The sequence below is a fragment of the Phoxinus phoxinus genome (genome assembly GCF_949152265.1).
Source record: "Phoxinus phoxinus genome assembly, chromosome: 22".
NCBI classification, from domain to species: Eukaryota; Metazoa; Chordata; class Actinopteri; order Cypriniformes; family Leuciscidae; genus Phoxinus; species Phoxinus phoxinus.
In genome coordinates, this window is record NC_136897.1 from 17,949,586 (window position 1) to 18,197,400 (window position 247,815).

Here is a 247,815-nt window from a genome sequence, read left to right on the forward strand (position 1 = left end):
TGTTATTTGCAGTATTTTATGATTGAAGTCACTGTCTGTCACTGTTGTGTTTCTAGTATTGAGAGCTACTCCTGTAAGATGGCTGGTGACGACAAGCAGATGTTTAAGCAGTTTTGTCAGGAGGGGCAGCCGCACGTGCTGGAGGCTCTGTCTCCTCCGCAGAGCTCCGGAATCAGCCCCAACAAGTAAGTCCAGGTCTTTTCCAGAGGTATCGATAAGCATTTCACAGTCATCAACCCTCTCAGTTACACACTGTACAAAAATCTACCAGAAGGCCATTGCGTGTTGATCGAAATATGTTGTGCTTTCAGACTGAGTCAGAGTTTGGATGATGGGGAGGGCCCTCTCTCGGATAAGTGCAGCAGAAAGACTCTCTTTTACTTGATCGCCACTCTCAATGAATCCTTCCGGCCAGACTATGACTTCAGTCGCACCAAAGGCCATGATTTCAGCAAGGAGCCCAGTGTTAATTGGGTAATTTTGACATGATCTAAAATGTAATTGTAAATTACAAAATGTTATTTAAAACTGACTATTAATAATAATAGTAATACCTGCAACCCTAGAAAGATGGGGCAGATATATGTATGTATATATAAATAGCCAAAAAAAGTCGCTGTTTGCATTTAAATAGGCAAATGCTTAAGAGTTGATTGATCATTATTGTGGTCATTACACTTCATATGTTTGGCATCAAATCTTTTAACCCTAATTAATGGACTGTGTTGCTTTTCCTTTCTTAAACAACCATGTAGAAATTTATTTTAGGAATTAATTCATTTATATCCATCAAGAGGTGCATCAACTTTTGGTCAAGATCTTGTATTGTCAATGCAAGAGTCAAGCACTCTGTAAAGTCTCCCCCAGCACATCCCAAAGACTTTCAATGAATTCAAGGTCTGGACTTAGAGGTGCCGATTCATGTGTGAAAATGATTCTTCATGCTCACTCCCAACCATTCTTTCACAATTTGAGTGTTTTTGATATTTAATAATTTGATATTACACATTGTCATTGTGTAATATGGCCATAATGTGTCTTCCTACACAGTTGTTTAAGAAATGAAAAGCTACACATTCTATCAATTAGGGTTAGAAGAACTTTTGCCACACACATTAAATGTTAGAAACATAATAATCAGTGCAATTATGATCCAATCATAGACTCTTAAGCTCTTAAATCCAAACAGCGACTTTTGTTTGGCCGGGCAGTGTATATATATATATATATATATATATATATATATATATATATATATATCAATCAATTTAAATCAGTCATGTTCACCTGAATGTGGAGAGACATGTTTAACACTGAAAAACGAGGTTCATTAAATGGTTAATTTTTGCGCAGGTGTTCAATGCAGTGAACAGCAGTTTGTCTGCTGCTGCGGGCGAGGCGTACAGTCCCCTACAGCCTCAGTTATGGGAAGCGCTAGACAAGGAGATCAGCCTTGCTGAATGTGACATATACAGGTACCGTAGATATACTGCTCTCAAAGCCCATGTAGTGGTGTTTGTTTGAATAATACATCATTCAATTGTGATACATGTTCATTCAAGTTCTGATTGCATTCTGTGACAGTTACAATCCTGACCTGGATTCAGACCCATATGGGGAAGAAGGCAACCTGTGGTCCTTCAACTACTTCTTTTATAACAAAAGACTGAAGAGGATTGTGTTCTTCACATGCCGTTCTGTCAGGTGAGGGTCTGTATGTCAGAGATAAAGCAATTCAGTATTAATGTATGAAACTGTTATGAGAAATTTTTTGTGTGAAGAAATTCATACTTTTTTTCAGCAAGGACACATTAAAGTGACAGTAAGACATTTATAATGTAACAAAAAATCCATATCAAATAAACTTTCTATTTGTCAAAGAATCCTGACAAAATGTATCATGGTTTCCACAAAAATATTAAGCAGCATAACTGTTTTCAACATTGATAACAATAAGAAATATTTCTTGAGCACCAAATCAGCATATTAGAATGATTTCAGAAGGATCATGTGACTCTAAACACTGGAAAATTCTGCTTGTCCATCACTGGACTAAATTATATTTTAAAAATAGAAAATAGTGATTTTAATTTGCAATTATTTCTCAGTTATTACAGTTTTTACTGTATTTTTGATTGAATGAATGCAGCTTTAGCGAGCATAAGAGATTTCTTTCAAAACCACCTTTTAAATGGTAGTGTATATATACAATACATTTGATATTATTGCTATTATTCTTATTTTATTAAATATCTTATGAATCTCAGGCTCAGCAGGTCCAACCTGAAAATGACCTTTGACTTCTGTGTATTTGTCCTTTAGTCTTTTCATGGCTCCACGAGACTCTGGCATCGGCACAGAATTGGATCTGGAATTGGATGAGGGCAGCTATGAGGAAGAGGAAGAGGGGAACATGGACGAAGAGAGGTGAGGAACATTATTATTATTTGTTATAACTTCTCCAGGAAGTACTGCATCACGAACACCCACACTCTTGCTTTATGATCATTACGATTTGACTGGCAATAAACCACGTGGTTTCAGTGTATTTGCTAGTGAAGGGTTAAAAGCCAAAAGTTACATTGCAGTGTATCTAAAGACTATTACTCTGATATTACCAGCCTCTGATTTCATCAGTGATAGATTGATTGATCTTTCCTCAGGTATGGTGCGCTGTGTGCCTGGTGAAGCCCTCATCCCTGTCCTCTGAAGACCACAATCTCTTGCCTGAGTTTTTATGCCTGTTATTCCTTTCTGTTTTTTTGTGTTTAATTTTATATTGTTGGTCATTTCTTAGGAATGGAGAGATGTTTGTAATTCAGAGAATTTCAAGTGCTTTTTATTGTACTTTAACATTTTCCTTTACTTCATTGCATTCACTAGACTTACCTCTGACACCGGTGTGATGCATGTTGGGATATTTTTACTGTCTTATTTTTTTTTATCTCAAATGAGTTGTTTTTTTATTTGTCTCTTATTTGTTGAATTATGCAGGTTCCCCCCCCCCCCCCCCCCCATTTATGTCTCCATAAATGTCACAGTATTTCCACTAGATGGCATATTTCAACATGTCATCATCTTTGCCTCCTGTCTCTAGTTACTCGTCTTAACTGGCATTTTAAATGTTTAAATTTGGTTCATATTGGTTAGGCCTACACGTGCTCATAATTCATATTTTTGTCTAGTTTTCACTTCTTTTTTTCTACAAATGATAATAGAACTAACTATTCGTGTTTGTTTTTAGGGCTTAATACATTTTCCTGCAACTTTTTTGCCTCATTTATTAATGTTGACCTGCGAATCAACTTTTTAGTTTCGCCCCCAAAACTACTAAACATGTAAAAGAAAAACCATGATGGGTCTGTTAAGTTAAATTTTTATAAAGCTTTTTATTTGTCGTTACTGGTTTTTATTTGGATTTCGTGAAGTGAACATTGTAGTTCCACTTTCTTCCGTGAAGACCTGCTTGTGGGGAATGATTTTGCGTCGTCTGACAACACATTTGACTATAAAGGCAACAATTATCTTCATTCTTTACTGAGTTTATAGCTGTTGACCTTACATGATTTTGTGGAAAGATATTACAGTAGATATTATGCCCTATAACAGTGGGTGTCAGTGAACTTTATTGCATCCTGTTTGACATCGCACAGCTTGATATTGAAAGAATTAGTTTGATCAGTTGCATCTACTGGGGCTTGAATAATACTTCCTCATGAGGAGCTCTGTAGTTCATATGTCCACTGTTGTTGGAGGGCCTCTTGAATATCTGGCCATATGTGGTGAAGTCACAATCTTTCTGAATTCCTTTTCCATTTTAGATTTGACTGTGACCCATCTATGTTTGTAATTTCAAGCACTTTGATATATTACAGAGTTGAGCCAGTATAAGAACCGAGAGATGCAAGATCACTTTTGTTGTTAACTGGATACATTATTTCTACAAATGTTTTTAGAGTATAGTCCTACAAAAGTACCAGGATAAGCCCAACTGGATGCAGATCAATGCATTAACATGTCCTTCTTGGCAGCTTAAAACATTTGTATAAATTTCCTTTTAAAAGAGCATTTGCGTTATTTCCAAAATGCTTTGTCAAATAAATATCTACTGACTTAATATGTACTGATTGTGATTTTTATTGTGAAAAAAAAAAACCTTGCTGGGCTCCAAAAGTATTAATGTACAGTTCTAGGCTGAATGTCAACATGATTATTTTAGCATCATTAATCCGACCACATCTAGTAATGTATCATTAATTAGCAGCAAAGCAATACAGTATCATTTTTCATTTTATTTGTACTGGCAACAACAAAATACTTGTCTGTGGGTACGTCACCCCTTGAAACAACAACACATGTAGTGTCCACTTCTCGCTAGTAACAAAAAGATATCTACAAAATGACAAGTACTTTACAGAGGAAAAAAAAAAAAAGGGTCAAAGCATTGCATGCAGGCATCACAAACGATAATGTATGTAAAGCCTTTGTTTAGCTCGACAGGCACACCTCTAAACCATTATATGGACGTTTCCTGTGGCGCATGACGTGCCCCACTTCCCTTCAGGGTCAAACCTGCTCTACAGCACAAATACATAGTTTAACAGACATTTACAAAAGAGAATCGCAGAAAACACAGAACCCTTTTGAATTCTTCACATGAAAAGGAAACATGAGCACTTGTGCTAACCCGTTGCAGATACATGCGCTCAGAGGGAACTCAAATCTTTGGTACTTCAACAAAGTCCAAATCTAACAACATCAGCTGTTTTACTGGAGAGAAAAAAAAGGCACTTTAAATAGTCAAATCTGTGTTTTCCACTGCAAAAATATGTAAACAGTACATAAAGGCACGAAGTGTGCATCAAGTATACCAGGAATTAAGTTAGAGGTACTTTAATTTACACAACATGGTTGCACAATGGGAAATCCATGCACTGATTAGACAATACTGATGTTAAAATTGTGTGCACGAGCCTCGTGATGTTCTGTGCTGTGAACGAACGTCTGCTAGGAAAGAGTTTTTAGCAGCAGCACTTTGCACTCAGTGTGTCATTTTCTTGAAGAGATCACCACAAATGGATATTTTCAGAGGTAAGAAACAGTCACTTCTGTTTGTAAAGACTACAAGGTCAGTCTCTGGCCTGTCCCGAACACCTCAGCAGTTTCTCACTGCTGTAAACCACAGTTTATGGAATCTGTTCCATCCAATGCCCCTTGATCTCTGCATACCTTATGAGGTAATATCCCTCTCTTCATAGAGTCCACCCCCCCTGATTGTGGGTAAACATGCTCATTAATGATCTCCAGTCTCATTCGGTTCAAAATCGGGGACCACCTGATCCGTCGAGTGTCTGGTGCTGGAGTGCTGGCTGAGGGATACATTGTTGTTACAGTGGAGCCACGGGTGGAGAAGTATATCTCCAGCCTCAAGCCTCTCTGAGGGAGATTTCCTCAGCATGCAGTACACCAGTGACTTGGCCCTGGGTGAAAGAGTCTCCGGGACGGTAAACGCACCCCTGCGAATTTTGCTGAACAGTGCTGTGGGTTCCACGTCCTGAAAAGGGTAACGTCCTACTAGCATGGTGTAGAGAACAACGCCAAGGCTCCATACGTCGGCAGCCTTCCCTGAGTACGAGTGCCGTGAGTTTAAGATCTCCGGGCCCACGTAGGCCGGGCAGCCATGTTTGTCCGTCAGCGAATCATCGTTCCCGTTAAGAAGACAGGAGTCCTCCAGGTTTTGCAAGACAAGCTTTGTTCTGAGGAAACAAAAGAACATCTATCAGTCATCTGATAACTAGGTCCTATGTTAATGAATGTAAAATATTTGACACATATATATATATTAATTTAGTTATACATTGTAACAAAATATTATACATTGTAACAATATATTATACATTTTATAATTATTTTACTTTATTTTTTAAATATTAAATTAGAAAAAAATATTAACATCTGTTTATTTCTGAATACTATATATTCAAACAATTTAACAACTTTGTGGAATTCAAATATAATCTAATTAAGTGGATTATTTTCATGCCATGACTGATAAATTAATTACCAATATATATATATATATATATATATATATATATATATATATACGTTAAATGTTCAAATAAATTTAAAATGAAATACAAAAAAAAACCAATAATTTGAAATACTACAATTGAATTTAGGCATTACATCATTATAATGTACAGTATATAAAACGGATATTAATTTTGAGATTTTCTAAAGATTACATTAAATAATATTATTAAATTATTAGTACTTATAAAATTGAGTTGGTGTCAGATGACAACAAAAGGTAATAAATAAATAAAAATAGTGACAATGAGCACCCACAATTAATTATTGGCCAGTTTAGATTGAATAATGTCTGGGGGAAAAAAAAATATTTGCTTTTTGTCATTGAATATCATGCATCCCTACTATCATCAAGAGCTGTTAAGACTTGACTAACTAGCAACTAAAAATGTTTCATTGAGTTACTGACCTCTGTGGATCGGTGAACACAAACTTGCGCAGTTTAAGGTCTCTTAAAATGACGCCGTTCTCGTGACAGTGCGCGACCGCGGCTGCCATCTGTCCGAACAGGCGCACTGCCTCATCCTCCTGCAGCCTCTTACAGGTGCGCACGTACGAGTGCATGTCTCCATAGTTACGCTCGAAGAATATGTACACGTTGTTCTCCCCGAGCACCAGCTCTGAAATCTTGCAGATGTTGCCGTGTGGAAGCAGACGAGTGTAGGGCGCGATGAACTCGTGATACTTCTTTATGGAAAACACCTGGTGGGAACATACCAAAACAAAATGATTATTGATCCTTCATTATATAAAAGTTCCAGAACTTATATTAATATAAAATATTATAGAAGAATCTATGCTCACTTTGCATGTGTACTCCTGTTCTGTGACCTGATGAACAGCTCTAAATGTCTGCGCTCCTTCTGTGGCCTCCAACAGGATGTAGGGTCCGATGCGTGAGACGTGGTGCTTCTCGGACCCTGGCTGCTCAAGGCTCTGGGACAGGGGGCGAAGACAGGGCGCGAGACCCGGGGAAGGAGGCTGGCTGAGCCTGCGGCGCTTGCATTTGAAGGTGTCGGTGTTGTGAGGGTCCTCAAAGTCTACTCGCTTCAGTCGCAGTGGAGGTGTAGGAGTTGACAGGTTCATACTCATCTGTGACAAAAACAAGTGAGTGTAAGTTCATGACCTTGTGACAGCGCAACTTAACATACCATAAATGCTGATTGGATGAAGAATGCGGAGTCAATGCACAAAGGTGACATGAACAATGGATACAATTTGTACATGTGATTATTGCACCACACTTGAACACTCAGTAGCTGTGGGATAATAACTCTCACTAACTAACTAAACAAGAATGGGTGGTTCAATAATGTTGTGTAATGAAAGGAGGTAATTTATAACTATTGAATGACTATGTCATGAACAGTGTTGCTTGATCATACTGACTCAAGTTCCTTTCGAAATGCTGCTTGGCGCCTGTGAGTCATACAAGTGTTTAAGTTATTACACATTCAAGTGTACGTCATAGAATGACGTATCCCAGTTTCTTCCACTTCACTATTTTTAAACTAACTTTTCTATTCAAATAGCCAGTTAGTAGAATTTTCTCGTCATAAATTATAAGACTACATTGAGGGTACGAGGTTTCAGAACTCGATTCCGATAATGTCGGATTCGAACCTAAATCTCCTGATCAAGCAGTTCTCAATAAGCTATGCGTGAACCACTGCGCCACAACTCGTAGTCAAGAAAAGTCTATAAAATATTAATAACCGAACATTAGATGGATTCTATATGCTCAAAAATTCTCAGTATATACTATAAAATGAGAAGTGCAAGTTGACAGAGTTCAAGCAATATGCGCAGCCTGCAACACTAAAGTTTAACCACCAAAATGTTTCTCAATACTCGTTTAAATGTAAAAGTAGATCAATAATTGACATTAATCGTAAGGAACATTGGTTGGAAAGTATGAAGTAGTGATTTCTAGAAGTTAAGGTGATGCTTGAAGTCTGACTTACCTCGCTGCTTTAGACAAAGGACCCGCTCCTCTCCAAAACAGAACAATGAAAACTAGGCGCACTTAGTTGTGTCTACTTGTCAGAGAACATTTCCACCGGGGAAAAACATAAAATATAATGAAATGAACACTGGAAAACTATCAACTGTAGTTAAGTCTCGGCATAAGAGAGATAGTTGTCTCCAGTGAATACAGAATAAATATGAGTTGGTTTAAAAGGACGCGCGTGCCTTATACAGTAGTTGATTTGTAAAGAGTCTCCGGTTTCAATGCGTTTTGCAGATACTCGTGCATTTAGCCTCTTTTCATTCGTAATCTTTCTTCTTTGTCCTTGAAGTTGAGCAAATTGATACTTGTGAGTCTGGCGGCAACACCAAGAGCCCTTCAGTTGTTGGCACGAATGTCTTTGTTCCTTATTCCCGCTGAATGAACGCGTCCTGAATGGACAATATTTCCTTGGATGTAAGTTTTCACTAAAAGTCCTTTGGTCGGATGAAGTTTAAGATAATTCACGATGAGTATCGGACAAATAAAACTTGATAAGCCGCAGTTAACCGTACTTTACTGGAAGTTTTGCGATACGAAAAAACAAGGAATTGCCTGAAGAAAGTTGAACTAGAGAACACGTCCGAGTTGGTGACAGCGTAGAGAAATTGAATAATTAGTCCTTTAGTTCCTATTTTGCTGCTGCAGAAATAAAGGTCCCTTTAGTAATGAGATCACAAATCAGACGTGGCCCCTCAGCCTGACCGTCCGACTGTAAAGTCTCAATTTGGCTGGGCACGTCTAATATGCTCGGTGTGTTACACCAGCCTGACTCGATGATGCTGTTCTTAGTAAGATTGCGACATATTGGCTCCGCCCATCGGGTCTGACGACATCTAGTACAGAGCTTCGCAATAGTACGCACTAGGCTACTGTTGAAGTTTGCTAGGGCTGGATTGCAAACACAAAGCGTGGCGTTTCATGGAAATGGTTTGTCAGTTTTACACTGTAAATACATCTGATTTGACCATAATATCTCACCAGTGTCTAAAAGTAGCGAATATTTTTGTGCACATTGTAGTCTGCTATTAATAGGGAATAGGCTATTCCTACGATTGAAATTCAACGGCGAGGGAAAATATACAAAACAATGTGATAGATAGATCGTGTAAAGATACATTAAAGCCAGCGAAAACCGTGTTATACGTATAGTCCTTTTTACTGTTGTGAAGATTTATGCCCCACCCCTGCTGTGTATGACTCAATACCAATGTTGGTGTTGCACATCAAGTGTTTGTCAGGGTGACATGCAGCCAGGTGTAAGATATAGAGCAAAATACTAAATAGGAACCCAGCAAATATATAGGCTATTTCTCCTACATATCAATAATATGAAATGGAGAACAAATTAAGACAAAGTGTTTCTTTTATCTCAGGTCTCAGAGATGTCTCAAACTGTGCTCAGATTTGCAGATACCAAAAGTCAGACCTTTCAATATGAACTCGAACATTTTTAATAATTATTACACTGTAAACAAATATTTTCACGACTTATCACAACTTTTTATCTTTCATCAATTCAACTTAGATAATTAATGTGGTTCAGATAACAATATTTTGAGTTTCGATTTATTAAATCAATCTACATTGTATTAACTCAAATTTTTAATTTTAATGAGCTCACAGTTTTAAGGCAACTATAGGTAACTTTTTTTTTTTGTTAAACCAACAATGATTTTTTTACACTGACTCCATACTGTCCATATTGTTGTTTTAGTCAACAATTGTCTAATTTGTGTATATTTTAGGATGCATGTGTCAACTTAAATTGAAAATATAACTTAAATTAAACAAATTTAAACCTTTGAGCAATTCAAATTTCCTTGAGGAAGGCATGTTCAGTGAGCTAATAATATTATACAAAAAAATCCCTACCTTCTATATTAAGTTCAGCAACTGCAATTTGTGTTAGACATAACCTCTATTCGATTTCAGCCTGTATTATTGCTGGAGTACTGGTTATTTAGTAGACTGTATGTTTATCTTTCTCAGGTGACCTACAGTAAGCAGACTGCAGCGACAAACGCTGTAACCTGAGGCAGAGTGCACCAGTCAGTCAGCAGGCAGGATGCCTCCACAGAGCTCATGTTTTCAAGTTGAGTCAGAGGTTTTTCATGCGTGTGTGTGTGTGTGTGTGTGGGTGGAAAGAGGTTTCCTGGGCTGTTCCACCATCAGAGGCCTGAGTGGGAGACCAACCACTCCTTAAAATGGAAACGTTTCTGCTGCACAGTGCGTTTTATCGGTCAATCTTGCACCTCTGTTGTCCTCAAGACACCAGATGCAATCGTTCAAAATGAAATAGATAGATATTCAGGGGATTTCTTTGAATTGAATCTTCTGGTTTAACAGCCACAGCTGACTTATAACATTTTAATGTATCACCATCTAGCTAAAAGTGTAGCACAGTTTCTCTCCATGTTGACAGAGAGGGAATTGTTTGGATGAATATGACTCTATTTCCAAGAAATCTCCTTCCTGTCTGTGTCTACACAGATGTCACACATTCTGGATTGTGACATATTGTCACCATGGGAACAAGCAATGTCCTCACAAAGGCTCTGTCTCATCTTGATGGACACTAATGGTGGTTTACCGCCATGGAAGCGCTGGTCCAAAGTGATCAGGAAGTCATGAATTTCCTCCCTGCAGCTTCCACCAGCTGATGACAGCCTTTGGGCGAAAAGGACACATTTGTTCTCTTTATGTCTCAGTTGGTTTTGATAAGAGACGTGCTGACCTATTCGAATTGGCCCTGCATCAGTCTTTCAGACACGTAGACACAAATACAGTCAATCGACAGCACATGTCGCTGAATTAGCCTAGTTTACGAAAAGGGACAGACCTGTATATCAATGTCTAATTGGATTAGCGGTGTCATTGAGTGGGTTACACTATAAGCTCACAGATGTCTCTCTAGAGGATGGGGCTCCACCACTTCCTCAACTAACTGGCTAATCATGTTAACAGCTTAAGTTAACTAGCATAACAGAAACACTTAAAAGAGACTTGAACTTCACTTTGTAACTATTTATCCAACAAGTTTTTTTCCAAAACAGATTAACGTCAATCTGGCAACATTTTATCACCTTGGTTGTTGTATGCATCACGTCAAGTTCAATAATGAAATGTCCAATGAGTGCGCTTAAAAGTTGATGAACAAAAATTTGTGTACAAAGATTTTCATTTAGAAAGTTCTTATCAATTTAGCAAATAATAACAAAGAAAAAAGAAGCAACACATTGAATCACACGTTGACGTTATCATAACATATTGATCATATAATTTTTTACTTTTCACTTTTTTTTAACTTAAAAATTATTCTTTACATTGTATTGCGTTTGAAAATAACGTACAGCCAACACTTAACCTTAACGTTACCCTAAACCTAATTGAGCAAATGTGTATTATGAAGCAACCATGTCATTTTAGCTTGCTTCTACAATAATTTAAGCTATTTTATCGTGTTTCACAGGAATCATACTTGAGTGCTCTGTATCTCAAGTGAAATGATATGAGCTACTGATCAAGTTTACTACATCAGAAAAGTCAAATGGAGATGGTATGTAACGCAAATGTCAAACTGTATTAGTTTGCAAATCCTACACTATGGTAAAGACATTTTGAGTTCATAACATTTTGTGCAAGTATTTATTTATTAATTTGCGGGAAAGTTAAAGTTGTTGGTGTATTACTGCCACTAGTGGTCATTTCACATGGAATCGGCAGTGACTTGCATGAACTTTTGTGAAGTTTCGGAAAAAAATTGAGACATGTTTTTTTCAGTGATTATGGGCTGGATGTTATAATCAAGATATAGCATATGTTGAAATGTAAACATAAAAAAACTCACACCTGAAGTAATCACAAACAATAGATCCAGACCGAGGGAGTGGATTTGTGAGGGGATGAGTGGGGGATTCTCATAAAATATCACTCTCCCATCACCATAACAATTATACATCACAGAGCAGCAACTTCTTAGAAGAGTATTGGGCAACTTAAACTCAAAGAGGAACAGATATTTCATGTTGTTCATTTCTGATTATTAACCTATATTGTAATGCTAAAAGGCAAAATCTTGAAGATTGTGTCACTCTTGCAAATTATTTTAATGAAACGATCATGTGCGCTTTAAAGAAAGATAGAAAGAATGCAGTCAGCAGGTCACTTCTTTTTTCAAGCCTCACTCTGGATCATCCGCAGTGTTTTTGAAAGATTGTGAAAGTCTGAATTCCTCAGCCGTGAGCGGTCTCTCACATAAACAAGTTACTCAGAGCTTTTTAATGGCACATTCAATGGCTTTGTGCTTCTGTTTTTTTCCTTCTTTTTTTCCAAATGGCTTGAAGTGGCTTTAAATGGCTTTGTGGAGGAAAAAAACAAAAAACGAAAGTGCATTTGTAATGTCAGCTCCAATGGTTAAGTCATTTGATTCTCTTAAATTCTTTAACATTTTTTGCTGTGTGTATTCAGGGATCCTCTTTATTCCGCTTAGGTTTCCTCTGTGGCCCTCTGTAAACAGATCTCCACCCTATCTTTCTAGATCACAAGTGCAAAGTGGCAAGTCTTTTCATTTCCAGCAGTTAAGCATTCTCTGTGTAGTTGGGCCCAAAAGCCCTATCCGATTTCAAAGCTTAAATGTGTATTGTGTGTGTGTTGACTGTATTGACCTCTAAATGGCTCATTAAGGACCAACAAAGAATGAAAGAGATTCTTTTCAAAATTTAGCAACTTTTTTTTTCTTTTCTTGCTTTTTTTAATCAACAGTTTTGTCTAGTTATCGTGGTGTAATAATATAGTTATACTTTCCCGTCTGGTTTTGTTTGGAATAATTCTTGACGTAACTTCAGTTTTTACGTTTGTTTACGCAAAGCCTAATTAGCATAATGAGATCTTTTGTATGTCAAACAGTATAACTTTAAAAGTTAAGACATTTTTTATTGTGACAAGAAACATTTATTACAGACACATTCAACTAAACAGACGATACAAAACATGGTCTTCCAAAACATGGAAGACAATTCAAAGATACAAACCCACAGACGTGTATGAGACATTTTAACTGACATGTCCTCTCAGACTGAAATTGGATTAATGTAATGTTGAACATCTTGTGAAACATCAAGAGAGTGCTGACTGAAATGAACAATGCTCACAGGTTCATTACTAATGACCTCAGTCTCAAATGTTTATATTGCGTGTTCCGTCCAGCCGTCTGTTGACTGTAACCACCAGGTCTGGCTGCTCTGGAAGATTTTGTCCTTTTAAGCCTTTGGTCTCTTAATCACTAAGCTATTTTGGCAACAGCTGCTCTGAGACCTGAATAAATTGAATACTTCCGTCTGGACTGGGCTTTGAGTCTGGGCTCTCTCTCTATGTCTCTCTCTCTCTCTCTCTCTCTCTCTCTCTCTCTCTCTCTCTCTCTCTCTCTCTCTCTCTCTCTCTCTCTCTCTCTCTCGTAACCCCCCACTTCTCTCTTGAGCACTTGCTGTTGAGCATTAAGGTTAACGTCTAGGCTTGTAATCATGGGCATCATTTGTTTTAAGCAGGGAACCTGGCTCACTTGTGGCCTAGGGTTTTTATTTTTTTATTATGGTTTTAAGCAACTTTGTATTTTTGAGTTGCATGACATTTAGTAGATGATTTAAAAAAACAAAACAAAAAACAGTTTTACCTACAATAATCACAATACAAACTTAATTGAATTCAACCAAATAAGTCAATAAGTTTGAGGGAGTGCATGCAGTTTGAATGATCATGGCTCTTTAGCATGTAAACCAAGCTAGCTGACACAGTGATAGATCAAACTCTTAAGTGTCAGATCTAAACATAGTTGTACAGCCTGTAAGACCGCTGGAAGTAGAGTTGCTGCCGTACCCTCCGGCTATCCCATGATGTACACACTACACGGTTGATCAGTTAAATATGCAACATGATTAAAAACATCATCATGGAGAGAAACAATGTCAAAACCTCCAACAAATGCACATGTAGGTAGTTCACAATAACTCTTATAGTTTATTTGTTTATTTGTTTATTTAAAAGGATCCCCATTAGCTGACGCCAAGACAACAGTCTTCCTGGGGTCCAAACAATACATACAAAACCAACCAATTACACTCAAATATACATGATATACATTTGCTTCAATAGCAAAAGAAATAAAAGACGATGATAGAATTTCCACGACTTTCTCAAACAGAAAAAATATACATTGATTGATTATAGCAGTCAAAATAAATAAATATGTTATTTATTTATGTATGTATGTACAGTATGTATGAATGTATGCTTGTATGTATGTGTATGCATGTATGCATGTATGCTTGTATGTATGTGTATGCATGCATGTATACTGTATGTGTGTGCTTGTGCGTGCGTATGTATGTGTGTATGTATGCATGTATGTTTTGGTATTTAATTCCAATGTAATATAACTAGTGTTGCAATGTATTTAAAAAAAAAAAAACATAAAAATCTGTGAAAATGTGTCATCACAATCTGTGAAAGGTTCGTCAAACGGTCTTTGAATGCAAGAAACATGAATGCGGTCAGCCTGGTTCAAACTTCAACTGCCTATAGCTAAAGGCCATGATTAATTACACCCAAATATATAATATATAAATACACATAAAAGAACAAGAAAAACACACACAAAAATACTGATTAAAATAATAAAAAAATAACGAAAACAACATAGCACATGCTACAACCTCGCTCAACCAATCCAGACGATATTATGATGTTCAATCTTCAATCAAATACAATCTTAGTCTTTTTTTTAAACCAATTTTTCCCTTGATTTCACAAACCCCAGCTGGAAGATTGTTCCAAAACACAATTGACCTATAAAACACGGTCCTCTTCATAGAGTCAGATTTAGGTAGGGGTAAACAAATCTGTCGACTATTCACCCCTCTTGTGTAATGCGAATGCATATCTGAACAGTAAATTATATTATCATAAAAATAGTGCATCTCCGCATCACACTATGAGATCTTTTAGTTTAAAGAAAATGCCTCTTGTTTGAGAGGTGGTGTGTTTAAATCTTGCTTGATTTGTTGTGCTGTTTGTCAGACATTCAACTCACGACGACCATTTTCTCTGTATTTGTTGCCTGGACTAATTGTAAAGGGCACTGTTTTTTATCTGCTCTCTGTGGTTTAATCCATTTATGCGTACCAAGAGCTGGTGCCATTTGCACAGTAATCTTGTGAGTGGGTAGAAACTGGTGCTCAACATGTGGTGTGTGTGTGTGTGTGTAAGGGAAACAACCATAATTTATTTTAGAATGGCCTGTCAGTTATCTCTTTTCTGTTTCCTACTCTGATAGTAGCATTTACAGTTAATCAGTTGCACTTTGCAGATGTCATCCAACTTAAAGGACACTAATTTCAGGGTCAGTTCATGTAGTCTTCATCTTCTGATGGCAGGATTGTGATCACGGCGCCTTTTGTTTTTATCAGAACCATTAGGCTAACACTGCTAAACAACGTAATAGATTTATATAAAGTTGCATGCAATGACTTACAGATATAGTCCTATAAGTATTATGATTAAGAAGGTGTTTTGTGAACCTGCTGAACTAGCAAACTGAGGTTGCGTTATAATTTGCTGAGTCACTGAGGTAGATTGTGGTTTCAAGAAGCTGAATTACTGCTCTAAACCAATAAACAAGTATAAACTGAACACATGCTATATAAGACACTTATGCTTGTTTCACACTTGGCATCTAACTATGATTAACCATGTCTTGAACATTGAGCAACTCAATTTGACTAAATGATTTCCAATTATTTGGAATCTAGACTTGTCTAATGCGGTCCTGCTATAAAAATACACTGGTAAATTGAGGCACCAGCTGAATGTGTGGCAGGCCGTTTGATTGAATGCAAAGGCCAAGCTAACAGGTGTGTCTGGGACAAATTTGCTCGCTATGTAGTATCACGTATAAGAAATGTGACGCAAAATTACCTAATTGATTAACTTCCCATTCTGCTGCATAGAAAGTCTCTATTTAGAGGAAATTTAAGCCGAAAGATTACTTAATCTTCCAGCAGACGACACATCGCTTGCCTCAGCAGTTTTCTCAAACTTTTTCAACATATCATTGAGTCCCTTCCACATTAATGCTGAAGTGATGTGTGAAATAACCGAAACTCTCCAGAGAGGTTTTGGACTTTATTTAGTATAGCAGACAGGGGGGCGAAAACAGCGGAAAGTCATAACCGTGCTCACTGAGTCATTTTAATAGTGTCATGCATTTTCTGTGCTATGACCTATTTCTGTAGGTTTCTATTAGCTGTACCACTTTTTAGATGTTTTCTGAATATACAATCAATTACCATTTTATTTGAATACATTACAAAATATGCTGACTAATTACATTTATTCCCATGTATTCTGATAAAAAGCCCTGCGTTCTTTTCCATTGATCATTTTCACATTTCCAGTGTTCTCAGAAGCAGAAGTCTTGTATATATAGATATATTCAATAGATAGCTATAGATATAAACAATGTATACAAATATTCAAGTACTTTTGAGTGTACAGAGACTGACGTCAATTACATCATTCTGTAAATTCGCTAAAATGAAGCAATAAGCTCCAAGAAGCTGAGGTTTACTGTGAATTTAAAGCAGCTAAGTGACATTGTTAGTCACCACGTGAAGAGGAGTGCCTAAAACCCCCTTAGCTGTTCTAAATTCACTGTAAACCACAGCTTCTCAGGGGTTTGCTTTTATGGCAAGGTTTCATAAAATAATATTTCATTAAATAACACACAGACACACAAATGTAATGCTATTGAAAAGAAATATTATTATTCCACCAAGCAATGTAGTTCTTCAGATGTAGAATGTTTGCCAAGGTACACAGTGATACTGAAGTAATGCGGTCACAGGTAATGCAGTGAAGTAATGCGGTCACAGGTGTATGTTTGTAGAGTCATTTACAACGGCCTCCAATGTGACTCAACCAATAATCAAGGACCGGAACTATCCATTTTATAACTGTTATTTTGGCACGATTAGTTGATTATGATTCTCTGGTTGGTGGAGATTTCTCGGCATAATCATGGGTAATTTAATTTTTCATCCAGGAATTCCACTGTTAAACACAATTAGTTGAAATAATAGGTTTGATTGCTTCGCATGCACCTCGTAGCTCAAAGAAGGCCTGTTTTTTAATAGTTCATAAGTTCATATTGTTAAACATTTCCCTATGGAGAAAATGAATGGGGTTTTTTTGGAACCCAATTGTTGCACTCTTTAGTGGTGAATGGGAGAGAAGGAATAAAGAAAATATGATTTTTACATTTCCATTTGCTTCAATAGCAAAAGAAAAAAAGACAATGATAGAATTTCCACGACTTTCTAAAACAGAAAAAAAATTACATTGATTATAGCATTCAAAATAAATAAATATGTTATGTATGTATGTATGTATGCTTGTATGTATGCTTGTATGTATGCGTATGCATATATACTGTATGTGTGTGCGTGTGCGTATGTGTGTATGTATGCATGTATGTATGTTTTGTTTTTTTATTCCAATGTTATATAAATAGTGTTGCAATGTATTTAAAAAAAAACATATAAAAAGCTGTGAAAATGTGTCATCACAATCTGTGAAAGGTTCGTCAAACGGTCTTTGAATGCAAGAAACATGAATGTGGTCAGTCTGGTTCAAACTTCAACTGCCTATAGCCAAAGGCCATGATTAATTGCGTTCATTTTTATTGCAAAATGATCTGCATTTGTTTCACTGCTAATTTTAACATAAAGTTTTCATAGTTATAGAAAGTACAATGAGGGACTCCCTTAAACCCAGATGTTACAAAAGCCCTGTGATCAAGATGAGCTGTTTCAAAAAGCTTTATGAGATCGGGATAATTGGTGTGGTGTATGTGGTAAGGTTTTCCTTGAACTCACAAGCACAAGCCAGAGGCATCTCCTTGTTTCTGTTTTATTGCAGAAACTGATAAATGAACTCAACACGGAGTTGAAAAGTCAAACAACGTGTTCTCTCTGCCATTATATAGAAGAGCAAGCACATGACTGTTAAGAAACTGCCGGCGTGGGTTATTCTCTTTGTCAGACTCTTGAATGAGTCAACCACAGTTTCTTACTTCATTATTTTACAAGGCATTAGAAATGTGCATGTATTTGTTAAGTACTCAATACAATACATAACAAGTACCTCATGATTGTTTTTATAAAGCTGCAGACCTTGAGAAAGTATGATCAGTATATGCCAGTGTAATATTTCCAGTTTCATATGGAATCAATATGATTACTTTGGTTTACAGTGAATATAAAAGACTTTCAACCCTAAAAATGCAATACATCCTGCAAAACTGGTCCTGTTTATATCATATTCAGACGCTTTCATGGGCCACTGCTGTACGGTTATATTGAGCGAGACACATTGCAAATTCCATCCCACTCCCAGACACGTAAGCAGCTTTTTTGAGTCAGCTCTGTTTCTCTCTGAATCACATGCCTTTCATAATATATGTGATGAAACCAGAGGCCTAATGGAATGAGTCAAACATTGCTTGACATTAAAGTTTAAAGAGAGAGAAAGAGAGACAGGAAAAAATAGAAAACAAGGTGAAGAGAGAAGGAAAGTGTTCAAGTTTATGCTCGATTCCCTCAACAGCCGTCGTTGTCACAGTTACAGCCCGGCTTAACCCCACTGAGATGAGGAGCATGGGAGGCTTTCACAAGCAATCCCATCATCATTAATTGCCATTGTCCCTCGACACTTTCTCTCATGTTTTCCCCTGCCTCTTCTTTTGCTTCCTCGTGCAGCTGGGCAAAAAGCGAAAGCGCACTCTTTTCCTCATTACGAAATTCATTTGAAATGTTTAAAGTTAATTATTTTGGAAGGATTTAAACAGTGACTCATTTGCCACAGATTTTTTTTTGCCAATGCAAAGTAGGTTGAGTTTTGTCTTTCTGACTGAACTTTGGTATGAATTCCAGTCTGGGAGACCACAAAGGTTCAGCACAACGTAGCTCATGTGATTGCTCTTCACGCCTCGGTGACCACCAGCATTAGTGGAGAGAGAGGAACATAGGGAAGGTGTGGCTCAGCGGTTACTGTCATGAAGGCAGGGATTCTTTTGCGGTGGCACTAGAAAATTTGGGGAATTGGACTGCTTAGACAGCAGTCTGCATTGGGAGTCCCTGAAAAAACACAGTTGTTTTTTTGTGGTTATTTTTAGAATGTGAAATTATTTTTAATTCTTTTTTTTATATCTTACATTCCATTACCTTGCTGTTTAATTTTTTTGTTTGTATTAGAGTTCTATACACAGTAAAAAAATATGTATGTCAATAAGTCATGATAACTTAAGTTTTTTACATTACTTCATCTCATCCAAACAAGTTAAGCAAATTCAACTTGATTTTTTATGTCAGTTTAATAGCATTTAAGTTGAAATTATTTTTACAGTGAGATTTATAATATTAAAAAGGCAGAAACTATATATATATAGCATCTATAAAATGTTAATAAATTATTAAATACAAAATGTTTATTTTATTTACTTTTTTTACAGGAGAATAATAAGACTAAATTGCTTAAGTGCAGTGTAGAGAGGTTTCTATCCATTTGGTCTTAGCAAAGCAAAAACAAAAGTCTCCTTACCATCATCAAGCATGATAACCAGCGATGCTGGGAAATTAGAGGAGAAGTGTTAAAACAAGGAACAGGCGTTTGCAGCTTTTCCGTTTCTTTTCTCACTTTTTTATGGGTGTTTTTTCTCTCTTTTTTTGAATGCAGGGAAACCACGGCTTCCGCGGTGTGCATGTAAACATCTGACACTGATGCCTTCATGAGAGGGATTTTTCTCTGGTTTTTGTGTTCTGTTTCGGTGCATATATTTTTTCAATATATAGTATTGCAAAATAAATTCTGCTGTATTTCTGAGCTAATCCGCAGGTTTAATCTAAAGTGTCTATTTCTTGTTTTGCAAATACCCTCATTGGGGATTCCCATGTGAGCTTGCATTTTATTAGTACAGATATCGGATCTATTAGCCTTTGCTGACCATAATGGTAACACTGAGCACGTGTTAAATGCAGAGAAATGTTTGGGAAGTGACCAGATCTTGTCAATGGGAACCCAGGAGACAGGGCAGGGATAGCAGTCAGGATTCAGGATACAATTATCAGGCTTTCCAGTTCAGACAGGCCTATCCTAGAGAACAAGGATTTCCTCTATAGGGCCGCACTTCCATAGGCGTCAGTGGGAAACAGGAAGCGAGGAGCCACAGAGTCCTTTTGCTTTCTGGCCTGTATACATTCACTCCTCTTTGTGCTTTTCTCTCTCTCTCTCTCAAATATTTCTCATTATATTTGTACGAAATGTTCAAAACTAACTCTAACCATAACAATTCATCCGTAACCACAGCAATATTACAATGAAGTGAGCCAGGCATGCAGATTCTCTCTGTCCTGCGAGAGCAGAAAATCAGGCCTGATCGCGGAATGCAAACCAGAAGTTACAGCACGTGTGATTAAAACAGAAGTAAAGATAAAATCAGGTTTTGTCCCCATGCTTGACTGGCATCATAGTCAATGATTGATAAATATTTAGTGGATACTAACCCGAAAGGTTACAAGGGGATTTTCCAGCTCAGAAAGTTTCAGTTTCAATACTTGTTTGAAATGTGTCTTCCTTTTGATTACAAATGAAACACTAAGCTTAAGTAGCGATTTGCATTTGTGTGTTTGTAACTGTATAAATGTCTTTTCCTCTATCACAGGATGTCTTTGTAAGTTGTGGCGCTCTGCTCTTGTTTATTTTGGTATACGGAATGTCTTCCTGTCATGACATTTCAGTGTGATCCTGACGGCCAATCGTGAGTAAGGGAGGGGAAGGATGTTGTTTGTGTTTATATCTGAATGTGAGATAGAGATAGATAAACAGCTCAGATAACCCAGACAAACATTAGATTATCTAATGTACATCCTTATGTCTGGGAGCACGTAAAATGTTCCTGACATCAACGTGGTTGTCAACAAGTTTTTATTTTTTTATTATTGTATTATATTAAGTGTTGTATAAAAATTTGTATTGATGTATTCTTTTATTTTATTGTATGGTATTAATAATATTATTGTATTTATTTCACTTTTCATAAAAAAAATTTTTTTTATGTTGGATATGGTTCAGCGTATGATTATTTTTCTTCTACAGAACACAAAATGAGAACCATGAAAACCATCTTAAATTTCAGACTGTTTATTGGAATATAGATACATTTTTAGATTTATTTTGTAATTTTATTGTGTTTTTTTTGTCCTTTAGGAGTTCGACAGCCATTTCGTCCCCATTCACTTTCATTAAATGGAGGAGAGCAGCAGCCGGGCTCAGACTACAGGAGTTTCGGGCTGATGTATGCCCGATTTACCCCTTCTGACATTCAGAGAAACAAAACGCATCCAGGGCATCGGTCAGTTCCGATGTTCGCCCAGATTAGCCCCAACAATATCAAACATGTTTGATATTTAGGATTTTAAATCGGGAATATTATGACTATTATGTCAGTACCACAAGTAGCCAATCAAAGACAAGTCTACAAGGAGAAGGAAATGAAGGAACTTTTGAAATGGCTTTATCTGCAGATCGAGAGGAGACTTGATCTGTAAACGCCTTACATTGCCAGATAATATCTGCCGAATATTGAAACCAACCGATGCCTTGGACGCGAGGGAGAGTTAAATCGGCCATAAATCGGCCTGAAACTAGTCTGAGCTCTGCTTAAGACATTCAACTCATTTTGTGTTGCACAGAGAAAAGAAACCCAAATGGTTGTGGAATGACATCAGGGTGAGTAAATGATGACAGAAATGTTATTTTTGGGCGAACTATTCCTTTAAAGAGACTCCATGGACACAACTGTCTTTACATTTTTCACATTTATAAATAATTTCTTTATGCAAGTCTGTGCCTCTTGGCTAAGATGCTTGTTGTGATTTATGTTATTTTGCATCACCTCTCAACTCTATTATAGTATTACAGAAGACTTTTATCATCCTTTCTCTAAATGTAACAGAGGCTCAGCAGTGTCCAAAGACAGCTTGTTAGCTTAGGGTTGTGGCAGCAGGCTACAATGTATCTGTCTCTGATGAAACTCTCTGTAACGCTTCATGGTGGTATTTATAATACTGAAGGTCTTTCTTTCCCGTTCTGTCTTTCTCCATCTCTCTTTCTTTCTAATCTTTCTGTTCTCGGCTCTCTCTGCAACTTTCTTTCTTGCACTCCCTGTCACTCACTGAATGATTCTGCTTTTCCCATTGCTGCTCATCAAAATTGCATGTGTGTGACATCTGAACGGGTTCACACTCTCAAAGACACACTTTTTACAGTGCAGAGCTCCAGCTGGGGGGAAAACAGAGCATGCCTTATATGATGCAATTCAAATATCATCATATCAGTGAGATTAAAATCGTAGTGACAGACTATCAACAAAACATGAAAGGATCTGCATTTCTTTGCCATTAGCAGGGAAAGATATAGCAAGAAAAAAGAAAGAAAAAAAGATCACTCTCAATTATTTCACATTTAAAAAATGGTTTGTGGAAACCTTTAGGAAATAACGCGTTTTAATAGTGCAAATATGTGTGCTGTGTGGAATTCTGTTTCCAGGATATTGTCTTCCTAGTAATTTCCTCATTTCAACCAGAGTGGTTTCACAATGAGCTGTCAACACACATAAGCAGAGGTGGATGTGAAGGTCTAATATGTCCATAGCAAACGCAGTGCCTCGTTCAACTTTTGACCCAGAGCACATTTACCTAAGACTGACCTGCAGCTGACTAAACACCTTTTACCACTATGACAAAGCAGCTAATTAGTTTATAGGTGTTATGCATGAGGAGTTCTTAAAGGGATAGTTCACCCAAAAATACCATTCAGTCATCATTTATCTACTCGCATGTTGTTCCAAAATATTTTTTTTCTATGTGGAACAAAATATTTTTTGTATTTGTATATATATATATATATATATATTAAATATATTTCTGTTTAGCTTTAATTTATTTTTATTTCAGTTTTAGTTTTAGTAATTTTAGTTCTTCAACTTCAACTTATTTTATTTAAGTTATTTGCCAAGTCAACATTTTTTTTTCATTTAATTTGTTAGTCATTTCTAATATTCGTTTTAATTGTTAGGTTTTCAGTTTTTCTTCTAATTATTATTATTATTATAATTACTATTTTATTTATTTAAAATTATTATAATTATTTATTTTATATTATTTTATTTTATTATTTTATTTTATATTATTTATGTATGTATTTATTTTATTTTATTTTGTTTTACTTTATTTTATTTATTATTTTATTTTATTTTATTTATTTATTTATTTATTTATTTATTTATTTATTTATTTATTTATTTATTTATTTATTTATTTATTTATTTATTTATTTTATTTATTTATATATTTTATTTTATTTTTAATGGTTTTAGTTAACTATAACAAATGTTGGCCTGGAAATTTCCAGTCCCCATTAATTCTGTGGAAAACAGAGACCAGGAAATTCTTACAAATATCTCCTGATTGTGTTCCACAGAATAAAGAATTTCATACATGTTTTAAACGACACGATGGGTGAACGATTCCTTTAAAACCACAACAATCACTTTTTCCCATCAGAGTTTTGACTATTTGATTGCAGGTTCATGTACCGATAGTCACCATAGTCACCTATCAACTGTGCTTTGTTTTTCCCAGCCTGATGTGTCGACATAGTTCCTGTAGGCAGAGAGAAGGTTGAGCAATCCCAGGGCCATTGCGTAACCCTGCCCTTCTCCCTCTCAGGTGCGATCTGCCTCTCTCTCTCTCGCTCTCTTTCAGTTCATGCCTGTAAGTCAAGCTCTTCTAGACACGCGAGACATGCGGCTAGCGGAGGTGAGGTAATGCTGTGTACTTACAGTGTCTCCAGCCCCCGGGGGCTGCACAGGGGAGGGGTAAGGCTTGCACAACCAACAGTCTGAGGCTGTTCTTTGGATCTCAGAAGCTTCCGCTCAGGGGAGTCACAGGAGGCTAATACCTTGACTGTTGACGGAGGGCAATATCGGGCTTAGGCGAATGAGTTGTAATGGTAGTCATAGAATTAGACAATGAAAGAAAAACACAAAGGAGAAAAAAAGTGAAGGAAAGCTTGAGGGTGAGAGACCCAATTTGTAAATTGTACATTTTATTGAAAAAGGCCCTTTTATCCGGTGAACCGTGCTGGAATGCCCTACTTTCAAATTGCAGTGTGACATTTTAAAAAGCCCAAAAGTACTTGCAAATGACTTGCTGTACAGTATGTCAAACTAAAAAGACCTCCGAGTGCTTTGAGTGAGAAAGTGTGCGTGCATTAAATCTGTCTGATGACACAACTGGCAGATATCACTGTACAATATGTGATCATATGCAATTCCAGGCAATAGCACTGTCTCTCACTGCAATAAAAGCGGGCCCGTCTTTAACCATGTCGTAACGATCTGCAATCACCGTGCAACGATGACCAACAGTGCAATGCTCACCTCTTCGCACTCTTACGTAAATGAGCCAACTTGGATGAATGAAGAAGGGTCAGTCATGTGGTAAACGTACAAGAGGGAGAAAAAGTGCTTTTTAAGTGATTGCATGGGAGTTGCAGGATGTGAGTCAGGTGAGATTGGTGTTGACACTGTTAGCACCGAGCCGCTCTGAAGTTAGATTGGGTGTGTGGCTCTTAACAGCAAAAGTGAAGAGTTGAGAATCAAAGAGCTGATTTCAGAGGACATTAAGTATTCTCAGCAGGAGTTCAAGCATGCAAAACAGCAAAGTGTTTTTTGCTTTAGTAAGGGATGTGGCACAGATTATGATTGGTTAAATTTTCATTTAACATATTTTCTTCAGTTCATGTACTCCCTGGGAATCAAACCGCAGGGTGTTGGGGAAGGCTTTCTCGTCTGGTCTGAGCCCCTGCCCCTTGAATCAAAAATAGTAAAGTGCCCTTTTGGTCATATTGTGGTGCCTCCCGGAACACAATTTCAACCGCAGGGCACCTCCCTCTATATATATCTATCTATCTATCTATATATATATATATCTATATATATATATATATATATATATACTTATGATTTCTTGAAATCTCACCCGGTTTTAGAAGAGAATAATATTGTTTACTTAGCTTTTGTGGGAAAGTGAAGCGATACCAGGAGGTAATTTAGACAGTAATTCACACAGCACAAGGTACATAGGAAGTGCACCTCAGGCTAAAGTGGAAATCTCTTTCTGTTTTTCACGGCCCTTTTCAGTCGCTCCTGTGGTTGTCAGAAAAAGGAAGTATAAAGAAACATTCAGGGTTTCCCTTCTTCTCGTGAACAAAGCCTGAACAAGCGCTTTTTTTTCTCGTCTGAGAGAGAAGCAGTCTTCACAGTGATTGGTATTCCCCTATCAAGACTGACATGTCTAAATCTGGCTGGCTTCGTTTTAGTGGTTACATTCACTGGAAAAAGTTGCATAGGAGTTTTATGTGGGCTGCTGTTTAAACCTGTCAGAGAGCATTAGTCATTCCATGAATCGCAGTGTCATAATAGTGGATGAATAATCATACCTTTGGGTTACTTTTTGGCTTTTTCATGACCCTAGTTGACCTCCTTAGCAATTTGTGGCTATTTTATTGACTTTTATTTCCTGGATAATCTCTAAAATTACTCTTTAACTGCAACTTAGTTGATTCTTTTGGCTCAGGGTTTGCATTCATAAGCGAGCGAGTGAAAATTCAAATCACAGACGCTGTATGCAACAGTCTCATGCTTTTGATTTATTGCCTTGTTTTGTTTCTGAGATTGTACTTTCCTTCCTGAAGATGGCAGCTTGCGATTTGTGCAGAATTGCCCAAATGAATGAGTCATTCTTGAAGCATTCACAGAGACCTGGCTGTCCCTATATGAACAATCTGTGGAGCACTAAAGGCTTCGAAATGTCATATTAGTGTAGAATGTAGCACTGCTGTGTTCGCCAACACACTCTTGCTTTCAGTTGAGACAGTACACTCACAGTACACACACACCCCCATAGGGCTTTTTCTGTCACAAGGTGTATGCGCACACAAACACGCAAACACACAAAGACTGCCTCTGCATGTGACTCAAGTTGAAACTGACATAGGAAAGACTTTGTGTAGAGATACAGATCAAATCAGTATAGCCTACATAGCGTTTGATTCCATGAAGGGAAATACATCTTCTGTTGCAGTTTTTTTTGTAAGAGACTTGTTTGACCTTGTTTATGGTGATTTCCCTTGACTCAGATCAGATTAGGCATAACTTACATTATTGAAATATAGTTTAAATAATATTATATTCATCTTAATGCATTATTATGCTAGTTTGAGTGCTGATATCGAACACATCTGCTTTAAATCATTGTTTGTTTTTCCATGTTCCAGACAGACTGTCAGTCTGAATATTTCCAATGAATCTGTTACATCTGTTACAAGATTTGTTCGAAAACACTGATTCTTTAAGGAACAAAACCAGACTGATTATCAGTGAGTCGTTGAATCGTTCACTCATTTGTATATGAATGTAATCTGTAATATACCATATACGACATCTGTCATTGTCGTGTGACCTACAGTTGCGTCACTTCGATGGCATTCACAATCCTCTCTCGTGGCCTCATGGGATAGTTAAAGGAACACGTCAACTTTTGGGGACTTTAGCTTATTCACCGTATCCCCCAGAGTTAGATAAGTCCATACATACCCTTTTCATCTCCGTGCGTGCCGTAACTCTGTCTGACGCACACACCGTTAGCCTAGCTTAGCACAAAGACGGGAGGTAAATGGCTCCAGCTAGCATACTGCTCCCAATAAGTGACAAAATAATGCCAACATTTTCCTATTTACATGTTGTGATTTGTATAGTCACAGCGTGTACAAATAACAAGGTCACATGAGAGGAGCAGAGAGTTCGCTCAGAGTGTTGCGCTACCGGTACGTGCGTCAGACAGAGTTATGGCACGCACGGAGATGAGAAGGGTATGTATGGACTTATCTAACTCTGGGGGATACGGTGAATAAGCTTAAGTCCCAAAAAGTTGCCGTATGACCTACTGTGCTAGGCAACAATATTACATTTTGGAGGAATTTAGCTATAATATACACAATGTGCCCTTTGGTAATAGTGTACATATAGTCTACACATAGGCTGCTACTCTGGGTATTTTTTTTTTAACTACGGGGTACATGTTCTATTATTACTGGAAAGAGATTACTAAGCAACAAAAATGGAAGTTTAGGGAAAAGTAAAGGCTATTGCTAACTTAATAAAAGGACAAAAATTGTGATATGTACCACTTCTTTTTTTCAGTAGCTCAACACAGTAAGAAAACTGTCTTTAAATGGAGACTGGGCTATATATAAGAACCTGTCTTGGTCCTGCGTCTAAAAATGTCATGTTGTGTCATGCTAGCTAGCTCAGTTCTGAGAGACTGAGTTTCTACAAGGAAGTCTACAGTTACAAAAACAGGCGAATACACTAAAAAGTCCATGCAAGTGGATTCTTGTGTGTGATATTGTGACTGTAGGGTCCTTGTGAATGGGTTTTAGAGAGCACTTGAAATCATTCTATCACCTAATCATTTTTCCCAAAGGCTAATTTGTCAATAAAGCACTGGTCTGCTTCCAGGAAGGATTATTTTCCTCACAGTGACCTTGAAGAGCCTCCAGTAAATGCACTGATGTCTCATTGACTGCTGGGCCCAGTGAGGATAATGGATCTTTATGGATGTCTGTCCATTTAGGGGATTAGATTTCCTGTGCGGACATGACCAGTGTAATAGTATGCTTTGCGAGGAGGATGGAAAAGAGATATAGCATATCGGCTTTTTCCAAGTGCACACTACACAACTGAAGCTTGTTGCCCTGTGTACTTTTAAAGACAAGTTTGTTATATCATGTTGTGCACTTTACTAAACTAATCACTGATCAGATGATCCGGCTGTAATTAGTGTACGCTCTTTTAGTTAGTGGTGATGGGTCGACTGGACATTTGAATACACCTCTCAGATTAACACGTGCACACACACATACACACACACACACACACACACAATGTATTTCGTTTTGTGTGTGTGTGCATACATATATACATATTACTATATACTAGTCAACAAGTTCATTTTTATACTTTTAGATAATTTAAATTACCGTTGAACTTTTTATATCATCCCGATTTCTATAATTTTGTCTTCTTTTTTTCCTTTTCAAAAAAAAAAAAAAAAAAGAAACACCCGAAATATTTCCCTAATAAATAGCACATTTTTCGTTAATTTTATTTAAAATGGTTTCAAAATAATTAACATTCATCAATAAACATATCCCATTTCTTATATTCTTTTTGTTTTGTGTGTGTGTGTGTGTGTGTGTGTGTGTGCACACGCACAGTGTGAAGTAGCCAATGTTTACACATTCCGGTCCAGGCTATTAATAAAGAAGCTTTGTGTTTCCCATAGTGAGCAGCCTACACTAGAAGGTCGACTGTGTGCAGTGCGTCAAACTTTGACCCCATGGATGTGTTGGACTTCCTAGTTCCCAGAGCACGATGGAGACTTACCCAATCCATTTATCACCCGTTGAGACTTTGTAAACATTGCACAGGAAAAGTGCATAAAAAGGTAGCTGACCTGAATCATTTATTGTTGGATTGCAATGCAACGGCTGACATCAGCTGCAATTCCCAGCTCATTTTTAAGTTCTTTGACGAAGTTCCTTTGATTGTGTTAAAAAGACATTCCAGTCATGATTTCGGGTTGTGAGAATACTGCAATCACTGGGGCAATATGATGACAGTATTGCGACAACTCAGTATGTGACCTATCATTAGACAAGAGTCATTTGGTAATGTCTGTCTGCTTTATTTGCATCACAGACCCATCTGCAGAGCAGTACAGAGATGCTAAACGCACCGTGCTTTCCTATCCATGTTTACATGCACACAAATAATCTGTTTATAATCGGATTGATGGCTTAATCCGACTGAAAATCCTCATGTAAACACCTTTCAATCAGATTGAAGGGAATGATGTACACCTGAAATAATCTGATCAACAGGAAAAGAAATTAAGCATGTAGTGTAAGTAGAGATAGTATATCTCTAGAGATATATGTAGAGATATACATTTAATGCATTACATGCAGATTCTTTGTAATTATTTGTAAAACTGACTGACAATTTCTGAGTGAAAATTGCTCCAAATAAAAAATAAAAAAAGGAAAAACTGTAAATGAGGGAACACCAGTAGGCCTAAACTGGCCCGCTTGCTGACCAGGACCCTTAGAATCATCCTTCTCTAAAGACTGACTGTTGAAGATTCACTGTAGAAAAATTATATGATTAGTAAGTGATGACAACATATGTTTTTACATTGCTTTAACTCACCAAAATAAGTTTTTAATGTTTTTGTTTCTTATACAAGATTAAACTCATTTTTTAAAGTCAGTTTAATGTAATTTAAAATGAAAATGTAATGCAGCGACTTTAGTTTTTTACAGTGTTGGTGCATGTAAACACACCTACTGGTATTGCTGCAGCAAGGCTCCTGTTTTCCAACATAAAATGTCTTTTTTTAGCCTTTTTGTAATGCTTGATGGTCCTCCCACATTAAAGATTACCAGTAAGACTTCACGTACCCTTCGTCTGTCTATTATCTCAATTGGAGCACAGCGCGTTCTTCACAGAGTGTTCCCTTTGAAGGACTATCGTTAGGTAGCTGTTTGTTCGGGAGAAAACTAATTATTTTCCCTGTTCCTCCGGCGAAGAGAGAGAAAGAGAGGCAGGGTGACCATCATTGGAGTTATTGTTGAAAATGTGTAATGGAGTTGGTTGGGGGAAGATGTAGGGGTGTGATCAGGGGGGACAGGTGGGGGCGGTATCTGATGACAAGAAGATGGAGTTTTAGGTTGGATTAGGTGGGATGCTTTATTCTACATCGTGTCCCCTGCAACCTGAACACCACCTCAGTTCTGCTTTGGACCAAACAGCGGACAGCACGCAGCCTTCCGTAGTGTCCCATAATATGTGAGTGTCCCGCGTGCTTACAAAGCCATCTTTGTCATGGCCCATTGAGTCAGGATTGCCTAAGACTCTGTCCTCCCTGCTGGGGTTTGTGTCCCATGGGTTAAGGCCACACAATGCCTGACTGTTTAAACATGACACATTTCCCTGTCGCTGTCATTCTGTTGTGTCCTTTTTATTTGATGTGCTTCCTCCCAAGTTCCATGTTTGGGGATCTAGCCTTTGTCTGCACTCATTCAACTTTCTGACGTATAATAAAGGATTTATTGAGTTTTTAAACTCGGAATTTGAACAAAAATGACTGAATTCTCCAGTTGGGCTGCTGTATAAAGCATTTGTCCTGGCATTTTGAGAGCCAAAACAACATTGTTATGCTCTGCATCAATGTATATGGCATTTGGGGAATATCTGGAGGGTGAGGTCATGATTTGTATTTCCTTCTTCAATGTGGGACCCTGCCAGAAGCGTTAAGTCTCTCACTGAGAAACAATCAGCAAACTATTTGTGGTCAACCGAAACACAGCCCTTGGCCTGTTGGAGAAATTTCCACATGCACAAACACTGTTGTGTAATATGCACATATACTGCAGCTTTGTAGACAGGCTTGCATGTATTCCATATGACATAAATATCACTTAAAATGGCTACAGGCAATGTAATCTGTTCTGTAATCAAGGGGTGATTCATTTAAAGTACTGCAGAGTGACTATGGAATGCAGATGGTGGAGATGCTCCTTATTGGTGTTTTCCTTTGATGAACTTGGGGTGACGTGTCTATAAATGCCCCTTGTGCATTTTTAGTTTTTTTTTCCAACATCAAGATTTTATGTAAAGGTATTAATTAATAAATTGTTTATGCACACACACACACACACACACACACACACACACACACACACACACACACACACACACACACACACACACACACACACACACACACACACACACACACACACACACACACACACACACACACACACACACTCAATGTATTTCGTTTTGTGTGTGTGTGTGTGTGTGTGTGTGTACATATATATGTGTGTTTGTGTGTGTATATATATATATATACACACACAAACACACATATATATGTACATACATATATACATATACTGTACATATTGTGCTTTCCTGAGTCAACAAGTTCATTTTTATATTTTTAGATATTTTAAATTACCTTTGAACTTTTTATATCATCCCGATTTCTATAATTTTGTCTTATTTTTTTCCTTTTCTTTTTTGAAAAAAAAAAGAAACACCTGAAATATTTCCCTAATAAATAGCAAATTTTTCGTTAATTTTATTCAAAATTGTTTCAAATAATTAACATTCATCAATAAACATATCCCATTTCTTATATTCTTTGTGTGTGTGTGTGTGTGTGTGTGTGTGTGTGTGTGTGTGTGTGTGTGTGTGTGTGTGTGTGTGTGTGTGTGTGTGTGTGTGTGTGTGTCTTCCAAGTCTATGATATTCTGTCTCAGGTCCCTCCTGCAATGTAACTTTGTGGGGGTTTTGTGCGTGTTTTTATCACCACCCATTGAACAATCGTAAATCCAATTGCTTTAAAATAAAATCCTCATAATTTGAAGCATTGTTCATATCTCTAGCATAAACCGTGAAGGAGGGGTTTGTTCTGATCCTTAAGGTCAGCATAATATGTGTGTGAGACAGGAAGCCTTCAGCTTGGAGTGCCGCCAGGTTTGGTGCTCATGGAAAATAGTCTTAGAAGGTGTGTATTCAAGGCAATGTCCAGATGTTATTTTTAATTCATTTAATGATTTTTTTTAGCATGTGCTTGTGTCCAAATGTTCGTTTTTCTGTGCGTTCGTGCCACATGCGCTTTTGATCTCATGAATGTGAATATGTATATTTATATTGTACCTCTGCAGAGCCTGCTGATTGCTCAACATCCTCTCAGGTCATGTGAAATGTGAGCGGAACAGAGCACAGAATGTGCAGCTCTGGCCCTCAGCGTGCAGTCTGAGCACACTCACTCCCTCTCTCACTCAATTACAAGCTCGCTCACTCATTTTTGTTTCCACCCTCCCTCCCACACTCTCCTCGCTCCTGCCTGCGCCACTGCACTGCTACACATGACATAATGGGCCTATTATTGTGCCTTTTTGTTTGAGTGTGACTTCAGCACATTGAGCGCTGATAAAGAACGTGTTTGTGTTGGGACATCATGATAAAATCGCTTCTACACACCTGAATGAGTAAGATAGTGTGTTTCTGAATGACAATGAGGGTAAATCCTGTTACGCAGTACCTGTTATGTATGGTATTACCTTGGCCCATCCACAAAACTAAGGTCATTTTTATAGTTTTTCAACTAAAATGTTATCATCTCGATTTCTGTAGTTTTATCATATAGGGTTTTAAGGAAACGAAAAGAAACCCCTGGAATGTTTCTTAATAAAGTGCAAGTTTTTCTTGTTTCATTTTATTTAAAAGATTTTTAAAAGATTTTAATTATTTTAAAAGATTACAAGTTTTACTTATAAATACCGGTCTGATACGTTTGCATATGATGAATTTGACTTTTACTATAGCTTTTACTTATGCTAGTTTGATCTATTAATAGGTTTGTTAATTGTATTTTTTTTATTTAATAAATGAATAACTACAAAAATAATCAAACATAATAATATGTACATATATACACTATATGATAGGTTTGCATAACCAAAATTTAAGTCACAGACTCTACTTTTATGATTCCTTTTAAATCTTTAGTGAATAACAGCTTTAATTCCCATTCACTTTCATTGAATGATGAATAGCAACACAGACACTCTACTAAACATCTAATTTTGTGTTCCATGTAGAAATAAGACATTGTTAGTATTTTAATATTTAAAAAAAAAAATCTAGCCCTGGCCCTATTTAAAATGGGTGTAAACCTTTTATTCATTGTGCTCACAGTGTCATGATTATCAATGATTTCTTAAATGTAAAAATTGATGTTTTATCCAATATAGTATTACGTATATAATGAGAATTTGAAATGACACATGACCATGTGTGCCCTCTGAATCAGTCAAAGCCCTGATGTAGCAGAAGAGTTACTGCAGAGTTGAGCATTAATCTCAGACCAGCGGAAACAAACTCATCGTGATTACAGGGTGATGATACACTGAGTTCCGTAGATACACAATAGCCTCCCTCCTCTACCCTAGAGAGACTCAACCCTCATCCACTGGACCTTTTCTGCTTATTAGTGAGCTACTTCCTGACAGGAGCAGTCGGGTTTCAGCAGGATGCAGGATGTGGTGGGGGCCGTGGTGAGGGGTGTGTGGTCATGTGTTTTTGTGTGTGTGAGTGTGTGTGTTATTATAAGAAGCAGCTCTGAGGCTTTGCCGTTCACATGGGAAGTCAGTGGGGAAAATGGGCATCCAGGGTTAACTCAATACTGACCCCTTCACATGAATCACTCTCATTTCCCTCTCATTACACAAGCCATCAGTAGACCCTCAGCATCAGGGCTGAGTGCAGAGCAGACACTTTCTATTTTTTAAAAGGGGGCGGAGTAGACAAATCCCTAAGACGGATAGAGATATATTTGTGGAAATTGTTTTGAAGCACTTTATCGGTAATAAAACATATAGGCTATTCAAATCCTTTACATTTGTCCTGTTAATCTTGGATTTGTCCAGTTAATCCTGTATTTAAATGGTGGGCATGTGACCATCATGACCTACAACCTTGTGAATTATATGATTTGATAATTAAAATGTATATAGGGACTGACATCCAGGTCAAGATTTCAAGTCAGCTTGCTTTATAATCATGCATTTACTGCCATCTTGTGGCCGAAGATAGAAAACGGTAGCCTATTTGAGTGGGCTTCCATCCTTCCAACTAGCCTCAGTAGCTGCATAGTTGACTCTATACAGTAGGCAGTTGCGCATTACAAATTTATAATATTATTTATTTATTTATTACGAATAATAAAGTTCTCAAAGGTTCTCAATACTGTTTATTAACTCGTTCATTATTTTACTTTTTATGGTCTTTCAGACACCCATATGCTCTTATTTATTATGCTATTTGAATGTAAGCAAGTGCGAGTGTGCGACTGATACAATTTTTACAAACAACATTAATATGAAAGTCTATATAGTACAAACACCATCAGCCATTAATTCTACCAAATGGCATCAAACAAATAATATAAGCCCTTCCCAAACCCAGAAAGAAACACAGTGTCAGCCTAGATCCGACCCACATCTGGTATGCGTGGAATCCACATTATACCAGTGGCCTTGATCTGGGCTGACAGTTGCTATCTGGGAAAAATAATGTTACCAATTTACACTGGATAATGATTACAAATATATTTAGTTAAATATATTTAACTTGCACGTTTGAAGGCTAATATTCTGTCGTAGATTCATCCTGCGTTATGTAGCCTAGTCAGTGTAAAATGCATTGATCGAAGTCTTTATTCTGCAGTTTGCATGGTCGTAAACATAAAAATAATAAGTAAACATATTTTTATAGTTTATTTTTATATACTTTGCATTATATTCACTGATTGATTATACCACATATTTTTCAAAATGGACAATTTAAAAAACTGCTCTCTCTGATCAGTCCGCGTGAGGGCTTGTAATTCATAGCAATTAGCAACAAAACTGTATGCGCTACTTTCTCAGCTAACAACATATCACTCCGCGTGCACGTGTAGTTGTCATCATCTAGCAACTCTTGTCTTGTTATGGATTTTAGTTTATAAAAAATGGATTTGGGGACTTCCTTATTAATTCTATGGTGAGCATAAACATTTTGATTGATGGCTATAGATTTATGTGACCCCTTTTAATGTAAGAAAAGTAAAACATCGGTCGTAAGAACCACGAAAAGGCCCGATATAACGTTAGGCCTAAAGAGCACAAAAGTGATGAATGTGATAGAACTAACGTTAGTCCATATAAAATGTAACTTGGATAATATTACTGGATTGGATTTGTCTTTTTGCTAGGGTGACTGTTTCTTACGTTGTTATGGAAAATGCTTAATTCAGAAGGTAGGCCATGCTAAATAGGCTTATGTAACAGTGATTTTCAGTAGGCCTAGTAATTTGTCTTTAGTTATTAGCAAAATAATAACTAATACAATATTTAATATGCATATATATATATATATTTTTTTTTAAAAAGGAAATGCGCATTATTTTTCTCAATTATTTTGCGATAATGACCGCACAATAGGCTACTTTGTCCCTTGTAATAGGCCTAGATAATAGGTATAAAACGTAGACAGTTATGCAGTCATTATTTACTAGCCATCTATGCATACATTGATTAGGAAGTCCTCATGATGGCACTATTCCCACAGCAATCTGGGATGCCAGGCAGCCACACCAATACTCCTATATGCGTTTGCACGGATTCACCTGAAGTGAAATCTACAGGCAGCTATTACGTGGAATTAAACCTGGATTCTCTGAAATTTCAGGTTAGGATCACAAATATATTTGTATAATGATCTGACAGTGACATGCAATTCGATTCACAGTGTGATGCAACTGAGAAAGACACAAGGTAACTTGACAATGAGGCTATCAATAAGGCTGTGGCCTACATGAAAGGTCACTGGTGAGTGAGGGGACCTGTAGAGTTTTCTAAGGGGTCATTGCTTGGGTCATATCAGTAAAGATCTGACCGATTAGATTGTTGCTGAGATCTCAGTTCTGGTCACTAATCGCTGTTTAATGACTGTCTTGATTGGGTTTAAAATTGGATTTTGCCTGCTGTTCCAGGGATAATGGATGAAGTAATTGATGCCACTGGAAAGACAACTGATAAGTTCACCTGTAGTTCACCAATGGCTGCACCAATAAGGTGGCAAATGAACTAATAAATAAGCCCTGTTGAGCTTGTCTGTGAAATCCTCAAAGTAGTTTTAATAGTTCAGTCGTAAAGTAATTATGATTGTCATATATATAATATGGGGGCTTTTGGCAGCAGTGTGGTGTAGTTACTGCACTGAGGTTAATGATGAGGTCACTGCAAAGTCTATCGATGACTTCCACCTCTGAAATCCCCCTTTAAGCTATTTGTGGGGTCATCACAAAAAATAATGGTGATGTAAACTAATTTGATCACCAATGCAAGGCTAAGCAATAAAGATTTGTCTTTCTTCTGGCCAATTGGGACAGTAGTTAATTTTTACTTTCTCTGCTAACACTTTCACTGACTCATAAGTGCATGATCCCATTTTTTTTTAGCCATATAATTTATATAGAAATAATACTTATATATTTTAGTAATTATGCATGCACTATAATTGTCAGGGTCTGAATAAACATCAGACTCGGAGACAGAGATAAGGTTACAACCAAAACTGGGTATTTATTGACAGTGTTGAATTTAAAAGCAAGCAGATGAGTAATGGAACATGTACGTGTAATATTCCAAAGAGAAACGCTGGAGTTCCAGGAGATTCCAGGAGATGGCTGGAGTTTAAGGGAGATCCAAAAGGTAAGTAGTCTGTTGTCCGTAGTTGAGACTAGACCAAGAGTGACTGGCTGTGTCTGAAATCGCATACTCTTGAGTAGGTAATTATTCTGAATAAGTAATTACTTCACGACTGCCAATAAAGTATCTTCTATATAGCATGAATGTGCGTAGTATGAATGTAATCCGGGCGTACTACATTCGCCCTGTTACCCTTATCATGTGTCATTCCAGCATCAATTACGTTGCTTCACCTCCATTCACCAATCCTCTTCTCGTGTGGCCTCATGGGATTAAAGTGTCCATCGTATGCACACTTCAGAATCTCCCTGGAAGAAGTAGGTAATCTGGGTACTTTTTGCCTACTCATTTATGAGTACTGTGAATTCGGAAATGCTTCTTTTGTCACATACTGTTTTTTGCCTACTATATAGTAGGGAAGTATGCGATTTCGGATGCAGTCACTGTGAGGTGTGTGGTCTTATCCTGGTGCAGTGCTGATGGGGATTGGATGCGGGTGACGGCCGAGTGAGTACAGATGATGGACAGTAGGAATAGGAATGCTGGGAAATGTAGTTTCTCGTTAGATGTCTGGGCTATTGAAGATGGGAAGATGAAGAGCATACATTACAATAATATGTATATATTATGTTAATAGTTATGGCTATAATCATTTTTTTTATTTAATTTAATTTTAAATGTTACATTTTCTTTACTACACTTTTGTCTTTACTACACTTGACTATTGTACTACCCTTTTCTTTTCAAAAATTATCGTTTTGCTTTACAAAAAGACAATTGGTAGCAAGCTGCAATTTATACAACTGTAATGTAACTTCATGAATTAATTTAGCTGGAAAACAATGCTATACTGATTTCAATACTATCACAACAAGCCATTGTTACTATTTTGACAAAACCTCGTCTATGTTAAATTTAAGTTTGCAAGCATAAAAATGCATGTTAAGGATCATCTGACATAACATTTTCAGTTGCAATAGAGCTCTGGACGAAACTCTCTCAGCCCGGGCCATCCTCATTGTTGAACCCTGTAATGTTTTATTGCTCTAGTTTTGCTTGGTTGTATGGTCTATGGTATTCTGCTGCTTTGCTAGTGTAATCCAGTGCCTGGTGTAATCCATCCTTTTAATGTGGTAACTGAAGCTAAAGAGAGATTTTGAGCCTTCCTGCATGGATCACCCTTTCAAATAGCAACTAATGACCTTAACACGAGGGAACTGTGCTGTGCTTTATGAAATCCATTTGAACCATGCCTACTTTAAGTATATTCCAATGCATGCCATTTTGCATTTCAGTGGCAGATGTTATAGTGTTAATATCTATCACCAGACTGTGTTTCAAATGACTTATTGAAGCTTTGGCGAGTCGGGTTGGCTTTAATAGCTCATTTTGTTGGATCTAACTCTCGACTGTCTTTCCAGACCAGTATTCATTTATACGAGTGCTTCAGACGTGAAGTAATGGCTTTAAATAATGGAGCATGCTTTTCAGCAGCAGGATGGGAGGGAACGCAGCTCAGGCTCAGGCTCATTAAAGCTTAAACTATATTTGAAATCCACTTGGGCTTCAGGGATGTGTTGGAGGGATCAAACCCAGTCGGTCCCCAAACAGCTCTGTTGGAAAACTCGCAGCGAAACCATGAACACTTGTGTGACAAAAGCTTAGTATTTTGAATCATAAGGGGTTGTTACACGAAAACTTTTTATTTGTTTTGGCCGTTCATTTACACGACAATGGCTTTTTGAGGCCTAAAAATGCACATTTTTGAAACTCAATGTACCCTTAAGAAGTCAAAATCTAGACATATGTGCACCCTTTGCCCAGATGTCCATCAGAATTATCATCATAAACTTCTCTTTTAATGAACACAAGCTGGATTTTTAGATATGATCTCCTCTCACTTGTAAATGCATTAAAGTTCACATCCAAAGTATATTCTTGTATATTTTGATATAAAGCAATATTGATTAAGTAATTTCTATTTGTTGACAAATGTATGTTATTTACCTATACTTTAAAGCAGTGGTTCTCAACTAGGGGTCTGGGCCCACTAGAGGGCCTCAAGATGACTATTTAAAGTAACACTAAGTAGCTTTTCAACCTTCATAATATATTTCCAAGACCCTTGTGATGGTACATCGACTTAAAATAAGTTAAATGACACGTCTGCCATAGCCTGACGTGGTCTGTATCGCTTTTACTGGCACTATGTAACTTCGGGTTTCGGGTCGGAACCCGTGCACAAAAAGAACTACAAAATTCGAGTGCTTTACGGCATACGTCACTCCCCCCACCACTTCCTCAAATTCGGACGCTTTTGTAAGCGTAAATCATGCATCATACTAACAATTTACCTTACACTAAAAGAGTAAGGGAAAAGTACATCACGCAAAACATAAGGTAACGGGTGGATCTGATGTATACTGGGGTGATTACAGACAGAACCCAGCTTATTTTTGGTTAAGAAACCCCTTAAATCAACAAAATAAACAAGCAATCATACATGTATAAACTTAAAATAATTGTACATTAACGAAAAGTTCACAATACTCAGGTTCAACAACGTGTATTGACAGATATATAAGGTTTATACACGTCGGGCAACACAGAGTTATTCAGCGCTGGAGGCGTGGCCGCGCTCCGATATACATCAAACAAACATTGCAACTCAATTCCACGCACATTTAAACCCCAGAAACCCAATGTCCCAGCAGATCAAATACTCAGTCAATCAAACATAAATTGTCCGGACTGAACTAGATGTCCTCCGCGAAGAGAAGGGAAAAACAAAACAAAACAAAAAGATACCGGGCGAAGCGTGGCGAGACGCCGCAGTCAACACATTTCCTCCATGAACTCACGCAACCTCGCCACAGTCTGTTTAGCCGCCGGGATGCTGTAGTAGTCCATAAAAACCCGCGTATAATCCACAAAAGTTCAGTTGAATTCCTCCGGCCACCTTTACACAGAGCCCGCTAAACAGCCAGGCTGCGGTAGGCTAAATTATTTACGACAGCGCTAATGGACAATTCAGCTTCCAACCAGTAGGGCGACCGCAGAGGAAATGTTACTTGGTGTTACTTTAAATTTGTATTATTTAAAATGACAAACCAAGCATTAATATAACCAAAATAATTGAAAATCACTATATTTCTAATAATTCACTTTTTAATAAAAATACCCTTTTTTCCTGATCCACAATATGACAATAATAATGTAATTTCTAGACCTGGAAAAGGATAAAATGTTAAAAGTCCATGGGCATTTTTTTACTGGCTAAATATAATTTTTTTCTAGTTAAGCCATGCTCTAAAATATTTTGTAATATTTTGTAATTGTGAGTGATTTAAAAAAAAAAAAATCTCTCTAATCCTTATCCTGTTTATAAGGATCCTCATCACACGATTCGATACCTTTATAATGATACCGAACTCACGATACGATATTATTGCGATACTCCCAGACATATGGTAAAAGGTTTACAATTTTTTTTACTGTTGATTTCAAATGCTAAATTTGGTATTACATTGGGGGTGTACCGGTTTGGACTTGGTGCTGGTAACCCAATGCACAGGACAAAGGTGACACCAGCGTAAAAATATAATATTTTTAGATGAAAATGCTTGCACTCTGTCACTGACTAGATGTATATAAAATAACGTAGGCTTTTTTAGACATTTGGCATTATCAGGACACACAAATATTCCCCCATTGCATTATTATACATTATATTAAACATTATATATAGTAGTTTCATGCAGTACTGACACTAAAACTAAACTTTTTATTTTGGGTGAGCTATACACCATACAGATTGTCACTATCCACAATACATATTGTTGCCTTTTTGTATTGCAATATATTACTCAATATATTGACACCCCTAGTACCCAGTAAAGCACAAACAACTTGAAAAATCATAATGTGAACAATGGGAGGCAAAAAAGGTTGAGAACCCCTCCCTTTAACTCTTTACTCCCCCAAAAAAATAGAACATTTCCACCATAATTGTATAGGACAACAGATACAGTTCGATAATCATTATTTTGTCTAAATGTATGCTAGTGTCAACAGCTATAGGAAAAATGTTATTGGAATTTTAGTTTGGAGGACAGATTTCACCAAAAGTTTTCAAATGTAACTTTAAATTTGAACTCAAAACCTTATAGTTGCTGATATATATAGCTCGTGCGACAACTAGCCCCAGTTTGTATTGACATGTGCCATGGCTAGTGTCTATTTTATTTGCAAAAAATATGTATTCCGTTGAGTGGTTGTTGAGTTTGAGTGACAGATGTTGGGTTTGTGTGTGGTGGATGGTGCTGTATCAGTCAAACTCTGTGACAGGCTCAATCCAGATTGGCTCCATCTATCACATCAGACTGACACAGACATCAGATGCTTCACTGGTAGCCAACAATGCAAACACTCAAAAAGAGGGTAATACATTCATCTTATTCACTTTAAAGCAGTCTATATTGAAAAAAAAGAAAGAAGAGGAACATTTTAACTCTTTTTTTTAACATTAAAACAATGTTCACCACAATTTTGAATGGGAAAACGGTTTTAAATATTGGCTTGTAAATTATTTTTTCTATCTCGCCTTACACATACGGTTACCAGCTAAGCTTTTTATGCAGGAGGATGGGAGGAGATTTCTTTGAAGCCTTGCAGCTTGCGTGTCTGGTTGTCATGGTAACATTCAGTGACCTTGTCCAATTCCTTCTGTCAGTATGCACATTTGGGAGATGGGGGAAGCCTAATCAGGGTGTATGTGGGCGAACGCATGGCTCAGAGACGGCCTAGTCTGTCTGATGCCTGGTGACACTAGATAAAGCCCCGAGGAACATTTAGACACATGACAGCACACGCGTGCACACACACAAATGCATGCATACATGACTACAGGATGAATTCTAGAAACAGCATTCAATTTGACTGTAAGGCGGAATTATACGGATGATTATTTCAGTATGTTTGCAAATTTTTATATTTTATTTGAGATAAAATCTCTTAATATGGTTTTATCAAAATAATGTAAAGAACAGAATGCATGTGCTCATGGGTGTTTTTTGCGTGATATTTTTTTGCCTCATTTAATCAACACAGAGCTACTAGATTAAAATATTGCTGATGCAATACCTATTTGAAGTGCACACTGCCTGAGTTTAAAAAAAAGATTTATTTGTTTTATTTGTAGATTTAAATGTAATTGTAGTTGCTGCACTGAAATTTTTTTTTTTTACTTGATCTAACACTTGATCTTAATATTTTCACTATAACCTAAGGTTGTCAGTCAGTCATATTCCACCCCCCGCCCCCACTTAAAAATAAAACCAGTGAATAGAGATATTTCCTCATGAAGCACATTTTTGTTACTTGACAGTGCAATTTTAATTCAGAAAGCTCTCGTATTTCATCAAAAATATCTTCATTTGTGTTCTGAAGATGAACGAAGGTCTTACGGGTTTGGAATGACATGAGGTTGAGTCATTAATGGTAGAATTTTCATTTTTGCTTGAACTAATCCTTTAAGTCCAAGTAAAATAAGACTATTCTATAACTTTCCATGACAGCTTAAGAGCCATGAGGATAACTATCTATATGGTTTTCTATCTATTTTTTTTCTATCTATGTTGATACATTTCATTTGACACATAAAATTACAACTTCTCATAATAACCTCATTCTAACCCTTTTTCTTTTCACAGATGTCTTGCGTGAGAATAAATCTCATGGTAAAAGTTCACCACAGCGTCACCAAAGCTTGAACAGCGTGTTAAGAAGTGACATGTAAAGAAACAACCTGAGCGAAACATGTACCGGTAAGTCATACACACCACAGGATGTGAAAGTGATGTGGAGTCCAGCGGTTGCTGACACACTCATTTGTCAGTGTGACCTTGCTTCACTTCCACCAAGGTTCTGCAAAGGTACCATGCCTCCCCTGGTGACGCTTGGCAATTATGATAACATAAAAAGAAATATCTGCAGATAACTCAGAACCCCTGTCCATTATTGCCAAATATGGCGCCTTCATTACCAAGACCGAGCAATCTGTTCCACATAAGAGAACCCATTTACGCATTCAATAGGTGCATGGCAGGCAAAATTATCTTGGCATGAGGTGAGAGGAGAACTGTCTGTAGCCGAACAAAGGCGAGGCAGGGAAGTCAAACTGTTAGTTAATTAGTTGAGCGGCTTCGCATTAACCTTTGACGTTACCTATGTAAATGCTGATGAGTGTTACTGTGCCCTCGGTGCAGGTGATGGACAAACATTGGTGCTATACATGCACTTACTCAAGGACACTCTCATTATTATGATATGAAGTCACAACTCTCCGTTAATGAGGTTGTGTTTAATGATTGTTTTATTTAATTATTGCCTCCAAGCTGCTGTGTTATTTTAGAAATCGTGTTGTGTCCCTTGTACCTTAATGAATCTTGTTTCTCTAGTCTTAATTAAGAAATGTAGTTTATAACAGCTTATAATATACATTGGACAACCTGTAAACTATACAATATATGAAAACGTTGGCCTGTGGCCACAGTATACTTTAAATTGGCCTTAAATTTGATTTAAAACCCCTTATATTAGACACACCATATGTGAGTCTAAGCATTGTATCATGTTTTATTTTTGTAAAAGGATTCAAACAAATCAACAAAAGGATTGTTCACAGAATCATAATCATAGCTTAATTTTTTACATTTTCAGATGAGCGATGTTTGCCCATGAAAAAGTTGCTGCCATAATGACAGGATGTTGTGGGTGGTTACTGGTTACCAGGGTGTTGCTAAGTGGTTTCTAGTGTTTCTGAGTGATCTTTACTATTTTGCAATGTGGTTGCTAGAGTGTTCTTGGTGTTTGCTTACCATTCACACTAAGAAGGTTATCTATAACAATAGCTAAATTAGTTATGTTTTTATTGTTCATCAGTTGGAAAAATCGCTCTGAGAGTGATTCCAACAATATCATTCCTCTGCGTCGTTATTGATTCTGGTTGTGGTTTACGATTAGTTAAATTGTTTTTGAGGACCAAAATCATTGACTGAAAACAGTTCAATTAACCAATAATGTAATTTCAAAACATTCGTTTTGTTTTAGTTTTTGGCTGAAATTAAATTTGTTTTTAATTTTGGTAAAAAATAAATAAAATAAAAATAAATTGGTCCATCACTAATATCGATTATTAAATCTTTTTGTTGTAATTCCAAGTGCCTATGACATTCTGATGCTCCTTTAGTTGAAATCTACATGATTTATTTATTTATTTTACCCATTTAATCATATGCAAAGCAAAAATAAGTAAAATCTCTTCAACACTTGAAAAACAGATATTTTGAAGAACTGTTTGTGTTCTTACATTGAAAGTCAATGGGGACCAAAACAACATTGGACCCCATTGGCTTTCATTGTATGGACAAACAAAGCATTTTTCACAATATTTTCTTTTGTGTACTGAAGAAGTGGTGCATCGCTAGTTTTAGTTATCAGCCTTGGTTTGAAAAGACTTTAATTCAGAAAAGCCCAATTCCAAGTCCCTATGATATTCTGACACTCCATCAGTTGAAATCTACAATACTTTTTTTGCCCATTTAATCGGATCTGCTAGACAAAAATAAATATCTGCTCCACACTGCACACAATTTGAGGCATGATACAGTCTGTAGAGCAAATGTAGCTCTAAGTAATAATCAAACCCCCAAGTTTGAGCAATAGGAAATGCATCTAAGATATTAAGCAATAAATGTGCACTCATTAAATACAATGTCTTTGTTTGAATTGCATTGGCAAATGTGGCACTGGCAGTCATCTTAAAAGTATTTCTAACACCTATCCTCTTGCAAAAACACATTTTTGATAACTACCAATGACATTGTTAAAGTATTTTTTTATAGGCAGCCATTCCATTCCAATGAGGACGGACAGTATATACAAAGTGAGTGCACCACTGAGTATCACCCTCTGCCCCCCCCCCCCCCAACCCCCCCCCCCCAACCCCCAACCCCCAACCAACCTCTTCAACTGAAGTAACCATTCTGACCTTTAGAGGATGCTGTTGTCATCAGGATGAGGCCTATTTGTGAACAAACTCTCCTATTCTAATTTTTTCCTCATTTGTACTACTCTCTGTGCTCACTGGATCCCTTCACCTGCATGGAGTGGTTTTCCATTAGTGAGGAGCAAAAGCAGTTCGAAAAAGAGAGGGATTGTGCGCATATTTAAAATGCCACACCAAATGGTTCCCCGACACAGTGAAGCGTGACTGTGAAAATGGATTATCGTGCAGAATCAAGCCAAACACTGTCAAGAGTGCGCTGCGCTGATGCTGACGTTAAACCGCTTACAAACACAACCGCAAAGTTGCACCTGAATCACTCCAGAGATTCAGATTTTGAGACTGTCAACCTAATTTTTCAGTGTTGCAGAGGCTTGTAAACATAAATGTAACATAACTCTCTTTTTTGGTCCTTAATCAGGATTTACTTGTAAGGAACAAGTTTTTTTTTTTTTTTACTAAACTATTGAAAGGAACTAATTTAAAGTAATTGGAAAATCTGAATCGATCTGGCCGACCAGACCTGAGTGTGGTGTGATTAAAACTGTCTTCTACACCCAATCAGACAAATCAATGTCGTTTTATCAGTTGTGTTTCCTAAGCAGACTCAAAAGCAGGGCCGTAACCACTAAAGGGATAGTTTACCCACAAAATTCTAATTCTATCATCATTTACTCTCACACAAACCTGTACTTTTTTTTTTTTTTTTGGATGAACTCTCGCTTAAAGGTGGACACAGTTCTGAATATGTGGCTACATCCTTGAAGAAACTTGACCAAGATCTCTGGTCAAATGTAATGAAGCTTTTCACACAGACAGTTGCATTTTAATCCCCTGAGGCAGTGCATAGTATAAAAAATGTGTGAAACTAGAGATCTGTGACCCAACTGATATCCTCATTTGGCCTCTTTCTGTTGTCCAAATCATCCCCACATGCTACTAACCACAAACACATTGCAAGGTGAGGTCTTTTTAAACAGGGAGGGTCTGTAATTCATTACCTGTCATGACAACACCTCGCAACGACAACTCACCTCCTGTGATAGATTAAAGGGGGATTTCAAGGGGAATGACTTGGCAACTGTGCTCAACTCTCCTAATTGTAGGTTTGTCTTCTTCTAGTCCCCCGTCCCTGTGTTTTTTAAATTATACAAGTTTGTTTGCCCTTTCAATCACTCTAACCCTGTGTGCGTGCGTGTGTGTGTGTGTGTGTTAGTACATTTTACCATGTTTTCATGCTGTTGTGGTTATTATCTTTTTGCAGATAATCTGAAAATGACTGTCAAATGCTGTGCATGTCGGAAATGACCACCTTGCACATTAAATCGGAGTCTTAAAAGGGTTCACTCTGCAGTTGTTCAGATTTCAGCGCAGTGTTATAGGAAATAGTTGTTCTGCTTTAGTAGATAAATAAATAAAACAGGCAGTAAATGAAGGGTGGGCTCTGTGGAGGAAGCTCATTTCATGGCCCAGTGTGTGTGTGTGCTCGATAATACGTAGTGCTGGGATTTTGGGGTGTGTTTGGAGCAGATTGCTTGTGGGCTTCCCTACTGTGTTGCTGCAGCTGCTAAACAGGAGAGGAGAGAAGAGAGGAGATTTAACCTCAGCGTCAGAGAAGCACAGAGGCCAAATGCACTCCCTCCCTCTTCTCTACACACTCAAGCAGGACAAGCAGCTGAAACACACACACACACACTCGAGCATGTATTTATGATCACACTATAAAAACAAGTGAGAGCTTATTAAGAACACTTTACATTGTAAAGTACACAAGTACATTAGTACACCTCAAATTATTGCTGCTTGTTAACGCAAATAAACCACTATTATTATTGGGTTAGTACATTTTAAAAAATTATACTTTTATTTAACAAGGATGTACAAAAGTTACAGTTAATTACTAAGCAGCACAACTGTTTTCAAATTTGATAAAAAATAAGAAATGTTTCTTGAGCACCAAATCTAAATATTGGAATGACTTCTGAAGGATCATGTGACACTGGAGTAATGGCAGCTAAACATTCAGCTTGGCCATCACAGGAGTTTGGAAGCATTTATTTTAATATTTTTCAATATTAATGTTTACTGTATTTTTGATTAAATAAATTCTTAAATAATTTTTTTCTGAATGATCAGACTGAAGATATTCACAATGCGGACAAAATAACAGGTGAAAAAAGTCCTATAGACTCACACTGAAGGAGGGACCTGTGACTATACTGACCAGAATTTCATAACATAACCACTGTGTGATAAAAAACACTCAAATGCCTCAGTAACCGCATAGCAACACCCTAGTAACTACCCCCAAACACCCTTTACATTTTTGTCAAAAATGTAAAAATCTAGTCAGTTGTTACACTAATAATACAAACAGTAGTGTAGTGTATCTCAAAACTGTCCCCCCAAAAGCATATTATGCACATTTTCATTGCATTACATAATGTGAATGTACATTATCATCATCATCACTATAATGTTAAATAAAAGTTCATTCAAAATGAATATTTTGTCATAATTTACTCACTTTCCTGTTGTTCCAAACCCGTATGACTATCAAATATGTTTGTTTTGTTAGTCAATTGGGTATAGTTGAAACATTTTTAAAAATGCAAAAACATTTCCACAGAAGAAGGAAAGTCATACAGGTTTGGTGGAGGGGGCGTAGATGATGACAGAAATTTTATTTTTTGGGTGATACATTTCTTTAAGTGACCAAACATTTCAAACTAGATTAGTGTGTCTTTTACCATGATCCAAAGTTCTTTTCTCCACTCCGTCAGATTGGCAGTCCGTAGAGAGCAGCATCATAGAGCGAAACGCCATTCTAAAGCAGACTGGATCTTCGTCTGTGTCAGAAAGACAGGCCAGCGATTCACGCTCGCACACTGCTCTCATCCAGCACAGAGCAAATTGTGCATGAAATTGGTTCAGAAAACATGAACTGGAACGATCCCATCTTCAGTCCCTTTTTGCTGGGTCTGCAAAAACCGTGTTGGCTGTTTAATTACAAAGTATTAACACTCCAGTGTTGCATGATGGGTGACTCAGCTACCGATTGGCTCTCACCATGAATAACCATGGCTGTGTTGCTAAAAGATGACGAATGTAGGTTGTAAAGTTCAAATCATATGTGGCAGTGCAAAAAGCTTGCCAGGGCTTTCGTGGAAATTATTAAGTGCACATTTATTGTACGGTCTTTCTTTGGATAGCATGATAAATGACTTCACCGTGTTCACCTAAGGGATCAGTGATGCAGTGCAGATATCTAGTAATTGAACAGAACAGCATGACTATTGCCAGAGAAAAGAGCAGAAACATTATTTTGACATTATGCAAGCCCTTTTTTTGCTCCAGACAAGATGTTTTGGCTGTTCCTTGCTTCAAAACATTTGTTTCTGTTTATAAGGTGAGGTGAACGCTTGCAATTTTTACTGTATAGTTCACTTCTCAGACCTCGTTCTGCTCCGTGACTGAATAACTTAATCCCCAGCTTGAATTGTTTCTTGAACTTGATTTTTCCTGAGCTCAAATACGGTGTCACTTGTGAAGGTGTCCTGTCTGACACGAGGCTGATATGTTGGAATTTAAATTATATGAGGGCTAATCTGGTTTTCTAATTGCACATTACAACTATGGCTTACAAGGACCGGGTTATTTATTCAACATAATTTTGTTCCATAAATCATAAAAAAACGTCTATGTGTGGGTTTTGCAATCCCATGAAAAGTATTAAAAAAAGCTTGTGACTAGACCTCGTAACTCCATTGGATCCTCAAACTGTCTGTAAAACCTCATAACTCCACCCCGCCTCTATCGTGAATGAAGTGCCGCACAAAGTTTGGACCGCCTCTGCTTGTTTGCAATGCAAGGGTAAAAAACAAACAGGTTGTTTAATAATTACAGTGTTTTCTTTACTCAAGAAACTCTATATTAAAGGTTTTATTTATTTGAGGAGCGAAGAAGTGTGTCTTAGTTAAGCATTTGTTATCGAATCATAGCCAATACTGTAAACAGCCTGTATATATAAATAGCCATAAATACTTTACTGATATGTATGGGTGGGTGTTATATGTAAAATCCAATATCACAGTATAAGTAATTTTGTCATGGTAATGGCATTACAATACATTTTATTTTGCACAACCAAAAATGTATGTACTTAAATGTGTTATCTATTTTTGGATGATCCAGTTAATTAAATACTTTACGTTATTTAAATTTAAAAGGCTTTTTATCTCATTGGAATATTTCCTCTTTTTATTTGGAACTTCAATCAGATAATTCAACAAGACCAATATTATTTATTACTGTGAAAGACTATTATAAAATACTTAGTTCTGACCCGAGATTCTGATTGGATGGCATTCAAAGCTGATGACCAATAACTGAGATCAGTTGAACATTATTAATGTGGAAAAACAACTACTATTTCCATTGCTGCGCGTATATTAGCTAACAACATAGAATCTACCAATTTGTGTGTTATTTTAGTATTGTGTATGTACTATAGTATTTAATCTTTTGAATTGGCTTTTTTTCTGTTTTTATTTTAATATTAGCTTGTTTTTGTATTGTTGTTATCTGAATTTGGCATTTTTATTCGTTTTTTATATTTTAGTTGAAAACATTATTTTTAGTTATTTCAGTACATCAACTTTTTTTTCCAGTTAGTATTACCATGGCAACATTATTCATTTAAATTTTTTTACGTTTGTTTTTCGTCTAACAATTATATTTTATTTCATTATTTTATTTCAACTTCATTACAATTAATGGAAATGTAAGTTTTATTTTTAATTAACAATAACAACACTGACCATTTGACACATTTCTACCATTGCATGTTACATACTACAATACCTCCTGGTTGAACATGGCAGTTTGAAAAGAAAATATAATAGAGGAAATTCAAATAGGTGAACAAGCAGCAGAAGGGATGTGGTTTGAACAAAGTGACCTTCAAGATGATTAAAAAAAATGAACGAAAGAAAAGTCCCATTTCTAAACACATAAAGATATATATTTTAAAACCGGTTTTACTGTACTGTAGTTGATGTTCAGTTATACTATATGGTTGCAAAACCAGTATATGCTACAGACCTGCTGTTATGTTACAATGCAAAAGCTTTGAGTAGAACAACTATGAATTCAGCTGGTGATGTGTCATATTACTTAAGTAAATCTTATCTTAGCATCCTATATAATTGCAGGACATTTGCTCCACTACAGCAAATCATCTTAGACCTAGATGACAAGCTTACTAAAAATACCATATAAGTGGTCTCAGAAATTGCTCTTGTATCACATACTGCATTTAATCTGGAGATGTGGGAGGGCTGCATAAACAAACATCTCTCACTCCTATCCAATTCTCTAGTATATATTTTCCAATTAATTTTGAAAATGCACATCCAGACTAATGCCACGTGGGTGAAGTGTAAAACAGGAATCCGTGTAGCAAGTAGTTGTTGTAAGGGTTTAATGTTGTGGATGTATTGAGGTTAATCTGTCTCTCTCACTAAACCTATGGTGGCCTGCTGTGAGATCAAAACACCCAGAGAAGATGAGAGATGAAGCGAGCACTTTATGTAACCCTATACTTTCTTACATAAACACAAACCCCTCTGTGTTCCTCTATCAACACTAAAAGCCTCCTTTCTTTGTTAAACTAGCCCCTTTTCATTATAAAGACTAGCGGAGTATACGTTCAACAGACCCCTAAAACTCAAGCATCCTTTTTACAAAAGCTTAAACCTGGTTTAGGGAAATCCAGAGCCTGCTTTTTAGCTTAAACCTATTGAGAAAGGAGATAAACCCAACAGAGTACACAGGATTAGCGAAGAATCCACTGAGAGCTATGGAGGAAAAGCCACCAGAAGGATGGGCAAATGGACTCGGAGTGCTATATCCAACTTACTTACAACTAGGTCTACGTAATGACTGTCGATGCAAATTTCACTAAGTTTGATACTAGTTGTGGGGATCACCAGAGGCCCTACAATATGATATTATCACGATTCTTAAAGTGTAAGTTTGCTGATTTCCAACACACTTTGTATACCGCTAGTTACAATGTCGGTAGTAAATTAACTGGACTGAAACATTTCTGTATATGTCGGCAAAAGTTTGCCAGATGTGCAAAATCTTGACTTTTGACAGCTCCAGGGATTTTTATGAAAACTACAGATTGTACTTCACCATTTTTGTATCCCCACCCTCTCCCCTTTTAGCCACAATACAATATTATTGCGATTTTAAACATTTTAAGATATGCTGAGTATTGCCATTACAGTGATTTATTACCTTTTTTATCTTCAAATGTATCGGAGACAATCTGTTTATTTCACATCTTCATATCCGTCTTCTTTGTCCTGTCCTTGTTCAGTATTTTCAGTATATTCTTTTATTTTAGACATATTTTTTATAAATATAAATAGCAGTTGTCAAATAAAAAAATAGTTTTCACATTCAATTCCATATATTTGTTGTTACAATACATATTGTTTTAAGCAGTTTTAGAATGAATAACCTTATTAAAAACCCTAATGAACAGGTCAAAGGTGACACTACACATTCCTGTTCAACTATAAAATGTAGTTATGTGCTGAATCATATTTATATTATTTTAGAAAAAAAAAAACATTAGAAGCGCGACGCAAAATGTAATACAATCCAGAAAGGCCATGAAAAGATTGATATTTCCCCACACAAAATATCACAATATGATTTTATTTTTTCTCCCACCTCTAGTTACTTGATACCCATCTTAAAATACTTGGCACTGCGTCAGTAACCGTTTCTCTGTAGGAAAAGAAAGTCAAAGTCTTATTTTTATGCATTCGTGAGTCGTGACTTTCATTTTGGGCAGAGTAATTGGGAACCACAGTGTGTGTGTGTGTGTGTGTGTGTGTGTGTGTGTGTGTGTGTGTGTGTGTGTGTGTGTGTGTGTGTGTGTGTTTGTGTGTGTGGTTGTGTGTGTGTGTCAAGAAAGGAAAAAGTATTTTAGCTACCATGTGTTTTAGTCAGGGTTGTGTGAACAAAAGATAAGCTGTGGCCTAAAAACATCTCTGAGCAAGACATGTATCTTCGGCAGTACCAGCCACCCAGGTGGAGAGGATATGTGTGTGGGTTGCATGCGTTTAAGCGATCAAAACACACTCTGTCTTTCTGGTGGCGAAGGATGTTGAGAGCCTGCCGATTCCCCAGACTTCACCTTGCCAAACTGACTTCACAGTCTCTGTCCCTGCAGAATGAACATCAACATTTCCTTAGCACGTTTGTCGTTGTACCATAAACAGTTATGTGCGTGTCAGGGATTTGCAAAGGTTAAATTAGTCTTGCTGAGCACCCTGGAGAATACACCGCAACGCTCTGCTTTCTGCCCTCATGTATCATGGACAAAACAGTAATCACATGAACATCCACTCTGGGGACTTTTAATGTGAATTATTAGTTTTGAAGGATGATAGCAGAACATTTAGCCACTTCCTCATTTATCACTATACGGTTTAGTGTGTGTTTGCTTAAGTTTATGTTTGCTGGTATTTTAGCATTTGTAATATGTGAGAATATTTATCTAGCGGTGAGCCTCTGTCTAGAAATTGCCCTATGCAGTGACAAGGTCAGAGATTGAGAGAAATAACTGGGTTAGTGCCAGGAGCATGTTGCCAGATTGCATGTGTCCATCCTGTTGACGCAAGGCGTGAGTAGACAGGGAATGCTAATGTAAGATTAACCACCCTGTCTGTCTGCATTTCCACTGAACTGTGAGGCATCTGGAGTCTTTAAAGGGGTCATATCATATACTTTTTATTTTTTCCCCTGAGGTCCAAAACGGGTATAATTTAATCTTTTATGACTGTTTTGTACCCTCTCTCTGACCCTTTAACTTCCCTTTAACTCCCTAGTTTACATAAAAATTAAACTTCTGTCATCATTTACTCACCCTCGTGTCATTCCAAACCTGTATGATTTTCTTTATTCAGTGGAACACAGAGATATTTTTGTCTCAATGTTTTTTTTTCAAATGAAATGAAAATTCTATTCTATTATTTTCTTTCATTCTTCTTTTGTGTTCCACAGAAAAAAGTACCGGTAAGTCATATTTGGAACATGAACGTTATTCAGTTATTACTTTGTTTTTTGTTTTGTTTTTTGGTGAAACTAAAATAAAATTGATCAAAAGGGACTGTAAAGACATTTGTTACAAAACAAATCTCAGTTTTAAATAAATGCTCTTCTTTTCTTAACCTTTAGTTTACATTCATCAAAGAATCCTAATTTTTTTTTTAAATTTACACACATAATATTAAGCTGCACAAACTGTTTTCAACATTGATATAATAACAACATGAAATGTGATGGGGGCAAAATATATTTTGGCCACCTACTCCTTAAAATCCAATTCACAACCGATGCATATAACCAAGTCCCCGGGCCTACTTTTTTTTTCTTTGATAATCCTTTACATTTGGATGTTCGCCACAAAGTGGAAGAAAAGATCTGTCGCTACTTCAGGTTCATTGGCTAAACAGAAACGTTTGTAGTTATGTAGGTTCTTTAGTTTGAACGACTTAAGTATGATAAAAATGTATCCTTCCCAGTTTAGTAGAAGTTACTGAAGCAAAAGTTTCTATTGTTAGTCCACTTACACAAACATGCACACACAGTTTAGTAAATAAAGTGTTAAGACTGAAATTGCCTCCCCAGGAAATGAAAAGTAGCAGTTTGACATAAAAAGAGGAAGTTGTCATGTTGTTTAGCACATATGTTTCCACCTTTTAAACCGATAACAAGGCGTCCTTTAAAGATTCAAATTGTCAGAAGTTCCATCTTTCTTCCTTACGTTTTTTGTTTCCCTTTGTTACATATGTCTGTTTGTCAGATCTTTCTTGCTTTCACTCTCTCTGTCTTCTCTCCACCCCCTCACTAAGTCACATCACATAACTGCCTCACCTCTTTTCTGTGCTTTAGTGTAGATCTGTCTTGTTATTTCTAACTCTAACTTGAGGAGACAGGCCATAGGCATCCCTAACACACAAACACAGTCTGCACAATGTCTGCATTTATATGCACAGATATGTACCTATTAATCAGAATGACTTGTTTATAAAGATATGTATAATTTTTTTTCCAGCAGGGATGCTTTAAATAGACCAGAAGTGACTAAAGTTGTTACAAAAGATTTTGATATCAATGAAACGCTATTCTTTTGAACCTTCTACTAATCCTGAAAAAATATATCACTTGTTTCCATAAAAATATTAAGCAGCGCAACTGTTTTCAACATTGATAATAATTAAATGTTTCTTAAGCACTAGATCACCATATTAGAATGATTTCTGAAGGATCATGTGACTGAAAACTGGAATAACGGCTGCTGAAAAATCTGCTTTATCATCACAGGAATAAAGGACATTTTAAAATATATTTTAAAACAGTTATTTTAATCTGTAATAATATTTCACGGTATTACTGTTTTAAATGTATTAGGCCTACATAAATGGTGACCATAAGAGACTTCTTTAAAAAAAAAAAAGTTAAAAAGTCTTACCACAAGTGTACGTGTCATGTAAACACATATACCTGATTATAATAATCTCTAGATAGACCTATATTTTGGTTTCTCGAAGTCTGAGTAAGACTGCTAGCATATCATAATTTAGATTTATATAATCACCAATTCAGACCATAACTGAACATTTATTTATTTTAGCTGATTTTTGTCCAAATTAGAGTAATTCTGGGTTAAAACGTCATGCAATAAAGTTACATTTTTGGATGGAATAGAAGACTGAAAAGAAATGATCATAAATCAAAACACAGATGAGTGGAAGCACCGTAAGAGTCTCATGACCTATATTTTGCTATTGTGCTGTTGTCAAGGGCATGAATGGGGATTAATGAGTCCAAATGAGTTCAATTACTGTGCAGAATTGCAAAAAAAATGCATTACTTTCTGTAGGGAAAAGCATAAAATATGCATGCACCATTTATTCAAAAATATTGAATACAGAACACTCAGAATACCCACCTTTTTCCTACACCCCATGATGCTTTGCCTGCATTATGTGAGTAAATTTTGTTAAACTGTAAACAATCAGTGAAAGGCTTGCTTTATGAATGCAAAAATTAGCTTTTTTGAGATTAATAATCTGAGATTATTGTACTCACCCTTCCATAGAATATTTAAAGGAAACTTCAAAGTTTAAAAGCATTAAAGGGATAGTTCACCCCAAAAAATTAATTCTGTCACCATTTACGAACCGTTGTTCCAAACCTGTGTGAATTTCTTTCTTATGCTGAACGCAAAAGATATTTTGAAGAATATGGGTAACCAAACACTATTTTTGATGGGGACTATTGACTTCCATAGAATGGAAAAAAATACTATGGAGGTCAATAGTGCCCATCAACTGCTTGGTTACCAACATTCTTCAAATTATATTCTCTTGTGTTCAGAAGAAAGAAACCCATACAGGTTTGGAGCAACATGAGGGTGAGTAAGGGTGTGTTCACACTTGTAATTTAATTTGACAATTTAAATGACATGGAGAGAGAAAAAGAAAAAAATTCACATATATGCTAGCCGGAAAAAAATATGTTTTAAGAGAAGATTTAAAAACACTATTCAGCCTGTCTAATCTCAGTGGGGAGAGAATTCCACAGTTTTGGAGCCAAGGAAGAAAAAGCCCGGTCACCCATAGAGCGTAAACGAGTTGCAGGAATAGTTAAAAAGCCAGAATCAGAAGAGCGGAGATTACGCCTTGGGGTATAGACAGAAGTTCAGACAGGTATTCTGGCGATAAATCATGCAGGGCCTTGTAAGTAAGCATGAGAATTTTAAAATCTATGCGAAACCTGACAGGAAGCCGGTGCAAGGACTCCAAGATTGGTGTGATGTGCTCACTTGTCCTGGACCTTGTCAGGATTCTGGCAGCTGAGGTTTGAACATACTGCAATTTGTTTAAAGTTGACTTTGAGACCCCAGCGAGCAGAGCATTACAATTGTCGATGCAAGAAAAAACAAACGTGTTGATCAGTTTTTCCGCCTCGGAGAAAGATAACATGGGGCGCAGTCTTGCAATTTTTGGGGTAATAAGAGCTCCAAAACCCTCATTTACCACTCAAAATAGTCCAATAAGCATTTAAGATCAATAAATCCTTTTTCAACTGGAAGTTGAAAATATTGCCTATTTTGCGACGGAACTTACCGAACATCCAAAACAATGCTGTGTGCTGGGCTAAACGCGCCGGTTGTATGTGCGTAGCCTGCATATGATGGTATTTTGACCAATTGAGAACTCGTGAAGAGCTTATAAAATGTGTAAAAGAGTCAAAACAGCGGCAGGAATCCTTCCGTCACACACACAAACGAAGATCTGCTGCAAGGAGACGTGGTTCTGATACCTGTACCGAACTGTGATGGGAAACATCACTATGACGAGAAAAAAATTATATGCGTGAGCCTGAGCATTCTGTCCTTTTTAGGGTCTCATCTTCCTGCTTTTGGTTCGTTTACATGTCTTTGGTCCGTGTTGCGTTCATATATCATATGAACCGCACCAGAGTTCGGTTCAGTCCCCACCTTTTAGGGGTCTCGGTCTGCTTGTTTGTTGGGCACCAGGGTTCGGATGGCACCGTTCACACGTTCAAATGAACCGCACAAATATTGTAGAGAAATATTGTTAATATTAATATTTCCCTGCTTTAGAAACATTCCAGTTCACACTGCTAATATGGGGATTAGAAGTGAAAAGGGGAGATAATTACATTTTAAAGCACCCATGTGAAAACAGATGTGAGGATTTGGGGAGAAAACTTCCAGTGCATTCCAGTGAATCATTCATGGGATATATCGTAAAGTAAATCGGGAGAGCAGACCACAAATGCTCAGTATATGTTGTCATCTTCATATGTTACAGCAGAATACAAAGGAAACAATTCAAAGGAAAAGAATGCAGTGACTGAAAAAAGCTCTTGCCATAGATTTTCTTGTGATACCATATCATATTATTTGTAGCGCAATCTTACTATTTAAAATTATTTGTTTCAGTCCTTTGAGTGGACGTTCCCCAAAACCAGAAGTGCCTCCCATAATTCAAAGCACAGTCAGGGAAAAAGTGGATGGTCTTCATTTATTTTAAATATGCTAATAATTACATGTATACAGAAATACTCCAATAGCTGTGCAGTACGTTAACCTCTTTTTCTCTATAAACGTTCAACCAGAATATATATATATCTTAATTGGAAAATCATGTGCATATAAACATGGTCAATGTGCTACCGTGGGCGTACTTGTAATCATATCCTTATGTGTGCGTATGTGTTTGTGGTTGTCTGTATGTATAAATGTGTGAGGGGCCAAGTATCTCCACACCCCCTCGAATTCTCTCATTACAGTTTCCTCCTGGCACCATGGGCCCCTCACTCTGTGCCACACCGTTCTCTGTCCAACTGTCTGTAGACATGGCTGGAGGGGACAAGCAGTCCAGATCTGTCCATCTGCATGTCCCTATGGCCCCTCAAATCCCTACTTAAGAGGGGACATATGACGACCTTCTGTGGAGAACTGAATTCCGACCAATTTAGACACATTTTCTTCTTTGACTTAACTCAACCCACCTTGTATAGTCCTCTAATGAGAAAATGTGTTGGAAATGCTCCTGTTTTTATACCCGAAGACATGTTAAGTAGTGCAGAATCCTTCTGGTCTGCTAAATCTGTGCGTGTAGATGCTGACTCACTCTAATAGGCTGCCGTATCTCCAACAGCGAGGGCAGAAGCAGGTCAGAGAAACAGCATAATGCAGCACAGCGCTGGAAAAACTGGGTCTTTTCATCCAATCCATGTTTGAAAGTTCACAGAACCAAGTCAGCCACGCCTAACATGGCTTTTTCCCTCTCTGTCTGGCTCGCCTTGCCCCCAATCACCCCTAGAGAGTCATTCAGATCTTTAGTTTCCACTCACCTTCCCGAAACAGCCTCTAATCATTCCATCTCCTGCTTATCACCGCATAATTGGAGGTACAGCAATTAGTGAGCTCTAATTGATCCGAGTATGGACAACACGGGACTGACGCTGCAGTTTAGCATAGGGCTAATTCTCATCCCATCCGCAAGCCTGTGCAAGAGAGCGCTAGATAAATCAGCATGGACAGAGAAGCACATTTCACTCTCCGAAAAGTGGCTCAAATGCGCACCATTATCGGCACATTCCCTCGTACCAGCCACTGGAAAGCAGGGTGCAGTGAAATATAAGAGTCCAATTATTCACACTGTAAAACAGCTATCTGCTTAGCCAAGCACCTAGGGAAATTCAATAAGTTGTTCCAGAGATGAGGCTTGGCTTTTACTGGACACAGATTTTCTGAGCATCCATCACAGAGCCGCGCAGACGAACTAGTCTGCCGATACGAGGCACCAGACGGGGGAGTTAAATGAATGGTATGCACTCTCAGCAGGCCTTAAAATTAAAGTGAGACATTGTTGGGCCAACCTGGCATGTTGTATTTGGAAAATAACGGCTTCACACTTGTACTTTTTTGCTCAGAGAGCACTATTTGTTAGGGCCTCGGGTTTGGATTGCTGTATACTATTGGAAGGATGCCTCAAATCCTGTGTGAAAGCCATTGCCTGTAATCCTGCTAATCCTCTCAGGTGTGGCGTTACTCACAGGAAGGTAGCTTATTGGTGATGGGGAATCAAGGCCAGGGCATCTATTAAACATCCACCGGGGGACATGTGCGAGCAGAGTAAATTTAAACCATTTAGAACTGTGCACCTTTTAGCTTATTTGTACTTTATACAGCTTTTGCATTGGTATAGACGGCCAATGATTAGATACAGAGGAAGATCCCATCTTGAATTATGCCCTTGGCACTTCTTAGTTCCTCTGAGCCCTTGGGCACTGTTGGAAATCTCAGAAGCGAAGACCAGGAGACTTGGATGTATCTTCAGCAGGATTCTTTATTGAGAACACATGCTGTTTGTATCTGCAGTCATCAAGTCTAACTAAGGCAATACATTGTAGTTTATATACAGGTTAGAGGCCAATACTTAGAAATGGAGACAAAGCACCCGGGCGACCTTAAATAAAGCATGCAAATGAAGTGTACAGCAATCGCCACACAGCATCGTTTCAGCATCGTTTCACAGAGTCCTAATCCAATCAACATAACTACAAAAAAAATCCACACCTTTGGATTGCATTGTGTGAGGTTTGCATTCACACTTAACTCAGGTATATAGGAAGATGAACAATGGTCACCAATCCAAAGAATGTGAAAGGGGCACCAAGAACCGTTAAAGACAAAAAAGGTGATAGTCTCAGTAACCTGGTTAATTTGACTTCAAATGAAAGATATAGGACTGGCAGAGATATTTTGACTATCAAATAAACTATGAATGTAGAGAAAAACAATTCTTAAATTTGTAATCCCACAGCACTTAATTTCCATTTACTCTGGGCTCGGATTTCCTAAATTTTGGGTTAAGACAAAGATATGCAAAACAAAAGTCCAAGGTTGGCAACAAGCTATAATATGTGTAGTCAAAGATTTGTATTATTTTATTAGTCAATATTGTATATTTAATTGTGCATGCTTAGTTTACATTTAGATTACTTTTCACATCTAATGCTTTAAACTTAATATTTAAAAACGCAAATAATTTAATAACGCTGGTAACTGTTATCTTCAGTAAATTTCTAAAAGCATTTTTCTTGCTACACATTTTAATGTTGTGGTGCCTAAATTTAGTTTTATTATTATAAACAATTGTTTATAGTGTTTTAATTTACTCCGATTTTATTAAGAGTTATGTATAAGCCATGAACTAAAGCAATAATTTGTTTAGTAGTTTGAGAGCACAGGGAGACTGACTCTATTACGTCATTCAGTGCTTTATAGGAGTGACTGGGTGGCGGGCGCTAAAGAGTTCTTTTGTCAGGAATTGTCAGGAACTGCTCGTCTCAATTCTCTAATTGGTGGAGATTTCCTTACAGACTCATGGGTAATATACTGTAGTTTTTCACCAGGAATTGATAATGCAGGCTGATGGCTTCTACAAAAACAAATACCAAGATAGACATCATCTATCATAATCATGTAGTAGTGTATTATATTTGGGATCATTACACAAATGTACACAAGTTTGTTTATTCTGCCTCTCTCATGAAGAAAGGATAATTTATGAAAATGTTATTTTGTAGTGTAGTGTGTGGCCGGTTTACAGTGTATTTGATTGACTCACTGCAGACATGCTGTGTTGTATTTCAGACTGGGCACAAGAGTGGAAAATGCCATAATTTGTGGTCATGATGAGTTAAACATCTGACTGGAGCAGATGGTTAGAATGGTTAGAGAGTCAGACTATTAACCCGAAGGTTGTGGGTTCGATTCTCAATACCGGCAGGAAATGACTGAGGTGATCAAGGCACCTAACCCTGTAATCGCTCCCAGTGCGCCACAGCAATATGACTACCCACGGTTCCGGGTGTGTGAGTCCACGGTTTGCAGTTTGTGCGTGTTCTCTACTCGCTGCTCCTAGTGTGTGTGCACTAACTTGAATAGGTTAAATGCAGAGGGCAAATTCTGAGTATGGGTTACCATACTTGGCCTTCATGTCGCCAATGTCGCCCTTGGTTGGAGTGGCCATGTGGCTCTATGTTAGGAGAGATTACACAACTCGTGCCATATGGAAGTCTTCGCTGAAGTTTAGTTGACTAATCAAATAGCCCTCATTAAACTTGATAAAATGAACATGGTTCCTTAATGAATAAATGCGAAAACAGTGCGTTATTGAGTTACAACAATAAGGATATTTCAGTTCTGGCCATTTTCAGTTGCGTAGGCTTAAAGCATCTAAAAATGGTTCTTGTGTTTGTTAGTGCTAAAGCATTTTCATGTCACATGAGCTGGCTGTGTGCGTTTGCATGTAACGTGCTGTCAATTACATTGCTGCTGCAACCTTTCATGCCTGTGCGCTTTGACCACAAGAACATCTGCATCCTTTCTGAAACTCACGTCAGAGACAGAGTGGGAGAAACCCGCAGCGTTAAACAGACACACATGACGGGTCTATGTTAAATGCATGTCAGAAAAATTGTATCTACATATGGACAGCTTGCTTATGCCACATATGCTTAATCCACAGTAATTTAATTTATAAAAGTAGCTTTATGCGCATACATGTAATTGTGTTGACGTGCATGGAAGCTCTTTAAAATCACACAGACAGACAGAAAGGTTGATTAAAGCAGTTTATTGATGAGGGTGTCATTACACTGAGTCCATCAAAACAACAAACTGTGCTGCTCAGATCTACCATCATTATGTACACAAAAGTGCTTTCATCTCTATTTGTGCTCAGTAGCAATGAGGTATAGAGATACTACAACACACTGTGGAAGCAGACATGCACATGAATTAGCTAATGCTAATTGTCCAAAACTATGTTCTGCTAACATCTTGAAGACTCCTGTTTATTGAAAGTTATTTTGCCTTTTTATTGCAGTGCATTGAAAAGAATGACTAACAATCACAATCTATGATGCACAAACCTACAGAGAGTTGTGCAGAAATATAATTCTCTAAACCTAGATTACAGCAACAGTTGAAAAATGAATTTTTTCAAAAATGAAAAATTCCTGTCATCATTTACTTACCCTCATGTTGTTCCAAACAAAACACATAAGGAGACGTTTGGAAGAATGTTGACACAGCTCTAGTCCACACAATGAAAGTAAACAGTGACTAGGAGCTGTCAAGCTCCAAAACCAACAAAAAGCATCAAAAGAGTCATTCCGTTATTTACTTAACATCTTGCTTGACCCCCATGGTTACTATTCACTTTTACTGTATGGAAAGAGCAGCTTAGACATATTGGAAAAACTTCTTCTTTTTGAGAAGACACCCATATTTAAGTCTGAAGGATTTTTTTGGGGGTGAACTATCCCTTTAAGAGCATGATGAAAGCACCAATACAAACATTACAACATCACTTCTGCATGTGTTAAATGAACTCTTAGACACGAACACCACACATTGTCATACTTTATGCATATGTCTCTGTGTGTCAGCGAAACAATGTTTGCTGCTCAGATCAAGCAGATGCTGTGGTCATTCATGCAAAGGCAACGAAATCTTTTGATTCAGTGTAATCATGTACAGCATGACTTTGGTTGACCTGGATGACAGACAAGCATTCAAAAAACATAATGGAATAAACATCACTTTTTTGGAAAAAAGTTGCTGGTTTTGTGACCATTCAGTCATCTTCTGATTGCATAAGGAATAAATAATAATAAAAAACGAATGTAAAAGAACGACCTCTATTATTTCCTCAGGAAACAATCATCTAACTATGAAAAATGGTAAAACAATGTATTTTGAGGCAACATGGTCATAGTTTGGCCATCTTTTGATTCTGGTGAGTGCTTTAGCTGATGACTCTTGATGTTTTATTTTCCACAAGAATTTCATAGCATTGTCACATTCCAAGATGATCATAGGGGATCCGACATAAGATTTCTCACCCAACAGTACAGTCTGAAACAGCACCATGCTGAGATTATAAATTAGCTCTGAGCCTAAAATCAGTGTTGTATTGGGAGTTATCTGGTTATGAGCTTGGTTTTGTTGCGTTTGTTGCAGGTCAAACCACTGTGTTGGTCTGTGGAGTCTTCTGTGATAGATCAGCTTAGTGCCATTAAAATACTTCAGTCCTGAAGGGGAAGACTGGGCCTATGTTTTGTAAAAAGACTCCATTGGTGGCAATCACTGATTATGGCAGCAGGTTTCTTACAGACATGGAAATGAGGAAGCGCATGCTCTGCATATGACAGGTTTAGCAAAGCTGAGTCTGGCCTGTGTGAAATTAGCATTGCCCTTGGTTTTCTATCGCACAGAATACTGTTCATTAATCCCCAGCCAAGAAGTAGGAGGTGCCGACCAGATGGGTATTTTTACATTGCTTCAGTTATATACAGCTTTCTGCATTTATCACTTTGACACTAATTTGCCTGAGCCCATCTGTGATGTGTCGTTCCTATTTTCTGGCGCTCTTAGTAAATAAATAAATGACAGCGTCTATGAAATAAAAATAAAACATTTGCTAAATGATCAAATATACTGGCAAAGTATAAACGTAAAGCACCCATTTTTAAGACACATTTAAATAATGTTTTATTTACAGCCAAAAAATGCACCCAGAAGTATTGTGGAATTTCAAATATTTAATATTTAAAAAGGTACAACTTTGCAGATTGACCTTTGATGCTACATACAGTTATTTTGCAGATCATCAACAATGACATACAATGGCCAAACAGAGTGCATCTTAGTAATGGCTGAATCAAAGCAGATCCACATTGGGCTGATGTTTTTAGTCCTGAGTCCGTTTAATTGACTGCTGGTGTTTGGTACGGTATTGGTTCAGTGTATGACCTGATATTATTCAAGAGTGTATGGAGACAGATTTGATTGGCATACGTCTTAATGCAAAGACTCGTTCCTGTGTGATAACTTCAGGTGTGGCGAGCCATTTCACAATTTCAGTAGTGCAGAATCCGCTAAAATAGTGAATGTATCGCTTTCCTGAAATCATTTCCCTGATGATTGTTGAAGGCCTAAGCCTTTTGATTTACCTATTCACAAATCCTTATTTATGACACATGCAAACTTGAGTTTGGTTTTTCATAATACAAATGACCTTTCTGTATTACAAAGGTAATTCCATCCAGCCTCGCATGTGAAGAAACTGACGTTTCTAGTAGCTTGCGTAATTACTACAGTTTCTACAATTTTGAGCATTTAAAATACCAACGTTTCGGTTTTAAAGCACTAAATCTTTCTGCTCTATACATATATGTTGACTTAATGTTTTTTACACATATGTTTGTGTTTTATGAATGAAGGCATCGTATCAAAGCCGTGCCCATCTTTCCTATCGGTCCTCTTGTGTTTAACGCCATTTCCCTTTTTAGTTGAGACACATATACCTGAATTACATGTGTAGTTTGACCACCGAATGTGGCATCGATCTAAAATCCACTTGATAAAACTAAGATTTTTGCAAACTATCGTTGTCTAGAAAAAATACTGGTTGTACAGAACTAGTTAAGTCAACTCTTTCCTACAATAAGGAAACACATCAAGATGGAGGCTGTTTATGCCTCTGTGGTCAGTGTGACAAAAGTAGTCATTATGCAGTCCAAACAGTGAGGTTAAACCAAGAGCAAACACACATCAGGTCCCTTTCCTTTTGTGTTCCTTCGCTTTGCACAGCATGCTGCTGCATCTTCACAGGACGTCGGGAATCGACGAGGATTAACAGTTTATGTAAGATACGAACTGCAGGGTTTGTTGTCCCTTCTCTGACAACTGTTGGTGGGAGGTAAATAATGCCGGTCTTCCGGTCACCAACTGAGCTGAAATTAATAAGAGCATTTGGGTGAAAGAAAAGAGGACGGATCCTGTTTTGAGAAATCGGGGCATTCTGTCACTTCGGTTGGCTTCGGATGGTTTCTCCGGGAGAGAAAGAGACGCTCACAAGCACACACAGATCATCACAGATGAATTACCTACGGGAGGCACTAGGACCTAGACAAACGATCCCTGAGAGAGTCAATGGGGGCCAGCTGGCAGACACAGATTTCTAGCCCTGATCGGGGCAGCTGCAGCCAGACTGCAGACATGACATGCATTTCAGTGAACCGGTGCAAGAGCCCCCCCTCGTACCCCTCCCCACCCCGGCAGACGCTCGGTACGCACAGAGTCCGACCCCTGCATAAAAGCTGCTGCCTGCATGGACAGATGCACAGTTCCCTGAAAGAACCAATCCCAACCCCCAAACCCTAACCTTATCCCCCTTTTGTCCATAGTCCAAACAGTTCAGGCACACATTGACGCACACACACACACACACAAACACCTGCACGCAGGGCCGATGCAGAGCTGCCTTTAAATCACATGTGTGTCTTAACGTCTGTGGCAATGGCAAGGTGATGAAAGTGCTATTACCTAATTAACGAATAGGATATGAATTATGTGTCTGCAGTGATTTCCTCCACAAGGTTACTGATGCTTTACTGTAAGTGCTGCATGTTTTAATAAATGGTTTCAGTCATCATTTCCTTTTCATAATTTCTATCCCAGTCTTTTAGAATATTAATGTACCAATACTGTCAGTGGACCTTTATCTTTGTGCACATTGAAACGTCTGGTGGAAGTCATATTCGAATTAATAATGACTAAGAGTTTTCATTATGAGCAGTATGTTACAGTGCTGTTATTAAAGGGCTTGTTCAGCCAAAAATGAAATTTGTCACCATTTACTTGGAACACAAAAAGTCCCGGTGGAACACAAAAGAAGATATTTTGAAGAATGTTAGTGTTTTTTCTTCACACAATGAAACTCAATGGTGTCCAGTGTTGTTTTGGTCCCCATTGACAAAAACGTATGAAAAAAACAATTGACATTCTTCAAAATATCTTCTTTTGTGTTTCGTAAAGAAAGTAAGTCATATAGGTGAGTAAATGATGACAACATTTACATTTTTGGGTGAATTGTCTCTTTAAATCAATACAGGCTTTTGCTTCTAACTGCTGCCCATCAGATACTTGGAGACAGAAGCTTTCAGTTTAAAACATTTATCGAAACAGCTGGTAAAACTTAGTCCTCTGTCTCTAAGAAATACACGCAGCTTCCTCTGAAGTGTTGAACAAGATCTGAATGTCTTACTCTCTTGAACAGCTCTGCAAAGCCCTGTGTGTCTGTTAGCTAAACCAACAAGATGTGACATGCTTGGAAAGTAAAGCAATAGCACTTACGGGATTCATTGAGAGAAATAAACACATGGAAAAAGGAATTGTCCAAGTACAATATGGACAAAATATTTTAGAATTGGCAGCTATGCAGGCATGACCACATTACAAAGGGCTCAACTTCAGTAGGTGAACACTAGGTCTGAGATACTGGGCACAAGCAAGTCCCCAGAAATCATTTCATTCACCTCTGGAGTGCAGTAATCTGGGAAGTCAAAATGGGATCCTGAGTTGGCATGAAATGCTTCAAAGTCCTTGTCCAGAGCAGAGCAGTCCATGGGCATACTGTTAGAAATGATATGCAAGAGTTCCTCGTCCAGTTCCTCATCTGAACAGGCTGATGACACCAAAGAGGAGGAGCTGGTTGAGGTCGGTGTGGAGGATCTTCCAGATGTCGACCCTTGTGGCTCGCTCATCGTGGAATCCGGGGGAGCCTGGCACTCACTGTCTGAGGAGAGACTCTGGATGCTGCTGGTTTGAGAGATGGGCACTTTCACTCTGAGCTCAGGAACTGGTTGCTGGTCCTCAGAGGGAACGGTGGCCTGCTGGTGAAGGACAAAGTGACTTGACGGTTTGTGATCGTCTTGCAGAGTCACTGGACTTTCTAAGTTTACATCCATCGTGTCGTCATCGCTCATGCTCTCGCTGTAGCTCTTGTATTTATTGCCATTGAAGTTCATTTTATGCTTGGTAGAAGCAGGTTTGATCTTTAGCCCTTTGCAGGAGAGCCCACTAGATCTTCCTGAATGGGGCTTGCTGGATTTCATAGGCAACTTCTCGCCAAGTTTCACAGGGGTAGAGCACTTGCTCTTTTTCCTGGGCCGGTACTTGTAGTCAGGATAGTCAGCCATGTGCTTTAGGCGCAATCTTTCGGCCTCTTTTATGAAGGGTATCTTCTCATAATCGGGCAGTAGTTTCCAGCGCTTTCCGAGGCGCTTTGAAATCTCAGCATTGTGCATGTCAGGCCACTGTTCCATTATCTTCCGTCTCTCAATCTGGGACCAGACCATAAAAGCGTTCATTGGTCTTTTGATGTGCCCAGTTGGAGTTTTGCACCAGTTGGGATCTTTGTTAGAAGGTACATGTCCAAACACCTCAGCATCGTCTTCTGCGGCCAGTCCCACAAACACCTCTCTGGTAGAATTGCTGTCCATGACTGACAAGTATTTGTGGGTTCTTTGCTGAACCATGATGCAGCGCTGAGATCTATTCAGTAGGTTCCCTAGAGTCATCCATGACAAGACACTCTAAGATGCAGCAACTCATCAATTCCTGCTTTTATCCTGAAACAAATACAGACATGTCTTCAGTGACCTCCTATAAACTTCATTTGTTAAATACAAACTTTAACTTTTCAAGACAACAGTTTTAAAAATGTAATGTTTTTATAGTATTTGTGGATAATTACATAGATATTTAAATGTCATTTAAATCAGTTACATATGACGTGTGTGTGTATTATTAAAATATATAGTAAATTAAATGTCTGTATGTGTATATATATATATATATATATATATATATATATATATATATTTACTATTTAATTTTCTAAACATTTTATTAATACTAATATATATATATATATATATATATATATATATATATATATATATATATACACACACACACACACACACATACAAACAATCATTTTTTTTTAAATATGATTAAAATGTAGTACTTACTATAGAAATGAAGACAGCTTCTGCTTAATATGCACAATCACTTGCTTTCCTCACATAAGCATCTCCTCTGCTGTAGCAGTTGTGGTGGAAGTAAAAAAAAAAAACTCCAGCGTCTGCCTGCTGTTTTATCACTCTGTCCTGCATGCGGACCCTCTCTCTCAGACGCTCTCTATCCTCTCAGTCACTCTCCCTATCCTTGTCTGCCGTTTCTCCTCCCTGCTCCCTCTTTGTAGGGACACCCCCCCTCGTCTGCTGTTTTATAAACCCACACTGTAAACAGCTCAACCTTACCAGACACAGTCTCCTCCCCTTCCACCCACCGCTCTCTGTCGTGGTGCGTGTGTTTGTGTGCATGTGGGTGTGTGAGTGTCAAGGATGGGGGGGTGAAAGTTTCCATGCAGTGAGGCACAGCTACAGTGCAGCGGATGGAAAGAGAGAGAAAGAGATGCTAACTGAAGAGGTGTTAAATGCTACAAGCAAAAACTTAAATTAGGACAAGACCTTCAAGGCAGTCTGGCACATGTAGAGTCATGTATTCATGAGTCTGTGTGATGTATTTCTCGATTTTCATAACTGGAAGTAGCACACTTGCAGGCATACCTTCAGTGTTGGCATTTTTATGTGTATTTTAGGTATCTGACACAATCCATGCACTTTTTTTTTTTTAATGAACACCAAGATTTTAGGTTTAAATGTATGTGAATATGTAAGTGAGAGTGTTCATTTAAAATTCTTTAACAACAACCTTTTTACGTTTTCTGTGTTGCCTTTGATTTTTAACGGGAATGAAAGCAAGGCCGTGAGGGATGGACATACATCTCTTCAGTGGGTTGTTGTACTGTTATTTAATCGGTTTTTGGATGGTTCTGCTGGAAAAAAAAACACTGCAAAAATGTCTTTCCAAGAAATTTCAATAGACAAAAAAACTCCAGAAAACATGAGCTGTGAAAAATTATAAGTGATCTAGGAGCTTTATACAACTTTTTACAGTGGATGCCATTGAAAGTAAGTCTATCCCTCACAGTGCAACGCATGACAAGGTTTTATGGGCGATAGAAATATCTAAAAACAAATAAATTGTTACTCATCTTTTACACAAATGCCACAAGCACAACAACAATATAAACTAAAAATGTTTCACAGGTGCAAGCATAGGCTTAGGCTTCCCCGGCCTGCTGCTGCTTCTGATTGCTTTTAGAGGGAAAAGCTGCCCATAACTACTGGTTTAGGATCAGTTTTCTACGCAATAATAGAATATTGGCGAAACAGATTTTGCAACTGATTGAACGCAATGACCAATCAGAGGTGTTTAAGTTAGAATCCACTCACCTCTCCGAACGCTATAGTATTTGTTCAGTGCTGAGTTCTTCATGCTCATAACTGGCATGTTGAAAGATTCATAGTCAACTTCATTGATTATAACGGAACTTTGTGAGATTGGAATAAACTAAAATGATTGACAGCTTTTTAGTGATTATAAAGGGAGTAGTTGTAGCCTATTTTTGCCTTTCTGTTACAATTCATAGTGGTTTGTGAATGTAGATGCTTTAATTACAAATAATTCATCGGGAGCATTTATGCCGGGATGTCTAGGTTTTTGTTAAGCGGCCTAAATTTTATGGACATAAAGAAAAAAAGTATTCTTTTACCGGTGGGTAGGAGCAGGACATAACATGGATGTTGCAGGTGGGAGCGGAAGAAGGCATTGCTTGAGCAAGACAGACTTTTCGTTGTCATTGTTAAATGTAGTCTTCAGAAAAATAAATGTCTATTTTTCATAGTGTACGTAATACTTTTGTGGTGGCTAAATTCATTTGTAGCATTGAAAACAATGTTTTGTTTTATTTAAACTAAGTATTACAGAATTTTAATATTAACCATTTATTGGTTATTGGTATCGACCATAACTTGAAAATAATTATCAGCTTAACAATATCACACAGAATTGTAATATTTGTGCATATCTAGTCAAAACTATTAATTTTACAATAGAATATAGTATGTCACACTACAGAATGTCAACTCATGCAACTCATAAAGTATTTTATGCAAACTGCTTCTTTTTTTTTTTACTATATAAAGATAAACATGTTTTATCACTAAAATGTCATGGATTAGATGCTTGTGATAAATTGATGGCTGAATGGACATGGACAAAGAGATAAGTTATCTGCAATCTATATTATTCTTAATCTTGGACAATATGCAGTGGGTCTTTTTCTAGTGGCTTCACACATCAATTTCTTCTGTAAAGTAAAATGTTAATGAAGGAGCATGGGGAATTCAGAACATCTAATAAGCCTGCCTTCAGAATCTGAACATTAAACGAGAAGATCTGAAAGCATATGTGACTGTCCTGGTCTGACATCATTACATCTTTTCACAAAATTGACGATTAGAATGAGCTATCATCATCTGAATAGATACAGCCACTAATGCTTCAGTGAAATATGTCAGCCGATCCATATGGTCAGCGTCACTGCATCAATAAGCCGTTGCATCAATACATGCTGAAATGGCCCAAAACAGTTAATTAAAGCAGACTGTCACTAAAGTGCCAATAATGGTAATATACATTTAGTAATCAATGAAGGGCGGTCGTCAGAACCCGAGGGCTGAAGTGCAAGCTTGCATTCCTCTGGTTATTTCCATATAATAGGCAACTGTCCAAAATCTTGTCTGCCAAATTATATATTCCCATATAGTCATGCATCAGTCGACTCATGTAATTCTGATATAGGTGTACGAGCCAGGTTTTTTCGTTCTCATCGTATTCTCTGAATCAGCAAAAAAAAAAAAAAAAATCTAATCCAATTACAGATATGTTTGCACGGCCTATTGTGTCAAGTTCATAGTGAACATCAGTCCATTGAGACCTCTTAACAGTGTCAGTATGTCCTCCAGCACTTAACGTAATGATCTGGACCATGTCACTGCGTGTCAGACATATTCGTTTGACAAATAAAACTGATATTAGCCCGAGCGATTTTTTTTGGGGGGGGTGTTAAACGAAAAAAGACAACAACACTATCACCCACCGACCTAGTTCAGGCCCTGGCCAAATCCCTGGCCAGACCTAGACACCTCATCTAATTACGGAACGGGCAGAAAGGGGAGGATTGGACCCCCTGAGCAGGATGGGTGTCTGTCTGGCTGATAAGGACGGGGCCTCCTCCTCTTCCGTACCCGTCCTGAGCGAGCGAGCGTTAGAGCGGGACACAGATAGATCATCTTTCAGGGATTAGTGGGCAGAGGGAGGAGGGCACCGCTTGATCTCACTGCTGCTCCAGTTTCTGAAAAAGAGGGAGCAGTGATGCCACCGCAGTGCTGAATGAACCTGGAGGACGCATGCTGGATCACCTCATAACACTCTTTTGCATTCTTTGTTTTTAAAGCTGGTTATTTTGCCTAATCTATCAGCCCCTGTGGTAGATGTAAAATGGTTGCGCGGAAACAATAACATGCTTGTCACATGTATGAGTGTTTCCTAAAGAACTTTACAATTTTGTACAACTCTGGATCTCTGGATGTTTCATCATGATATCATTCATTTGATTAGGACATTTTTCTAGTATTGTCAAACGTGTAAAAAATGTAATGTCAAAAATAACATTTGACCTTAATTCCATAGAAATATGTATTTGTATTAGGTCAGTAAGATTTTTTAAATGTTTTTGAAAGTATCTCATTGTTCAAAAATAGTGAAAATGGTTATATTGTGAAATTATTCTAATTTTAAATACCTGCTTTCTATTTTTTTTTATCCTTCAGAAATCATTCTAATTTGCTGATTGGTGCTCAATAATTTCTTATCATCTTCAATGTTGAAAAGAGTTGGGCTTTAATATGTTTTTATAGACGATTTTTTTAAACCATTTTTTCCCCCAGACTTTTTTGAATGGAATGTTCAAGATTTTTTTTTTTTTTGTAACAATGTAAAAATAATTTATTCAGTCATTTCTCACTTTTGATCAATATGATGAATCCCAGCTAAATAATTTCAGTTACACGTTTTTTAAGGTTTCCTTGTTACAGTGTAATTATACATTTAAGTATTGAGTAGTATTAATTAACAACATGTACTTACTATAGGGTTAGAGTTTGGTTTAAGGTTAGTTTCATGTAATAATTCATAATTTACTGTTATTACCACAGTAAGTACATGTGACAAGGACGCTGTAAAATAAAGTGTAGATTTATTTTAAAAGTATCATTATTTTTAGATACTTATATAATTATATATACATTTTGTTAAATATATGCACTAATAGTCAACACATTTATTATATATTTTTTTCACTAAACCTGTTGTTTTTATTATTTCATGTGTTTTAATAAATCTGTAATGAAAACTAGTTTTTATTAGTTTCTCCATTGTACATCTATGCTTGTGTATTCGTTGCTCTTGTTGTACGTGGACATCTGCAGTGGACAGACATGCTGCGGTGCGCATATGAAATGCAAAGGCCGGATATGAAATTGATATGAAAAGGCTTTTTAGAGTAACTATAGTTAAACACTATTGACACATAAGCATCCTCCTCCATGGTAAGTGGTGGTCGTGCAGCAGGGTGTAAGTGTGTGTTTGTCTGTTTGTTTTGGGGCTTGAGAAGATTACGCATTACATCCTCGCTTGCACTGGCAGACACAAGTCAGAGATTTTAGCCTGTCTAACCCCCTCCTCCTTTTCCTGTGCTGGTAACCTTTGGCCTTTTTCAGACAGAAGCAAGAGAAATGAACGTGAACTCCTAATCTCCCAGTCTACAACCCCTGACCCGTTTGAGACTTCTCCCCTGCCCCCCTCGGCCATCCGTTTCTGAGAATAGAAACTCAGTCTGAACTCGAACAGAGATGACAGATTAGTGCGGAGTGTATAAATCTAATCTCCCTAGAGGAGAAAAGATGAATATTCCTGATTGCCCCAAAACCCAAATCAAATCAAACTGTTATATCATACAACCACACTCATACATCAGTTCCTCGTCTAGTTTTGGCTGGTTTATTGTATAGAGTCTATTTAAACAGTCATAATCTGTGATGCATTCAGACAATTCTTAAGTCTTGCTTCTTTCTAAGCTGCTTTGATAACTCTATTTACAAAATGGCTGTTGTGGATGCAATTCCATTATGGAGCAACTATGTTGTGTAACATCACCAGATGGGGAATATAAACATTAATCGACAGCTTGTAGCTTTGGAAACTCAATAAGACATGTACAACAACAACATTTGTTGTGAAGATATCAGGGATGGAGATGTTCAGCGCAATTCTGCTTTTTATATTGTAAGAGTCAGTCTACCCTCTGAAAGTGGAGGGTCAACAGGGAGATCCTCGCTCTACTACTGCTCCCCCTGTTCTGTCCAATCACAGGCCAGGATTCTGAGGGTCAAGCCTCTCCCGAGGGGTCAGTGACTAAGTGGGGCGATAGAATGAGATAAATAAAGGGGATCCGGACTGTGTGCAGTGGCAGTGACAGGCCAGGACCTTAAAAGGTTGCATCTGAGCACTTTAGAGAATCACGTCTCCCCCATGAACTCTCAACCATCGTAGCCCACCCTTGTTGTTTCCTTATTCATAATAGAGAGGGTCTATTATTGTACCACTGAACTAAGAAACACACGTAAACATCCACATTAGTGCACTTTTTGCTTGTCTGATAAACATGAATAGCTAAATTATGTTACTCCAGAGTTAAATGAAGTAAAGAAGGTGTAAAAGTATTTACTTTTGAATTTATTCATGTAAGAAATGTTGATCTTATTAGGACTATATTTAATTTGTATTAACACCCCCAATTTATTATGCTCCAGCTCTTGTTTAAGGAGACATGGGTCTGATGTCAAAGGCCCATAGATATTTATAGCTGAAGTTATTATTTATTATGAGATATTTGTCAAGTAGGCAGCAACAGTCAATTAGAAAGATTTGAATGGATGCAGACATTTAATATGCATGCTTTGCAAACAATCAAACAGTAATTTTATTAATAATAATACATGTAACTTATTTTGATGAGTTAAAGCAATGTAAAAATGTATGTGGTTAGCATATCTCCATCTATTTCACCTTGGACAGTTTTTGACAGTTGGTAAAAATGAGAAACCAAGAATAAATGGAGGTCGATGACGGGTGAAAGGAATATGAATATGTAGAGTTTACATAGTGTCCCTAACAAATCAAAAGCCTGGCTTTGACATTGTCAGATGAGGGCAAACCATAGAAACAGGGCTTTGGAGTGAAGGGCAGGACAGGGTACATGCTGTTCTGCTATGATCCAAACTCCCCAACTCTATCATTATGAGCATAACACTCCTGACATTTATGTTATCCTCCTCTGTCTGGGTCTCAGGCACTGAAGCTCCACATGTTCTGGCACCTCTTTGCTTGGAGACGATCTTATACGTTTTTATCCCAATTTTCTTCTTTTGATATATTTTCAAGACAACCCATTTTCTCAGGGAGTAAACATAATGGAAACAAGTTAATCAAAACATCTGACAAGATTTAAGGATTATTGTCGACTGATGTAACTCACCGGTTCACTTGACTAGCACAGAGAAAAATGTTTCTCATGGCCAATACGATTTTCTTTTGAGCGCAACTCCATGACATCTGTCTGTACGTAGCCAATGAAAATAATCTGTGTAATATCAGCAGGAAATTTGTTTTTCCTTAGAAACAATCTGTTCCAGATGAACAACATGCTGCGGGATACAAGCTGTACTTTTTATTGTACTTTACATTGTTTCTGAGGCAGCATCTCCCCTCTCATAATAGGGTCTTCATCATTGTTTCAATCACAGCTGTAGTAAACTGCGCTTCCCAAGGATATAAGCAGAGAGCAAATGAGGCTACATCTCTCTCCAAGCCTTATTAATAAATCTGCCTGGTCCCTGGCAGACACTCTTTGACAAAGGATAAAAGAGTCTCTTACAACTCAAAAGACACTTATGTTCTATCTAGAAGATGTTGGAGTATCAGTCATAAATCTGAAGAGGAATACAGATTGCAGTTTAGTGAATTCTTTATGCTTTAGTTATTCATTGTTAGGCAAAGAGCATTTATGCATAAATGCTTCAACCCTGCTTCTGGGGACCCACTGTGCTGAAGTATTTCATTTCAACCCTAATCAAACACACCTGAACCGGCTAATCAAGCTTGTCAGAGTCGCCTGAAAATATACATTTGCATAATTTTGTCCAAATGCAGGTTGAAATATTACCATTATTTAGTGTATATAAACAACTTAAGCATTCTGCTCAAGCATGCCTGAAATTATTCAACTTTAAACTATGGATTATTTGATTTATCTTGCAGATATGTAATTTCTCTCACCATAATTAATTTTAGTTTATTGCTTATCTTTGAAATAATGAGGAAAGGCATGTTTATCTAGAATGTAAAGAAGAAAGACAAAAGTAAGATTAAACATTGTACTATGATCGGATTACTTGAAGCAATTATATTCTTTATCTAATATCTTGTGGAAATATTTTTGTTAGTCAAAAAAAATTTTTGGTGCAGATTTTGTGTTTTTGTTATTGGCGAAACTAAATAAACCTTCATTAACAGATATTTTAGTAATTTAATTTCCCATAATTCCTATTAAATCTGGTGCAAAAACAACACAGGTGCCAATACATTGCGTTATCAGTGGACACATCATTCTGAGTGATATTTTTGTTTGTTGCGTTTATGTCGTCAGAAGACTAGCGATTTTGTGTTGTTAACACCTTTTCTCCTTTCTTTAGCTATTAGTTTGTGTCAGTTTCAACCTTTTTCTCGGTTGCAGTTAACACGGGAGGTGACAATCTTGTTCCAATTACTCCCTGCCTGCAAGGCAGCCTGAACCAATAGCATTATAATATTTTGATCATGGAAGTGGGGTGAAGTCTGCCCTGTGGGACCCTCTGCACCTGTACTGCTTCACGCTCACGATCTCTCTCCAAACGGAGCTACGCCACGGTTCCCAGCCTGCCTGCAGGAGAACTTCAGCTTGCAACCTTTCTGCTGATGTGTGACATCTGGTTCTTTACGGGAATGTTTCATTCGCTAAAGACTCTTCCGCGCCACAGCCTCCGGCGCAGTGTAAATGCTGAGCATCGAATTTTGGGATAGCATTCAGAAAGCTGCTTTTTCTCTTGTCCTTTTCTGCATAACAGTTTCTATTTTCTAAAAAAATATGCAGTAAAATAAATCGTAGATTTAGCTTCCAAGTCTTCCATAGTAAATACATTACTGTACACATTTGTTGTTGTTGTTGTGGTGATCAACAGCATGCCTCAAATGCTGTCAGTAGAGCGTAAGCTGTATTTAACCCTCAACATTTCTTTAAAATGCAGAGGATGATAGATTTGATGAGATAAACATAGTTTATTTATGGGGTTATACAGTACATTAAATCCATAAAAAGAAAATCCTCTATATTTATAAAATGGTAATCTAAATGAAACATGCATAGTTCCTGTAACCTCTACCAAAACTCATGTGTCTCATTTATTCTGGATAGGTGCCTTTCATTTTACAGTTCCTCTGGGTTCATCTGTATCTCAGCACATTAAAATCCAGCACCAGCCTCTAGCCTTGACAGCACTGACAGCAAAATCACAGTCTCCCCCATCAGACACCATTACATGGGAAATGGCAGTCACGGGGGGAAAAGAGAGGCAATTTACAGCCGTTTAAATGCAAGACACAGTCCCGGCTCTGGGACTTTCTTACTCTGACTTCTTCAGAGAGGAGCCATTGATCTGCAGCAGACAGACAGCACGCTCAGACTGGGCTATAAGTAAGTAGAAAGGGGTAATGATGATAACCTCGGACTGAGAGTGATGAGCATAGAAGAGCACGCGCGATCACCTTATTTGAACCCGCGAGGACAGGCAGAGAGGACCATGCCGAGATCCTGTTGGCTGTGAATCGCATGGATAACTCTGATGAAGGTGGTTCAATATGTGTTGCTTAACATCTAATTTTGGGGCCTGGTGATGTAATTTTTGTGCTCCACACCACCAATCCCGTCTTTCATTGGTCAGATAGTCCCGTCCCCAAATTCATGCTATTGGTTGAGCAAGTGTTGCTGCAATGGACTGGTCAGAAAAGTTTGAAAGGACCACAGTGTTTATACTCTTCTGGAAAATCATCCTATGAATTGCTAAAGTGATAGTTGTCTCAACACATTAATAGAAGTATTTTAACCAAAAATCGCTATTAGTCATTACTATAATTTTAGTACTATCTCTCCGCTTGTCTGTGTTTGCACATTGAGTCTGTATGGCGTCAATTTTTCAATTGCTCATTTTTTATTGCTCTTTATATTGTTAGGCTAGTAGGTATCAGCAAGTGTGTCTCTTGAGTCAGTGAATGAGTGAGTCATTTTGAGTCGTCATTTTGTTCAAAACATTGATTCATTCAGGAATGAAACTAATGACCGTCTTAATGAGTACATCCTTTAAATCATTAATTCTACTAATTTGTTTAAAACACTGATTCGTTAATGAATTATACAAGTTACTGTGTTTATGAGTGAGTCATTGAATCATTCATTCAACCGATTCACTCATTCAGCTTTATTGGGTAGTCAGTGAATCAACTGATTAATTTAAAAACACTGCTTCATTGAGGAAGTGTGAGTCATTAAATCATTCATTCAACTGATTCAGTTTTATATGTGAGTTACTCTACTCATTCAACTTTGAGTGAGTCACTGAATCAAACTAAAAAGAATAAATCACAGATTCATTCAGCAACAGCACTCTTGCTTGTGTGTGATTGGCTAAATATCTCACCAGTTGAAACTGTCACATTAACAAAATTTTCTGTTTTCTACAAAAAAGCTCTATTGTCTTTTGTCAATAGTGTAGCGATGTATGAAACGCAGCTCACACGAAAGTAATTTTCAATTCGCATGACCAACTGAACCCATTAAAAAAGTCGGCATAATACATTTTATATCTTTTAAAAGTTTAAGAGGACCTCGTGTGCGTTCAGATTCTACAGAAATTTATGGAGCTTTGTGCAGGTGCGGATCCTATGTGGCCAAATGTATCACAACCTTGATCTCACTAGAAGTAGGAGTCATTGTTTGACACGAGGATCTCACATGTGCCATCAAGGTGATGTACTGGTTAATTTTAGAATTGCAATAAAACAGTCTGTTAAGGTTTCATAAGCCTGGACTCCCACATTGAAAGTGAACGCACCAAGCCAGCTGCGTATATTAACATCAACATTAAGAACCACAGCCCAGAGCAGCTGATGTAAGATAGAGAGAAACATCTTCTCCTTTTTATATCTGCCAGCCTTCACTCGTTTAACCTCCTCAATTTAATGCCAGGTGCACAGAAATTATTAGATGGGTTGTCTATTGAACAGTGATTTATTAGGCCCTCAGACATGGAAAACCCAATTAATGGACATACAATATAAGTGCCAGACAGAGTGGTATGAAATCCTTTCAAATCTTCCGCAATCATGAAATTAATTTGACTTGCTTTGACATGTGTATCTCTAAATACCTGCAGTATACACCATAATCTCAATGGCTATCTCCAGGGAACTGCATTTTAATTTCATGGATATAATGCTAATTTACTGGGGAGTGGAAGGGGGGCAGGCGACTGGGAGAGGAGGCGAGGATAGATACAAAAATGGCCATGTCTAATCCTTCATCCTTTTTTCTGATAGCCAAGTTATTTAGGCGCTGTTCCTCTGTATGCCTATTTTTACAACCATTACAGCAAGACAAAAATAGCGTATTATCATTGCTTCCAAGCTGTGCAGGCTTAGGATTTACACACTGTAGATTCACGCTTTGCACTTTATTGTGATCCATCAATTTCTGTGAATATGATGCGCTCTTATGTTGGGCCAAGAGACGAAATGATGAAAGTGAGGACCACTGTCTAGAGCACATATTTACTCACAGTTATCTTGAAATGCACACATACAAAAAGAATTGTAAGAGATTATCCGCCAGTGTTTGCGCCGTTAGGAAACAGACTGCCTTTCTGCATCTCTTGGAGTCAGCTTGTTTGAGCTCATTAATGAATTCAGAACCGTCAAGCAACAAACCAAAGTGGACGGTTCTGACAACTAGCAGCCGTGGCGTCTTCAGAGCTGGCTGGCATGTGCCGGGACAGCTCTTTGATGCAACTATTGTAAACATCTGTTGGGTCTCATGGGAGACTGATGTTCAGCGTGGGTACCCCTCCAGAGGAATTAACTGTTCCTGCCTATTGTTTTCTCGGAAACAGAGCATTAATTATTTATCGGCGCCTCTATTGAAAGTATTTGATGTGCCACCCAATTTTAATAATAGAAAAGTACAAAATATAGACTGATAGTTCACCCAAAATTAAAATTCTGTCATTTACTCACCTTCACAGCATTCCAAACCAGTATGACTTTATCCATTCTGTGAAAAGAAGATATTTTGAAAAAATGTCAAAAATGTTGGACCCCAGTGACTTCCATTGTAAAGGTAAAAACATTGAGACATTTCTCAAAGTATTTTTATATTCCACAGAAAAAATAACTTGTTTTTCCATTCCACTGCGCTACTTTTCCATTGTTTTTTAATATAAACACACGCTAGAGGGACATGTTGACCTCACGTCTCGCATCTTTTACGTCTCACGCATGACACGCCGTTCTAAAAACACGGCGCTTATGTTAAACAACGTCTGTTTTTTCACTCATTCCACAGCCTGCATCTCACATTTTTCAAAGCAGAAACGCATTCTGTGTGAATGGGCCCTTATTTTGCTAAAGTAGCTTCATTTTTGGCCTTGTTACATTTTATTACATCAATGAAAGTTGAAAGCATCATTAAAGCAATGCATTGTCCTTGGTACAGATCCAATAGATCTCCGTGCCAAGTCACAGCATGCATCATGGGGGAACATGTAGAGGAGGCTGATCAATGGTATATAAGTTTAATATTGTCCTTGATTGTAAAGGTTGGCCATTGAATCTGCTTTGTGTTCTGTTACTCTGCAGTTTGGACTCTGTTTCATCCTCAACTTTCTCTCAGATTATTTTCTTCCCTCCCTTTTTGAAATTTCTCTTTTCTCGCTCTACCGCTTTTCTTCTGCAGAACTCCAGCTGTTCAGTGATACACTGTTCAAATCAGTACAGAAACACATGCCTGCTGCAAGCTCTGCAAAAAACCTAGCAGTCCACACACACACACACACACACACACACACACACACACACACACACACACACACACACACAACTAGTATTCCTATCATTATGGGGACATTACAAAGACAATGACTTTATACTGTACAAACTGTATAATCTAGGGCTGTGTATTTTGGATTATTTTGGATATATACCGTATATATATCAAGGACAATACATGGCAAAAAAAAATCTCAGGGGAAAAAATCTCTCAACTAATGCAGTTAAACTGAACTGATTTGTATACAAACACTTAATACACTCAAGGAAGTTTTTATATTAAATTAATAAAGTTATAATACTAACTATACAATTAAATAATTATATTTTTACTCCAATTCATTTTTGGAATATAAACATTTGAATGGTGTCTGTCAACTTGATGGATTTATTATATATAAATATATAGTAAAATGTTCCTCTCTAGAATTAATTTTTCTAGCTGACTAACGATTTATGGTCACTGAATATGTTTTTTTCTGAGGTAAATGTGATGTTACATTACATATTGTTTACTAGCCGTCTTTATTGACGTCTTTCCACGTTGAAACACTGATTGAGCGATTACATGAGACAGGATACGAATTCCGGTAAGTTGAACTGCATCTTTTAACATACTGTACCTTCAGATGTTCATTCATGTTTGTTTCGTGTGGTAACTGGTATTCAAGCGTAGGAGATGATCAGTTGAATTCTCTTGAACTGAGGTGCTACGGCGATCGGTCACGCCACACCAAACAGTGCCAAAACGTTTCTTTTTTGAATCAATCTGAGACTTTGTTTCATATCAAAAGTATCAATGCACAAAGCTTATTGCGATTTATTGGATAGGATAGACTAATCGATTTTAGGGATTTAAGAATTGATATCGGTTCGTAAAAACGAGAATCGATTAAAATCGAGAAATCTATATTTTATACCCAGCCCTATCCCCTAACCCTAAAAACATTACTTAGTATGATTTATAAGCTGTTTCCTCGTGGGGACCAAAAAGGTAAAAGATTACTGGTATTACTATCCTTATGGGAATATTTCGTTTACTTTTTATGTGGCGTGAAAGAGTCACATAAACCACTTTAAATCCGATCAGAGCAGTCGGACTGAAATGGATTTCCAGAAATGCGATTTGAATAGGATTTCAAACCACATATAGATGTAGCTCGAAACGGACTTGTAAAACTAAATCTGATCGGGTTTCACAAAAATCGGATTATGACTGACAGTCTGAACACAGCCTAATTCACCATAATGAATCAGTTTTGTCTAGTTCACTCTGACCTTTAACCTCAACCTTCTATTTACTGGGATTTCAAACTGTTAATTGATTGCTTGATGGATTCTTTTGATGTTCCTCGTGCATTGTGAGAAGAATTAATTGATTTCATCAGGTCAAAACTAACACCAGTATATTTCTCCGTGTGAGCTCTTCCTGTGCTGTTCTTCTTATGAGTTGGTTATGTGGTCCCTCAGCTGGAGGTGCGTGGCGTTGCGTCACAGACTCTTTATAAGTGGTAGGGTCCCGCTGTGTGTGTGGTGACCTGTGAAATGCCAGCGTCAGGGCGCACAGATGAAGCACAACTGGAGCTCATGCTGAGGAGAGAGCTCTGATGTGAAGTTCAAGCTTGAGGTATGGCCAGCTGGGCCTGCACCTTATCTTGCCCAGAAGATATCATACATAGAGCAAGTGCACATGCACACCAACAAAGGTATTTTAATGCGTAAGTCACACGGTCTGAATGTCATTACAATAGATACAACATATCATACAAAGTGACATTTGCAACTATTTAATGGTAGTTGTCCTCAAAACTAACTCCTTTTCAGCTATTTTTGCAGTTATGTTACAATAGATAAAGCGATTTCATTAACACAACGCTTCCTCTCCATTTATGAGTTTTTCCGGCAATCCATGTTTTCATTGTTATCTTCTGAAATAGTACAGAATCTCTGGATCCAAAAAGAAGCGAAGTATAGAAATAAGCGATAGATTGTTTATGCACATGTAAACTATCTCAATCATCAAACATTCAGCAGCGTATAAATCAGAACTGCGTAACCAAATGAAATGTCGAACCCAAAGAGGAATAAGACTCTGCTTTGGGAGTGTTTCTAGACAAGATCCACTCAATCTATGTTTTGATCATCATTCTGAATCCGATCCAGACAGAGTCTTCAACAAAAAATTCGATCTTCCTGGCTTTTTTTGTTTTTTCAAAATGTTGCTTTTTAATGAAACTTGCCCATATTCAAGTGTTGCTAAAAATAATTGCATGAAGCTAGAATAATGTTTTGTTTATTTGTTTTAAAGCAGAGACTCTGTTCTTTCTTGGATATATAGTATGTTCAGATGTTCATAAAACTAAATATTATTGGGGCCATGAAAAAACACTTCTTTTTTTTAACCTATAAATATTGGATGAAAAACTTTCATTTAAACTTAAAACCTATTTGAAAATGAGGAATGTTGGCTGAAATCTAAAAAGTTACTAAACTTATCAATAGAAAGGTTTAAAAAAAATGACAAAACACAACAAACTTAATACAATTTGAAACTTGATAACTAAAAATAAAACATTTACAATATTAATAAACACTGGGACATATCAGAAAGTATAAATGCTTCATCTTTATTTTAAAAAGTTGATCTATTGTTTTGGAAATGGACCTAAAATGTGTTTTAAAATAGTCTTTCTTTCAAATAAACAATGTTTGTTTTAATATTTTGTTGTCTAATCTAATGCAATGGCATTCATACGTATTGACGTGTGGATTAAGTGCCCAAATACTTTTGAGGCCACTGTATATTTAAAACAAACAAAGAGTATTGCATCATTGGTAGTTGCAGCCTTCCCACTGGACTGTAAACCTGTCATAAAATGACACAACCACTGCAGTGCAGTTCCCATGCATACTCATGCTGACAGAGCACACCTGCAGTCAGCTGACTACTACACACTTGCACTTTCGAGAGGGACCTTTATTCACTGCATTGTCATGGACCTTTTTATAGTCTGAAATAAATCAATCTTATCAATTATGTTTTAATTAGATCTGACAACTTGTGCATTATGCACACTCATTGAAGGAGACCAGATATAAAAGTTTAAGAATCTGTCATATTGATCGACCGCTAATTAGAATATTTAGGAGGCGTGCGCAATATGTCTATGGTGGTTACGACCCTGCCCTTTTTTTTGGGTGCAATGTGTGTACAGGGTGTTTTTTTGGTGGCTCAATATATAAATATTGTCTTAACATTTAAAAGAATTGATTTATTTGGATGTGAGTGTGGATTAGCCACAGTGGAAGATTGCCTCTAGAATTAATGAGTCGGAAAATAGGGGCTTGCCCAGAAAACCTTCCTTGATCTAGTGGAAAATATGTCCCTGCTGCCTTTGACGTTTCCGGTAAGGTAAGGCCAGAGCTGCAGGTGGTAGAATGAGATGCAGTTGGCCAGTAGCGCTGGGCAGAAAGCCTATGCACCCGTGGGGAGGAAAAGACTCATTGCACGCATGACAGTGCATGCATACAGGCCAATATTTATGTCTCTGGATGTGTTTATGTTTGTATATGTTGATTGCGGCTATATATGCCATGTTTGTGTGTCAGTCCAGACTGTCAGAATGAAATTATTGGGACTTTTTTTTCTCTCCTGGCTGGTTCCTGAAAAAAACTTTTACTTTCTATAAAAGGTAGTTTACAAGCTGGTAAGCCAAAGTAGGTCAGCTTTACTGCATCAAACATACATGGTAATTGTTGGTTCTGACTCTGACATCAGTGTGGCATTGCTTCTGAGACACCCATTGGGAGCAGTAAAGCGCTGATCAGCAGGGTGCATGAAACTATGGTTGTGTGCTGTTTGATATTAGCTGGATTTTATTTTGAGGTATTTTTATGTAGCTATAAAAGTCACCATGCAAATGATAGAAGGGCATTGTTTTGTTGCATTTTTTTCACTTTTTGGGAATCTGTTCTTTTTGTCTCTAGTTTCAGAACATACGTTTTTAATTTAATTTAAAAATAAACTTGACACCTTGTATAGAACACTACTTTTATTTAGCAAGAAATATCCATGTATTTCTTGTACAATGGTACTTTAAAAATCTAAATGAATTGCCATTCTAAACTTATTTACTCTTTTTGTAATATGATGTATTTATAAGTGAGACAGGATATTCATTGATCATAAATGTACAGTAGAACTTGATTTGATCCATTGGAAGTTGAGGAGATGGTGTCATTTTAGTATTATTTATGTATGGATATGCAATTAGCTTTTATTTTTATATTTTCAGCTTTCATTTTAATTTTAGTTTTTGTTAAATCATGTGCTTTTGTCATTTTTATTAGTTTTGTTAATTTAATATTATTTATTTTGTATCTTTAATTTATTTTTAGTTCAGTTAAACTATTTTATGATATTTTTTTCTTGCCAAGGCAATTTTTTAAATATATATATTTAATATAATATGAATATTATCGGTAACACTTTACTTGAAGGGGTGTCCATAAGACTGACATGACACATGTCATAAATATGAAGGAGGTTTTATGCATGTTTATGACAACTGTCATTAAGTGTCATTCGCTCAATTATTACATTTTTAACGCAAATATGACATTGTTTGAGATGTCTTTGTTATGACAACTTGACATAAACCAATAAATCATAACCTGTCAGTGTCTTTGTCATGACAACTTGACATAAACCAATACATCATAACCTGTCTGTGTCTTGGTAATGACAACTTGACATTACCAAGACAACATAAATTGTCATAAATATGTCATAAACATGACATAGCAGATTAATTATCAAACTTAAGAAACCACTTAGCTTTATGGGGTAACATTACATTAAGCTGTCATGTGGTTGGTTTTGACATTGGCTGTCATGAGGCCATTATAACTGTGTCATGAATATTTTTCTTGACCTCAACTACAGTGGTACAAATTGAATTTGTCATTAAAATGTCATTTAATGACATTAAGTAGTTTATTTACTACTGAAGCTGAGTAGTTTCTTAAGTTTGATAATTAATTTATCAAGTTTGATAATTAATTTTTGATAATTAATCTGTCATGTTTATGAAATATTTATGACAGGTTATGTTGTCTTGGTTATGTCAAGTTGTCATGACAAAGACACTGACAGGTTATGATGTATTGGTTTATGTCAAGTTGTCATTACCAAGACACTGATAGGTTATGATGTATTGGTTTATGTCAAGTTTTCATCACAAAGACATCTCAAACAATGTCATATTTGCATTAAAAATGTCAGCATTGAGCGAATTACACTTAATGACAGTTGTCATAAACACGCATAAACCTCCTTCATATTCATGACATGTGTCATGTCATGATTATGAAGGTGTCATGTCAGTCTTATCAGTCAGTCAGTCATGTCCCCTTCAAGTAAAGTGTTACCATATTTTCTTCTATTTCAGCTAGGGCTGTGACGGTGGCAAATTTTTTACAACCGTGATGGTAAAAGGGCCAAACACCTTTAGTTAGCTGTGTTAGGGGGAGGGGGTGATTAGTTATATACCCTATTATTTGCGTAAATAATACAAAATGCAGAAATTATACCTGTAATGTGATTCAAACTTAAAAAGTGCTTTAAACTAAGCCAATTTAAATGATATTTTTCCCCACAAAGATAAATGCTTCGTCAAATACCGCTCTGCGCTTTGAGAGGGATGTGGGACACGAGCAGGACAGAGACCATCTCTTTATAATTTCTTCTCCCGACTATCCAAAGCAACAGACATTTCTTGTAAAAAGTCTTAAACTAGATTTTGACTTGCAAGAAAAAAAGGTGTCTGTCCTACAGCGTTTTTCTACTTTACCACAGAAGGCCTAAAAGGATGGAAATATAGTAGGGACGGTTGTCAAGTTGACCGACACAGTCCTTGTTTCATTTAATAAATTAACAAAAAACATTTTTAATACTTTGTTTTAGTTAACAATAACAACACTGGTGAAAAGTGAGCATTACATGCCCAAATGGAGCCAGACCTAATGCAGGTTTGCAACTAAAACAATGTCATCTCAGAGGAAGAGCAAGTTAAAAAAAACTACACCCTTTTATCTTTTTGATTTTATTTTTATTGACGAATACAAAGGTACGCAGTTTTTTTTTCTCCCTTTGGGATAACATTCACAATGTATCATTTGCAATTAGACCCAGAACATGCATTAGGAAAGTGCATAGGGTCAATTTTGATTTCATGTTGACTTTTAGAGTTTCAATCCCCTGTTCAGCAAATTCAGTTTGTTATAATCCTTGATTTCTCAATGTTGTGTCTGGCCATAGCAGACGATTATGACATTGCCACAGAAACAATATGCTAATCCATAAAATCCTTAATCTCATCCGCAAGATCGCGAATGTCATATAAAAATTGAATTGTACACAAAAGTAAACCGGTGCCTCTGTCTGGCCTTCATTGTTTTTCATTCATTGCTTGAATGGTCTGTGCATAGAATCCCTTCTAACCCAAATGGACTACATTCGTAGGAGCATTAAAAGGCTAAACCTCATCCATCTTAAGGATTAGGACAATATGTAGTTAGGCTCAGATCGAATAATCAGTCATGTTAAGGCGAAATCCAGGCACGGTGCCACTATAGCTGGACCTGACAGATTGCCCCAATGATTTGGATTGATGGAGTTGGCTAGTGATCTCTGGACCAAATGGCCAGGACTGGGGGGAGAGGTTTGCTTAATGGGATTTTCGCCGGGGTTCACCTGGGGCCTGTACCAAGGACAAAGCAGTTTTGGGGGACCGAAATATAGTCCTTTTGGCAACATTGAGCGGTCACCTCACTTTCAGCAGAAATGCAAAACAATCTGCAGAATTCAATAGGACTCGAAACTCGTTCACAACACACAGGTTTGTTAGTGCTTCCCTCCTCTGAGATATAAGCACACACATGACATCTGTTTGTAAGGGTTAAATGTGAACCGTCACTACACATCCCATAATCTCTTGTGGTACACACTGCTGCGCCTGCTGTGTGATTGATGATTGTAGTGCAGATACCACGATACACGGCTATACAGTTAAGTGTCAATTTACATATATTCATAAGATTAATGTGTTAATTAGCAAAAAAGAAACACAAGGAGCTCGTTAACCCCACCACAAACACTTTTAGTTCTCGGGAGACTGCACACTTCTTACTGCCAGTCCCAGGTGTCCTACTGCCAGACATGCTAGCATGTATGCTAGCGTGATAATTGACATTAAACACAGTAAATCTGTCATTGTAGAGCAGTTTCCATGGGCTGGATGTCTAATAAGCTTTTGATTGTTCATCCGAATGGCAGAAATAACCAGCTTCAGCCAATTAAGGATCATAAATGCAATCGAGGTTTATAAATCGTGTAAACAGAGTTGCATATCATGTGCAGAGTTGTTATGGACTATTTGCTTGCGGTCCATTGGATCAGTTGATTGCTTTGACATTAGTATGTCTGTTCAATATATTGATTCACTGTTTGTCAAGTCGACCGCTTTGTGTTTTGTGTTTTTACTTACTCTCTCTTTTTTTCCTTTTTCTTTTTTTACAATTGGGGGGGATTTAACCGCATGGTTAATGAAAGATATTTTATGCTCGTAAAAAAAATGTCATTGTTATTTGTGTCTGCATTTTTTTTATATTTGGTTTCCTGAAATTCTATTTAGTTCAAAACAATCCCATGTAGGTTATGATTTTGACAAAGTGCTTTGCCCTATTTAACAAATAAATCCTTAACCATGCACTAAATTAAAAAGAGTTCAGTTATTTTTCTATCTTTCAAGTTAGTAGCTGTACATGGCTGGAAAAAGCTGCGCAGGGGTGTTAAAGGAATAACTCACTTAAAAAAGAAAATTCTGTCATTTACTCACCCTCAAGTTGTTTCAAACCTGTATAAATGTATTTCTTGTGCTGAACACAAAGGAAGATATTTTGAAGAATGTCGGTAACCAAACAGTTGATGTACCCCAGTGACTTCCATAGTATTTTTTTTTTCTTACTATGGAAGTCAATGGGGTCCAGCAACTGTCTGGTTACTGACATTCTTCAAAATATCTTCCTTTGTGTTCAGCACAAGAAAGAAATTCATACAGGTTTGAAATAACTTGAGGGTGAGTAAATGATGACAGAATTTTCATTTGTAAGCGAACTATTCTTTTAAGGATATGGATGCAGAGTGAACTGATCTGCCTTAAGGGGACCGTTAAAACTGTTAAGTTTGCACTTTTCCCATTACAGTTTTTCCTGTGTCTCTAGCACTACTGCCTCTTTAACAGAGGTTCCATCATTCCAACTACTGGTACTCATCACAGCAGTACAACCAGTGCTTGCACCTACTCATCTTTTCCCAAACAGATTATTTCCCTTCTTGCCTCCTACCCCTCATGCCTCCCCCACTTTCTCTCACTTCATCTTGTCTTGCCATAGCACCTTTAAATAGCGACCCGTATCAAATCCCATGTTATTCACTTATCCATGAATAAATATCACTGCCACGGCATAGTAATTACAATGCATTTCCATGTTATAAGGCCAGTGTGCCATAGTTGTGACATGGTGGCTCGGGTCTGTAAGCTGTGATAGTAAAACATTTTATATTGATTGTGGCAGACTGAGACACGGATCTGGTTTACCCATTCAGTGAGAGAGAGAGATATGGAGGAACAGAGAGCGCATCTCGAAACCTGAGGGCGCAGAGCAAGCTGCTCTGCTGATAACATTTGTTTATTAGCCACAGATTCTCTTACTATTGTCTCGGCCTGTTGAAAATACACTTGCAAGCAGATTAAGTTTTTATTTACACAGAACTCAGGAACAATAAACACGAACCAACAACCAAACCTAACGCGACGATAATGGACAATGAACTGAAAGAAACACAGAGCTTAAATACACAGACCAAACTAATTAAAGAAATGAACAGCGAGTGTTCAAATGAATCAAACAATGAAAAACCATAGCAACGAACTGAAAACTAAAACACATGACAAAAACCCACCCAAAACAGAAACAAACTAAGATGATCCCTTACAGAAATATTCCTATATTTTTATCCCATGAGAGGATGCGTAAAAGTCTGTTGTGGGACGCCCTGGTGTAGTTTTATATGAACATTTGGTTGTTGTACAGAATGTGAAAAATGTTCACATTAAAGGGATAGTTCACCCGAAATCCACCTTCATCACTTTCATTGAATGGGGAAAAAAAACAGATTGGATATATAAATATATATTAAGTCTTGAGGTTTTAAATGGTAAAATATATATAAATGAATAAATCCTACAGTACTGACCTTGCAGCACCAGATTTATTTATTTATTTAGGTCTTGAGATTTCAACCGGGAAATATATTCCTTTAATACCATATAAAGGACAATGGGGTGCTAATCTTTGTAGCCTCTCTTCCAGAGGTTTTTAGCTGCACTGAATCATTTTTAAATTATGAATGAAAATTGTTAAATTGTGCTAATGTATAATACAACAAAGGAATTGAAGCTGCCTCTTCCTGTCACATGAAGATGGAAACACAGCACTAAAGTCACTTTGAATTCACACCGTTTCGGGGGATACAAGGAGACATCCTGCTGCTAAGATGATGTCAGCCATCTGCAGTCTATAGTATCCGAATCTGAATGCAAAATAATCAAGTTGAAGAGAGATGCAGGGGTAAGCACTTTTTTCAGGGTTTTCCAAAGAGCGTTTCGTGAAGTTCACCTCACATCTTCTGCTGAACTCGAAGTCTTTGATTATGACTCCAGAGATCAAACTCAGCCAGCTCAGTTTGACTTTCAAACACTTCCGTATAATTCAGAAGTCACATGAATAATCCGTCTCCATCCCTGTTATTGTATGTTTGGTTGATTCAGCCTTGAACAGGTGAAAGAAAGAAAAGCTGAAATCTACTCTTTCGAGGCTTAATGACAGTTCTTTAGTTTGTTTAAAAGAAAAACAGATTTTATTTTGTTTAATTTTCTCCCATATACATAAAATAAGACCTACCTATCTGGAAAACACTTGTGTAGCCTTTACTTTAATGAGTGAGAACAGGCTGATGATTTTCCCTATAGTCCCTTTATCCACTAAAATCAGCCTACATTTTACACCCCACAGCATTCGTTCTCGGCACATTACAGTCGCCTGGTTTGCCTGAATAATTCATGAGATATCAGAGGGGAGGCAAACCTCATAGCTTGATGGTACCCATCTGACATGGAAATGGAAAAAAAGAAGTCAAAAAGTCTCCTGCACATATTGTCAATGATGGCAGAATCAAAAATATTTTGGAAGGTTTCCTTCTCACCACTGTTGCTAAAACTGAATTGATTTTGTACATCGTGATAGCTTGTCTAAGTATCAATATTTTTAATATATTGCTTGTGGGTACCACTTTATAATAATAATAATTCATTAACAAGTCATTAAAACATGATATATTATCATAATAAAATGTTAATAATGATATAGGCTATATATAAAACTTTTAATTCCTTGAATATGTTCCCCTGACCTGACATTATTAAAGGGGTCATGAACTGGCCTTGTTATTTTTTTATTCTGTTGTCTTTACATTCAAAAACATCAAAATGAATAAATAATAGGCTATTTTCTATGGTTTTGAACCTAGCTCCTGAAACACTCGGTTTTTATGGGAGTGCCGCATTGAAGACTTGGAAGTAAACGCCCACTGCTATGATTGGATAACAGTTTTGCATATTATAATGAGTTTCATGTAATGCGCGAGTCGGTGGGCGGGGCTAAACAGGCAGTGTTGAACTAGGCATTGATCTTCTTCTGCGGAGGCGGTATTTGATACCCTTTGACGTCATAGATCCCCACTTTGAAAAACCTGTCGTTCGCTGTGCCTGGTGTCAATAAAAGCTTTTATTGGACTAACAAGGAAGTTTTCAGTTCTGAAACTTACAGAATATTCTTATAGTTTGAGGACCTTATATGTCAAAAGCTCAAGGAAAATTTGATTTCTCAGTCCATCACCCCTTTAAAGTTTTAAAGTCGGCTTAAAACTGAAGTCTTTTCTTTCCTATTGTGACGTATATTAGAGTAAAACAGCTCATGAAACAAGAAAAATTAAATTTTTTGGACTTGACTTGATTTTGTCCATCAGGAATTCATTGGATTGTTGTGGTTTGTGATGTCATGTGAGTGACAGGTTGTCCCAGTAAACCAGTAAACATGTCATCAGAGAAGAGAAGAGATGTCGCTGCAAGAGGAAGGGAAGTTATTTTGATGAAAGATTATGAAGCCACGTGAATTCTTCAAATAATGTGGACGGATAAATAATTTTTAATAAATACTGCCATATTAGAATTGTCTATTTTGATTTCATGGTGACCTGTTTTTATCCTAAAACAGCCATGCAACATTGTTTCTGTTTGAGTTCAGTCTGACCTAAGCGCAAATACATTGACAGATTTGAAACAAATCCAAACACAACTGGCGACTATCTTTTGTGCCACAGTGAAAAGCTAGACATTTTCTGATCACTTTCAACTGTAATTTTATATGTGTACCAGGAAACATTCTCTCATTATCTCTGTGTCTTAAGTAGGTGAAGATGTGTTTGTTGTGGTTTGCCCTTTTTAATTCCAAAAAATCTAAGAGAGAGAGAGGCTGTGTGGGAGGATGTCTCTGTGCGCTAAGACATGTTTGCATATGTGTGAAATTCAAAGGTGTACTTAGTATTTAAAACCTCAGTGAGTCATACTTATGAAACACATGTTAGGCTTGTGAATTCTCCCACTCATCACCTCTATTTACTCTCTCTCTCTCTCTCTCTCTCTCTTTTTTTTTTTCTTTTTTTTTTTACGGTCGCTATGGAGTCCTGGTCAAGTCCCAGTCTGAGAAGAGTCTTGTGAAGCATCAGTTGCTCAGACTCATGGACTAGAGATCAGTCAGCCAGAAACAGAAACAGGAGTGAACAGACAGAATCAAGATGGCAGGACTCCAAGACTCAGCCTCCTCCTCCTCCTTAAAAACGGGCATTGCCCCTTCCCCTTCTCCGTCTGCTCCCCGCTCCTTCCCCCTCCGTTTCCCTGCAGCCAAAAGTGGGGAGACGAGGGGGGATTTGGAAAGGAATTGGGGCAGATAGATTGTGAAAACCATGACAGCTGGAGCAGACCCTGGGAGGTTCCATCTTGTTAATCTATGCAGTGTTTCACTCACCTAATTGTTCCCATTTCACTCTGATCAGCAAAATAGCTGTTGAAATATTGAATGCAGTGTGGAGCTTCTGCTGCCTTTTATTGAGCAAGTGCTGTCTTTAAAGGTGAGCTGCTAACCACAAATGTACTCCCCAGAGTTGGGTGTGCACGTGTGGTGTGCCATCATGGTGTGCTGAACTCCCCCCAGCCCACACGGCACATTTCTGAAAAACGGTACGCACCAGGGTTGTGTGCCGTTCAGAAGTTAATTGAGAATGCCAATCCTGATATTGTAATATTGGATACGGGAAATATATACAGTGTGTGTCACAGTTTTGTTTTTGTTTTCTATCAGTCTATTTAATCACCTTTTTTCCTGTGTTCCTTTGTTCTCCTTTTCCTGCCATAATCAGTTCCTGTACCATGTATATTCATATTAATCATCACAGCTTTTTTTTATTTAGTTCATCACTTAAGTTCTTCACCTTCACTCATTCTTGGTCCGGTATTGTTTGTGCATGGCACACTGTTTCGAGTTGTTGGCTTATGTTTAATAAAGAATGTCGTTATTTATACCTTCTTAAACCGCTACAGAATACCGGACCTAAAAAGGATTATGGCGCAAGCCGAACAGTTTATTGCCCTTGCCCGTGCTTGGCTTCCATTGTCTCACAACAGTTTTACAAATAATTCCTATTCTTTGGGATTACATTGTTTAATTCAGTGCTGTGATGACCTCGTTCTTCTCTGTGGACGTTCTTTAGTGCAACTCAAACTGTAGGTGTATTGAGCTAACCTCACTGTGAAGCTGCCTGAGGCCCAGACGTCCAAAGATTCACGACCTTAACCAAGTGCTTACGTAGTAAACCTCAACCCGGATAAGTTTGTGAGGTCAAAGATCAACCCAGATACAGCGAGAGAGAACAGACCTGAACAATATTAGTTTAGTTAACCTAGAAAGAAATTAAAGGTCAGTTTTAAAGGTCAGTTCAAGGCGTCAATGTGCTGGTCATCACTTCTTTTTTACTCTTAAATTAAGTTGGAGGTCTAGGTGAGTGGAACTGGTGTTGTAGGGTGAAACTGGGATTAAAGAAAGGTGAAGGACATGTCCAATCTCTCCAGGCCCTGGTCTTTGTCCATATAAACGCTGCTGTGCAGGAGCGAGGGTCAGGGAATCAGTGGCCTGGTTGGGGGTAAGAGGGGAATCGAGTCCAGCGTTTCATTACAGAGGCCTAGAACACAACCACACAGACTTCTCCGTCTACCGCAGATTTCATTAACCTTGCTTTCTCGAGTCCTTTTGGCAGATATATGATGGACAATGGATACAGTATCAACTGTGAAAGTTCAAGTTCACACTGGTATTAGTTCATCACATTAATTCTGAACAACTTCCACTCGCGTCTGACAACCAGAACATTTCTACATTGATTAATCTAAATCTTCATTTCAAACACAGTGTTTTGTTTTACCTTTTGAAATCTAACACGTTTTTGTCTAATGTCTTTAAAATAAACGCTTTTGATATTTTATTTTATAAAAACATGCAGATATATTCCTGCTTTATTTATACTACTGTTCAAAATTTTAGGGGTCAGTATGTTTGTTTTGTTTTTGTTGCAAAGAATTTAATACTTTTACACAGCAATGATACATTACATTGATCAAAAGTGACCGTAAAAGACATGTATAATGTTATAAAATATTAGATTTCTGTGCAAATGAAGGCTGTTTCTATTCTAAACCTTCTATTCATCAAAGAATCCTGAAAAAAATGTATAACGGTTTCCACACAAATAAGCAGCTCAACTGTTTTCAACATTGATAATAATTATTAATGCTCCTTCAGCACCAAATCAGCATATTAGAATGAGTTCTGAAGGATCATGTGACACTGAAGACTGAAAATTCAGCTTTGCCAACACAAGAATAAATTACAAATACTTTGGAATATAATACTTTTTTTATTTGTATTATATTTCACAATGTTACAGTTTTTATTGTATTTTTAAAATACAGCCTTGCATGGTCAGAATAAGAAATTTCAAAAACATTATGATTAGTCATAAAACATACTAAGATGTTTACTGGAGGTATAATAGATCTGAAATGGGTTTGCACAATGCACTTCATCATCCCTTTTGCTGTTTGCAAAGAGCACTAAATCAACGGATATGGTTTAACATGCTAAAAATATGCTGCTGTCTAAAGACATTGTCATAGAAACCCACCTGTTTCCCAGAGAGTGTGAGCTAGAGAAAGATAACTCACTGTATCACAGGTGCCAGACACTGTCTGCAATTGATTTCCTGTGTGTCACTGGCACAATTTCAAGAATTTCAGAGATAAAACAAAGTTACTTTACAGCAGACATCCATAATGTAATGAGCAGTGGATTCTTACTTATTGGGCACATGCAGCCATAACTAAGTTTGCTAACTCTAAATCTTAAAAGCACTTCCAGTCCACTATTGATTCAGATGTATTTTGTTTTCTTTTAATCATCAAGTGTAGCTTATGTGATGCTGGCCTTCTTCAGAGTAATGAATTATTTAAAAACAGCATCAAGCACCCATTTGATGATAAATTATTCATGTGTGCATGAAGAATTCGCATTTGATCAATTGTGATTCATATTGTCAGCTAAAAGCATTTTAAAGGACACTTTTGAGAGTAAATGATGAAACTCAGTTTTATGTCTCTAGAAACAGTGATTGTGTCAGTCTTAAATCGTTTTTTTGAAAGAATGTTATAAGTGATGAGAATCTGTGTGTGAGTATCAGAGTGTGTGTCATGAGCTGCATTATACATTATATAAGAAAAAGACCTGATCTGAAAGCCATTTGCAAATTTAAGGCAATGTAGTCGCAGCCCTGTCATGAAATATTAATGACAAAGCACAGCAAAGTGTGAAACTGATGAGTGCAGATAACTACCGTAGATGTGTGTTTTGAGTAAGTCAGTTATAAAAAAACAAAAACAAGTGTTAATAGCACTAAAATACTTGCAGGGAATACAGACAAACAGAATACAATAGCATGTTTATGCATCAGTATCATATGCGAAGAATTTTTATTTTTTTTATTTTTTGATAAACATTTTCATGTTGACATTGGATAAAATGCTATGGTTTAATTCTCAGTTAGACATAATTCGAACACTGTGTGTGTACTTTATGTCAGATGTATTTCTACCAGGAAATATGTTATTCAATCCGACTGGATAATCATGAGTTTATAAACTTGAGCATGCAATTTCATGTGCCATAAACAACAGCACTGATGAGAATATCCTGTTTATGTTCTGCACATTTACAAGATCCCTTCAGTGTTCAGCAGGATCTGGTAGCAGGTGCGACCAGCTAATCCTGGAGAACTAGTTTAGATTTAGTGACATCTACTGTCCGGTGCTGGAAATTATTCAAAGGTTTAAGCATACCGGTTTTCACTGTGAGGTCATAGGAGGACAACTTTTTGTTCCCCAAAGAACCTTTCAGTGCACAGTTCTTAAAGATCAAAATTTCCTTAGTGTGAAGAACATTTTAATAATCTAAAGGACCTTTTTCCACTATAAAGAACCGTTTGTGCAATTGAAAGGTTCTATATTAACGGTTCTTCATGGAACCAATAACAAACCTTTATTTTTAAAAGTGAAGCCAGAATGTAAGATAAGGGGGGGGGGGGGAGCAATCACTCCCTGATATGAAGATTCTGGTGATTTGTGGAGTGCCACAAGGAACTACGCCATGCATGAATGGGCACAGTTGGCGCAGAGGAATCAAACTGGAGTCAGGAGCGATCCAGGGTCCTCCACAGTTGCTCTGCTCCCCAGAGTGCTCTGTGTGCCTCTCTCTCTCTCTCTCCCTCTCTTGTTGGCATGGCTACTAAAATACAGTATTGCCAGGAAACATAAATAAGGAATTTATCTGCTGAAATGGCAACATGTGGGTGGAAAAGACAAACAAACAACAAAACATATTTCATTACAGCCACTTAGTTAATGTGCATTTAGCTATAATTTTTTTGGATGTAGCATTTTGATCACTTTGATCTTTTATCTCTCTCTCTCTCTCTCTCTCTCTCTCTCTCTCTCTCTCTCTCTCTCTCTCTCTCTCTCTCTCTCTCTCTCTCTCTCTCTCTCTCTCTGTTCTTCCTCCCTCCCTCTCCTCCTCCGCTCCTTCTCTTTCAGGCAGGATTAAAGCAAGAGCTTCCTACCTTAAAGTTCCTATAATCCCAGATGTGGGTAACATCACACAAACACAGACCTCGACTGTGATGGGTTTACGCTAATGCTATTTGAATACTATATTCTTGTTTGCTGATATGCTGAATGTCAGTATAAGTTCTGCCAGCTTAAGGTAACCCTGTGTTGAACTCAATGTCTTCATGAAATCATTGTGAATAGTTCAAAGGCAAACATATTTTGTAGTAACATAATTTCAGAGAGATTAGTTAAAGCAAGCAAAAAATACACCATTATGTTTTATGTATCATTATCTTATGTGGGGAAAAAAAGCAATATTGTGAAATATTTTTACAATTTAAAATATCTTTTCTATTTACATTTTAAAATGCATTGTATTAATAGCAAAGCTGTATACTGTATCCATTATTCCAGTTTTAAGTGACACATGATCCTTCAGAAATCATGCTAATATGCTAATTTGGTGCTCAATGTGCAAACATTTCTTATTAGTATCCATGTTGAAAAAAAAACTGTTGTGCTCCTTAATATTTTTTCTGGATTCTTTGATTACTAGAAAGTTCAAAAGAACAAAGAAAGAAATATTTTGTAGCATAAATGTCACTTTTGATCAAATCAATTTAATGCATCCTTCCTGAATAAAAGTATTCATTTCTTTAAACACACGCACACAAACACACACTCACACACATAGATAAATTTGCCCTTAATAATTAATGATGGCCTTATAAATTATACAAATTATAATACAAACATTGCAGACCTTTGCCTTAAACTGAAAATATGTTATAAGTAGTTGAGATGGACTATATGAAAGACAACTTATTACGCTTTTTAATTTACAGTAAATGCTAAGCTTTGAAAAAATCTACATGAAGCATTTTCCTGATATAGATGCTTGAAGGTAACTTTAAAAATCTGAATTTTAAAATGTGTAATGTGAGTTATGGAACTGACAGGCTCCTGGTGTACTCAGCTGTTGTATGCGCACTTACTAAAAATTACCCATCTCAAAACCTGACCTGTCATAACACTGCATGCAACCCTCACAGACTTCACGGAGGTCTGGAGAAATATCTCCATATCTCTGAGTGACAGTGCCACATCCCCTTACTCCGAGTGTAGCCGAGCGTGACCCCCATGCAGGGCCCCCCTCTGCCTGTGTTGGCCTTCCCCACAGCAGGGGTCCCATTATTGGACTCAGCCAGTCGAGTGTCAGCAGTCCCCTCTTAATTCACAACGACGGTGCATTCACTCACACATCACGTGGATACACAGATCCAGCTGAGGTGGGGCCGCAGAGACCAAAACAATCAAACAAGTCTGCAGATATACAGTGTGGAGTGAAACACTAATTTGAACTTACTGTATGCAAATTTGTGTGTGTAAATGTTTAGGATGTCTGCAAGCATGTATTCATGACTGAAGTCGAAAATGTTTAACATAATGACATATAATACTCATCAGAATCAGACAACATATAAGATTGAGTAATTCTCTGAAATGGTGTAAGTTGTGCCTTCGAGTTTTCTTTTCTCTTATGATTTCATTTCAGAAGGTTACTTATGTACAGTACTCACCAAAACCAAATAAAGCGTCCCACAGACACAAACTATCAGGAGCATAGACTTTGGGGACAACCATAGGGGATCGTGCCCTCCCAATATGTATATAAGTGGTGTTGAATTTTCAGGGGCTCTTTCTGAAGGTTACATGGCCAGTAGGTGGTGGCAAGCGAGTCATTGAATTTTTCATCCGATTCATTCAAAAACACAGATTCATTCAGCAACAAATCAAATTCACAGGCATTATCATTGCTAAACACAATAAATCCAAGCATCATACATTGAAAGAGGATATTAAATAAGGTGTGTACCAATGTAACATGTCACAATATATTGCAATACAAAAATATGTATCGTGGATAGTGACAATCTGTATTGTGTATAGTTCACCCACAATGAAAGTTTCTGTGTGAGAAAAAATTCAAGTTTACAGAGTTTTAGTGTCAGTACTGCATTCAACTACTATATATAATGTTGAATATAATGTATAGTAATGCAATGGGGGAATATTTGTGGGTCCTGATAATGACAAATGTCTTGTGTTAGCAGTAAAAAGTGGCATACATCATTTTAAATATATCTAGTCAGTGACAGTGCAAGCATATTCGTCTGAAATTATATAATTTCAGCTTCAGAATCATGAATATTTTTATTCTAGTGTACCATAATTGTCATGTGCATTGGGTTACCTGCACCAAGTCCAATCCTATTCATTTACACCCACAAATATCAAATTTAGCATTTTAATCAACTACATTTTTTGTTAACCATTTTCTTGGAGTATCACAGTAATATCGTATCGTGAGTTCAGTATCGTGATATGTATCGAATCATGACATGAGTGTATTTTTATAAATATTGAGCAATTATAAGTAGCTTATGAAACTGGGAATTTATATTTTAATTCAATTTTTTATATATTGAGCATTATATACATTCATCATATACTTGGGGGGTTAATCCATATATATTGCAAGTCATTTTCCTTTTTTTCAGAAGCTTTAAGGATTTAAATTTGATTACATTTTTAAATGCCACAAAACAAACAAAATAAGTGATTGTCTTTATGAGTGAGTCATTAAATCATTCACTCAACCCATTTATTTAAAACCCTGATTCATTCAGAAATGCAACAAGCATCTGTCTTTTATGAGTCATTGAATAATTTACTCAGCCAATTCACTCAAATCCCTTTGAATTCCTGGGAGATGTACTATGGCTTTTAAATTCGTTTGAAACTAATCAAATAATCTTCAAATAAACGTAAGTTACTCAATATTAACTTCTTTATTGAACACTTATATAAATTATATATCATCAGTTGTACATTGTGGATAAAAGATGGAAATCTAGAGAAGGGTAACCTTTTATGATACCCTTTTTTTTTTTAAACTTAGTAGTTTAAAGCAGTTTCCAACCCACAACAGGAGGTTCCCACAGAAGCAAGACTGGCCTGGCATGCCTGTTTGTGTTAATGTGTGCGCTAGCCGAGATAGAGCTATGCCCTTTTTAGCCCTGCCCTTCTGTCTTCCACCTCCGCACTGACATCCAGACTGCTCCAGAGATTATGCCCAGTGCGGCTAATCTATAATAATCCATAGCCCAGGCTGCGATTCTCTCAGCGCAGGGGAATATTCTGGCAATGAGAGTAGCTTACTGTGTGATACCAAAACAGAGCATCATTAAGTCCCATTGAGTCAAACGCCAATGCAAATCCCCCCGTTGGGTGGAATAATAACGAAGGTAATCATTTTCTGGCAACCCGATTAACGAACACTTTTTCTCAATGCGAGTGTTTGTTGTATTTGTGGGCCCGACGAGGACAGACTGTCAACCTTGAAACCCTACCAAATAAAGGGGGTCACATATGGTTTGGGACCGCAATCGCTGAACAGTGTGTGTGCATGTATCACAGATGTGGCTCTGATTGTTTGTGTGTGCATTGTGCAGTCACGCTTACACCGGTGAATATTTGCCATCATTTTGCCCCATTTTTAAGATCCCCTACTGAGGGACTGACATCCATGGCAACAATTAGCGGCAATTACAGCCAGGACAGTTTGGTGTGAGCTTTATCATGGCATAGAGTAGATTTACTGTAGCGTTGAGATCTGAAGTGTGTCCTATCCTTCATGGACATCTGCAACTGTACTCAGGAGAAGAGAGTCTCCTCTTGTGTACTATATTTCTCTGAAATTGGTCAATTAAGTGGCTCTTAACTTCCCTTTCACTCTCCGCCCTCTCTGAAATGCAATTATGTCCTTTCTTTTCACATGGTCGATTATCAATGCTGGTCCATTAAAATCAGATTTGCATAATATAGCATGCTCTGTAGCATCAGGCTATAACAACACATTAATCAAGCAGAAGGATGTGTGACTGTAGGACAGAGTCATCTTTTAAGACGGTATTAGAGGCCGTCACAGCTCTTCGTATCCTGGCTGGCATTGGGTGGGCCGTTGTTTCCAAGAGTGCGCCCTTGATTGTCGCCCTACATGTTTTCTGGCTGTCCTTGGCTCTTGGCACCCGGCAGTGGAGCCAGATGTACATGGATGACCCTGCTCCATATGTGTTCAGAGGATTAGGGTCAACTGCTTAAGATTCAGACCCACACTGGCTCCCTGACTCACCTTCATATGGCCTGTGAAAGGGCAAAAAGGGCGAAGGGTCCCCTTTTTAATTTGGGTCAGTCATGATGAAATTTTACAGGATGTATTTTTAATGTTTTGATTTTTTTTTAATGCACTAGCCTATACTGAAATGTTTTTATTGTATATATATATATGACTGCTAGACTGTAGTTGAATTGTTGTATTTTGGTCTCTATCAAATGTTATATTTTTGTGTTTCCCCAAAAAAATGACCAAATAAATGTCTAATCAATTAAATCTACAAAACTTTAATAATTTAATATTATAAGTAGCTTATGTAACTTTGGAAGTTGTAGTTTACATTTATATTTATTATAAATAAATATATTAAGCATTATATTGAGCATTTCATTATATTGAGTTCATAAAAAGAACCAAGAAACAACAAATTCAAAGAATAGTAGTGAGGTCAGGGTTAGGGTGAGGACTCAGACATATATATGACCCTTTTACAAGTCACAAGTTTTCCAGCAGATTCACTAAAAACCGAATTACTGCACACCTCCACATGACCGGCCCGACGTCAGAGCATAGAGCGAGTATTGTGGAGCACGTGAAATTGCTCGCGCTTGAGAAATGCCTGGCACGTTCCAAGCACTGTGCTTTTATTTAAGAAATTGCTCAGGCTACGGGGCTCATTTTTCAGTTATGTTCAGTCTTTTTTAGGCCAAGGATACCTTGATAGATGAAAGAATGAAGCAGAGACCCCCTGTTGCATGTTGTATACAATTATTAAAGTGTTACATTTTAAGCCAGGCTCATAAAAATATGACCATAGCACCATATGATTGTTTTACATGCTTGATAGTTATTGCACCAGAAATCCCCAATATTCTTGAAAATGATCATATACTTTTGGCCCTTTAGCGATTAAAAAAACAAAACTGCATGCATTTTGCAGAAGAACATTATTTTGATTGTGCTTCGGCTCTGCGTGATTGTGCGAATGAATATAGCGATTTTCAATAGATAATGCTTTAAAATGAACTCTGTTAGAGAGGAACATATGGCAATTTGCCTGTTCAATAAAATACTACCTGTTAAGTATTAAAAACACCCTCTTTTTTTATTATGGGCTTCTCTGTGTTCTCTCTTTGCCAGCAGACTCTCCTCAGCGTTTTTTTTTCTTTCTTTTTTCCGGATGATTCCCGGGGAGGTTTGAGACTAGGGTACGTTTACACGACAACAATATGCTTAAAACGGATACGTTTTTCCTTTGAGTTTTCCACGTACAGACGACACCATTGTAAAAATGATCCCCATCCGCGAAAACCGGATCCATGAAAACGACAAAAAATGCTGTATTCCGCTGCCAGGCCATTAGATGGCGCTGAAACACGTAATACACATGTGCATGACGTTATCGTTTTCACAGATTCACGTTTTCGTTGTTTCACGGACATCGTTTTCAAAAACTTGCACTTTGAAACCCGTTTTCTAAAATTAGCTTTTTCAGGCACTAAACGCCGTTGCCGTGTAAATGAGCGGCCAAAACGTATAAAAGTTTTACGTTTTTAGCTGAAAACGATGTCGTGTAAACAGCCCCTAACCTATACCACTCCCACACAATACACGCACCGGAGCTTTTCTCCGTTTACGGATATGACGAGACACGCACAGACGAGTGACGCATGTACGCAATTTCCACAGAAAACTATACTTACTAAAACTTATAATACGCTTACCATAGTGAACCAGGGTAAGACAAAAACACATTCTGGAAGAAGGGTTGATGATGATTCATTATTTAAATTTAGTTAATTTTGATCAAAAATTGTTTTACAAGTGTACCTTCAATTAATAAATTTTTATGTGAGAAGGCCAATAACGACATTTAACTAGATTTTTTTTAGCTTCTCAACGTCAGCTTTGGTTAAAGTTAACTTAATATTGTATTAGGGCTGTAAATGATTAATCACGATTAATCGAAATCCAAAATAAAAGTTTGTGTTTACATAATATATGTGTGTGTATTGTGTATAATTATTTTGTATATATAAATAACAATTTTTTCTTAAATATATACATGCATGTGTGTATTTAAATATACAAAATAATTATACACAATACACACACATATATTATGTAAACACAAACTTTTATTTTGGATTTCGATTAATCGCGATTAATCGTTTACAGTCCTATATTGTATTATTTTTAACACTTTCTTACAAAGCTAAATTTGAGACCAAACATTAAGTATCACTTCACATTACATATTAAGGTTTTTCATTTCTGTTTTTATTTAGAATTCATTAATAATGAGCGAATCGGGCAATCACATTCCAGTGGGTGAAATCACATGTGCCTCATATGCCACAGATTACGTCTGAGCAGATAGAGAGAGAGCGAGATGCATAGGGTATGCTTGGCACTCGACATTGTTAATGTGATTACAGAGAAAGGGATACGCTTCCTTTCTTTCTCTCTCTCTGTCTATCGTTCTCTGTCTTTCTCTATATCTGCGTGATTACATTGTATAACTCACATGAGCCTAGTTATGTGACCGCTATGCAAGTTACCACGTTCTCTTGGGACAAAAGGTTTTCATGTGTCTGAAAGCTATCTTGACTGGTGCACATTGTCAGACTAATGGTATGTGAGAAAGCAATGCTGAAAATGTAAATATTATTGTCTTGAGCTGAATGTTCCTCAGGACCACATTTATGTCGAGTCTCTTCTTGAATTCTGTTTCGTCTTCGGCAATCGGTTTTGTTAATGCAACTAAAAATTCTTGGTATACAATTAGATGATAATTATTTTGTTTTCACGCCAACAACTGGATGATATTAATACTCTAGTAGCACTTTATTTTACAGTCTTCATGTACATACTACATATATACTGTGTAATAACTAGGTACTAGTCCTGAACCCTAAACCTAACCTTAACCCATAGTTACCTTTTAATACACATTACTTTCTTAGGTAAGTATACTTGGTTCATTCTGCCAACAAATAATTTTGTGTAATGACCATTAAAGTGTATATGTGACAGGCAATTGAGTTCCTAAGCTGTGTTCATATATCGCTTTGGTCTCTTTCTTCTATCATTGTAGAATAATTTCTTTAACTAAAATAAATATTCCAAGAGCATTTATTTATTTATTTGGTAAGTAGCCATATAATAAGCAGGATTTTTTTTTTTTTTAATGTAAATATTAAAGTAATTTAACTTACAGACCCTGTTATTAAAAGTGGAGACGGTGTGGGGAAACAGTGGTGTATCAGTCTTTGATTTCGGTCAAGGACCATTCATGCACAAGCCAATGAGAAGCATGGGTCAATCACTGTGTGAAATGCATTAATCTTAATAATAGTGATGGCAAGAGAAAAGAAGTTGATTTATACCTTTGAAATGTTTATACAAGACTTTGGATCTGGATCTAAAAGTGGAAATTGCTTGCAATCAGACAAATCTTGTGAGGTCCCCAAATTAAATTGTTCTAGTCTCATGCTTCAGATTTGGGAAGGAGTCTGTAGTACCCCTAATGGGCCTCACATGTTTACCGATGTGGAACAACTTAATCTCAACCCATTGACAGATCTGCAAACCGGATATACTCCAAACGCAGTATAGTTGGAAATTAGTGTGTTTAATTGTTGTTTTTAAATTGTTATTAATTTATTAAAGTGATGTCTTCTGATCCTATGATTAAATCTGTCGGGAAAAAAATTCCCCACGTGATGCAATTAAACTTTGAATTCACAATGTACACAAATTTTTTTTACTCATAAAAGCACCAGATATTCTTGTGTGTTTGGTTTTAAAAGATCACTTTCCCCAAATCTAATTGAAAGTTTAGTTTGCCTCTGATATTATACTTAGACACACCTACAAATTACAAGGCAATTCATTTGGCATGACTAATATAACACTGAGTTGTAACCAATCAGAGCGTTTGTGTGTGTTAGTGAGGTCTGACGGTAGGTTTACTTAAATCGAAAGCGCTGTTCTCTCATTCACACACTGCTCAAATCCAGGAACACTTCTTCAAGACAAACACAACACCAACATGCATAGTAAAGATCAAATCTGGTAAGTTACATTTTCTTTCCTTCTTAAGATTAAGACAAAGTATATCTTAAGATTGTGCATGAACGTAAACGTATACTTGAATACTTATAAATGAAAAAAGTATAAATGGCATACTTTTTCTTGAAAATGTAGAACTAGCTCTATTTAATACTGTTTATTTCTGTAAATGATATGCTCATCTTACAGTATGAAACAGCATTTAGGTCAAGCAAATGGATATTTGTCTTTTTAAAAGCAATAATGTCAATATAATGCTTTTTATTAATTCACAGTAGCCCTGATATTTCAAAAACTTTTAAGGACACAGTCCACAATGTGCAGAAAATGAAATGCAGTCATATCTAATGGGACAATATAGAGCCAGTAACTGATGCTTTAAATTCCACAGTTCCCTCTGCTGAATATAGTCAGGCTTTAAGTTTAATAAAGAGGTTTTTTTTCTTCTTGTCACCAGCCATGAGGACTACCAGAGAACCGCAGACTGGCTGCTGTCCCAGACACAGCACAGACCTAAAGTAGCCATCATCTGCGGCTCTGGACTGGGCATGCTGGCAGACGCACTCAAGTGCCAAGACTCTTTCAAATACTCTGACATCCCTGGCTTTCCTCAGAGCACAGGTAACACACTGGTCAGAACACGGAATGTGTTTGCTTCAGTGTTTTTCTCCATTTGCTAAAATAAAGATAAAGTATTATCAAACAGTAGAGTGTGGCACCAGCAACACCAAGGTCATAGGTTTGCTTCCCATGGAAAACAAGAACTGACAAAACAGTTGTTGTTTTTTATGTGTATCTTGAATGCAATGCAAGTCACTTTGGATAAAAGCATTTGCCAAATGCATTATGCAAATAAAATATGTAAAATTATGCTAGCATGTTACACTGTTCAACTTTTAACTTGCAAAAACTTCAGTTTAAATGGCTCCTTCAATTTTAAATGAATGTAAAACAAAGTTATAGGGAAAAAGAATTGTGTGTATTTTGTTGTAAGTAATAATGCTTGTATGTGTCCTGGCTATGTGTTTGTGTGTATTCAAACAGTGAAGGGTCATGCTGGAAGGCTGGTTTTTGGGGAGCTCAAAGGGAAGACCTGTGTGTGCATGCAGGGTCGATTCCATATGTATGAGGGACACTCGCTAAGCAAGGTTAGTCTTTTTCAAACCAAATACACTACATGCCCCACTTCTTTGCCATAAATTGTATGCATATTGTTCAAACATTTGTGGTCAGTTTTTGAAACAAGTCTCTTATGTCATCATTACTCAAGTCTTTAGTGACACATGATCTTTCAGAAATCATTCTAATATGCTGATGATTTGGTGCTCCAGAAAAGAAAAAAATATATTATTTCTTTATTTTTGTGAAAACAGGCAGCATTTATTTAAAATAAAATAGAACTTTTATGCAATTTAATGCATCCTTGCTGAATAAAATTGCTGTATTAATTTCTTACAACAACAAACTAACAAAAATAATCTTACTGACCCCAACAGTAGTGTACATTTTTAACATTTTTAATTTCAGTACATATCATTCTTGGGCGAACACAGTTTAATGTTCCATCAGGCTTTATTTCCTTTATGGCCCATGTTAATACAACATCTTGACAGTTTCTTCATGTGTCATAAATAGAATTATGTTTTATAACAAAATAATATTACATTCCAAAAGTAATAACTACAGAACACTGTTCTATTCATGCTGTGTCATGCTGCAGTCTAAAATGATGATAGAATAAGGAGATTCCTTTTTTTGGATGCCCACACTGTATAGTCACTTCATTCTGGTCACGCTGATTTGAGTCACATGCTTTATGCCAGAGCACAATTTATCATTCAATGAAACTTTTGTGTGGTTTACATAACACAGGGTTAGATTAAAATGGCTTATTTGTAATATGCCTTGTACAGTACAACAGCAAGCTTTGGTGGATGTTGAAAATGGATTACCAGAATTTGTGCTTGTGTTCCTCAGGTCACTTTTCCAGTTCGAGTTTTCAAGCTTCTGGGTGTCGACACCTTGATTGTCACTAATGCTGCGGGGTCATTAGCGGACAGTTATAGCTGTGGTGATATTATGATCATACGGGATCACATTAACTTCCCTGGACTTGCTGGACTGAACCCTCTCAATGGCCCTAATGATGATAAGTGAGTATCAATGTACATGTTGAAGTGAGTTAAGAAAGCGTTCATTCATTATAATCACCAGTGCAAGCAATGTAATCATTTATCGGTCGCTATCAAGGTTCGGCACTCGATTTCCGCCCATGTCTGGGGTCTATGACAAAAGCCTACGGAAGATGGCATTCGACATTTGTAAGAGCATGGGCGTCTCCCAGTATGTCCAAGAGGGCGTGTATTGCATGGTGGGAGGACCCAACTTTGAGACCGTTGCTGAAGCCCGACTTCTGCACAGACTGGGAGTGGATGCAGTTGGTAAGATGGCGTCTCATTTAGTAAAATCAATACAATTCATATCTAATCAGAGTTTTTTAAAGCGCTCTTATTATGCTTTTTCGGATATTACCTTTTATGTGGTTATTGTTATATATAGCTGTTTGTAAATGTAAACGGTCTGCAAAGTTTCAAAGGTCAAAGTACTTAACAAATGGAGTTATTGTCTCCCAAAAGAAAGAATCGAGTCTGAAGCGAGTTGTCAGTGATGATCACAGACTTACTTCCTGCACAAACTTATAGGTTTGTAACAAATTTGCATAATGCCAGCCAATGGTCTTCATTGGCTGCCCGCGAACAATGACTACTTTGACCCTCAAACACTGTAGCTGTAGCTGAGGACTGGAGGAGTTTGGTTTAAGTTGTCGACAAAAGCAAAGGATCCAAAGGATGAGGATGCTCGAAATTCAGATATATAATGGGTGTTTAACGGCAGACCAGTCATAACAGACCGAGCCATCTGACTAATCAGAGCGGAGTAGGCTTTCGGAAAAGGAGGGGTTTAGATAGACTGAATCCTTCATCGAACTGTTTCACACACTGTGAAAAGCTGTGATGCTGCAATGTACAATAAAGTGTTTTTAACCTTGGATGCATGTAAACCTGTTGTAGGAGAGCGGCATAACAACATAAGGAGCCTTTAATATAGCATAATAGGGGCACTTTAAATTGCTTAAAGGGATAGTTCACCCAATAATGACAATTCTGTCATTAATTTCTCACCCTCATGTCGTTCCACACGCGTAAGATTTTCGTTCATCTTCAGAACAGATATTTTTAATGAAATCTAAGAGCTTTCTGTCCCTCCAGTGACAGCATGTAACTACCAGCCCCAGAAACATAGTGGTTTAACCTCAATTTTATGAAGCGACGTGTTCAGAGAGCACCACGACACATTCGACAGCAGATGTTGTTGCGTGAGCGTGCATTAATATTTTGTCAATAAAGTGATAAATTATGTTATTTGTTGCAAACAAAGTCCTCGTGTCGCTTCATAAAACTGAGGTTAAATCACTGGACTCAAATTAATTACTTTAATGATGTCTTTAATACCTTTTTGGGGCTTGAAAGTGACAGTTGCATAGGCTGTCAATGGAGGGAAAGAAAGTTATTGGATTTCATTTTAAAAGATCTTAATTTGTGTTCCGAAGATGATGAAATCTTACAGGTTTGGAACGACATGAAGGTGAGTAATTGATGACAGAATTTTTGGATGAACTAACCCTTTAAATTTGGCAGGATTCTTGAAAAACTTTATATTGAATAGTTGTTATTGTCTTAATTATGCATTTTATTATTAATTTATACATAATTTGCCTTTAAAGGAATGAGTACTGCACCAGAAGTGTTGGTCGCCAGTCATTGTGGCATGAGAGTCTTTGGTCTCTCCCTCATCACCAACAAAGTGGTGAAAAGCTATGAGGACAATGAGACTGTCAATCATGAAGCTGTGCTGGAAGTGAGCAAAATGCGTTCAGAGACGCTCCAGGTGCTGGTCACAGAGCTCATCAGCCAAATGGACATCAACAACAACACGGCATAATGTCATCAACACTGTAACTGCCCATCAAAACCTCATCCGGAAGAATCTGCAGCTATGCTGTCATCACTCTTTTCATTTACTTTGACTTTTGAGTATAACTACAGAGCATCTGTTTCAATAACACTTTTTTAAAAATATATTTAAATGTTAAGATTTTATTATTTGCAGTGATCATAAAAATGATCTAGTTTGATGGTGCCATAACAATAATTTTAAAAACTGTGAGCTATTCAATGTTATTCATGAAATGTTCATCTTTTTTGTGTGCTGTGAAAGTTCATGAATACATAACATTAGGCTCTTTTGTGTGGGAAATTATTAAATGTTTAATGCATTGCTATTCATTATACAAATTAATATAATTCCTAATGTTAATATTTTGATGAGAACATATTTAAAAATCATGTATTAAATCAAATATTTAAATCATTCCTATATGCTATTTATAATACATTTTATTATTATTTATGTGTTGTAAATTTGCCATTGGATAGACCTGTTTTGTATAACATTCTCTTCTATAAAACAAATACATAACCTTATCTTATAATGCAAGAATGTCCACAATAAAAGTGTATTTTGAAAATATTTTACAATTAATGATTTAATCATGTATATAACTGCATGTTCTGCAATGCAATAATAGTGTATTTTGTGTATTTTGAATTTTACTATGGGTTTCTTAATTCACTTACTTTACTACAATCACATATAATGTATTGGGATTTATAGACGTTTACATAAAGGATTACATTCGTTTTTCTGTTAAATTATGAAAAAAAAAGAATGACAGGAAACAAGAGAATTTCCCCATTTTCGCGCATGCTCAGTATGTCCACTAGATGGCAGCACAAGTACGTTGTACAGGTTGTACATGGTTGTACACAGGCGTGTCGTCGTGTATCTCCGGTTGCTATGGCAAGCTTCTGGAATGTTTAAGAACTCTTGATAACTTTTTGATATCGACAGAACTGATTTTACCGGTGAAGAAAACAACATCATGACACGCCAAGAAATGTTGAACTTTCATCCGGCGGTGTGACTGACTGAATGACTGACGTCAAACTGTGTTTATGATTGTGTCGTCGTTAACGTTACTGTTATAATGTTTGGGAATTTTGTGGCACATAATGAAAAGGTTTGCAGTACACTCCATTTTAACTTTTATGTAACTTATGAGTAAGTTATTGCTCTCTGTAAAGTAAAATAGCTGCAGTTAGACTAAACCTTTTTTTTTATTAAAATATTTTTTCAAGGATTACAGCAAATGGGAGCGAAGTACAAGACCAAAGCCTCTGCTTTGGGCAACATTTCATCATAAAGCAGTCATATCATCTCCAACTGGAAAATCAGGTATAAACATGGCTAAGGATAAATGTTATGCTTCTACTGTAGTGAGACATGTCTGTCTTTATGCATTGTTTTGTAATCTCTGCTTTATGAACAGGAAAATCTCAAAACGCTGTCCAAAATGATTTCACAACACTCCCCAAACTCTCTAACGTTACAAGAAGGGCACCTGAAAAAATGGAGCAGGACCAGATCACCTCAAAGAGGAAAGACAACATCAAAGCACTGATGGTGTGTACTGTAAAGCAGGAAAGCCAACTTTAATAGTTCACTTGTGTTTAGTTTACGCCACGCTGACAACTGCAATCTGTTGTAGTTACTCATCACATCCAGAAAAAACGCAATAAAAAACCTGGAGGAGCACTGTGAACAGCTTCAAGAGAGGAACCTGCAGATGGCCAGAAGCATTATTGACACAGACAGAAGCTCAGTCTCCAGGGCCAAAGAACTGCTCACACAGAGAGAACAAATGAGGGTGAGCTATATTGTATTATGTTTTTAGATCCCACTGTACACAAAGAGCACTGAATTCAAACGTTTTCAATGTTGAGTATTAAAGGTGCAGTAAGCGATTTCTGAGAAACGCTGTTGAAAGTGGATCGCACCGAAACGGGGCCATATACTGTAAAGATATCTCTCTTCCATTGGTGAGAAGTGAAGCCGTCAGTGTCCCGATATGGCGCAGTAGCGATTTCGGAACCTGAGTCTGCGCAGTAGTGAGCAGGAAGTAAAGCCACAAAATCAAGGCCCCGCCCTTACTCTCGCAGAATCAATCGCAAGCATACGCTCCTGCACATTTTTTTTATTAATTGTAGAAATTTAGATATTAAATTTAAAGCTCCAATCTCCTCAGTCCTCCGAAGATCCCGAAAAAAAGTCTGTTGGTGCTTCAGTGACTACTTCGCTCAGAGAACCTGTCAATCACAGCAGTCAATCATGACGCATCACACCACCGCATCAAATAACTAACTAAAAACAAACTTATTTTAAAAACAAACACTTGAACTTACATCAGCCTGATACAAACTATACAGTAAATGACAGAAACCATCTTTGGAAAAAAGATTTGAAGTGAAATTGAATTGTTTAGTTGGTCTCACGTGCCGTTAAATAACATGGGGAGGCGGGGTTTATGACCTATACTAGGACCAGTTACCGGGGGGCGATCGAGACGCTTTGGCTTCACAGCTTCACACACGCTTGGGCGGGGCTATCAAGATAGGGGTGTGTTTGTTTTGGTGATTTTAAATATCAACAGCGTTTCTCAGAAATCGCTTATTGCACCTTTAAGTTCCCTTAACCAGTGAAATTTGATATATGTTTTTTTCTAGAGATCAATGGTAGCTTTGAAAAAATGGGATAACAGTCTTATTAAAAGTGCCAACGCAGAGCTGACAGATACAGAGGAAGTGTCACAGACTAATCTCAGCGGTTAGTTAAAACTTCTACACTTTACAATCAATTATGTTTTAGCTATTTTCATTATTACTTTTAAATGCAATTTGTATACTATGTATGGCCAAAAGTATGTGGAAACACTTTTCTAATCTAATTAATTGGCTTTGCTATTCCAGCTACATTACCATTCAAAAGTTTGCAGCCAGTACAATTTCTTTACATGTTTTTGAAAGATGCCTCTTAAAACATAACATAAATATTTCATGTAGAATGAGGCCCTCTTCTGTTCCAGCATGATATTGCCCCTGTGCGCACAGATAAGTCTACATGTTTGGGTATCCAGGCACTTTTGGCCATATAGCGTTAATGCTAAAGCTAAAACAAACAACCCCAAACTGCAACAACAAGCTTTAATTGACTATCTTACAAGTGCAGGTTTGCAGAAGCAGTTGGACATGGTAAAAGCAGAGGTGGTAAAGGCTCGGAAAGAGCTCCGCTTCCTGAAGACATACAAAGATATGGAGTTCCCAGTCAAGGCCTTGCAGATTGCAGACATGAAAAGAAAACTGGACAGACTGAAAGAGATGCAACAGGTAAAAAATGGGTAGCACTTTATTTTACAGTCCTGTTCCCCATGTATATATACTATGTACTTATAGTAATTGCAATAACTGGGTAATAACTAGGTACTCTCTCTGAATCTACCCTAAACCTAACCTTAACCCATGTAGGTACCTTATTATTACCCTGTACTTTCTTAGGTAAGTACACTGTAAGTGCACGTACTGTAAAATAAAGTGCAACCGAAAAATAAGCAGGACTTACTGCCTGGATGAATAAAAGCTGACATCTTAAAGTTAGATCCAGGAAAATGCTTTATTTATTCAAATACACTTGTGGTTCTAGCTTCCATAAGAACTCTTCAATCTTCAATAATGTTTTAATATGTTTCTCCTCTGTAATTGTCAGAAAGAGCAAGAGGATGTAAATCTGTTGTTTAAGAAAGAAACAGTCCATTTGGAGAGATGCCAACACCAAAGAGAACAGGAAGTGCTTTCTGCTGTTGTTGAGGTAAAGAAGCTCTTTTATGTCAATTTTTAGATTTTATTTTTTAATTGAGGTAATGCTTGACTTTTCTAGGTGCATTATCAAACACATCTATGTTGTTTGATTTTCAGAAACATGTATCCCACATCCCTCCCATTGTCAAACTCGTGGCCTCACAGAATTCCACAATGAGGGAAGAGATTAATATGCACAGAAAAGTGATTATTTTTTAAAATATATTATTAAAGTTAATTTTTTATTGTTAAGGTAGACTTATGAATTATTTGAAAACCGTATGTTAATTTGTAAATGTATTTATTGATGTATTTACATTGTATATTTACTGTATATATTTTTAAGGTGATAATGGAGCTAGAGAAGAAGAACGAAGAGCTAATGAAGAGTATTCAGGAACTGCAACTATCAAGACCAAACATCAGGAGAGAGATCTTTCCAGATGTTTTCCTGAAATCAGATAAGTAAGTGGATGAGGACAATGAGTTATTGATGCAAACAGCTTCTTTATCACAAACAGTTCTTATGTCCTATTAACACGAGAACATTGGCAAGCTGTTGAGTTGAAGCATTCTCAAGTTATACAGTAATTGCAGTTGCAGAGAAAAGTTCTCACAAAATTGACCACTTGAAAGGAAGTTCAACAAACCCCTCAAAATGTCTAACAGTGTTAGCATGACCCTACCCCTCCCATAAACAGATATAGAACAGCAACACTTCAATTTCAAGAGCCTTCTCAAACATACTGACAGCACACAGCCCATGATAGTTTAACATCTAATATGGGTTATTTAAGATGCTCATTTCATGCATTGAGAAACAGTTTAAAGGGATAGTTCACCCAAAAATGCATTTCTGCCATCATCTACTTACCATCATGTCGTTCCAAACCTGTTCGACTTTTTTTCTTATGCAGAATGTGAAAGAAGAAATTCTGAAGGATGTTTCAACTGTTTTTGTCCATACAATAAAAGACAAACAGGGTCCAAAACCAAATTAGACCCCCTTGACTTTCATTGGATGAACAAAAACCACAAGATATTTTTCTAAATATCTTCTTTTGTGTTCTGATGCAGAAAGTCATACAGGTTTGGAATGACATGAAGGTGAATAAAAGCAAATATGTATGATAAGTAACATTTTCCCTAACCCAAGGAGCTTTATTGGAGATCCAGCATTGCAAATCTGATCTCGCCCCATCTACTTTCAAACAATGGCTTGGGTTTGAAAGGTATTGGGCTGTTGGAGATGGTGTAATATTACAGTTTTGGAAAAGACTCCAAAGGCCATCTTAAAGATAAATGAAGAACAAGAGAATGCTGTGCATTCATGGAATCCCTGGCGCCCATTAAAGGTTAATGAAGGTTTCACATTTCCCAACAGTCTGTTCCAAAACAGCATGTCATTTTCCTCTCCAAAACAATCAGACACTTTATTCCAAGGTCCTGCACAACCTCTTGCCACCCTTGGGAACGGTTATATCACAGTTAAGATATATTCATATGGACCTTTGGTCCTTAAGTGTTCTGGCCTAGGGGACAAAGAACGTGGAAAACAAGCAAAAAACACTTAGTGTGTTCACATATCATGTCACACTGAGCAACAAATTAAAAAGGTTTCCATTAACTAGAGATAATGATAAACAGATCTGGGATTTCCTTCTCCGCTCGTGACAGAGACATGGCTTTAGTATCTGCAGATGTCCTGAGCCCCAGCAGAGAAAGTTCTCATGTTTCCGGTCTTAAACAAACTGTCTCAGGCTGTGGTGACCATGTTTAAAGGCAGATGTGCCATAAGGAGGCCTTCTTATTTACAGATGTCTTTGCACCCAAAAATAAAAATTGTCATCATTTGTTGTTCCAAACTTGTATGACTTTCTTCTGGGGACCACAATAGAAGATACATATATCAGTGTTTTTTGGCCATAATGAATCTCATTCTGGTTTGCTGTAGTTTTGGACCCCATTGATTTTCAATATATGGGCAAAAACAGTTCCTTGGGTTTGCATGAGAGCGAGTAAATGATGACAGAAGTTTAATTTCTTCTGTGAACTAGGCCTTGGGTTGTATACTGGCTGTTTACAGTCACTGTCACTGTGTTGTCTATATTTTAGGTGTACTCCAGATATGGACGTCCATCTCAATATACCCCAAGAGGATTTACTCCCCGTGTAGCCCTGTGCTGAACGCATTACCTTTTTGAGTCTTCCCTTGAGCTGTTATTACAGACGAAAATCAATGGAGCCACTTCATTAAATCATTTTACTCAGTCAAACATTTTTACAGATCTTCCTTGCTTTATTTGTCTTTGCTTTCAGTTTGTTTTATTGGCTCGATCCTCTTTATTTTTTTTCTATATATTCCACTCTAGTGCAAGTACCGTAATTTATTGATGTGCCTTTTAAATGCAACTGCATACTACATGTATTTTAGTGTCACACAAACTAAGCTGCAGATGTTAAGTGGCCACTTTCCTTTGGTAAGTAGTAACAGAATACCTCTTTAAAAGTCAGACTTTTTATATTAGCATTCATACAGTTGTCTTATTGTAGGTACACTAACATTCAAAACTTTTTAAAAGAATTCTCTTATGCTCACAAAAGCCATTTATTTGATCAAATACAGTAAAAACATGAATATTCTGAAACATTATTATAATATAAAATAACAATTTTATATTTTATATTTTAATGTTACTATGTATATGCCAACGCTGAATTTTCAGCATCATTACTCCAGTCTTCAGTGTCACATGATCCTTCAGAAATCATTCTAATATGCTGATTTGGTGTTCAAGAAATATTTTTTATTATTATCAATGTTGAAAACTGTTGTGCTGTTTAACATTTTTGTAACAAAAACAGCATTTATTTGAAATAGAAATCTTTGTAACATTATAAATGTCTTTACTGTCGCTATTGATCAATTTAATGTATCCTTGCTAAATAAAAGTATTAATTTCTTTCAAAAACTTTTCCAAAATTTTGAACAGTAGTGTGATGTCTTGATGTAAAAACTTATTTTACCAAGCCTTAACCTAACGATAGTCTACCGATAGACTTGGTTGACATGTAGTTGCAAATTAATGAGTTTGTTGACATGTAGTTGTAAATTTAGAAGTGTAACCTCAAATTATTCCTAATACTTTGTATTGTTTGCCAAGCGCGCAAATCAGCCATTGCAGCCTGAACTTCTGCAGAAGATGCTCATCGTATTTGTCCATGTTGTTTCCCATGTCGAGGAGCACGATGTTGGTGTTTGGTACCACTCAGCAAGCAAATGTTATTGCAGTCAGTGACACTTTAAAGTGTCAATCCTCAAAGTATGCGAGTGCTTCATTTTATGACTATAATATATAACTATTTATCTAGCAAATGGAGCATTTCAAAGCCATTTTGCAAACCTTGAAACAGTAGTTGTGTGACATTGATGTAATTGACCAAAGTGTGGGAACAAGGCTTGCTCTGTAAACAGTAATGGATTTCAGCACCCCAGTGTACGGGCGACTGGTTTGATTACTTTTGTTGTTTCAGTTGGAAAAGATTCAACTGAGCCTCAGAGAATTAAAAATTCCTGGTAAAAAAAATAACTGTGATCTAAGCTGGATAAACCTTCTTCTATTTCACTGATGCGAAGATTCAAGATTTTTTTATGTTTTTTTATTTACTATGTATCCAGTGCTGGAATGCTTTTTTCAATAAATAAAACTTATTTTAGAAACAAAAATACTAAATAGATGCAATAAAATGGCAACATTCATTATCCAATTGCATAGGCGCCAAGAAAAGAAACATCTGTGGATGTTTGTCTCTAAAAGAAAAATAAATGCAATGTGTGTGGTTTCACATTGCATGACTTTCCAGTGATGACATCATTAACTCAAGATGCGTTTTACATCAAAGCAATTGGACTAATGAGAACATTCTCATAACTTATGATATCTCAGCTCAGCTTTAAGCAGGAAATGACAGAACATCGACGTCATGGAGATGGAGTGGGACGGTGCTAAAAAGGCACATTATAACATTTCGTGGCCCTGGATGATGTTGAAAGACGCTCAGCGAGGACCCACGAGACTTACAGTCGAGGGCCCATTTGTTGAGCTATGTTTATGGATCATGTGAGTAATATAAACAGAAAGCACGTTTCTCCGCTCCGCGCGCTCTGAGCTCGAGTTGAGTTGGCAACAGGAGTCCACCTGTGTTTAATCACAAAGGCACGATACATGCGACTTCACACCGATCCAGCGCTGTGGACTGACGCTCAAAGTCTACAAGTGGAAGGATGAACTGAGAAGTCGCGCTTCGGACTCCTAAAACTTGCGTGTGGTGAGATAAAGGTGAGTGAAAGGTCATAGATGTGAACTCACCGATGTTTTTCCGAGCGCACGAGCGTTCCATTTCGCGCGCTGCGGGTGACGAGGCTGTGACAGACAGCGCGAGAGAATGAGAGAAATGCTTCATTCCGCTCTTAAATTTTTAAAAGCGTTGTGGAACTCGGCGGGCTGTTGCCATGACTGCAGCGGTGTAGCGTTTCTCTGCAACCGGTTCCTCAAACTCCACTGCGCGCAAACTGATTGATTCACTTTGAACTTCATTCTGTGGATTGATGTGAACCTGTATGCTTTAAAACCTTCGTTTACGGACATGGTTGTGAGTACATTAAACATTCTAAGGATGTTTTTGTTGGAATATGCCTGGTTTGTTTAGTTGTTGTGTTTATTAATGCATGAAATATAGTAAAATGCATGAATATTTAGAGACACCGGGGCTAGTTGTTACAGGGGAAGTTGTCACAAGGATTTTAGTAACTAATGTTTAGAGTCAACACTTTTCACTGTCAGTGGTTTGGTATGTTGGTTTCAAACACTTAGTTCACTTAATTAGAATAATTAAACTAAACCTAAACTAAAATTGTTCCTAGTAAGCATATCATTTTGGGGAAATAACTTTTGTTCTCAGAATGGGGCAAGTTGTCACATGTTCAATGTTTGTTGAGAAAAGTTTTGATATTTTAGAATTTAGCATTTTAAATTTTGAATAATTTCCAATAGATAAATTGTCCAAAAGGTTTTTTGCAAAGAATTTTATGTCTAAGTTTGGACCAATTTTTTTTAAGTCAGTTTATATGCATACTACACTTGAAACAAATAAACCAAATATTCACTGGAGTAAAAAGTGTGACAACTAGCCCTGGTATCTTCAACACTACCAGTTAAAAGTTATTAATTAGGTATGTCTCGGGATGCACCTCATTAAGTTTTTTTTTATTTTTTTTTTATTAGTGGTGTATAATGTATATGCAGTGAATCAAGACTATTTAATAGTATTACTACATGGTAACTAACAAATTATGCCCAGACTGTTTGTTTTCCTTTAATAATAATGTCACTTTTTTTTTTGTTCAGGCATACCTATGTTTATAAGATGACACTCAACACACAGAAACAGGGAAAGGAACCACTGAGGAGAAGAGCGAGCACTCCCATCCCCTCCTCTCGTTTAGCGAGCCGGGGAGATAGAGACCCCTCGGCTGACCCGTATCACCCTCCGCTCGCCCAGTCAGCCTCTTACCACCCAGGAGACAAGAGCATCCACTCACGGGCCAACTGGTCTTCAGACTCCGAGTCGGACAGCTCTGGATCCGAGACTCTTTATCGTGTGGTTTTGTTGGGGGATCACGGCGTGGGGAAGTCAAGCCTTGCCAACATTTTTGCTGGAATACAAGAGAAGGATGCCCACAAACACATTGGAGGTATACAGCCCAAAATACATTATAGTTTTTGTTCATGTCTTTCTACATATCAAATCAGTTTAGTTGATTAATTAGGTATAGTTTAATTCCTTCCATTCATACACTTAATGTTATTCTGTAACCATAATGACACACTACTGTAAATGGCATTCCAGCGCCTAAATAACTTTGACTAAACTGTTAGGTCTGCCCGATTGATTGCCTCAAATAGTCACGCGTCATGATTGATCCTGAAACATTACTTGTATGACGGTATTGATTAATACATCAGTCAGTGCAAACAGTACATACAGTACATTGATTTGTGTAGCAGCTGTTGTCTAGAGCATTACTGCTGCCTTTAAGCGCAGACTTTAAACTTTGCATGGCGTAAACGTTACACTTTTATAGCATAAATGTAGAATCATTTCATTCAGTTTGCTGGCATATGTGCATTTCTTTCAATGGGACAACACATGACTGATTTAAAGTCAGCACTGTTGTTCCGTCTGTCCCATTCTCCCAGTCCTGTCCATCTCTTGGTGCCCCAAGGATGTGAGACAATCCATTTTGTCTTACACAAAACTGGTCCATCAGAGACCTGTGTAACTAAAAACTTATCAGTTATGACTTTAATATTCAGCACACACATTTTGTGTCTCCCTAATTCATTGAGCTATGCTAAATCCCTTTATGAAAGCATTAGATGTGCATCTGTGTGTGGCGGTCTGTTGACCTACATGTTGTTTTTCTGTCTAATGGCATATGACCCCGTGTCTCGTTGCTGTTTTGGCTTTGACCTGAGCAGAACATCATCCTGTAAATAATCATCTCATTGACAGGCGGATGTGTGTATATATCACTGGAGACATATTACTCTTCTGCATGACCCTAAAAGTTAAAATTTAAAAGAGCTGTTTTCTATTTTAATACTTTTTAATTTCGGCGAAGCTGAGTTTAAAATCATTCTAATATGCTGATATGCTGCTGAACGTTTATTTTTATTTTTTTTTCAGTTTTAGTTTTTCTTCAGGATTAATGAATTGAAAGTTAAAAAGAACAGCGTTTATATCAAACAGAAATCCTTTGTAACATTATAAATCTTTACTGTCGCTTGTGATCGATTGAATGAGTCCTTTCTGAATAGTATTATTTTTCCTTTTTTTTTACTGATAAAAAACATTTGAATATATTATGTTGTTTTATCGTTATGTTGAAGGCATTACAATTTACAAATTCATTTGAGATAAGATGTTACGGTCAGTGTTCTATCCCAATGGCTTGTAAAGCTTCTATAAAATCTCTTTGATTCTATCTTAACTGGCTTTCGTTGAGTGACATGATTGTTTTGAATGCTTTGTAATTTTACTGCATTAGCATACACCTTAGTTATTAGCACAGAGTTATCATATCTGTAAAAATAATAGGTTGAGGACACCGTTTCCTGTAGCAGATGTCTTGATTTTATTTTAGATCTGGCCTTAACATTTAGATTTTAACTGACATGAAGTTTTGAGACATTGAAGTTGATTAAGGACACTGTTATTCTTTACCGTGAATTCAAATGTTGTGCTGTACATCTTTTAGAGGTCTCGAAAAGTGACAGAGTAGATTTAAAGTGGAAAAATGAGACAAGGTCAGTATCAAACTAGACTGGAGCAAAGTGTGTTTTATCTTCTTGTCAAACTAGCTATGCGATCAGTTTATCAGACACGGCTCAATGATTTTTCCACTCTTCCACTTCACATGCATTTTTCACGCTTGTGATTATAACAAAGCACCGTTTAAATGTATCGCACACAAACACATTAATGGCAGCAATTTTTTCGTTGTTTTTTTTAGTGTCCATGATAAAGAAAAGGAAAATATTTGTAAAGAACATTTTCCTTTTACCTTGTGTACAAAATAATATATATATATATATTCAAGTTAAAATGTAGGCCTGTGTTTTTTACAAAATCATGAAATATTTAAGTTTTGGGAAGTCGCACCACATGTCATTTTACAACCTTAACTAATCATACCTTGTCATAAAAAGGTCAAATTATCTGATATGTTACTTATTGATACATGCAGTCTTGAGGGCCTTTATGAAAGCTCTCTATGTTTTGTTTTAAATTTATTTTCTGAATGTTGGTTGGATCAAATGTTAATATGCAGTGAAGCACTTTTAAAAGATAATCGATTATGCCAAACTGGTTTCTTTTTTAAGAATTTCACCTTTTAATAAGCCCATTTCTTGTTGAATCAACCATTTTTTTTACTTAATGTCCAGAAAAACATATATATATGTATGTATTATGTAGCTGTATGTGATTTTTTTATTTTTAGGAAAATATAGCCATGGTAAAATCATGGTTACTTTACAATAAAGTTTAATTTGTTAACTGCATTAGTTAACATGATCTAATAATAAACAATAGGCCTACTTCTGCAGCATTTATTAACCTTAGTTCATGTTCATTTCAACATTTACTGCTACATTTTTTAAATAAAAAATTGTATTTGTTAACATTAGTTAATGCACTTTGAACTAACATGAACAATAATATTTTTACTAACTCACATTAACAAATGTCAATATGTGCTTATATATATAATATATATATATATATATATTTATATTGCTCATTGTTCATTCATATTAGCTCATGCATTAAAGGGATAGTTCACCCAAAAATGAAATTTCTGTCATTAATTCCTCACCCTCATGTCTTACCAAACCCGTGAGACCTTCAGTCATCTTCGGAAAAACAGATTAAGATATTTTTAATGAAATCCGAGAGCTTTCTGACCCCATATAGACTGCAACGTTATTACCACTTTAAGGTAATAAAGACATTGTTGAAATAGTCCATGTAACAGTGGTTCAACCTTAATGTTATGAAGCGAGGAGAATCATTTTTGTACGCAAAAAAACAAAAATAACGACTTTATTCAACTATTTCTTCTCTTCCCTGTCAGTCTCTGACGCTGTTCACATTGTAAACACAGTACAGCGCTTCAGGGTTCTACGTCAGAACGCTGGCTCAGTATTGGCCGGATCCTGCATGCGTCGTGGTCCTCACGTGAACAGCGTCAGAGACTGTCATGGAAGAGAAGAAATTGTTGAATAAAGTCGCTTTTTTGGTTTATTTTGCGCACAAAAAGTATTCTCCTCGCTTCATTACATTAAGGTTGAACCACTGGAGTCACATGGACTATTTCAACAATGTCTTTACTACCTTTCTTGGCCTTGAAAGTGGTAAAAACATTGCTGTGTATAGGGGGTCAGAAAGCACTCGTATTTCATCAAAAATATCTTAAATTGTGTTACAAAGATGAATGAAGGGCTTACTTGTTGGGAACGACTTGAGGGTGAGTGATTAAAGGCAGAAATGTGTTTTTTTTGGTGATCTAACTCTTTAAATGTTAACAAATGAGACCTTGACCTAGTTATTTGTTTGTAGTTGCCAATGCTGTTTTGGATGTCAAATTAATGTCACTGATATTTTGCCAAACAGACTTAAAATGCAGTTTTGAATGTTTCTATAGAGGATACATATGAGAAAACCCTTACGGTGGATGAGGAGGAGACGACCCTAGTCGTGATGGACACGTGGGAAACCGAAAAACAGGTATGCAAACTTCATACATCAATATGTCTTAACATAATCAACCTCATACTCGACGAATTATCAGATGTAAATAAAGGAAAATCTGAAGGCATTTCATCTTCCGGGGATTGCGTGTGTCAGCCGTGAGTCTGTCTTTGTAGACACGAGTCTCATATACAGGGCCACAATGCCTTTTGTGCAATGCTGTGGAAAAAACATGGCCTCTCACTGCCGGTGGCTAAACTCCATTGAGCGATGGCCTGCAGTGAGCAAGCATCATACAGCTGGCCCCTGCTGCTGACCACACAGACAAGTACACTGATCGCTCTAGGGCCTCATTACACCGCTATCGATGACTCTCCTCTGTGAGGTCTGTCTGGCAACTCCGCTTTGCTGGACTCAACAATTGTTTACAGAGATAATAATTCTGTAAATGTTACAATCCACCGCATTTTCTCGACACAAAGCTTTGAATTGTTTGTTGTTTATACCTCAGTACATGTATAAGTGTTTAAAGGGATCCTAAAATGAAAACTCTAATTACCCTCATGTCATTCTCTTTCACTTTCTTTCAATATAATGAAGATGAATGAGGACTAGGATTGGGAAGCTGCAAGATTACACCCCAAAAAAAAGCAATATTAAAACATCATAGTGCTCCAGCTAAAGTCCATTAAAGCGGTCTGTGTTTACACTTTGAGTGCATTTTGCATTTTTTTGAGTAACTATTTTATGCTCACTAAGGCTGAAATTGTAACAAATAAAAAGTGAAATAAAATATATGACATTTATTCCTGTGATGCAAAGCTGAATTTTCAGCATCATTACTCCAGTCTTCAGTGTCACATGACATGATCCTTCAGAAATAATTTTGATATGTTGATTTAGTGCTCAAGAAATCAATATTGAAATCAATTGTGCTGCTTACTATTTTTTGTGGAGACTCTATTAAAAATATTTCAGGATTCTTAATAGAAAGTTCAAAAGAACAGCATTTATTTGAAATATTCTTTTGTAACATTTTAAATGTCTTTACAGTCACCATTGTAAAGTTTAATGCATCCTTGATAATAAAATATTTGTTGTTCCCCAAAAGTTACAGGTTTTGAACCAAATGAGGGTGAGTAAATAATGATAATTTTATTCTACTATCCTTTCAAAAGTGTTCATTTTTTGATCTCCCAGGAGGAAGATGAGAAGTGGGTGCAGGATTACTGCATGCAGGTGGGCAATGCTTACATCATTGTTTACTCCATCACCGACCGCTGCAGCTTTGAGAGCGCATCGGAGTTACGAATCCAGCTGCGGCGCATCCGACAGGCGGAAAACATTCCCATCATCCTTGTGGGAAACAAAAGTGACTTAGTGCGCTCTCGAGAGGTGGCAGTGGAAGGTGAGAACTGTCTTGATTTGGATCATTCGCACAGACACATCATAGAGGGATGTTATGCGCTACTGTTCAAAAGTTTGAGACGGTATGTTTTTTTAAAAGAAATTAATACTTTTATTCAGCGAGGATGCAATAAATCCATCAAAAGTGACAGTGGCATTTATAATGTTACAAAGGTTTTCTATTTCAAATAAATGCTGTTCATTTGAACTTCTATTCATCAAAAAAAAAGTAGGATGGTTTCCCTAAAACTATTAAGCAGCACAATTTTTTTCAACGTGGATAATAATAAGAAATATTTATTGAGCACCAAATCAGCATATTAGAATGATTTCTGAAGGATCATGTGACACTGAAGACTGGAATAATGATGCTGGAAATTCAGCATTGACATCACAGGAAACAATTATATTTAAATAGAAAAAAGTTATTTTCACAAAAATACTGTTTTTAATGTATTTTAATATATGTGCAGCCATGGTGATCATAGGAGACCTTTTTTTTCAAAAACATCACAATCTTACCAACCCCAAACTTTTGGACGGTAGTGTGTGTCACAGTAGCTACGTTTACATGGACACGTTTTGTTTGAATGAAATTATTCCGATTAATGAATCCAATCATAGTGTTTACATGAACACTAAATAAAGTGATCAGGTTAATGTGAGCTTTTATATGTCACAAGCTTCAAATCGGATTTGATCGTTTTGACACGTACACACTGCATGGAAATACAAGGTTTCCCGCTGTTGGCACATACTAACCATTATCCTGCTATCGCTTCTTTTCTTTGTTTTAAAATGCAGACTAAATATTTATCTATTTCGGGTCCTGATTAGGAGACGACGAGCACATGAAGCTTTGTGCCGTGCTGCTTATATTTATTAAGCAGTAAAATGCCCCTTGCCGCGGCCAAAACAAAGGTGTCTGTGGATGAGAGTCCGAAGCAAGGACTGCTGGTACGACATTCCCCTGCAGCACTTCACAGACGATAAGTGGAATAAGAATTCTAGAATTACACTATTCACCAACAACAGATCGTTCCTTCCGTACATCGTGCGTCATTATGCCATTTATAGTTCATTGCACATACAGTACCTTTCTGTGTTGGTTTTCAATCAGGTTAACATGTCCTTTCGAATGATTAGAAAAGGTGTAATCCACCTTTTACAATCCGAAATAAATTTGTATTTGGCCAATTCATTCCGATTGATGTGGTTACATGTGACTTTTTCTATTCCGACTGTGCAACTAGTCCGATTACATAACGGATTTTAAGGGTCCATGTAAATGCAGCTAGTGAATCCCCTGAAGCACAATTGTTTGACATGGTGCAGATTCATAAGCCTTAAAGGAATAGTTCAACCAAAAATGACAATATTATCCCATAATTTACTCACCCTCTCAAGTCACCCTAGGTGTATATGACTTTCTTCTTTCAGCTGAACACAATCAGAGTTATATTAAAATAATATCCTGTCTCTTCCTAGCTTTACAATGGCATTTAATAGTGTTTAAAGCTCCAAAAAGCGCATACATCCTTCATAAACTATAATCACTGGCTTCCGGCAACGGCCGTACGTGCGTTAAAGAGAGAGTCGAGTTCCGGCGGAAGGGTGACCTCTGACCCGACGTATGACGTAGCTCCTCTTCTCTTATATCGACATGTCCTACGTCATGCGTCAGGTCAAGGGTCACCCTTCCACTGGAACTCGACTCTCTCGTAAACAGGCGTATGGCCGTTGCCGAAAGCCAGTGATTATAGTTAATAAAGTTTTAAATATGGATATTTTTCTTACAAAGACCCATCGCTTCGCTTCAGAAGGCCTTTATTGTCCCACTGGAGTCGTATGGATTACTTTAATGATGGATGGATGCGCTTTTTGGAGCTTCAAAAACTCTAAGCAAAGCTGGGAAGAGCCAGAATATTATTTAATATAGCTCCGATTGTGTTCGGCTGAAAGAAGAAAGTCATATACATCTAGGATGGCTTGAGGTTGAGTAAATTATAGGATCATTTTCATTTTTGGGTGAGCTATTCCTTTAAGCGCTGCTATGATGTGATGTACTGTAAGGCTTTTGCAATAAGTATTATTGGGTCAATCCAAGGATCTCACACAAACCTGGTCTTCTTTGGCAGAGGGTCGGGCTTGTGCTGTGGTGTTCGACTGCAAGTTCATAGAAACCTCCGCCTCGCTCCACCACAATGTCCATGAGCTCTTTGAGGGCATTGTGAGGCAGATCCGACTGCGGCGAGACAGCAAAGAAATCAATGAGCGCCGACGCTCTGTCTACAAGCGAAAAGAGAGCATCACCAAGAAGGCCAGACGCTTCCTGGATCGACTGGCGGCCAAGAACAACAAGAAGATGGCCATGAAAGTGCGCTCCAAGTCCTGCCATGACCTCGCAGTGCTGTGAACCCACAGATCACTCTCATTCCTAGAACTTTCCTTTTTATATTCGAAAAGAGGATTTGACTTTCTGACAAGTCCACTTTTGAAGCTGAACATTAATTCACATTTTTAGTTTTTTTTATTCATTAATTCAAGTCAAAGTATTGTATTAACCTTTTTACTGATTCCACTGAAGACTTATAGATCAAATTTTTGATATGCGTTTGAATTAAACCAAAGGTTTATTACTGTATATCACCAATTAAGTGGACTTTATTTTTAAAGAACATTTTATCAATGTTTGCCTTATCAGACTGAATAGAAATAATTAACAAGCAATATTTATTATTCATTGTTTTTGTTTTTCTTATAAAATTAATAATTCACCTTGTTTTTTCGAACAAAGGACGCATTTTGTATACACTGAAAGTCATTTGCTATGAGATGGGCACAGCTCATTGGAAAAGTTAAAGGAGAGACAGCTGAGACCAATGTGGGGTTTTTTTTCTTACAAGTTTATTCTAATAAAGCAAAAAATATTTGGGACATGTCAATCATCATTTAAAAAGGGCATGTGAATATCCTCCACAAGCCTTTTTACAGTTTATTTAAATGAGGTAGTTGGTCAGTAAACTCAGCTGGTCAGTAAACATTAAAGGTGTCAGATATTTTACGAGAATTTATTATAACAACAGAAATAATGGTTTACAGGCTATTTCTAAATGTTTCTTGTTTTTGTTTTTTTGCACTGGACATAGAGGGGGAAAATGTTTTTGTACAACTTGATGTTGCTGGTTTGTAAATATTTATTTTCCAAAATTTGTATAATAATAAATGGCTTTGAAATATGTAAATACAATTATGCTTTGCATTATTAAATCTCAATCTGCGTTTTGAGGTTCTGCTTTTTTCAAATGCCTCCCAGTCTGTCTTCCAGAATAACATGAATTGTCATATTTTGTTGTCATAAGTCTGCCATTCTTAATCCTTTCCAAAGTTTTAAATGGACTAAAAAAAATTGTGTGTGTATTGCTTCATCCATAAGGTGCACGAGTGTTTATAAGTATTTTGTCACGTTCCGTAGCCTCACCTTCAACCTGCGTCTATTATTATTGAGAGAAGGGTTCAGGTATCCATATTTAAGTGGGTGTCATCCTGAACACCCCCATATTATCATTGTTCTCAGATACAGTCGAGGGGCTCAGAGGGCTTTTCTACAACAAGATGGAAACAATCAGTGAAATCCAATCACTGGAACAATGTTGAGAAAGGACCACAATGAAATGCCACGGTCAGTGCCTCTTTGTACGATGACACTTCAGTGCTCCACTTAAAGCTCTTACTTCTCTCAAATGCTAATTTTCAAAGTTTGTTTGGTGGATGGGTCATATATGAGGTCAGATATATTCCAAACATAAAAGCAATGCAACTGAAAACCATCATGCCTTATTGATAATCCCTAATCAATGTTAATGCATGAGAAGAGCATTGCAACCTTTAAAAAATATTGATGTTCTCCAAAATAATGCTTTTTTCCATTGTGGAGTTGCAATGCCTGCAGATTTCCTTTAATAATTGTCCATGTAAGTTGATTGAGGCATTCTGCATGCATGGTATTACTTTGAAATTATTTTATTTTTACTGAGAGAAAAAAGATAGATTGATATAGATAAAAGTGTCTCCAAAACTAATGTCATTTTTTGCAATCTGTGTTCTGCAAGATTCAGCCCCCAATATGACCAAGAATGTCATTTTACACAAAGACGTCAAGGTCAAGTTAGTGCATGGTGGATTTCCCAGATGCCCATTAAGCCTTGTGGATAAAGTTACAATTGAGGGTCGCCAATGCAAAAAAAGAAAAGAAAAAAAAGAAGAAGTTTACTCTTGGACTAGATTTGATTTGTATTCTAAGATATTTCTCCAACAGATGTGTAAAACAGTTATTGTTGTTTTATACTTGGACCCATATACTTAAAAAACTAGTTATTTTCCCAAGAATGAAAAGTTTGTCATCATTTACTTACCCTCATGTTCGTTCGAAACCTGTATTCAATTATTTCTTCTGTTGAAGAAAAAAAAAAGATATTTTGAAAAATATTGACAAAAATACAATGGACCTCAATAGGAACCGAAACTTTTGGTTCCTCGACATTCTTCAAAATATATTATTTTGTGTTCAGTAGGAGATAGATATGCATACAGGTTTATAATGACATGAGGGTGAGTCAATGATGACAGAATTTAGATTTTTGGGTGAGCATCCAATAGACTTGTGTTGCTCCCTTGTCCATGTGGTTGAGTATTTTATCCATGCTCTGTGGCAACCACTGTTCAGCATCAGGAACAGAAGCAGGAGGCCAGAACTGCAATTAGGCCAGTGTGCTGTGCCTGGGTCAGCTCTTTCCACTGGCCCCCTTGTCACCACTGGAGTGGGGGAGGGGACGTGGCGTTCTGGCTGGGACCTCAGTGCATTGATTTGGTCTGGGTAATGGAAAGAATGCTCCACTCCACACTCAACCTTTCCCCCAGCTAATACAGCCTACACATGCAGATCACACGCAAATAAACATCTTTTGTTGTGAATGTAGTAGGATTTTTTGCTCATAATAGTCGTGCACAACTAACCGACATTTGGTGCCTTCTTCAGTTTAGATATACCAAACTCGAAGCTGCTTTGAACTATGATTCATCTCCCAAGCTTTTTTTTACAAAGTCACAATTAACTACCCAGCAGGTATGTTTGTGGTTGAAACACATGAAAGGCTGTTTCTGCCTTTCATAACAAGTGGAAGTTTTTTCCAAATACCCAAAATAACTGTGCATTAAGCGTCTGACATGAGATTAAAGGGGGCTCATTCACCAGAGCCATGCAGTAAAAAAAACGAACAACAAAAAAAGAGAGAGGGAGAGCGGAATGGAAAAAGTGAATAAGGCCAGGGAGGTGGCAGTGCATACAGGAAGACGAATGGTCCTGCACCGGTCGCACTGACTGGTTCTTGTAACGTGTCAAGAATCTGGCGTCCTCCAGATGTGTGTCATGTTCATGCTGTGGAAAGCCTCTGGAGAGATTTACATTTGGCTGCACTCTGCCTCACTGTGAGCGCGGCCGGGGAGAGAGAGCTAATTACGGAAAGTTGGCAGCCAGCAGAACATCAAGCAAGCTGTGGTGAGAGTCAATGGAAAGAATGAGATTAAACCAAGAAAAATGTGGGGTCATATTTTTTCTCTTTTTTTTTTACTCATCAAAGATGAGTAATGAATTTGTTACTTTATATTTTTCATTGTATAGGTCTTCTACTTGTATATTTGTGTACTGATCTGGTTCACTGTCCGATGCAGTCTCAGAGGTATGGTCGTAACACTTTACAATAAGGTTTCATTAGTGAATATATAGTAAACTACTTCAGTTAACATTAACATGAACTGTAGAATGAACATACTTCGCCAGCATTTATTAATCTTTGTTAATGTTAATTTCAACATTTAGTAAATAAAAGTTGTATTTGTTAAAGTCCCTCTGTGAAGAAAATCAAGTTTTTAATGTTGTTTACATGTCTGTGTAGTGTTTTTATATATGCTTTAAGACAAACCATGTGCAAATTAATAACTCAAGTCAACGCCATTTCTAAGTTTCTCCTTAAAACTGCAGTGAACCTATAAAGGCGGTTTGAAATCGCTGATGTTTCTGACGTCACAAACTACCTTGTAACCAATGTGTGATAGTCACCTGAGCTGGTGTGAGTGGAGGCGTGGCTAATTTGCATATTCATAGCACCACGTATACTAAATTAGGCAATGGTAGGCTATAGAGTTACATTCAAGCTATTTTAAGGCATGAAGACATTTTTTTTCCAAGGAAAAAACATTCGTCCTTTTGGTGATCAAATACGGGTTTTAAGGGATACAATTATTGACTAGGGGAACTCTAACATCAGTTAATGCACTGTGAACTAACATAAACAAACAATGAACGACTCTATTTTTATTAACTGACATTAACAAAGATTAATGTATTAATTACGGTAACAAATGTGTTGCTCATTTTTAGTTCATGTTAGTTAATAGGCCTACATTAACTAATGTTAACAATTTACGCTGAATCAAATCACTAATATAAGAGGGAGCCTGACCATGCAAAGCTCTAAAAACTAAAACCAAAATTTTTAAATTTATCCTATGAGACACTGGTAGCCAATGAAGTTCTTTTAGGATAGGGGATATATGAGACCTCCTATTAGTACGTGTCAGAATTCAAGATAGATAGATAGATTCAAGATAAGATAGATAGATAGATAGATAGATAGATAGATAGATAGATAGATCGATAGATAGATAGATAGATAGATAGATAGATAGATAGATAGATAGATAGATAGATAGATAGATAGATAGATAGATAGATAGATAGATCGTTCTATGGCAGAAATAGTAAGAGTAGGCTACTTAGGCTGTGGTTTCGAATTCAGCAAATGACTATTCTTCATTAAAATTCATTTTTATTAAAGTTGCCATATGCCAAATTGAGATTGAAGGTGTGGGGCTGGGGGTAGGGTAACGTTATTGTAATTAAAATTAAACCGAAAGTTTCAGGGTGTGTGTGTATTTTTTGTCACTTTGCCGTATTTCCTGTTCACACTTCCGTTGTCTGTGTGTATAACACGAGTTCCCCCTGGTGGACAGTTCGGCGCAACTCCGCTTATGCAACAATAACGAGACGTGTACGCGCAGTAGCTGTTTGCCGCCAGTCAGCTTGTCTTTTATAGCCGCAGCACGCGCCTTGTGACTAGTATTAGTTGAAACGATAACGTTTTGGATTAATACCGTTGTGTTTTTTAGGTTTGTGTGGATTCGTGTTAAACGCCCGGGGTTTGCAACTGTAGCCGGAACCGACAGTAGATCCGGGTTTTAGTGCTCGTTTGTGGAGTCAGGATTGTAACGTTAAAGCTCTGTAGGCCGCAGTGTCTAAGGTAAGACGGAAAGGCTAAGATCTATTTACAGTTTCGATCTATTTATAAGAACAATCTGACCAATATCAACTTGTTATGTGTCATATGATGATCTCATTGATATTAAATGTATTTAATTCGTGTATTTACGTCGTGTAGGGTGGGTAATTTCCGCATGTATGCATAAACAACGACTTTAGCCAGGTTAGCTAACAAGCTAACAAAGCCATTTTAAAAATTATCTACCGATAATACGAATTATGTGGACAAAAAATATCCAAACGTGCATACAAGTCCGTTATATGTGCTTATGTTGTCCAAAATGTGTCCAAAATTTGATAAATAACAAGAGTTGGCGATTGTAACGTTATGTGAGAAAAACGTTTCTTGAACCTGTCCACGTCTAGTCACGCATGTCCGCAAGTCAGAAATGTACAGTACGAATGTAAAAATGCTTTTTTTAACATAGAAGTTAGACATATAGCCTATGTGGTGTAATTTAGAGTAAGATATTTATATTTAACATTATAACGTCACTTAAAATACTGTTTTCCTCGCCTGCAGATCAACAACAACAACATGGCCGATGATTTGGACATCGAAGCGATGCTCGAGGCTCCGTATAAAAAGGTGGGTGTTAATGCAAGTAAATAAACTCGCTCAGGAATCTGTTTAACTTTCATTTGAAACTGCTAACCAGTCGTGTTTTCGTTAAGACTTTATTGTCAGATCAATAACTTTAATGTTTCTGTCATAGTGGTTTCAATGAATAAATTGCCCATCTATCTCTTTTTGTAGACTTGCCTATATCTCACCTCTACTCCCATGAATTCCAGTGTGAACTGTCAAAAAAATGAAGGTAGTAATTGCCCAATATATTGATGTACTGTGGTACCCTTGGTTGAAATACATAGGCAAATTGATACATAGGTACCGCCAGAATAAATGCAGTGGATTCACATAAGAGCTGGTATAAACTCTGTGGAGACTGTATTCATGTTACTGTTTGCATGATATTCTTAGCTCCATATTTTGTCGTAAGGAAGTTTTCTTCCAAAATGGCTAGAACTAGATTTCATGTTTTACCATATAAATATATGGCAGGTAACCACTAAAAAAATTAATTTGCCTAAAATGTCATAATCCTTAGTGCAGAAATCCTGGAGTTGACATACCCAAGCAAATCCACAGAGTCTCCTTAATTCTCTATTCATCGCTTTGAAAATAAACCAAGATAAATATACTGTAAATGTCATCTGTTTTAGTGAAAACATGTTTATGCATGCTGCTAACATTTAGAAATACTTAGAAATGGTTATTCTGCGGTTTTACAAAGAGGAATTGATGGGGCTCAGCATATAATGTCATAACGTTCACCATAAAATACATTTATCTTGTAAACTATCTACAACAAAAGATCAACTCAACTATAGATGGTCTGTGGGAGTCGCTATTACTAAGCCGTGTGAATCCCTGTTTGCTTCAGGGCGAGATGTGTGACTGAGGTGGCATCGAGCTCTTTCAATCCACGAAGGCAAATGGGGTGAAGATCACTGGAATGGCATCCACCACTGGAGCTCGTTTAGTGGCTGGCTGCTTGCGTTGCCACTTTGGGTCTTAGGCTCAGATAGCCTTGGTACTGAACCTGTTGGGCTGCTTAATGAATGAAGTGTCTAAAAAAAATGCTTTTTTACATACCCAGCATAGCACTAGCACTTGATTTTTTTTATTTTGTATTTAATTTTTTTTGGACGTTTTACACAAGTAATGCAAGCACTAGTAAGGAAGAACGACATTGGCAGCCATGTGGTTGGTTTCTTTCTAAAGGTCCCCCTTGTATTTATCGTCTTCCCACACAAACCCTGTAATGAACTCCTATTTAATGATCATATCATATTCTCTTTTGTTCCCATCCCTTCTTTATCCTTACGACTTGAAATGTTTCGCCGTCCTCCTCATGCTGTCTTCTATCGACCCTGCTTAGGATGACATCAAGTCCATAAGTACCAATGGCCACGAGGAGCGGAGCAAGAAGTAAGTTTACTTTTTCCTAACCATTTTACTTTGTCTTACAAAACGCTCTTTCAATATTATACTAACTGAACTTATAACCTTTAAATTGAAAGAAAAAAGAAGAGCAAGAGTCGCAGCAGGAGCCGTGAGAAGAAGAGAAGCAAGAGTCGCGACCGCAAGAAGAGTCACGACCACAGGAGGAGCCGCAGCAGAGAGCGGAAGCGCAGCCGCAGCCGGGAGAGACGCCGCAGCCGATCCAGGAGCAGGGAGCGTGGCGGGCGCTACAGAGCTCCGTTGTACGTAGTTGTACATCTTTTAATCTTTCTTTTAGGTGGCTAGACAGCTCAGATATAGTGCTCTTTAAATGTCTTTTTACCATAGCGAGCATGTTAACCTGAAGTAAAAGCCTCGCAGTGCTCCTGATGAGTGTGAAAATGTCTTCCAGAGAACAATTATTGTGCAGAGGAGTTAAGCTGCCATCCTGATTTGTCTGTTATGAATCTAGAAGAAAATATGAGTAGAGTCCCCCAAAACAAGGCATTTGTTGTAATGTTTACAACATTTACCCTTGTGTTCACCATTGAAGCTTGCAGTATATGTTTAGAACTTGTAGTAGAGCGATTAATCGTAGCTACTGAGATTAAAAACACTGAAAACCTTGTTTTTTTTTTTAAATCACAGTTCTGGCCTGAAATTTAACGGTGGTCCCAGAGGGAAGACTGGCCCACCTCCTGCCATCAAACTAAGGTTTCTATGATACTATTTTTGTGATGTGTGGGTAGTTGCTTGTTCTGTGTATGAGTCAGGCGTGGAAAGTCTTTCCAAAAGTACTCACTGAAATTTTCTTTCAGTCGTAGAAGGTCTAGGAGCCGCAGTCCTTTCAAGAAAGACAAAAGCCCTATAAGGTAAGTTTATTTCACCCTTGAAAATGACATTTCCCCCTACTAAATTCTTTGCTGATTATAGTCATTCACTGCTTGTTTGTTTTGTCTTTTGCTAACAGACAGCCTATTGATAATCTCACCCCTGAGGAAAGGGATGCGCGCACAGTGTTCTGCATGCAGCTGGCAGCTAGAATCCGACCACGAGACCTGGAGGAATTCTTTTCTGCAGTGGGAAAAGTCTGTGTTTGTTTATCTATATGGTTTAAATTTGGACCATTTCTACCTCTGTTACCTGTTCTTCTTCGGTTTTGGATAGACGCCTCTAATTCCCTTTGTTCTTTTTGAAAGGTGCGAGATGTGCGAATCATCTCTGACAGAAACTCCAGAAGATCCAAAGGAATCGCTTACATTGAGTTTGTAGATTCCACCTCTGTACCTTTGGCAATCGGTCTGTCAGGTCAAAGACTTCTTGGAGTGCCGATCATTGTCCAGGCTTCACAGGTAACAGAGAAGCCTGTGAATAAATTGGCAGTCTTTGGTTGTAGATGTGATCATCTTCTAATTGCAAATTGTTTGTTTGATCACCAGGCTGAGAAGAACAGAGCAGCTGCATTGGCCAACAACTTACAAAAGGGCAGTTCTGGACCTATGAGACTGTATGTCGGGTCATTACACTTCAACATCACAGAAGACATGCTCAGAGGCATCTTTGAACCATTTGGACGGGTAAGTTGTGCCATCTATTATTTGATCGCTTTATGTTATCACTTATTTTTTTAAATGTATATTGATCTTTCCTTGTTCATGCAGATTGATAGCATTCAACTGATGATGGACAGTGAAACGGGACGATCTAAAGGATATGGCTTTATCACAGTAAGTTGTATGGTCAAACTGCTTTTGAAAGGTCACAAATGTTAAGGTGCAGAATTTCTGACATTATCTGACAAGTAGCTGGTGCCAAGCCCTAGAAGAGGTTATGATCTTCCCAGGAGCTTATCAGCTTTTCCTCTCTCTTCAGTTTTCTGATGCCGAATGTGCCAAGAAGGCTCTGGAACAGCTTAATGGCTTTGAGTTGGCTGGGAGACCAATGAAAGTGGGACATGTGACGGAGCGCACTGATGCCTCTACCGCCAGCTCCTTCTTGGACAATGATGAGCTGGAAAGGACCGGTATTGATCTGGGAACTACCGGAAGACTTCAACTCATGGCCAGACTGGCCGAAGGTAAGGATGTACACTGATCTGCCATATTAACGTATGGTTTTCTACTGTTATGAAGTGGGTAAAGTCTTGTGGCGTTTTAAAATGCTTAAACTTTGTTATCTGTTAGGTACTGGTCTGCAGATCCCACCCGCTGCACAACAGGCCCTTCAGATGAGTGGCTCCATGGTAGCCATGGCTGCAGCTACTGGTCAGTTCCTTGTCTTTTGTGTTAAATGCATGTGCCTTCATTTATCCATTTATTTTTTGTAATTTAATAAGGTTTATGGGGTTTGTATTAAAATTCCATCTTTTCTTTCAGCTGCTATGAACCCTGGATTGAGTTTTAACCTCAATGTACCCCAAAACCAAGCTATGAATCTACCATCACAACCAATTGCAACACACTGTTTCCAGCTGTCTAATATGTTCAATCCAAACTCGTAAGTAGCAAGAAAAAAAGCACAGGTACATCTGTGTAATGAAAGTAATTGTAAAGGCCTGAATTTTAATTGCAGTGCTTTCTTGCAGAGAAAATGATCATGGTTGGGAAATCGAAATTCAGGATGATGTCATTGAAGAGTGCAACAAACACGGTGGAGTCATACATATATACGTGGACAAGAAATCCGCTGAAGTGCGTTGCTTTCCTTTAACATTGTCACTAATTACTGTACTAAATGTGGAGCTTAAGTATTTTAAATTATCATTCCAAACTTCATTGTTATTTTTCTCAGGGTAATGTCTACGTGAAGTGTCCCACCATTCCCGCTGCCATGGCTGCAGTCAGTGCGTTACATGGACGCTGGTTTGGAGGTAATTCTAAATTATGTTTGAATTGTTCATTCACTTATCAGTCCACAGTTACAATATGCATTATGTCTGAATTGTCATCTCACGTTTTAATTTTATATTTTAGGTAAAATGATCACAGCAGCTTATGTCCCTCTTCCTACGTACCACAACCTTTTTCCAGAGTCAGTGCAGGCTACACAGCTTCTTATGCCCAGTCGCCGGTGATCAATCATCTCTGGAAGATTCACATTTTTCAGCCTTGCTCTTTTTAACTTTTGGACGACAATAACAGCAAGCTGTGTCGCATTTGTTTTGTTTCCTTTAAGTTGGTTACAAAACCAGTAAGGTTAAAACTTCACTTGCATATTGTCCTTACAGGTCTTGGACATTGAGAGAAGTTCTGTGGTTTAAAAAAAGTTTCCTATGTACAGCCTACTTATTGAATTTTGCTTCTTGATCTTTTATTGTTCGTACATATATTTTTTTTCCCCTTCCACATATATTGTCTTTGTGATAGATCCGATTGGCTTGTTTCTCACTTGAGGAAGTGTACAATATTGCCAGATTCACAATATAAAATAAGTCTTGATTTAAACTGCAATTTTGATCAAACATCAACATATTCAGCTTTTTGGCTCTATGAGCTGTGGGAACTAAATGGCTGACAAATATCTTTTGTGTTCGTTTAAGGTTTAGTAACATCTTGTTTTTTCTAATCAAGATTTGATTTTTGTAAAGTCCTTGATGAAAGTTCATTTCAAATAAAGCCAAGATAACTCAAAATGTTTGATTCTTGCTTATTTCGACAGTTAATTCTGATTTTTTTTTAAAAAAGTTTCCATTTTGTTGGTTGAAAAAGTGTCACAATGTCTTTGAAATGCAAATGTGGAGATTTAATTAGACTGCTTACAATATATGAGAAAATATACCATATGGAACATTTGCTTGAGTAGAAATTAGAATAAACTGCAAAAGTGTCATAAACTGCAACTGCAAATCATTTGCTCTGTAATTTGTACAAAAATTAAATGTTCAAAATATTTCATATTAGCTTGGAAGTAGATTAACTATTAAAGTGGATGACTATAATTGTTATATCATCTCTGTACATTCTTGCCAAATCCTGGGGCAGACTGAGCATTTTAGCTATTCGCTTATGTTCAATGGAGCCGCTGCCATCGCCCCCCAGAGCGTGACGTATCAGATGAGTCGCACTGTTCTCATCCTCCAGAGCAGAGAGAGCTCTACTCTTTCTCTCCTGCAGCAGTCTATGCATCTGTCCTACTGTAAAACTTAGTCCAGAAACGGGCTTTTTCCACTGGATGTCAGACAAGTGTTCCCCTAAGACTTGCACAACTGTCTGCCTGTGCATCAGTTCCCAGAGACCATCAGAAGCTAGAACCAAGAATTTGTCCTGGGGTCGCAATTTATGAGAGATGATTTCTGGCTCTGCTGTGAGGTAAGGTGGTGTGTGGTAGTTCGGAGACAGTATTTTTGCATTTTCGTTTCCGACCAGCAGCTCTGGACGTGCCTCGTAGATGCGACTCAAGAGCTCACTGCTCCACTTGAACTTCATGTCTCCAAAAGCCCTGAAAGGTATTAACAAGCCCAATAACCTGTCATGTTTCACCACTGTCTTATGCTCTGAAGCAGGATGCTCAGAGAGAACTCGTTGCATCTCGTCTGGGTTGTGGGCATTGTGGTCATTGGTAATAGTGAGAGCTGACCACCTCCCATCATCCCCTTGGACTCCAAGAACGGCTCTGCTGTCACCCAGATTGGCTACATGAAGATCTTCTCGGTCCACGTGAGCCACACAAGCTGTGCATCCAGACAGAGCCACTCTGAGAGGTGTGAAGTGAGAAAACGGAACCCCAAAGTCCACTTGGGCCTCCAAGGATATATCATTGTCCAATCTCTTGAAAGCGCTTCTTAAAGCTGTTTGTATATCATTGTCATCATCCTCGTGAAGGTCTATCCTCTCCTGCCAGTATGTCCTCAGACTACTGAAGTATAGTTTGCCAGCATCTGTGCTAACGTAGTCGTTGGGATGCTTGTGCCATTGTAGCACGGGAAGCACAGGCCGTTCACTCTCCACAGCTTCCTCTATATCAGTTAAAGTCTTCAGTGGAAGTAGAGAGACTGCTATGTAGTAGAAGAGACGTTCACTAACTGCTTGTGCGCAAGCAGACCCTGCATGACCATCAAACACTCCGAACAGCATGCCACGGCTCTGTAGACATGTTGCAGCACTCCGTCGGTCTTCGCTCGGGGAGTTTGATGCTAAGATGTTACTGTCAAACCCTTTTATAAATGTATTATACCGTCCATCATAACCATTTGCTTTTAAGCTATACTCATTGGCCTTTAAAGCATGGCTTATTTGTGGGAGTGACATCTGTTTAGCCGTGCCATTGTATTTTCTTCTGGGGTTTAGTATCATTGGTGGATTTGTGCAGACTGTAGATTTTGAGGGATGGAAATGCCTTGTGTGCAATACAGTGGTTCTATTCAGAGTCACATATCTATGCATTGCTGCTGTCCATCTAAGTAATGACCACTGATGTATGAGGTGGTGCACTGAAGTTGGAGACATTTATGCCAAGTGATGTAATGGATGGACTCTGTACCTGTAAATGTTTTATAATAATAGTGTATTTAATGAGTGAAAACAAATCAAACCAATGTAAGCAATCATGATTTACTGTGCTAAGGAAGTATACAAATAGGCTTTCATCATGTTAAGTCCTGAATTAGTATACAGTTCAGCCATACTGTACAACTAAATTAATGCATGCAAAAGCAACATTGCTAAAAGCTCTGAAGACACCAAATGATTCAGTAAATACAAATACTGTATAGAAATGTAGAGGCCTACCTTTCTTTTAGAACTGATCTGAATATTCTATAATCGCTTTTTTTCAGACTTTGTTGCACAGATCTACTTCCTCATTTTCACACGTTGTTTTCAAGTTATTTTCAGTACAAAGTCCATTATTTATATTCTTAACTGCGCCAGAGCGCGCCTACATTGAGAAGTTTTGCCGCACGTGAGTCGTGACAGAGCGAAAATTAATTCGGCTAAATCAATTATGACACAAAACTTAAGTCATCTATGACATAACCAGTCAAAATTATGAGATGTTAAGTCATAATTATCAGGTAAAAGTCGAAATTATGAAATGAGAATTATGTCATGACATTAAATTATGTCATCATCTTTTAGAATTTTTATGCAACAATCCTTTTTTTGTCATTTCAACTTTTTGTCATAATTATTGCTTTCTGTGTAAAAATAATAATAATCGACAATTCGTAACATAAGCGGCTATATGATTAAAGGATTTTATCAGAACTGAGGACGTTTATGTAATGACACAATGTAATTTTATTTTAAACGAACTGTTCAAAAGAACCGATTCGATTAAATTATTTGGAGTTCCCTTCACTATTTTTGAGAAAATACAAACAGCAGTTTTAATGTTGTGTGACATGAGAAACTAGAAACTAAAGCTTTCTTCTAATAACCGTGCCTGATTTTTCCCAAATGAACTTAAAACATTGCCAAGGACAACTAGGAACTGTTACATAGCAGATTGTATTGGTTCATGTTTACAATTTCCGGTAAAAGAAAAAGACCAGGGTTACTTTTCAACCAATAGACTCCGTAAACGACACAAAAACCCGCCCACGAGAGACACAGGTAACCAATGAGAGTTACAATAACAGACGTCCCGCCCTCGCTGTATGTGCGTCTTGTGTAAGAATCCCCGAGTGTTTTTGAGAGCTTATGACACACTGTTTTATGGCGACAGTGGGCATGTCCTCACTTCTGAAGTTGCACGAATAATACTATTATTTATCTGACGGGCTTATTGTTTGACGAAGGCTTTGAAAGAAGCTATTTTTAATACATCTCTCCATCTATCATCGTTTATGTTGAGAACACTGCAATTGCATAAACATGATGAACAGGACATTATCGAGAAAACTTCTGGGCTCCATGTGTGGGATCTCCAGCCCTCGACTGAGGTTCGCTCAAAGCGCTGTGAACACTGTGCAAAGCCAGAAAGGTAAAGTTTTAGTAACGTTACATCTCATTCTCTAGTTTAGAGACCGACAGTGACGCAGTTGAATTGAGCTTGTGTAACGTTACTCGAGGAGGCTTTGCTAATATACATTAACATACTTGCATGTAAATACATGCTTGACCTTCTTGTATGGCTCTATTTATTCTAAAAGTCACTGTAACTTTGAGTGCTGATAAACATATTTGTCTTATTCCACAGAGTTGATCAAAACTAGGGAACTTGAAAAGGATGAGCTGAGACCTCTGTATATGGACTTTCAGGCCACCACACCCATGGTACCCAATTCTAATGCCATTTAGTTCAATTGCTATTCAAACTCGTGAATCTAGTGCATGAGAACATTTCTTGGATGTTTACATGCATTGTTTTCATTGTTTACATCTGATGCAACAGGACCCAAGGGTTTTGGATGCCATGCTCCCCTATCAAGTGAATTACTACGGCAACCCACATTCCAGGACTCATGCTTATGGATGGGAGAGTGAGAGTGCAATGGAAAAAGCAAGAAAAGTAAGTCTTTATCTAAACCTGTATGTTTTTATTTGATAGCTGAGAGCTTTAGTTTATGAATATCAAAGCATAATATTTAGGTTTAGCCAAAAATGCACTGTTTACTGTAACACCATTGTTTATTTCCTCTTCAGCAAATAGCAGATCTTATTGGTGCTGACCCGAGGGAGATCGTGTTCACCAGTGGTGCGACTGAGTCCAACAATATGTCAATCAAAGTAAGTATGTCATTACTGTTAGGAAAGATTAGGATTAGGAGGAAGTGGGACGCTGGGGCACAGATGACTTGGCATTTTCTAAAATAATCAAATAGGTGAAGAAGTTTATGTAGGATCCACTGCATTAGTTATTAAGAATCGCTAAAAAAAAAATCTGTCTTTTCTTGTCTTTAGGGTGTGGCTCGGTTTTATAAAGCTAAGAAAAAGCACGTTATTACCACCCAGACGGAACACAAGTGTGTGCTGGACTCGTGTCGTGTTCTGGAGGCAGAGGGTTTTGATATAACGTATTTACCTGTGAAAAGTAATGGGCTGATTGACCTGAAGGTAAGCTTTCTTAAGGGGGAAGCATCCACCTATCAAAATAGTATATTTGTTTTTCAAATGAGTTTCAGACACAACTGATCTCACATTGTTTAACAAATAGTCCCAAACAAGCTCCAAACTGATATAAATAATGTTGAATTAATGTTTTTATGGCTGTCACAATAGATTGCAATACTATTAGGGGTTGATAGTGGCACATTACACAAAACATTGGAAATTTGTTTTAAAAAAGTTACAAATTAGTTTGTGTTTTTATTATCTTTTTTATATAAAATAATTTTTATATTATATATATATATATACTAAGTATTTTCACTGGTCAACAGTTTGACATCGATACCATGGGGGGAAACTGCCCTGTAGATATTTTTAATAATATTAATATTTTTAAAACATAACTCATTGGGTTTATGTGAATATTCAGCAAGACTGGCATTTTGACGTGTGTCTGGCCGTTTACGTGCAATAATGTACTGAGAGGTGGCTTTATGTGCGCGCACTTCGGGTGTGAGCACGAAATATCTGGGAATGAGTAAAATTATGCGCAATCCTATTCCAAAATTCAAGTCCTGCAACACCAACAATATTCATCCTTCAGCAAATGAAATGAGTGAGTGAGCGGAGGCGGGTTTGTGTGTAACTCCCTGTCGGAGAGATGAGAGAGAGAAAACGCAGCTGGTATCGTGTGTCTATTCTGCAGAAAATGATACTTATTAATATTTTTGGCAACACTGCGTTGCACTTGGTTTATTATTTCAGATGCATTTTTAAAAGACTACAATTGAAAAATGTATATATTATACATAAATTCAACCCGCCAAATTGGCTAGTAGGAGTGACTGTGTTAACCCACCACTGAAATCCACATACATTTGGCGGGTTGCCAGGTGTTAATGTCAAGCCCTGTATTTATATCTTGTATTTTGCTTTCTCAGCAATTAGAGGAAATGATCCGTCCTGATACAAGCTTGGTGTCCATAATGACGATCAACAATGAGATTGGTGTCAAACAGCCAGTCAAAGAAATAGGTAACCTTTATTATCTACATTCTTCTCGAAATAGATGCCTGTCAGTCTTCATATCATCTATATCAAGGATGTTTTTGATTTCAGGTCATCTGTGTAGGTCCAAAAATGTGTTCTTTCACACTGATGCTGCTCAGGCTGTTGGAAAGATCCCTGTTGATGTCATTGACTGGAAAGTGGACCTGATGTCCATCAGCGGCCATAAGATCTACGGGCCCAAAGGTAGCGCACTCTACATTTAAATGCACAATAGTTTCATTATACAAAATATGAATTGCTTGTTTTTATTAGGAGTCGGGGCTTTGTACGTCAGGAGAAGACCCAGAGTTCGCATGGAGCCTTTGCAGAGCGGAGGGGGTCAGGAAAGGGGTCTGCGTTCAGGGACCGTCCCGACACCTCTAGCCGTAGGCCTCGGAGCCGCCTGTGAGATCGCCCAGCAAGAGTTAGAGGTAGAGTTGGAAAAAGTGCTTGTTTTTTGCTACTACTAGTCTAAGTCTAAGTTTTACTTACATGCATGTTTAATTTCCTGTTTATTCTCAGTACGATCACAAGCGCGTGACAATGCTTGCTAACCGCCTCATTCAGAAGATCATGTCTGAGATTCCTGATGTTGTGATGAACGGAGACCCAGATCAGAGATACCCAGGTGAGACTCCACTTTACAGTTGTTTTTTTTGTTTTTTGCACGGATCAAAGTTGACTTGTGTTTGTAATCTAAAACCCTTTCTCCTTCAGGATGCATTAATTTATCCTTTTCCTACGTTGAGGGGGAGAGTCTGTTGATGGCGTTAAAAGATATTGCGCTTTCATCTGGAAGGTTAGTAGTTTAAAATGTCTAACTATGGCCTATAAATATGCAGATGACATGGAGAAAGAGCACACATTGTTCATTTACATATACTAGTACCCACATACCAAGCTGGTTGAAAGGTTATCATTTTACTAAAACTATTCGAAATATTTGGTCATTGAAATAATAAAATATAATTATTAGATTTTAATTTATTCGTCTATTGTTGCCAAGGCTACATTTAGAATGTTCTACATTTTAAATTTGAAAGTTGAAGTGCTACAATTACTACCTGGAAATAAATAAATACTAAAACTGAAAGTAAAAAGTTTTGGAACCTGACCTAGACCCAGTTAGCATAACTATTCAAACGCTGAGACGCGAGAACAGGGCTGGCAGGATTGTCTTGCTGAAACAGGAGCTGCAAGAGCCAGTTTTCAGTAATCTAACCAATACAGAAATCAGGACTGACCGGACTCTATTGCTGGAAGTTTCGCTGCTGATCTAAACATTTAGTCTCTTCACTTGAGTAAAATACAAAAGCACATTGCAAAATTATGAAAAATTTTAATGATTACTGAAAATATAAAACAAAAAGCTAAAATATATTAGTATGCAAGTAAAAAATATACTAAAATAACACAAACTAGAGGGTTTTTTTAAGTTTCTCCTGGGAAAATATTATGATTTTTATCAAATGTCATATTTAAAGATTTTATATTACTGTTATTGGTATTTGTATTGATTGATTGTTTTTGTTTGTAGAGATAATGTTAAATTATTGTATACAATTAATTGAAATATTATGGTTATGATTATTTTGAATGTTATTACTTACTGCAGTGAATATATGCTTTGATGCTGAATAAATGAATAAAAGTCTTTGTGGATGCAGTGACTCGAGTGTGTTCTTGTTGCAGCGCCTGCACGTCTGCTTCCCTGGAGCCCTCGTATGTTCTCAGAGCGATAGGGACAGATGAGGACCTGGCACACTCTTCTATTCGGTTTGTAGTTTTCCCATAATATCAGTCGAAATGTTTATTGTGATTTTTGTGTTGCTTTATCTAAAATCTCAGTTCTCAGTGCACCATGGTTCACACACATACTGTAATAATAAGGAGATCTGATGTTTTTCCCAGGTTTGGAATTGGCAGATTTTCCACAGAGGAGGAAGTGGACTACACAGTGGACAAGTGCATTCACCACGTCAAGCGGCTGAGGGAGATGAGGTGAGCTATTGACTGGGAATGTAATAAGAAGTTATTATTAACTTAAAACCCATGCGAACTGGATCTTTCTGTGGGGAAATAAGGAATGTTATAACCTGCTTTGTCCTTTTTTTTGGTCTATTAGTCCATTATGGGAAATGGTCCAGGAGGGCATTGACATTAAGAGCATCAAATGGACCCAGCACTGAATCATTCTCAGCGGACGAAGTATGAAGACCTGCTGTGCTGTAAATACTTGTTCTGTACAGCTTTATTAGGCCGCCATACTCAGACTCCTTAGAGAGCTTATTCCCTCAAAAAAACACGCACAATTTTATTTCTCAATTTTGGGGCTTTGAACTGTCTATGTGGAGATTTTAAGTGCACTTGGATGAATTGCAGAGGTTACAGAGGTGTGGATTTTTGTCAGGTTTTTTATATTTGTTTATTGATATATTATGTTTACAGTTGCTCTGTGTGTTTAAGTTACTCAAAAATATAATCTCAAAAGACATCTTATAATGAACATGCATTGAATATTGCCCTGTAATTTTTTGGTGTTTGAGCAAATCATAATAAACTTCAAAACACTTTAGGAGTCTACCATATTGTCCGTTGTCCTTCTTGAGACCAGCAGAATTAATTTCAGTAATAAGTGGTTTTATTGCAGTGAGCCTTGTGTTAAGACAAGTCAAATGTGAATTCCAAGTTCCAAGGTTTTCTTAAAATAAAGGACAACAATGGACAATAGGTATCATTAAATTCACCTGCCCACTAGAAATGCATTGCCTACGACTTCATGCTTATTGTCAAGTATAAGCGTCTTCCACGATTGCGATTCACAAATTATGTAGTGTGTTTGTTTTATTCAAGAATATGATATACTAATAAATATCCAAACCAATTGTTTTGTCTTTTTTCTGTACAGTATACATGTGGTTCAAAAATGTGGGTTTGGTCATTCTTTTTTTGGACAAACTTTTAATCAGCAAGGGTGCATTAATCAAAAGTTTAAAAAAATGTGGCAAATTACTTCAATTTAATACAAATTCTGTTAATTAGAACTTTCTATTCATCAAAGAATCCTAACATTTTCCTCAAAAATATTAAGCAGCACAGCAGTTTTCAACATCGATAACAAAGATATTCACAGGAATAAATATATATATATTTAAAATATATTGCAATAAAAATGTGTTATTTTAAATTGTAATAATATTTCACAATATTACAAATTTTACTTTATTTTTGATCAGATAAATGCAGCCTTGGTGAACGAGAGATTTCGTTCAAAAATGGTAATGCATATTTCAGAATCTATGAAAACTATGAAATACGTCTATTTCAGAGCCTGGCAAATGAAAATGAGTCGGAAGTTAAGATTAATCGTTTATTTCAGACAGTTTCACTTAAAGATGGTCAGACAAATACAACACAAACAAAATGAGATTTAAAAAACTGCTTTAAAATTACAAACACACGAGTCCAGTTTATATCTTACATAAATACAAAAAGGCATGACCAGAAGCTCTGTACATATACTTTATACAATTATCTATTTTCATATATACAATAAAAATGAACTATGTACAGCAGTTTTTGCCCAGTCTTCCTAAGACAAAAAATTAGACGACACATCTAAAGATGGAGATTCACAATAAAAGCGCAGATCAGATCTTGTAAAAGTGCCAATTTGACAGTCTTTATCTTGAGCGACAGTCCTCAAACGGTTAAATACTACACTTACAGTAGTACACAGTCCATGTGCTAACTAGTCTCCTTCATTTAGTTACTTTAAACAAGCTTTTTGAGCAAACATTTTCTCTTTGAGACACTGATGAACAGGTTACCAGCACCAGATATCACATCATACAACTGACACATTATTCCAGGGGCAAAAGACAATATTTAAGAACATCTTATGTAAGAGAATACTACTAATGTCAGACGTTCAGCAAGCGCTAATTTGTTTTGTGCATCCACACTATAAGTGCTGCTTTTGAATTTACCCTGACATCTTTTTTTATTTCCTGAAAATACATTTTTCTAGCTAGTTTTTCATAGCCAAGAGAGTCATAACAGTGTCATGCTACCATGTTTCCAATCTAGTAACAATTGGAAACGTGTCAAAATGATTAATTCCTCCAGTATCTGCCACCCTCCCAGACAGCTTGTAATGCACAAGAGCTTTAAGCATTAACCATGTGCACCAAAAAATGAAACTACAATATCAAGATTGTTTTAAATAACATTTGAAAAGGAACAAACACAACATGGAAATACTGTTTTTAAAGGTGATCAGTAGCCTAGTCTCTTCATGGACAGCTTTGGAAAGGACTAACAGCTCCTGACCAGCAGAGGGCATTGTCTGATTGTCTTTACCTTTTGCTAATCTAGGATTAAAAATGTGCCTGCTGGTGTAATTTTATTGCTAAAATGGTTAATACTGGTCTTAAATTTTGTGCTGAGCCTAATGTGTGATGTAATATTAGATTTGATTAGAATGTAAGATTGATTTTTTTTTATGGTGACAGAAAAATTGGGTGCTTTGTTTGGTCGCCATACTTTCAAATACTTTCAAAAGTTTGGGGTCAGTAAGTTTTCTTTTTCTTTTAAAGAAATGAAATACTTAAAAAAATAATAATACTATTATTTAACAAGGATGCATTAAATTGATCAAAAATGACAGTAAAGACATTTATAATGTTACAAAAGCTTTCTATTTCAAATGAATGCTGAACTTTCTATACATTAAAGAATTGTGAAAACAGTTATGATGGTTTCCACAAAAATATTAAGCAGCACAACTGTTTACAGCATTGATAATAATAAGAAAGGTTTCTTGAGCACCAAATCATTTACATATCATTATGATTTCTGAGGGATCATGTGACTGAAGACTGGAGTAATGATGCTGAAAATTAAGCTTTTGCCATCACAGAGAAAAAAGAAAGCAGTTCTTATTCACAATATTACTGTATTTTTGATCACATAAATGCAGCCTTGGTGAGAAGAAGAGACAAAATCTTACAGACCCTTTAGAATAGGAGTGTGTGCAGGTGTTTTCCCTCCGCTCAACACATGATTATCTTAACAAATGATCCTCAATCTTCCACACAAACTTGCGACTACAGTACGGCCACATGTGCGGTTGGTGAAAGTGAGCATGTATTTATGGCACTCATCATGTGAGATTACAGAATATATTATTTGTTCATCAGATTACATTATGTCCACAAAAAACTCACAAGGGTTTCCCATGGCATGCTGGAAGGACTGGCGGCTAGCGGTGAGTTCGGGTGGTACGGTCCCTATCTCCCTCACTGGTGGGGCCCCAGGGGGCCCGCTGCTGATAGCACCCTTAGGGGTCAGTCTGGCCAGGCTGTAGGGAGGAGGCAGGCCTGGGGGCCCGTAAGAGGAGGCGTGGCTCCGTTCGCTGAGCGCACAGGAGGTGTGGCCGTATTTGGAGAAGGGAGTGTGGCTGTAGGAGAAGGACGTGCGGCTGTGCTGGGAAGGGACTCGGGAATGTGTGTGGCTGCGAGATGAGAGAGTGTGGCTACGGTGGCTCAACTGGCTGGCTGAACGCTCAACCCGCCTCCCACCTGCTCTGTTGCCGGAATCCGATTCGCTGCCGCCGCTGCCTGCTGCTTTGCGGTCCTTGTCCCTCGGCACGGGCCGCTGGCTCCTCCCAACGCTAGGGTTGGAACTACTGCTTCGACTTCCTGGAAAATAAACAGAAGTTGACATGGCTATATGAGAACAAAGGAAATGAATAAATCAGTATTTTATTTTTTAATCTTTACATGCTTTTTACAGAAGGTAAAACAAAAGTTTCCAAAGTAAACAAATTAGCTTCAGGTATGTCTGGTTGAGGACAGCAGAGAAAACAAAACAAAATACTGAATGCAAATAATAAAATTAAAGTAACTACAGTACCTTTCAAAAGTTTGGGGTCGGTAAGATTTAAAAAAAATGAATTTGAAAGTCTCTTATGTTCACTCAAAGTTGCATTTATTTAATGAAAAATATATAATTTAAAAAAAATCAATATTGTGAAAATTTAAAACTGTTTTTCTATTTTAATATATTTTTAAATGTAATATATTCTTGTGATGGCAAAGCTGAATTTTCCTCACTGTCACGTGATCCTTCAGAAATCATTCTAATATGCTGATTTGCAGCTCAATACAAATTTATTATCATTATTATCAATGTTAAAAAACAGTTTGCTTAAAAAAACATGTTTTTAAAAAAAAGCATTTATTTTAAATCTTTTCTAACATTTTGAATGACTTTACTCACCCTCATGTCGTTCCAAACACGTAAAACTTTCATTCATCTTCAGAACACAAAGATCTGCCCCTCCATTGACAGTTATGCAACTACCACTTCATAAAGAGATCTTTAAACTAATTCATATGAATTGACATGCTTGAGCTTCCGTTTACCACAACTGATGTGTGAGTTGATGAACATTTATATGTGATTAAAAGCCTCAATTCAATCTGTTCATCCAATAAAGAGATTGCTGCCCTTCAGAAAATGTGGACTAAACCACTCAATTCATATGGATTAGTTTTTCCATCTCTTTATGAACTTTTTGAAGCGTCAAAGTGGTAGTTGCGTACAAGTCAATGGAGAGTACAGAAATCTCTCAGATTTCATCAAAAAGTTCTTCATTTGTGTTCAGAAGATAATTTAAAGTCTTATGGGTTTGGAATGACATGAGAGTGAGTAAATGATGACAGAAAATAATTTTCATTTTTGGGTGAACTATCCCTTTAATGAATCTTAGCTGAATAAAGGTATGAATTTCTTTCAAAATAAAAAACAATCTACTGACCCCAAACATTTAAACAGTAGTGTATATCATTTTTAAAAAGAATGCCACATATTTTGTTGAAACTTTTGTTTTGGTTTAGATGCTAACCAAATTATGCAGATAACAATAAGGACAGTTTGTGATGTGGCTTCAACCCCAAAAACCATAAACAACACTATGAAAAAAATAAAATAAACTAGACTCCAATAATACAGGTTTCACTTGCTATAAAGGATAAACATGATTTATGTTGACCACAATGTGTGTTGCTCGGTGAATACTCAAAATAATAATAATGTAATTAATAATGTTGCATATTGTCAGGCCTATGCAATTATTGTTAATATTAATAAATGGTAATGTTTGACTCGACCAATTTAGTTAACTGTGAAGACAAACGTAATATCTGGATCTTTCAGGAAAACAAGTTGAGAAGCTCTGATCTAGAACTATCAGTGCTTCATCCTTCAGCGACTGAAGCAACAGCTCATAAATTCATACACTCCATCCCTCACGAACATGTAATGACAAATGTTCGGCATTTCTCGCACTTCGTTCCTTCATGCTATGTTCCATGTTTCAAAGAGAATGATTCAAATAGGATGAAAAATGATGGCAATTAAAGAGCTGATGAAATGCATCTATCAGCTGTGCAATTAAAACCGGATGACATGACACTGGAGTCAAATGGCGATGCAAATGAGTTCATGAGGTGCTGGATCCTGAATTTAAAACAGTCAAACTTCAAACAAAAGCCACATCATTTCACTCTTACATAACAGGCATGGCAAAGCTTTCTACATACACATATGGGGATCTACATAGATTTTGTCATGTTTATTCCCAAACTATTGTGTATGCAGTTCATTTGTGTGGCCGCTTTATCCACAACACATGACATGCTGAGAAATACAGAGACGAGAGGCGAATCCAGCAACAGAAAAATACCCCAGTCATAGAGAGAGAGAGAAAGAGGCTGCCTTACCGGACACCCCAGGGTTGGGACTACCTCCTCCATCAGTCTGCCATTGCCCAGCAGAAACGAACAGGAAACAACACAGTTATGCCGTCTGTCTGTCTGTCTGTCTGTCTGTCTGTCTTATTACCAGAAGCTCTATCAAGTACAATTCATCCTCACCGCCTGAATGCACTACTGGATTTTCATCTGGAAGCTGTTCAGTTCAAATAAAATCTTATATGCGCTCATATAAGATATCAATTTACATGTTGCGATGACATGAAATATTGTGAAATCCAGGGTCATCAGGAAAGCAAAATTCGATAGTCGACACCAGTTGTGCTGGAATTTCACGATACTAGATACCAATTTCGATACCAAAGTAAAGATTTGAATTCTATTGAACATACTGATTTATTTAATTCTTAAAGTTTCATATTATTACAAATATTTAAGAAATTAGCCTTCATTTATTGTTCAATTACGTCAACTCAAAAATGATTATTAGTACCGGTATATTATTAGTTATTATTATTCAGTCGGTAATAAAGGTCAAAAATGAATTTAGAGCAGCCAGCATTTTCTTTATTTCATGTTAATATCATTGTTTGAATAATATTATCAGTTAAACTGTCTAATATATACTAAACTGAGTAAATGCATTGAGTATACTTTTGACATCGCATGTCATATCTATTGAAAATAGACACTACTGTTCAAAGTCAGCAAGATTTTAAAACTGTTTTTCAGCAAGAATGCATTAAATTGATCAAAATTTATAATAAAAGACATTTATAATATTACAAAAGATTTCTATTTCAAGTAAATGTAGTTCTTTTGAACTTTCTATTCATCAAAGAATCCTAAAAAAAAAATTAATAGATTTCACAAAAATATTTATTAGCACAACTGATTTCAACATTGATAATAATAAGAAATGTTTATTAGAATGATTTCTGATAGGGATGGTCGATACCAAACTTTTTTCATTCGATAAGATACCGATACTTTTTGTTAAAGTTTTAACGATACTGATTATTTCTTAAATCGGTTTGTGATTTTTCAAAATAATGTTATTTTCATACTTAAAAGGCAAATCACATCTACATGACACATACTGGCCATTAATTAAAAATTTACCACAGAAGAAATTATGAGCACAATTAAATTAAAATGTGGACAACAATAGGTGTAAATGTAATCTTGTATTTTAACATTTTGTTATATATATATAAATTTAATTATATATAAATATGTATCAAATAAAAGAATATACCAAGTATCAAAAAGCCTGGCATCTTGCAGTTTTTTTCTACAGGTGAAATGTAACACCACACCATGCTATGTTTCCTTTCTGCCATTCTCTCCATCTCTCTCAGTTTAATGCAGGAGTGTATGCAGGAGTGTACAGGCCAGCTAATTATGTTTAAAAACAAACATAAAAAAAAGTACTGAAAACATTTGAAAGTGATGCAGAAATCCACATTTTGAATAAATATAATTTTTATATGGATATTAATTCAAGGAATCGATATCAAATAAATCAATACTTATTATGAGTATCAATATATTGATACTATAGGATCAACGTGCCCATCCCTAATTTCTGAAGGATTATGTGACACTGAAGACTGGAGCAATGGCTGTGAATATTTCACATAATTATGGTTTTTAATTTTGATCAAATAAATGCAGCCTTGGCGAGCATAAGAGTTAAACATTAAAGAATTGTATCGACCCAAAACTTTTGAACGTGTATATATAGTCCATAAAATCCATGTACTTAAAATATTTACAATGTTTTTCCATATCTGCCCTAGTTTGAATTTGTTTTGACTGCTTTCATGAGCCTATCCATGAGCTCACAACACCCCCGAACCTTCACTCAAGAGATGACAGATCCCTCTAACTGCTCTTTACAGGCAACTCAAACACACACACACACACACACACACACACACACACACACACACACACACACACACACACACACACACACGCTGCTGAGTTTCCTTCCTGACATTTTCACTGAGCTAGTGCATGGCATGTGTGAAATGAGCAACAGGTGAAGGTTAATGTGAAGCAGTGGATTGAGACGGACGTGTTTGTGCACTGCATTTTGAAGGCAAAAAGCATTAGAGAATGAGATGTATGCCAGATGAAATCATGATGAGCTGGTGTCAGCTGATGGAGATCCACTTTTAAAATGTGGCCAAAAATGAAGAAGAAGAATTATCTGAGATTTGCTTGAAAGTTTTTAAACTAGGAACCCCACAAGACACTTCACCTAAAATGGGCCGACTATATTTGAGGACAATACAAAAATTCATAATTCTTCCTTTCAAAAACAGCTAGATAGAGTTCAAGCAAATGCATAACGCAGGATCAACTATTTCATTAATTTACAACAGCCTGAATTTTATTTTATATATGAGCTAAACTATACAATCTTATTATTTCAGTATTGAACTAGGCTGAGATTTATTTTGGAATCTCTAACTGTGATCCAATAATATGAAGTCGAGGATGACCTTTCCCTACTTACCCTCACTGTGATGACTTCCTGCGCTGCCACTGTGGAAACTGTGGCAGGGGTCGGAATATCCTGGCGGGAAACCAGAGGGCGCTGTGGAGAAGGGTGGATAGGGGAAGGGCTGGCCGCCCATGGGCCACGGGTTAGTAGACGGAGGGGGGAGAGGGGCCAATGTGTCCTGCTCTGAACCAGCACCACTCGATCCCTCATTCAAGTTTAGCGTGGCCATGTCTAAGAACAAAGGCGGTAATTATAAAGAGGTAGAAACATTTTGTTTGTAAGGATAAGTAAAAAGCATGAAGGAAATGTAGAGATGTGTTGTACTTTGGCAGAGATCTCCAAATGTGTAGTAACACTGTTCAGAGAAGGTGATCTTGTTGACAGTGTGTCTCAGATAGCCGTGTTTGAGCAGGCTACTGGCATATTTCCTAGCATCACGCCGGTCTTTGAATCCTTCAACCCGTGAGTACAGCCAGTCTACTACATCACCCCCTGTAACATGCGAGATACAGACAGATGAGTACTTATACAACACGGTTATTATAGTTAACTAAAACTGTAAAAAATACATTTTTGTTACTTTAAATACAATAAAAGTTAAGTTAAGAAATAAAATAAAACATAATTTTTTTTAAAAGGTCCCACTTTATTTGAAGTGTATTTAACTACATTGATACAATGCCCGTATTGTGTACATACGGTACACATAGTACTGGTACTTATATTTTAAAAATACCTGCATGTAATTACAGCTGTGTTTAATTCCTGTAATTACATTTATTATTACACTGCTGACCCTTCTATTACCCCTTAACCGACCCCTACACATACCACCAAACCTGTAACTAACCTTACCCGTATCCCACCTCAATATCAGCGCAAGTGTTTTGCAATTTAACATGAACACATGAGTACACATTGTACCTAACAATTTTTTTTATACAAGTATACAGTAGTTACACATCTAATATAAAGTATAGCTGTGATGTGACTTGATGTGCCAAAATAGCTAAAGAACTGAAATATAAATGTAGAAAAAATATTATACATATTAAATTATCAATATATACATATAAATATTAATATCAAAATATTACTAAAAATATAATAGTATCTCGACACTAAAATACCACTGCTTTACACATTTTTAAAACATCATCAACAGTAATAACATGAGTGAGATATTTTCACAGGTGATGAACGCAAAAGACATCTTACCTATTACAGCATTCGATATAGTAATCTTCAGCCACATTCTGTCCCTTATTTCTAGTCCTGAGTCTGGGACCTGCATCACCTTTACAATGGTGGCCATGTCTGTTTTTCCCACTGTAAGAGGGAGATCGTCGAACTCTGTGACGGACAACAGGATGATTAGGATCATGCGTTGCAAAAAAAAAGAAAAAGATGCTGTGATCTGTCAGAGAGAAAAGACCGTACCGTTTTGTGGGTAAGATCCTGTTAGTGCAGTAGTGTGGGAAATCCATGCAGCCGGGTCGATGGGTCTTACTGGTTCAGCTTTGGGAGGGAAAAAACAGGTCAGATAAGATACAAGTATCTCCATACCTAGCTTATGTTTATCTGAAAGAAGCGTAGATAAAGAGTTTGTGTGTATTGACCTCTGGGTATTGTAAAGTAACTGCGAGGCGAAGGGTCCCAGCATTTGGCAACAGTGAGACTGATAGGACTACAGAAGACAAGTACAATGGTTAGTTAAAACACATTCATATCTAAGCCTCATGTCCAATGTTACAATTCAGACATGCTTATTCTTACCCGTTCTTTGAGACAATCTCTCTGAGGATCCTGACAGCATCATCATTACTCATGTTCTCAAAGTTCACATCATTTACCTGCAAGTCAAAATGTGGCATACACACACGTTAGCATTAAGGCAGAGCAATATGTTGAGCCTCTGTGAGAAATTCATAACAAGGTCAACTGGGACCTTCTAAGTTTCTGTAAATAAAAGCAGCAAAATAATTTGCATTTGACTGATCTTAAGGTTATTACCTTAAGGTAATGTTAATAATATCAGTGTGCCAAACTGTGCCATGACGATATAAATATGCAGTCTAATCCATAACTATAACTGTAATCTGCCACTCAACAGGGATCAGCTGCTGCTGTAGGCATTTGAAGGCTGTATTTAGATCCAGAGACAATCACTACTAAAGCCACAGAGCCAGAGGCTAAATATAATCCTTAAAAACTAATTTAAATACATATAAATATAAAATGTAAGCATGTCACTGCAGTGTTAAATCACTTTAATACACCACTGGTGGAGCCAATCCACTGCATTACACTAATCTGCAATTCAAACTGAAAAGCTGATCTATTAGGTGTTTTTAAAGGGATAGTCCACCCAAAATGAAACATTTTAAGAACGTTGGTAACCAAACAGTTTTGGTTCCCAGTGACTTCCATTGTATGGTCAAAATGGACCAAACTTGTTTGGTCTAAATATTACATTTTGAGTATAGAAATATGAAATGTTGGGAAACATTAAATGATAAGTATGAAACGAAAACCGCCAGTAGGTGAAGGCAAGTCGTAATAAGTGATTCATAGAATCATTAATTCAACTGATTTGTTCAAACCAGCTGATTTATTCAAGAAAGAAGCAAGTGTCCACTGATGCTGAATTCAGAACCGCATACTCACATACTACTCGTACTATTTTGCCATAGAAAGATATAGTAAAAATGGTAGTAGTATGCTAACAAGCAGTTCCGAATTCAGCACGAGTTTAGGAATGTGTCATTGAATCATTGACTCACCTGATTCGTTCAAAAACCATTCAAAACCATTTAATAATGCCACACCGCTGTGTTGCTGGGAGACGCAAGTTTTCTGCTTTGTTTGGAACTATTTTTGTTGGCCAAATAGAGCAAAAACTGTCAAAATTGATAATGCTGTGTCTAAAAATGGTCAATTCATTAAATTCAACTTGTTTATTGAACGTATATCACATTTTAGACCTTCATATCTTGAATTTTGGTGGCATTTCCAACCTTGCACAAAGCTATTTTACGTCAACGCCAGACTAGCTTGCCTGTTGTTAAGCTTGATGGCTAATGCCTAAATTAAGCTGGCTGAGATGTGGTAGTGGTATGACATAATAGTTGGAATGACACGAAGGCAAAAAGATGACACAATTTACATTTTTGGATGGACTAGCCTTTTTTAAGATCAAACTACATGGCCTATATTGCAACTTTAAACTTTCTTTAAGCTTATAACACAGTAAAATTATTAAATATTCTAATCTGTAATTTAGTTTTTCATGACCATTTCCTACCGTCTCTCTGAACCATTTGCTTCAAACTAAGGAGCATTTTTCATTAGTATTTAATGTTGCATGCTTCAACAACAGCCTCTTTGGAATGTCTTTTTTATACTGTCAAAATTTACAAAAAACAATCCGTCCCAAAATTGTTAAAACCAGACTAAATGGGTCACAAACAGAATGAATATTCACAAGAAGTGCCATTCCAGACTACATGTACCTGCAGCAGCATGTCGCCTGGCTCTATCCTCCCATCTGCTGCCACCGCTCCTCCCTTCATGATAGAGCCGATGTAGATGCCACCATCTCCTCTATCGTTACTTTGGCCCACTATACTGATGCCGAGAAAGTTATATTTCTCTGTGCAAACAAGAGAGAACACGGACGTGATGAATTTGTGTCACACTGTACGTGTACATGTAAAAGGCAAGCTGATCTTACCCATATTGAGGGTAACTGTGATGATGTTGAGGCTCATGGTTGAATCTGTGATACTACTGAAGGAAGATGACTGTGGATAGGAAAGCAAAGGAGATACATGAAACATAAGTCAAATACAAATATATATGTTTACATATATATGCACATACACACACATTTACTTGGCTGAATGGGAACATAGACCTCTATTGTTTTTTTATATAGTTATTTATAAATAGTATAACCTAACCCACACCCTAGCCCTAAGGTCTTGGGATGTTTTGTCAGATTTAGCTCTTTTCTGGATGCAAATTTGTCCCCAATATATGGTTAAGTAGGTACACACACGCAAGCACACACACACTTCTAACCCTGTCGATTTTAGCCACTTTGTGTCGCCGGCGCCTGCGCTTGTGTCTCTTCATTAACTGAAAAGAAGAGCTCTGCTCTGTGGAATTGCTCAGCCTGAGAGAGACAAACATAGAAGAGAAGAACAGATTGATTAATGTATACCATTTGAGCCAAGACCGAATAAGTCAGTTAGAAGCACACAGTAAACGCAAAATTTCAAAAGGTTTATGCTTTATATCATTGCAAACCTGCTAGCATCCTCATCCTCCTCGCTGTCAATGAAGGAGCTCGACTCCAGCTCACTGCTCATCATAGAGCCACTGTCACAGCCCATGGCCGAGTCCCTCACCACCCGCTCGGCTTTTGTGTGACCGTTCACACGCGGGACTAAGAACAATCATGCACACAGCGAGCTTGTGAATGCCTTGTTGAAACAACAAAACACTACCAAAGAGAACCATATATTTGGATACACTCATGGCTTGATCGCACCTTGAGCGACAAACTTAAAAAGAGGAAAACATACACTCCTGTGGGCGTGGCTCTGGCTCAGGGTGGCATCTGATTGGCTGGAAAGCTCTGGTGAGGCGGCGGCATCTCAGTGAGCCGGGCTTTTGGTATCGCCTCTGGTGGAACCCGAAACACTCCAGGAGAGTTGGGCTGCCAGTGCTTCTTTCACCAGGCTGATATCGCTCTCTCATACTGTCTGATATGCTCACTCACATGCCAGTCTTTTGAATTTTAAGGCAGTCTTTAGTACTTTATTTATCTTGCACTTGCAGTCATTACTAAATTAGTTTGTTCTACTGCCTGTCTTTTCAAACTTTCATCAAAGGTGATGTGGGGGAAAGTAAAATTGATAGTGAGGAAGGAAATGCACAAAATACGTTTAAATATAATTTATATTCAGTGTTTTTATTCAGGCTACAGATGTAGAGCAAACATGCTACAAAAGATGGCGATATAGCTTAATGTACATCTACATCTAGCAAACTAGGCAATCCATTACAGAGCCATGTTTGACTTCAGGCAACGAAATGGAAACAAAGTACTCAATACATCACCACTATTTGTGTAAGCAGCCTATTTAAACCCAGACTACAGATATATCACATGTTTAGCAGGATAATATAACAATATATCACATGAGTGATGCACAAAGGCATATTATGTTGCAATCTATTGAAAAATAATTCTTCACATGCTGGTTAAAATTTTAGTTAATTCATAGTTTAATTTAATTCATGTATGTTTCATTCTTACAAAATGTTGTTTAACGTAAATTAATAAAATTAGTTTTAAACAATTAAAATATATGATACGAAACCAAGCCAATTATAAAAAAATCATGTTTTTAAGGGATGTTTCAATATATTTTTAAATATTGTAAAAATACAGGCCTACTGATTAAGAAAACTATTTAATTTGATTGTATTATTATATTTGCTGCAGTTTAACAACTCTAGCATTCTGTATATAGGCTACTAGATATCAGTTTTTTCTTTATAATAGATACTATTTTCACTTGCTCTTAACAAAATACAAGCCAATTACGCATGTCTTTCTAATAAACTAAATATTTAGCAGTAGCACCACAAAACATGAAATGAATACCCGAATTTTGTTTATTTTAAAATAAAATACTTTTGTAAAGTGAAGTCGCCTTACCTCAGAAAGCGCAAACGACAGAAGAGCTTCTCTCCGCCGGTGCACACAAATAAACTACTACACAGACAGAAGAACTCCCGCGGGAGCGCGCGATATGAATTTATTATCCGCCCCTTCTGCTCGCGCTCTCACCAGACGCGCACTGTCATTCATCAACAGCAGCGCGTGGACAATGAGCGCGCGACAATTTCGATTTGTGCATTCTCTGCTCGAGCGTAAAAATAATCATCATGTACTGTGCAATTATTATTTACGAGGCAACGTTTGCCCGCGTCGAGGGGTGACAAAAGCCTCTAAACAGAAATTTGAGGATAAAATATAGTCTGAAGTGTGACGTTAGCTTGTAGTCTATATGTGGAAATAAATAAATAAATAACTGTTTGTTTCGCCTGACTAACTGTTTTCCATGTTGTCTAAACATACATCTGAGTCTTTCAGGACAGCAATTTTTTGTATTTAACAGCCTAAATATTGTAATATAGCTAATATTAAATACTGTAACATATAATAATATTGTAATATATTTATTTGTGTTGTGTTTAGCATTAAAATATAAAAAAAAATGGAAACTAAATAAATAAATCCACATTCCTGCTTTGCATTTTGTTCGCAAATAGGAAAGGGCCACAGCACAAAATTCAGTCAGGGGCCCAGAATCCCTCGCCTGGTTATTCCCAGAGGAACAGTGCATCCTGTAAACCTAATATTTTTTTCCTCCTTTTTGTCCTATTAATTCTGAGCTCAAGGAGTGTTGCACTGTCACCACTGACACTGTCTCCAGACTGGCCAGCTAATTAAGCCACACTGATTAATGATCAGCAGGAACTAATGGGCCAACAGAGAGACCTGCGCTACCATCACAAACACAGATGAATTATTGTGAGAGGTCTGGGTGTGTTTGTGTGTGAGAAAGCATTTGTTTTGTAAGGGTGAGGACTATGTTGAATAGACGACAGGAAAGGGTGTGTGATTCTGCTCTGTTAACGCCTGTTGTTGTAAATAAGTATTTTACGCACACAAATTTGCCACTATACATAATGTGCCTATAATGTGTCTGTGCAGTTATGTATTGTGCAAACAATCAATGGAAGCTCAAGAACAAATACAGAAAGAGAGAAGAGAAACAAAATGTACAATGAGAGTGTATGTAAATGTAATTTAAATGACAGATTGCTTTATTTGTATTCTTCCGTAATATTAATGTGAGAACACATTTAAAAAAGATGAAGTCGTTTCAGTCTGTCATGGTAGGTAATTATGGATAAATTAAGACTTTATAAATGAGCTAAAAACAAACAAATGCATACACAAAAAGACAAAGATGAAAACACCACTATACATGTGAAACAAACACACACACAAAGAGGTGACTTTTTGACCTCAGTTTGAAAAGACGAATATATTTAGCACACCAATGAGGCAAATATCCTACATAAGAGGGCGTAAAACATTTGTCATGCTCAGAGTAGGATCAAGCCATGATTATATCAACTTTGTGTATGAATGCAAAATAAAGTGGCATGTACAGCAGGGATTTGGTCACCTATGCAGGGTTCCTACACTGTATGGAAGAGTACAGATTTGAATTTGAAAGTATATATATTAAAAAAAAAAGTGTTTCAGTTTTCTAATTATAAAATTAGGAATTAAAAAAAATTATTAGAATAATAATTATCATACAAGCAGAGTGTTTTTATGGCAAAATTTAAGTGATCGTTGAACAGGACTGAATGAATTCAAGGCACACGTTTTCATTACGCGAAACTGTTTGTCTTTACAATAAGCCAAACCAGCAACTGATCAACGATCATCTAAATCAGACTGTACAATTTTCTGTTAAATATGGTGTAAAATTTGAGTCTGGAAAAGTATAGAATTTTGAAATGGAAAACTTGAAGGAACCCTGCCTATGATAAAAATGACAGTATTGAGGCATAATCTTGTAGCTACACTCACATTCATCTCTCCTCCGTCTTGTCCTTTCTCGTTCCCGCTCTCTGCGGTGGCGGAGAACAGACTCACTTCCGGTTTCTGTGTCCAGACCGTCTCTGCTGTTCACTGCATTAGCACTGTAGCAAACACACACACACACACACACACAGAAACATATGCAGCATGAGCTCTGAAAACATTAGACACTGCAACAACTGTATCTGATACTCATAGGATGTTTTATGTGCATGTAAGATATACGTGCGAGCGATGGAATGCAGACTATTTTAGCCTTTGTGAGAAGGGCAGAAAGGAGAAGAGAGTGAGCGAGAGAGAAAGAGAATAATGGTAATGACACATAGGGGGTTTCATCATGAAAAATCGGTTTCTGAATTACACCCTTGGGGCAGGCAAGTGTGTCTTTGTGCAAGCATGAACATCTATGTGCTTTCAGTAGAAATCTGAGTGAGGTGAAAGATTTATTCCACCATATAGTAAAAGTGGCCTATAAAGGTGTGTGTGTGTGTGTGTGTGTGTGTGTGTGTGTGTGTGTACAGTAGGCCTATATACAGTATATATATATATATATATATATATATATATGACCCCTGAATGTGATAACCTTTTGTATTTTTTTTACCTTATACCAAAAATTAGTTTGTTCTTTGCGGAAGATATACTTTTAAATACACTGTTGGTCAAAGAGGATATATCCTACATGCAGTAGAAATTAAATTTTTAATGATTAAAAAATCACTTCAGTTCTTGCTATTTTAATACAAAAATGTTGATGTAATAAAAATACATGTTTAATAATCATTTTAATTATTAATTATGTTTGTATGAGACATACACTATTGGTCAGTATAAGTTACTATTTATCAAAAGTGACAGTAAATACATTTTTAATCTTACAAAATATTTCTATTTCAAATGAATGTGTTCTTCTATTAATCAAAGAATCCGGCATATGAAACAGAATAATTGTTTTCAGCAGTGACAATGATAAGAAATGTTTCTTGAGCAACAAATCAACATATTAGAATGATTTCTGAAGGATCACGTGACACTGAAGACACTGAGTTATGATGCTGAAAAATCAGCTTTGCCATCACTGGAATACATAACATTTAAAAACATATATAACAATATAACAGTTATTTTAAATTGTAATAATATTTTACAACATTCCTGGTTTTACTGTATTTTACAGTATTTTTTTATATAAAAAATGCAGTTTTGCTGAATATAAGACTTTTATAAGAAAGAAATCGAAAAAAACAAACTTTTTAACGCTAGTGTTTTACAGCATATTGTTATTATTGTTGTTATAAAAATGTGAAGTATACTGCATGAATGCAACATGCGGTACAAATGTAAGCAGTGAGTCAGTCAAGCAATGTTAGAAATTAAGGACATGGCATAAAAAATTATATAATCCAATGAGTTTGTGCTTTGCTGTGCAGATAAAAAATCAGCCACAAGAGGGCAGAAATATCACAGCAACAGCACTAGTGATCTACATCAGCGTATGTGTGGCTCAATTCCCACTTCATCAACACGAAACCAGCAATGGGTTCATTTTAACTCACAGTAGTCAGGATATCATTTGCCTTTTTTTTCAAGTAAAGAGTTCCCTCTGTATGCTGCCTTCATATATTCCTGCTATACAAGAATAATCCAAACATAAGGTTTGTTTTGATTTCTTGCCTTACAAAAGGAACTGGATGTGTGAGTGTGTGACTGCAATAATAATGTTCCATCCACACTGTAAAAATGGTTGTAACTTTTATAGAAGAAAAAAAAAACATGTAAAAATGCTACAGTAAAAACCTAACCACATACAGTGGAAAAACCATGGAAATGGTAGAACATTGCCTAATTTTACTGTAAAGTAATGTCAAATTCGTTTTTTTTTTTTTTTTTTTTTGCTAGTAAAACCTATAAAATAATATTTTACAGGGAAAAGGTATTTTGTACAGGCCATGTATCATTGCATTATATTATACCTTATTATTATTACTACATCAATCATGTCCTTGTACATGTTTACTGTTTCTCTATTTATACACATTTACTCTATCATCACTGTTCAGTGCTCCTTTTCTATTTATATCCCTTCTCATCTGCACAGTACTGTTCTCTTGCCTTCTGTACACTATTTGCACAATATATGACTATTTCCGCTTCTGGTTAGATGCTAACTACTCTCCATAATTGAGTTAAGTCTAATCTAGACATTTTCTATGAATATGTCTCTCCACAAGATGTCTCTCCCTGTCCTCTCATGTTTAAACATTAACAATTTTATATTTGGTCATGCTGTTGCATAAGAGTGAAACAGATTTACAAAGGTCCCTTCTGGATGTTCTGCTATGGGCAGATACACCACTCATTGTTTACCACAACTCCCTTCAACATTTGTGTCTCATGCTTTCTGGATGACTGAGCCCAGTGGGGGAGCAAGAGCCAAAGGGACTTGCTCTCTTTATGCTGTTGATATTCCTACATCCACAACATCAACATGCGTGTGTGTGTGTGTGTGTGTGTGTGTGTGATTATTATGCAGATCAGGGATTCCCAACCGGGGGTAAACGTTCCCCAGGGGTTACTTCAGCAGGTTTCATGTTTCTTGGAACATTTTTTATTTTGCTTTAAAACTGAAATGGCTCTTCTTTTTTTCTTTTTTTTTTAGTTGTCAACGCAGCAAAATAATGAATTGTAATTATTGTCATGATTTTTTTTATTTAACACACATTCTTTTTTTAAGACAAGACACTACGGCCAAAAATATTGTTTTAATTCATATATATATATATTCTGAAGGTTTTTACAGAGGGGTTTGTTCATATATCATTTTATTCTTAAAAAAACATGGTGATTATTTATTTTTTCTTTCTGGATGTTGACAGAATTTTCTGATTTATGGAGTGATAAAAAGAGACGTCCATTCAGTAAAAACCTCTGACTCTAATAAGTCAACAAAATGAAAACCTGGCTTTATCCGGAAATGTATGCAAATTAGTGAATATTTAATTAGATGCCTAATTTGCATATTCAAACATTTTAGACAACTTGTAATACATTTTTTTTACATTTAATGTAATCAATCAACTGGAGAAGTATGGTGATATGTATTTGTTAATTTTTGCCCTATTTACCAAAAAAATACCAGACATGCCTTAAAAATTGACTAATTTCTGGTTTGATGTTGATTCTTGAGACTTTCAGTGGAGGTACATGTGCAACAAATCATGTACACGAGTGATCAGAGAATCTGATTTCACCTCGTCTAAAAGAAGCACGGAGGTGTATAAAGTGTGTGTGCAGGTGAAGGTGACACGGCACGTGCAGAATGCAGAATGTGTGAGGGAAAGTGCATCACCAATGTGAGTGTGTATGTGCGTGTGCACTCATGTGAGATAATCAGCACATCTGGTGCACGCTATAAATGGATGTTTTCAGTGGTTGAGCATAAAACACAATGGCATGCATAAAATTAACTATTAAATAACTATTGTGCAGTGAACACTAAACATTACACTTGACCACACGATTCAGTTATATAATGCAATTATATCATCGCAATATCAAGAGACAATACAATTTCTGATATCAACTGAACCTGGAATCGATCTAAATAGAACAAACAGCATTTTGATCTCTTAAAGACCCCCTGTGGTGAAAATCAAGTTTTAAATGTTGTTTCTATGTCTATGTGGTGTTGGTATTATGCTTTAAGACCAACCATGTGCAAATTTATAAGTCAACACCATTGCTGAGTATTTTCAATTTAAAAATGCAGTGAACCAAAGACAGTCTCAAAAACGCGGTTTAAAATCGCTGGTGTTACTTACGTCACAAAATACCTTATATGTTCAAACTTGTGGTTTGAACATAAAAGCAAAGTTTTGAAATTTTCAGTGCATGTCTGTGTGAGGTAAAAGGACACAAGTTGTTGTAGCTCCGCCCCCTGTGCCGGGAGCAGCAGCTCATTTGCATTTAAAGGGACAGACACAAAAACTGTGCTTTTTTTGCTCACCCTCAAAAAGTGACAACTTTAACATGCTATATAAAACATCTGTGGGGTATTTTGAGCTAAAACTTCACAAACATACTCTGGGGACATCAGTGATTTAGGTTAGCAGGTTATCCCGGTATATTTTTCTGTTGATATGAAAAATCGGGTAGATTTAGCAATATGATCTATATTACAATGTTATGATGAACTATATGTCTTTCTCCACTGATATTCTAAGTTGTCCAAGCGTTTCTAGGAATATTGAGTGTTAGAAGGCAGATGTCTGACTCTGAGATGGCGAACGAGAACATGGTTTGTGTAACATTAGCAACACATTATTAGCTGTTTGATAACGTAGTCAAGCAAAAGGCTAATCATATTAAATACCGTTATGTGTCTGATGTTGTAAAGAGCGAAACCATTGTGCAGCGTTTACCTCAGTAAGTTCACTGAGTGGATCTCTGAGCTGGTGTGAGTGAGTGGAGGCGGGGCTAATTAGAATATTCATGGGTTTTTTTTCAGGGTTTTTTGATGAATAGAAATTTCAAAAGAACAGCATTTATTTGAAATAGTTTTTTTTATTCATGTCTTTACTGTGAATTTTCATTGAATCATCCCTTCAGAATAAATTTATTAAAAAAAAAACATTGACCTCAAACTTTTAAATGGTATATATTACAAAAGTCAGTGTTAATAGACAGCGAAGCTAATCTAAATAAAAATAGTGAAAATGTGCATGTACAATTAAATATCCAATATCGACAGAAACGATAACTGATTTTCAGAGGATGGAAAATGCTGCATTATAATAGGGCACACTTTGCTTGGACTGTACAGTTTCACCCCACCTCTATGATTCAGGTTTTCTGTGCTGAAAAACCAAAGGCACAAATGGCGCATCTGTGAAGTGAATTTGTTCAGGAGTGTGTGTTGCACAGGATACATGCGTGTTACTCACTGGAACGAGGGAGGTCTGGAGTCTCCGATGCCTCCCGTCCTCTCCAGCGGTGGGGGAAGCTCAGTATGACTGTCAGTGCACACCGACATCCCGTCTGTGTGGGAGCTCTCAGCCAACACAAGCTACAAACAGACAAATAAATGCATAACTTAAAGAGTTATTTCACTGAAAAATTTAAATTACTCAACCCTCATGTTGTTCCAAACTCATGTCTGAAGATTAAAAATATTCATAAAGAGATCTTAAAATAAATTCATATGCATTGAGTGGTTAAATCGAAGTCTTCTGAAGACTAGACACATGGTCGCTTTGTATGATGAACAAATTTAATGTAGTCTTTTATTTACATAAAAACATTGATCAGTGAATGAGCATAGAGGACTGATATTTGGTAAATGGAAGCTCAAGCATTCTTGCTTGACTTGTGAGAACCAATGAGGTTCATTCTCGCATGTCACGGCAGCACGTTTTAACCAATAAGGTTTGTTCTCACGCGTCAAGCAAGTACAGTTGAGCTTCTTTTTGAGTGCTCCATGTGCATCGCTGATGAAAGTTTAGATGCATGTGAATAAAATATTAAATTAAATCGGCTTATCATATAAAGTGACCGTGTTTCTTCAGAAGACTTGGATTACACAGGGCGATTCATATGGATTTTACGATCTCTTTAAGAACCTTTTTGGGTTTGGGTTTGAATTTTGGGTGAATCGACGTTCAATGGAGAGGCAGAAATCTCAATTTCTTTGTTTGTGTTTTGGAGATAAACAAAAGTCTTACGGGTTTGGAACAACATTAGAGTGAACTGTTGACAGAATTTTCATTTATGGGTGAAATCCTTTAAGTAAACATAAGTGTCAAGTTCAGATGTTTTTTGTTTAAGTTTTAATGGCTCTTCTTCATCCCTCACACAGTTTGGATGAATAGGATGTTTGAACTGTTCTACTAAACTCAAAACAAAAGACTACAACAAGCAAAGGCCTCAAAGGCACTAAATAAAAATGGAAACGCAATGTCCTGAATTATGCATTGCACTTCAGAGTCGGTAAGACTTCAAAGTGTCTTTCTGACTTAATTAGTATAATGAATCTGTGAACTAAAACGGTTGTTGTCCAGTATATGATTTAGCGCATGTGCTGCATCTTTCTTACGAGTCGACATATGAATGCATGACTGCCTGCCTTTTCCACTCTGATTCAGATGTTATATAAGGCAGAGGTTTTCGCAGCTCACCCATGACACCACTCTCCCATTGAAACAAGGCAGTTTGGCGTTATCGTCCGAGACTTCCTCTTTGACAACCCTGCAGGGACACAAAGAAAACAAGAGGCATGTGTATTTAATTAGAAGTGTTTTTGTATGAAACTGCTGCATTGGTTGTGCATGCGCGCATATACCGTCACTTTATTCAACATCTACCGCCATGCGCTGAAAAATTAGCTCATCGGACTAGATAACATCGTCATGTACTGTGTGATGTATAACTGTGATCCTGTTTAAATGCGTTGTTTAGACTGACTTTGCAAGCAGCAAACTGTCAAAATGGATTTGAATAGAGGGCATATGGTGAGGATCTCACAAGGCAGCTTGTAATGAATGTGTCAACTCAATGATGCCAAATTTATGCTGACATAGGGGTGGTTTCCCAGACAGAGATCAGTCCTGGACTAAAACGGCCCTTTAAACCAGATTAACAAGAATCTGCTTTCTCTATCATGGTTTTAAATAGCCCAAGACTTAGTCTAGTCCAGAGTTTAATAAGCTGATTTCCTGGAGGAAGACTAGAGCTACTCCAGGACTAAATTAAGGCTTAAATTAAACCTACCAGGAGGCAGGTCTAACCCTCCAGCAGATCTATTCCGCCAATTCTCCAGTCTGCTGGAGAAGTGTGCATATCAACCGCAAAAACCCTTCTGAAACCTAAAATGACAAATGGGACACCCTACAGACATGGACTTAACGGACATGCGCACGGGGCAGCAAATTTATGTCCACAAAAAGTGTGCATTTTGGGACAGGGTCATATAGACATAAGTCCTCTTCCAGGCAGATTCGTAAAATTTCCTGTTGATTGGAACTTCTTAATTTTTGCCCTGATGGTTGAAATGGACATTTTCACACTATTTTCAAACAGTTTGTTGACTCTATTTTGGGCTATTTTCTTACATTTCTTGAATTTTTGAAGCTCAACAATCTTTTGCTGCACATCAGAACTATATTCTTTTTTTCTTTTTTTTTACTCATTGTGTTGGATGGAATAGAATGGAATGGGTGGAATTTGAACTTTTTGTTCCCTCATATTAATAGTCTTGTGAAACAGGAAACCATGGCTGGACAATATTAACCTGGTGTGCTAAAAATTGTACATATGAGTGGGAATGAACTTCAGAAATTTTACTCATAATAATTTCTAGGGCAACCAATAATTGTGGCCAATGTGTATTAGAGAAAACTATTTATTTAATATTTCCCAGAAAAGTTAGTAAAAACATCATTAAAATAGTCCAAGTGACTATAGTGGCTCAACCTTAAATTTATCAAGCGACGAGAATACTTTTTGTGGCCAAAAAAACTAAAATAACGACTTTATTTAACATATTTAGTCACTTGGACTATTTTAACTGTTTTTACTAACTTTTCTGGGCCGGCATATTTAAATTACCGTACCTAGAAGCATGTGAAGGAGTGAGACAGCTCTCAGATTTCATCAAACATATCTTAATTTGTGTTCCGAAGACGAACGAAAGTCTTACGGGGTTGGAACAACATGAACATGAGGGTGAGTAATTACTGACAGAATTTTCATTTTTGGGTGAACTAACCCTTTAAGGCCAACTCCTGTCGTAATTTAAACCCTGTCCGAGAAACTGCACACCATAATGTTTTATTTGTTAAACCACAGTGGACAAGCCTAGGGAAAAAAGTTAAGTTAAGCTAAATAAATTAAGATACATCAAATGAATGATATCACTGTCATATATCACAGCTGATTTTACATTCCATTTAAAAAAAAAATTCTAGACAAACATTTAAACAACTTAAATTTAGGCCTAATCCAAAGCTATTTTATGGTTTAAGAAGACATGAAATACATATGTGAGGCTATACCAGCTCAAGTATGTGTATCTGACAGATGAAAGTGTGTTGGAAAAGGTGTGAATTTATTTAAATGAAAAGGTTCAGTGAGGATGTTGGTGTCTGTTTAGAATTAGATAATATGTACGTTACTTAACAATTGAAATTCTGATCTCACAAGAAAGCAAATATGTCCAAATCAACAGATAGCCTATAGGAGTATTTTAACATCAATGGGAAATGTAGTATGTGATCTGACCGAACTAATGTTTTTATTGGTCTAGTTTTTTGATTTAGACTTAGTAGCCGCAGGTCAAAATGCTTAATGACAGGTCCATAATTTACAGTATAACATTTTGATTTTATGAGGTTAATGTTCCCAAGGGAAATGCTTAAAAAAAACAGATATATGGGACGTAAATAGCATTTTCAAAATGATTATAACTGTAACATTTATAATTTTTTTTATTTTTTTATTAGTAAAAGCATACATTTCACAAACAGATTAAGCACACACATGAAAGAACAAACCAACTGAGAGATGAAAATGATACATTTATTATGGCAAATTTGTAAAAAATACAAAATAGTCAGGGTTCCCACACTTGTTGACCCAATTCAGAACAATTAACAAGTTTCAATGACTAATTGAAAATAACCTACTTAAACTATTCACTCACAAATCAGATCAAAATCACAATCTATATTGAATTTTTAAGTAAAACAAGAAATAATTTAATTATATATATATTTTTAATCTGTTATTTTCAGGAGTTTGAACATGAGTTAACAAAAACTTAACTGCTATTTATTATATAATTACCCTGTTTTCAGTTTAGGATCTTTAAAACTAAGAAGCATTAGGCACACCACTTTTGATTTGTACTACTTTGAAATGACTGCACTATTGTCCATTAGCAATCACAGAATAGTTTATTCTTCATTTTTATTAGCAACCATTTTAATGTACTAATACCAACCACCACTATGAAAATGCAAAACAATAAATCAAAATTGAGAAACTACATAAACTCTCCTGTAAGTGAGCAAGTTTTCGGTCTCCTTTTGTCTCTAAGTCTGAAAACAGAGAAATTCCCATCTCTCCTCACACAGTCTGGCCTCCCACTTCCCGTTTGCCACGCTGAGGGCACCACAGCGACGAGCAACTGGACACTGTAGGTTTCCACCATTTACCCAGTTCTCATTCTGTACATTATCCCCATAAACCCAGATCCATCTACCCACAAGAAAGTTCAGCCCAATCCATACATAATCACTCTGGACATCTTGAACCTTATTCTCAGCGGTGTGCTGTTCCATAACTGATGTGAGACTGGCCAAGTCTACATATCGGTCTCTACAGTGTGTCAAGGCCTCAATCCAGGATTTGGGTTCTGACACCAGGATCATAGAGCGCACATTGGCCATACAAAAGAAAGGGAGTGATTGTATGCAAAACTCATCGAACAACTCACCATCTTTTAAAGCTACACAAGCTTGTTGGGATGGTGGGATGGTTCTATTCATGAAATCTAGACTATCCGGTTGCATTCTGTTCCAATACTGGACTGTTATTGTGCCATTAGCAGAATACCAAGGATTATTATACAACCCAATCCAAAAGTAAAGATTATCCACGAAAGGGCTGTCCATGCCATGGATATACACCACCAGTGAAGTCAATTCTGCTTGCGTTTTCACCATGACTAGGCTCATGCTCAACAGGTTGCAATGAGTCTGAGCGTCTTTCCAGGATTTATTTTCTTTGACCAGCCTGAATTCGAGGATACTGTTAACTTTTCTGAAGCAGACAAAAGGGTGTTCCTCAAAGCAAACGCGGTCATGCCAGAATCCTCTCCAATCAATCACTGCACAAAACAAACTGTTAAACCACCGGGAGAACGTGACAGGCTCGTTGTCTCCAATCCATCTCCATGTCTCTTTCAAAGGAGTTTCTTCTTTAACTGTAGCTAGACCAATCCAGGCCAAACTATCACTAAGCACAGCACTTATTAAGTTGTTGTCCAAATCATTACGTATAATCGCAAGACCAGCGTGATCCGTCTCACACTGTCGTTTTGCCTCCAGCCAAGTTTTAGTTTCTTTGACTAAGACCCAGACTCCAGAATCCTTCTTACACACAAAGAATAGTTTAGTGTCACATGTTGTGGTAGAAAACCAATTTCCATCCTTGGTCATTGAGGCACACTCTCCATACCAGTTGAAATAATTGGATTTGCTCACATCCACCCAGTACCAAGCTGTGGAAAACCTAAAAATTCCCATCCAAGAGAGCTGGCTGACAGAACCGCTGAGATTCTTCAGCTCGTTCTTATCCGAGGGTAAAAACGGTTTCCCAAAATTATTTAGGCAATACTTCTTTGCATCATACCAGTTCACCTTCTTCTCCACATGGATGATTTCCTTCACTAATCGTGGAACGATATCGGCAGACGTATGGAGTGCCAGTAGAAGGAAGTTAAGAAGCCCAAACATCTCCATGGTGAGACAGACAGCAACTGTTACAAGAACATGTCATGTTAAACTAGACTTGAGATTCATTTGCATGACGTCATAGTGAGTATTTGAATATGATGATGCTTTGAGCTACTGTGTAAAGATGAAATGGCTAACTTTCTTCCTAATCCGTATTGAAATGAGGGAACCAATCCAAAACATTCAGTCTTATAGTTACCTAACCTTATTTACAAGGATTAAAAACACAGATAAAACACTAAAAGATCATTTAATTGTCTGGTTTTATAATTTGTTTAGTTAAACTCTTCCATACTGTGCTATGAAGACAGGGCACAGTGAATTAAATTATGACAAATGTTTTTTATTTATTTTTGACTGTAGAACAGGAATGAGTATCTGACGGAAGGAAGAGTTTGTCTGAGAAAAGTGTGCATGTATTTAAATGAAAAGGTTCAGGATGCTGGTGTGATGTCGGTTCAGCTAATCTGTACTTTGCAATGGAAATCCTCCTCATCTCACGAGAAAGCCTTGTGACGACAATTCAATTGATACAGACTGCACACGACATTTGTCCAAATATACAGTCTTCCTTCATTTTCTGTCATTTAATTTGTCTCAACTATGCTCAGATTCTCATAATATAATCTATGAATAGCTAACCACACTAATAAAATCCACAAAATTTAAAGAATGTTGGATACTTGTCGAATGTCACTGGCCCCTATAACACATTTCACCTTTTATTCATGGTCTCAAACCAAAAGCAATATTTGATGTGCTACTGCTCATACTTCAAAACATTTAAGGGCTTTTCACAATCTACTGTAAACGAGTAAATGGAAATGGAATCCTATCATATTTCATGTTTCACACAGCTCATACTTTACCTCGGGTTATCAATTACAACTGTATGACATTTCACATATTCATAAACTTTGGATTGATGTTCTTATTTGAAAATTTGCAGTGTCAACAGTTATGATTGGATAAATTCTAAATTACAAGTATGAAACGTACCTCTACCCAGGGTTTGGAATGATGATAGCCCAGGATTAAGTGTCGTGTGAAAAGCCCTTTATTTTAATTTCTGGTACTTTTAGTCCAGTTTCCCGAAGATCTGCCCAATAAGAAGCATGTGCTTGGACAGTACATTGCTGCAGTGCACCAGCAGAAAGTGGTACAGTACATTGGCAGCATTGAGGAATGGAATAATAAGGCAGGATGTTCTTGTGTCATTAATGACAAAAGTTGGTACTTCCAATTCCTAACCTTTCCAGGGGCCAGGAAGTGCTGGTGAGTGCTATGTACCAGTCAGCCACAATCCAGGCATTTTACTGGTGCATTCAACCACCAATGGTAGACAGTTTTACTCTAAAGAAGAAGACATTCAAAGGATAAATTGACTTCCATTTCTAAAATGCAAAAGTAAAATAAAGGTATTGCACCATCTAAAAAGCCATGTTTTCCTTATTCATCATAACAATGTATATTTTGACTCTCAAAAATCAAGATTGACATTGAAATTATTGCTTTTATATGAATAATAAGGGCACATTTCTAGTTTCAACATTATTTGTTATTCAGATAGTCCTCTTTAAATACAATACGTCAGATATATGCAAACTGACCCACATTTGGTTTTCGACCATTGAAAATCTATCAAATTCAACAATTTGCAAAGGGAGCCACAATGACATTCCCATATCACTGGGACTGAACTATATGGCCTTAAAAAGAAGATACCAAAAGAAAAGTTTAAGTACCTAAAAATATATTGAGAGAGATATTTATATGTGTGTGTATTTGACAGAACTAAGAGTATTTACCTAAGAAAAGAGAGCGTGTACTGTATTTAAATGAAAAAGATTAAGAGAGGATGTTGGTGCCAGGTTAGCTATCTGTACTTTGCAATGGAAATTCTCCTTATCATGAAAAAGGAAAGTTTTGTGATGCTAAGATGCCCAAACTTAAGTAAGACAAGAACTGATGTCACGTTAGTCTTACAATTAATTTGCATGACGTCCCAGTGAGTGTTTCAATAGGAAAGTTTCTTTAACTTTCCTATTTAAGCACACTTTAAGTTCTTCAATACCACAGCAAAAACGACAAGCCGAACTAAAGTTCAAACATTATTAAGACAAGTGAACTGTCAGTAAGAACATAAGAACAAAAATACAAATTACAAGCATATAAATACAAAATAACAAAGTTACAAATAAAGTACGGTCTAATTAGTATTCAGGTACATAAATGTAATAAATGTAAAATAACACTATAGTGTTCACTGTATAAATGAAATATAGATTAATCTTTGTTAACGCTGTGTTTTGTTCTTTGATTAACATTAATGACACAAACAGCAGCATGTATTTATTAGGCAGCTGTCACTTTAAGACCAAATGCACAGATCCAATATAATGATAGACATCCGATTTCTTTCTCAACTGTTTATGTTCACTTAAAACACTAAAACGACTTTACAAAGAATACTTGCAGACAGGGGTATTTGACATAGTTTTGTGTGTATGTGTCCTTTCAAGAACAAGGACACGTGAAAGAGGAATCAATTCGGAGTTAGCACGCTATCTTAAAATCGCTTGAATGTGTAAATTGGCAAGACAAAACGTGCAATTGATACACTTTCACTCTATGACGGTTAAGTTAATCTGTGAATCACATGCCTGCACCATCTAGAGTTTCATGACAGAACTTTGTATTAATACTATGAAACACAAGTTTTTAACTGTATTACGTCATCATGGCTGATTAATGGTTTCAGAAAGAAAACAATAATTAACCCGAGTCTAGTGTAAACTCTGCGAGTGAAGACATAATGAGTAATAATCCACCACTTTTAAAACAGTTTGTGAGCTAATGGCCTTCTGTTAGCTAATGAGGATCTAATGGTGCATTCTGCTATAAACAGCCTGAGGCAACAGTCCTTGCAATGAATCTTTATCAGGATCTGAGTATACTGGTTTTAAGTTACATTAAAACCAAAGACATTTTTGAGTGCACATAAATTAAGCCAGATAGATGATTAGCAGCTCCTGTAAAAGACTGGGACTGATAAAAGGCATCAAACTATATAATACAAAAGTCCAATGGGGATGCACAGTCTTCACAAAATGTACTTCAGTTGTCTTGACCTTCTCGACCGTAGCAAAAGGAACTGGATGAAATATTTGAATGCAACTGATATACAATCTGATTTTTGACTTGTGATGCAGCCTGAATCATAATCACACCGTGGCCAGAGGAGAACTGATTGAGCCTAGTTTCTCCCAAGGTTTTTTTCTCCATGGAGTTTGAGTTCCTTGTCACAGTCGCCTCTAGCATGCTTAGTAGGGGACACTTAATATTTAACAATATTACTGATTTAACAGCGCTGATACTATTGGATAAGAAGTGAACTGTGATGGACGATGACATCACTGTTACCGCAGAACTGCTTTATAGATGAAATTATCTAATTTAATAAGTGATGATCTTTTCAACAGAACTGAATCAACACTGAACTGACTTCAGCTGAACAATGACACTTTTATTTTAGAGCTGCTGCTCTGCCAAAATGAACTCCGTTTGTATCATTGAATCAATTTCCTGTTATCACTGTAAAGCTGCTTTCAAACAATCTGTATTTTATAAAGCGCTACATAAATAAAGGTGACTCGACTGTATACAATAATAAAAATAATTTACTCATAATGTTGACAAAGTCAAATTTTTTGACAATCTAATAAATTTATATTTAATAAATCACAGTAAAAATATAACCATTATAGACTAATTTTAATGAATGAAATCATCAGTAGTGCCCGCGTTTTATACACAACAGTTTGGTCATGAGGTCAAACATTTCATTTTCAGAATTCTCTTTTCACTGACCATTTGTTGAAAATGAAAAAAAAGAAGAAGAAAAAAACTACTTTGCACTATTTTGTGCACTATATTAAAGTGCCAGCTGTTCATAGAGGATGACAATCACATCAGGCAGCTCTGGCAAGACTAGAGAGGATAATGTTACTCATGGTCTGCTGGTCTTTAAGATGGTCTCCAAGTCTGACCAGCTGAAAAATCACTCTAAAACCAGCCAACAGGCCAGCCCTGACCAAATTGAGAGACCGGCAAATCAGCTTGTGATGTTTGAATCATGACATTGTTTGCCTGTTGTTGACAAGTGTCCGTTATTGCTGGTTGTGTTTTCCCTCTTGCTAAAGGTCAAACTTCGGCTACCGTGCAAACAAACCAGTTCAAAATGCAAATGCAAGAAGCAAAGCAATGTATGCTGTGCTATAGCATATTTAACAGCTAAGAGCACGACTGTATTCTGATGCTGATGATCCCACAAAGGAGGAGATGATACAGCCATCACAGATGACAGGCACCTGCCAATGATGACGAATCATCTCTGCCACGATGACAGCTTCAGTCGCATCGGGGACTGAATACAATGAATGAATGAATACAATGACAATTCACATCATCTCACTTACCCAAAATCTTGATCCATAGATTTAAAGAAGAATTTGTAGCTGTTAACCGGTCGGTTGCTGAGGACATTTTTGAAATCTGCCAAAGTTACCTTCTCTGGAGCCACTGACAGTTTCACCAAATAAGGAGTTTCCTCCTCATCTATATGGTAAATGATTTTAGTCTCCGCCATGAGAATGGTGGGAACAATTGCCGGAGAACGGCGCGTGTTCCTGATGCTGCCTATCCAGACGTGCGGCGACAATAAATAAAATGTCTATAATAATGGATGCTAAATGAATACAATCACGCATTTAGCGCGATTGAAACTGTGAAGTAAGCGACTTTGTAACGCTAAGGATAAGAACACTGCCATTATGGAGGCCTGATAGATATCTATTGCAGCTCACTATGCGGAGGTTTTGCTGCCTGTGTTACTGAAACAGGAAGGAAAGGTTCACATCCTTGAGAGAATCAGCCTGGAATATCTGAGCCGTTCTCCTGCGCAGTGCCGCCATCTCGTGGTAGACAGAAGCAATCCATGTTCAGTCTGGATCTGGATTCATCAACAAACAGGTAAACAGCTCTCATCACACTCGCTTGTTGGAGAAAGTGGTAACAGTGGTATGAAATGACGGCGATCTGCCAACCCAGGTAGTTATTTTTATTGTTGCCATTTTATTTATTATATCAATTTTAATATCCGAATGTTTGTGAGAAGAAAAATTACAACAACAACAAACAAACAAAAACCTTTTAGATATCATATGCGATGGACATCGCTTATGCTCATCTATGTTGGTCGCTCTCCTTTGACGGTATCTTGAGTAAAACAGCTTTATATTTAACGAAGCACACATACAAAAGACCTGAACCGGAAACATTAAAATGGAACGTTTAAAAAAAAAAAAAAAATCGTGTTAGCTGCTTACATTTTTTTTCATTCGAATTGGAAGAGTTCAAATGGAACATACAAATTAATTTAAACGTAGCTTTTCTTTCATTATAAGTCAAGTCAGCAAGAAAAATGAATTTATGCACAGCTGCACTACTTCCTGAACTTTAGCCAGCTCCTTTGTTTCCTGTCTGCCATTATTGGACAAACTGATTAATCCAGGTGTGTCTGATTATTGTTGTTGGTCAGGCACACCTAGATTAATCAGTGTGTCCAATAATGGCAGACAGGAAACAAAGGAGCTGGCTAAAGTTCAGGAAGTAGTGCAGCTGTGCATTGGTACACAATAGACCCTTTTCACATTTCCGGGTTTCTCAGAAGCGGAAGTCGTCATAGTTTGGTAAACTTATATAGTGGTGAATGAGAGACTACATTAAATATATTTGTGTGTTCTCATTTCCTCAAATAGCAAAAGAAAAACTCAAAAAGTGTTTTCACAACTTTCAAAAAGAGGAAAAAAATTTGTTTGATAACGGGCAGTCAGAAGAAGCGAGAGAAAGACGTCAATTTTACTGCCATAGACGCTGTATTAGAAACACCCTCACAGTTAACTAGTTTTTTTTCGTAATTTGATGCAAATGTAATAAAATATAAAGTAGTGTTATAAATAAACATAAAAATATATATATATAAAAAAACGGAATATTTAATAGTTAAAAAATATTTCCTTTGTGTCAATCTCTCTAGAAAATTTGATTTAATTCAATTGTTTCATATAATTAATATATTAGCTTGCATTTTATGGTTTATGCTAGAAAAACAATTACTTTCTCAAAATGCTAATTTACCCCAGTTTTTATGTTTATAATTTTTATCTTTAAAAAAAAAAATGTGGTAGACATTTTGCGTTAATGTATGCAACATGTATTGCGTTAATGTATCATGTAACACATGATGTGTGGCCCCTAGATGTATGACACACCAGGACAGTGGATGTTTTATTCAGGACAGCTGATGCTTAATGTTCACAGATGGCATTTTAACATCAGTGTGTACTCACACATCACTGTCGGTAGCGGTGGGCATTCAACTTTACGTGGATCATTTTGCAAGAGTCAAATCAGTTCTGATGGCTGAGATAATTGTTTTGACAGCACTGATATGACTCATGGTAACTCAAGAAATGTCTGTCAAAACATTGCAGCAGTTTTAAAGTGCAGTTCATCAGACATTCCAGCATATTTGTTGAATCACGAATGAGCAAGTGGCTGTACCAATTATTTCCAGTATCAAAAACATCAAGTACTTGAGATTTAGTTTGAGATGTCCACAGCATCAGAAATGTTCTACACAGTACAGGGCTGGCACATGCAAAAGATCATCCAGAGGTTAAATTGTGTTTATTTTATTCTGCTTTGAATGAGAGAACATTTGCAGTGAACTGGAAAATTAAATCATCAATAATATAAACCGCTTCAGGATGGGAATAATCAAGTATCCATTATGTGGCATCATGTACCAAAAGCACCGTAGTCTACCCAGCAAATTCCTCTTGGAACCTCAATCAATGTGACATCGACACATTCTTATTTGGAGCCTTTAAGGAAATTAAAAGGGTGACTGAGTGTCATTTAATCATCATAATGGGCATGCTTCATAGCTTCACCTTGATAATCTGTATATATAGCTGTACACAGTGAATAACACAGATTTGAGCAAGCTAGAAAATAAATGTTTGCTATGCATAGCCATATTAAAGGTACACTATGTAACTTAATCGTGTATGGTGTGGGAACGACTTTTGTTGTCACAATGAGCAAGAAAGGTTGACATGGAGCACGCTAAATCTAGAACCTCCGGGGTATCACCCATTTAAAAAAAAGCAGAACAGGGGAGAGTCTGCTGGCAAAAGGAGAACGCAACAGACCTTGTAATAAAACAAGAATCAACATTGGCGTGGCTTTTCTTTCCATTTAAACTGGTTATATCTCTTAAGCCTAGTAGTGAATGCTATATGAGCAGTAGGATAATCCATCTCTTTTTTATTTATGAAAAAGAACCATATTCAACTGCACATTCATGCAGAGGCAAAGCACAACCAAAACAATGTTCTTCCACAAAATGCAGTTTTTTTTAACCACCAGAGGGCCAAAAGTTAAATCGTGTACCTTTTAATAATTATTAAAATTGAATCATTTTCATGTTGTACAGCTACCTTGATGCATTAGCATCAGTTTCACACTTAATTGTTTGTTGCAAATTACCTCAAAGCTGCCTGTTAACATAGAGAGCAGTATGGATGAAAACAAATACATTAAATGCAGGAATATTCAAATAAACCGTGACAAAAGCAATTAGTAAGGTTTGTAACATGAGAAAAGTAAACATGAAAATATAAAAAATGATAACGTGAAAAAGGTGATAACAGACAGTATTTCTAGATGACAGAATACAGCTAAGGGGAATGTAGCTTTTAGTGGTTAGTAAGAGGAAAAGAATATCAAAATGAGAAAAAATACTGATTTAAATTGGTCTAGATTATTATGAAGACTTACAATATGAAATATTTGGTCTAAACTGTCTACCAAGTATGATTTCATTAAGAACAAAAAAGGACCTTTTAATAATCATGCTGTTCATATAATACAGTAAATGTATTCAGGTGTCTGCATAAAAGAATGCTAGATTTATGAATTGTAGCTTTCAGAAAGCAAAGCTTAAACCTATTTAGAAGCTGAAAAAATATGAACAAAAAATAAAAATGCATTTTGTGAGGTACCAATAGCGTCTGCAATATTTGTGGCCATACAACTCATTTAATTGCAATTTCCTCAACCTTTAATTGCCCAAATCTCACACCAATATAAACATTTTGATACTCAGGACACATAATTCTGGGTGCGTTTACTTCTCACTCGTAGCGTGCGTTGCAGCATTGGGCAAATTCGGTAAAAAATACAGACTATATTCTTGCATTTTGTAAGCTTTTTGCTTGTCATTTTAGTGCTCTAAAACAGTTGTTTGTCATATCATTGTCTGATATATCAGTGGTCTAAAATACTGCTGGGTGAGACTCTGGTGCTTCCTGCGAGCTTCACAAGAGCCAAAAAAGTAGAGGATCTTGAGTCAGAAAAAATGATACAACTGTGTCCTTCTCTCCTTCTTTTGTTTTATTTCCTTGCCATATTGTCGCCTCTCCACATTTCATTCTTCTTCCATGAATTCCAGATCTCCAAATCTCCCCCTGGACCAGCCAGTGTCAAGGTACCGCTTATTTCCAAGATGGCTTCTCCATCTCTGCAGAGAAAAAATGTTGAGGTTGGTAAGATTTTTGAAATGTTTTTAAAAGAGGCCTTTCTCCTCACCAATGCTGCATTTATTTGGTAAAAAAAAAACAGTAATATTGTAAAACATTATTACAATATAAAATAACTTATTTCTTATTTAATACATTTAAAAATGTAATTTATTCCTGTGATGGCAAAGCTGAATTTTCAGCATCATTACTACAGTCTTCAGTGTCACATGATCCTTCAGAAATCATTCTAATATGCTTGTAAATATCACACTAATTTTGCGCTCCAGAAACATTTATTGTTATTTATCACAGTTGACAATGGTTGCTACTTTATATAATGGTGCAAAACAGGACACTTTTTTTATATACAAGATTCTTTGATAAATAGAAAGAACTAACAATATACAGTAAAAGTCTGTAATTAATTAATGCAATTTGATCATTTTTATATAAACCTGTGAACGAGGGTATATGTGTAGTATGACCGGAACCACATTTGATAACTAGTTGTCTGGTGTCTAGTTGTCTTCATGCACTTAGTTTGGGGTTTATTTTTCAATGTGAATTACATGTTAGGCCTGTAGACCTCTCAGACAAGGACGACAGAAAATAATATATTTTACCTCTGTCCAGGTCTATGGCTTTTGGGGAGCAAAGTTTGGACATTTCAGCTTCCTTCAGAAGATTGTTCTTATAGTCTGAGGAGACAACCAGAAATACATTTGTCCAAGTCTTTTAAAAGGTGTTGCAGCATTTTGAGAGGAAATCTGATGTAAACTCACCCAACTTTGTCTCCTCTTGGTTGCTTGACTTCACCTCTGGGATGCTTCGCTCACATTCTGTCTTAACACGTGATGTGTGGCCCCTAGATGTATGACACACCAGGACAGTGGATGTTTTATTTAGGACAGCTGATGCTTAATGTTCACAGATGGCATTTTAACATCAGTGGGTACTCACACATACGTCACCGTCGGTAGCGGTGGGCATTCAACTTTATGTGGATCAAAATCTTGGCCTACGTTTTATAAAAAACAAATTAGCAGCAAATATTAAATCAAGTGCAGCATAAATCATATTTGAGCATACAAATGTCATATATTTCCTGCATATTATATAAAAAAAGAATGTGGTTGAAAGACACTTTTCAGGTGCAACAAAGAAGCTATTTTCACCACGGTTAAATTATATATACAAATTAAGACACTTTAAATAATAAGAGCAATAAAATTGCAAAATGACAGATGGAAGTGACCAATAAAAGGTAAAAACCTGGTCTTTTCCGGTGACGTGTGAGGAGAACGATAGCCAGCACAATAAGGGCCAGTAGGAGGAGAGTTGCCAGGATGTAGCCGAGCTGCTGCAGGAAGTGACTCCTTTGCTCTGGCAAGATGACGTTGATGACATGTGGCGGCACTTCCACCATATTGGTGTCTAAAAGAGAAAATGAATGAAGAGTTTGGCCTTGTATTTGATCCTTATTGTCATTTTCAGTAACCAGCAGAGGGCCCTGTGTTACTATCAAGCTTAAGTTTAAAGTTATACAGATCCTTTGTGAAAAACCACACCTCAGAACTTCAGAAGGAGATATATTACAGATATAATCATATTCTGACTTCATGGCTTGAGAGTTTAAAAATAAATGAGACCATTATCATCCAAGCTCCTGGGCTATTTATTCGGCTCCACATTAGTTTACATAGAATGGATACTATATGAAATATACTACATACTACTAAAACTATGACATTATGACAAAAAAATTATGATTAACCTGCTATTAAACAGAATTAAATTTTCAGAGAAAAATAACTGAAATACCAAACTCCAAAACAACAACAAAAAATAACTTCAACGGTGAAAGGAAAGTAATATTAAGAACGTAAAATATACAGAGCAAATAATAAACCTATTGAAGAGTAGTCTATCTTAACATAGTGATCTTTTGAATGGTACTTTTAATATACTTTTAGATTATATATTTATTATAAACCAAAGTTTCTAGATATTCATTAGAGCTGGGTTTATAGGGATATACAACATGTCAACTGATGACAACTGAAGAATCGGCACAGATGGCACTAGGGCTGAACAGATGTTGGAGGTGAGAGACGGTCATGACTGATTCTCAGAAAATCCACATAAAGATAGAAAGCATTAAAGGCATGCATTTTAAGTTCATATGGACAAAAATATCTTATGCGAATATAAATACTTGGTTTTCAGCAGCATAGTGTGTGCACTTGTTTATTTTCACTGTAGTCAAAATTCTGTGAGAAAGACCGGAAACTGCCACGTGTTTTTCAGCCAGAATCAGATCCACTGTTTTTTTTTTCTCTCTCCTGGCAGTAAAACATGGATTTAAATAAGAAGAGTGGTGGAAAACAGAGGGAGGAATGGGGGGAAAACTATGTGGTTTAGTTTATTAGACGGCAGTGAATTTGCCGTCTTGCTTCCACAGAATTTTTTTTATAAATCAAATAAATAAGCCAAAGTTGCACCACTTCGTCTATGATACAGACATAATAAAGACACGCAGCCTAAAATGACGACAGGAGATGACTAAATATGACATCATAGTTCTTAGAAAAGAAGTATTATGAGATGTGGAAAATCACTCAGAGACTATTATGTTTGGATCTTGCAAAAGAGCAGTAGCTGAAAATCAGAGATATTCTTGCTTCTAGAGTTCTTATTGCTATGAAGTTTTTATATAAATTTTTTTAAGCTTTTTTCATGGTTGATAAAAGCTATATATATACATACCTTTTGGGGTCAGTAAGATTTTTAAAAGACTTTTATTCAGCAAGGATGCACTATATTGAAGCATTATAAGTAAATTCTTGAATCGAAAAATGAATTGCAGTTTCCACAAAAATATTAAGCCACACAACTGCATTCAGAATTGACCATTCACAATTCTGCCTACTAGCTTAAAGGGGTGGTTGATTGCGATTTCACTTTTTTCATTTTAAATAGTGTGTAATGTTGCTGTTGGTGCATGAACAGTATCTGCAAAGTTGCTGCGCTGAAAGTTCAACGTAAGCAGAGATATCATCTTTTAAAAATCAGGAAGTTTAATGCCTACAAAACCGACTCGAATGGGACTACAACGAGATACTTCCCGGGTTTTATACGTAACTAACCCATACATTTACATCAACCTTCCCTCCGGAATATGCAAAAAAAAGGGGCATGGCCATATTTCTGCGGCTTTGTGGAAGAGGAAGAGTCATATTGGAGAGCTGAAGCCATGCCGTCTAAAGTGTGTTATTTTTAGTCAGGTCTTCGGTGTTTGGGCTTCCTACGGACGCTGTAGTTCGTCAACAATGGCGAAAATTTATGTTTGATTATGTTCCTCAAAATTACAATGGTAATTTAGCTCTCTGCATTGAAAGGTGCCTTTTTTTTATGTGCTGCTCATTTTACGGAAGACAGCTTCCAGAATCTCCACGAATTCAATGCCGGATTAAACAAGAAACTGTTACTAAAACATGAACCATTTGCAACTTTAAAACCAGAGGCAGCAGTTGTTGAACCACAACCTGTAAGTAAGACTTAATAATTTTAAATGTATTTGGATGTATAATTTCAGACGTAATGTTTTAGTTTTATCAGGGACGTAAACAAATGCCAGCGCTGGCGTTAGTAGCCGCTATTGTCTATGACAAACGCGTACAAACATTTTGGACCTGAATTTGTAATTATGTACTAATTTTGTAAATGTATTTTCCATGTGTACTTTATGACGTAATTTTTCGATTTGATCAAGAACGTAAACCAATGCCAACGCTAGTTAGTTTATAGTAGCCACTAGCCTGTTAGTTCGATGCTATTTTGTGTGTATAAGACACACGTGTATAAAGTTCAAAAAATGATATGTAATCGCAACAGCAAACTTCAGCAGCGGTATTACTCGGTCATTTATTCAGTTATATTAAATGTTTAATCAGGAGAAAACCGTATCTCAAAAGCTAAAAAACAGCAGTGGCATTTTCGATTTTCAAGTATCGAAATTATTATCGAATAGAATAGAATAATAATATATTAAAAAATTACCATTCAGAAAAGTTTAGTAAGAGCCGTGTTTGGGAAGGTTCTGCTTGACTCTCTTCATTGCCGCTTTCTGGGTCTGATTCTGGCTCAAACTGTACGGCAGTATTGAAACCATTATTTACATTTGACCGGAGCACATGCGACTTTCGCCCGTAAAGGTGATGGGCGTGAAGTTTCCGGACAACGTGCACTACGCAGTTTAGCCAATCACAACACACCGGCCCAACTAACCAATCTGAGCCCATGCCTGTTTCTGAGGGAGTGGTTTCATAGAATCAGGAAGTCAACCGGTCGTTCAAATGAGAGAGGAGAAAGCGGCTTACAATAAAGGTCAAATTTATGAAAAATAAGGCTAAAAAAAAACTTAACAAAACGAAGACGTTATATTGCATCCCATAAACACAATCATGCAAAGAAAAAAAGCAGTAAAACACCCCTTTAAAACATACCCATTAAGTAATTGTTACCTGTGTGAATAACAGTTTCTGCCCTGTAATCTCAATCTTAACCTCTTTTTGTGCATGTTTGAAGCCACAGCATTGAGGGGAACACAGGCTAATATCTTATGGTAGATTACTGTAATCAGTAACAGCTGAAGGATCTTCTACCCTCGTTTTTCAAAAGACCTCATAAAAAGCCGGATATGACTGGTTACTGGCAGTCAAGAGCCATGCTAAAGAGCATAGTGTGTTTTGTCACAATATTGCGTTGTTGTTACCTTTATTAAAAGTTTTTTCCTCTCTCTCTCTCTCTCTGAAATGGCAACTACAAAGTTTAGAAATACATTCAGTTCTGTATTTTTCATCTCTGGTAAACCACAAAGGAGGCTTCTTCACAATAGTATTTCCCTAACAGTTATTTATGGTTATGTTGCAAAGATGTGGTTTGCTTAGCTTCAGACCCACAAATAATAATAATAACTGCTCAAAAGAAACAAGACATCTCCCAGATCTTGAGAAACAATACTATTTCCTGACTGTTCATGAACAGATGTATTCGAGAACAGTCATGTTTATGATGATATTGAGTTTGGGCTCGTGATAAAAGCCAAGCATTTATGGGCCAAACAATCCAGATCAGGACTTCCACTGGGACGTGTCTTGGACTCTCCTGCTTAAAAGACCATAGGGGAGCATCAATATGCTCAAACCTTGCAACTTTTAAACAATCATTGATATGCCAGATCCTTGTGAAAGCTTGAAGCGAGTGATTTACATGATTGGAACCACCTGGTTTAAAACAGTTTTGGACTATAAAGAGGATAAACAGAATTATGGAAAGTCCAAAAAGGAAATAACTGTATGTAATGGCTATGCTGGATCCAGACAGTTGTCTTTTTCTTCATGCTCAGATAAAACAGAGAAGAGGACTGACATATTTCGGTTGGTTTAAGAACGGGTTGAGGGAAGGTTGAAGGGGGAATGAGGGGATGTTGAGGGTGGGCTGACCTAAATCTGTAACAGTCTCCTCCCTATGGCTCACTGTCTAATGTTGAGCTCTAGCTACAGCTGGCCAGATGCTTTACAGATGAAGCAAACTTCCCTTTTCCTGCAGATAAACAAGACGCTGGCCAAAAAAACTCCAAAAAGGATGAAGGCGTAGGTTAAAAAGAAAGAATGGCAAAGAAAAGGAGAAGACTGAAGTGAGAAGTGAGAGAAAGTACAACACAGGCAAGACAGATCAAGAGGAAAATTTCAGAAACCGAAGAGGGAAAGAATAGCAGATAAATGAGTCAAATCACAAAGAGCAGCAACAGTTAAAAGCTTGGAAGTCAAACAGACTGGCACTTGTCAACTGTACAACATAGCAAAGCACAGCTAAGGGTGTCTTGAGGAAATCTGACAACAAATGAACATTCGATCATCATTAAAAGCATCACACGATTTGTTTAGTGCTTCTGCTTTGAGTCATTTTTCACTGATATCTTTCTCTCCAGTGAGCTGTTAACCACTGCAAATGGATCATTTGAACTTGAAAGCTCATGAACGAATAATTGAGACTGGTGTGAATCACCAGACTGGCCGATTCATTTAAAAAGATAATCAAAAGAATGATTCAAAATGATTCAAAAGACTCATTCGTTGAACGGTCTTTGCTACTAATTTCACAAATATGCAAAGGAGATGATTTTTTCAGTGAGACTTTTTCCAATTAATTATGACTCAAATTTTAGAGTGTGTGAAAATAAAAGCACACGGCTTCATAATACTCTGAATAAGTTGTTTGAACTATTTTGGTGATATTTTTATGTTTATGATAATGTTGTGTTTCACGAAAAAAGAACAAGTCATAATGGTTTGAAATGACAATGTCCCTTTAAGTCAAGGAAGAGAGACAAGACAAAAATGACAACAAAACAAAATACAGACACTCACACTGCAAATAAAAACAGCACAGTGTAAAAACAGTCACTGCAGATGCCCAAAGTTTTTTGCAAATGCAGAAATATTTAGTTGTTAATAATGAATTCAGCAGTGCAGAAAGTGTTTAGCTCTTTTCTTTCATGCCCAAAAGTCTGTGATTATCCACAAGATTCCACTGAGGTTTGTGTAGTCTAAGCTCCAGTATAAACAGTATTACCGTAGAAAATGACTTTCCCACATTCTCTTATTAATGCTTTTTTTCCTGCAGAATCCCCACCCTTCTTTTACCCAACTCTCTTTGTCACTGTTAAAAATATGCATTGATTCGTTTCTGCCTCATATATTTCCTTCCTTATTTTTATCTCCCAGACAGTTCGCATCATCTACCTCTCCATCTTATCCAAGTAAAAAAAGCACTTTCTTATCCTACTTTGCTCCTGTCTGCCTGGCAGTACCTCAAAGAAAAACATATGGCTATCGAATGATCCGAACCAGAGCAGAACTCAAACTGAGAAAGCGAGCTGTGTGACCGTGAGAGAGGGAACGGCAGTGGAATGCGAGCGAGGGGAAATAAATGAAAGAAATAGAAGCATGCTTGAAGCAAAAGAGGAATAAGCTTTAAAAAGAGAACTGCTGCATTTTAATGAACGTGAACCCAGACACCAGGGTATCCAGATCTTCAGACTTACCTCAGACTATTTTAGGTCACGACTGTTTGTTTGAGTTCATGCCTTGTGATTACAGCCATTTCTCATTCTCTTCTTTCTCATAAATATATGTTTATCATTTAGTCAATACAGATTCAATTTAGAAGAAACAAAATGTTCCAGGGTGGTGAGTGTTTTATCTTTGGCTTAATAAATGCTGACCAAGTATGCAAAACTGTTCTGTAAAACAAGTGTTGACTAAACTATAATAAGCAAAGCATCAACCCTTGCCTCTTTCTCTTGTAAATACGAGCAAATGACAAACCAAGAACATCAACAGAGAAAGAAAGTAAATCAGGAGAACTCCCTAGCTCTGAGTTGCAAAGGTATATTCGGGAACATGCTGAAGATGCTCCAAGACGGACGCTCTATTGTCCTACCTGTTTAAGTGGTCTGCACTGGCATTTAGCCTCACGCAACTTGTGTGACAAGTCTACTGACAACCATTTTAGCTTCATGAATCACTTCATGAATAACAGAGATGCTTTCACAAGAAAAATATTTACTGGAATCTGAAGGTGCAAACAAGTCATAACGAGTCAAATAACAAATAAGAACTCCTGACAGCAGCAACTTTTCTGTGATAAATTGGGATAATTTCTGGAAAATCTCTTGGGTGCTGTGAGACTGCGACAGTACATGACTACCCAGGCAACATTTAATGGTGGGGCCAATGTAGACATAATATGGGTTTGAAATATAGGCCCTACATAGGTTTGTCCATACGGGGCTTATTCAGATAGGGCCGACATAGAACCCATGGATAAACCCGTGTAGGGCCCATATTTCAAGCCCATATAACACCTACATGAAATGTTGGCAGGGTTGTTGAATTTATGCTTGACTGGATTTATGCTGCTCATTATGAGAATTTTTTTTAAAAATAAATTAATAGTTTTAGCAAGTGTGTGTTAAATGATAGAAAATTGGCAGTAAAGACATTTATGTTACAATAGATTTCTATTTCATATAAAGGCTGTCCTTTTGAACTTTCTAATCATCAATCCTGAAAAAACACAAAACTATTAAGAAACTGTTTTCAAAATTTGATAATATTAATAAATGTTTCTTGAGCAGCAAATCAGCATATTGCAATGATTTATGAAGTTTTGCCACAACAAAATACTTTTATAATAATTTTTCACAAACTTACTGTTTTTACTGTATTTTTGAACAAATAAATGCAGCCTGGGCGAGCATAAATAACAATTCATTGAATTCCCATACAATATCATAATTTTAAAATGTTGAAAATAGTAATAAAGAAAAAGCAGGCGAGTACAAAACTGGCAGTTATTTTACTAGTAGTGTTTTATGAAGTAAAAAGTGTGTGTTTTTCTTACTTGGGTCTTCATTGGGAAGATACTGAGGTTCATCTGTGGGTTCCTGAGGGATCTGAGGGACCGGAGGGGTCACGGAAAGCTGGAAGATGCGTCTCTCATGCAGGCCGCAGTAGTGATGGTGGAGATGACAGGAGTATAGCCCCTGATCTTGGAGCTGGATGTCTGAGATGAGCAGAGAGAAATCTCCCTGCGAGAATGCTGTGGCAGAAATATTCATCTTTTGTTGAACAAACAGTGGCCCGTAGTGACGCCTCTCACCAGAAGCGTACAGGTCGATGAGTCGATCGGCGCGGTCATGTCGGACCCCTGGAGGTTGACGATCCCAGTGCACCACCTGTTGTTGGTCCTCCTGACTGTTGCCCTCGGTCCAGATGGGCCGGCGGTTAACGCAAGGGAGAACCACCGTGCTGCCCACCAGAACCACATACACAGCCTTCTGACCGTCCCAGAACCGCCTCTCCTTACGTGCTGAGAGAAAACCACAGCCGGATGAGAATGCAGGAAACACAGTATGTTTCACTTGAGAATGGCCTCGCAACAGAAGGGGTCTCCGTCTGCTTGAGCTCAAAAAAGAGACCCGCCATCATGGAAATTAACGGGCTTGAGGCAAAAATGGCACCAAAATAAATAAAAATGCCCCCCAAAAATCAAGATATAAGGGGCAAAAAAAATGTCCCTGTATGAGTTCTTGTTTTTAATATTTATAACAGGATATAGAGTGCTGTTTTCCCGAATATCATCACAATTGCAAATGTGATAGCCTATTGACTTTATACAACAGTTCAATAAACAAAGTTTATTTGAAACTGGCCTCCGAATTGCAAAGGCCGCATCTGAGCACGCTTATATGAGTATGTATTATATTATATAATTACTGTTCAAAAGTTATTATAAAAATATTAGACATTAATACTATTATTATTAAAAAGTACAGTAAAGATATCTACAGTGTTACAAAAGATTTCTATTTCAAACATTGGTGAGCCAAAATTACTTAAAAACAGAAAACAGAAAACAGATATGTATTTTAATACATGCATATATATATATATACACACACATACATTTTTTAAAGTTGGTGAATGGAGATGAATAGGAGAGGGCAAAATTTTCTTTTCAAACGGCCTTCACATTCTTTCCATTCTTTAATCGTCAGACAGCTCCTTATTTAGGCATGAACTTCAACCGTTTGATCAAGAGGCAGGTTAAATGCCAAGAATAGCCAGACAAAAAACTCTAAAATATGAGGTGAGTTTACCAACCTGATTTGGTGACATTGAGCTGAACTTTGATTGACTCGTACAGGTGGCAGTAATGATGATGCAGGTTACAGGAGTAGATTCCTTTGTCACTCATTGCAACATCTGTATGAAGGAACCCAGACAAAATGCATTCATTTATCTAGAAGATGAACATTGGGGCTTTGCCTGGAAGTTTTGAAGTGTGAAAGTTATATAGGTCTTATTTTTGAATACTTAAGAGGGATTGAAAGTTACATAGCTAGGTGGCTGCTAACGTGTTCTCGTGGTTGTTGGGCAGTTTCTAGAGTGTTCCAAATGGACATACATATAGAGAGATTGATTTACTCTGATATTATCAAGTAACATTTGTGTTGCTCAAAAGTATCTCACCTTTAATTACCAATGAGAAGTTACCATCCTTAAAAGCAGTCTTGGGCATGTTAATGCGTCCTTGGTTGTAGCCATTGTAGATGCGCTGGTCTCCAGCAGAAAACATGTCTAAAACACGTTCCATTGCATGGTCTGGGCCACTACGAAGTAAATCCCAGTGCACTACCCGTTGGCGGTCCTTTAGGCGGTCTTGGGTCCATACCATGCGCTGACTATGACACTGCAATATCGCCTGTGATCCCTGGGGGGCGCTGATATTGTACATGGCCACCACCACACCACTGCCATCGCTTTGGCCTAGCGCTGAGACACAAAGGGCAGGTTTCCCGAAAACGGATTAGGTCTAATGATCGAAAAACACTATCATATGTGATTACTTATAGTAAATGGAGCATTGCTGTTGTTATAAACCATGTTGCTACAGCAGCAGTAAACCTGTGGTTACAGCATTCTCAGTCCTGTAGATACTGTTCAAAAGTTTTGGGTCGGTAAGATTTTTGAATGCTTTTGTAAGAAGACGTCATTTATTCCTGTGATGGTAAAGCTGAATTTTCAGCATCATTACTCCAGTCTTCAGTGTCACATGATCTTCCAGTAATCACTCTAATATGCTGATTTTCTGCTCACGAATCATTATTATCAATGTTAAAAACTGCTTTTGTGGTTGCTGCTTTTTGAGAAAATGTATTTGAACTAGAAATCTATTGTAACAATGTTTACTGTCACTTTTAATGCATCCTTGCTGAATAGAAGTATTCATTTCTTTAAAAAAATCTTACTGACCTTAAACTTTTGAATTGAGCTGCAGTGTATATTTTTGGATAATTATGATATTATGTATAGGTGCTTGATACACTTTTGTTTAAAGTTTATATTTATGGTTCAAGTTATGCACTTACCAGGGCTGAAGAGGAAGGATGCCAGAACTGTAAAATAAGCAAACAGGAAAAACAAGTTAAGATTAAATAAACAGTGCTGATCTAGGCCACCTCATGAATATCATCCCACTACTTTAAAGACCAGAGATATTATCACTATTTTCAGAAATCACTGTTTACAATTAGCTCAGCAAAAAGCAGCAGGCACTTAAGCAGCACTGTTAATCTGACAGGCTGGGTGCTTAATATGAAGTAATAGTTCCTATAGGAAATATACAGTAATGCACTAAGAGATAGAGGAATGCAGTGACAGCCAAGCCACGCAAGTTTCCCTGTTTGTAAAAAAGCTCGCTGTCAGCAAGCATTTAGGAAAAAACGAGTAGCACCAACATTTTGAATTTGCATCACTTATGTCTGAAAGGACTATTTATGGATGTTTGAGTCTGTGTAACCCTTAGAAATAAACAGCTCACGGCTAATAAACATTCCTTTGTAATCTAAAGTAAATTTTAGACTTAGAATATAAATATTTAACTAGATATTACCTAAGCCCATATTATTCTCAATCACGGAAATTTGAGTCAAGTTGAAGTTCAAATCAACCTTAAAGGGACAGTTCACCAAAAAAGAAAACCGACATTCGCCCTAGCTCTCTTTGACATGCTCGTGAGAGAAGTAACAATCTGATTCATGAACAAATTGGTAACACTTTACAATAAGGTCCGATTAGTTAACGTTAATGCATAAATTAACGAGCAATACATTTGTTACAGTAATAATTCATCTTTGTTAATGTTAATAAAAATACAACTGCCATTGTAAAATCAGCTCAGGTCCATTGAATAATATTAACAGATAGCCTACTTTTGATTTCAATACTGTAGTACATGTTGAAATGAACATTATAAGATTATCAAATGCTTTAGAAGTATTTTTCATAGATTAGGTCAACTAATTACCAATGTTAACAAATTGATCCTTACAGTAAGTGTTAACAACAAATCAATTCCTTTTCTGATTCAATCGACACATATATGGTCAAATCTGATCAAATGAATCACTGAATCAGCAGTTTATTGGAATATTATCAGGGAATAATGACTCGCATGCATGTTCCAGTTATCGTAAGGCTTCAGATGATTTGGAAAATAGTGCACAATGGACTACTTTTGTTTTAATCAACTTTTTTTTAAACAACATGAGGTGAGTAAATGATGACAGAATTTTCATGTTATGAACATTAAGAGTAAGGGAGTGGTTGAACAGTCCCAGATACTCTTGCATTAAGAGGGTCTGGGAAAATCCAACCACTCCCATAGTCATAAAGTGGTAACATGTTCTGTGCTTCTTTTTTCAACATACTAATATAAAAGATTTATCTTAAAATGGGTTGGTTTACTCGTTTTTAAATTCTACTCACACAACCCACACGCTTAAAGACATACGGTACAAAACAAAAGCAGACACTCTGTAGAATGTTTTTAGGATTTCATGACAATTCAGAGCAGTGTAGTTCTTTTTGCACAGCTGTCTTTAACAGCTGTGACTACCATTTATATGACTTAACTGGAATAGTCATCTATCACTGTCTGCACAATAGACAGTTCCTCTGAAAGGCAGCACAAAATGTTAAACTTTTAAAAAAAAAACTTCTACAATAAAGAAAAAATTCACAGTTATACTTCTTTTCACATGCAATTTTAACTCTGTCTTTGAGGGTTGTGGCATGTCATAATGATTTTGTGTCAAATGAGAAAAAAGGAAATACTTTTGAGAATGTACAGCAAATCCTGAGGGCAATAGAAAGGCAGCAATAAGGATGTGTTAGAAGCCAGAGAAACCACAAACATCAGAGCGAAAGGCAGAGGAGGTGGAGGGAGAGGGTCAAGGGTTTGGAATCTGCTGAGGAAGCACTTTGAAACGCAGCGGCTTGTCCGTACGCATATTTCATTCACAGACGCACACTCATATTCACACTAACGTGTTGTGGGCAAAGAGACACCCTGCACACGAGGATGTGAACCTACAAAACTGCATCTCACTTTCTATGTCTTTCTCATATTACATTCTTCATTCAAATTAAAGGGACAGTTCACAGAAAAATTACAATTCTGTGCCATTTGCTCGCTCTCATGTTGTTCCAAACCTGTGTGACTCTCTTTCTTCTGTGGAACAGAAGAATAATTTTAAATAATGTTCGGGTCCAAACAACACTGGATCCCATGAAGAAGAGAAAAAAAACACTGGGATAGAAAAAAAAAGTTCTGGGAAAAAAAAGTCAAGCAGGTTTGGACATGAGGGTGAGTAAACAATGAAAATTTTCATTTTGGGGTGAGCTTTTCCTTTAAGCTTTTTACAATAAACATGCAATATGTAATTAACTTGACAAAATGTTTGAACAGATTATCAGAATGGGTATGAAAGAAGTTTAAAATGTATTTTATTAAACTTGTCTCACTCTCTTTCTGCAGCAAATGTTCTATTTTCTAAGTATAAAGTCGGGGCTCAGATGTTCTATGATATTCATGGAACACAGCTACAAAGGAACTGAATAAAATTTAATAAAGAACTATATTTTTTAATGATGGAAATTATTTCATAAATAGCTATACACCTGAAATAAGCCAGTGTTCCTAAGCTCAGCCTTGTAGAAAACTCTGAGTGTTGTTTGTCAGGCCTGGGTATATTTAAAAGCCTTGTAGCCAAGGTTTGTTTACATGAGTTAAATTATAGACTTTTGTTGTCTTACAGACCTGCTGGGTGTGCAGAATCATAATGTTATGGGATTTTCCACTCAAAATATAGTAACTGAGCATTTTACTTCAGTAAGTCAATGTACAGATGGAACAAATCATTTTAGAAGTTAATATGGAGGCAAAGACATATCCAGTTCAAACAAGGGTTTGTTTGCCATGAAACATCAAGCTCCAAATGAAAAAAAAAAAAGAACTGCCAACTGCCAAAAAAAAAAAAAAAGGTTAATCATAAGATTACAATGCTGACTCAATCTGCAATATGATGAGTATATGTCTAAATAATAGTAGGCTTAGATCTTCACTTGCTTCACTTGCATGTTTTTACTGTTTGTGTCAAGTGAATCACACTGAATCACTCTTGGGACATGCAATTAGGTACAATGTGTTAGGTAAGGGGAATTTTCTTGATTCATTCTGTTTTCAGTGCGAAGACCTCAAAAAGAATAAGCTTTGGGTCTTGGTGAACCATCAGAGACTTTACCAAAGCCATCGTGGTTAAACCTCTTGAACAAAATAAAATTCCATGCCACATTGAGGAATTTATTAGACAGAATTTACAGAATTATAGTTTCTTTGCTTGTTTACCCTTATGTGTGCTTTACTTTTGGTGCTCATGTCATGCAACTTGGGTTTGTTTGGAGCAGAACCTTTTCTTTGGGTTAGTTCAAAACAAAGTCGGGACACATGTTTGAATTTATCTGCGCCAGCTGGTTTTGGCATTTGGGTATGGGTCTCAACAGTGCAAAATACAGACTGAAAACCCATTTCATGACATTATAAAGCATTTAAACAGAAGAGAGTATTCACAAACATGTACAATGACTCTCAAGAGACATGCAAAGATATACACACTCAGGTGAGGGGAGAATAACCTGACATGTTTCTTACTGTATAACCTCCCACACAAACACTCACACTTTGATGTATTTAATCCAAAATGTGGCTATTCATTTTTAGAAGTCTGTTCAAATAGCCTGGCTATAATAAACAATAATTTATCAGTTAGTCTATCAGCAGTCAATGTAAATAGAAGCACGATAAAACTTAAAGAACATCAGTAACTTTGCTTCAATTGGATAAATCAGATACTCACTTTGAGCCAAGAAAAGCGCTCGAGCGCACAAAGGCTCAGCCAAGTTCTTCATTGCCGATATCCTCTTGGTTTGATCACTCTATTATATGTTAAAAACAATATAAAGCCGAATTAGCAGGCTTTATTCACCTGACAAACATTTATCGCGAAGGAACACTTGCTGTTTGTCGACCAGCGACATCAGCAGCAGCGGCAGCAGTCTGTTCTGACCCACCTTCAGTATTCAGTCTCTCGCATGGCCTGCCCCCTTAGTTTAAACACAACAACCCTTCCGATACTGTCTTTGTTCATATTCCTCTAATCCAGCATGGGTATGAAATAAAAATAGTACTTTTGAGAGCAAATATGAAAACTTCAAGCACAGTTCTCATAATAAAAAATTAAATGCCCTACAGAGAAAGTCGACATCCTAAATGTTTGTTTTCGAAACTTCGTGTAACAGTTTAGTCGAGGCACTGTTAAACGTTTCAATATGAGGAAAGTTATGATAGTTAATAGCAGTAAGTCGTTGAAATAGTTCCCGAAATAATAAACTTTTGTGTTCCCAGAAACTTGCATTTGCTCATACTTTTGCGTTCCCTAAAAAAAAACTTTGTGTCCGCTTGCCAAAGCAAAATAGTTTTCCCTCTCATATTCCTTCTCATTTCCATCACAAAACTGTTCCGAGCGAACGCTAAGTTTATCTGAGGAAGGCACAAAAACTGTTCTGGACTGTTTATTTTATTTTTATTTTATTAAAAACGTATTTTGTATAGCAATCTGTTATTTGTAATATTTTACAGATGATAATTTAATTGTATGGTGCATATTGTCTTTGATATAGCCTACACTAGCTATGACAAAGTATGTGGTGTAACACCTGGTAATTATTAGGCCTAGGCTACTGATGGTCTCAGTCGCTGTCTCATCAAGGTGTTGTTGGTGTGTTTACAGGCTTTGCTCCCAGCATGGTTATGGGCCACATTGCAGACTCAGCTCTCGCAATGAGCAATAAAACTACAGGGAACAAACAATCAAGACCCATTCTCATAAGAACCCAAAGACGTCTGCCAGCCCAGCAAAGAGAGAAGAGGCAACTGTATTTCTACAGCTAGGCCTGTTTTATAGATGTAGTTCGCAACCTTTGGGATTTATGCTCAAATAAACGAACAAGCCGTTATCTTTTCACCAAACATTTACGGAAACCCGATTTCAGTGCTAAATGATGTAATATTGTGATAACTGATAAACTGCACGTAGCACATTTGTTGAATAGTAAGAATACGAAGTATGAATATTTAATATTTTGGCCTGCTTATATTTTGGGTTTGCATAAAAATGAAGATGATGATGGAAAAATAGATTAAGTTGCATGACCACATATTTTTCCATCAGCTGTACAAACAAAAAATGAAGTCAAATATTTAATAATAATAAAAAGGTAGATCTTTGCTGCCACCTTCTGGACTAAGTAAATATTGCAATTATTTTACCGGTCAACAGCTCACCAATAGGATCCCGTTCTGCACTGCGCTCTAAAACCATGCTGCTTGCAAAGATTACAAAAAAGAAAACATGCACATAATGTAACTAAATCTATTAAAAACATGATAAAGTTGAGACATAGATGTGCTGTAAGGACATACACATAGGATTACTCTGTGCAGTCACGAGACACGTTGTTGTGACGTCCGTTTATTGAATATCTTCTCATTAACAAGAAATTAAATCATTCATTCAGTTTTGTAAATAAACAAAATAGACACATTTTGCTAGTGGATTTGTCATTTGAAGCATTTTAATTGGAAGTTTGTGTTTTTTTTCTTTCTTTTGAGAGCATTGTGCAAATTGGTAACCTGTAAATATTAAAGCTACTGTAGTGTACATACATATGTAAACTGATCAAATCCAAGACATGGATTCAGCCCTTATTATGATGTCAAAAGACAAATTAGAGACAGTGCCAAAAAGAGACAAAACAATCAAAAGGCATCAACAATAAGTATATTTTCTACAAAACAAAGCAGGTTCAATAAATACCATATTTACAGAACACTGAAAAAAAATGCATGCAAGGTGATTTTTATTGTGGCGTTTGAAGCAAAAGTAGTCCACAGTTGTTCTTTTTTATTTCATTTTTTTTCACAAGTGTGATTCAGTAAATTACAGCCTAAAATAGTCAATCTATTTTAGGTGTTTCATGAGCTATATCATCTAGCAAAAAGCCCTTAGGACTCAAGAGGTCAAATGATTTTTCTGTCCATCAAACAATTCATTCTAGGATTAAGAGTGCTTTAGAGTTTATATTCATACTTTTTTGTGTGATAACAGACCTCCACGGGGCAGTAATGCATGAAGTACACATTAGAAGTTAGAAAGAACATGATTTTTTTCTGTGCCTTTTACTCTGCAAAAGCCCTGACTGTTGCATCGTTAAATAAAAATGGATTAACTCAAGTCTCTTTTATTCATTGTCAGACAGGTATTATACAAAAATACATGTCTTTGTATGTATGACCCTTCAACTTTATAGTTAATATTAAATTACTGAATTATAGTCATGGCTTTTAACTGAGAGTTCCACAGCATTATCCCTGGTTCTCTTCCTGTCACTGAGTTGTATGTCCCCATAGGTACACGTTTTTGTAGATGTAGTCTTGGACCAAAGACATGGTTTAAGTCCCACCAATAGACCAGCTAATGGCATCAGCTTCATTTACTCAAACATTAAACTTCCCTAGAGGAAGAAAAAAGCAGAATAGGGTTAATATAAATAGCAAATTAATAATATGTCTGTAATGTGATGATCTTTATATTACTTCAAACAGTAACAATTATAGCGTTTTGTAACACCAAATCCTTCACTAAAACATCAAGGAACAATTAGAGACCCTCCACTAGGTAAAAATAGATACAATACATGGAAAAATCAGTATTCTAGATGCAGTCATTCTCTCTGAAGTTCAAATTCTCTAATAACTCTGGGTGGAGACTGAGATTATTAGATAAAACACACTAGGGACAAAAGCCCCTGGATGTTGAAATGCCAGTTTCCCACAGACGGCTAGACAATAGGGGTTTGGCTGTCCTGTGCCTCACTGACTGAGATCACTGCGTCTCGCCCTATTAAAAGCTATATCAAAAGAGCACATTGTCTTCTAATGAGTCCACACTGACAGCTAATAATGTGCCACACTCTGCGGTGAACATTAACAATGAAGAGGGCATGTCTGGACAATGAGGGACAGTTTTGTAACAAGCTGCAGGAACTATCTGTCAGCAAGCTGTTAGTGATTTTGGGGGGTACATCCTAATGTCTAGTGTTGAAATCTCTTGATAGCAACTTTATAGGAATGGCTCAATAATTACCATGTGCAGTTGATGAAGAAAGACAAGGACTAAGCGGCTTGTTTTAATTGGAACTTGCGTGTGGATACACGACTGCAACTAGAAACTTTCGCATTATATGTTAGGACCTTTTCATGACTTTCATGAGTTTTATTCTCATTACAGTAATGAAAACAAATAATACCAAATTGTACTTTACAAATGTACACTACTGTTCAAAAGTTTGGAGTTAAAATAGAAATAAATAATTTTAAACTGTAGTAATATTTCACAATATTATTGTTTTTATTCAATATCCAGTTTTAATAACAACATGTTTTTATTTTATCCAGTATTGTGGATCAAATAAATGCAGCCTATGTGAGCATAAGAGACTCTTACCATCACCAAACGTTTGAACGGTAGTGTACTTTAAAATTACAATATTTACATTTATATTTTTGCATTACTGTAATGCTGATTATTATTATTCATATTACAACAAGCTACTACGGAGCCCCTATTGGAACATTGTGATGGAAAATAATATTCTTGCGAAGAAGCATTGAAATATATATTTTTCCTCCCATCTCATATTTTTCCACCATCATATCCCTTTAGGGGCTCCATAAGATACTGAAGATTGGGGGAGAATGATTCTGAATTGATTCTGAAATAGTCACACTAAATTAGGCTTCATTATCTTTGTGTAAAATAAATATAAATATATAACATGTATTATGAATTTATGAACACGTATTTATGAAAGATATTATTATATATTTTATGCATAATTTTGTTTATTTGGATTTAAGTATGACCTAAATATGTGAAACATTAAGTGTGATTGTAGACTTACGATGCTGTCAGTGTTGAATTGAGCACCATGGTAGCACGTATCCTGTGTAACTGAGCCACAGTCAGTTTATTATGCTGCTGATGTGGCTGCTGGGAAAGCACCAAGTCACTCTTTTCCTCCAGACCACCAGAGGGGTGTATCTCAATCTCTGTAATCTCACAGTCTGCCTGGCCATTGGGGCAGCTGAGGGTCCTTTGCACATGCCTGGCCTCTGCTCTCCTAAGAGTGCACGTCAGTTTGCTCGACAATGTTTTCGGATCCTCACGGAGGCCTTCCTCGTCCATCTGGAATAACTCAGAGCTTTGAGACGAATGTTTGGCAAGGTGTGTCATGCTCTTGCTTACATTATTCCTGCCAGAGGGGCGGAGAGGACCGGTGAGGCATTGAAGGAGGTCATCTTCGGAGCGTGACCTGAGGGTAAAGTGCTGCAAGTAGTCTGGGCGGGGCTGGACGGGCGAACGGCGCCGCAGCGTTTGGGAACGACAACCCATGACCTGAGACATCCCAGAAAAGTCATTCTTCTGCCCGAGCTCCTCATTGTTCGCATGGTCATGGTCTAAAACGTAGGACTCATTTACAGTAATCTGGGAGCCATTCCAGGTTATTGAATCCTCCTCGTCACCATCTTCATCATCCTCAAATCCCTCTTCTTCCTCCCCAGCATCGGTCTCCTCTCCCTCGCTCTGGCAAACCGCTCCCTTTAAATCAAGTTCTGTGATCAAGGACTGAGGTGAGAGAGTTCCATACGCACTGTCTATAGAAAGAGAGCGACTTTCTGTGTCCAAGTCCGTTGTGACCAAATCAGCCAGACCTTCCAGAGTTTTGCTGTCACTAGTAGAGAAGGAATCCCGCAGGCTTGACGAATCAGACAGCAGGGGATTTTTTAACGATGCAGTCTGAACAGTCGACAAGGACCCGACCTCATCCGCTTCTTCCATGGCTGCCACGGAAAGGGTTTCTGTGGAGCCATCGGAGTGACTTGGTGAAGGAGAGAGGCTTTTGGAAAAGAAAATGTATATTTATGATCAATTAAGAGTGCTTGATGTACTTTGCTCTTTTACAAAATGTATTGTGCAATTTTTGCATTCCGTTGGATATGAACCCATGTTCTTGCCATTGCAAATGCTTACAGGAATCATCTATATACAGTCTCAATACAGCATACAAGGAATCATTTATAAACAGTACCTCTTGTCTAGAGGGTCTCTGTGCAGTAGTGATGGAGAGCTGGAGGTGGACATGCTGCTTTCCGTCTCATCCTCATCTCTGTCATCTGTGTCATCTCTCTGGGCCTCGGAGCGAAGTCTCTGAAGCTGATTCTGCATGGAAAAACTCTTCATATTAAAACAAGCAAACCAGCCCAATGGTTTTAAGAAACTAAGCATTAGTAACTATGTGTTTGTAGTGTGTTTTTGAATTCTAATACCTGTGCGTTGTGGATGGCCTCAATCCAGCTGCGGCCCTGAGTGCCAATGTTGGCCTGAAAGCAATAGGAGGCCACTGCACAGCGAAACTCATTGAGGTAGATAAGGAGGAAGCTTCCTGGGTCTTTCAGCTCTCGGCACACTACGTTATGGATGACGAGAGGCTGCCGGATCACCTTCACTTTCTCCACACGCTTCACCGGCTTAGTAATCAACAAAACGTCAGTGAACAGGAAACCGTACACATCCATCTGTCGGAAACAGCAGGTAATGGAGACCGGTGAGAAGCTTTTAGACAACTGTTGGCTGTAAGTTAAAAATCTATTTCTTACTAAAGTGCACTCAGAAATGCTGGCTCTGTTTTAAGAAATAAAAACAAGAAATCGTACCCTGCTCTCTTTCCCCTCCTTCATCTTCAGTGCTCCCTCTAAGAGCAGTTGACGGGTTTCTTCAGGTGGGGCGCCCATCACTGGAGCGGTCAGGTCAAAGTTATTATATTCCCTGAGGATCTGAAGGATCAATGCATGATGGATGATTATAGAGACATCAAGCAGGTAATGGAGTCGCAACTTGTTTCTTTAGTAAATGACAAAATACACCCAAGATACAAGATCTCATATAAACGACATACGAAAGCCTCAGTGTCTCACCCTCTCCACTTCCTCGCTGGCCCCCTCCACGGCCTCATACGCCTCTATACGTCCAGCGATGGCAGCCAGCTTCTGTTTTTCCTCCCTTTGTCTCATTTGTGAGTCCACACTGTTAATGAAGCATTCAACAGCAGCCACCTGACCAAAAAAATATTATTCAATATAGTATAATAATTTAAAAAAGAAATAGAAGATGGTAAATAAAAATAGAAATATTTTTTACCCTTAATACAGTGCAGTGGAGTCGAAAATGTTTATATATGTTTTAATGTTTTTATATTTTTATTACCAAAACAATTTGATTGAGAAGTTGAATCAAAAATAGGTCTAAGAATATCTTGCCACAACCCTACAAAGGATAAGTGGTTCTAAAATATTTATTCTGCAATAATATAATATAATATAATATAATATAAACTGAGTCCGAGTTTTTCTTTATTCAAGAATTTAAATGTGGCCTTAGACTTGTGAACCCCACTGTATATTTATACTATACATATCATCTTTCAAAAATGTGTTAACTTATTCTATTCCTTTTTTTCCCGCTATTTCATGATATTATAGATAATTCCATTCAATTTGGCATTGATTGGCAATTCCAGTGGCATGAATACACTATTGTAAAAAATGTTCTATTTCAAAGATTTTTGAAAGATTTAATCTCTTACCATTCTGTTAATGGCCTCACGAGTTGGCGGGTCATCAGTCTTTTTCAGCACGCTCTTGAGCAGCAGTGGGTATTTAGTGAGTCTTTGATGAGGCTTCACCAACATGTCCGTCAGCTTCAGCCGGTTGCACTGTTTATGAGTTTCTGCCCACTACAGGATGGAAAAGTTTATTGAAAGTCTCATTTGGTAAAACAATCATAAACATACAATCACAGCACAAGCAGACCATGAGGAAATCACCCAGTCATAATGAGGGTGCTGTTACAATACAGGTTATTATGCTAAAGACTTCTCATATATCTCTCTCATATACAATAAACCATCAAAGGTGCCTTTATATTTCCCCCCAGACTAAATCCTTCAAAGGTTAAAGAGCAACCGGATATGGATGGTAATAATTACTCACAGTTACGTATATTCTGAAGAGCTCATTGTCTTTCAGTAAAGTGCGCATGTACTCCATACAGCCCTCTTCTTCCATGCAGTAATGGATATAGGGCTTGAATCTGAAACCAAACTGCATAAAAAAATGAAATCAGGTCAATGAAATTTACTGATCTTAAGTTTTTAAGTCTTTAAATAGTCTTAAATACTAGTGTCTCATGTGTGAGATATTGTGCACACTTACAGTACTGAAACCCTGATGTAGTTCAGTGGGGTTGAGCACGGTTCTGTTCTGTCTGCCTTTCTCTAGTGCTGGCAACATGACCTCAGCCCACAGGGATGTATGCAGTTGCACAATGTCCTGAATGTTACTGAAGAGACGCGCAGGTTCGACTTCACTCAGTAAACCACTCTCCTGAAGGTTCAGCAGGCCACATAGAAACAGCTGGTGAAAGAGGAAGAGAAAGTGTGATTATATCGTGCTATAAAGTGTCAGATCTAAACGATCACAAGTCACATAAAAGTACCATAAATGCTACAGTTAAAATGAGCACTAGAAAAGAGAAGTATTGTAAATTACTCTTAAGGACTTGGTTGAAAAACACGAGACCCATTTCAAAAGGCATTATCACACATTTACACAGATTATACAAGGACGATGCTAATGTATTTATCAGCAGGTTCTTACATCGGTAATGACGTGCAGTTTCTTGATGTAGTCTGACTCTGTCTGCAGCAGTTCCCATATGGCCTCTTGCTGATGGCATTGACGTCTGGTTAAAATCTACAAGACAAAAATTAAACATTTAAAAACAAAATATATTAAACCCACCCAATCAAAAATATACATGTTACAAAAGATTTTTTTTCTTTTAAACTTTCTATTCATCTAGAAAAAATGTCTCACAGCACAACTGGTTTCAACACTGATAATAAGAAATGTAGTGATAATGATAATGTGTAGCAAAACAAATGGATTTCATAGCAAGTTGGGTCATTGTTAGTATATTCTGCTTGTCTTGGGACTGATCTGAAAGAAGAGTGTGGTGTAGACTTTGCTTAATAATTAAAAAAAATGCACTGTTTTGTTACTTTAGTTACTCTTACAAAACCGATCACGACAAGAGCAATAAAACATCCACCTCCATGACACTGCAACCTAACACAAAAACATCAATGGAAAAACTGATGTTATAAAACCATTCATAACTGATTATGGTCATTAATCTGACAGGTTTATCGTTGCACATGAAGTCAGATAACGTTGATCCAGCATGTATTATGGTTTATAACCTCATAATTGATCTATATAAAAAATTCTCACAGCAATGCTCTGGGTAGGGGAGTGTGTTTACCTCAGGATTCTCCAAAAGTTGCTTCCAGCTCTCTTCTAGCTCTAGGTTGGGCTCCTCTTCCCATGAGTCTCTGTGGAACGAGAGCTGCGGTGGCATCTTGGGTAATCCGAACATAGTGTATGAGTATAGCTTACTCTGCAGCTGTTCCACACGATCACACTCCTGAGAAGAGAAATTTAAATATTAAATAAAGAGGAAATAAAAGAAAAGAATGAATCATTAAAAGTCTATTAATGATTATTAACATCATTTTTTTTAAAGTGAATTTAGGCATCACACCTTTATAATGTACACTATGAAAAATGTTTGAATAATGAAAAATGATTAGGGCTTTTGAATAATAAATTCAAGAGAGCATTAGATAAAGACAAAATAGAAAGAGAAATTAAATATTCAATATTGACAGATTAATAAAAAAATTAATATAATCTGATAATGATATGGTACTGATATACAGTATTGTGCATCCCAAGCATAACATAAGCTATTCAAAATAAGAACAATTGGAAAATTATGCCTTTATTTTACCTCATATGCGTTATGTTTAATATTAGACACAAAATGATTACTCATATTATATTTGTATTTATTGTTAAGAGGAAAACCCCTTGAGATGTGACATTTCTCGTTATATTAACACTATGGTGTATTGTTTGCAGCATGGAGTAAATCTCAAAACACATTTAATGATCTCATAAGCCATCGTCACCCCCAAGCAGGCATTGTTGTCCATACCGGACCAACGTCAAGCTATTATTTGGGAATTTTACAAGAGTCACATAGAGAGGAAGAGGTCCCGGCCTGAGCTTTGACCCCAAGTTTACACTCCCTACACAACCAACCTAAATCTCTAGGGCATGCAAACAAAAACACACCAAAGCTCCCTGCACGTCAGGAAAAACTGAGTGTGGACTTATAGGAAAGGTCTACTTGTACATTTTCCTGTTTTCGGTCCACTGTTAAGTGGAGCAATACTTTGACAAATCGATATCTCTTCCTTAGTGGTTAAACACTCGCTCAAGTGTGAAATGCAAAAAGCCAGCCAAGAATATGTAAGTGCTTGTTTTGCATATGAGAAAGTGCCTTGCAAATATAAAACAACCCTTGGATGCTCACAGATGCTGACCTTCCCAAGAGAGCCGTTTCCTGAGTTGGAACTGAAGAGGCCGCTGAAACGGATGGCAGCGCGGTTCCTCCAGCGGTCTGTACCCGTTATAGATCCAGGGAGAGAACCACTCAACTGGGATATGGAGTCTTGATTGGGGACGCTGGTCTCACCCAGAAACTCCGGCATGTTCTTTCGCCGACGCGCTTGACCCTGTCACAGACAGAAAGTGAGAGAGAGATAGAAAAAGAGAGGCAATGAGAAAAAGTAAAAGTAAACACAGAACAATGTTTGAATTGAGGCGGGGGCCCTGGATCCCCAAGTTGAAGGACATAAAAAACACTGACAGAAATGTTGCATATTAAACTTTTTTTTTACTTTTAGAGCAGCAAACTAAGCATGCAAGCTGAATTGACCAACAATTTAACAATAGTCACAGAGGAAATGCATCTGTCATCCAAACTTTGACAAGAAGTCAAAGCAGCAAATTTTGTGAAGTCGTCGGGCTAAAGTGCCAGAAGTAGCCCGGCTCTGACAGGTAAGGAAGTGCAAACAAAACACTCAGGACATTTATACATAAACAACGACAGGTCTGTTCTCAGACCATCTCTGTACATTCAGGGACATCTTTCACCTGAAGATGGAGGGAAAAAAACCGTGTTGACCTTAGGGAGCATATTCAGCTGTCAACAGGTGAAAAGGCCATGTGAGTTTTGCCAACATTCTCCACACAGAAAGGTTGAAGCATTAGAGACTTGACTGACAAGAATTAGCGAACCCTTTGACCCGAGCGAGCGAGAGGAACCCTTCGGCAACAACAGGAAAAGAGGCAAGGCATGTCTCGGAAAACAGGGGAAAGGCTTTTCCCTGTTCACGACAATGGAAAGAAATGAAGAATGCATGAGTGTAGTGGGGAAAGCCACTCAATGTCCCTTGGGGCTCATTACTTGGACATTGTGTTCTGATGATGCCTTTCTTTTCAGTGGAAAATGCAATTACAATGGGTTAAAAACAAACATGGCATTTTTCATCAGAGAAAGATCTTGAAGATCTTCGGGCCAATTCATTCGTCAATGTTCTGGGACAATGCCAATGTTTCTGAACAGACAGAATGTTCTGTGCCAAAAGCCAATTTGTTGCTTACCCAGGTCGATAAACAATTCTAGATCAAGTCAATATGCTCTTAGCGTTTTGCTCTGATCAGATAAATTCACTCAACAGATTTCTGATCAGCACTGATCAATCAATGCTCCCCTACTTGCTGCATATGAGAGACCATCCTGGTTGCAGAAAACTAATTAAAGTCATCCTTCAAAGATGACAAGCTCATTGTCTTGGTCTATGCCCATCCGAAGAACCTGTTTGACTCATTTGTTTGGCTAGTTTCTCTCTGAGGAACACAAAGTCAACATTGCACCCAGCCAGCATGTGAAGATGTTATATTTCCAAGAGTTATCAGAGAAAAAGTAGATTTCGGCTTATTCACGAATAAAATCCCTTTTAAAACAAGCCAATATGCTTGATGAACCCATTACATTTTTATATATTTATAAAGAGATGGAGAATTCAATGCAAGCGCTGCAGCTGCAGGCAACATTTCTTCCCCCATTAATTCCCAGACAGGCAGTCTCGAGCATTCATATTTGATTACAAAAAGGTTGAACCATGCAGATAAAGCCTGAGTGTCAAACACAGAAGACAAGCGATAATAAGCTCACCGTAGATGTCAGAGGCATTTCCAAGGCAGTCCACAGCATTGCACGGCATCAAAAGAGAGCCAGGCCCATGCTGCGCCCAGATTCAATCTCCTACAACCTGCTTCCCTCCTGCACCCTCACAAAAGCTACATTGATGTCAAAGGACTAATGCATTTAAATCCACTTCTACAGGCTCGTCGGCTTGCGCGTATACGTGCGTGCGAGTGAACCTGAAGGAGGCTGAGAGGACTGAACGGTAGAACGCTGCATTGCTGAGGAGGGCTGGCCGGGTGTCATAGTAACTGCAGAATCCTGCCCTCCTATTGTGTGAACAGGAAGAGAGGGGAAAGGAGCAGGGGAGGAGGAGCTCCTTCTGCTACCTCAGCTACCTCAAACAACTGATCCTAGCAGCGGCTCGCTTTAAAATCAACAGCGACATGAGCTGACTGCAAAACAACGTTTATTGCACATCTGCTGTGAATGCAAGCGGTGAAAGGGATTTTCAATGCTGGGCAACGTACGAGTCAAGTCAAGTCATTTAGTCATTTTCACGTTGTTTCAAAGTAGTTTTACAGAAAATAGTGATGTTAATGTTTATAATATCTTAATATCTTCACGCCTTATAGTCACATTTAGTATTAGAGCTGGGTGATAATATAGTTTACATTTTGCTACAATACAAGCAATTTAGATTTTCTACAGTATATATCACCCTACTCATATGTATACGGATAAAGTTGGATAATCTTACAAATCCAACTTTATATAAAGAGCTGGGTGATAATATAGTTACATTTTGCAATGAAATTAAGTAAATCAGGCAGTTTATATTGCTTTACATGAATGTACTATGTATGCAAGTAAAATAGGATGTACTAAATATCCCAATTTTATAGATAGTTTACATTTTTTGACAATAAAATGTTGTTCCTCATGTTGTTCTAAACCTATATGACTCCTGGTTTGTAGACTCCATTGACTTTCACTGAATGGACAAAATAGTTGAAACATCCTTCAAAATATCTTATTTTGTGGTTCACAGAATAAAAACGTAATTTTTGAAATGACATGATGGGTGAGTAAATTACTACATCATTTTATTTTTGAGTGAACTGTCCCTTTAAGGCTAGATGATGTTCGATAAAGTGTTAAATATGCACTGTGAATATAAACACATTTGGGGTCCTGTCTTCTAAAGCAGAGCACACAATTCTTCACTTTGTAACAAATCCAAAGGTGACTTAAGTGACTGTGACTAATTAGGTGCTAATTTGCATAACGTCCTAATTTGCATTTTGCAGAGAGTTTCTCTGAACTGTCCAAAACCAACATTAAGATCAGGTAAAAGAAAGCAAGACGGGAAAAAGCTCTCTTTTATCCTGTCAAATCTTATTGGGATACATCTGCTGAGGGGGATATTAGTGCTATTTAGTGCTTTTTTATATATAAATATTTTGTTTGTGAAGAAAAACTATTAAAACTAGCTGGCCATGGTGTGTTTACAAAAATTTATGTTTTTTTGTGTAAAAGCGCTTTTGCTGATGCAATATTGCTTGCAGAACATCCACAATGAACCTCCTTCAATAAATACGTTAGATGAGGCGAAAACAAGGCACATTTTACACGTGAAGAAATAAGGAAACACTTAGGCCAGCATAAGCATTAAACATTCCAGGTGCTTCTGTACATGGTTACACATTTACCCAGATGTCCCCAGTAAAACACACCTCTAATCATATGATACTGCATAAAGAGAGCAAGATAGTTTAAGTTTCAGTTTCCCACAAAGGTTAAGGACCTAATGATGATAAATTACAACATAAAAGTGGTATATTTCATATTAGTCATAATTAAAAATGTTATCTGATATATCAGGGGGGAAAGCAGAATATAACAGAATTACCTGCAAGTGATAGATTGGTTTTATATTTTATATGCATTATAAAAACATACATATTTTATATGGCTATATTTTATATAGCTATATGGATTTACTGTATATTCCAATAAGACAACAGACCATTTTCACCATAAAAGAAGGAAACATGCCATTTAAAGAGACTTTAATGAGCTTTTTTTACCTGACCTTTATGAAATTACATTGTATTAAATAGTAAATAATATATGATATGATATGATATGATATAATAAATATAATATAATATAATATAATATAATATAATATATTGATTTAAAACTAGCAAATTAAATGTTGCCACATTGGTATATTTTTCTATTTACCTGATATTTTTATAGAGAAAATAAACCGCAATCTTCTCCTGAACCAGAGGATTTGAGACTGATATTAAGCCTGCATACTGCAGCATTACCTTGATGTCTGGTTTAGTATCTCCCGGTGGATTCGTGGGGCTGTTAGGAGGGGTCGGTGTAGCCACAGGCTTGGGGTTGGGAGGTGGTGCGTCCACAGCTTCGAAGCGCTGCACGCGGGCGGCCACCAACCCCGTAGTGTGAGCCCTGTGGGCATGAATCCGAGGAAGCTCATTCAGAGGACTGTAGTGGATCAGCATTCCACCTGGAACCTCTGGGAATGTTGACATGCTGGGCACATTCCATGTCCTCTGACGGAAATTCAACATTTCCACGCTGGCACGGGTTTCTTTACCATGCAAGAGGATATAAGACGTAATGTTCCAGATGGCGCGGTTCCAGTAGATCCGGTATTAAAGATACCTTGAAAATGAGTTAGTCCTCTTCAAGATGAGGCATTGTTGAAGAAAAGATTCTTGATTTTTTGCTCTTCTTTTTCTTCTCTATCTTCCCGTGTTGTTTCTCTCTGCTTGTGTGTTAGTCTTTTGATCTGACCTTTGATCTCGGTGCCAATGCTAAACCTCCTGCCACTCTTCCAGGCAGCTCTGTTTCACTTTGTGTCGTCTTTCGCTGAGATGTCACACACGACTGTATTTCAAGATGGAAATAACAGGCTGTCGGGCATTATCTTATCATTTCTCTATGGGTTGACAATCACATTTATGGCTAGTTATGTAAACCTGACCGGCTAAGACACAGTACCCATCTGACCTCAGTACAGTAAAAGCAACCTTGCAGTACAGAAACACAATCTTCATTACATCTTTAGAGTAAACTGCACCTGTCTATCTTAGTTACAAATTGAACCAGGATCAGTATGTATGAGGACTGAAGGAGTACAAATACATATGGTTGAATTACAGAAGCCAGTCTTTCTTTAAAAATAAAAATAAATGTACGGTAAGTATCAATGAATTTATTCGTGTCTTTCCTGTGAAAGATAAAAAAAAGGAGGTAGTAAAAAAAGAAGCCAATCTTTTCGACAAATTCCACAGGACTTTCCATCGGGGACATCCTGGGTGAAATCGGTTAACCTTGTGCTCAACTGAACTGCTGAGGATGCAGAACTTTCAGACGGTCACAAGGAAATAAAATCTCATGAGCTTTGAACTTTGCTCCTGTTTGATACCGTATGCAAATGCTCCATGGGAAATGGAGGTGGGTGAATTCAGCACAGGCCTAAGAACACATTAGAAATTTCATACAGGGTCCATTGCAATGATGTGTTTACTTTATTGGGAAGGTTTATTGTTTGATTTTGAGCTTGAACACTCAGGCTGGCACATGCTGCTCAAGTGGAAGTCGAGTCCTTTGGCAGTGTGATCAGGATTTCCGAGACACATCCCTGTATTTAAACAAACTCAACCCTGAACGTGTCTCTGATATGATCCTAAAAAAGGGTGGCTGGTTTAGAAACCTTGTGGTCTCTAACTGAGTTATACTGGGAATAGGTAACAGGTGATAACACAACATAGTCACAAAACAATAATTCAGTCATTCACAGGGTTTGTGGTAAGTACTTAGCTTTGGAAAAAACATTTATCGTGATTACATGTCGCAATCGTGTTTGCACAATGGGTGGAATTGATGGGTTTCAGATGATAAAAATTCAAGTACTGTGATCAAGTACTGTACACTCCTACAAGAACAGTAAAATGATGAAGGAAAGGTAACTGGATGTGATAGAAATGCTAGAATGAACGAGAGCGACAAAGAAAAAGATAAAGTGGAGACTGGGGCTGTTTGACACACTTTTTACTTTGGTGAATAGAGTCAGGGTTAGCTTTTTTTTTAAAGTATTTTTCACATACTGGATTCAAAAGTTTGGGGTAAAAAATTTTTTGTTTTTAAAGAAATTAATTAATTTAATCAGCTAGGATGCCTAAACTTTTTGACTTTTACACTGATACAAATAATTTATATTTGAAATACATACTGTTCTTTTGAACTTTCCATTTTACATTTCTAAATTACACAGGAATAATTTACATTTTAAAATATATTAAAATAAAAAAGTTATTTTAAATTGCAATAATATTTCACAATATTTCTGTTTTTACTGTACTTTAGATTTTTTAATGGCAGTGTACCTTAAATACTTTTTATTTAATTAAAATATTTTATAAAATTATACGTTTTCATCGTTAATGCCCAGGAAATAAGGTACACTTTAAATGTGGTAAGCTGTCACCATGGAACCTCTCGTTACGGCTTTTCAATAAAATCTAAAGAGTTAAAATAACAAAACAATTCATGAAACTTCTCTTGTGACAACTAGCCCCGGTCTCCTCTATAAAGAGAGAGTGACCTACCAGGCCGACTAGTATGTCTGCCGCCTCTCGGCGTCCCAGAGAGCCATGCTCTGCTCGGTCAGTAGAGGAACTGCGTGTGCTGGAGGACCTCATGATAGGCAGACTAAGAGAACGGGGGTCTTTCACACACCTTTCTACCCTCAGCTCCTCTCCTGGTCGAGCTGCACACACACACACACACACAAAATGGGCATTTATGCTTACCTGAAAAGTTATCATCAAGTGATGTCACATGAATACATTCTGACTGTGGCTATATACATATAGATTTTGATTTAGTCATTAGAACTGTCTACATGCATATTGTTGCTGGAGTACCAGTAAATGTCCAATACATTTTCTTTCACTCTTTAAATATCATTATTGTTCATAATCTGCAACTGTTAGCAAAATTAAAGGGACAGTTCACCCAAAAATGAAAATGTTGTCATTTTCTCACCCTCATGTTGTTCCAAACCTGTATGAGTTTCTTTCTTCTTTTGTGTTCACCAGAAGAAAGAAACTCAGAAATGTTTGGGACAACTTGTGGGTAAGTAAATGATGACAATTTTCATTTTTGGGTGAACTGTCCCTTTAAATGAGCAAAAGTGTTATATCTTTATTTCTACATTAAGAAAATGAGTGAAAAGAGATACTGTAATTGATTCTCTAATATGAGCTCTTACATGAAAAGACAGTCATTTCTATTGATTTTACAGTATAGTGCTTGGAAGTACTGCAAGGAGAACATTACCTCGTACTCTGAGGTAGTGGCCACCGAAGCGGTAGGCTTCAAATCCCAGTGAAAGTGGGGTATTGGATTGATCTAGGAACAGGTTGACACGTGACAGCTCGATTCCTTTTCTTTCAAACACGGCTCCCAGGACTTCTCTGAAACACAAAGCTAAAAGGTCAGCTATCCATGATTCTAAATGCATTGATTTGCTTATTTGCGCCACCTAGGGGTGCAAACAAATCACCTCAAGGTTTTCTTCTTCACAGCTGGGACAATCTCCATGCTGACGTCAATATTAAGGTCAAACTTCAGAGTGAAGCACTCTTTGCTAGGATCCTACAGGAGTGAAGAACGGACAATCAGCTTATGTTTTAGGAAAACAGTTATCGCAAATACAAACTGATTAAATCTTCAGACAAAGAAAGGTCAAGAGCACTGACTCAGAGGTACAATCAAGTCCCAAAATCTTGCCAGCAAAACTAAATGAGAAAGAAAAATGGCACACAGTCTTAATAAAAATCGGATCCCTTATTCTTCTCTTACATCTGTGTGTCGGCGTCTGGTCTTCTTTTTAACCAATTTCATTCCTCCACTCCTGCGATCCCTGAGATAAACAAAAAAAACAAGGAATGATTGAATCTACAATGAATGCCATGTTTTGTTAAAAAAAAAATATATATCTTTTTCACCAACCACACATAATTCAGGCACTAGACGTTGTCATTAATTTCAGCACAAACCACAATCCATTTATTGGATTGTCTTAAGTATGGATCGCTGAATCTCCTGTCTGCACAACAAATTTACCCGTGGGTACTAATAAAGACACCTTGACCTTGATTTATGTAAATTAGGCTGCAAAGACAGCGTAATGTGCCTTAGCTCAAAGATGCACTACTGCCATCCACAGAAAGCAGGAGGCAAACGAAAAGTTTTCTATTGATTACATATTTTATTGATTATAGAATCAAATGTTGGAGAAGGCAAAGTTTGCCAGATTGAGGTAGTCTGCTGCATGCTCCACCACTTCGCTTTCAGAACTGGCCTGCAAAATTAGTAATTGTAATGCACAAATTGGTCAGTGGTTCTTTTTATTTACAGTAACTAGCTGAAGCAATATTTTAAAATAATTACATAAAATAATTATAGACAATAAATTCCATAATTCCAATAACTTAATGTTCTTCATGGTCTTCCTCATAAATTACTTCTCTAGTTTGTGATTACATGATTATTATAATTATTTTATATACATGCATTATACAATATTTTAATTACTTCAATAATTGTATTCATTTCTATGACTTTCCAGGTCTAGAAATCACACTTTTTAAAATCGCCTCATGCAGTATATCCAAACAAAAAAGAAACATGATTTCAGCTTACATCATTATTTTTAGTTTTAGCTGTTTCTTCTTATTTTAAATCTATTAACTATCCTGCAGCCACCTTGGAAGTGCGCTACAGCCCCTCAGTTTTTGGACGTATTTGCAATGTTACCTGACTTCCATCTTTACTTTAGTGACTTGCGTACTAAAACAATGCAGACTGCATGTGCAAATAAACTATTTTGGGAGTTAATTCATTCTTAGTGAACGAATTAACTCCCGTGTGCGTATTGACCAAAAATTAGACTTGACGTAAGCTAAGGCTACTTAGTCTTTCGAATCGAATTACTAGCGTAATTTACATTGCCTGTCAAAAACAGTTTGTACCCATTAATTTATAATGTTGCAAACTCAAGAGTTCAGATTCATGCTCTTCGTTCCATTTCCTAAAGTTGTTTGATCACCAAAAGGAATAGATAATCCTATCCCAGATGTTCTCCAGGGGATGACGCCACTGGAAAGTACACAGACTTCCTCTTTCATCATAACAAACCCAAGCCTGTGCCCATAATGGATGCAAGAATCTCGGGATAAATGTGAAAAAGAACTGACCCTAGGTCAGAGCATCCATCCTCTCCGTCCTCCATGTCAGAGGGGGGGCCGGTGCGAGGTGGACAGGAACGAGTGGACACGTTCCGGGCCAGGATGGAGCCTGTGGGCGAGAGGAAGAAAAGCAACTCTAACATCCTGCCAGAAGCTGGTAATTAGAATTAACTATAAGTGTCATCCTTGTCTTGAGAGCAGCTGACAGCTATTTTCATTAAATTGGCTGAAACATGTGATAGGTTGAAAAAGAGAACAGATAGAGAGAGCTTTACCTTGTGGCTGCAGGTCAAACCGTGGGTGCCTGTCAAAGAGCATGCCATCACGGGCGACGGGATGGCAGTTTGAGTCACATGACTCACATAGGTGCAGTGGGCTGCCGTCTCTAAGGTTCTGACACGATGGGTGGTGGCAAACCTGAGGCATAAATCATAAATTAATAATGTCAAATTTGAAAAACACAGAAGTGTGAAATCCAAATATAATTGGCAGTATGACCAAAACACAAATTTCTTCAAAATGTAATGATGATGGGTGTTTCTTCTTCAACTATGGGCACTTCTGGCCCTGGGAATAATAATAAAAAAGCCTTTTTAAAGCAATTTTCACACTCTACTTGCTCATTTAATTTGTCCTCTAACAATTTCCAAATGTGTATATTCATACTCTTTCTGACTCAGAGATTCTCAAAGGTTTTAAAATGCAATAATCTGCATTTTTATGATTTCCTTAGTTTAATAAAGCCTGGGCCTAATTAAGATAATGGTTAAATAAATTCTACATGTAAAAGGAATTACAAAAATATTATATCGACATGGTATGATCTTTCCATAACTTTAATGTGACCTTCATACTGTATGACAAAAAGAAAAAAGTTGAAAGTTTGACAAAAAAAAAAAAAAAAAAAAAAAAAAAAAAAAAAATCAACCCTTGGGACATAAAAAGTTCAAGAAACACCCTGCTGTGCTATTATGCAACATTATGTTGCCATAAGGCTCAACATACCATGAATTTGCATTAGCATTCTTACCAAAGGCCATTTCAAACACAAGTTCCATAAGACCAACAGCAGCAGGAAATAAAGTTTGGAAAGATAGAAAAAGAAAGGGATTAAGACCTCCTGGTTGTGTGCTTCCTTCTATTGTTCTCTTGATATGCTTCACAACAGAAGCAGCACACACTCGGACAGCGAGAGTCATGCAAAAACTGAGCCGTCATATGAAAAGCAGTGATTTTTCTCCTTATGTACTTCTCAAACAAGTTCAGGTGCAAATGAAAACCACTCAAAATATGTTCAAGCACACATACTCAAGCTAAACCTTCTGAAGGTGCCAAAACAAATGCTGAGGTACTGACAAAGCGCCTGAGCACTTTCTGAGAGAAAATCACAAGAAGTGAGTAAGCAAGACACAGGGCATGTGCCAGCAAACCCCAACAAACAATAGGAGACAAGAAACAGGAAAATGGGCAGATTCTAGAGGTTATATAATCGCAAAAGCAGCAGTTTGAAAATGTGAAGATTTGCATTCATGATCAATTTTTTATGTATATATTACCAAAGTAGCTTCCAGCTGGGGGGAAATAAAGCCAGATTGCTGCTAAATAAGGTTGAGAGGAACTACTACCAAGCCAAACTATTACTTTATCCTACCTGGAACTTTTTTGTCTTTGTCTTCTTATTTGAAATGCCTTTGCAATGAGTTAGAGTAAGGAAAAATTATTTTGAAAGCCAGGAGAAGCACTCCGAAAGCTGAAACAATGCCTTTTCTTCTTTTTAAGTTGTCATATTTGTTTCATACTTATAAACATATTAATTGTGAGGTACACAAAAATTATATTAATTTCGAAGTTAGGAAAAATATCATAAATCCAGCAACAATTGCTGCATCTTAATGTGTGCAATATAAAATCTCTCAGGTGTGTCCCTGCTAATAATCATTTCTGTAGTGTCAAAACTGAATTTTCAGCAGCCATTACACTCAGTCAGTCACATGATTCTTCAGAAATCATTATCTTATGCCAATTTGGTGCTCAAGAAACATTTCTTATTATTATCAATGTTGAAAACAGTTGTGCTGCTTAATATTTTCGTGGAAACCATGATACATTTTATTCAGGATTCTTTGAATAAAGTTCACAAGAACAGCATTTATTTTGCATATACATTTTTTGTAACATTATAAATTACTTTACAATCAGATTTGATAAATGTAATGCACCCATGCTGCATCCTATATATATATATACTGTGCATATGTATGTATATATGTAACATCTGTAAATAATATAAATCTGATTATGAGAGAAAGTATCTGTGAACACTAACTAGTGTTTGTTCGATGTCCAATGCAAATGGCCAACATAACATTTAAAAAAATAAATGATATAATAACATTCAATTTAATTTAAGTAAATAAAACAAACATATTCATTTAAGAAACAATTACTAAAAAACAAACACTAACATCTTGCATTAACATCTTTTTGTAAAGATCTTAGGCGATCATTCTGCTGTAAGCCAAAAGGCACAGTAACGTTTACAAGGCCTTGTGAGCGCAAAATCCATCTTTAGTTTTGCCCCACATGATCTCAAGAGAATGCCACGTCTATAAAATCAGCTTGTGATTGTCTTGTGAAGTCGTTTACAAAGGGCCTGGAGAGGACTGGAAAAAAGTCCATTATTATTCTCTCCTCGCAGTTATCATGACCTGAGCAGAACTCAAACAATCTCACACCAGTGCACGCACACATTTAAAGGTCATTGTAGAGATTTTACACAAGAAAATTATTAAAATGACCACAAATGCAATATCTAACAAGCACTGCAGCAGGACACAGAACAAAAAGTCATTGAACGAAAGCACACAGCAAAACCTTAGATACCTCTTAGATAACTAAGAGAGAGAGAGAAAGAGAGAGAGAGAGAGCACTACTGTAACTCTGTCATCAGTTTGGCTATGCCTCATTTCTCTGAGACCTTTCACACATCTGTGTTAAAAAAACGCTGCGCTTCACGCAGCTCGGAGACTTTTTAATAACAACCATAAAACCTCAGCTGCCGCCGTGAAATAACATACAATAATGCATTTATGACACACACCTGATACTGGTGTCACACGCATGTGTGTGTGCACGTCTGTGAGCGCCTGCCTTTCTCTCTCCCCACTGAAGTGACAGCTTCTCCGCGGTCCGTAAGAATGTCAGCGAACAACGTAGAGTCCCGGGACAACTCGATGCTTTGGGCGCCCAACACCCCCCTTTCTTGCTCTCCCTCTCTCCCCTTTTCCACTTCCCCTGCTTCCTTCCTTTCTTACTGGCTGCTTCTGAACAGTCTGTGTGTGTGTGGTGATGTAGGTGATTCAGATAGAGCAGCTGTGTGTACCGACTAGATCTAAAAGAGGGTGTTAAAGAGTTGCGGTTTTCCAGCCACACCCGCTCCCACTGATTTTGCCGTGCGCAAACACAGTCGTCCAACCACCCCTATAAAAAACAAACACACAAAAGCTCTGCCTCACTTATAATCTTTCATTGCATATTCTCATTCCCTGTTCTCATGTTTAGTTCTGTCATTTGTCATCTATCTACTACAGTGATTAGATGAAATGTACTTTAGATCAGAAGCCACCTGCGGTATTTAGACAAATGCATGCATGTATAATATTAGTGATAAGACAATATATCGGCACGGGAGTTTTAAAATAGGGGCATTTTAAGATTATCATGCAGAATTAGTCTTGTCCATCTGTTCCCTTTAAGGCAACCATATGACAAACATATAAGTACAGTACAGCTCCTGCCACTTGGGAAGGACAGAAATTTGTCAGGATTAGCAGCTAGTTAGCATGTGCATTCTACGGTAATTTAAAAGTTTTCATAATCTAATCGTAATCATCATCATTATCTAATTTGAATTGTCTTTTTATATATGCAGGTGGATCCAGGGGAGGTAGAGGGTTTCAGACAAACAGTCAGTAAACACGAATTACGCTAGTAAAGAAGTGACCGTAAACACATTAAACACAAACAAATTGTTCCAAACCATTTCTCTCATATCTTCACCAACCAGAGCATGTGAGCGGAACGGTGCGACTCTGCTCAATATTCCTCTATATGCCAGTGCGCTCCGTCACCAACTGTCTCCTGCCATCATCTACTTCAGACTCTTCCCATAGTACACCCCTGCAGGGGGCTGGGTCATGTGGTGTCAGGATATCCTACATGAAAACAGAATCTTTGAAGCCTGCGGCTGAGCTTACATCTACCGAATCCAGAGTATTACAGTATCAAAACCCCCTTTTTTTACTCTCTTCATCCTTCCTCTCTTTCTTTGTCAGCGCTTTATATAGCAGGCTGATGTCAGGCCTAATGATGACTTAGTTCATAAAATATTGTGCCTTAAAGTCACAATAACAACAATATGCAAACATTCTCGCATTCAAAGATCTCGTATAATCTGCCATTAATGACCTCAGAAAAAACAAGCCTATACAAAAACTAAACTAAACAGCCAAGGATTTGACGGGTCAGGCAAAGCATGCCCCATTGACGGCATTCTCTCAGAAACATGGGGAGACAGAAGTGTCATCATTTCCAACAGCTAAACGTCACACTTGTATCCATTTCCTGTTTTTACTCAACTCTGAATCCACAACAACTTTCTGTGGGCACATCTCTCGGCCTTCCCTTATGAGGACTGGGATGCGTAAGAGGACTACAAGTGTGAGCTCACTGTTTTTCCCTGAGTGAATGACGGGAAGCACTCAAGCATTTAAACAATTTCATGGGTTAAACAGGGTCACACGGTGAGGTTCTGAGTAAACATTAGTAAATTACATACTATACAGTATGATATGTAGTATCTAAACAATATCTCATTTAATTTAAGATCTTAATTTTATATTATATACCGTAATAACTTTAAATAGAATCGTTTTCTCCTTTGTTTATATATAAAGATATATATTATGTTCAGATTTTAAAAAATAAATAAAAAATAGTACATTGATCCCACATGCTCATCAAACCGACTGACATTTGGCTTTATTTTGAAGCATGTCGTCATTACACGTGCCTATGCCTGAGGCGAGGAAGATTTCGATACCTGATGCAGAGCTGAAAAAGACTGTAATTTTACACCTTACGGGTCATGCATTGTGACCTTATTGTTCATCTAGAGTCTTAATTCCTGCCTGGTGACATCAGAGGTCTCCTTTAAAGGAGGGAATGAGAGAGCGGAGAGCTATGTTTGGCAAAAGAGAGCAAACAAGGAAAGAATTAGAGATCTTAAATGTTGACAGCTAGTACAGCATGAAATACGAGAGGTAATATAGGTTGTCTGATGAGAGAACAACTGGAAGAAAAAATGCAATCAATTCATTAAGTTGAATTTTATCATTTCTACCTCCATTAGTGGGATGAAACAGTATTGTATACAATGACTGTTTCCAAAAGGTTTCACAAAACACTCCTAAGGACTTCCATTGGTCACTCAAACAGATAGCTCCGCCCCAAATTTACACCATTGGTTGAGCCAATGTTGCCGGGAAAAGTTATTCAGTATTTTCAAACAAACTAACAGAATAGTGGCACAGAGAGAAAGTGTTTGTACTTTTCGGGAATTTAACCTGCAAACGTATTACTTATGGTTATGTGATATGAAAGTATTTTAAAATCCAAATAATTACACACTTAAAGGTGCAGTATGTGAGATTGACAGCTAGCGGTTGAAAGGTACTGCAGTCCAAATTCAAAATATTGGAGAGAGCCCTCCTGCTCAGACTCGACACTCACACGGGTTGCCAGATTGAGCAACAGGAACGAGCGCAATTGACAATGGAATGCGAGAAGCTGTAAGTTGATTTATTGATTTATAATGAGTTGATATCGCGTTTTAATATGCTCCCGTTCATAGAGATTTTTAGATGGGTGCGGAGGCTTTTAAGGTCGGGTAGAATCTGCAATCTCTGACCCAGTTTGTTCATTGGTTTCAATATGCTGTGTGTTTCAGGCAAATGGCAACCTGTGGTGGTGAAATACTATTGGGTAAATTGGCTACGTGTGTTATCGCGCAGACCCAAAAAAAAAAAAAAAAACACCCAGACATTCCGACACGGAACGCACAATTCAAAGTAAAAAAATGGCTGTAGCATTGTTTTTCAGATAAACGAGAATGTGAACTAAATATCTGCATACATATTATGGTATTTTTATGCTTTAGTACAGTCATAAACTTACATACAGCACCTTTAACAGAAAATAAAGAAAGATACAAATGAAATATAAATATATAGTTTGATTTTTCTGCAGAAATATTAGTAGCTATATTAATAATTTTTGCAATCATTAAAATAATTGTAATTCAATTTAATTAAACTTTATTAAATTAAAGGTAAAATCTGCATTTAAATTATTTTGTCCATAACCATGTGGCTTTCCAAGCCCACATGCACAAAGTGAGTATTATTGCTCCATCTGGTGGTCGAAAGTGTTAGTGAGGCTTCACAATCCAAAGCATTCCACGAACACTGATTTACTCCACTTTTCAAACCTTTTGTCCTTGAAACATTGTGTTACAGGTGTGAGTTCAGTCTGTTCTCACACTCAGCTGAGAGAGACATAAAGCAGTGACAGGGGAGAAACAGCACAGATCTGCTGCAGAAGCTGAAATACTTTCAATCATGTTAACGACTGTGAACAAGTTTGAGAACATACTATTTTTAAAGGAAGAGTAGCACAAAAGAAGGTATTATGCAGTGCTTTTTGGGTCCAAACAACATTGACTTTCACTGTATGGACAAAAACACTGACATTTATCAAAATATCGTGTTCCTCAGAAGAAATAAATTCACACCAGTTTGGAACATATGAATAAATTATTTTCATTTTTGGTTGAACGATTCTTTTTATAAGCTCTTTTCATGGTTGTGAGCTTCTTGATGCCTCTAAAATTACATTGTGAGGAAAATCCATCGCGACGGGATGCCAGGTTAACCTCAAGCCAACAGATTAAATATATTATTGAAGACTGAAAAGCAATTAACCTACTTTTCTAACTGAAATCAAGCCTTTGAAGCTAAGACATTGGCAACCTTGTGACAGAGTGGCATTCTGGTATTTTCATGAAGAAAGTGTTTGAAAGACACCATTATCCAATCTGCTAACCCATAATACTCTGTCCTGGCTCCAGCTTAGTAGTGTCTTGGTTAGCAGCACATTCATCTTTTACAACACAAATTACAGTCAGCTGCTAATGTCTGTGTATATTATAGTGCAGTCACTGTTTAGTCTGTGTTTGTGTAAGGGAAGAGGACGGTCGGCCTATTTCGCAACTTTCACGCACACATTTACACATGCACACAAGGCATGAAAACGCACACACACATAAATTATCCAAGCAAATAGGCATATACATACACAAACTCTCATGCTGTGTTAAAATATTATAGATCCTGTTCTTTGTTAATATTGTGTTGAATTAATCTGTAATGGATCTAGTTTTGCTTGCGACATAGTATGTTTACACACATGAAAAGAGACAAACTTAAAGTCGGCATGAAACGGAAGTTGCGATATTCTTTTCTTCCCTATTGTGACATATCCGAGTCGAACGGCTTCTCGAACAAGAATAAATGTAGGGCGGGAGTCGGGACTATGAAGAGATGTTGTTGCAAAGGGGAAGTTACTTTGTTTCAAGATTATGATGGCACATGAATTAAAAAATAATTATGTGCACATATAAATAATTTATAATAATAAATACTGCAACATTGCATAAAAATATATGAATTGTTCATTTTAATTTCATGGTGACTTTAAAGCTGAATTGTGTAATTTCTTGCTACTAGCTACCATTAGTCAGAAAAACACATAGCCCCTTCCCCAAACTCATGCCATTGGTTGAGTCATTTTTGCTGGTTGGGATGCTCAAAATCAAACACACAGAATAATGGTTGGAAAACGCCACAGAGTCACCGTATTTCCACTTGTTTTCAGGGGAAATAATCTATGAATTGCTTACTTATAGTTGTCTCTGAGATAAGAGTTTCTGAACACTGAAAAAATAAACTTCGCCTTTAAATGTCAGCTAGCAGGATGAGCAGTTAAACGTCAACAGCAAACTATCGTCATCATCTTTGTGTATTTTCACCTCTTGACCCCTTGCAGGAGACAGGAAGAACAAACCTACATGAAACTTGTAGCCCACAAGAGATGAGCCACAAAGACCTCAAAACATAAACACGCGCATACGCACACTTGAAAACTCTCCTTCGTTCTTTTCAAATAAACAAGAGTTCCTCTCATCTTTCCATATTTTAAGGGTAATGACATAAGTGTGTTCCTGGTTCAGATAAAAACATTGGGTACATTAAGTCAAGTCTGGCTTCGATCAGAGAAGACTAGAAACAGAAGTGTTTACCCAGAGACTCTTTTCAAAAGCTCACTAAAGTTCAGAGGACACTGGCAGAGTTGTGCAGACAGGAAATGTGGGACACCAAAAAAAACAAGCAAACATCACTGTGATGTCCCATAATGAATCAGACATGCTCCGTGTAAACAAACTTTATCGGTTTCCTTTATAAAGGGTTTATCTGTATCCACATGTTTGAAGAAGACTGGTACCGGGAACTATACTTGCAAACAAAAAACTGTCAGTACTTTCATCTGTACCTGCTCAACAAGATGGCCTCCTAGGTCTTACTAGACAAAATACTGTTAGTCTCACAAGCCAGGTTTGATTATCTGCTTTATTTTGACCAATAATTGCCCATTCAAATATGAACTATAACTATCTGACTTGCATGTAAGCCACACTTCAGTTGTTTCTATGTGATGTTTATATACCGGCATATGAATTGCCAGGTGATAATTCCTTATTGTGGCAGCCTGTTACATTGTAAACAGATTAAAAAAATTCAATAATAATAATAATAATATTATATAAAACCTTAGTCAATAGAGTCATCAAATTCAAATGATCATACTTAATTTCTTTTATTTATAAATATATATATACTGGTCTCTGTTTTTATCCAATTCAAACACTGTTTATATTAAACCTGAAGACCAATACATCAGCACATTACTGCGGCAGCATTGTAATTGACCATTTTAAAGGTAAAGGAACACCTGTTAAAACACAAAAGTGGAAAGTGTGGGTTATGAATAGGCACCGGGGTTTGCCAGTGAGGAAAAAATGTGAGTGACTGATGTTTAAAAGAAGGAGGGACACTGACTCTTAAGCTAAACCAGTTTGGCAATGAACCTATGACAATAAAAAGCAATCAAAAAAGTGTCACCAGACTAGATGTATTACATTTTAACGGACAACAAGAGAGAGACATTGTAAACAGAGACAGCGTATAAAGGGAGAGAGAGGAAAGACAGGAAGGGAGAGACATAATGTGTTTTGTTTAAGTGTGTTTATGTGCGAACAGCCTCATAAACGAAAACGAGCGCGCAGTAATCTCACTTTTCCATACCCGCATCCCCAGACTCCCAGGAGAAGGCCGGTGAAATGCCGCCTATAACATCACATCCGTCCTCTCGCCACTGAACTTTCAACAGCACAAAGACAAACAAAACTTTTGTTTTTCCTGTCAGTTCCCTAAGCGCAAATGATGACAAATGATTATTGTCCTGGAATATTCCATGCGATAAATGCAAAAGGCTTACTTGAGATTTTTTGTCCGTAAGTGTTCATGAAAACACTAAGTGGTGAAGATTTACCAGTTTGAGTCACCCCTGCAGGGCTTTCCTATACCGTGTGATACAATATGATGTCTTACCTTGGAAGCAAGCTGCCGTTCAGGACAGATGGGATGCTGACACAAGATGCCGCTTTTCTCCTCTTGTGCAGGTTTCTCACCTGAAACAACACACACACACACACACACAGAGGTTAAAGGTCAACTGTATGTGGGAGGGAATTATAAGTGAGGTCAATTTGTAGGTCAAATTGGAAAGGTGCGGTCAAATTTCACAAACAAAAAAGGTTCATTGACCTTTGTCAATAGTGTAGTAATGTATAAAGCACAGCTTTCAGAACAAGCAGCTTTCTTTTGGTCTACATGGCTAATCTGTGAGACCAACCTGCACCAACTGGATTTGACGAACAACGTTATCGCACAGAGGCTAATTGCTATAGATTCCCTTGGGAATTTCCTATGGTATATATTTCCAAAATGCTGATATTGGATTTATAAGTAAAATAAGGTCTGTGGTAATATTACCAAAGTCCCTTTAAGATAAAGTCATTTCACTCGGCGGCCATCTTTGAAATCTCTCTCGAGCGTACAAGTGCAGCTTTTAAACATCAAATTCTCCAAAACTGTTCACCAAGCTTACGTTTAAATTTCACATTTGAAATCCTCAATGAAATCTGACAACAACTGTCTCGTAAATTGTGTTTCTAAACGCTTGAATCGTGACAACAACAAAAAAAATTCAGCCTGGACAAAGCTAACTAAAACATTTTAAAACCCCATTTAAAAACGTTAGAAAAACAGGGATACAAACTGAACAGCTCTATATGGAAGTATCAAGTATCCAGGAGTAATATAGAGGAGATTAATGAAGGAGATAAATATGATTGAGACATTTCGTAACATGGAGGGACTCTTCTGAACACAGAGAGCCTGTGGGGGATATGTCCTTGGGCATGAGCCAAAAGACATAACAGCAATACAGCACAGCAATAGATGAGGCAGCTGGGGGGATATGTAGGAGAGAGCGATTGAAAAAACTGAGAACCACAAACAAGAGCTAGTAGAATGATACAATTTGTGACAACTACTTAATTGCATGATATGCTGATCAAATAAAATAGCATGTTTCACTTTACAACATATATAGGCTACCTTGAGTTAGTTATGGCATCCTTTCCTTCAGCCATGTCATCAAGTCATAATATAAAGACTAACTGGTACCAGGAGAGATTATTAAAATGACAAACCTCGAGGAAGGGATTAACTGAAAACTGAAGAACTGACAATAACACAAAAAGGAAAAGAAAGAGGAAAAATAGAGAAAAACAGACAGAGCGAAAAAGGTTGGCGGAAATCTAAGATTTCCAGACATTACAAGTTTGCTGGCAGACTGGCTGATTTTCCTTTCAGTGAGGGCAGTGGTATTCCACTTACCTAGAAACCCACAGAGTTTAATGTGAAAAAGTGCACGATTTTTCATTGATTCCACCCCTCATTCTCCTTTCTAGCAATGCTGCCACCTCTAAACTGGCTGAACAGAAGCCATGGATGATTACAGACAACAACATAATCAACAGCATAGACACGAAATAGAGGCAACATTACGTATTACTGAGAAACATTCCTATAGATTGATTTCTTACAAAATAGTAAGTATACAATGCTACAGTGATGGTATATTGATACAAGGTTGTTTATTAACTTGTGGGGGGGGAAAAGGTAAGCAAAAAAAAAGTCTTAACTTGTTTTGAAAAAGTTAAACACCCAAACTAGTTCATTTAATTTTCTATTAACAAAGTTTTTAAAAAATCTTGATGGACTGAGTCATAATTTGAGTTTTTTTATTTTTTAATACACTTATACACACACTAAATATTGAAATGGTTTATGATTGTTTTGCTCTTTATTCAGATTATCATAGTTTAAAAATGTCATACAATAGTTTAAGAATGATAAGAGTAAAACAATAAAAAATCTATGCATAAAGGGCATTTTAGCATAAATCAATAAATGGTCAAAGGAACGCCCATACAATGGTTGTAAATGTTTGATATTTTCATATACCATGGTATTTAAAAGGTGCACAGTTCCTACTTCATCAAGGCATCTGTGTCTTTTCCAACATCCTAAAAGAAGAACATCACCACACAGTCCAAGCTAAACTCTAGATTTTATCCTCAACACATTCCATCTCACGTCACCTCCATCTTTCGATGAAGAATATTCCGTTTCTCCTTCTTTAGTCAGAGAGGTAGAGGGCACCTCCTAAAAATCCTCTATGTTAGGAATGTGCAGAATGCCAGGAACTGTTTTTAATGCCCCTCTGTTTACCCAGTTGTTTGCTGAAGTTCCTGAGGAGCGCACATCTACTGTCTCAAGTGCTAGAGCGGAAATATTTTATATTATACTTGTTTTCTTTTGCCTCCATTGGAGGAACACCACGCTGATGCCAAGGATGCCAGTATATGTTTTGGAAAGTCTGAGAATGTCAAAACATTACCAGCTGAAGGTCTGGAAGCGGAGTTGTCATTGATTCTTTATTCCTAGCTGACTAATCCTCTTGCGTTTTGGACTTAAATGAGATTAGACAGAACCTGACATTGCAAAATTAGCTCAACCGATCCCGTGAGTTCAGGGAGGCACAACCTGCTTATGTAACCATAGGCAGATGGGCAATGTCTTTGGGAAACTTTTTGGTCCGACTTAAGAGGAACAGAAATGACACACTTCACTTCATTGCACAACTGCTAAAAAAAATTCAAAAGCTTTAAAATAAATCTAAAGGTTTAGGTAAACAGAAAGAAAAAAAACATTTCCTTGACTGTATGAACAAAGAGAGATAGAGTGAGTGAGAGTGAGTTATTAGTCAAAATATTTCCAGAGGCAAAGGTCATTCAAAGTGGGTCCTAATAGGGCATTAGCACACAGATTAAATGGTAAGGATAGTAAGTATGGACGAGCTAAAACTCACTCTCCCCCTGCACTTTGCTGTCACATTAGTCTCTTAAAAACTTCTGACTACTTGGAAAACAAACCACACCAAACATGTGGTTCTCCACACAAAGCCAAAACAAAGGTTTCAAAAAAGAAAGAAGCCACACACACACACACACACACACACACACACACACACACGTTGGGTTGTCATGTTTTATGGGGACATTCCATACTGTACAAGGCAAGCTGTATATTCTATCCTCTAACCCTAAACCTATATAACAGAAAATTGTCTGAATTTTTACATTAAAATAAAAAAAACTCTTAGTATGATTTATACACTGCTTTCCTCATTGGGACCAAAAAATCTCCCAACAAGGACAGAGATTTTGGATATTGTTATTATATTATTAAAGTTTCAGCCTATCCCTTGCATAAAACTATTAGGAAGATTTGGACAATTGTGCTAGTGTTGTTTTGGACTACTTTTATGATGCATTTAAGATTTTTGTTCATTTCAAAGCTTTATAGTCCATGGTCTATGGTTTATTATTTAGCAAAATATCTTAATTTGTTAAATATTTTTTGTTTTTTTACAGAAGAATGAAAGCCATGCATGTTTGGGAACGACTTGAGAGTAAGTAAATGATGACAAAATTTTCATTTTTGGGTGAACTATAGGCCCTCTGAGAAAAATGTTGTAATCTTAGTCATTATATGAAAACCGTATTTGGTTGTAAGAAGAAACATGGCATGAGAAATATGGCATAACACAGAGCCTATCCATCCAATTTTATATAATATCTTCAAAATTACAAACAAACAACTTATACAAATTTTGCAAATTACCTTTGGAGCAAAAAATGTATAATGATTCAACCAAATTGTCTCACACCATTCAATGCTGTCAATTAAAATCTCCTACCACAAAACTTCTGGGTAATGTCCATGAGGGAGGTCCAGGTGTACTTCTCCACTCCCAACTCACTCTGTGTACATGGCAGAGTTTCCAGTTCATAAGACCCATGCCGCCGCCAAGAGAACATCGTGCCTCACAATCTAAGCACAACGGATAAATCTAACGCCACATCTCACTTGTTAACACGGAGGAGATTGAGATGATGTTCTTCACTCCTTGAACCAAACATCAGTCTTTAGATGATTACTTCTCTTCATGTTTCCCCAAATTAGAGAATCTACTAAAACTTGAGTGGCTTCTCTTGTGGAGAAAAGTTCTCAGAATACTGGATTTCTCTAAAGTTTCCAGGCAGGGTGCTTTGGACTTTGTGAGCCAGTATGTGAAGGGGGAAAAAGAGGGGGGCTTGACCCACACAGCACGCCAGACAAGCGCTGCATTCATCCACATGTGAAGTGCATGCTGGGATGTGAGGGAGACTTGGACCTGTGACTTTTCAGAATGGCAAGAGATACAAAGCTGCCTTTTGAGATGTCCACCTACTTGTAGCCCACAAACTCCATGCATCTCAAAGTTACAGTATCATATAGAGCAATGAAGCAGAAATCATAGTTTACAGACTCTCAAGCCAGAGTCAATGATATAGAGCAAGTAATGAAGGACGATAACCTCTCAAAAGCAGGTTTAGAACGTTGAAAATGAGAAAGAGTTAAGATAAAGATTAAAAGAATAGCTGCGAGAGTTGGCGAGTGCCCTCCACAACACCCACAATTTCTAATTTTGCTCTGACAAATTAGAGAGTAGCATGGGAGAGTCTTAGCTGTTGGGATCCAACATTTCCAGCCATATGGTAGTGATTTGGAGCAGTGTGACGTGCAGGGGTTAGTTTTAATGACCAGGCTTCCAGTGGCAGTCAAGCCAATATGCCGCAGTCTCAGACTCTGTCAGCTTAATCATTCGCTGGGACATGTACAAACAACAAAGCTCTTTTCATCTTCACCTAGACATTTCTCTCTGCGAGCTAGTGTACAAAAACGTCTTTTATAATTACAGCTTGTTTCATCTGGCTGTTTTTACATTAAATAATTACGTTCGAACTTTATTGTCGAGACATAGCATTCTTGTTTCTGCTGTGCATTGCTCTGTAGTTGTTGTTTGACTATTCAAATAGCTCGTCTGGTGTATTGTTGTGCTCACTCACGGTTCTGAGTACATAAAAGAGTTTAAATAAAGACTAGGACTGTTCATCGATAATTGAGTAATCAGTAATTAATCAAGTTAATCACATATAATCTCACTGATAAAAGCAACCAAATGAAGATAATTCAAGATATTATGTGGCAGACAAAAGCATGACTACATGTCTAGCATGTCTTTAGAAATACATGGTTCAATTGCATTTAATCGGATAAATAAAACAGTATGAGTGTCTATTCACGAGTCAGATTTTTCTTCAATTTGTCTATTAATTTAACAAGTTAGTGTTAGATATACCGTATATCTCACTAACTTGTTAAATAAAATAAAAATATATAATTTATATATTTTTTTAAATGTTAGTCTTCAAAAGACATAAAATAATACAAATTTGCTACAGACACCCACTGTCCATCTGTGATCTCCATCTACGATGGTGCATTAACACCCCTAGCGAGATTGTAATAATATAATATACAAGTAATATTAATTTGGTTAAATGCTAATGATCATCACATACCACACCCAAATGTTGTCTGCAGCATTGCATTTGGCTCGTCATCATCCTATCTTCAGCTCATAATACTCAGCGTGTAAAACATATGTTACCACCAGCATATTGGCCACACATGAAAGAACACTGTGGTGTGACAGCTACTACAGTCAATTATAATAACTAGGCTAATCCCCTGATCTGTGAATCTCCTGACATTGTTTATCTTTGTTTAAAACACTAGCATTAGGACAGTCATGCACGTGGCAAACTATCTGAAACCAGTAATGGGCTTGGTTTGGAGGCTAGATGGCAAATTAGTCAGCCAAGTGACAGTTCCCAAATAGCCTAGACAGTTCCATGCAACGTCTCCTATTCAAAATCAGGTCTCTATTTCTGGTATTCTTCATCATAAATTCAAATACTTAGACTATATTTGACATTATTTTAAGAAATACTACTCAATTGCTTCACTGATAAACTGTGAGCTTCATAAAAGCCCCATTTGTTAGTTTGAAGTTTGAATTTAATAACTATGGCCCTGGACCTCACAGACAGAACATAAGAGGCATTTCCTTTGGTTGGCAGAGTCACTTTGTTTCCACTGTCAAACTATTTTTTTATAAGGATTTCAAACTATTTATATTGCTGAAAAGAATATAAAAATTAATGATCTTGTGGTCAATCTTACTGGGAAAAAAATTAACTAGTTGCACACTATGAGTTCCTTTGGCTTTTTGGAGTTTCCTTACATTTTGTACATGTAAAATGTAATAATATAAATACTGACCCTCTAATTATAATAGTCAATATCTATGAATTGGAACCACTTCATGTAAAATCAGCTGGTATAACTTTTATCTGGAAAAATCAACCTAAATGCAATCTACCCTTGCAGCACACCTGCAGTCTAAGAGAAAACTTTCCTTTAGTCTAAGTTACCACCCTTACCTTACCTGGTTATCACCCAAGTTAATGCTTTCCAAACTTGTGAAAATAGTGTATGTCACTCATAATGAAAATACAAAAAACACATACGCACGAAATCAAATCTCATCAGGCTTACAATGGTGCACATGAGGAATAGTTTTCCGATACGTTCATGATGATTCTGAAGCTTGACATCCCAGTCATCATTCATTTTCATTAAATGGAAAAGTGACTGGGACATGAACGACGGAATTCCGGATGAACGATCCCTTTAAGACTTCCTTAAAAACTTATCGCGTCAGCACGCGGTTTTAGCACTAGTTTCCATCATTTCCAAAACTATATGCCCAATATACAGGTACACCTCACATTATTATTGCAGCCCGGTAACACAGACAAAATTCCACTTACCAAGTAGCAAACGAAGTCCAAGCCAGCTCTTGGGTGGCGAACCGTATCGATGCATTATGTGCTGTTAACCATGTGGGTTAATTCCCAAGTCCGGCGTATTCATCTGTTGTTCTCAGAGATGAGACATCCGACCATCCGCTGCTAAGTGTCAGCAGTAGAGCAGACATGAGCTCTGACGCGCTGTTGGCAATCCTCCAAAAACAAAGCGCGAGATAAGTCACTTTAACTAAGTTTGATATTACTGACATCTATATATAATATACAGCGTACAATGGGCGTTCCCATAGCTACTGCAAACTATTACGTTTCTTTAAAATATCTTATCTCTTATCTGTATGCTTGAGTGACGTCCAGCTCTTCACCTTCCGTGTACTGGAGAGACACAAAAGGACCTGTTGACTGTGCCGTTGACGCACTAAGTTTTTGTCTTCTTTCTGGCCTCAAGGTTTACTGAAACTTATTGAATTGCGTTGTAAGAACATGGCATTATCCACTTTCAAAGTCAACATGACATCTTTTTTTAGCACGCACAGCTTTGTGTCATGTTAAAAAAAGCAGATGTTATTCCATAAAGGCACTGTTGTCTCCTCCATTTCCTATACTACCTCATTAAGTCTTACCTACTTTACACGCAGGTGTTTCCCTAACCTACCTTCCCCATCTTCTCTCTTAGGAATCTGACATTTCATCTTATCTTTCAGACCAGATATTTAACGGCAAAATGCTACATTTATTCAGCTGTCCAACAATTGACTAGGCCTACTCAATTTTCTGCCGCTTATTTCTGTATTGACACATGACTTTCTCAAGCTGTACTTTTTGTTTTGAGGTTTTTTTGCCTTTGCGCTCGCGGCATGGCGGATTGCTATATACATGGCGGAATTTGAAAGCGGAAAGACTGAACGCTTCTCCAGAGAGGAAACAGGCAAGGTTTAAGCGCGCAAGCAGACCATCTATGGGACAACCCGGATTCCACCATATCTTTATGTAAACAATAATAATATTTTACATTGTAATCCTTTTATTTTTGGCATGTTTGTGTGAGCTGCGCATCCCTGTGTGTGTAATAAGCAGAGTGTTTACACATTGTGCACCCGGCTATGGGCTCATACTAATGTGCCCTTTAAAAATATTGCGCAGTCTATTTCTGTTGCCTCAAAATAAAAACACGCCAACAATACGCCTGAACACACCTCATTTTCAGACCAGCCCATTGGTGCACAAATGGGTGCAAATGCATTGGCTATTTAAACAACATGGCGCAAGACGTGAAAATGATAACTGAGTCAGGCTGAAACTAGCTAAAGACACTTGCGTTGCGCCTGGCGCCGCATTTCTCCAGGTGTATGATATGGTCCTTATGTTCTTTGTTTACATAGGCTACATCATAATTAGCTGTTATGTTTTCAATTCTCATCATCAATTATATTCCAAACGTGACTCAACTGAGTTAGAGTCGCCAAAAAATTAAAATTGCAATAGTCAACTCTTCCCTATTGTGACGCATCTAAAAGTGAGCTTCTCGAACAATTAAAAAATGTATGGTGCCCTTATACAGTAATCACAAAAGAAATGAGAACAGATGTTGCTACAAGGGGGAGGGGAAGTTTGATTAAAGGTTATGAAGGCACACATTTAAAAAGAAATGATGTGCACAGTGGAGACTTCAGATGCCCCAACGCCTGTGATAAGACGACTCGACGCCTGTGAAGAGACGACCCAACGCCGGCGATATGTTATGCCCTAAATTTCATGATTAACTAACTGTATTTTTGTATGTATATTTTTGAAATGCATTTTCTGTAAAGCTGCTTTGAAACAATGTGTATTGTGAAAAGCGCTATACAAATAAACTTGAATTGAATTGAATTGAACAGTACAGTACAATAATTAATTTATAATAAATCTTGCAATATTCCATAAACAAAAAAGAATAGTCCGTTTTGATTTCATGGTGACTTTAAATTAATGGATGCACTCTCTTGCCAGCCTACCCCCCCATCCCTTTTCATCTCTTTTCAGTACAAGCAAACCTGTTCATGGCTTGCCAAGCAGTCCATATGTGGAGCATTAACCATCTGAAGCTCTCTCTCCCCCTGCCTCCTACATTAAACACCTTGTGCATAAACCACACTTACTCTCTTCTGCAAAACAGACAATACTGCCTTAATCTTCTGAGCTAATACTCACCATCACTACTATTTGGGTTCTTTATAGCTGTTCTTGACACAGCGCGTCTGGAGAAACTATCTTATTCTGTCACTGTTGTGCAAAATCTCATGGTGCTATCCATCACATTTGAGACTTATTTGTCCTTGCTAGTGAATCATGTGTCTGGAATGTGGACATGTTGAAGGTGTCTGGACCTTTGAGCTGGACATGATGTTCCCGACTGCTGAGTTGAGAAGGATTGGTGCCCTGAGCTGAACGGCAGACCTATGATGATCTATACCTGGGTTGTTTTGGATCAGATCCCATCAACGTGTAAGATCGCCTTTATCAGGTGTGACAAATCCCTAATCCATTCAGGTTGACAACAACTATGCTTTTATAAACCAGGTCTGTCAGACATTTTAAATCTGTTGTTTGAGTAGTCTAAGCTCTTATCCGACACCTGACCATGGTCTATAAAACAGATTAAAAGAGATTACCTCATCTTTGATAACATGTGCTCAAAAATATACACCGGCTGTCCTTTCTGCCAAAGAAAACATGCATATGGTCTCACTACCCTCATACAGAGTAATAAATTAATACATTACTGATGGTCTAAAATGTATATACTCATCATTATCATCCCTTAAATACTGTATGCAGTCTATTGAAAATGATTACTGGCTTTTGTGAGCTGAGCATGTGTGTCTGCTCAGACTCATGGCTAACTGTCTCTACAAGCTTTTCTTAAGCTGATTAGCAGCTCGGCAGATTAATTCATTAGTTTGGAAAAATAATGAATACATTTAGGCCATTGTATCAGTGGACTGGGGCCACATTTAGTTATATTTTTCTTTTTTTTCAGACTATAACACATCTATCTGCAATATTTTTGTATTGAAAACATATGTTCCAAAAGTAATAGTAAATATTTACATTTAGAAAGACTTTTATAATGAAATTATAAGAAAGAATGATAATTGAGTTGAATATTGATCATTCTGAATATAAAATGATGTCATGTTGGGGCAAAAAAAAAAAATCATATTAACCACAATTCCACAAATAAGAGTGAACCTCAAAGTTTTATAATACATTTATGTATTGTATTTTTTATGTATGTAATGTTTATACATTTATGTCAAAAAAAATTCTGTGCAGAGAATGTTGGCAAAACCCAAATGACCTTTTCACCTGTTGCCAGCTGAATATGGTCCCTAAAGTAAACAGAGTTTTTTTTTTTTTTTTTGACATGTGCTGTCCCACCTTCAAGTAAAAGATGTTCCTGAATGTACAGGGATGGTCTAAGAACAGACCTGTCTTTGTTTATATATAAATGTCCTGAGTGTTTTTTTGTTTGCACTTCCTTGCCTGTCAGAGACGAGCTACTTCTGGCACTTTACATTCCATACTTTAGCCCGATGACTTCACAAAGTTTGCTGCATTGACTTCTTGTCAAAGTTTGTATGACAGATGCATTTCCTCTCCTCTGTGACTATTGTTACATTGTTGGTCAATTCAGCTTGCATACTTAGTTTGCTGTTCTAAAAATAAAAATAAAATAGGCTGTCTTTTTTCTTCTTCAGAAAGCATCTTTTTTATAGTTTAGTAGGCTATAGCCTAGTTTTTTTAGACGTTTTACAATTATATATATATATTTATATTTTAATTATAGAATCAATAATTATTATACAAAATATTAAATATTAAAAGTATTAAACCTGAAAAATAAGTTGGATAGCTACTCGGAGCGGTTTGTGACTCGAATTTATGCAATAGCAACACTATCAAAGCTGCAATAAATCTGAAATGATTTCTTAATTCAGAATATAGGTGAATGCGTTCGGGGAATTTGCCTGTTAAAAGTAGGCTGGGCCTACTATAACATTTAAAGCCCCTTAAATTAGCCTACGACATGAGTTGAAAATAGATTCGTTCATTTTGAACGAGATCGAACGATCGAACCATGGATCGAACGCTGGAGACGCTCTGAAGGGAGCTGGGTGGGATCTTATGCTTTCAATGCTAGCTCGCGAATCGCGATTGCTAGCCTCTCCGAAAAATTGCCTACCCATACCTTTAAAGTCGACATGATGCAGGAGTTGCAATCGTCTTTTCTTCCCTGTTGTGGAGTTACATGGCGGGAATTTATTGGACCGTTGTTATTTGCTGCAATCTCATGTGAGTGACTGACGCAGTTTGCTGGAGGGGAAAGGTTATTTTCCCACCCTCGTCATCATCAGAAAAGAGAACAGATTTAGTTGCAAGAGGTAGGGGAAGTGTTTTCTTGATTAAAGATCATGAGAGCAAGTGAATAAAAAAATAAAATAAAAAAAAAGCTTATGTGCACAGATAAATAATTTATAAATATTGTGCATTAGGCCTACATAAAAATAAGAGTTGTTAATTTTAGGCCTACAATACAAATAAGAGTTGTAAATTTTGATTTCATGGTGACTAAAAAAACGTAAGAAATTTTGTGTTTTATAAGTCCCCCTGTCACAATTGCCCCCGGTCTCCCCTACTGTATTCATCTCAACTGTTCATTTATCTTGAAGGTTAAATTTAGATGCTTGAAATTAGAACTGTCAGCAGCATACAGCCAAAGTCTGCAGTCAGAGAGAGTGAAGAGAAAAAGAGAAAGACTGCCTGAGGTCTTGATCAGATGGTTTTTAATCAGTTCCTTTCCACCACTCCCCCTGTCTTGCCCTTTCCTTAAGTTTATTTCTTTAGTTTCCCATGCTTCATGTCTACAGTGAGTTTTATCCTTTCACTACAGTGAGTTTTATCCTTTCACTCTCACTACTCTGTTTCCTCCATATCCACCTCTGACCACGCCATGAACAATATGACTAACTATGCAAGATGTGGACAAAACATAGTTATTGCAAAATCTATTCTGCAAAATGCACAAAATATGAGTGCATGCCTATTGGGCTAAAATACTAAAAATACTATATAACTAGGCCTACTCAAAATATGTAATAATGAGATACACATGGCAGAGCTTTTTGAATGTGTATAGCTTATTGAATAACAATTCTGCGGAGTTTTTTGGATACAGATTCCATGAAGGCCTAGCTATGACTGAAGCAAAAACTTGTTTTGGTTTACCATGTACTTTCATCACTCTGTCTGGTTTTGGTATTCATGCATTTACTTCCCCCTGGTGGTAAAACCTAGTAAATACAGGACTCTGACAGACTGTAAAAGTGATTCTGCTATCACATGAAATCAACAGACTGAAATTCTGAGTCACCTGGGTCTTTACGCTTTGTCTCTGCTGCTTTTCCTGGTGACAGGAGCTGTTAACACTTGGATGTGAGAGTGAGTGTGCTGCTAGATATTCCTCTGGGCTCGCACTGTCAGATTTCATTCCCTCAGGCACAAATATACTGAGTTCAGTGTACCCAGCCTGCAGGCTATCATCAACAAAGAAAGCACAATGGATTTGAAGTTAGCCAGTTGCAGCTGCATTGCAGGTTCGTGTTTATATGGAGGGGGTTGGTTTAGGACCGTCAAAACCTAAAATCACCTGCATTAGGGGGACCAGCCAACAGTTTAAAAAAAAAAAGCCTTTATGACCAGTTTTAATGAAAATGTACAAATGGGAAAGGTTTGTATGACAGTTCGTGTTTTATCGTTAGGGATCATGTGACCATGTAATAGCCTACGCATGCGCATGACGTCATCATTTTCACAAATTCACGTTTTTGTTAAATGGAGACGGTAAAGGCATCGTTTTCAAAACCTTGCACAATGAAACTTATTTTCAAAAGCTTGCGTTTTCAGGCCCCCAAAACGCTGTTGTCGTGAAAATGACCAGCCAAAGCGCATAAAAAGTTTTCCGTTTTCAGTTGAAAGCAGTGTCATGTAATCATACCCTAAGGGCCCTATCATACACCCGGCACAATGCGGCGCCAGGCGTGACGCAAGTGTTTTTTTACTAGTTTCAGCCTTACGCAGTATCATTTTCACGTCCTGCGCCATGTTGTTTAAATAGCAAATGCATTTGCGGCCATTTATGCGCTCATGGGCGTGCTGGTCTGAAAACGAGCTGTGATCGGGCGCATTTGTTGGTGCGTTTCTATTTTGAGGCAACTGAAATAAACTGCGCCATTGACCAACAAAAACCTGTTCTAAAGTCACTGGCGCAGTATTTATTTTTTTGTTATTTAAAGGGCGCATTATTAAAAGAATACTCCACTTTTTTTGGAAATAGGCTCATTTTCCAACTCCCCTAGAGTTAAACAGTTGAGGTTTACCATTTTCAAATCCATTCAGCCGATCTCCGGGTCTGGCGATAGCACTTTTAGCATAGATCAATGAATCTGATTAGGCCGTTAGCGTTTCCTCTCTGGAGTCTTTCCGCTTGCAAATTCCGCCATGTAAATAGCGAATTCGCCATTGGCGCAAGCGCAACTGATGGCTTTTAAAGGGAATGGAAGATGAGACTCTGATTGGTTTATTGCACGTTATGCCCAAAACATACCCATTACTCATTAAAGCAACCCCAAGGAACTTTTCCTCTTCGGTCACCCTACAGATTGAAAGCGGAATTGTCCATTACCGCTGTCGTAAATAATTTAGCCTACTGTCGCACGCAGGCTCTCTGTTTATCCAGCACCGGCTTTGGAATGAACGATGTCCAAAGACAAGGTAGAGTATGATGCATGATTTTATGAAAGTATGATGTATTGCGACATCAGAAACGAAGAAAAACAAAAAAATGACTATTGCTATTGTGACTATATAATGACTATTGTTGTTATTAGAACTACAGAAACGCGATTCGATCTGGCAATCTTACATAGTGTGGTTATAGCAGATAAAGGACCGCAAAGCGGAGGCATAAGTGCTTTTCACCCTGTTACCACTTTATGAATCACTGAAACGATTTTGGAAACATTATTTTAAGGTAAAAAATCTTCCTTAGTGTTGCTTTAAGAGAATAGCAACAACACTTTTAGACCATGTGCCGGTCGCGCCAATCATTTTTCCCGTCATTAAACTTGCATAAGTGGATTTGGACACGCCCTAAGTGCACTTGCACTGTGCGCTTTAGACCATGCTCTTAGATCGTTAAAATAAATAAAATAAGTGTTTAATGTCACTTTTGATAAATTTTGTCTTTGAATAAAAGTATTAATTTCTTTAAAAAAATCCAACTGACCCCAAATTTTTTAAACAGTAGTATAAATAAAATTGTCTTAGTATACAACAGTAGAAACTAACCACCAGAAAAGTAAAACGAATGAGTTTGTGTAAAGTAAAAAGTATGATGGTTGGGCGTCTCAGATGGTTTTCAATGGCATCTAATTTTTAAAAATGTATCGTCAATGTTAGATATCAATCGATATTGAATTGTGCATGCTCATTTGTGTTGGTTACTGAACTTAAAGTATTGTTTATCTGTAATTAAACTATACAGTAGCAACATACTGTACATTGTTTTGCTGTGACAAGCAGCTTAATGTTGAAGCAAAAGATCTCAGATCACTTAGCGACTATTAATAGCCTCCCACTTATTTGAAATTGTTGTGTGTGAATTAGATACTGCACATGTAAAGCATACATGTGCCACCCACCCACACTCACACAAACACATACGGTACACACAGTTACTCCTCGCTTTAAGGTTTGAAAAAATGCTGTACGTTAATTTTAGCATAACACTCTGTCCACTCTCCATATGTTATATCACTTCACAGCAATAAACCTTATCTTGCTAATTTCTCAAGCCGTTATAAACTATTTTAAGCTTCATCCGTGACCTCTTTCTACATACCACCCATTCTAATTAACATTTAAAATAACCTCTAAGCCCGATGGCAACATTTTTCCCACCTGCTTCCTGATCAGGTTCGACTTAGTAGATAAAGCCTAGACAGAGCGCACCATGGACACAAATCAATTTCCAATCCTCCCACATTGAAAACACTTTATAGATTACCCCACAGACACAGGTCTTTCTTAGGCTGACCCTCGCTCATTACAAAGCTAACTATTGGATTTTGCCTCATTAAGACAGGGCCACATGCCAGAGTGCCCCCACCTGAGGTCAGCAGCTTCTTATCTCTCCTTATACACAGTTAGAATGGTGAACTCCCTCACAGTTACAGTAGTCCTGTTGAAACCTCCTACATTGAAACTCTGTGCATTTTTAGTCGTACTGTATAGTATATGCTGCTGAGAAGCTAAATGACCCTTCTGGAATGATCTAGAATCAAGCATTCCACTCACGTCCTCACGCAGGAGTCTCAAAGTGAATAAATGGATGATGGTCTCTAAAGATCTTCTAAGGTGCCTACAGGAGCGCCATCGCTCACAGTTCTCATCTCGGTACCCCCTGCAGACTGATTGCATTACAGCAGAGCTCTCATCCATCGCAATAAGAGGGAATAATGAATGCCGGATTCCATAGCGCGGGTGTTATGACATGTCCGTGAGGGCTTTTTTTTATTTTTGTTTGTTTAGGGTTAAGTTCATGTTCTAAAAGAAAGTAAACATTGAAAAAAGGCATTGATCTAGATTTTCTGTCTGATACAAGGGTCTCAAATGGTCTAGTTTTTGTTCATGATTAACTAGCGTTAGTAATTTAACTAACTTCTTGGAAACAAGCTCCAAATAAATAGATTTAAATGTGAAATGTGTAATTTTTGTGCTCTAGGGTCACCAAAAATTGAATTTTCAATTGCATATCTGTCATGCATCAATTTACCCTAAAACTCAACCTACCAATTTCAGCGGAATCAATGGTTTACTAATAGCTCTCTCTGTAAATTAATCAGGGATATGAGAAAGTATTAAAACTTTGAAAAAATATTAACCTTTTCTATAGATTTTTTTATTAACTTACAATAAACATATTACATACAGAATCTGGGAACATGAGAAATATTCATGAACTCACAAAATCAATGCATACAATTTTAAGAGTCTGTGTCCAAAACAAAAATTGACAGCTTTGAAGTGGGCTTGTCTTCTGTCACTATATTTGTTCGGTTATAATTGTGGATTTATGTTGTAACTCATGGCTAATTTAACATCTGAACACAAATTTCAAGTCTCTGCATTAATACAAAGCATTGTGAATTCTCCTAGAGCGCCATAAGAATGTTTTAGTAAATCTATCTAGATGATTGGCAGACTAATGGGAATATAACCTCACTCGCTGACTTTAACAAAGACTTAAGAGTGATGGTCCGGACAGATGAAACAGCCGCGCAATCCTCTATTGAAGTGATCCTCCTTGCCTCACCCTATCCTTTAATCTTCCTCTCTGTATCTCTGTTTGGTGTGTCACGGTTGTGCAGGTCAGGACATAGACTGATAGCTAATGAGACCTTTCTGCATTAGTTGTTTTCTCATCTGGAAACAAGACACCCAGGGCTGTAGATCACAGCTTAACTCTAGCATCCACTGACATCCATCTTTTATTACAGTCTTGGATGGCCTGAAGCCAGTTGGCCATTTGTGACACAACACCGTAGCATTCATCCCTATGTGCATCATTTTTCTTCATTAATAAGCAGCATTGCAGATGGCGGAGCATGAAAATGGGATTTGTGTGAATACACAATGAGAGATTCAGAAACATCTTCATATTTGACAGTAAATAATTATGAAAATCCACACATGATCATGCACATTGGAGTTATATAATCGCAGTATAATAACTGCATTTTTGCACAAATCCAAGCACATGCACAGAGATATTGATCACAATAATGGTGACACATTGACTCCAGGGAGACTAATGCAAAATAAACATTTCCATTAAAGTCACTTATTAATGTTAATGTTGTTTTAGAAGGGAAAAAAGGTCGAAGAATCTCTTCAGGAGAACAAAATATATGAAATGTACAAAATATGTTGAAAATGTATCTTCAATTGAATAGCTTCCATTGAAAATTACCCTCAAAACTGAAGTTTTTTTTTTTACAATAGTGTTATTTCCAAAAGACGACTATATCTAAAGGGATTCTGGATTATATTAAAAGGGTCATATGATGGTTCTAAAAATAATATTATTTTGTGAATTTATGCAATGTGCCTTTCTGAACCGTTCGATTTTTACAAAGCTCATCGTTCTGAAAAGCGCAGTTGTGATTGGCCAGCAATCCAGTGCATTGTGATTGGTCCAAAAACCTTAAGCGTGTGACGGAAATGTCACGCCCCTTACCATATTTGGAATATCAGCTCCCAAAGCAATATTGACAGGTGATAATGTCGGTTCTACCTTATCAATTCGAGCCCGAATCTGATCCGGAAAATGTAGATATCCAAGCTGATCGATCCATTTTGCCAGCGCGACTGGACCAGATCGTATCAGATTGGTAAGGTTTTATTTGATTGGGAGCATAATTACTGCTTATAATGACTTATACTGTCTTTTTACGTGCCGTGCTATGGGTGTGAGAACATTATGTAAACATAAAACCATGTCTGCATTTGTGATCATAGAAACGACAAGCAAGCGCTACTCTATACTGCTCAAAACTCGTGTTTGAATAGTCATAGCAAATTCTTAAAATATGAAAACATACTTCCAGGCTTTGTCAGAAGCGCCAGAATGTACTTGCAAAGATGGAATTGCCCCACTTTTTAGAATCAGCCTTTGTGCACAGCTGGTCTTGTACTCTCCCAGGTTCTGGAAACAGTCCTTCGAAAAATGTGCGTCAAACAGTCAAAAATTTTAGTTGGACTGTTCTGGAACAGTGTTGTAAATAAAACTTAAGCACTGTTTTCTAATTGTGCCCACTTTTGGAAGGCCAAACAAAGTAGTTCCTTCCTTAGGCTACTGACGTAGATTTGTGGGGGCGTGTTTGAACAAAGCGTTTTAGGAAGGCGTGGCTGAGCCTTAACTTTTATAAAGAATATCTCTTTGGGTTTGAGCTTTGTAAATATGCAGATCTTATACTTGCACTAACAGCTAACACACTAAAGAAAAAGGAAAACAAGAAATTGCATCAAATGACCCATTTAATATAATTGGTGAAATTAACTAATAAATTGACAGTACTTTTTTCAGTTTTTTTTTTTTTAGATAGGAAATGTTGGTATTTGTAGTCCTTCTGTCAAATCATGTCTCTAACTGTCACATGCTGGCTTGATAATCCAGATTCAAGAGGCTTGACGCAGATGAACGGTAAAATTACATTTAATAAATCCAAGAAACACTGGCATTAAATGTTAACACAAGCGAATACACAGAGCATGACTGATCGTTTAAATCATAGATATTATATAGAGACTAGATGCCCTATTGGCCGCTGGGCACCGAGAAATACGGCCGCCATCTTAAACCGGTCGTAATCCTAGTTTCGTTGCTTAGCAGCAGTTAGATTCCAGAGCACTGTGGAGCATTTTCCTGTTCTAATCGGCGGACCATCGCAAATAGGGCCCGGGATTACTTTTCACAAGTAATTTTTAACCTTACCGTACTTTTGGTTGTATTTTGTGAATAGAATATTACCAGATAATTGAGAAGGAGCAAGGATCTTTGATATTACTGTACTGAAATCGTAGCCAGCTAACGTTAGCTAGGCTATGTTTACTGCATCACTCGGCATGGAGAGGTTGGGTAAAGTAATAATTACAAGAGCTTATTATCAGATACAAGCATTCAACGGCCCTGTAGTATAAGCATATATATAAATATAGGTTATTTGTGTTTGCGCACGTGATATCAGGAAGCAATCTATGTAAGTTAATAACTTTAACTTACCTGTGTAACGTTAACTTTAATACACACATGACGGCGATGCGCAAATCGAGTGTGTGTGAGTGTGAGAGAGAGAGTAAGTGTATGTATATATGTATGTGTGTCACATCATTATTGTTTCTTCAACTTATTAAAATATCTTACTTTACTGAAACTATCTGTTTCTGCTTCTTTATCATATTTATAGTGTGTGATTTATAAAATACTTTATATCCTACATCACATATTTTGATTTTGGACGTCTGGTCACTTTATATCTGATATCAGAATATTATATTACTGTTAAGCCTACTATGAATATTAAAATATGCCGAACCATGTGTCCTGTATCATAGCTACATGAATGACATTTGCAGAAAAAACCCCCGCGTGAAAATCAGTTGGGTATTCAGTGAGGTATGATTAATTAAATGCGCTGACAGCTCATTGCACCTGCCATACAGATGACACTGAGTGGAGCGGGTGACCGGTCTAAGATGGCGGCTCCACGGCTCGACCGCGCTAATAGGCAGTAGCGGTCGATAGGGCGTCTATCTATATGATGTCTATGGTTTAAATACTCTAGATGACAAGGGACTAATGATAGACAGGTGCAAGTGATTAAGTGGCATGGTAACAAACAAGGGTAACTATGGAAACTAAGATAACAATGGAGACACTGGAAACAGGGACCAAATACACAGGAACTAAACACACAGGCACAACCAGACAAAGGAATGTCAAAATAAGAGACAAGGTAATTGTAACACTAACACAGTGAACTGGAAAAGAAGGGAAACCAGTAAATGTTGGTTCCGTACTCTATTTAATTTCCTTTGGCCATTACAGACTCGTCCTTCAGAATGTGTTATGCCACAAAGATGCAATTAATCTTTCTGTCCGTGTGCATTATTTCTACACTAACACAGACTTATCAGGACTCTGCTAGTGTATTTGGATCACTGGCTAATGGAGAACAACAGGCCACAAAAAAAGGAAATCTGTGAACTACTAAGGAACACCAGTGGAATCTCACATGTCACATTATCAGGGAAAAGAACATGCTCGAAAAAACAATTCAACCGCAAAATCACAGTAGAATAACATGAAAAGGATTCATGGGAAGGAATGCAATGTTGAATAGGACTCACTTTATGCTGCTTTAAATCTGAAGTGGAACTGATAAGGGCATTTTCAAATATGGATCTATGGATGGGCCTTTGTATGTGAACCAAAAAAAAAAAATCTAAAAGTTTTTCAAGAATTGAAAAGACTTCAATTCTGTTTGTTTCAAACAAAGTGATTCAGAAGACTTCAAATTTAGTGCATGATTCATATGAACCACTTTTATGATGCTTTATGGTTCTTTTTTTGTCCTTTTTTGCAATCTGACCTCAATCCCTTTCATTGTATGAAAGAAAGGAGCTTAGACATTCTGATAAACGTCTACTTTTGATATTCCACAGAAGAAAAACATCCTGCAGCTTTCGAATCACACAAGTGTGAGTAAATGATAAGAGAATGTTCCTTTTTGGGTGAAATCCTTTTAACACTGGTGCTTAGTGGGCGCATTAGTTTCATTGAACTGCGTCAATATAGCATCTTTGAATCTGGAGAAGGTGACACATGCATTGCCCTCCTTCGGAATTTGCACCTTATTAGCATCCCAACTGTTCAGCCACCCTAACGTGAGCAGAGAGATGAATTTAGTTTTGGAAGGGAAGATTAATAAAAACCAAATTATAATAAAACGAAGAGCAGAAATACTGTATGGACATAATTCTACTTTCCTTTCCGATCAGCTACTGTACCTCTTTTTCTCTTGAGCTTTTTTGTTAAGCTATGGGTACATTATAGGATTGCAAAGTTAGCAGATTTTGCCAGAACAGTTATAGTACCATTAAAAATGCTCCGAATTTATCTTTGATAAGACAGCAGAAACCACTGAAAAATTAAAACACAGCCCGCGTACATTACTGACCTAACCTGCCATGTTCATGTACTGTAAATCCCACAGGTGATTCAACTATCTGGATGTGCATGGGAAAATACGGATTACTTCCTGTTGAGTTCCCCTGTTTGAATGAAAACCCATGCATACTGATTCAGTGCATCAGTAATGGAGATGTCCCAGGTGTGCATGCGTGGAGCAAATACAGTAAGCCAGGGTCATATTGAGACCTTCAACACGCTTCAAAGTCAAACCTGTGGGATCAATCAGTTTGATGTTACAGGATGGCTACTATCAAGTATATTAACAAGAATAAATTAAACTTTCTCTGTGCAGAATCAGATCATCACATATATGAACATTTTGGTAATTATTAATTTAATGAATGTATTTTAAGCAGTACATAAATTCATATATGTCTACACATCTGCCAGCCCAGAAAAATGTATAAATGTATGTACTATTGTCAGATCTATTCCTTAATAAGAGTTCTAATATTTTAATTTTCTTCGATGGAAAAAGTGTCATAGCTCCAGCTGTGCATTTCAGAGATGATTTTCACCTCTCAAAATAATCACGTTTCAGAGCATCTCATACAGAATGGAATAGCTGAAATGAGTTCTCTAGAGACCGGCTATTTTTCTCCATCCCTGGTCTCTATGTGTCTCAAGATGCTCTTGGTAGAGACAGTCACAAGTTGCAGCTGAGGCCCCACACTGTTTGCATATGAAATATTCATCTGTGTTTTAGGCCGGCACGGAAGGAGCCGATAAGCCTGTTCCAAGCAGATGCTCCCTATTAAGGAATATGAGCAGGAACAAGCATTCTGTTTTCCTCCCCCCCCTTAAAGTTTTCACACTCTGCCTGTGATTGTTTGACTGTGTTATTGCTTTTCCTCATTTCTGTAGATGTGTTTGATTCAGTTAAGTTTGGAGGAGGAACTGGCAAATGAGAAAATTGTGGAGCCATCACACCCTCAAAAATAAAGGTTCTTTTAAAAAAAAAACTCATCCTGTCAAAAAATATTTTTGACTGCTGGAGACTAACATTAATAAAATAATAATAAAACATTCAAAATGTCAACTTATTAGAACTTAATTACCAGATAATATTTTATATAGTAGCCTATATGATATTGTTTTTCACAATATTTATACATGAAAATATATAGCTGTCTTTAAAATGTAGACGGAGATCTTTATATTCAGAGGTTCATAGCGTAAAAAAGTTTGAAAACCCCTACTTTATGGAAGCTTTATTTTTAAGAGTATAGATCAAGCAAAATAATTTGATGAGGAGGATTTTCAATCTATTTCAAGGATTTCATTCTACACAAAAAAGCCAATCACTATTCAAAAATTTCTCTCTCCTTTTTCATATCAAAATCTTAGTCATAGTGCCAAATGTAAAGCATTTATATCAATTATGAATTTGTACCTCTCAATAAAGACATGAGGGAACATTCAATTTCTATTTTTTGTGCTTGCATATGAACACTGTGAGATCAGGTCATATTCCATGGAACCCCAATATGGTTTAGCTTTTATAGTCCCATGAACAATACTAATCCTTGATAACAACTTATAGAGATTTTCAATTGAATGCACTGACTTTGAACACGCGAGGAAAACGTCTCAGGTTACTATTGTAACCCTAGTTCCCTGAGAAGGGAACGAGACGATGCGTCGATGACGCTTTGGGAACGCTTGCGTGATTACGTCTGAGCACGTATGTCAACTAGTCCAATGGAAAGAATGAGCGTCACGGGCGGGTGACGTCATGACCAGGAAGAGATATAAGCACATCCGGTGCGTTACTCGCGTTAGCTTGAAAGAGTCGAAGCAAAGTCGATCGCAGGGATGCAGGAAGTATGGCAGGGCGACGCATCGTCTCGTTCCCTTCTCAGGGAACTAGGGTTACAATAGTAACCTGAGACGTTCCCTTTCGAGGGAACTCGCGATGCGTCGATGACGCTTTGGGAACGAGAATACCCAATACGCCATACTTACAAAATGCCAGCAGACAAAACTGTCGGCAAACTAAGATAAAAGCACCTGGGACCCTGGGGCAGCGTCCAGGTCCAGGCTATAAAACCTCACAAATGTGAGCGGTGAGGACCAGCCTGCCGCATCACAAACCTCCTGAAGGGAAACCCCCGATAATAAGGCTTTAGAGGCCGCCATACTCCTAGTCGAATGAGCTCTGACCACCAGAGGACATGGCTGGCCAGAGGACTCATAAGCAAGAGAAATAGCCTCGACTATCCACTTGCTAATTGTCTGTTTAGAAGCTGGAAGACCCTTCTTAGGTGATCCAAAGCAGACAAATAACTGATCTGATCTTCTCCACGGGGCAGCCCTGTGGACATAAGTGTCCAGTGCTCGCACTGGGCACAAGAGATTCAGTTTTTCCTGGTCCGAAGAGGCAAACGGAGGAGGATAGAACGCCTGCAGTACAATAGGCCTCGGAATATTGGTTGGCACCTTAGGTACATATCCCTGTTTAGGGTAAAGGAATGCCTTGACCATCCCAGGAGCAAACTCGAGACAGGTGGGAGAAACCGAAAGGGCCTGAAGGTCTCCGACTCTTTTTAGGGACGAAATAGCCAGAAGAAAGATGGTCTTGAATGTCAGAAATTTCTCTGAAACCGACTCAAGGGGTTCGAAGGGAGCCCCTGAAAGGCCTTCCAAAACTATTGCCAAATCCCAAGCCGGCACCCTAGTACGTGTTGCAGGCCTCAGCCTCAAGGTGCCACGAAGGAAACGAATAATCAGGGGGTCTCGACCCAAAGATGTATTACCCACCGGGGCGTGGAAAGCCGCAATGGCCGCCACGTAGACCTTTAAGGTAGATGGACATAAACCTGATGAAAAGCGATCCTGGAGAAATTCAAGTACTGTGTTAACTGAACAGTTGACTGGATCCCGCTGATGCTGGTGACACCAAGAAGTGAAAACTTTCCACTTAAGTGCATACAATTTCCTCGTGGCTGGAGCTCTGGAGCTAAGAATGGTCTCCACAACCTCAGTTGAAAGACCACTCTCTATAAGTTGGGCCCCCTCAGAGGCCAAACCCATAAATTCCAAATCTCTGGTCGGGGGTGATATATTGTGCCCCCTGCCTGAGACAGAAGGTCCCTCCTGATAGGAATCTCCAAGGGAGGGCCGTCGAGGAGACGAATAAGGTCCGCAAACCAAATCCGACTCGGCCAGCGTGGTGCTACCAGAAGTAGACTTATTCCGTCCTGGCGGACTCTCTCCAGAACTCCTGGGAGCAGAACAACAGGGGGAAAGGCGTACAGACGTAGCCTCGGCCACGCCTGTACCATAGCGTCCAGCCCCAGAGGGGCTGGATGAGTGAGGGAGAACCATAGTGGACAGTGCGTCGTGTACTGAGACGCAAACAGATCCACTTCCGCTTGGCCGAAAAATTCCCATATCTGCTCCACCGCCTCGGGGTGGAGTCTCCAATCCCCTGGCCTCAGCACCTGCCTCGACAGGATGTCTGCTCCGATATTCTGGCACCCAGGGATATACACTGCCCTCAGAGAGAGTATCTTCCCCAGGGACCACAGGAGAATCTGGTGCGCCAGTTTGCAGAGTGGACGCGAACGCAGACCCCCCTGGCGATTTACATAAGAGACCACCGATGTATTGTCTGTACGGACGAGCACATGATGGCCCCTCAGGTCTGGAAGGAAATATTTCAACGCATTGAAGACAGCCATCATCTCCAGGCAATTTATGTGCCAAGAGAGATGATGACTCCTCCACAGACCCTGAGCTGAGCGGCCTTCCATTACCGCTCCCCAGCCGGTGAGGGAAGCATCTGTCGAGATCGCAACTCGATGGCAAAGAGCTCCCAGCACCGGACCCTGGGATAGGAACCAGTGTTTCCTCCATATGACCAAGGCACGGAGGCACCGCCGTGTGATCTTGATCATCCGAAGTGGGTTTCCCCTCGGGGAGAACCCCCTGGTTCTGAGCCACCACTGCAAGGGTCTCATGTACAGCAGGCCAAAGGGTATCACATTGGACGCCGCTGCCAAGAGACCCAACAGTCTCTCGAACTGTTTCACAGTGCGTGACTGGCCTAGCTTCAACCCTTTCGTGGCTACGAGGATAGCAGCTACACGAACGGGCGATAGTGTGGCCCGCATCGTGACTGAATCCCATACCACACCAAGGAAAGTGGTTCTCTGTAATGGAGACAGCACACTTTTCTTGGTATTGAGTCTCAACCCCAATTTTTTCATGTGAGCGAGAACGACATCTCGATGCCGAACCGCTAACTGTTCCGATTCCGCCAGAATCAACCAGTCGTCGATATAATTCAGAATGCGTATGCCCTGCAACCTGAGCGGGGCCAGAGCTGCATCTACGCATTTCGTGAACGTGCGGGGTGATAGAGCTAGACCGAATGGAAGCACCCGATATTGGTATTCTTTGCCCCTGAAAGAAAACCTCAGGAACTTCCTGTGTTGAGGGAGGATGGAGACATGGAAGTAAGCGTCCTTTAAATCTATCGTGACGAACCAGTCCTCGGATCTGATTTGCGTCACGATCTGCTTGAGAGTGAGCATCTTGAATTTGAGTTTCATGACTGCACGATTCAACAAACGAAGATCTAAAATGGGACGCAACCCCCCATCCTTTTTTGGAACGATAAAGTAGCGGCTGTAAAACCCCGATTCTATGTCGGGCGAGTACACCTGCTCTATAGCTCCCTTCGCTAACAGAGACTCTACTTCTTGCTCCATTACCAGAGCCTGCTCGGGATGTACTAGCGTGAGTAACACCCCGTTGTAACGAGGTGGAGGAGAACAAAACTGGATTCTGTAACCTTTCTCTATTATCTGCAGGACCCAAGGAGATATATTCGGCAGATTCTTCCACTCTGTCAGAAAATCTACTAAGGGTACCAGTCTCTCGAGACTGGCCTCTGGTATTACTGGAACAGCCACTTCGGTGACCTGAAGCATACTGGCAGGAAACAACCGAACTGACTGTTTTTGAACCCCCCTCAGAGGGAGCGAGTCCGACGCAATGTCGAGTTGACACTGAGTCAAGAGCTCGCTGGAGACCGCTGCGCCCCGAGGCACCAAGGGTGGCGGGGTTGGCAGAACGGTCCCCTGTGGACCCCGAGGTGGAACGGGCACCGTATAATGAGGTGAACACCGCTCCACCCCGGGTGGGGCTGTCCTCAACGGTCTGACGCCCGTGGCGTCAGGACCTCTTTTGAGCCGAAGCCTTCTTCGCCATAAGAACGGTCCTCAGATCCGGCTTAGACTTAGACGACTTCGGCTGAGAGTGTTGGCTCGGCCCCCAAGATTTATTAGGAGGAGCACGAGACGCAACACTCACTTTTTGTTGCACACGGTGCGAGGAGCTTGGCTGGGGATGCTCACGCCCAGCATCCCCAGGGGGATGGACTCGGCGAGGGAGGAATTTTTTAAAAGCCTCTGACTGTTTCTTCGTTTCTTGAAACCTATCAACCACAGCGTTCACCGAGTCACCGAAAAGACCAGAGGGAGACATTGGGGCATCTAACAGAAATGCACGATCTTTATCTTTTAAATCGGCTAAATTCAACCAAAGATGTCTCTCAGTAGCTACGAGGGCTGCCATAGACCGCCCAATAGCACGAGCGGTCTCCTTCGTAGCCCTGAGAG

General features: G+C 37.4%; 11 protein-coding genes and 1 long non-coding RNA gene across 26 annotated transcripts in view; 6 read left to right on the forward strand and 6 right to left on the reverse strand.

Annotated features, from left to right (window-relative positions):
- maf1a (MAF1 homolog, negative regulator of RNA polymerase III a) overlaps positions 1-4,081 on the forward strand; it is a 5,220-nt gene extending 1,139 nt beyond the window's left edge. Inside the window, exons 2-7 of the mRNA XM_079597437.1 lie at positions 57-185; positions 312-474; positions 1,354-1,475; positions 1,585-1,704; positions 2,323-2,427; positions 2,664-4,081. Coding sequence (XP_079453563.1) covers positions 57-185; positions 312-474; positions 1,354-1,475; positions 1,585-1,704; positions 2,323-2,427; positions 2,664-2,688 — 664 coding nt within the window. The 3' untranslated portion in view covers positions 2,689-4,081. The remainder of the gene's footprint in view (positions 1-56; positions 186-311; positions 475-1,353; positions 1,476-1,584; positions 1,705-2,322; positions 2,428-2,663) is intronic.
- A 40-nt stretch (positions 4,082-4,121) lies between these two features.
- On the reverse strand, positions 4,122-8,196 carry trib3 (tribbles pseudokinase 3). Its single transcript, XM_079597431.1, has 4 exons — positions 8,058-8,196; positions 6,898-7,185; positions 6,503-6,795; positions 4,122-5,756 (listed from the first exon to the last, which is right to left on the reverse strand). The coding sequence occupies exons 2-4, from the start codon at positions 7,183-7,185 to the stop codon at positions 5,294-5,296; spliced, it is 1,044 nt and encodes a 347-aa protein (XP_079453557.1). The 5' UTR covers positions 8,058-8,196; the 3' UTR covers positions 4,122-5,293.
- A 736-nt stretch (positions 8,197-8,932) lies between these two features.
- LOC306990510 lies at positions 8,933-23,038 on the forward strand. Of its 2 annotated transcripts, XR_013795880.1 has the most exons (5): positions 8,933-9,031; positions 10,094-10,196; positions 11,574-11,660; positions 20,874-20,969; positions 21,419-23,038. It is a non-coding gene; the product is annotated as an uncharacterized lncRNA (long non-coding RNA). The 2 variants fall into 2 exon arrangements; XR_013795881.1 differs by lacking the exon at positions 11,574-11,660 and having other exon boundaries at positions 8,937-9,031.
- An 11,796-nt stretch (positions 23,039-34,834) lies between these two features.
- pnp4a (purine nucleoside phosphorylase 4a) lies at positions 34,835-108,698 on the forward strand. Of its 2 annotated transcripts, XM_079597433.1 has the most exons (11): positions 34,835-34,958; positions 35,526-35,645; positions 36,610-36,670; positions 36,881-36,984; positions 37,081-37,174; positions 42,379-42,492; positions 104,537-104,700; positions 105,124-105,227; positions 106,057-106,232; positions 106,330-106,520; positions 107,864-108,698. In XM_079597433.1, exons 6-11 carry the CDS (start codon positions 42,485-42,487, stop codon positions 108,079-108,081), a joined length of 861 nt encoding a protein of 286 aa, XP_079453559.1. In that variant the 5' UTR covers positions 34,835-34,958; positions 35,526-35,645; positions 36,610-36,670; positions 36,881-36,984; positions 37,081-37,174; positions 42,379-42,484; the 3' UTR covers positions 108,082-108,698. The 2 variants fall into 2 exon arrangements, with proteins under 2 accessions (XP_079453559.1, XP_079453558.1); XM_079597432.1 differs by lacking the exons at positions 34,835-34,958; positions 35,526-35,645; positions 36,610-36,670; ... (1 more) ...; positions 37,081-37,174; positions 42,379-42,492 and adding an exon at positions 103,188-104,082 and having other exon boundaries at positions 107,864-108,697.
- On the reverse strand, positions 60,987-67,463 carry sox12 (SRY-box transcription factor 12). The gene is made up of 2 exons (XM_079597427.1): positions 67,251-67,463; positions 60,987-66,845 (listed from the first exon to the last, which is right to left on the reverse strand). The coding sequence occupies exon 2, from the start codon at positions 66,792-66,794 to the stop codon at positions 65,685-65,687; it is 1,110 nt and encodes a 369-aa protein (XP_079453553.1). The 5' UTR covers positions 66,795-66,845; positions 67,251-67,463; the 3' UTR covers positions 60,987-65,684.
- Positions 108,699-108,957: 259 nt separating the features above from the next.
- rem1 (RAS (RAD and GEM)-like GTP-binding 1) lies at positions 108,958-125,897 on the forward strand. Of its 4 annotated transcripts, XR_013795879.1 has the most exons (14): positions 108,958-109,117; positions 109,338-109,434; positions 109,529-109,662; positions 109,748-109,906; positions 110,763-110,862; positions 111,265-111,422; positions 111,799-111,900; positions 112,008-112,094; positions 112,237-112,355; positions 117,299-117,645; positions 121,159-121,241; positions 122,406-122,613; positions 123,450-123,569; positions 124,751-125,897. XR_013795879.1 is itself a non-coding variant. In XM_079597429.1 (13 exons), the coding sequence occupies exons 1-13, from the start codon at positions 109,187-109,189 to the stop codon at positions 125,026-125,028; spliced, it is 1,905 nt and encodes a 634-aa protein (XP_079453555.1). In that variant the 5' UTR covers positions 108,958-109,186; the 3' UTR covers positions 125,029-125,897. The 4 variants fall into 4 exon arrangements, 3 of the variants coding, with proteins under 3 accessions (XP_079453555.1, XP_079453554.1, XP_079453556.1); XM_079597429.1 differs by lacking the exon at positions 123,450-123,569 and having other exon boundaries at positions 108,958-109,219; XM_079597428.1 differs by lacking the exon at positions 123,450-123,569.
- A 3,775-nt stretch (positions 125,898-129,672) lies between these two features.
- Positions 129,673-135,936, forward strand: rbm39a (RNA binding motif protein 39a). 3 transcript variants are annotated; one of them, XM_079598284.1, is made up of 17 exons: positions 129,687-129,970; positions 130,514-130,579; positions 130,748-130,808; positions 131,934-131,983; positions 132,076-132,258; positions 132,644-132,709; positions 132,814-132,867; positions 132,966-133,083; positions 133,195-133,347; positions 133,435-133,572; positions 133,657-133,722; positions 133,868-134,072; positions 134,179-134,259; positions 134,371-134,491; positions 134,580-134,685; positions 134,786-134,864; positions 134,968-135,936. In XM_079598284.1, the coding sequence occupies exons 3-17, from the start codon at positions 130,803-130,805 to the stop codon at positions 135,066-135,068; spliced, it is 1,527 nt and encodes a 508-aa protein (XP_079454410.1). In that variant the 5' UTR covers positions 129,687-129,970; positions 130,514-130,579; positions 130,748-130,802; the 3' UTR covers positions 135,069-135,936. The 3 variants fall into 3 exon arrangements, with proteins under 3 accessions (XP_079454409.1, XP_079454410.1, XP_079454411.1); XM_079598283.1 differs by lacking the exon at positions 130,748-130,808 and having other exon boundaries at positions 129,673-129,970; XM_079598285.1 differs by lacking the exons at positions 129,687-129,970; positions 130,514-130,579; positions 130,748-130,808 and adding an exon at positions 131,486-131,585.
- LOC306990936 (pyruvate dehydrogenase [acetyl-transferring]-phosphatase 1, mitochondrial) lies at positions 135,907-137,562 on the reverse strand (the record flags this gene model as incomplete). Its single annotated transcript, XM_079598286.1, has 1 exon — positions 135,907-137,562. Exon 1 carries the CDS (start codon positions 137,437-137,439, stop codon positions 135,907-135,909), a length of 1,533 nt encoding a protein of 510 aa, XP_079454412.1. The 5' UTR covers positions 137,440-137,562.
- A 1,012-nt stretch (positions 137,563-138,574) lies between these two features.
- On the forward strand, positions 138,575-143,917 carry nfs1 (NFS1 cysteine desulfurase). Its single transcript, XM_079598371.1, has 13 exons — positions 138,575-138,916; positions 139,133-139,209; positions 139,328-139,444; positions 139,579-139,662; positions 139,837-139,989; positions 140,925-141,018; positions 141,103-141,237; positions 141,307-141,464; positions 141,556-141,661; positions 141,751-141,832; positions 142,726-142,809; positions 142,945-143,034; positions 143,159-143,917. The coding sequence occupies exons 1-13, from the start codon at positions 138,808-138,810 to the stop codon at positions 143,220-143,222; spliced, it is 1,353 nt and encodes a 450-aa protein (XP_079454497.1). The 5' UTR covers positions 138,575-138,807; the 3' UTR covers positions 143,223-143,917.
- Positions 143,918-144,389: 472 nt separating this feature from the next.
- Positions 144,390-174,450, reverse strand: dvl1b (dishevelled segment polarity protein 1b). Of its 2 annotated transcripts, XM_079596848.1 has the most exons (16): positions 174,015-174,450; positions 165,199-165,268; positions 163,969-164,090; positions 159,014-159,126; positions 155,638-155,776; positions 155,410-155,503; positions 155,060-155,129; positions 154,839-154,978; positions 153,103-153,179; positions 152,946-153,013; positions 152,767-152,844; positions 152,545-152,679; positions 151,651-151,818; positions 151,339-151,557; positions 148,821-148,857; positions 144,390-146,735 (listed from the first exon to the last, which is right to left on the reverse strand). In XM_079596848.1, the coding sequence occupies exons 1-15, from the start codon at positions 174,182-174,184 to the stop codon at positions 148,853-148,855; spliced, it is 1,668 nt and encodes a 555-aa protein (XP_079452974.1). In that variant the 5' UTR covers positions 174,185-174,450; the 3' UTR covers positions 144,390-146,735; positions 148,821-148,852. The 2 variants fall into 2 exon arrangements, with proteins under 2 accessions (XP_079452974.1, XP_079452973.1); XM_079596847.1 differs by lacking the exon at positions 148,821-148,857.
- Positions 174,451-176,913: 2,463 nt separating this feature from the next.
- mxra8a (matrix-remodelling associated 8a) lies at positions 176,914-193,664 on the reverse strand. 2 transcript variants are annotated; one of them, XM_079596850.1, is made up of 11 exons: positions 193,226-193,664; positions 193,012-193,090; positions 189,184-189,210; positions 188,285-188,587; positions 187,916-188,017; positions 186,654-187,121; positions 179,457-179,618; positions 179,145-179,202; positions 178,967-179,049; positions 178,808-178,882; positions 176,914-178,183 (listed from the first exon to the last, which is right to left on the reverse strand). In XM_079596850.1, exons 2-11 carry the CDS (start codon positions 193,061-193,063, stop codon positions 178,158-178,160), a joined length of 1,356 nt encoding a protein of 451 aa, XP_079452976.1. In that variant the 5' UTR covers positions 193,064-193,090; positions 193,226-193,664; the 3' UTR covers positions 176,914-178,157. The 2 variants fall into 2 exon arrangements, with proteins under 2 accessions (XP_079452976.1, XP_079452975.1); XM_079596849.1 differs by having other exon boundaries at positions 193,012-193,664.
- A 1,001-nt stretch (positions 193,665-194,665) lies between these two features.
- plekhg5a (pleckstrin homology domain containing, family G (with RhoGef domain) member 5a) lies at positions 194,666-232,688 on the reverse strand (the record flags this gene model as incomplete). Of its 6 annotated transcripts, XM_079596854.1 has the most annotated exons (22): positions 232,565-232,688; positions 228,696-228,789; positions 228,334-228,525; positions 221,531-221,610; positions 212,021-212,162; positions 211,755-211,854; positions 210,358-210,418; positions 210,059-210,150; positions 209,833-209,969; positions 209,100-209,260; positions 202,784-202,975; positions 201,658-201,819; positions 200,991-201,086; positions 200,547-200,747; positions 200,325-200,435; positions 199,919-200,068; positions 199,251-199,388; positions 198,990-199,109; positions 198,603-198,851; positions 198,365-198,495; positions 197,177-198,172; positions 194,666-195,727 (listed from the first exon to the last, which is right to left on the reverse strand). In XM_079596854.1, the coding sequence occupies exons 3-22, from the start codon at positions 228,386-228,388 to the stop codon at positions 195,718-195,720; spliced, it is 3,384 nt and encodes a 1,127-aa protein (XP_079452980.1). In that variant the 5' UTR covers positions 228,389-228,525; positions 228,696-228,789; positions 232,565-232,688. The 6 variants fall into 6 exon arrangements, with proteins under 6 accessions (XP_079452980.1, XP_079452979.1, XP_079452977.1 ...); XM_079596853.1 differs by lacking the exon at positions 232,565-232,688 and having other exon boundaries at positions 228,334-228,764; XM_079596851.1 differs by lacking the exons at positions 228,334-228,525; positions 228,696-228,789; positions 232,565-232,688 and adding an exon at positions 225,312-225,499.
- Between the last annotated feature and the right edge of the window lie 15,127 nt (positions 232,689-247,815).

Excerpts from the sequence above, each read along its gene's own strand:
- pnp4a (XM_079597432.1), top strand. The coding sequence starts at position 104,060 with ATGCATAGTAAAGATCAAATCTG. Across the intron at positions 104,083-104,536 it reads CATAGTAAAGATCAAATCTG|CCATGAGGACTACCAGAGAA; the intron begins GTAAGTTACATT and ends TCTTGTCACCAG. Across the intron at positions 104,701-105,123 it reads TGGCTTTCCTCAGAGCACAG|TGAAGGGTCATGCTGGAAGG; the intron begins GTAACACACTGG and ends GTATTCAAACAG.
- trib3 (XM_079597431.1), bottom strand. The coding sequence starts at position 7,185 with ATGAGTATGAACCTGTCAACTCCTACACCTCCACTGCGACTGAAGCGA. Across the intron at positions 6,796-6,897 it reads AACAGGAGTACACATGCAAA|GTGTTTTCCATAAAGAAGTA; the intron begins GTGAGCATAGAT and ends TGTTCCCACCAG. Across the intron at positions 5,757-6,502 it reads GTGTTCACCGATCCACAGAG|AACAAAGCTTGTCTTGCAAA; the intron begins GTCAGTAACTCA and ends TTGTTTCCTCAG.
- rem1 (XM_079597428.1), top strand. The coding sequence starts at position 109,082 with ATGACACGCCAAGAAATGTTGAACTTTCATCCGGCG. Across the intron at positions 109,907-110,762 it reads CACAGAGAGAACAAATGAGG|AGATCAATGGTAGCTTTGAA; the intron begins GTGAGCTATATT and ends GTTTTTTTCTAG. Across the intron at positions 121,242-122,405 it reads CGTGGGAAACCGAAAAACAG|GAGGAAGATGAGAAGTGGGT; the intron begins GTATGCAAACTT and ends TTGATCTCCCAG.
- mxra8a (XM_079596850.1), bottom strand. The coding sequence starts at position 193,063 with ATGAAGAACTTGGCTGAGCCTTTGTGCGCTCGAGCGCTTTTCTTGGCT. Across the intron at positions 188,018-188,284 it reads CTTCTCATTGGTAATTAAAG|ATGTTGCAATGAGTGACAAA; the intron begins GTGAGATACTTT and ends TCCTTCATACAG. Across the intron at positions 178,883-178,966 it reads CCAAGAGGAGACAAAGTTGG|ACTATAAGAACAATCTTCTG; the intron begins GTGAGTTTACAT and ends TTGTCTCCTCAG.
- rbm39a (XM_079598283.1), top strand. The coding sequence starts at position 130,529 with ATGGCCGATGATTTGGACATCGAAGCGATGCTCGAGGCTCCGTATAAA. Across the intron at positions 133,573-133,656 it reads TCTTTGAACCATTTGGACGG|ATTGATAGCATTCAACTGAT; the intron begins GTAAGTTGTGCC and ends TTGTTCATGCAG. Across the intron at positions 134,865-134,967 it reads ACATGGACGCTGGTTTGGAG|GTAAAATGATCACAGCAGCT; the intron begins GTAATTCTAAAT and ends TTTATATTTTAG.
- nfs1 (XM_079598371.1), top strand. The coding sequence starts at position 138,808 with ATGATGAACAGGACATTATCGAGAAAACTTCTGGGCTCCATGTGTGGG. Across the intron at positions 139,663-139,836 it reads CCAACAATATGTCAATCAAA|GGTGTGGCTCGGTTTTATAA; the intron begins GTAAGTATGTCA and ends TCTTGTCTTTAG. Across the intron at positions 141,465-141,555 it reads TCGCCCAGCAAGAGTTAGAG|TACGATCACAAGCGCGTGAC; the intron begins GTAGAGTTGGAA and ends GTTTATTCTCAG.
- sox12 (XM_079597427.1), bottom strand. The coding sequence starts at position 66,794 with ATGACTCTAGGGAACCTACTGAATAGATCTCAGCGCTGCATCATGGTT.
- dvl1b (XM_079596847.1), bottom strand. The coding sequence starts at position 174,184 with ATGGCGGAGACTAAAATCATTTACCATATAGATGAGGAGGAAACTCCT. Across the intron at positions 165,269-174,014 it reads TCTATGGATCAAGATTTTGG|GGTTGTCAAAGAGGAAGTCT; the intron begins GTAAGTGAGATG and ends GTGTCCCTGCAG. Across the intron at positions 153,180-154,838 it reads CAGGCGACATGCTGCTGCAG|GTAAATGATGTGAACTTTGA; the intron begins GTACATGTAGTC and ends TTTGACTTGCAG.